At 40.7% G+C, this 288,358-nt stretch overlaps 3 protein-coding genes across 7 annotated transcripts; 2 read left to right on the forward strand and 1 right to left on the reverse strand.

Annotated features, from left to right (window-relative positions):
• Positions 1-1,928: 1,928 nt before the first annotated feature.
• Positions 1,929-33,178, reverse strand: UCHL3 (ubiquitin C-terminal hydrolase L3). The gene is made up of 7 exons (XM_075721771.1): positions 33,088-33,178; positions 29,737-29,893; positions 29,257-29,342; positions 28,144-28,191; positions 5,973-6,048; positions 3,451-3,509; positions 1,929-2,194 (listed from the first exon to the last, which is right to left on the reverse strand). The coding sequence occupies exons 1-7, from the start codon at positions 33,160-33,162 to the stop codon at positions 2,111-2,113; spliced, it is 585 nt and encodes a 194-aa protein (XP_075577886.1). The 5' UTR covers positions 33,163-33,178; the 3' UTR covers positions 1,929-2,110.
• A 16,959-nt stretch (positions 33,179-50,137) lies between these two features.
• COMMD6 (COMM domain containing 6) lies at positions 50,138-63,507 on the forward strand. 4 transcript variants are annotated; one of them, XM_075717634.1, is made up of 7 exons: positions 50,138-50,189; positions 50,834-50,892; positions 51,482-51,547; positions 51,711-51,787; positions 53,081-53,249; positions 54,381-54,533; positions 55,602-58,373. In XM_075717634.1, exons 1-7 carry the CDS (start codon positions 50,141-50,143, stop codon positions 55,650-55,652), a joined length of 624 nt encoding a protein of 207 aa, XP_075573749.1. In that variant the 5' UTR covers positions 50,138-50,140; the 3' UTR covers positions 55,653-58,373. The 4 variants fall into 4 exon arrangements, 2 of the variants coding, with proteins under 2 accessions (XP_075573749.1, XP_009481829.2); XR_012831440.1 differs by lacking the exon at positions 50,138-50,189 and adding an exon at positions 63,458-63,507 and having other exon boundaries at positions 50,737-50,892; positions 55,602-55,745; XR_012831439.1 differs by lacking the exon at positions 50,138-50,189 and having other exon boundaries at positions 50,737-50,892; positions 55,602-55,745; positions 57,541-58,373.
• A 3,868-nt stretch (positions 63,508-67,375) lies between these two features.
• Positions 67,376-191,689, forward strand: TBC1D4 (TBC1 domain family member 4). 2 transcript variants are annotated; one of them, XM_075708613.1, is made up of 21 exons: positions 67,376-67,921; positions 142,670-143,272; positions 145,224-145,313; positions 148,946-149,050; positions 151,583-151,715; positions 153,269-153,360; positions 154,148-154,258; positions 154,936-155,055; positions 159,054-159,128; positions 160,152-160,378; positions 162,233-162,382; positions 171,626-171,786; positions 172,709-172,918; positions 174,786-174,788; positions 176,390-176,548; positions 178,122-178,280; positions 178,738-178,982; positions 182,009-182,168; positions 184,481-184,650; positions 187,725-187,901; positions 189,533-191,689. In XM_075708613.1, exons 1-21 carry the CDS (start codon positions 67,376-67,378, stop codon positions 189,749-189,751), a joined length of 3,915 nt encoding a protein of 1,304 aa, XP_075564728.1. In that variant the 3' UTR covers positions 189,752-191,689. The 2 variants fall into 2 exon arrangements, with proteins under 2 accessions (XP_075564728.1, XP_075564719.1); XM_075708604.1 differs by lacking the exon at positions 174,786-174,788.
• Positions 191,690-288,358: the final 96,669 nt, after the last annotated feature.

The following is a 288,358-nucleotide window of genomic DNA, read 5'->3' on the forward strand; positions in this document are numbered from 1 at the left end:
TTTTTCCAGTGTGACCATGAAAAATCCCATGCCACGTTTACAATTCTAACCTTGATTTCCTTTGTCATGAAGTCAGTTAATCATTCCTCATACTCAACTAAACCTCCAGTTCTGAAGTGATTTTGCAATAAATAACTGCACAAAACCAGATCCCCTCCGTTTATCACCTAAAACCACCAAAAACTTCTGAACTCTGAAGACCATATATGGTGTGAATATTTCCCTAAAGCAGACAACTGATGTAGCTAGTTTAACAGCTTTGAACTGCACTTCCTCTTCCTCTCTTTGGTCACCCTCCTCCCTATCCTAAAAGCACCTTATCTATATTAACTATGGCTTACTTTAAATGTAATCCTCCGAGTCACCTTTAGCATAAAATACGCAATATCCCAATTAAATTGTGACAACTTTTATTTGATTTTTCTGATATTAGCAGGAAGACAATGCAGCTGCTTTGGTTACTAAAGCCTTTGATTTTTATTTAAAAGCAAGTTTCAGGGCTTTACTAATGAGCGTGGCAACATAACGCAAGTCTTACCGATACTGCATTTTATTGGGGTGAAAAAGTGCTCAAAAATACAAGCTCATTAGTGGTGTTCTTCCCCCTCACTTTCCCAACCAGCTCACTTATAGAAAACAGACTCTTGTTGCTAGTGGACTCTCCAGGTGACATGTTTTAGGCAGACACTCTGACTTTTTCTTTAGAGTGCAAAAGATGTTCTTAAGTGATAAGACAGACTCCCAGGCCTCTTTCTTTTCTATACAGAAGGAAAACTCTGCCAGATTGCTTCTGGCATAACCCCATTCGTTTTTCCTGCAGTGACAATTGATAGAGAACGAAAGCACCCTCTGGGACACGGAGGGTTCGGTTTCCTTTGGCAGTGGTCTTGACTGAAAGAAAATCTGAATTATTTCACTTCAAAGCAACAAATAAGGAATGTTTTTCTGGAATGTCAAAAACATGCACATTAACCACAACCAACCTTCACAAGAACCCTAAAGCATAAAATTGCTTAGCAAAAAAACAACAAAAAAAGCCAACAAAACCCAAAACCAAACAAGTTGTTACAAATTCAAGTGTAGAAATTGGTCAACGGTACCTTTAAGATCCAGTGGGTGGGGTGGGAGGGATGGCACAGGGGAAGGGTATCACATAGCATTCAGTAATGCCACCTGACAAACTTATAATAGATATTCCTAAAGGGAAAAAAAAGTCTACAACCATCATGGCCATCTTAAAATCTATAGTCTGTTTCTGTTCTTGTTACACAAAACTTCATTACAACAATCATTATTTTTCTATCATTTATTTCAGTTAGGTGAGATGCTTCACATTGCTGTATTCACCTGTGTGTGCTCTCCCCAGTCCGACCATTTAAACTAGCATTAATTACTAGTGTGGCTTTTCTGGGGCAAAAATCCATGTTGTTCTTCCACATACACAAATAGCAAACACTGGTTTAACTAAAGCTTTTTGACAATTTATTAACATTATCAGGCTTGAGAAACAAAATTAAGTTTTATTTGAAAGGTAAAGATTAAGATAATTTTAAAATTAGTTAGTGCTCACCAACAGTAAGAAGAAACAGTCCTTCTTCTGCCTTTTTTCTTCCACATATTTATTTATAAATGATGCATTGAAAAAAATGCCTTTGAGTCTCCTGCAAAAGTTCTTATAATATTCTTGTATCATTATAATTAAAAGATGGAGATAGCCTCATATGTCAAGTTTTTACCCATTAACATACCACATACTCCACTCAAAATGTTATCTGTGAATCATGATACAAATGATAATCCTGCTCTGAACTAGCTCATCATTATAGTGATGAAATATCACAGACAGTAATTCCCAAAACTTTTAACGGGGCGGAAGGGGAAAAACCTACCACATAGAAGTTCTGCACAAAATGCATGCGTGTATATAAATACCCAAAGTTGCTTTAGGAACAAGCAGAAAGATATAGCAAGGACAAATCCAAAGTTTATTCCACGTATCCTACAATTAATCAATATGTTAGGGAAGTATCAAAATTTGTACTATTAACATATGGCAACAGTTTTATTGTTACAATACATTGCAATAGATTAGCCCCATTGGAAAAGGCTTTTAAGCCGCAGACAGTGCAATTGCATTAAATCTTAATTCTTCTGGGTCACGTTCCATGAATTTCTTGCAAACTTCTATTGCATCCTACAGAAAAAAGTAAAAAACCAAAACAAAAAGCGCTATGAATCATACTTATTAAAAAAGACCCACAACTGAAATTTGAAGATATGCTTTAAACTATGCTCAAAATGGATTTTTCCATAAAGGATTACTAAATAGTGTGACAAATCTACATAAACTGTATTTCTGATCTGAGTTCCCACTATTCAGGATTCTTTACAGTGCTCATTATGGGCAGCATAAGAGAGCAAAAGTTTTATGCATAACCTTAGCAACAATGATTTTTGTGACTGAATATTACTTTGTGCAACAGATGTGTTACTTGTCTGACTTTCTAAATACATCTGTGAAGTTTGCCTTTAATAGTACTGCTGTATTCAGAAATTTTTCCTTTGTCTCAAGATGAATCTAAGCTGTGTGGGGTAAGTGAAAAATTGTAAGTAATTCCTTCATCTAGCTTTAGGGTGCAATCTGGAGAACACGTGTTATCAGTAAAACAGAAAAAAGCCACATATGAAAAGGAGGAAAGCTTTATCCAGCTTCTCCCCCTGCCCAAACAAGTCTATGCTACTAAACTAGACAAGGTTTTGTTTGGTTGGTTTTTTTTAGTTTCTCTGGTTTCTTCCTTTTGTAAAGCTAATCCAGTCTGGGTACCATAAAAGTCAGATCTATGCGTTGCCTTCTCTCAGCTTCAACTTCGCATCATTCTGTGGGAATGAGTTTATCCTCCCAATTCAGTGTATTCCTTTCCAAATCATTTCTCAACTAAACAGCTCCTGACACAAAGAAGCACCCAAAAAAAGCCACAAAACTGGACAATAATGATTATTGGCAAGTGTCAGAAAGGTAATCAACTTCTGTCTGGCATGGCACCTATCAAACTGTAACTCACCAAGGGAAAGAGAATGAAAAATTATCTTAAGTTTTCAATCTGATGACTTCATCTCATGTACAATTTGAAAGGAGCAGGGGTATATGAAAATCTCAGCACAGAAAAAAAGTCAGTCTGATCCTCTGTTATGGTCAACCCTTCTGACATTTCTTGTTATCATGTTATGATACTCTGTCATCCAAAGTCACAACACAAGCATTCCGAAATACCCATTTTAAAACCGCGTAATCCTAATTTTGTCTTGCCATCCCCCTCGCTCTATTCCTCATCCAACCATAAATATAGCAAGACTTTTGTATAAATATTTTTATAAATATTTTTTGTAAATTTTGTGGAAATATAGCAAGAATTTTGTATAACACCATTTAAGAAGGTTTTCTATTCCTACCTCTAAAAAAGAATCATCGCTAGTTTCCCCATGGTTTATGGGAAACGGCTTGCGCCCATCTGTTGAAACACAAAACAGATTGAACAACACATTTATAAAATTAGAAAAGCTTCATTTTTGCAGTTAAAACTATTTTAATAGATTTTTTGCTCTTCACTTCCAAAAATGCTACCTAGTTTTTCATAAAAAGAATCACACATGTAGCTAGCTGTTCCCTGGTCTCTCCTCCACTGCTGACTGCTTCAACAGGTATCATTATGTACAGTCTGTTACATTAAAAAAAAAAGAAGTCCAATGAAAACAATTAAATACTTCTTAATATTTTATTTGAAAACTTTAAGGCTAGAAGTTGCGATTGTTTTAGTGCTAGTACAGTACTTCAGTTTTTCAAGTAGAGAACAACACTTTCAACTACACTTAATGGATTTACCCAGACAGCTGTACGTCTGCAGTCTTTGACAGCTGTGATCAGGGACTCCACAACAGAACAGAATACCAAACCCACCAGTTTGAAGAGTCTGGCATAACTGAAATATTACTCTCATTTAAAATAAATTAGCAAACAAACCCAATAACTTAATACTTAAGGTACTTTCACAGCATTTAAAAATGGTTGCTATAGTTAATTATTTTTTCTCCCATTTGCAATACAATAATGCTATCATTCTCAGCATTTTAAAAATAGTTTCATTCACTGAAATATGTTTCAGGTTATTTGTGAAGAGCTATGAGAACATATGTCAGGATATCCTAAGTATTTGCTAGACCAAATTCCCTTTTGGCTCTGTCCTCCCTTTTAAAAACTTTTCCCTCCCCAAAGATTCCATTGAAGTTGACAATACTTCCAAACGACATTTTCCATAACTAAAAATAGATTTGATATTAGAAGACTTCTGGATTTACATGAACAAGAGGTTGTTCATTATTGTAACAACCATGACTGAAGATATAACAATGCAAAACCCTCAGAATGGGAAACAAAACCAAATGCCCTGTACTGTTCCAAGCTAAGTTTGATTCGATTTTTTTTTTTTTTTAAACATACATCTTGGCAGAACAGCATTTTAATTTCATGTGCCTATAAATAACGTGTTTTCTATGGCAAAAACATCACAAGCATTTAACATCCATGTGATTCCTTAGCGTTTTCTGCCTGCCAAAGCCCACATGCTGGCCACAGTGACTGAAGCCAGTGAATCAATTGAAAAACCTTCTCCTATTTTCCAAGTATTTTTTGCTTTCTTCTGCTGGTACAGAGAGAAGTTATTTTAAGAACAAAGGAAATAGTCGCATTGGCATTCCACTATACAGTGGAGTTAAACACCTCTTCCCCCCTCCCCCCCCCCCCCCCCCCCCCCAAATTTAAGCAAAAAAGTCAAGTGGATTTTATCTTGCATCATACTTACAGAAAATAGCTAAACACGGTAACCATAGTCTGTACTGCGCTTTTTAAGCGGAGCAAATTAATGCACAATGAAAGGGTAACAGAAATAGTAGCACACAACTAAAAGAGTGAGCCGTCCATCATGCCTTGAAATTTAGAGTCATAAAATATTTATAGTGCATCCTACAATAGTTGCCTCACTATTTGATCTAGTTCGCTGACATACAGCATCATAAAAATACAGAAATGTGTGCCTGTTGTTCATGATTTACCACTGATAATACGCCTTAGATCACCTTAATATTAACGTAAACAACTTCTTATATACCGCTTATGCCTCAGGTTATGACTAGTTGTCACCTGTTAAGGGCATTGCTTAATTACATGTTGATTTTCAAAAGATGAAAATGTTTTCACCATAAAATACTGTAAAAATTATGTTAGGAAAGACCAGTGACTTGCAGTTCTTAAATCCTGATCTACTTGCTAGTTTTCAGAAGCGCCTGCAGCAAAACCTAGTTGCCCAGCAACATGTTTAAGATTGGAGTCATTAGAGAATATCCGAGCAGAACTTGGTGCTACACAATCTGAAGAGGGGAAAAAAATAGCTGTAATTCAGAAAACAGCAACTACTGTTTTACGGTTAACTGTAGTGACCACAAAAGGGTAGAAGAAAAAATAACCAGTCTAACAAATGAGTTGCAGTATATTAGTATCGGCTAGTATCCCAACTACATAATTTCAGTTTAAATTGTATCATGCTATTTAATAATAGAACTAACACTTCTAAAGTGTTCATTTACTAATTCCACAAGCAATTCAGGGACCTAAGTATAGTAGTGCTTTCCTCTCTGAAACTTTGAGTGTTCATCCAATTTTTCTTGCTTCCTGTCCTTATTCTGTACCATTTTATCTTAATAGGAAGGAGTTGAGGGAAGGAGAATCCAACAAAACAATGGGAAGAAGGCTGCAATTGTTTGACAGAACCCTCCCACCCCCTCAAACCTTATGATGTAGTTGCAAAGAACCTAAGCTCTACGTTACATCAAGTAATCTCTCTCAAACTTCAGTAGTTAACAACACTACTACTTGAATTTGTTTCAAACAAATGGAGGGAGTGGATAAAAAGTGTTCTTACCCAATTCATAGAGATGACCACCTACATTAACTAATGCAATAAAGTGAAGATCTACTTTTTCATCTATACTTGGTGCCTGCAAGACAAAACAAAAGAAATTGTGTTCACTAAAACTCTTATTGCAATATGATTAATGAAAACATACCATCATAATATGCAAAACACCTTGCCAAGAGAAATCACAAGTGAGAAGCACATTCTGGATCTATACAGAATGGCAGAAGTCACACTGCAGAGCATTTCAGAACATAAAGAAGCTTTCCGAAATGCACAGATCAGTAAGAATCATTTCAGTAAAGTATCTGGAAGTACTTCCAATTATAGCTCTACATAAAAGCTTTATTTTTCATTACTGGATTAGAAGTAGCATCAGCTCAAATATATTAACATTAAAAATACATATTCATATAAATAGCAACTCCTTCACTAACCCATCTCCCATAACAAAGTGATGCAGGGCTGAACTCTGAACCTGTAGTATTTTAAAAACAAAAATATTCACTTGGTCAAAATAATTTTTTCCTCGTAAGCCATGTATAGTACAGTTAACGTGTTCCCCCTTCACAGGCAGTCGAAAAGAAATTTTCACACATCTTAGGTGGGGAGGAAGGAAGATAACCAGAGGTGCCTAGACTGAAATTTCAAAGTGGCATCATACCGAGAAAGGCCTGAAGTGCAGTAACAGCATCAAGTGACATGACATAAAAAATGGTTACAGTTGGTAAAGATATACCTAGCCCAGTACTGTGTTGCCAACTACAGCAAGCAAAAGCTTTTTCAGAAGAATGCAGGGCATGCACAGCATGGTACTCTGCCAGCACACATTCCCAGCGTCCACTAAGCAGTGTTTTTTCAATTTCTGAGCCAAAAGGTGCATCACCACTGTTGTGTTCAATAGCAATTGATGGTCTTACTTCCTCATCATCTGTCCAGTCTGCATCTGAGCCTCAATCCACAATTTAAGATACTGTTTAAGGGAATGGCAAAAAGCACCTCAGTTTTTCTTAAATTATCAAGAATCTGACTTCTGTGAAAATATATTTCATGCAATTTTCTTCCATCTTGTAATTACTGTTAGCCTTATGTGAATTTATTGAAGCACCCCAAAAATCTAAGAATTTGCCAGAAACAGATTAGAGTGTAAAATGAGTTGTAGAACCTTACAGTCACATCATGTTTTCAAGACTGGGTTAAAAGTTTCCTTCTTCCTGATGGTCATGAAAAAAGACTTTAAAAGATGATCTAAATTGAAGAAGTGTAGCAAACAACCAGAACAATAAAGCAAAGGACAAGAAGTCACCGTAAGTCCTTCAATACATCGAGAATGCCAAAGAACACAGCATTACAGAGGAACTGCCAACAGCTTACAGAAATTCTATGTAGCAAGCTCAGAAACAAAAAGAGAGAAAAACAAAAAAAACACACAACCTCCCCTCACTCTCATTTGAGATTCATCTCCATGACCAGTTAAGGCATGAAAGGCATAAATACCCTGTTTCATCTGAACATATACTACCTGGGCTCAAATTGATATTAACTAGATGGGCTCCAAGTATCACTATTTCAGAGGACTTCAAAATGCTCAGGATTTGGTTTTGATCACATTTAGAACAAAATAAAGTTGTCTCTCTGACCATTTTGAGGGTTGTGTTCTTTGCCAGCTTCCAATACACACCTTTTCTATAGAGGGACACTTGGTATGCTTGGAATGCCGAGCCTATATAGAGCTAGAAGATGGACAGGGAAGCCATCAAAAAAAGCATGATTAACTTTTCATAGAGTTTACTTGAAGACAGTGCAGTTCCTATAGAATCCTGCTGAGTTTTTGTACATGGCTAATCTAAATAATGTGCTTCCATTAAGTGTTATTGCCACAGCCTGTGAGAAATGTTGTTTCAACATTTTTAATTCCCCAACCTCATAGATAGAAAGTGCCACACCATTATTAAAGTTTCTACCACATGTTCTAACAGTCTCCTTCCCTTGTGACTCCTTTTCATCTCATATGGATAGTAGTAAGTTTACTACCAAGTAGATCTATTACATTTCTTGAAAAATTAGGATTTCAATAATTTTTGACAATTATTTGCATAATCATTTGCACGCAGAAACAATAGGGTCCAAATAGTCAAGATGACCTAAATCTTTATATTATAAAAATCTGTTGCTTATGACTCAGGCAAACAAGTAACTGGATTAAACTTTCCCAATGTGATAAATCTGATTTAAATCCCGCCGCCCGTGCCCCCCCTTAGGGACCAAAAAGGCATCCATTGCATGTATGTGCATGCACACGCACACACAGACACACACACAAAAAGAAGCCTAGTCAGGCCGATTTCTACTTCACTGGGAAGCTGTAGAAATTCTAACACTTGAACCAGAAGATTTTAAATGTCAAAGGAATGGAAAGAAGAGGGAATGTAAGCTCCAGGGAGATGTCTTTTGTGGTCTCCTTGAAAAGCTACACCTTTGGCCAAGTTTTCGGCTTTTAATGAACAGTCTGTGTGAACGCTTAAAAGACAAAAGAACCTAGTTCTAAGGCAGCTGCCTGCATGTTCATCACTAGGTAGTGTTTTCGGAGCAATTACAGAGGATTTTCTCTTAATTATGCTTCTTGTCAAAGACCACTGTAACATCAACATCAGTCAAAAGTGTTGGGATGACCTGTTCCTTTGATTTTTTTTCACTTAGAAGCCCACTCAAGTGCAAAAGGAGACAGCAGATTTGAATGACCATATGCATGAACCACAAGGAAGGAGAAACACACCGGAGTCTGAACAAGATGACTGCCTAACCAGGATTTGGAACTAAACTCTGGGATTCAAGACTCATTCTTCAAATCTTCCGAAGAGCTGCAGCACTCAGTGAAAGAAAACTTACATTTATTTCCCATCCAGAAAAGACAGAAAGAGGACAAATACCAGTATCTTGGGTCGCTTACAGAAGCTTATACTAAGGTTGAAACCATGGCATAAGAACTAAGTTTTGGTAGCATGGATTAGCGGACATCACTTTTCCAATTTATCTCTTCAAATGAAAAAAAAAAAAAAAAAACCCACAACCCTGAAAAATAATGACCAGTAGACTTGATACTGATTTGAAGAGGAAAAATGTAAGAAGTTTAGCATGCAAAGTGACAGCTGAGAAGATGTTCTCAGAACCATCATTTGTTCTCAAGGTATTGAGATAATACCCAGTGATAATATAGTGTATCTTCATGAATACCCGGCCTCATATATAAAAGTGACAGCCAAGGTTGTCGTGCCCTCTAATCTTGGATACCACATTAAAAGCACCTAGATAGAATCATAGAAACATTTAGGTTGGAAAAGACCTTTAAGATCATCGAGTCCCAATTTTTCAGAGGATTTGACTGCCTTCTCTGCTACCCTGGACATTCAAATTAAATAATGAACAACTGCCGACTGCTGTGAGAAGTCAACTTTAATTGACTTCTCTCATGCCAATACCCATTAGTTGATGTTATCGAAACAGCACCTCTACATTTCTTCTTCTATTCTTCACTAGCAGATTTCCAATCAGTAATTTTTACAATAGCACTTCCCAAAGTTGTTACTGTACAAATGGTAACCCTTCCTATTCCATCTTCTTGTACTGTGAAATTCCTTGATTTTACCTTCCACCACTCCATGCTGCCCTCTCCTCATGAACTACAACAGTCATCTGCCTTGTTGTACTAACCTTCAGAAACTCAACAGTACACCCCTGTATCACTCTTCGCCCAATCACATCAGCTGGTCTAATAAAGTATGTTTCATCACCTACACAGTTTATCTTGCTAATGCACTTAGGTGATTATCCCAATCTAAAAGTCAGTATTCAATTTTCACACATCTGAAATCTTTTGGTCTTCAAATGTTGCTAACTTAGAACAAAACTGTTCATCAAATTTGATGTGCAACTAGTTTCTTCTCCCCAAAACTGCACTTCTGGAACAAACACAGAATTGGAGGGAAAAAAAAATTGTCTTCCTCTCATTGACATACCTGAATAAGTCCTTACTACATCGGCTTAAAATTTATTTATGAAAGACCACTTCATAAAAACAGGTTCAAAGTTACATGACAGATTTCAGGCAACTTCTTCCAACTAAATCTTATATTTTTATTATTTCCTTATACTTGCTCTTGACAGAATGGAGTGAAGCAAGAAGTCTCACAAGCCAGTTTAGTAGAATGCTATGCATTACAGGTAGTGACTTGTGTTAAGTCAAGAAGTTGGCATCAAGAGCCTGTCATGTTCTGGAAGAAGAGCGGTAAAGACTGATATGGAAAAGACAATTTTGCAGAACCTTGAGGAATAAAAAGTGTCAGATGCATCCAATTGAAAGTAAGTGAAGTCTAAGAGAAGAAAAAAACTTTAGGGGTTCAACTACACAATTTCACTCACAAGGAGTTAGAAGCAGCCAAATAAAAACATATGCAGAAAATGAAGTTTACACAACAGAACATTAGGTATGGTTAAGATTCAATAAATTTTGAAATAAAGGGGGAAAAGTGATGCAATTGCTATTGGGTAGATTAGGCATCTGTAATTTCCATTTTGAAGCACGGAACATGCTTGGGCAAACATACTGTGTAGGCCGGTGAAAGGCATTTGAATCCTGGTTAAAATACTGCAATTAAAACACAGATCACTGGAATGATGATCACAAGTTTCAGCAAGATTATTTCTTGCTCATTCTCACAGAACAGTGACATCTCTATTCATGCTCAATATACTGCAGTGAGTTTACGGTATTTGAAATGCTCTGGAGCTTCACAGTTGAACATACATAGCTAATTTAGCTCAAGGTATCCCTTGTGCAGAATAATAAAAAAGAATTTCTATAAGAAAGGTGCTGAGGGACTGTCTTGAGTGCTGACCCAAGAACGGACAAGAAGCGCCTTTGTTAAGCATTGCCTTATGTATTTTTCTGTCATGCTGTCATGGTAGACAAGCTGTCTCAAGCTTACTAACTCTATGTCCCTAACTATAGCTAAAACACACAAGTGTCAGGTGAGGTACAATTCCAAGCTGCAGGACAGTAGCATCTGATTTTGAACAGGAGAATGTCAAGCAAGAAGGTGAAATTCAGAGATGGGTTGTATCAATGACCAGAGCACCTGGATACAGAATGTTTATACAAACACAAATCTCCCTTTAGATCCATAAGCAAAAGGAATTATTCAGCAGTATGCTGCTCTAAATAGGTATTTCTTCGTTTTGTTTTGTTTTGTTTTTTTTTTAAAGAACAGGAACTTTAGTCTGACACAGAAAGTAAATGGGAGGAAAAAAAAGAGCATGTTTTCCAACCTGAGAAGTGTAGGAAAGAAAAAAAGAATTAGATTAGCTTGACATGTAAAAAGCAGAAAAATGATCCTAAGGCAAGCAGAGATGCTAAACTAAAAGAACAGATGAGCTGGAAGAGTAAGAGATCATTACAAGGACTGAGGAAAAGTCAAAATTACTAATGAAGCATGTTGTTACCTATAGCTTAAAAGTTTGCCACATATACTGCAATTTATAGAACATTTCAATTGCACAGAACATTTCAGGACAATATTTTCAACTTTTTTTTTTTCCTATTTATTTTCTTAACTCATCTGGAGACCTTATCTAAAAAGTCAAGGAAAGCTTTCAAGCAGGGAAAGTGGTTTTATTTAAGGAGCATAAATACAGTCTCCCATTGTTAAGACTTTCACTCAGTTTTGAAACAATCTATTTTCTGTCAGTCAATGTTTAAGTAGTAGAAATGTACGTAGAACTACAAGGAAGTTCAACTGTATTTTAAACACAATATACAGGATGTTTCCTCCCCTCCCTTAAATTGAAGTGCATAGATTCTTAATAAAAGCAATACTAGAACATTTTCATACAATGCTGAGATCAATTCAGCCTCTTTGTACATCTAGCAGAATGATCATAGGTATACTTGTTGAAAGGCATTGACAAGACAAAACTTGAAGGACAAGGTAGTATTTATTATCAAGCCAACTGAGACAGCTTTAATCCCCAAAATGCTGTCTTTTTGCATATTAAACTAATTTACATATAGTTTGTATGTTCATGAATCTTCTTGGAAAGGTATGTTATACAGAAGCGTAAAGACAAGAACAACATTCTAGTAACGAATAAATATCACAATGTATCGTATTCAGTGATAAATCTTTGCATATAGGACTTACGATTTAATCTGTCAGATGGAGACAGTCAGGATTTCAGTGCAGTTAACAAGTAATATTTAAAAACTGGTTTTAGTGGCAAGCTTCTGTTTTGCCAGATACAGTTGTGTTGAAGGCCACTTATTTTTTGAATGAATTTTTTGAACATTTTCAAAGCAAATGCTCACTGCTAATGCATGAGGAGCTGGTTTTAGAAATTTTCTGAAGACAGACACACACTCAACTTGCCAACAGTGGTTTTCTAGTATAATCACAACAGATTATGCTATAATGTCCGTCCGTGGGATAAGTCATGGTTTATTTAGTGTTGAAGTAAACTCATGGACAATTAATGTTTTTGTTCTAGGCAGGCACACTCCAACTCAAGTCTTCCTCAGTAAGTCTTTTATTCACAACAAGCTTATATAGGTCAAATTCATACAAGATATCAGTTTAAAATTAGAGAAATATGATGTACAATTTTCCAAATTTTGCTAAACAAACAAAAAAGTCCCCAGGTAAAATGTCAGAGGTTTGCCAATGTTAATGGCATAAATATTAAATGGGGGGAGGAAGCATGAGTTGGGGAGAACTTAACTCTGTGCTTAACTCCATGCCTCCTGAACTCCCAAGGTATTTAACTAGCTCCAAATGATAACATCAAGACTGTTCCATAGTTTTGAAGATTACAAGAGAGATAGATACTTAAGAATAGCAATTACTATTCACATAAAGAGAAAGGAGTCTGGGAAAAGGTCTCATCTTGAGATCCTTATCAGGGTAAGAATATAAAAGCCGTAAAGAAATGGAAGCATTCTGACACTGATTTTTAATAGCAATAATACATTAAGAAGGATTTCCACATCTGGAAAGACAGAACTGTACGAAAAAGGAAATTATTTGGACCACAGTCAGAATACTTATTTCACGTCAGTAAAAAATCCACATACCTCAAATAAGAATTTCTAGTAACATAGGTGAAATGTGGTCATTACTAAAGAATGATAAAACCAAAATCACTGTCCCAGTTTTGCTTAAGACCATTCACTTCTACATATCAAGATTTTTTTGTGTGTACTGAAAGTGCGATCACTCCTTAAAAGCAGGATGAAATACCACTAAACCATTCTTCCAGTTTAGTGTTTCTGATGGTGGTCATAGCACAGTTTAGAAATATGGGCTATTCTGTGCCTGTAATTTTTTTTTTTTTCCTACATTTTCAAGATATGTTTGTGCCCTGTGAGTGAAGAAAGACAGAAGTGCAAGTATGGTATTTGATGACAAGCTTTTACTTATTAGAATGTCTTCACCTTCAACTAGAATGTCTACAAACTGGATAAAGAAACAGATGTCAAGTGAGAAAGTAAGCCAGCCCCTTGGGACTACAGGAAACACTTCATCTTTACTGAAATACCCAGGGACCATTAAGCAAGACTTAGAATGAAAGAGAAGGAGACGAGGTTTAGGATATGAGAACATAAACCAAGTCTCAAACACAGAAGAAATAATATAATGTGACAAAGAATTAGAAGCCCCTTGGCTTAGCACATCCAAATGAAAGATCATGAAGATGAGGTGAAAAGAAGAGGCTGGATGTGGAGCCTATGGCAAAAAAAAAAGCCATTTCATGAAGGGTAAACTTCATCTGTGCTTTGAAAATGATTTGGCATGTGTATTGAATCTAAAATACCTGGACAGCAAAGCATGGAGTGATGCACTTTTGCTGTCCGACATGGGGGAAAGAGAGGAGAAAAAAAAAAAAAAAAAAAGAAAAGGGAAAAAAAAAAAAAGGAAGAAAGAAATCCTAAGAATGGTTGAGAAAAGGCCCCAACAAAAAATGATGCCCTGAAGACTGGAGTTACATCGCAGAAAGCCAGTCGTGTCAGAGTAAGAAAAGACTGAAGATGGACTACACTTACAACAGAATGAAGCCCAACAGATGGAAGGCGTATCAAGGGCCGCCAACGACGAAGACGGATTGACGGACTGGTAGCCTTTGCAGGACCTACATGATTACGTTTGGCCCAGGAGAGGGATGCAGAGTGACACAATGGTGAAGCCTTCGTTCTGCTGTGGCTAACCTGAGGCTGCGATGAAGATGGTGGTGAAGACAGCGAGGACGATGACGACTACATAAACATTAAAAAAGAACATACTTAGCCCACTTAAACTTGAAGTAACATACCTAAAAAGGCAACTGCAAAGATGTCCACTATTTATTATACTGTCCTTTACCTGATCAAATCTACACAGATAATTATCAAGAATGTGTTGAATTTGAATGAGAAGACAAAAGAACAATGAAAATAAGCAAAGACAAGGTCCAAATCCAAAGTTTATCACCAGATAAGCTAGAGGTTATTCACACCCAGTGAACTTCATAATAAGAACATAAGTTAACTGACTCATTCAAGAGACAGACTGTTGGAAAAGTGAGGAGGGAGACGATTTAAGTATCATCTCATGGAAGAAATACTTGAGAACATAGAGTGATCAGTTTTGTCTACAGCTACAAAAACTGTAAGCAACAGTTCTTTGGTAATTTGGGAAAGCTATGTTGTACTACTCTGGGATTTAAAATGAATCAAGTAACTACTGTAACAGAACCCAGAGTTTCTTTACTATTCCATGTCTAACATGAAAGGAAAGCAAAGGAAAAGGGAAGCTTACCGTGGTGAGGTATGCAACTTCCTAAGTTTTTCACCTATTCTTCTAAAATAGCAGGCCAGTGGCAGTATTGCCATTAACACTCAGGATCCCTTTAGTATCCGTGGAAGCAGTAGGACTATGTTAAACCATTCAAATTGTTACTATTAGAAGAAAGACCACAGAAGTATTAAAAATGACTCTCAGCTGCAACTGACAAAGTTACAGTAAATATATTAAGACCAGAAAGGACCATTGTGATGATTTAGTTTTGATCTTCTGTCCCACACAGGCCACAGGACCAATCAATTTCAAGTTTTGTTTGGATCAGAACATATTCACAAAACAAAACCAAATTTTCAAGCTTAATTTTTTTACTACTGAAATAATTCAGAACAAGTCAAGATTTCACTCAATCCTGTCTATAGCTACAGAGACAGTAAGTAACATTTTCATACAGTTTACTAAATACATTAGTGCTAAATGAAAAGGCAACCTTTCTACTCCCACTTAATGATGACATGAACATGGAACAATGGATTATATTAGTTCATCTGGCCACGATGTCAAACCAGGGGCTCACCTTCAGCTTATAATCCGCCGTTACTTTTTCCTCTCAGCTCACATAAAAATCCCCAATGTCATCTACAGTCTTTCAGAGAATCCCTCACCTTCTGCCACGAAATAGTTTCTCTTTTGTGCTCATTACATAGCTCTTATTTGGCCTCAGAAAAATACTCTTTTGTTTGAAGCTAACCTAAAGGGCAATCCAGATTGTCCTGTGTTGATGTCTTGTGCTTTACTATCTCTTGATTTTACACTGCCTGTAGGTTTTGAGGTGTATTTTTATGTTGTCTTCCATGTCACTGATAGAACAGCATCAGTAACAGTACAGGTCTTAGAATGAAACCTTGCAGAGCCCCACTAGCAGACAAAACTTACTCATTGTTAAGACCCCACTTAGCTGCACTGAGACCTGCCAGCTGCTTGTGAATCCATTAAAGATTTGCAAGTAGAATAGAAACTGCAGTTCCTTAAGACATGTCCCACATTATGCACTCGATGGAACAATTCTAGTAGACTTCAACAGTCCAGTATTAGATAGCTTCTCTGAAAAAATTAGTTTCACTCTGTTTAATCAATGCATTAGTGCCAGTCAAAACCATTTACTTTCTTTGTATTATTTTTGAAGCAATTCACCTTCTTTCCTGTTCAGTTTTAATTTTTTTTTCCTTTTCTTATCAAGAGTGGGACAATGAATTGGTTCCTTCTGCTCCCATATTCCTGACCGTAAAGAACAAAGACAGGGATAGGAATTCTTCATGAAGAGCAAGCGCCAAGTACAGCAGAAACTGTAGAACTCAGAGATAAGTGTGGAGTGTTACCAAGTCTTATAACCTGTCCAGAGTATAGAGTTTTCCACAGGTTTGTCACAGGGTTGTTTTTTGGGTTGGTTTTTTTTTTGTTTTTAGTTAGCTTCTAATTTTCAAGCATTCTGATCCACCCCTAAACCTCAGCAGGTCCACATAAAAAGAGGATAAAACCAGAAAACCTCCAGCCCAAAAATGTAACTATATGAAGAAAGAGGAATTTAGCAATGACAATACTTCTAAGAGTCAGAAAACCTTACAGAAAACCTTAGAGTTTAATGGCTATTACACTTCATCTGTACTACTGATTGTTTTTTTCAAATTCTTCACTTGAAGAACTGATTTAAACTGAGATATTTTACATTTAGGTAACATACCAGGTGGCTTTAAAAACAATTTATGCTCAGCTTGCCTAAGAAAATTCCAAAAGACAACAGATAAACCACTGTTCCTAGAAGTCCTCAGTCCACAGACCTCCCTATGGAGGGAAGAACCTGTAAGATTAGAACCTGCTGTGGGGCAGAAATTTAAGAGCTTTGCTGACTGGAGTTCATGATAAAAGGCAAGACACACTACATCATGTTTTACAATTTTGTAAGCTTCTGCTATCAAAACAGACAAGATTGTTAGTCTTTCTGGAATCTGCAATATAGTAACTGTTTACTTATAAATAGTTTAAAAAATAAAACTCAAAAATTTGTTGAGAGTAGGAATTCACTCTGTCTGATGCATTCCATTGGCTGGAAGCTGTTAATCTGTATACTTTTGCTCAGAAAAAACCCTATCTGTTAGCACTCCTAGTGTAATTACTATGAAACCATTAATAAGACTTTGAACAATACCAAATTTAAGATTTCTTTAACAGTCTAGTGACAACCAGAATATCAAAAGTTGGGTTTTTAAAAAGCCTTTTTTACTTTTGTTACCATATTAACCACAATTCCTCACTTTTACCATTCTTAATGACTGCACTTATTTCTTTGTTTTCTGACTAATATTGCTAAAATAATGAGAATATATTAAAAACACCCCTTGCTTGAATGTAATGAGACCAGAAAAGACTTTGAGTTCTCAAAACTGAATTTATAACCTAGAATGCTGTTTAAGGCAACTGTCACTACTATTTTAATATTTCTAGGTCAGTATTTGTCCTAATTTTAAATTCCATTAATTGAATCTTTTTATCCTTTATTTCCTGTACTAGTGAGTCCCCTAGTGAGATCAATGAAGACAAAGAGAAACTTCCTTCCCACTGAAAATATACTTTTGCATTTGTAAGAGTGAAATTTCAACAGACAATACACAGGAATTTTGGAAAAGCAAAGCTAATACTGGATTATGTCTAATTAACAAGGCTGCAATAGCCATAAAATTCTATGCAATGCTTTAATAATAAGCACAAATTAAACTGTGTCAACTGAGGTTGTTTTCAACTGAATATAAAAAAAATATTAAAATAGAATTACATGTCCATATTAATATGAAATCAATGTTAAATACACATCTCCAAATAAAGGATACAAAGTCATACATTTCACATTTAATTTAAAATGTGGAAGACAAATCATAACTTGAGACACTCTATTCAAACAAGACTTATTAACAGCTGGAAACTGCAGAGAAGAGAGAATTAGACCAACTTCACAAGATCAGAAGATCACAGGAGCATATTTCTGTGCTGAAAATTGTAGCAGGTCAAATATCTGAAGTGGTAAAACAAAAACCCTGAAATAGAATGCAATGTTATTGTCATATAAACCAGTAAGCACATTAAGTTTATGGTTTGTAATGCAAAAAATACAGTATAAACAAGTTAAAAGCTTCATGGAACAGGTCCAAAAAAAAAAAAAAAAAACAAAAAACAAAGAGCATTCAGGCAATTATCATCTGCCCCAATCCAAAACTCATTCCTATATATAGCTATTATTAAAGCCTAGAGCCATTTAAATCTAAGATCTTAGGAAAACACCTACAAAATTCCTCAGGCACCAAGAGCTGTGCTTTTGCACATACCTAAATGTGCAGAAGTTTGATAGTGCTGAGTAGCTCATGACTTGGCTCACGCCCAAACCTGTCAGGCTCTAGAAACAGAGATCTGTCTGCTCAGCTTGTTTGGGGAATCCAGTCCAGCAAAGTATCTCAGTCCACGTCTAATGCATTGAAGACCTGACAGGACAAGGTGGCATCTGGTATTGCATGACCATTTCTTTCTAAGAAGAAGTATTTATTACTGATTAATTTGCTAGTGGTTACAAAAATTCATCTAACTGGAAGCTCAAGTTTGGGGCATCCTCTCAGTGGAAAGTTCAAGCCCATGCCACCTTCCTCTAAGGAAGTTTCCCTGTCTATCAGCTGACAAACTATGCTGGGACTGGGGCTTTCTTCTTTCCTCCATTTTGAGGTTGTGTCTCTGCGTAGAAAGAAATGCTAGTTGCACTGGGACAGAGATCAAACAAGCTTTAACTGCATACCAACATCACTGGAAAATTGGGAGACAGAAGAAGATACAATACTTTTAATCCTGGTCTTTGTTTCCTACGCACAACCCTGAGATCAGATGCCCTGCCACATGTTCAGCATCTGCTCAGTTGAGTTGGTCCATGAGCGTGCAATATCTCCTCCCAACAAACTGTTTGTAGCCTTGTTATACAGTTCCCGTACAGCAAGCCCTGTAGCAGAGATGGGGGAAGGTTGAACTGACAATAGAAAGTGTAAATTTTCCAACCAAATGGGCAATATAAGAGTTATTATAGCTTTAAGATTATATTCAGAGAGGGTGTCCTTAATATCTATCATTTCCCCCACCCCCCACCCCCCGCCACCTTTTGAGGCTTTTTTTGTTTTGCTTAAGCAATTGCCCATTATTGAATTAAACACAATGTTTTAAAGGGCCTGTATTACAGTTCGAAGTGCAATAGCGGTTTTCTTCCTTAGAAGTCATTATCCTTAGTGGGTTTTTTACATGCAAATTAAATCTACGCATCACACTGTCTGAAAAGGTCCACTTCCTCCTTCTTCCTTCACAAGTGTTTTTAATCTTTTAACAGCATTTCAAGCCTGTTTTGGTGGTGGTGGTGAAACCTTGAGAGACATTAAGTTCCTTCAAGCTTTTATAAGAAGATAAGCAGCTAGACATGGAAGAGAAGCCTGACAAAGGAAGTATTCCACAGAGGCAGAAGCTGCTTCGTGAGCTCATCTCCAGCAGTATACTACAGAATTCACAGAAACGAGAGACATGATGAATATTTTAACTGCAAGAAAAGCTTTGTTTCTAACTAGAACTTCCTTACATGCAACAAAAGCCTGCACAACATGCAAATTCTTCAGAAGTTAAGGTTCATAAGCTCCACTCCTCACAGACCTACTTGTTTTGTCAACATTTCAATACACATTAATGCTGATAATCGTAACTGAGACTACAGTTTTTAAACTCAACTGGGCTACATCTGCTAGCTGATCAGCTTCTGCACCAGCAAGTTTAATTAGTGTTTCTGCAGCTGGTAAAAAGAAAATCTTACAGTATTCTCCATGTCAATTCAATCCATGCTTAATTAAGAATGGACAGTATCTTCCAAGAGTATTACTTTGCTAGACATATGGGTAAAGACAGAGCTTAAAGACAAAATGGTGAGATCAGAGCACCCCAAAAAAATCTTTCCAAAATTAGTGTTAATTTATCTCTCTCTGAAGACCTAAATGTAAGTTCTATGGCCTATGTTAGGCAAAAGTCAAGCTAGATTATCACAATGGTGACTTCTGTGATCAAAAATTAGTGGAATTGCAAAAAACAAAATTCCAAAGGTTAGGGAGCTCTGCAAAACCTAAATTGACTAGATTTTTCAAATAGTTTTTCCTCCACAGGTTTTTTTTTCTTAAAATAAATTGAACAGCATTGTTGCACACCCAATTACCATATTTTTAGAGTGCTTCCTTGAGCAAAGTCGGTTGATGCAACATCAATTCTCTGAGTAGTTTTAGTCCACTGTCTAGCTTCAGACATATTGGTAAAATGTTAGCAGTTTTAAGGATTTTGAGTTCTTATATTTTCTTCCCCCAAATTAGCGATTGGATAAAGGAAAAAAAAAGCGCCAAATCAGTTTCTGTTCTGCCTAAGGGAAAGAGGTTGAATGAACTCAACCACCATCTGTCCTGCCCAGCCTGCTAAAATGCCAAGTGTGCAAACACATGGCTAGAGCCTGCTGCTTACTGTCTCTTACACAGATAGTGCAAGAACAGCACTGGAAGCATTATGGATTGGAGAGATGGAAAAAAACCAACCAAACAAACAACAAAGCAACAAACCAAAACACCAAACCCCCAAACTTATGGCAGTAGGTTGGTAGACATGTTGGATGCAAAACTGTAGAAATATTTTTTGTTACTTTCACTTGTTATTTATTTTTTATATACTTGTTATTTAAATTCATAGGCTGTTTTACGGGTGCGAATATCCTCTACAGTTATGTTTCATCCTAGGAATCAGAGTTCCTTCGTACAGATTTTACAGTTAAGCGTAAGACCCAGAATAACAATTCAGAGCAATACTGTATTAATACCTTAGTAGTTATTTGCTCAGTATAGAAATCAGATTGATGCATGTCTCTGAAACACTGACATGTTAAATAACAGGGTGACGCAATGAGTCAAAGACTAACCAACTATAGTTTCCAAAACATTTCACATGACTCTAGTGAGCTGATTTTTACACTTTTTACTGCATAGGCTGTAAAAGAAAAAAAGCTAGAGCTAACATTTTTAGGCAACATCATTGCCTTTACAGGAGAGCTTACATGCTTGTTCTGTAATGCTAAGCTAAACAAAAAATCATCTTAGAAACAGTTATATAATTGATTTTATATTCTCCCAAGATGCAAATGTTTCTTTACAAGACTATGGATTATTCAGAAGAAACAACGAGGAATATGGGCTATTTAAGAAAAAAATCCCACCATATGTTCTTGGCAGGAGCAAAAGGGAAGCTCCTTTATGTTTCTTCTCTAACAATAAATTGTAATGCCCCAGGGAGCCAGACATCTTTGAAAGTTAAAGTTTTATAGCAGTTGAGAAAAGAGTGCATTGACTCCATTTAGTTCTTGCCAATGTTAACGACTGTTACTGTGATCAAAGTCTAACTTAGCGCATTCCAAGCAAGATTATAGTTCTCAAGGCACACTAGACAAGTTTACAGACTACAGTTTGCAGTTATGGTTTGAGTTAAGGAAGAAATCAAGCTGTGGTAGCTTTTTTAGTGGCTGCCAACTTCAATCCATGTTAAAAACATTCCTGATCATACTCGTGAACAAATGTGAACTGATGCGCACAAGTATTTCAGTTTTTTGTGAACATCTGAGACCAGTTCTTACTTGTGATTTTTACACTGACAGAGTCAGATACTGATTTTGATTTTCAAAAGCTAATTTTTCCACCATCAATATTTTTGATAGAGGTTGAAAGAGGTACGAGAATGTTGCTTTCATTTGAAGTGGCAGCTCAAATGCAGCACCTCACCCTGCTCAGTTCTGAGCCTTAGCCCAACATATAGTTCTAGTAGCCAAAGCTGTCAGTTGGTAAATAGATGTATGAAGTGTACTAAAAAAAACCCAAAAACCCAAAAACAAACAACAAAAACCCCCAAACCAATAAAAAAAAAAAATCACCCCAAACAAACAGGAGGAGTTACAGAACCAAAGGCAGCATTTTCTGTGCTCCCAGAAATAGTTGATACATATTATACTCCAGTTCTGCTTCTCTTCCATAATAACTAGTAACTGAAGGTTAAACTTCATTTAAGGAAGAGGAAAGAAAAAACAGGAATTTAAGAGCTCTTAATTTCCTCCTATGAATTTAGGCAATGAACAGAATCAAAAGCTCTTATTATTCTCTAACCAACATCTAACACAGGTATTTCAAGTGGCTGTTTCACTTGTATTTATTTGCTTAATTGAAACATTATTTTGAGCTATGCTGTCATAACAGTTAAAGAAGTAAACTTCCCAAAGACCACAAATCACATTCTGCTAAGCAGTAATGCATAAACCATACTAAACCTCCCCTGTCCAAAAAAATTTCAACCTCAAACACAAAAGTGATTCCATGTGCCGCAAGTACCACAAGACATAATAAAAAGTTCACTCTATCATTTGAACTTTTTATTATAAAGTGATATGGAAAGCCATTTGTCAGCAGTTAGTGATACCTTGATGTTGCACAAACAGCCTGCCAATTACTTAGCACCACAACTATTGAGTATTTGCTGTCCATATAAGCAAAAGCTGATCTAAAAAAGCTAAAAAGCCTTCTCCTCTCTTCCCAGGAGCATGCTTCTAATGCCTCTGTGTCAACATTAGTTCCTACAAGGCTATAGGATGAGCTGTTTCAGGAAGCTGTTTGGGAAGCTGACAGAAGATATTGTAGATAATCTGACAATCTAGAATGATTTCAGCAGCCACAGACACACATGGCTGGCTAAAACTTGAGATACTATTACCAGAGTCATACTTGAACAAGAGTTAAGCATGTCAAAGCCTTTAGAAATGCAGAAATTGAATACAGACTATTCTCTAGATCTAATTCCTTGACTAAAGGCAAATTAATCTTTTTAGAAGTACTTTATATGGTATAGCTTACCATTTTCCTTCCTGCAGAATTGAGCTGTAATGAAGCATAGTTGCAAAGTGGTGGATATGGATGTCAGTAATACGAGAGCAGAACAAAAATATCTTGCTCCTCGCATCATTATATTCACATATTAAAAAGGTCATTTATAGAATCATAGAATGCTTTGGGTTGGAAGGGACCTTTAGAGGCCATCTAGCCCAACCCCCCTGCAGTGAGCAGGGACAGCTTTAACCAGATCAGGTTGCTCAGAGCCCCATCCAACCTGACCTTGAATGTTGCCAGGGATGGGGCCTCTACCACCTCTCTGGGCAACCTGTTCCGGTGCTTCACCACCCTCATTGTAAAAAATGTCTTCCTTGTATCCAGTCTAAATCTATCCTCTTTTAGTTCAAAACCATTACCCCTTGTCCCATCACAACAGGCCTTGCTAAAAAGATTCTCCCCATCTTTCCTGTAGGCCCCCTTTAAGTATTGGAAGGCCGCAATAAGGTCTCCTCACAACCTTCTCTTCTCCAGGCTGAACAACCCCAACTCTCTCAGCCTGTCCTTGTAGGAGAGGTGCTCCAGCCCTCCTCTGGACCCCCTCCAGCAGGTCCATGTCCTTCTTGTGCTGAGGGCTCCAGAGCTGGACACAGTACTCCAGGTGGGGTCTCACCAGAGAATTTCAAGAATCAGTACAGATAATATTTTCTACCTGGAATAACTTCCCTCAAGCTATCATAGCATATCATTGCTTAACTGAGTTAAACTATTTCTACTCGTTTATTTCTATAATAGGCATGCCTTCACGTTTTGCTCCTTTCCTACTCTCTCGGAAAACTACACGGTAACTTTTTATTATTAATGAAAATGACTAGGTAGGATACAAAGTAAGTTTCTTCCCCAACTCCAAATTCAAAAGGCCTATTTGTTCTGCAAAAGACTCTAGACCTGGAAGTCTCTCTCACATAATGACATGTTTTCCTGGTTTCAAAAAACTCTCCCCTCAGATTTTCTGTTACTTGAAGATAGTTACTATGACTGTTTTGAAAGAAAGCAACCCAAGATAGTAATACAAAAAAAGTTAGATACAAACCTAACCCTGATCAGTGCTATTAATTGCTACTTTTCCTCCTTCAGATTTTGCCATAACTTCTTCATTAATGATCACTGTAGATTAGACAGCTAATGCAAATGCTCTAGCATCCACAAACTGTACTGTCTTTTTAATATTTTTGAAGGGTTGTGGGCTTTTTGGAGGGGATGTTTTTGGGTTTTTATAAGAGGGTATCAGAAATGTTAAGATGTGTGTAGTACAGGGTTTCAGCAGTTCAGGAACTGCTGAAGGAGGCACAGGAAGAGCAAAAACAAAAAGAAAAAAAACACATGCAAAACAAACAGAAAAACTCAAACACTGCTCAGTAAGAACAAACAATGTAAGGAACAGCTTAAAAGCATGTGCACTTCTGCAAAGAAGCAGGTTTTATTTTCCCCATCTTCAGACATCCTGGATATTATAAACAAAAGTACATGCTCAGCAGAAGACTCATGAAAGAATAAAGAGGATCTTGAGTAGCTGGCAACTACTCTAGTCTCAGCAATAGCTGCCTTTCAGGAGCTATACCAGAGAAAGGAGAGTGAGCTGGATCCATGAAGCTTTATCATAAAGACCTAGATCCTTTTTTTGGCAGCTCTGGATATGAAATACCTGTCACTTGAGAAAGCGAAAGCTTCAGCAGCATAAAGTTTAACAGAGACTGCTACAAAAGTCTTATGGTACTGGAACATGCGACCAGAATCAAACCACCCTTGAAACCACCACCATGCTTCTCCTGTGGAATTACTCCCAGATCTCACTGCTTGCTACTAAAGTAATTTTAAACAGACCTATATTTTTTACACATAGAAGTACCCATAGAACTGCTTTATCTATTTGCTTTATTGTAGCAAAAAAGTCAGCCATGGAGCCACAGAATCCAGGAGTCTTAACACAGAACTTGAATCAAACCCGGTCCAAAACCTGGCCTGAAGGATAAGCCCAAATTTACAATCCTTCTAATTTGCAAACCTGAAATGAATTAGCAAAATGAAAACTGCTTAACTGTTCTTAAAATTTAATCTTTTTGAAAGAACAAAACATTTCTCTATTTTTAAGAAAATATTAAGTTGTTTAATAAAATTTCAGTAAACTTCATTAAAAACCTCACGCATTTTAATACAAAAAACCTTTCCAAAATACTCAGTTCTAATTCAGTCTTTAGATAGCCTGTAAAAGTTTTAAATGCAATACCAAAAGTTTTAGAAAATGCCTAGGAACACAGCCTTTGGGTTTTTTTCTTTTTTTGAAACTAGGCAAATTAATCACAGCTATCAAACTTGGGAAGCCTGTTAAAGCAACCATCAAGGCAGAACACTCTATAGCTCTCAGCTTCAATCCATTTGCTTAGCAATTCATTTTAATGCTTCATCTAAATAGATCACACATTCATGATAAATCCTAGAAGCAAACTGATCACCGTAACTCTTCTCTTTCAGCAATCACCAACTGGAATGTAGAATTTAGCAGTCCACTAATATTAAAGTTATACACGTAATATCTTATCAAATACTTCTTTTTTCCCCAAATAGAACTCTTCTTCAAAACATAAGAAATTTTTAAAAAATCTGATTACAGATTATCCTAAAAAAGAAACAAATCCTACCCACAAGACAAACAGATGGAATAGAATCATAGAATGCTTTTTGGGTTGGAAGGGACCTTGAGAGATCATCGAGTCCAACCCCCCCCTGCAGTAAGCAGGGATTGAACCCGTGAACTTGGCGTTATTAGCACCATGTTCTAACCAACTGAGCTAACCCAGCTGGTCGTATACAGATACTAGAAAGATAGCACTGCTTTATTATTTCTAACCTTTTATTTCCAGATAGACTCGCTTTATTTTGCGGTTTGAAATACTCACATACATGGAACAGAAACAAAAGCACAAAATTCATTAGCATATTGTAAAAATCAAGTAGCCACTGAGATGATAACAAAAGCTTGTGAAAACTTAGCAAGAGTGTCAGGAGCAATCAACAGATAAAGGCTTTACTTCTTAGAATTAAAAGGCTGAATCCTCAAATATCTGAGAAATCAGAGCCCAGGGGAAAAAAAAAAAAAAAAGTATTATCAGAAGAGAACCTGTCTGTATACTTTGCTATTTTTAAACCTTCTACATCTCAAGATTTCAGAAAATTTTACTTTTACCTCAATGGTGTGATGGTGTGTTTTGCATGGTAGAAGGAAAAAAAATAGAATCTTGAAAGCAGTTACAAAGCTTCTTGACCAAATCAGCAAAGCTGACTGCCATACATCCCACTTTTGGAAGTTATTCTATCTAACACAGTTGAGCTTAAGCAACACTTTCAGAAAACTTAGAGTGGACAGTAGTATGCAATACTTATCTAAGGGACAGAACTACCGACAAAGCAGGCTGTTCTTACGAAGCATGCAAGCCAAGTTAATCATCCTAAAAGAGCAGGCCTGCATGTTATCTTAATCTTTAATTCTGTAGGAGACCTGGAAAGGACTTTTTGCTTGCAAAGCTACAGCACTTACTATCATTAAGCAACTACATAAGCCACTTTGAATTAATCAAAATAAAGATTTCTATGCAAAATGCCCTGGCTATTCTGGGGGAGGCAGAGGGGGAAGGCAGGCTGGGGCAGGGTCAGGGGGAGAACAAAAACCCAACAGTCATAGGAAGGCAAACGTGTTCCTTTCCAGCGCTCTGAAAGGAACTTTCAATTCTCAGGAAAGTAATCATAACAATAACAGATGTGCAGGAGGAATGGGATTGTCTTTTCTCTTGCTTCAAAGGTGCTAGAAATTATCAACTTACCCTGCAGGACAAGTCAACATCCTTGTATGACCTGCATATGCTAACTTCAGCATCTTCAAGGGCATGCTGTTTATTGGTCCCTTCACCACTACATGAAGAGGTATACAGCAACATTTAAAGTGTACCACTGGAAGGAAAAAAGACTAGGAGATTGCATTTTCTTTCCCAATCACTTCATAATTTCTGCCAGAAGAATGCATAGACAAACCTTTCCCTGGACGAATGTCGCAGTACATCAAAACAACTAAAGAAGTTTTTCTCTTTCACAAGGATCTTAGGAAAAGAGTCAGTCTTCAGCAACTTGTGGGAATAATCTCCATAGCCTCTCTCTTACTGCACTTGCCAAGAATATCTAGAAAAGGACTCATTTGTAAATAAAACAGACCAGATTTTTTTTTTTGGAGTCTCTCACTTAGAAAAGGAAAAGAAATATGAAATAGTTCTGATGTTTCTTCTTGAAATATAGAACTTCGATTAATTTAGAGAAAGAGATAAGAAGAAAGAGTGGTGGGTTTTTTTAAAGAAAATATCACAAAGGAAGTTGATTATCTGTAATAGAAGTGGTTAAAACAATTCTCTTAATTTTTATTTTCAGATGGTGGGGCAAGGGGGAGCAGAAAGGGCTGTTTTGCTTTCTCCTGCATTGTTTAGAAGACACAGCACAAGCTGCAAGAAGAAAGAAAACCTCACCTACTGTATTTAGAAAAAAAAGAAAGCAGATGAGCCACTGGAGTCACAGCCAAACAGAGGGTTCCTCTCTTTGTCAAACAAAGCAGTGCTAGCAACAATCTAATCAATTTCCTTTTTGTGGAACACATATTGAAATCTGAACTAGAAAGATGGAAAACTGCCTTAGTATGACTGAAGCAGAAAAATGCTGAATGTTAAGTTTATGATTATTTTAAGGTTTTTTGTTGGTTTTGGGGTTGGGGGTTTTTGGGGGTTGTTTTTTTCTTTTATATCATCCAATCTGTTGGGGAATAAAAGCTTATAAATATATGTATTGGTAAGAATCTATCTGAATTAGTATTTGTATACAAACAGCACATAAAAAATGGCAAACCAAGTATTGTACTATTTCTTTTCCTGAAGTAAAGCTTTCAGACTCTCATAAAACGTCTGTTCCACTTTTATGATTACTATGGAACTTACAATCCTGCCTACAAATTTGCAACATCAAAAAACCTCAGCTTTCATTAAAAATACTGTTACTGGCTGTTCTACTCTGAAATGAAGCTTGAAAAGATCATCCACGTTATATAAAAGCTTAAAAAAAAAAAACCCACACCCAGAAAACCTAGAAAGAAAAACCCCAACAAGCGTCAAGTTTGGCTTCGCCCCCAACAATGCCACTTGATTTTGTGCCCTGTTTTTTGACTAATGACACAATACTGCAGTCCAAAAAAATAATCTCCATTTCACTGTAAACTTTTAATATACGATTGCTTTCATTTCAATTATATTCAACTCAAAGTAGTTATTAACAAAGATTTTTTTAAAAAATTAATACCTCAGTCTGACCTTCATGGGCACTGGATTCATGGGTGACACGAATAGCCTAAAATTAAAACATATTTCAATCAGGCTTTAAATGAGAGACTTTCAGTGTTTTAAGAATCACTGTATGATTGTTCAGTGCTTGTAATAAATAAATAAAAAAAATAATAATATCTACTTCCAAGGACCTCAGAAGACAAATATATCAGTTTCATCACAGTCAATTCAAATCAAATACCTAACAGTTTGTAATGGCACTTTTACACAGAGAAAACACTACAGACAAGTGTTTTTGTTATATATCACTTCTTCAGCAGACAAAATACTTTAGATAGAAGCTGTGATCAGATACCTTGTGTCCAACATTTCTACAGAAAATGTCATTGAACCTCTACTGTTTCTGTTTGTTACTACTTCCCTTAGCCACATGTTAACACCCTTATTCCTGAGGCCTTCACAATAAGCTTAAACTGAACTCAGACTTGGAAGTCATCAGGATTTTCGTTTTGAGAGAAGATCATCATTACATCAAGAGCAACAGCACCATTCTCCCCTTCCACCACTGGCCAGGTATTTCTGCCACATCCTTTCCAACACCACTAATGATCTGGCTAACTACACTATCAGCTAGCTCATCTAATTGTTTGGGGTGGTGGGGCAACGAGATTATACTTCAGCCAAATCAGCTCTTTGTGTGCCCCAAACTGTTAGAGCCAGAGAGATTTGTGCTAGAAGGCACAAATGAAAGGAAGGAGCAGAATGACCACCCTTTCAGCAAACAGCCCCAGATCAGCTTAAATTGACCATTAAATTGCATCCTGAACCCTCCAAAAAGATTATGCACACATTTCTCATCCATTTCAAAGTCATTTTAAACTAAGCCAGTGAATTAATATGGATGACGAACATCGACACAATCCATTCTGCTGACTGAGCTACAGGCAGGCAGGCAGGAATACTTTAAACTACCAAAGCAGGTTTTTCTTTGTAGCAACTGTCTGATCACAAGTGCACACGTAAAATCAAATTGTTTAAGTGCTTCACTGGATCGAGTCCTAAGGACAGTACCTGCTCATGCAAGTAATTCTTACACCATTTCAAATAAAAGTAAAAACACGATACTAACTTCATAAGTTTCTAGATATTTGGCCCTCTCTTCAGGAGTCATAGATAGTGAATCTTCTAGGAACTTTTTCAATGAAGAATTAGTTTCTTAAAAAAAAATAAAAAAGACAGACATAATTAGAGTCATGCTTTAACTCCAACTTCATTCAAAGCTTACAGAATGCTTATATCCAACAAAAGGTTTAAAGATATAATTACATTGTATCTTTAAGACATTGAAGGCTGACTGTAAGAGGAACTGCTACCTGCTGCAGTTTGCAACATTTTCAGTGGTTTCATTTGTGGATTAGTATGAAATATTGGTTTTATTATTATAGGTAGAAACACTCTTTCAGTAGAGATTGTCCTTTATGAGTGATTATACGCAGAGAAAATAGTACAAAATGTATCCTTCCCTCCGTGCCTCCCCACAGTTAAGGGAAATAAAGGGAAAAGCCAACAAAAAACCCCAGCCAACCAAAAAAACCAACCCCAAACTTACCAAAGTTCATTTTATCTCTGTTGTTTGCAATAGCATGAATTAGCCCAATTGTTCCACAAGCATTGTTAATGGTCTGCTTCATGAAATACACTGATGATTTGACATCTTGCCCCTTAGCTTTTATTCTCTCTTCTTCTTCTGTTCTGAAGGTTTCATACTAGAAGGGAAGTTACAGACATTTCAGAAATGACACAAATAGATACTGGCTACATTGTTCAAACAAAAATAATTTTAAAAAAGCAACAGCTAACTAATAAAACCCAAAACTCAATTTGTAATTTGAAATGCTTAACACATGTGGTCTGGCAAGTATATGTAAATTTACTCAACTGAACAGCTCTATATTATTTCTTAAATGAATGCCTTGCCACTAGCCAAAAACCAGTCACACTTGAAACATCATTTTGAAATATGTGTTATCTAACATAATTTCAAAAATGTTCAAAATATTTCCTTGACCTGAGCACTTGTCACCATCTCTCTTCAATCCAACAAAAAGCTTTTAAGGACAGAGGTCTCAAAGTGCTATCAAGCAAACCATACTACTTCAGGTGTTTATTCAGCATGAAGCATTCTTACAAGTTCCATATTTACATTTCATTTTTTTCCAGGAATAGAAAATAAGATTTATATAATGCTCATGGCCTCAAAACAGGCCCTTCAAAAGCCATACTCATAAAGTGAATGTTTATTTTCTGTAATAAAAGGAAGAATTTAGTTTGATTGAATGAACTAAAGTACTTGTTTTGTAAAGATCATAATTGAATAAAATCTCTTATACTGTGCAACAGTGCGTTGGTTTTGTAGGGTTGTTGGTTGTGGTTTGTTGCTTCTTTTGGGGGAGGTTTTTTTTTGTTTTTTGTTTGGTGGGGTAGGGGTTTTTTTTTGTTTGTTTTTTCTTCTTTGGTTTTTTGTTTGTTTGGTTTTAAGATTTTCATCTTAAACAGAGAAAGAATGAAAGAAAACTGCAAATGTTCCAGACAATGCTGTTCTTTCTTCGCCTCTTTTACTAGGTAATTTTGCAGGGGAAAAAAAAAAAAATTAAGTAGAAGGGCTTTTTATAGAAGTACGACAAAAGTAGTTTGAATGCAGAATGTTATCAAGGAACTCTTCCTGAAAACCCATGAGAAATTTCTCTCAGACTCTATGTACTGTCAGTGACAAACAGAAACAAGAAATTTTTCCAGCATTATGTTTCCACGCTTGCAGCTTATCTGAATGTTCTGAATGGTATAAGTAATAGCAAGAGCATTTACAAAGCATTTTAAATTGACACCACTTATCTACAAGTTAACAAAAACAGCCTTAACTGAGAAAAAAATTTCATAGAGCATAATCGGACAAAAGTTCAGATTAGAGAAGGTAAACAATATAGCTGTCATTCACTCCCTACAAACCAAAATAAACTGCATGTGTTGAGAATACTGAAAATACCATTTTGAGCAAGGGTTAGACCAGATCACCTCAAGAGGTCCCTCCTAACCAGAGCTATCCCATGATACGCATTCACTGGACCATGCCCAAAATGCCCAACGCTGACAGTATTCACTGTCTAGAACCTACAATGCAGACTAAGAAAGTCATTGACCTTTAAACTGGACAATAACGCTAAGATTATCTGTATGCTAACAAGATTATCTTGCCCTAAAAGCAAGTTCAAGCAAATTGATATATAGGAAACATGACAGAAAGGAACTTCTAGACAGAAGAACAAAGACACGATACAAAAGTGTTTACGAAGGCAACAAAATTAAGAGGCACACTTTCATAAATGTAGACACAGCCAAGAAACATAAATAATAAATTCAATAAAAGCGGACTGTAACAGGTCATATTGAAAGGGAGACTGAGGAGGGGAGAAGTACTCCAGAAATACAAAATAATGCTCAAGAGTCTTGTGGAGTTCACACTGAACAACAAAAGCTTCAGAACATTGGGACTTCACATGAAAGATTCAGCCTTCACACACTCAGGCTAAACAGTTCCTAGAAACACTTGTGTCCCTTATGTTTCTGAAGGATTAACATGCTGGAGAAAATCTCAAATATTTGGCTGATGGTCAGATTTAATTGGTCGATGCAACAGAGCATATGCTGCTTCTCCAGTTCTGTTTATCATATGTTTCTTCAGGATGAAATTGGATACACCTTCTGGAACAAGAGGAAGGTTGTTCTTTCCCATGGGATAATGTTCCCATAGCATTATCTGACAAAGGAAGTTTGCACAGGCAGGGAGGCAAAAGGAGAGTGACAGTCGCAGAAGGAGCTCGGACCGGTAGCTCAAGCAGCCAGAGAAAAATCACAGCACACAGAAAACACCACCTCAAAGGTGACAGAAATTTCCTGAAGACAAGTGAGGGCAGTTAAGAGTTTGCTTAAATTCAAAACTATCAAGGCAGCCAAAATCAAGCCTGAAAAGGACTGCCTGCATAGCTGTTTTGGAGAAACTGAGAATGCAAAAATTTACAGGACCTAATGAGTAAGAGGACTGACCTAGTCACTCTTCTCTCTATTTAAACAGGTTCTGTTGTAGACATTAGGCTTTAATAGCTAACTGCCTTGTCCTTAGAAACCACGTTCTTTTTGAGACACATATTAAAAGGGAAAAGTTTGGGCAGATTCTCCTGAAACTTTTTGGCTGACCTTAACACAATCATGTAAGGATTTTATAAATTGAAAGATCAATATGAATCACGCATTTCAACCTACACAACACTCGAAGGAGATACGCAAGATGAATGTCTTCTCTAGGTAGAAGCATATGATGACACAAAATAAGCAGACCTGAAGATTTAACCAAATCAAGTATTTCTAAGTCTAACACAGAAGCAGGAGGAATTCTCTTTCATCTTAGAAATATGCCCCATTTGTCCAAGAAGTGAAAGCCATATTGGTACTGATGACCAAACTGAAAGTGGATTGAAGTTTGGTCAGTGCAACAGTATGAAAACTCAAAAAGTAGTTTGGCATAGTCCTACACCCTACTGCTTATTTTGTTTATGCTACTGTAGCTTTCTGCTAAAAGTAGCAGAACTGAGCCATTTCACAGTGCATATATTAAAAAAAGCAAGCCTTAAATTGTCTGTAATAGAAAAATGTGAGGTGTATTTCTCTGTGCTTCCCCATTAGCTTTTCTCACTCCAACTTGAAAAAAAATTGGAAATATACATGTAAGGTTATCAAAAGACTCTGAAGGAAGCATTTTGTTGTTGTTGCTGTTTTTAATTAAGAAGTCTCTTGAATAAGGTTTGAGTCTCATCTTGATTCTGACACCAAAGTAATATATTCAAACTGTTCATTCCCATTTCATTTACAACAAAAGCGATTAACTGATTATTAAATAAACATTTACCTTTTCTGTTATTGGAAAGAGAAGCAGCACTGCACAGACAGGCCTTGGCACCATGCTAAGTAGTTCTGGTTCCATACCGTAAACATCTACAAATTGCCAGTCAGGATGTATACCTAACTGTTTGAGAAACTGGAAAAGAAAAAAATAGAATGATATTAAATGAGTACATATACTTATCTTTTTCGAAGCATAACAGAGTATTTACAATGTGGAATACATTGCAACAATCCATACTTTCTGAAATTTAAGGAGAATAAACAAGATTCAGGTTTTAATAAGTAAGGCTGAATAAATCATAGTGCTAATAAAGACACACAAAATCCCCATGTTTTATTTATTTAAATAGCTTCATGAAAGGGAAGTGAAAAGACTCCCAGCACTATTTACTAAAGCATTAAAGCATTTCAGCTATTTTGAAAGCGTTTTGTCACAAAATAGAGAAGTACTGAATATTCACTTTAACCTGAAATCATGGGTCAGAGCACACATGAATAGACTTATGATATTATTTGACTCCATGAGTACTTCAGAATACCTGACACCAGTGCTCATACTGGAGCTGCTGAGTTTCAGCAATTCAAAAAAAACTGTGATCTTCGATGGCCTTTTGAGCAAGAGATACAAGACACATATTTTAGTAGGTGTACCTTTTAAGGTGTTCTTTTACATGAAAAATCCTTTTAAACCATGATAGAATAACCTATTTTGAAATAGACAAAGATTAACTGCCAGACAATAATCATGAATCAAGTAATTCTCAGTTGCTTCTTTAGAACTTCTGAAGAGCGCCTAAGCCAAAGGCTTTCTGATCATCTTTCCTGTACTACAGCTATATGTCACAATACAAAAAGTGATTTTGCATCTTTTACCTAACATTAAGCCACTTAATAAGGAAAGAGAGCCTGTAGCACCTACTAAACTTTGACAACCTTAGCCTACAATTGGGTTCTCACTTTTTATTCAGATCTTCTTCTTTACTCGGATACCACAACAGTTGCAGAATTAGTAAATACATATGATCTAAACCAATTTGAAATATTTGTGTTATCAGAGTCTAGAATAACCTAACTGAATTCAGAAACTATTACTACTATACACACAGTGACCATTCAGAATTATAAGAAAAAGCTAATTGTACACTGTGACATACACAAATCCTATTTTGAAACACTACTACTACAGGTAAAAAGAAATACATTTTGGAGGAAAACTTAAAGATGTGGGAACCCCGTGTATTTTCCAAAAAGTTAACATTTCACAACTTACTATACTTCTGCTGGAAAAAACATATTCTACAGAAAAATCTTACCCAGTCACCTGGGGCTCTTGAGTTTAAAATAAGGAGTCTGCTGATAAACAGCTGCAAATTTAAATGCCTGAAAAAACACGCAGCAAGTAATATTCTTCCACTTTCTCTAATGGAAAAACAACGAACTCCTAAAGCATTTCTTTAGCCAGCTCTCAACAAAACTCAACTCTGCAGTTCCCAATACTGTTCCCAAAAGTGACACTGTAGAAGACCAGAGTAATTTGCCCATTATCTTTCTCAGAGGGGAAAGATACTTTAAAAGCTTCATCGTACTTCCTGCCCAATGCTATTTGAGGAAACCTACTGATATACATTTGCAGTAAAGATGCTTAAGAATCACGTAAGATTATAAGCCTAAATGAAAGGCATAGATGAGTCTCTTCTTTCCATAGTCCACCTAGTGAGCAGGTTTACACATACGCACAAGAATTCAGTAACAGTTATGCCATGTTTGAGTAGATTCATACCTACATAAACATAACTGTGAGAAATACCCCAAATTAATATTTTATTAAAACAAAACACAAGAACGTATAACAAAATACAAGTGTCTCTGTCTAACATGAGATCCCTTCAAATACCAGTTTCAACTTGTATTGGGCAAGAGGCAAGGTGGTTGTCTTTCAGGAGATGTAGCCAAGGGGCTGACTCTCAGTATTTAGCGATGTAAAGGAGACAGTTTCCACAAAGGCTGAATGTGTGGACAACAACTATTTATAAAGAGTAAGGAAGATTTTTACCAGTACCACTTACGACTATCCTCTACAAGGGTGCAAAGCAATAGAAAACAAACATACCCTTAAGTTTATTAAGAGAATGAAGCTGCAGTTTGCAGCCAGTGTTTTGGGTGGGAGGGACGACACACTTTACCATTTTAAATGCATTATTCTCTTTCCATTTTACACTGCAAGACATGACATCAAAATCAAGGGCAAGTGAAGGCGATTTAAGTTGGAAAAAGAGTTTAAAGAGTATCTTGGAAAAATTAATATGTCTTTCTGTGTATCTACAGTAATAACATATACAGTTCACAGAGCTAGTTCAGTATTTGATTCTGGTTGCATTGTAAAATATGGAGATTTTCTTTTCATAAGGCCACGTAAACACTTTCCCCCATTTTTCTTTTTTTCTTACACTACTACAAAGAGGAAAAGGGGGATGAGGGGAAAACGTGTCTTTGTCAAGTTCCTAAGGAAATTTTGTTCCCTTATGTAGGGGTTTGTGGGACTGGGCACAAGTCATAATTAAGGCTTTGTATAACCTACCCTTTTCAATATTTTAAAAAACAAGCTAGTTTTGAAGTACAATAAGAAAATTCACTCAGAAGATTGCTTATGTAATACACCAAGCTCTTTTGCTTCTGTACCACCTTTAAGCCTTGCCAAGGTTGGGAGGAAGGCCAAATTATTATCTTTTAATGAGAATGGGGAAAAGGGAAAGTCTTAAGTACTTACTACCTAATGAAACAGAAGACACTGTATTTTGAATTCCTATCCTAACCCTCTAGGTTGTGAACATAATTACCATTTTGTGAATAACAAAAAGATTCCAAAGGGGAAGGGAGTACATGTATGGGTACATTAAAATATTATTTGTACTTCCAGTACTTCTCTTATGAAGCCAATGACTAATCTTTCCATAATTTTTACTGCTGTTATTCAGAACTGTGGGAAAAGTAATGCAAGTGAAAAAATACCATTTATTATTTTGCAAGATTACATGAAATAAGGATACAAAACCCAAACAAAATAAAAACCCCATTCACCTAGAAGAAGAACTCACAACCAGGAGAGACAGTGCTAGAAGGATCACATTAAACTACTGGACAAGTAAGTGATGTAGGTTCTCCTGTCCTGTCGTATACCACTGGGGGGAAAAAAAAAAACCCTCAACCAACCAGAACAAACAAAAAACACCTCCACAAACCCCAAATCAACAAAATGTTCCCTAAACCCAAGCATAGCTACACAAGCTCCTGAATGAAATATTCAACATACTAAAACTCCACAGATACATGGTGCCTTTCATTACTCACGCTACCATACTGACTAGAAACTTTACAATCTAAGAAACTATTAAGTTTCAGTATACAATAAGAATGATGACTAGAAGTGATGGTCAGCCCTAAAGAGAACAGCAAGAGTGTAGACTTAGTATGACAGGTAGTTATCTTAACACACAGGCAGCCTAACAACTTTACTGTAGAATCATAAAAAAAAAAAACCCAAACAAACCCCCCAAAACACAACATAAGGAGAGACCCAAAATAGGCAAAGGAAATATCTCTGTGTATCAAGAGGGTTTCATTCAGGCCTGGGAAAAAACAAGAGAAAAATTCTTCTGAAAACTTAGTAAGTAGATGATAAAAACTGGCAGCATAAGCCCCTGTGTAAGACAGACTGACAGATGGGTAACAGATGAACAATAGATGGCAGGATGGGAAGAACCCTTAAAACAACTACACGGAGCTTACTTTTAATGTGGAGATATGCAAAGGAAAAAAGGAGTTCAATCAATGACACAGCCAGATAAGTAATCTTTTGCAAATGTGTTCTGAATGGATAAAAATAAGGCAAGACTGTATTTAGCAAGGTCAAGGAGAAGAAATTTTGTAGGAATAAAAACAAGATGTTAGGAACCAGGGAAAGTTCTTTAGGGGGACAAAAATCCGTATTAGAAGTGACACAGGAAGGTCAGAAAAGAGATGTCAGAAGCAACAGCTTCAGTTTTGGCAAGTTACCTGAATATTTTAGTAATAACTAAATTAAACCACCTTTTTTTCTCCCACAGTCTTTTTCTAGCTCTTTCCTAGGCCTGACAAAGATGCTGGTACAAAAAGGAGTCAGTTATGCACCAGGAGGTGAAGCAACCCCTTCCCCACTGACAAAAGCATTCCTGTTTTAGGACAGCAGGCAATTCTGCATGCTTTTTAGACAGTGTCATTCATAAGGAGGCACCTCTGCTGATTTGCATTCCAATTATTCAGCGATTACCCAAGCAATTTTATTCTACAGATACCTACTGGATGGAGCAGGTAGGGTACTTTAAACCTGTATCTGAGGGCTCACTCACTTTCAGCTGTTTACTTTCTCTTAGCTTATTGATACTACACACTCATGTTAACATAACAAAGCAGCTCTAGATATTTCTCTAGATCTGCACGAGAGTATTAGATACTCTTTTTCAGTCACTGCTTATCACATTGCTGACTATTCTTAATTTATATGTCTTTGAGCATTTACCTTAGAAAAGAAAAAAAAAAAAAGATAGTTGGCTACAATACAGCAGTATTACAGGGGCTCAGGCAGAACAAGAACAGCAACAACAAAAAACACCACACATGTCTGCATCTAGTTTATTAACTTCTTCAGAACTTTATTCTTACTGATTGTTGTCATATTTTCATTTGTCTCTTTTCTTGTATTAAAATAGCTTCCTGAAAAACAGTTCTTGTTTTTTCACTGGTACAGCTAACCATTAGACAAAAAGTCACTTTTGAAATTAGTTTTCATGCGCGTACACCCCCCCTTATACACACTCCTCATGAGTTTCTCCTTTTTCCCCTAGTATTCGAAAAGGTCCTTCCTTCTCACCTGATTATTACTGTTTTCAACTAGCTAAGGGAGAGTGCAAAGAAGATGGAGACAGACTCATCTCAGCAGTGCAGAGTGGAACAGTGAGAAACAATGGACATAGGTTGGAACACAGGAAATTTGAACTTGATAAGGAAAGCATTTAAAAATAAATTTAAAAAAATCATGATCATGGTCAAACACTAGCACAGACTGCCCAGAAGGCTGTGGAGTCTCCATCCTTTGAGGAATTCAGAACCTGACAAGTTCCTGAGCAACCTGTTTTGAACAGAACATGGTCAGACTACAGAACTCTAGAGGTCCCTTCCAGCCTACCTGATTCTATTCTAAATCACCATAAACTGTAAATCTGTATGTCTAAATGTTAGTTAATAGCAAAAACATTACAATAAGCAAGTTTAGGCGCGTTACCTATGTGGTATAACCTATGCTGTTTTCATTGTTGGTAACACTATTTTAACCTACTATCTGTTAGACATTGAAAGAAACACAGGACAGTTACCTTTAACATATGATTCTGCTCTGAGGCACACTGGCTACCTCTAAGGTTCATGAAATTTATTTAATTAAAAAAAAAAAGTTAATGCTTATTTATTTTGTTTTTAAAGAGCCTTAAAAGTAGAATGGAAACCCAGCGGACAAAGGCAACCTAGCAACATCTTGACCCAGGTGACTTGACTTCAGCAGTTTAAAATAGTACTTCTGCTAACACAGTTACACAGCCAGTAGGAAGATTTGATTTATGGGGTTGATGGAGATGCAGAAAGGGTAAGTGGGGTAAGAAAAAGTAAGGGTGCAATTTATTTTAACAGAAAACTTCTGAAGTAGTTAATGCACAATTTAAATATTGTCTGAAGTAGTGATGCTCTTTCCCACTTTGTCACTTGCATGTAAAAACAAAGTGAGGACAAACACTGAAACAAAATGGACTTTGAAATTTAGGTTCATTTAAAGTTGGATGGCATTTGAAAATATTTCAAGAATACCACACTCTAAATACTAAGGCATTATACTCAAGACTTTGAGTTTTCCACATTTTACTGTGCTATTTGTATACAAGTTGGAACCATGAAAACATAAAACTGGCAAAATGCACAAACATTTCCAGACACTCAGATGCAAAAGTCAAAGAGCTTTTGTCAGAAGAACCAACTGTTGTAATCCTCTTCTAAATGCAAATGCAAACCAAGACACCAACAGAGTCTACATTTTATTGTACTTCTGCTCAGGGGATTAAAGCATTGCTGTATCACAACAAAACCACAATTAAGACTTTCCTCTGCAAAACCAAAACATGCCTACAGCTTTAGGAAACTGGAAGGACTACATCTAAACAAACCAATTAAGACAATCAATATTCTGTAACTTTTTCATTAAAGCATAAGAATTTTTGGCCCTTTGTTAAATTGAAGCTAATTTTTTTCCCTAGAAAAGTAGTAAGACACTGCAAGAAATATGTCTGATGGAATTATCACCACGAAAAAAAAAAACAACAGAAAAACACTTATATTACAATTTATATAAATCCACAAATAGATGGTTGTATTCAGTCCTTTAAGTATCCAATTCTTATTAAATTAATCTATATTACAGATAAATGCACAATATTTTGCTTTATACATCATTTCTAGAGGCATATTACAAAAAAACCGGTTTCAGAAGTGAAATTCCTTTATAGCAATAAGGGAACCACCCAAACAATTTTTATTGTTTGGGCACTGTAAGGATATATCTCTTAATTCTTTAATTATGACATTTATGGAATTAAAATTAAGGGATCATTTTTCAATACAGTTTAGAGAAGGCATCTTTCAGACCATTAGTCAAAATGGCTGATGTGACAAGATGGCAGCAGCTGTAGAAACTCTGTTCCATACAGCAGGTCAAAAGGCATACCAGAAGCAAATACATAGCTGTAACTTACATGAGGTGCATTATTCTTCTTTACCAACTGCTCTTCACTTAGAGTAGCCACAGTATGGTCTTGCTCAAACAAGATACTCCATTATAATAAACTTACTTGGGAAAGTCAAGATTTATTACAAATTGTTTAATATCCTCAAGTGCTGTATTTCAGGACCTCACAATAAAGTTCAAAGAATACTGCCCATTTATCATCACAAATTTTTTTAAATTATTTTTTTCAAAATTTGCAATGAAGGAGGAAAAAAGAGAATACTTCCAACTTCATCAAAAATGTGAGAAATCTTACCCCCACAAAATTCTTATCCTTCCAGTTGTCTTAGCTTCTTCAGGGTGTCTAAAAGGGCAGCACTGACTTACAGTTAGTGCTCCTGATCTTCACAATGAAAGGTATGTATTTTTAACGTATCCATCAAGCAGTTTCAAAACTTCATACTCAGTATGCCCAGGCACTCCTGAACCAGGACATCACACAGGTAACAATGCAAAGCACACAGAAAGCTGGGCTAACCAGCTGACCCAGGCTTCCTCCAAAGCCACCCCAGCGAGCAAGAGCTTTAGAATGCTCCAAACAGAGTCCTGAGGTGTAGCTACTGAGCCACTGGTTCAAACCAGGACACCATGCAATGCTGTGAAAAACACTTAAGAGACCTGTTCCCATGATCTAAGTAATTATTCATAATGGGCACGAGCCAGATCAATCCGCTCTTCCAAATAAGCTGGTACACACGTTATTTTTACAGTGTACTAAAACAACAATTGGATTTTACTGATTCTGCTGGTCCTTTAAGCCAAGGAAAATGAGGAAGCGAGGAACAGCATCTTCACTGCAACAAGATAACCTATCGCATGAACCGCTACCACTTGTTTTCCACTCTGTAGCACCCCATTCACTTAAACAGTGTTTGAGACAGTAAGGGTTTCCTGGTTACAATTTTTAGTTTATTTAATTGAAATGGAAATAAGAAACTGAGGGAAAAAAGAGCACAATAAAAGGCCAGAAGTGGCAAGTACAAATAGAGGAATGAAATACATGGTTTTCTTAGCTTTCAATTACTGAGTAACGTACAAAGACAGCTCTAAGTCAAGCATTATTCACATGAATAGCTGGAAGATTTAAACCCCAAAACAAGCTGCAATTTTCCCTTTGTAACGTATCTACCTATTTGAACTCAGAGGTCTATACAGCTTGAGATATTTTAAACTAGAAGAAGCCATTCAACAACTGATCTCACAGTGTATGTCTACAATCCCTTCATGTTTGTCCTTGTGCTTATTCTTTGCTATGCTGTGCCACAGTCTCAACAGTTCCCCTTTGTTGGCTCTGTGGAAGGCTTTCTGGGGTATTCTTTTTACAGAAACACACAAACTGAGTCTTGGTCTTCCACTTTCTGAGGGTACACTCATAATAACAGGCTGTTTTCCAAGCATGCACACTATCTCTGCTATTTCCACTTTGCTTACAACAGAAGAGTTAAGCTTCACTCCCCCACCCCCAAACTAAAAAAAAAACAAGTGAGCTTAGCTAAGCATTTTCAGAAAGACATCCCTGTTTCTTCACATCTGACATGCTTTCACTCCAACACAGTAGCTCATCTACAGGTACTACCATCCAACACACTTCAGGAATCATGGGCACTGCCATTTCAATGCCTTTGATCAGTAGGGCTTTCTTTTGGGAAATTTGTGTGATAGTGTTGCAGTGTTCATAAAATGGAAAGGCCTTTTAGGAAGGGTAAAGTTTGTTTCCTCAAGATACTTCATTCATCTCTCTATTCACCCGACACCTTTAAGAAATGTGTTCCATAACCGGACGGAGACTAGCTGTATCCAGTTTCTGCCATTTGTTCTACTGTAATCTTTATTGCCCCTGTGACTTTTAAAGCCACAGCTGCCAAGGGCATCCATGGACTAAAATGAATTTCTTTATGTAGCTGACTCCCAGTACCTTAATGCCTTTAGGAGAAAAAAAAAAAAGCAGGATCAAAGGCCTGAAAATAACACTGGAAGGTAGCTAAGAACCAGCAAGGAAGGCCTATGTGGCAACAGAAACCCAAAAGCCACAGCCAACTCTCAATATGTTAACTCTGAACTACCTGAAGCCAATGCTTGAGCTTCATCACCAGATGCAGTCACTCTATCCTTATCTGGATACAACGAAGGCATGAGCTGACATGGTACCTTATCTAGGAAGTAAAGACATTTCTTAGAACTTGTGAGATGAAGGAAGGTAGAGAGATCATGGGAGATCAAGAAAGATAACCACCAATACCACTTCTACGTTTATCTATGCTTGCTAGGGAATCAATCATGGATTGCAAGCCAGACTGAAGCAACATCATGATGAAGAACAATCAGCTTCTGTCTGATCTTTTCACTCAAAAAATTTGTATGCAGTCTTGAAACTTTTGGGGGTTTTTTGCGTTTGGTGTTTTTTTGGTTTGGGTGTTTTGGGTTTTTTTTTTTTGTGGAAGAAGAAATTGAGAACAAGATACCCAGCCAAACATCACCTGGTAAACAGTGGGCAGATAAACCCCATTTTCTTGCTTTCTCTTTCCCATTAGTGCATTAGTGGGGAAAGTCTCAGAAGAGATTCAGGAAGAAGGGTAGCACAGGTCACATCAGGCCCCCCTGGCTGAAGGTCAAAGAGAAGAAACCATTCCCTGTCATCACTGTACACAACATGGAACTTTGTAAATGCTGAATCATCAACTCTTTCTGTATCAGAGGTGGACTAACAATTCATTCTATCAGACTGTAGAAGTGGAGGGGGGAGGAAAAAAAAAAAAGTACTGTCACAATTAAATTAGCAGTGTATGGCACATTTAACTATGCTGACTTCTCTCTTAAAAAGATCACTACAAATATGTACCTGTGGTATTTCAGGTGAGTCACTGCCACTGGAAATCTTTAAAGCTAAGAAAGAATATTCCTGTTCATCCTCACCAGCCAGTTTCTGAACCTTTAAATAATTCTAACACATATGCACAAAGAGAGATCCTATACACACTAAGAATTTAGGAATTCCTAGACTTGTATTATAACCTAAATGCTTTCAGATAGAGAAGACCTGCCAAGATATTTTGGAAAGATTTCACATACCCTACAACTGAAAATACCAGTTCTTCTCCATTATCATCTGAACTTCTGCCACAAAGATTGAAAGAGTCTCAAATTTGCAACTTACATTTCAAAACCAGAGAGCACACAGTATGGTAAGAACATATTAAAAGCAAATGATCCTGCATTTAGTGCATTTCCTTTCTACTACTGAAAAGGGAATAAAATGATTGGTGCAATAATCAAAATAGACTAAGCATTTGTTAAATCATAATGACAGTTCTGACTACAAGCTAATACTTAAGAATCCACACATCTTACAGGTGACTGGAATTTTTGGGGGTTTTAAGAGCTCAGTACTACACCTAGCAATAACATCAACACTAACAGAAGTAGTATGTTCCAAGGATAGTCTAATACTCAAGTAAAACAAATAAAATACAATTAAAAAAAACCCCCAACCAAATAGCAAAAAAAAAACCCCAACCCAAAACCCACATGGCTAGATGTCTGTGTAAAGAGATACATATATTAAACTAGTACTAGACACATATATTACAGCTGTTAGGGGTACACCATTGGTTTGGTTTTTTTTTAATCCTGAAGAATTCTAGAATATTTTACAGAGCACAGCACAGAGTACCACAAAAAGAAGTCTGTCCTTGCAATTAACTCAACAGGGTTTTTTAAAAATGTGTTCACAACTTAATTTGAATCTCAAATTACTATTATTGTTGTTTTCAGCAGGATATGAATAACTAGTGACTAACAGCCCTGTTGTTACACAGTTTACCAGTGTACTGATGAGATTAAAAGAACAATGACTAATAATGCAAGGTGTATTCATATTGACACTGACCATTTTTTTCTCCTTTTTTTTTTTAAAAAAAAAAAACCAAACCAAAACACACACCTCTCAGTCTAGAGAATAACAACCACTGTTCAGTTAAGACTGGCAAAATATAGTGAATGAGGAAGTCTAACTGGTCTGAAGTGGCCTTTTCTGTACAGAAATATTAACAAGAAAATCCCTGCAGAGTAAGAGTTCCTATAATCATGATCATCCACAATTGATAGGTATCACCCATCATCAGCGTAAAGCCAAGGGGCAAGAGAGACAGGTTTTGAACACACTTAGAATTGTTCATTTAAGATTCTTCTAGGATTTTCTCCATATAATGTAAATATGGAATAATATAAGATAATACAGGTATTTAGAAAAAGTCACTAGTTTTTCTTCCTTAATTTCTACTTTACAGCTGACAGGACTTTATTTGTACCATGATAAGCTCATCTCAACATCTGGAAAGTGAGAAGAAATTAGAGAATTATAATCAGAGTTAGAAATCTACTAGTCATTTATTCACATCTATTTTCTTCCAAACTGGAATTTAGTCTCTGAATTTCAAAATTTAAAAAAAAAAAAAATCTAAAACATGAGGAAATCATAGCATACATTTGAGAACAGCTCCCAGGAAAGGTTGTTAATTTTAACCCAGGACTGGGAATGAAAACTTCTCAAATTGGTCCACAGCATGAGTGCTGTAAGAACTGTAAAATTATTTGTCCTAGGAAACTATAAAGTCAAGTGCAAAACAACGCAGCATCAGATAACCCTTCACTCTCCTGCAGACTCAGTTAGTATACTACAGCAACAACAACAAAATACATTCTTCACACACAGAAACCCCTCATTTCCAAAATATTTCAACAATATAGTTTTAAGAAATGTCATCTTACTGCTGGAAGCTTCAGAGTCTTTTGGCTTAAACACCATCCTTAACATTATTAATAGGCCTGCTGGGATCAACATCTGTCCTAACGCTTGCTAAAGATACCCAAAACTATCACTAAGAACATGCTGCAGGGTTGGAGTATGTGTGATTTCCTTTCAGCCAGTTTATCTAGCACTTACATTGTTTTGTGGACTAGAACAATCTTCCTTCCTCTAGTGTGGATTCTACTACGCTAACAAAACCAGCCACAACAAATCACGCAGATATGATCATGAATAAGCAGCAAAGTGTAAATATAGTAAAATGACATTATTTTTTACGGTCAGCCAAAGAAGAAAAATACTGCAACACTGTGATGTAAGCAGATCCATACAAGTGCACAAAGCCATCATGTACAGGTCCAGAACTGGCACGCATTGTATATATATATTAAAAAAATGTATAATAATGTTTTAATCATTAATTAATGAATTAAAACCCACCTTGAAACACGTCAGAGATTACATTACATTTATAGCCAGACCACATCTGCTCTCTTTTCCTTTACTGTTTTTTCTTTCGTACAGTATCTTTACATGACACTACGTACTCAGAGGTTTCAGGAGGTGCCAGTAAGGTCCCATATTAGAAAATTCAGCGCAGGCACCCGTGGTGGAGGAAGGGGTTACTCTCGCTGGAGAGGCAGGAGCCTTTTACTGCATAAAAACGAAATGAAATGGGCCTAAAGCTGCAGAGAGACTAAAGGTTACCTCAAATAAAAGCTGCTCACCTGATTCGTGACCTGAAAAGCAAGCAGAAAACAGAGGGGAGTTAAGACCCCAGTCAGATCCTCGGGCTAAGACCTCGCCCGCTCCCTGCCCCCACCAGCCACCCCTCAGCCCGCGATGCCGAGCCCGGAGCGGCCCCGAGCGCTCTCCCCTCCACCATCCGCCATCCTCCCTCCCTCCCGCCGGCCGGCCAGGCAGCCCGCCCGCGCTGCCGGCAGCTCCCCCACCATCCCCCCGCCGCAGCCACCCCCGGAGCCGGGCACTCACGTCGGGGTTGGCCTCCAGGGGCAGCCAGCGATGGGGCTCCATGGCGGCGGGGCGGCTCCCGGAACGGGCGCAGGGCTGGAGCTGGCAGCGCGGCACTGACAGCGCCTCACGCCGCCTCGCCTCAGACCTGACCCGGGACCGCACCACCGAGCCGGGCAGGGAAAGGGGGGGGAGGTGGGGGAGAAGGAACCAACCCTCCCGCGCCTCCACGCACTCCCTTTCCCCCGCGGCGGGCCGAGGCGGCGCTCACGGCGATGAACGCCTTCCCCCGCGTGCTCCCGGGCAACGACGGCCCCAAGATTGCCGCTTCTCACCCTCTCGTCTCCCCCGCTCCCCCCCCCACGCCGGCAATGGACTCTCCCAGCGGGGCAAGGGGTGGTGCCTCGGCCGCCCCGCCCCGCGCTCGCTCCCAAGCCTGAAGGCCTGCGTGGTGCGCAGGAGCCGCCAGGGGGCGCCCCGCCGCCGCCCCCCCCCGCCCGCTTGCGGGAGCAGCGGAGCCCGGTGCGGGGCCCCGGCGGGGAGCGGGGGTGGGTGGGGGGCAGGCCGGCAGGCCCCTCCGAAGCGGCCTCCAGCAGCTAAACTGAACCGCAGCCGTCCGCCGGCGGTGAGGTAGGTACAGCGTAGAGCAGGGAAATAGCACCCGTAGGAAGGGGACTGCAGCCGGAACGCCCGAGCCGCGGCAGTGGGCAACCTCCGCACCGCCCCAGGCGGCTTCAGCGCCTGGAGCAGCAAGGGCACTCGCCGTGGGGTCCCCGTGTGATCCGGCAAAATGACTGCAAGATGCATTGAAACTAATTAAAAATAGCGTTTCTCTAAGAACGCGGCGAGTCCCCTCATACCTTCCCATCTGCGGAGCATAAAGATACCACTTCTTGGCCTTTTGGCTAAGACCAAGCACGGTGTAGTATACGTTTTATATATATACACATACGTATCAGATTTAGTGGTATGCCTTCTTTCAAGTTAATTCAGAAAGGCTAAAAATGAAGGAGAACGCCTCATTTTTTGGCCCCAGCCCTCCCCGACCGCTTCTGCCCACCGCTGTCTACAGACTGCAGCCGACCTGCGTGGCCCCTTGCAGCACTTGCGCGGGGCCTTGCATTTTCAGAAAAGGACATTTGGACAAGATTTTTTGTGGAAGCCCATGAGCTGGACTGCCAGGCCTGCCCAGCACGTGACCAGAAAGACCCGAGGCAGCGGGGAAGCTGGTGGTCAAGCATGGACGTACGTCTAGGGTGAGCAGAGAGGCTGAAGGAAAGACAGGAACTGTGCCAGCTTACGGGCAAATCAAAGAGTCCCAGGAGAGAAGGAAGCAGTATAATGTGAGCAAATGGTGTTTCTAGGTACTGCAGACACGGGAGTACCAAAGTGCCAGGCAGCAACAAAGGCAGGGTGCTGTGGATATGTGGTGGCTTAACCCCAGCCGGCGACCAAAGCAGCGCACAGCCGCTCACTCACCTTCCCCCCCGCACCCCTGCTGGGCTGGGGGAGAGAATCGGAAGGGTGAAAGTAAGAAAACTCGTGGGTTGAGGTAAGAACAGTTTAATAATTGAAATAAAATAAAATAATAGTAATGGAAAAAAAAATGCTGAACAGGAAAACAAGAAGAAGAGTAACAAAGCCCAGGAAAAACAAGTGATGCAACTGCTTCACCGACCGACGCCCAGCCCGTCCCTGAGCAGCAATTGCTGTCCCCCAGCTAACTCCCCCCAGTTTATATACTGAGCATGACGTCATACGGTATGGAATAGCCCTTTGGGCAGTTTGGGTCAGCTGTCCTGGCTGTGCCCCCCTCCCAGGTTCTTGTGCACCTGGCAGAGCATGGGAAGCTGAAAACGTCCTTGACTAGTGTCAGCACTACTTAGCAACAACTAAAACATCAATGTGTTATCAGCATTATTCTTATACTAAATCCAAAACACAGCACTATACCAGCTAGTGTGAAAAAAATTAACTCTATCCCAGCCAAAACCAGGACAAAATACCATACAGTCGAGGGCCCAGGCACTGGAAAAACCCAATTAATGGATACACTTTCTCCTGTCTGCCTGACGAGCTGTTTGAAGAACTTGGTGTAGTTCTTCAGAGACTGTTGATGCAAATTACTCCCCATTCTGTAAATGTTAAGTTTATGAAATGGAGTAAATTACCTAATGCTGTATTTTTATTTTACCCCCCGTAATCGCTTAGCAGGACTATGGTGATGCTACATGCCTGTGCCTGAAGCTTCTGTGTTGACCTATTAACAATACCGTAGCTTATCTCTTCAGCAATCCAGTCTACTTGCAGCTCATGAGAGTCGTCTTCGAGTTTCTATACCAAGTGTCCCCTCACATTAAGTTCTCAGTCGTGATCTAGCTAAAAGATGGGGCTGTACTGTCAGATCACCATCACAGTCTGCATCTACCATGAAAAGCTTCACACAGTATGCTTACAGAAGGCAGTATTTTCTAAAGATACAGTTTAATTCTGTGGATGGGCCAGCAAGCCGAAATCATTACATACTTCACCACCTCTGGTTCCAAATTCAAAGAACAAAACGCATGTTTACGTGTTGATGAAAATAACCCCAAAATAACTCCAAGTTTCAACAAATGATTCTGTAATTACCAAATCACCAAGATACTCAACTTCACACGTATCTCCACATCTTGGAAAAAGAATGAAAAGTAACATAAGAAATATTAGTCACAGTGCTAAAGGCACTACTAAGAGACTTGATGAAATTGTAACATAAAATAATATGTAAAGTTCTCTAGATAACAAACTATGTAATAGTTACCTAAGAACAGAGACTGTTAAGTCAAGCCTTGCTATCACAGACAGATCTTACCAGTAGGTACATTGCTAGTGTTTTGACAGTCATGAGGTCATAAAAACACATACTACTCAAAAACATTTGCACACTTAATTAGATACTTTAAAAGGGAGAGGCCAAGATCAGACGGACCATAAACGTATAAAGCTCACGCAGACCATGTTTCATCATAATTACTCCTTTCCTGAGATACCTTCTAAATTCTTTCATTAACATTTATTGAAAATACACAATTTTAAACTAGTGCACGCTACTGTGTGCCAAGTTGCATTTTACTACTGTGTCACAGTCTTACAATAGATCTACTGAGATTGTAGCATTGCAATACAGAAAAAAAGCTAAAAGCAAATGTAAAACTCGTTACTAGAGAAATCGAAGAATATTTGCTATTTTTAAAAGGTGAAACTGGTGAAGCATCAGTGTTGTTTTAGGGATCCAGCCACACCCCAAACTTACTTCAGTAAGTTCACAGTATGCAAAGCTTATTGAACATGATTCTAGCTGGTTTTACAATAAATGGCCACTTTCCTGTTTAACTGAAGACACAGTTTATCTACACAAATCATCCATGAACAGCATGGTTTATTTCATAGAATCGTAGAATCGTTTAGGTTGGAAAAGACCCTTAAGATCATCCAGTCCAACCATTAACCTAACACTACCAAGTCCACACTAAACCAATTAAGGGTAGAGTATTAATTTCATGTTTCCTGGCTTGGTGGCAAGATTATTTATAATGAAAGTAAAAACTAGTTATCATTAAGATTGGAAAGGATCTCTAAGATCATCAGTCCAACCATCAACCCAACACCACCATGCCCACTAAACCATGTCCCAAAGTGCCACATCTACCCGTTTATTTGCAGGTGTATAGGCCGATTCCACAATACAGCTGTACAAAGTACAGTCACTCCGTGTATCTGTACGAAGTTCAATACACCACATGTGCTGCATGCACGCAGAACAGCGCATGATTTGTGTACCTCAGACTGTAACGAAGAGCAGCAAGAAAACCCTGACGCCAGTTAACACAATAAACCCGAGTAAACAACTTGTTGCGCAAACCAGGTGTGACTTGCACCGGCATTTCCAAAAGCCTCCCCAGACGATTCTCACGCCCGCGCCATTTCCCAAGCTGTGGCTAGCCTAAGCAGCAGCGCAGGGGCCTGCGGCGGGAGGGCACGGCCGGCCTGAGGCGAAGCACGGTAGGCCCTGACCTGCGAGGCCCAGCCGCAGGTGACCTCTTCCACCCGCTGCCTGCAGACCCCATAGTCTCTTAAAACGCAGTCCTGGCTTTATTTGCATCTATTTAAGAAGCGATTTAACTTGACGAAGGGCACGATCCCGCCCGCCGCAGCCAGCGGGGCTGCTCACACCCGCAGAGCGCCGAGGCTGGAAAGGACAGGGGCCCGCGCGCGGGCAGGCTCCGCCCGCCCCCAGCAGAGAACAGCGCATGCTCCCTGCTCGGCAGCCAATAAGAGCGAGGCCGCTGGCCTTGCCTCGCTCTGGTACCTCCGACAGCCAATCAGAGCGGCGAGCGTTGTGTGGCGGAAGTCGGGCCTCGGAGGAAGCGCGGCGCCATGGCCGCCGGTTCTGCTGCGGTGCTGGGGCGGGCGCTGGAGGCGCTGGGTGAGGGGGCGCTGGGGCTGGGCGGGAGCTAGGCCCACCTGGGCCCTCAGGGTGGGGTGCGGAGGGGAGCGCGGCTGGGGGTACGGGCGCTCCTCCTTCCTGAGGACTTCCCCGGGGGGCCGCCCCGCGGAGCCGCCTCACCCAGGGCCTGGGGCGAGCCGTTCCCGGTGGGTCGTGGTGAGGGCTTGTGGCGGGGCAACGGGGACCTTCCCGGGTTGTCCGCGGGTCGCCTGGGGGCTTCGCCGCCGGGAGGCGGCCTGGATGTAGCAGCGTAGCCTTAGGGAGAGCAGCGGTTCTGTGCTGCTGGTGCCCGAGGGCAGCCCTGGGCGTGCCCGGCTTCCCGGTAGGCCGAGGGATTTGGTGCGGATGCTGCGCCGCAGGGTCGGGGGACTTATTTAGGGCTGTCAAACTGTGTACTTGCATAGATTCAGTCTGGGGCTCCAAGGCCTTATGGAGTCGCTCCTATTAGACCTGGGATGCTGAGCAGGTTGTTAATGGCACTCGAGACAAACTCCCTTAGAGAAAGCTTTGCTTTTAAAGTAAATGCATGCACGATGACCTAGGAATTCTTCAGAGAGAGATTAGATTTATTACTATAACACTTCAAGGATTTGCTTCTGATCACCACTGCTTGTGTTTTTCAGATGCTAGTGGTGCAGCAGATAAGATTAATTTAATACCTCAAGACTTTTTTGCAGAACTGGTAAGTAGAGCAATAAATGGGATGTGGAAGGGCTTCTGGCACTCTTTGATTCTCTGAAACCTTTTTAAGCTCTTCTGGGTTTTGTCTGTTGCAAAGGGAATCTTATGTATGTGATAGCTTAGATTTACATGACTCGTAAAATGGACCAGTCCTACTAAGAGCAATGGGATTGCTTTAAATTTATGTTTTCATCACAGAAGACTTTTAAAAATGTATTTTTGCCTTTCATCTAAATGAGATACCAAGCTAGCTTGTCTAGAAAACATTCAGATTGTTTACTGTAGTGTGCACTTGAACAGGATGACTGTTCAATTAGTATGAAGATGGTGTGTTAAGTAGGAATAGCTAGTGAGGTCGTAACTAAAAGTCTTGACTGAGTTTATTGGTTTTCTTGGATTTGATGTAACTTTAAAATCAGTCACTTCAATGATTTTATTTTTCACTCTGCATTTACAGCATCCTCCTGTTGTCCGTTTTTGCATTAACCAGTTTTCTTTTTTGTTTTGTAATCTCCAAGTATTCACACTAGCTTTGTCTTGTATATTAAAATAATGCATTAAGAATGTTTCCAAACTTACTCTCATTACAGTGTGAACAAATAATTCAACATCTGAACCATGAGATCCCAGGTGTAAATACAGCTGAACTGTGTCAGGTATGTTTGGATGCTAGCACTTGTAAGCAAGTATATTAGCTGTATATGCTGTAAAGGATAGATTCCCCAAGTTGGGGGGGGTGGGGGGTGTATATACACAAAGAGGTTTTTATTAATGCATAATTTATTACTCTTTGTAATTGTTTGAATGTTCTCTTTCTAGAGAATGCAGACATCTGGGATTGAGACTAATGTTGGTGACCTGGCAAAAATAGCTAACATTATTTCCTTTCTATTTAGGTAAGCACAAAATAATTTACTTTGCCTCATGTCTTTTTTTCCCTCTACCCCAACTTAATAGTGGTATTGAAAAGTAACATCACATCAAATGTGGGTATAAAGCACTGATTTGGGAAATGGGCAAAAGTTTGTAACTCTTGGTACACAAAAAAGAACTTCTGGGATTAGTTTATGTTCTTAAAAAATGTGTAGCTACTTAATATACAGTCTCACTTTTTGTAATTAAAAAAAAAAAATTAAAGAGGAAATGTTCTAAGATCCTGTCTGCAAGCTTTAGAACTACTGGCAAAATAAAAGAGGAAGTTAAGCTCAGTAAGTCAGCTAGGCCTTTGGCTGGAAGAAGCGTGTTCTAAAGCCCTCTTGTTTCTTAGAGATTAGAAACCAGCATTCGTGCCTGTTTGAAGGGCACACAGTTTTATAATGTTGAACTCTGCCATGATAAAGGTAGAGTTTTTAGGTAGCATTTTCAGCTGTTGTTTTGCTGTAAGTTTGGCTATTTTCAGAAAGATAAAATTTTCAAGATTTTGCTTGTTCTTTTAATATCTAGTATCTAAACATTTTATGTAACAGTAGTATGACTGAAGAAAATATAACAGTAGAAATTTACTACTCTTTCCTTTATAAAATACAAAGCCTTAAATTGTATTAGACCATGCTACTTGGAGGACCAACTCTTTTTCTCTTATTAATGTCTCTTTAAGAAGAGTGGATCTGCATGAACGAACCTAGGGTGGGAATATTTTTACCTGTTTCTATAGGGGGAATTGAGTGGCTGTTTTCCTCTAGACTTGCTGCCTTTTCAGTGGAGGGTTTATTGCATCATTTGACTCTTGTTAGTACCAATTATACCATTACCTAGAGGTCCTTACTTGCCTTTTGGTGATACTTAAATTACCTCTTCTAAATGTTTAATTAAACTGCTTTGTTTCTAAAGTAGTAATATTGTTTCACTGCTATATGCACACATCTTTCGCTGAATTATGCCTTTTTTCAGTTGCAACAGCACTTGGAGGCTGTGATTATTTTTGTTTTAATGTTGTGTTGTGCAAGCCCAGCAAAACTTGGTCTCTGCATACTAAGACACATTAAAAGTCAAGTCATGTTGTTTTTTACATGTGGATACAAAAGATTAGTAAAATATTCTGGGGAAAAAAATCACAGGCTATTTAATGATTGTAAAGTACATAGACACTGAAGCAGAAATAAAAAATTGCCTATTTGGGGTGAAGTGAGAAATTTTATTAAATTTGTGGAGAATGAAATTGATGTGGTGTTCTTTGGATATACCTATAGCACAGCAGCCAGAAACAATCTCTCTACGGAAGAACTCGTCACCACCTTGGACAATGCAGTCAGTGTGCTGCCAAAACATGCAGTTCAAGTTATTCGTCATGTATGGAATGAGCAGGGCAAATCCATTACCGTGTCAGAAGATGCAAGAAATATGGCCACAGTGGGGCAGGTAACTAATGACAAAGTGCAGTTGAGCTAACTATTAACTTTTCAGAAATGTCAGTGCTGCATTGTGTATGGTCTATGGTCAAGCACATGGTGGTATCTTGGCTGCCAAAAGCTTTCTTCTATATATGTTGTCAAATGTCTACCCAGATAAAGAAGCATATACAATAAAGGTTGTCTAAATGCTGAACAGTTTTCTAATATTATTGTTTGGATGATAAAGTCACATTTCATACCTTTTTAAAAATTAGTGCTTTTTAGTACTACTAGGGAAGGTGAGTGGCAGTCAGTGTGGCAGACAATTGTATTAGTTGTTATGTAAATCTGTTTTAAATGTAATTTGAATTGTTCTTTAGAGTTGATAATACGAGCACTTGGTTCTTTTATTCTTTGTCTCCCTTAAGTTTAAACTTTTTTTAAAGAAACTTTCTGTCAATTTCCAGCATTACTTTTTTCTTTTTTGAAAAAATAACACAGAGTGTATTTGCATTTAAGACCTTTTTTCCTAACAACAGTTTAATAGAGTATGGAATTGGGGGGGGGAAATCTTTGTCTAAGGCTTGATAGTGAGTTTCTAAAGGCTCTCTTCACTACTTTATTCAACAGTTCTGCCTATCATAAGAGGCTAAAAATGATAATTTACCTGTCTGAAAAGTATTTATGATGTATTTTGATCTAAAATACAGTTATGAAATGGCTTAATTTTTTCCATTATTGCTATTATAAAATTTTTGTGCACTGTCTGAGGTTTTTCTCGTGTTTGCACTTGATTTAGAAACTTCTGAAAAAAAAAAAAAGACAAAAGCATGAATGATATATAAGCCAGGTGAACTCTGTGGCTCAAGCTCCTCTTACTAGAACTTTAAATAGACTGTACCTGACTATTGACAGTACTTGAATAAGGAAAACCGATTTAAGTGAAGTAACTTATGCAATTGTTTATTTTTTTCACTATTAAAAGGAAGGGCAGATGATTTTGCATTCACAATAATACCTGAATGTATATGTTTGTTTCCTATTTGGATATGAGCTCTAGATGTCCTATGTTGTCTGTAAAACATCCATCCAACAGAATAGCAATGGTAGGCTAGATCTCTTTCTTTAACACTGTTTCCAGTGATTTTCTTCTCTGTAGTTTGTAGATATTAAATGGAAACTGGGCGTTGCGATGAGCTCTGACAACTGCAGATCTCTGAAGTATCCTTATGTTACAGTGACGCTAAAAGTGGCAGACCCTTCAGGACAAATAACAGACAAATCTTTTGAAATGACGATTCCGCAGTTCAAGGTCTGTAATCAGTGTTACTTGATTCAGTCTCTTAAAAACAACAGTGATGTCATGAAGAAGCAACTGTATACCTTGATGCATATGTTTGTGTTGCTTATTTCCTAATATGGTCATTCAAAGATGAAGCATTAAATAATTATTTAAAACACTGAAGCTAAATACTTACTTCATAGCATTTAGTTCTACATTACTTATCTGAAAATCTTAATTTAGCAGTAATTAATCTGTTCTCTTATAAATAAGCTAACAAGTGAAGATGTAAAGACTTTTGGATCTTTCTTGTCAGCTGTCACTCTGCCTTATTAAAAACGGATGGAATGTTCTAAATCTATGGAGCTGTTGCCCAGCCTCAAAATCTAAAACTTGAGTTAAGCCTAACATTTGCTAATGATTAGGAATGGAGGTCAGTCTGCTTTGTCATCACTGGCTCTTTAATTGTTCTGCCTTCATCTGTGCACTTCTGTAACTTTTAATTTTGTGTAAATGTGGTGTTTCTGTTGTCGTTCCTGTTTAAAGGGTGAGTACATCACTTAGAATATCATACAAGCTTACAAGTAAATAAATCCTTCGAGTTGGACTGGCAGGAATTTGAGAAGGATATTCTGAATCCTTAGGTGATGTGAAATGTTCTATTCATTCTGGTTGAAACCTATTTAATAACTTGCTGTTCAACTACTGTAAGAAATGGATGCTATACTTGAGAAGCCTGGATTATTTCAGCTGGGAATAGAAACATTTGTGTGAGAAGGTTTTTTGGTGGTTGTTTTGTTGTGGTGAGAGTGCTACTTTGTATTTTTCTTTCATAGCGTCTTCTCCTATTAATAGGCAAACCCTTTCAAAGAAGGCGTCAGCTGTGTAGATTTAATAGGGAATGTGCCCAAATACCAACCAGCCCACAAAAAGAAAAGCAGAAACTTTCAGTTCAGGCTGCAAACTGTAACTGGAGGAAAGAGGGAATGCGAGAAACATAGAATTTTTTTTTTTTTTTTTTGGCTAACACTCTAGTTTGAACTACAGTTCAAGCTTTTCTTCAAGCAACTGAAATTTATCTTAACTCTTGCTTTCTAGAACTTCTTCAGACAGTTCAAGGAAATGGCGTCTGTTCTTGAAACAGTTTGAAGAGAACTTTTATTTACACTGAAATTTCAGACAGACTTAGATCAAGTAAACTTTCTGTTCCGCACAGGGAATAAAGTGCCATTGTTCAGCAAGGTATGTATCCTTGTCTTTTCGACAGGTATTTGTCAGCATCATCCTTGCATTGCTGTGAAGATTTCTTCGCTTTTGAATACTTGAAGCCAACTCTACAGTGTTTGTGTAAACGTGTTCAGCTTTGTTCAATCCTGGTAGACAAAAGATCAGGATGTGTATGGAGAAGCATCACTGCAGACTTTCTAATATCCAAGAGTAAGAAACTACACATTTAACTTTGGAGTATAGAAAGACACCTGAAAATGTTGACTGGGAAGATACTGAGAGAAATGTAAATCCCATGTTAACACTTTTGTGTGTAAAATTGAAATGTGCTTGGACTCAAAAATAATATTAAGTATAAAGAGTATATGAAGTTACATGTAACAAGCATACAGTTATTCTTGAAGAACAGCAATGTCAGGTAGTTAGTTGCAGGTTTGCAGACCTGGCTTCTAGTCTTCTTTTAATAACTGGAGAATGTACTTGTCCTAACAGCTTGTTTATTTCAAATACTTATTTCCTACCACCTAGGCTTACAAAAGCTGAGTTAATGCATTAAGCTTTTCTGGATACACAAAATTTATTCTCTGAAATGAAGCCCAGAGGCTAATTTTAAATAAAGATAGAAAAGTGAATTGAATTAAAAAGCATTTTAATATATTTTTGCCTTTGTATTTAATCCAACTCTAATCTGTGGCACTCTGCTTGACTGCTGATGAAAACATCTGCTTTCTAATTAAATTAGAATATTGATGTAGTTGCCTCACTCCAAGCTCTGAACTAGAAGAGTCAAGAGGAAACTTGAAAATTCAGGTTGGAGTGTTAGCCAAGCACATGGGAGAAAGGACCACACTAAAAGTCAGCAAGATCTCTTTGCTGCTTGTATTGTGTGGCGGGAGTCCACTAGACTGTGTTGTGCGTACTCGCTCTCAGAGAATGTCCCAACAAGCAAAATTTTGACTTTCATTCTGAAGAATGGGGGCATTTCCAAAGGGGGAGTGATAAATCCAGTGTATTTGCATGCTCACTTTTGGTTTGTTCTGTTTTTTCTTGAGTTTCCCATAAATGAAATGCAAACTGCAAATATAGCGGGATGTTATAAAAACAATACTCTTGCATTTCAAGATGCGCTGGTGGTGTAGTAGAGTAAGTAAATCTGAAGAGAGACAATTCATACTGATAAGCAGACTGAAGTTTATGCTGCAACTTCAGAACGGTAGAGACTGAGACCCGGTTTTGCTGGGACAGATCCTCCAGTGATTTCAGACCCCCTTAAGTGAGAACATCTGCCTTTCTAACCCACTTACAATTTTTCAATTAATTTTTTTAGAAGCTGGCTGAAAGTCATTAATACAGGTTATGCCTGCTTTTTTGTGTCATGAAAATAAACTGCACCACATTGTATGTGCTGCATACTGCAATCCTTTCAATAAAGAGGGATACACCCTCACTATTTGGGCATTATGCATGGTGCATAAAAACAGAACTTGGAGTTGCTTAGAAGTCCAAATAAGTGAAACAGGGTTGGCTTTAACAAAAGTTAGTAAAAGTTTTGGGCCATGGCCATTGATCTGGATGATACTCCTTTGTGCTGCTGAAGTCTGGGGTGTTTGTGGCTGGGGAGAGCAGACTGCTCTTTTCTGGGACCCTCTCAGTGGAATGTCACAACATGGTCTCAGGAACAAGCTTCCTGTCTGCCTTTTCCCTTGTCTGTCTGCAAGGTCCTGGGGCTGAACATGGTGCAAAAAATCCTCTGTGTGTGGAAAAATGATGTGAGCAGCTGATTTTTTTTAATTTTTTTTTTAATTTGCAGAAGTTGGAGTGTAAGGCTGCTATAACTGGAAAACATTGTCATGCTTTGGCCTAGTGAATTAATTGGTTTACATCAATGCAAGAGTTCCAGAAAAAGAATACTTTTTTTAAGTAAAGCTGGAGCCTTACAAATACGTCCTGTTTGTTCTAATGCACTTAAGTTCTTCATATAGCTGGAAATATTTGTGCCTTCATTGTAACTGGATAGAAAAGAAGTTTTAATTAATCACGTCTTAACTTCTAGAAACAACAATTTAGTAGATGCTGGAAGGAAGGAAACCTTCAGTTACTATTTTTGCTTTATTGTCCATCACCAAGAGGAGAAAGTTGGCAGCCTTTGAAAAGTCTAACTTACATTTTGTCAAGTCAAATATTCTACAAATATTACTGAACATTTTTTAAATGTCCCTGAACTACAGCATGTTGGAACTCTGGCTGGAAGATGCCTGGACATGTGTGTTATACTAGTTTACTGTCTGAGAATTTTTTCAGAGGTGTTTCTGGATATCTAGGAGATGTGATTAAAAGTTGGCTATGTACTCAAACTTCTGAGATTTGTCCTGATCGCTATCAGTAGGAATTCCTGTACTGACTAATGGAAGAATTAAGTACTTCATTAAAAAAAAAAAACAAAACCCTAAAAACCTAACGGTTTGCAGGATAGCAATATTAACATGTTCAAACAAGCTGTTGAATTGTTTGTCTATATGTGCAAGTAATCAGATCTTTTCAAAGAGAATCAGGAATCCTTGTGTGTTCTTAATTCTACTTGTTGATTGATATGAAAATGTGTAACACTAATATTTTTGTACCACAGTCATTAAACATATAGGTAACAAAGATAAAGATGGTCTGTATTTTGTCTCCAGCCTACTGTATGAAACTGTCTCATAAATACTATCATGGGTAAAGTTCAGGACTAAACTATGGCTAAACCTTTTTCCTTATTAAATTAGGATGAAGTTCAGACATATGCAGTCTGTCTCTGTGATGGGGCACCAAGGGACAACTGCAGGCTGCAAGGAATATTTGTATCAATTACTTACAGCTAAACAAAATGTTGTATTGACCCAGGAAAAGACATATGAGATCAATGAAATTTTGCAGGAAATTGCATTCAAGTGGCTTTCTTTCCTTAATTGTATTTAGGAGACAAGTAAACAATTTTTCTTTTCATCATTTGCCTGGAACAGAGCAAGAGGAAGGAAGGAGGGGGTGGGAGGGAAGGGTCTTACATGTAAACAAACACAAGGGAAGGAATAATGAATGAATCTCCTTGCAATGATTGACTGTCATCTTCATCACATGACTTTTTTTTTTTTTTTTTGCAGTAGTTTCAAACACACCAGCCTACTTGCTGAAAGCTATTTTGTAGAAAAATGGAGAAGGGCCCACAGAAGAGTGCACAAATGGCTGTAGTCATGTCTGTGCACTACTAGTGTTTTACATCTTTAGTTTCTGCACGCTTTGGCCTAGTCATCGCAAAAGCAAATCATGTCTCTGTTCCTACTTCCACAAATTTGCGCTGCCTTTCTTTAACCACCTTTTAAAGGTATGTAGCCTTGTTGTTCACTGAGAACCCATCCCCCTTTATTGTTTACCTTCCCATTTTCAAGCCTTTGCACTCTGTTTGAACACCTGAAGATACATTAGCCTGGACCAATTAAAAACAAAGGTAGAGAGATGATAAATTGGGGGAGAGGATGAACGTTGTTTCTTCTTCCTGCTTGCCCTGTTCCCTGTTGTGTTTGAATGTTTTATTACCCTCTTAACTATGGGTATAATGAGAGCGTAATTTCCACTCCTTTGCAGAGGCATGCAGGGTTCCTCTGTTTAGCCCTTGCAGGTACTAGAATAACACAGCAGCGCCTGAGTTATTTAATCTACCTGCAGCAAAAAAAAATGCCCCATCTATGAAGACCCTTTGCAACAGCAGCACAGACTTAAAACTGAGCAGCCTCTGTCCTATCCAGAACCCTGTGGATGATCATGCTAGTACTCATTTCCTAGACAGATTTTTTTAGTAAAATGTTACATGACTGTTGGCTGGGCTGCTAGCTTACTGGGCATTCACTCAATTAGGAGGTTGGATCTGTGCAGGTCAGTACATGACATAATGAACGCCGTGACCTGGGTTGAGTTTGCATGGTATGCTGCTACAGTCCTCCCTTCCTGAGGCTCAGTCACCTCAAAACAACCGGATTTGCTTGCCATTGTGCTATTTTGGCCAAATGTTTCCTTTACTTTTGCTTCTACCGTGCAGTACGCTCCATACGTACTCATCCAGTTCCACTCTTGGCGCTTGAGTGCATGAGGAAGCATGCGTTTCAGAGGGATGATCCTCAGCATTCCTCATACCCAGTCCTGGATGCTTTGAGAGACTTTCTGACTCTTGTTTCTAAGGCTTTTCTGAGGGAAGGTGGAGAAATGACCTGCTGTTTGAAGGGAGTTACTGGGAATGTCTGTTAATTATTTATGACTTTGTGTCATTAAGAAAGTAAGGAAGCTGAGATTGCTCATCTTCTCCATGAAGGCTAATTTTAGTGTTTTGGGGTTTCTTCTTCCCTGTAGTGCATTTTCCTCCTATGGCTAATTATAGTCTAGCTGACCTAACTTGAGAACCATTTCTGTTCAATATGTGTAGGTGCCATAGTTTCCAAATACTCTGTCAGTGTTTATATTACAAATATTGTTATATTTATAAATGTGAAGTTTCAGTGTCAGTTTTGTACTTCACATACTGAGCTTTGGAATAGTAAGCTTTAATATGCATACCAAAAAAGGAGAAATATTCTATTATTTCATAAATAAATTTATGTGCCATATAGTATTTTAAGAGGAATTTGTCATAGCATTGGTCACCAGGTGGCACTGCTACATACAGTCTTGATACACGGTAATCCTTTGAGAGCGTGTCTGACAACAGGATAAGGACTCCTGGTTTTCTCTCCTGTGGAGCTTATATCTGGAACTGTACACGTTCATGTCACCATAACTTTCACCCTACTTCTTACATTGTAGGGAAATACTCTAACTCTGTGTTAAAAAGATGAGCATAAAGATTTCCAGTGACATAAACAACATTCAGCATTTTAATAACAGAATATATATCATACATTGTATATTTACAGTAGCTTCAAACAGTAATTGTACTAACATTTCTGCGTTATGACTTGCTCTTTAAATAGTATCATGTTACATTTCTATTGGGGCCTATTCTTGTTTTACATTTTTTTCCCATTTATACATCTCTCAGGTAGATTTTTCTAGATCTGTATCTTGTTCACGGAATAAGCATTTGCATTTCTCTATCCAAGGTTTTCATGCAGTCTAACCACTCTCAAATTCTTCCGTATTTTGTTAGGCAGCCTAGTTTTCAGTGTCTTTATGCCACACTTAGGAATACACTTCTCTGCCACTGAAAGTGGCCCTGTTGCTTGATTCCCATGTGAATTACCTCTGAATCTGAAAAATAATGTTCTGATGTTCTTGGTACTACTGAAGCTGCAAAAAATTTTTCTGTTCCCCATTAATGGGGCCAGAATGTCATCGCTACTGTGTCTTAGGCAGGCTACAGGTGTTTTTAAAAAAAAAAATATTCATCTGAGAGCTTGGCCAAATTAAAGCAAGACAGGCTTCCTTCCCAGGGATGCTTCTGAACTGGCAAGTACTGGATGCTGCAACCATGCACGAAGCTTGAGAGAGGTGTTAAAAGTTTACATTTAAAATGAGTAGAGGAATGTAAGCGCCTGTCTCGCATGAATCACTGGTGTGCTGTGCAATGCTGCTTCTGGCAGTTGGGAATGTGGGAAGACGAGAGATGTTCAGCAGTCAACAGAGTCAAGACAACAGATGTCGATTTACCTAGGAGAGAGTCAGGGACGATGAGAAGGAGGATTAAGGGGTTCCCATCTGTTCGGGGTTTGGGTTTTTTTTTTTTTTTTTTGGCAGCTATGCTGGCACCATTCTTGGTATTGTGTTGGGACTACAAGTGCCCTGTTGTTTGTGGTAAGCTGTACCTTCTCTTACCAGACATACAGTACTGAGTTGTGAAGTTGCGGTAATATTTTTAATAGTAATACACTGTTGAAGTCTTAATGGTATTTGCATTTTCCTCTTGAAGAGATAAAATTTGTGACCTCTGAAGTTGAAGTACTTGTGCCTTCCAAAGCATCTCTATGCTGTATTATTTCTGTACTCTACTACAGATCTGCTAACTTTTCTAGCCTGTGGTTCATCCTCTGTAATAATATATTTGTGGAATAATAGCAAGATGTTCCTTTTAGCTTTGGCAATTACAAGAAATCCTGTCTCAGTTTCCATTTCTGGAGAGTTGGAGGGGACCAAGATCCCCTCCAAATCACAAAATGAGGTGGAGGTAGTGGGCACTGTCAGGGAGAGAAGTAGACTCCAGCAGCTGCAGTCCTCTCTTCTTCCTCATTTTTTTCTCTTCTTTGTATGTTACTGCAGTGGTTGGGGAATAGTAGGGAAGTAAATGTCTCCTTTATATAAAACCAGAAATAATTAGGAATGTGGAAGTTCTTGTTGAAGAAGTTGCTCTATCTCCTGTAGTAAGTAGCTTTGCAATTGGCCTGAGCTGCTAACAGCCACCAAACTCGGTATTATCTCAACAACAGGGATTTTAGTAAACTGATCTGCTAGCCTTTTGTGGGGGAGAAAAAAAGAAAAATCAAATGCTCTCACCTGGAAAGATGCTATGATCACACGTAAGCACACAGGACTTGAGATTAAAACTTAGTTTTAAACAAAAAGCATTGTTCTTCACTGGATTTAAAGTCTACTGTGCCAGAAAGTTTCATGGGATGACTGTTACATGAAAAAATGACACAAATAAGAATCTGTTCCACAATCAAATGCTTCTTTGAAGATAAATATAATAATTCAATGCATTGTCTCTCTTAATCAGTGCTACATTAAATTGAATAATGATACACTGAACACAGAATAAAATGTGGTGGGTCTCCTTAAGTTCTAGAGATGTTTATGAAATTTCTAGCTAGGGATTGTACTCTTACAAACTTTGCTCACTCCAGTTCCCCTAAATCTGTTTTGGAGTGGTTCTTATTGGCAGAACAAATTATAATCTGTCATTATGATCAAAAAAGATTAGTGCCAGTTGAGAAGAAAAAAAAAAACAAACCCCACCCAACCCCCATCAGATTAATTTTTCATCATTTTTATTGTGTGCAAATTGCAGTGAGTATCTCCTGCTACTGTCATGTCTCTACTAACACTGAGACGTCTTACTCAAACCTTTGGCATTACATTTTAGACTATAATGACCTCTATACATCCTGCAAAATACACAATTTTCATTATTTCTAGTGATGTTTTTACACACTTAATAGAGGAGGCACCAGATTTTCTCTAGCAGCTGAAGTTTAAACCTTGGTAATATGCCCAGTCTACTGAACTTACTTTCTAGTATCTCAGTTGTATTTCCAAAAGAGTCTTCAAACAAGACTGGGTAGTTTAAATCCAGAAAATGTTCTCTAAAGTAAAACTTTCTGTATCTCAGATCATACTAAAAGGTGATCTGAGAGTAAAATAAAATTTGACTAGTTAAAAATAATGCAAATAGGGTAGCGGACCTTGAAATCCCAGAGAATTAAGTGACAGCATTCTTAGAAAAGCAATAGGATGAGAAGCAATTCCAGCTACAGGGCATATTACTGAAAGTACTCTAGTCCAAGGTAGTTGAAGTTATGCATAAATTATGGGATTGTAAAGTCAAGCCTACAGCTCCTCTAATAATATTTTTTCTGCAATTAAAATTATGGCTAGAAAGCTTAAGGGGATGCATAATTACTAGCAATTCAGAGTCTGATGATGTGAGATGCTGAGGTCTCTGCTCCTGAAGAAATTACTGAGAACTGTGGTTGCTTACCATTTTGCAGGTTTAAATCCTTTAACATGGAAGATGAACTGGTGATCCAGATATGATACATGAAATGGCTGCTGTGGTGCCATATGCAGAAACAGTACACATTATCAAGGTATTGTCTTAATGAACAAAACATACTTCCTTTCATAAACAGAAGGAAAATATACATTTTATTTGGAAAAATACTCTTTACATGTAGTGCTCCACTGACAAGCATATTGAATCCAAAACGTTCAGAGGCATTTACTTACATTTAGCTAACTGTATCCATGTTTGGTCACGTCAATAGTCTATCTTATTTTGAAAGATTTTGCATCTGATGTCTTTAGTCAACAGAAATCAGTGGCAGGTTATCAACAATTCAAAAAAGCCTGACTGGGTATGTAGTCAGTTTTATTTGAGCAACTGAACATGTATTTGCAGCACATGATATGGCAATTACGGAGCATAGTACCTTACGTACTTTAGATCTTCCAATATAGTTTCTACTTTGACGTTTACAATTTGTTTCCAGAAGTTTCGCCAATAATAAGAATAATAAAAAAAAGGAATTAAAAAAAAAGATGGTGGCCTCTCTTCAGAGGCTTTGTCTTTTGTGTCTCTGCATGGGTGCTGCATTTACACTTCTGTCCATTTGGGACGACCTGGAAAGAAACTGCTCTTTCATCAAGAACAGACATGTATTTTCAAAGCTCTGTGGATAAGGGCTGTGGAAAGTTTCTTTCTTCTCTATCCCAAAGTTTCTGATTCCCATTAACTGAGCTATAAGGATTATATAGTTTAGGCTAATTCCTAACTATATTGTGCAAAGAACTAGAGGATGATGCTTTTGTTACTATTATAAACAGCAGGGGAGAAATTACATGAGAAGCATGTCAGAGGTTATGGGCAAAGGAATACTGTGCTCAATATGAGAGAAATTAGGAAGTTTTAACTTCAAGGTGCATGAAATCTTACAACTGAAAAGAAATGAGAAAAAGGGACCAACTTCAAGAAGAAAAATTATGTAACTGAAGGACTGAGTTTCTAATGAAACACTACTAACAAGATGGGGGGATAAAAAGTGGTAGGCAGATTAAAGGATAAGAGAAATGATGAAGTAAATGGATAAAGGTAATGGGCAGCTAAGAGGGATTACTATAAAGAATCAATTCAGAGACATAAAAAGCTGACGCGAGAAGAAAGCATGACAACTTTGGATTAACATCTGAGAATGATTTTGAAAGTAGTTAAAATATTAGTGGTAGAGTTTGTATAGATTAATTTTGTCTTAAAAGGGATTTGTATAAAGAATTCCATAACAAAAATGAATTAGGTCAAAATAACCAGATCTTATATCATGTAAGTAAATCACCCAACTGAAGGAGAAACCAAACAGCTTTACATAACTGGCACAATGGTGGCAATTTAAGAATTTACGATTAATTTTCCACATTTTGTTTCTCGCAGTTCTACCCAATAAAATAATTTGTAAAACTTGAAGTGTGTCCTTAGCAGCTGAAAACCCGGCTCTGTAGCATCTTCAAGTGAAGGCTTCTTGTTCCGTTTGAACAATGTGAGAACATCAATGGATCTGTGGCTGCTTAAAAGAATTTCAGCCTCTTTTTGCTTGTTTTTTAATGTATTCACACGATTGTCTTCATGTTTCCTGATTATTACTTGTATTGCCACAACACCTAAAAGCCAAGGTGGTTGTCTGCAACCTGGTTTTGGTATACAAGCATAACACAAAGGGATCTAACAGTCTTGGAGATGGTTTGTAAGCAGATGCAGTGATTCAGTATGTTGCAGCCTCCCCCTTAGGCTGCTTTGTTAGAGCTGCTTCATGATTATCCCATCTCAAACCCTTGCAACAGAATGTGTGAGGGGGTTTCGCCGCTGTTTTAGTGCAAACCCAGCGTTCAGTTCGCTTCCCTGGCCATTTAAATCGGTCTTTGTGCTCAAGCGCAGCTTCACGCTCCAGATGAATCATCTAACCAACCGTTCCCCAAAGGAGCGAGTAGTCTTGCTGCCCTCTGCAACCCCCGAGCAGCTATTCCCGCTTCCTTTGTGCCAGCAGCGGTGCCTGTACGAGCGCTGTCACTTAAATTAGAGGCGGCTCGCAGAACTGAGCTGGCAGAAAACGAGCAGGTCACCGCAGCATTAACCCAGTGCCAGCGCTGCTGCCAGGAAGCGAAGGGGTCTTCTTCCAGGTGCGCTGCTGGAGGATCCCAGCGGCTCCCAAACTGTCATCCCACTGCGCTGGAGCCCAAAAAATCTCAAGTAACATTCTCAGCTAAAGGGTTAATGCTAACTGCGCAGGCTGAGGGACGAGAAATTTTTTAGGTTTGTCATCAAAAAAATTTTGGCCGTTATTATTCTAACTAGCCCAGTTGTAAAGTCTTCTGCACGATGACGCACTTCAGATGTTAAAGTGTGTGAAAATAGTCAGTTGGGAAAGCAATTCCATTCTGGCTTTAACTCGTGCCATCGTACCAAATATTAAGCTGGCATCCAGCCTACGTAAGATTTTTTGCATTAGCTGCCCTGTTGCAGGAATAGCTCATTTTAGGATGCTGTGGGAGGAGGTGTGTTTGAGGTCTTCCCAAGTCAGAATGTTAAAACCGAAAATGACAGCTGATAAACCAACATGCATAAACCAGGTGATTAAACCGGGAAAAAAGAAGAGCAGAATACTTCGCTCGGGAAATGAGCATAGTTGCTTGCAACGCTCTTAAAATACTGCTTGCCGCGGCAGTTTTTGTGTCCGTTCGGACTGTTGTGGGTTGTGACCTGCTGTGCTACACGACCCTTCTCTGCCCAAATCTAGCACGCAGCCTCGAATTACAGACAGTAGCTCTTCAGCTCAAGCTACAGATTGATTTTTTTCTAGACAGGGTTAAAACGGTTGCCGTAACAGCACGTTACTGGGAATTCTCGCCGCTGTTGCTACAGATGTAAACGCAAGGACGGGCAGTAAAATTGACGATTACAAAATGGATACGGGTGCTGTATGACTGGAAAAGCTTTGTCCAGCCACTTTCTCAGGTAGAGGAGACTAGTTACTAACATTTACAGTAGGTGGCGGATTCTTCGTTGACAAAAATGAAGATGTTATCGCGATAGCGCGGTGGTGGGGGAACCCCGCAACTAAAAGCTCAAGCAGGAAAAAGAAACCTAGGAAAAAAAAAAAAATGTTTTAAAATCAATCTTAAATGAAACTCTTGACGGTGACTCGGCTGTAACGCAGCCGTGGAAGCGCCTTTGGGCCAAGGCTGTTTTTCCCTGCGTGGGGGGGAAGCCGGCGGAGCGAGCAGCCCCGCCGCGGCCCCCGGCCGGGGGGTGCCCCGGGCCCCCACCGCCCCCGGGGGGGCTCCTCCCCCGCGCCCCCCCGGCTCGCCAACAGCAAAGCCGACTCGGAAAAAGCTTCAGAGCTTTTGCAATCGGGGCGGGGGGCGGCCCCAGCGGCCTGCCCACCTCCGCCGCTCGCCGACCTTCCTCCCCTTGCGCACCTCCTCCTCCTCCTCCCCCCCCTCGGCCGGTCGCGTTGCGGGGCCGCAGGGAGCGGCCCGCACCCCCCGGCAGCGGCGGGGCCGGCAGCACCTGGCCGAGCGGGGCGCGGCGCCCAGGCCACGTTGTGTTTTTGTTTGGAGCTCCGGGGCGGCGCCGGCCCGGCCCGGCCCGCCCCTCGGCCGGGGCGGGCCGGGCCGCGGAGCCCGCTCGGGGCGTAGCGGCTCCGCTCCTCCCCGCGGCGTTTGGGGAGGGTGACTCGGCCGCCCTTCCCCGCCCGGCGGGCTGACCCGGCGCGGGTGAGCAGGGAGGCGGCGCGGCTGCCGGGACGTGCCCGGCGGGGATGCGCGCTTAGCGGCGGCCCCGGCCGAGCGCAGGCCCCGCCGGCTGCACCTGGCGGCGGAGGGAAGCGGCCGCCGCGCCCTCCGCCCGGGGACCCGCCATGGAGGGGCGAGCGGAGGGCGCAGCGCTCTCCCACCCGCTGGAGCCCCGGCCCGAGCCGCAGCCGGCGCCGCCGCCGCCGGGGGAGAAGCGCTTCAGGCTGTGGTACGTGGGCTCGTCGTGCCTGGACAGGCGGACCACGCTGCCCATGCTGCCCTGGCTGATGGCGGAGATCCGGCGCCGCGGGCAGCGGCAGGAGCCCGGCGGCGGCCTGGGCAGCGGGGTGCCGGCCCGCGAGGTGCTGCTGCTGCTGGGCTCGCCCACGCTGCGCTGCGTCCCCGCCGGACCCGCCAGCCCCGGCCGCCCCGCCGGCGCTGGCGCTGGCACTGGCACTGGCACTGGCACCGGTACCGGTACCGCCGGCCCCGGCCGCCCCGCCAGCCCCGCGCCCGCCGTCTTCATCTTCGAGCACAAGGCGCAGCACATCGCCCGCTTCATCCACAACAGCCACGACCTCACCTACTTCGCCTACCTGATCAAGGCGCAGCCCGACAACCCCGACTCCCCCATGGCCTGCCACGTCTTTCGGGCCACCGACCCCAACCAGGCGAGTGCCGGCGGGGGCAGAGGGAGGGGGCGCTGCCCGGGATCCCCCCGCTTTGCTGCTCCCCCCTCGCCTGGCGGGACCCCAGGCGCTGCCCTCCGCAACCGCGGAGGGGGTGGGTGTGCTCGGGCAGCGCTTGCCAGACCGTAACCCCCGCACCTACCCGCGGAGTGGGGGGAGCCCGCCGTGCCCGCTGGGGCTCTCCCCGGGGCAGCCGTCCCGGGGCTGCACCGCTGCAGCGCCCTCGGGGGCCGCGGAAAGCGGGGGGGGGGAGGGGGGGGCACGCGGTCCCGCGTGGCCGTGGGGTGCTGTGCCACCCCCTGCCCCGAGCGCGCCCAGCACCCGTCTGCCAGGCCGGGGGTACCAGGCTCTGCGAAACGCTGCTGCGCTGGGAGATGGAGCCCCGTGCTTTCTGCCCGGTCCCTCTTAGGTGGGGCTGCCTCCTGTCCCACAGCAGCTGGGTGGGTTGCTCTGCGAGCCAAATGCAGAATTGGTGTTAAACCGCCCTTACGGTGGCATCGAAGTGTTGGAATCGGGTAGCCGGGCTGGTGCTCCCAGGGCTCTGCGGACCCCCGGTGGTGCGGAAGCCTTGGTTTGCGACCAGTGGGCCCTATTTTGCTCACGGGTCACGCTAAGGACACCTGGGCTGAGCTCAGGCACACTCGGTAGTGCTACAAACAACCCTAGGTTTGGGTGGAGACATTGTTGATAAAGTGCCAACTGGAAAAAAAGACCGAACTGTAAGACTGTATTTTCCTGACTCTCTAACAGGCTTTGGCTCATGCATCAAATGTGCAAGTGGAGTTTTTTCTCCTCCCTGTTTAGAGTATGGGAGAGGTGGTGGTTTGACGGGTAGGCTTGATTGTTGATTTAGCATGGTGACAGCAAGAAAAAGGCCTTTCGATAAGAATCCGGTGGTTGAGTAAATGAAGGCACCTCTGCCTGAGTTTTCACAGACACGTATGGAGGAAAAACACGCACGATCAGAAGTGCTGGGTTTTACTGAAAACACTTAGCTGACTTACTAGATCTACTGAGCAGTTGCTTGGGTTTCTTTTGGTTTGGGTTTGGGTTTTTTTTTTTAAGTGAAGAGGGTAGGAAGTATTAAGAAAACAACTGAAAAGTTTTCGGTATATTCATTTTGGTTTGAGCCAACATAGTGCCAGCGATTGTAACACTGGAGGGATTTAGGTTGCGTACATAGCTGTGGCTTGAGCCATCGTCAAAGGTAGGACAGGAGGCGTCCCAAAAGGAGGTAAGTATGCTTAACGTGTTGGCAACTGCTGCCACCATTGTGCTCTGCCAGGAGAAGGGAATTCAGGGTCAGGAGAGAGCACGCGGAAGGAGCATGAAATGGAGGGGAACATGTCTGGCAAGGGAGGAGCCAAAATGTCCTTTTAGGAGTCTGACCATATGGACTGAAGGGAACCAAGGTTCCTGCTGTTGGCAGACGATGCTGAATCAAATTTATTTCTGGGGTAGGTCTGCTCCGGTACCATGGCTTTGTAAGACAACCTCATGCTGTAAGATAGTGGATCCCTGTTCTTGTGAACTTGCAAAATACTACGTACATTTACATTTGGGAGGCTGTTTCTGACTAAACCTTTTATCCATATGTCTTCCCTTCTCTTCTCGTGGAGGAAGATGTCCTTATGTGCATGGAATTAAATCGAATTGATGCTACAGGTAAAGCCTTCCTATTGAAGGAATCTATTAGTATGAACAAGTTCCCTTTTATAAACTCTTCTCTTGTTCTGACAATATAGTCTTAATTTTATCTGGCAAGATTTTTTTAGCCTTGATATCATTAATAAAGAGTAAGTCCCTCGCATGATGGTTACTCATCACATGATTTCCAGACAAAGAACTACAATAAGGGTAGTAAATGTACAGCCAGTGATGTGATTCACAAGTATCTTGACTGACAGGCAGCTTTTCTTAAGGTATCAAATGGAAAAGAAGTTGGAACTTTTTTCCCCTCCCGAGTTTTATTACTAATCGTTGAGGCTTGGTTGGCTAAGCCTGTGCAGGTCTCTAGCGGTTGATCGGTGCTTAAGCCTAGTCCTGTGCAGATGAAATGAGGCTGCAGGTTGCTAGCCCTGAAAAATCTTCTTTTGAAGCTCTTAATTGTTTATAAAATAGATGCCGTTCTTGCACGCTTTCAAGATCTTTAAGTACGTGCTTCTGTTTCACATGGGTTACGTGAGCTTCGTGGTGCGTATTAGCTTAGAAAGTATTTTTCACAGCTGTTATTTTAAGACGACCTCATTTTCCATCTTAGGCCATAGTCACTTCCAGCCAATGTAAGTTGGCACCACTACTGAGAGAAGTGATCCCGTCCTCTTCAAGCCTCGACCTCTCGTTCCTTCCTCTCGGCTTTGTCCTCATGGCAGCGCAACTGTTTGTGCAGCCGCCCGGTGAACCGGGATCAGGGAATTGACTGGCGGTAACCTTGCTTTTCCCCCACCTTTGCTGGATCAGTTCCAAACCGCTTCCATCATTTGCTTTGCTATGCGACCCTAATACCGTGTACATCAAGACAGGTAGGTTGGAGGCACAAGGTAGCACTGAGTGGCCAAGAAGGGGAAGGGTGGCATAGCCTTTTCCGCGGTTATACTGACTTTAGGCGAGCCAGAGATGACTACAAAGCCATGGTGTTACCCGTCTTGTCGGTATTAAGTTCAGCAGCACACTAAGTTGCTCTGGAATGAAGGAAGGAAGGGTGCAGGAGATGTCGTGTGGTCTTTTAGTTAGAAGACAGCTAGCCATAGCTTTTAATGCTGGATGTAATTTATGAAAGTGAGAGGATAACTATTGACTTCCAAGAGCGCTAGCGCAGTAATTCAAAAAACAGTGTAGTTGAGAATGAAAATTTTGGCTTCAAGCCCATTGCTTTGTCCACCAGTGGTATTGCACGGTGTCTAGGATGCACGTCTTCACTGTGACCACAAAAGGGGCTTTTATTCACAGAAAAAAGCGATACTTTTTGCCAGTCCCTGCAAATTTCTTTAGCAGATGACCAACGAAGAGCAATGCAATATGTGCTCTGATAACGTCAGGTGGGAAGATAACATCTTTTAATGTTATTTGCCGTGACTGAAGAAAAGTGAGAGGGTATGAAACGTCTTTACATTTTATTTGAAAGCCTGCAAATTGTAGGCAGAGCTGGAAAGTAGGAGCCAGTAGGTCGACTCCTGTTCTGGAGCAGTACTTTGGCACAGTGTCAAACACAGAGCTCAGCTGTCAGTATGGGGGTGGATGCTAAGATGCTTTTATTAGGGGGGGTCTCTTTCTTTTGCCCTTTAATTACAAGGGGAGGGAAGACTTCTGGAGTCATCTGACTGGTGAGGAAGGAAACAGGAGTTTTTAACTTTTTTCCCTCAGAACTATTACAGCGTTTGCCACTCCTTACAGCTTTTCAGAGCAGCAGCCAGCTGAAGTGGATGAGGGTAGTTGTCTGTTTTAGTGCTGGCTAGTAGTTTCTGAATAGCAGCCAGAGATTTTTTTTTTAGTTTTGTATTGCTGTCATTTGAGAATTATCTAGGATGCACGGAGTCTGTCTGTAGACATCAGATGACAGCATTGTCTCATTTTATATTTGGCAGATATTCTTCACAACCACAGGAACAGATTTTTTTTTTTTTTAAACCAAAAGTTAGAATTTATAAATATAGCAGGCATACCCTTCTTACAGCCACCACGAAAAGCCCTTTTGATTAGTGTTTTCAAGCTCAGCTTCAACACATTTTTACCATTAAATACTGATTTTATTCTATAAACCAGATTTTAATTGTGTGAAACAAATCAATGCTGTTTGACAACTGCTTTGAGTTCCCTGTTCTCCAGGGGAGAGGCTTATGGTCTGATCTCTTACTGCACTTTTTTTTTTTTTTTTAAATTATTATGCTGATCTAGACTGCATGTTCTTCTCGAAACATGAATAAGCCTGGTTTTTTTGAATTTTTTTTTTAACCTGAACTGGCATCCTGAATCTAATTATACTATAATTGATTCTTATTACTGAAGATAGTTGTCTCCTCCAGTTAAGCAAGAACTTAGTTGATGCATTTTGTATTTCTTTTAGAAACCATAGAAGCAATGATCTAAATATATTGTTATGGGGTTTCAAAACTAATCCAAGCTGGCTGTGAAAGAAAAATGTTCTGGGGCACAGACCTGAGTAGGGCTTAGTTCTTGTGTGTATTATCTGTAGCTGCAGCGTTCTGCTGTAGCCACGCATTAGGGGGACTAGCCTGTCTCAAGGCGAAGCAGAAATAATGGAGCATTTTGCTGACAAAGTAAAGCTGTGGTAAGAATTGGAGAGGTGGAGGGCCCAGAGAGCCAGAGGCAGCCTGCTTGTAACCCAGATCCCTGCTTTGTCATTGCTGCACGGGCTAAAAGTCAAAACCATTTGTCTATTCCAGAGTGTGTTAACTGTCTGTTAGTGTATTTCAGTAAAGCAAGGCTGTAAGACAGTTTATTCTGAAAAACAAGGCATCAGTATGAAGTGTCATTTTAGCTATTCAAAGGAGGCTTTTATGCTGTAATAATATCATCTTCTGTAAGGCTTCTTATTGAAGAATGTAAGTTAGAAACGTTTGAAGAAGAAAGTTCGTGAACTTTACATTCATATTTCTTTTGTGCTTTGATTTTTGTGTGACATAGGAGCATGGGCTGAATGGTAGCAAATTCTTGCCATATTAAGTACGTATGTACAGCGTTGTTGCGGTTCATATTAAAACGTTGCACAGGTTGAGTCATCTGATAAGCTGTGTTTTGAATAGATAAAACAGGCATGATAAAAAAGATGGGCTCTGGGTTTTGAAGGATTTTGCAGGAAATAGGAGAGATGCAGAGTTTGGTTGCTGGATCGACTGGAGCGCACTTTGAATGCAGAGGAAAGAGGTAACGCTGTTTTCCATGAGAAAGATACGTTGTCCCAGTTCTATCAAGAAAACAAGTCTTAGAGAGACCAAAAGAAAATTTTCTGTAAGTTTGTGTGGGTCAGAATTTCATTCATGGGGTGAGAAACTGAAAAGCGATGACTCTAAACAAAGCGTGGATGCTAAAGGCTTGCAATGAATGCAGAATTGTTTGGTGAGCAGCCTCATTATCTCCAGCCTACGTGGGTTATACAGCCGCAGATGAGGAGTCTTGCCCTCCCTTTTTGGGGTTTTTTTGGGGGTTGTTTTTTTTTTTTTGGTTTGTTTTGTTTAAACAGTGTCTGACTTAAAATTTGGAAAGTGGAACTGAAAGTTGAGAGCTTAAGGTTTCATTTTTGTTTTTCCTTAATGAGAAATTTTCTGAAAATGAGAGCGCTTCTCATCTTAGGCTTGTAAAGCTATCTTTCTAAGTTCCAGTTTTGAACATCTTGTCCATGATAATTTTCTGTCATGTCCCAAACAGAAGAAATAATAAAACCATTATTATGGTTTTATCCCTGGTTCACGTTTAGGAGAGGAAGGAGGGAATGGTTTTAAATACTACCATATCTGCTGTGTTTGTAGGAAGAATTAATTAATTTTTCCTTTTGCAGTTCTGGAAAACCACCCCATTATTTGGGGAGTAGAAGTGATGTTATGGAGGATTGTATTTTCAAAAAGGCAAAATAAAATATAGAATGATAAATATATGAAATGATGTAGGCTCACTGAGAATGGATGTAGGTAATACAATGACCAGATAATAAGGCAATTTTATTTAAAGAAAGAAGCTTGTATGGATCTGTGCACACGAAATCAAGGCTCCTCTTCTGATTATCTGTTTCTATGTTTTTCTGTCACGTTTTTCAAATGCAGAGCCAGTTCCTTTTAAAAATAATTAAATAGAAAATTGACTTCTAAAAGGCTTGGCTAGCTTATGTATGTCTTGGCAACAAGGAGAGTCTGATTTTTAGGGATGGTAAAAATCTCAGACCAAAGTGCTTGAAGTTAGTGTTTATAAAAGTGAACGCTGAAAAAGATTCAATTTCTAAACAATCATCGCAGAATAGTAGCGTGACTGACTCCTACCCATCTCTACTCTTTGCTAGAGTTTGGCGTAGCATTTGATTTGCACAGCTCACTCTTTCTTGCATCTCTTCCATCTGTTTTCCCTGTTTGCCTGGAACTCCCTGAGCATCTTGAGTTTCTCTGAGGTAAAGCGGTGAACACCGTGATGAATTTTGGGTTGATCACGGAGATTGCTGTCTAGGCTGTGGGTCGTGACGAGTTTTCAGCAGCGTTGGCATGGTCCCCTCGTGGCACCAGCTGTCCTTTGCCACCTGGTTTTGTTTCCTGTGTGGTTTCAGATACTATTTGAAGTTCAGAGACGAAAAAAAAAAAAAGAAGAGTTTATTTCTGTGTGGCTTTTATCATTTGTCCCATATGTGAATTGTGGCATCATCTACCTTCACATCCTGCACTGTTCTGAGACACCTTAAGAGACCACAAGGAGATGACTGGGTAAAAAGACCAGACCTACTGGAAGTCTTGTATAGGTCATTAAATAACGTGGTGTTTGAGGGCAGCTGGAAAGCAAACTTAAGGCAGCAAAGTGTCTTAATTCATAATCAGGATCTGTGGTTTTCTGTTCTGTTTAGACTGTAATATAATATCTATCACCTTCTGTTCTGACACAAATAGGTACATCAAGACCGTATGCAATAACATGGGTTCCAAAATAAATTAGAGTATCACTAATGGAGGATAGCATATGATCATGTCATGAACAACTAAATCTGCCCTGAAGAGGTCTTCAAAGTGCAAAAAGGCGATATAGAATGTCAGAGGGGGGCTGAAAGCATGAAGTGTGGAAGAGGTTAACCCAGGGATGCATGAAGTATGTGACCTCCCGTTTATGTGATCTGTTTGAGGTACCAGAGAACATGCATCAGTTTTAGATATGCGTGTTTTCATCCATGAAGGTTTTGGGTTCTTTTTTTCCCCTCTAGGTGTATTAACTAGGTGACAACTGGTTGATCAGTGTAGTGGGCAAATAAATATATTTGGTGGTCCTGTAGATCTGAGAGTACTCTGGTAATTCAGTCTTCCTCTCGGTGTTGGTCAGAGGTAAGCCTGTTTGTGCTGCAGGGGATTAGTTCGAGTAGTATATTTAGGACTGCAGGGAAAAGGACATAAAAAACCAAACAAGCAAACAAAAACACATGCATTTGCCCCAAAGGGCTCATTGTAGCCTGTATTAGGGTCTTAACTTTTATTATATTTTTATAGAAGTTAACCATACATTTTGAAAAATCCAGTTATCTTCATTCTGAACACAGTCTTCATTCTGAACACAGTGGTGCTTTGCCAGCACAAAACCTACCATCGTCTGAAGCCGTGCTCCCTCGCCTCTGCCTCTCCGCAGCAGCCGTACCCCTTGACATGAACAGCGTTATGTCCTGCTGTTCGAAGCAAAGCCTGCTTAAAGCCATCCTTCCCGTAAGTGAAATTGGCTGCTTAGTCCTGCCCTCTCCTTGCTGCAGGGAATTAGGACTTCCAATAAGAAGTTAATTACTCGGTCTTCTTCTGGAGAGGATGGTGCTGCTGGGATTTCCGCTGCTCCCTCAGCAGACCCTGTCTGAGCAAAAAAGGAAAACCGTGGCAGCAGCGGGGCCTCTAGGTGTCATTTCACCCTCCCGACGTGAAATGTGGCATGTGGAGTTCAGCTGCAGTGCTTAAACGTGGCTTTTCTGTCCTTCTGCATGCATTTAGTTACTTAAGTCAACTGAACAAAAACCTGAGACGTATACTTCAAAGGCTGTCATACCATGAAGACTGTTCAGCCAGGGTAGATAGTATATAGCAAGTACATCTATAACATGTCTTAAATTTTATTTTTCTATTCAGAGCCTCTGAAAGATGCCATGAACTAAGAAGCAGTTACCTAGATGCATTACAATTCTCTTCAGTTTGGATCATTTCGAAGAGAGGCAGAATACTTCAGTCGAACCACTGCAAAAAGAAAAATGATATTTTCTTTTAAATGGTCTCTTAATGCCATTTAGAAATTCAGCTTACTGCTTCGGAGGAATTGTGTCTACTAAACCATATTTCCTGACTTTATAAGTTTCTTGTAATAATGAGTTGTCTTAATACCTGCTCAGAACTGGTTGCTTTCTCACGGAATCCGTAATTTCCTTTTTTATCTTCAGAATTAGATAGGCTTTTAAAAATGATCTCTTCTGGAAATTTGGAAGGGCAGTATGGTAAGGTTTTTCTTGTTCTGCATCTCTGGAACCACTGAAGTTAACTAGGATTCTACAGTATTGGGCACGTGGCACTTTTCTGAAGGATTACATTAATTTAAAAAGCAAACATGAGAGAGATCCTTGTTCAAAGCCTGTGTGAAAGACTTGTAGAAACTATTAGATAAGATAAAACCGGTACCATCGAAGTGTGGCTTTTTCCCAACTCCTCCATCCCTGGCACTGTGGTTTTCCCCCCCTCCCATTACAGCTGACTTTATTTACAGTGTATTTCAGTCATGCAGTTCATTTTTGCAGATTGATAAACCTTAACAAGCAGCTTGCTCCGCTAAAATGACTGGGGTTATGTTTTATTTCATTACTTCTATTGGCAAGAACGTGTAGATCTGCACGGTGCTGTTTAGAAATCGAAAAACATGTTGTGGGCAGTTGGAATACTATCCTCTGGGGCATAGCAATGACTGCCTTCCAGACTGTTCACAATTTTGTTTTTCCTAGTCAGTTTAACAAATATTTATTTTTTTTAGGATGCTGATGTTAAATATATTTCATGTACTCTGTGACGCTGATATGGGTTTCCTGTTATGTTCTTTTAAAAAAAAAAAAAAAGAAAAAGAAAAAAAAGAGCAATGTCCCAGGAACTTTGGGAGTAGTCAGTGGTCTGTGGGTTCCTGAGTATTTCTGAACTAGAGTAAATATTCAGTAACAAAGCAATGAAAGACGAGGACATGCAATGCTAAGTCATTGAAATGTATTTTTATATGCCTTCTCATAGGTTTTTTTCTTGCTTTGGCTTGATTATTCTTAACAACTTGATCTCAAGTTACGGTAGGATTTCTAAATAAAAATAGAAGTAGGGTAGTACATATTTAACAGAGCCGTATTTGCCAGAGAGGAACCAGTTGCTTTCTTTAGGACTGCTCAGCTAGAAATGTAGAAACAAAGCAGCGCATAAACTCCAGCTAAACCCTGCATTGAAAGCTGATGGATGACCTTCAGGTTGATGTCCACGGTGGACTGCAATACACACGCAAAGCTCTGTGATTCCTGCCTGCCCCAGCTCTGTCATAGCGTGCAAAATGACGGCTTTGGTAGTCTAAGGTGAAAAAATTCATTCCTGCTAGTGTGCAGAGTAGAAAGAGAAGGGATTGTGTATACGACCTGCAGCCTATACTTGGCAATGGAAATAAATGCCAGACTGCCCTCAGTGTCGTGGTACTTTTGTGGCAATCTAAGCAGTTCAGGATACAAATTCCCAACCAAGCTATTGTAACTATACTTTAAAAAACAAACAAAAACAACAACAACAAAAACCTAGAAAAATCATAATTTAAGATGCTGAAGTGTTGTTCTAATGTGCAGATCCTATAGGATCTGATAGGAGAGCTTTCTATGGAAAATACTGCTCTTCCTGTAACATTTGGTTTAGGCTTGTGTACAAGACTTTTTTTTTTTTATGGAGAAAGATTTTAAACAAATATCCTTTTTGTAGAAGATACTTCTGGCCTGACTTTGTGGTCATACTCAATGAGAATCCCTTAATTTTCTGTCCAGCAGGACTGCAAGCTTGAGCAGTACAGAACAGTTTGTAAAGAGGATCCACTTTTTTTGCAAACCAGCTACGTTATAAAGAGAGGCAAGACGTTGGCTCCTCTTCAGCAGCACTTTTTTGGGCAAACCTTGCCAAAAGAGAAAGTCAAGTGGGCCATTCAGTAGGAGCTGCACATCATACTTTTGTCTGAATTATTCATGAAGAAGCACACCCAGATGATCCACGGCATATGTGTGCGTGTACTCAGATTTAGCCTTGAGGAAATTTGCTGACCTAAACATGGGAGCGGAGTGGGAGCAAGGCAACGTGATTAAAGCCAGCTCAGAAGGAGTGGGTTTACATCCTGGCACTGCGCCTCGGATTCCCTGTCTGCTTAGTGCTAGGGAGAACTAAAAATAATATCTGCAGTTTAGTGGGGTGGCATGAAGTTTGCAGAATGAATACGTTTCCTCCATAGTGACCTTCTGTCTGCAAAATCACCGCAGAAGAAGGCAATGTAAAAAAAAAATTATATAGAGCATGTCAATCAATCTGTATGAATACTGGGGTGGTGGGGTTGTTTTTTTCTTTGCTCAGTATGCAGGCTGTCCTTAAAATATACAGCATCACAGCTGGGAGTGTGTGAAATACAGAGACCAGCCCAGATTACTAGATTAATGAGCCTGATGTTTCTTTATGTAACCAAATATTTTGTTTCTGTGTGTTTACCCACTGTTCTGCACTTCATGTGTTTTACTTAATATCATATGCTTGCTAGTTGTTGTTGTGATCTGGGAATTTGAAAGGGAACTTTCTGGTTTTAGTGCAAATTACAGGTTAAAACTTAAGCAACCCTTTTTAATGATACCATCAATCGTAATCTGAACAGAAGCTTAGCCATAGTGCCATTTTATTTCTTATCTGAGTCTAAATTTTTCAGATTTGACAACCTATTTGATATGCTTCTGCTCTGAGTTCTCACATGACTGCCATAAAAAGGTCAGATTTTGGGAAGACGATTAATACTTGAGTCCTGCAGCATAACAGAGTGGACGCTTCACCTGAATTCTGTTACTTCTGGAAATGCCAGCTTCAGGCAAGCCAGGGATATATATGTATAGGTTGCTGCTTATTACTCATCAGATAATGCATCACATTATAAACTGAAATATTATTAGCATAATAGGAAAGCTTAACTTGAAGTTTCATTCTGATACTTTTCTTCAACATGGCAGTGCTAATTCTTTGTTTGCCAACCCAGCCTATAATATTGGATGTTTTTAGCTATTTAGTCCTGCTGCTATGCTTTGCAATTGTACTGTTAGATTTTATACGCCTAGTATACCCACCACCTGAAAAACTCCTGCAGAGTTCCACTGGCTTTCACGCTCATTTTGCAGATTTTAAAATTCTTGCTGTAGTTCTGTGGGAAGCTCAAAATGCTCTGCGGAGTCCCACGGATTGTTGCCATCCCTGTAGAAACACAGCACCCAGCTCATGCATGCCTACACAGCCATGTATATAATAGTTAACACCTAGTAAGATAAAACCACACTGGTAAAATGCTCAACCTTGCTATATATTTTAGCCTTTTACATAATGATTGGAAGCATGCTCCTGCCTATATCATGCTTTTGAGCGTGATTACTGATTTCAAGTAATAACAGCTAGGGGTGTAAGGTTTAAACTTAGGCTCACCTGAGTTTATTTATAGAAAGTTCAAGCTTTATTTTTGCGTGATATTCTTCTTTCCATCAGTTATTAAATATTTAAGCCTGCTACCTATGTAACATATAGAAAATAGCTCCTTTCAACCCTGTGCTGGGACAGTTGGTTGTGCTTCATGGTGTCCTGTTACAGAGACCAATTAATTCACTTGAGCGCAGTGCTGCCACGTGGGCTCCCCAGCCATGTTACAGGGAGCAGCGTACAGAAATTGTAATGGATCACTGCTCCTGGAAGGGCTGTTGTTGTGTACCCACAAGAGCCCTGCATGAAACTATGCAGGGTCTGCTTCATGCTTTCATCCCGGGCTTAATTGCTTTGGGTTGGTTTCAGGGGACTGTTCAGTCAACAACTTAAGATTCTGTCCAGAGAGCCCTGATCTTAAATAGGAACCAAGTCACGCAAGTCATTCTGCCCAGATTGCACAGTGTTTTCCTATAGGATCACCAGCTGCTAAAAATTTTCCTATAGGATCACCAGCTGCTAGGAAGTCGTACTGCTTTACTGGTCTGGAGCACATTTTGGTTTTTATACTGCTTTAAGTATCACCCTACCATCACGTATTGCAGTCTCTCGCTATTACTATGTCATAAAAATAATAGTTTCTTGTTTCTACTAGTACTGTTTGTATTAAAATGTCAAAATATCTTTCAGCTCAATTGAATAAGCAGGTGGATAAGGATGTGACAGGCTTCTAATTCAGATTCAGTACGTGGTGCTACTGTCATTTGGAGCCCCGCAGAGACCTAAGAAAACACAACAATTTTTATTGGCATGTAGATTTGCTGGCTTTGTTTGTTGTACGCACTGGGAGCGTTCATCCAGGGGAGCACATTTTGTAAAGGGATGTTTTCTCTAGTTGATGGCTGTGAATGACCATGATGAAGTCAGGGTTAGGAACCGCAATGTGAAGATGATGGGGAATCTGGTACAGAAATCAGAACTGCCCACAGAACAGTAAAGAACACAGGTCACTGCGAGATCCCTCACTGCTTGTCAACAGATGCATTAGTTTTCAAATTTACAGGCTTTTCCGATCTTTTTATCATGTGTGTATACAAGGCTACTGCTTATTATTTTCTCATGTCATGTCACTTGCTCATCCGTTTTTTCTCAGCCCCTTGAAATTGTCCCACTCCAGGATTATAATCTTTTTTTTTTTTTTTTTTTTGCGGGAGTTGTCTGTATGACATGCAGTACTGTTAACCATGAAGAGTCATGATTCTGACCATAGGCAAAAAAAGATAATAATCCCTTTCCACCCACTGCTTCCCACAAGCCCGCTGGCCCCAAATTAAAACTTGAAAGAAAGAGCCATTCATTCTTTTGATTGTGTGTTGCCAGGATCTGAGCTTTTCAGATGTAGCTATCAAGATTATAAAGATTTTAACTTCATTCCTCTTCATATTGCTAGTTCTAAGTTTCACATTTTAGAAATACCACCAAGACTAGCTTCTATCTCTCCCCCCCCACCCCCCAACCTATTTTTTTTAATGTGTGTTCTGGTAACAGCTGTTTATTGAATAAAAACTCAAACAGAAAATTTTATGTAAAAATAAGCATGGATGACGATCATTTCAATTTTAATAGAGCTATTCTAATGTTTTTACTTGCTCAAAGTTCCTTTGCATTTAAAGTTCATTTTCACCTTCACGCCCTTTTTTAAAACACATGACCTGGCACATGTTTATTTTTAAGTCAAGACTGCAGATGGCAGGTGAGAAGTGAAAGTTAGCTTTCTTGGTGATCAAGGCAGTCGTATCATGTTTCAGAAAGAAGGTATGAGTAACAAAAAACACCCAAACAAACCGGGAAAAAAAAAAAAAAAACAAACCAACCCCTACTATAGGGAAAAGGTGCTGTATGGTAAAAGGCTGTAATATTAGCAAAGTAGCTCTTGGAGCATGACATGAAAAGCTGAGTCATTTATAGCTGGTAGTGAGACAAATTGCTGCTGAAGGATGCTTGTTATTGCATGGCTGCTGCTACAGCTGGTAGGTTGCCTGTTTAAGAGCAAAGTAAACTTTACTTTGCGTACTTTAATCTCTGGAACATTTAATTGGTTCAGCAGCATTTTCTAGTGCCTGAAGTTTTCAAATGTGTAAACATATTCAATGACATTGACATAATTACCGATTTCTAATTTTTTCTTCTCTATGAATCCACTAATAATAGTAGCAGAGGACACTTTCTTTTTTACTGTTAATATGGTTATTGTTCATATATCAAATTGTAAAATTAATATCTGTCCTTGAAAGTCTCCTGACTATTAGTTCTCTGCATCTTAATGTAGTACAAGGCTGCTATTGTAGGTCACTATGCTGATCTTGTATCTACCTAATGAGGTTTGAATGTATTTAATATGAGCCTCAGAGTATGCTTTCCATGCAACTATGTAAAATTAATCTTTTCAAAAGTTTGTATTCCGCTTGTGGTCTTTGAACATCATCTCCATTGGAAGATTGTTTTGACCGATTAGTTGTTGGTAATTATTTTTTTAAAGCATGTTTAACTCCTTATGATGGGCATTCTGGTAACTATCAATCAAATATTTTCATATATAAAATACTGTTTGAAATTTGATTTGAAGACGAAGAAGGCTACTACCTTCCTTAATAATACCGTTGTCTCTCAGCTCCCAAATACTTTTTGCTGAGCACGCAGACTCAAACCTGAGTGTCAGGAATAACTCGCAAGCCCCTGCCCCGGTGCACTGTGGCAACGGTGAGAAGGTAGAGTTTTTAACAAGCCCTCAGTTCTTTCACTGGTCTTAAAGAAGCTGGCAAGCTCACGGGACTTGAAACCGTATATAACAAAATTTCAGAGTGTTGTTTCCGAGATGATACGGCAGCATAGGTTAAAGTTAGGGGGAAAAGAGGGAGCAATTCCCCTTCTCCATGACGGAATTGTAATGCTTCCATGGGAGTGTTGGCAGTCTGCTGGAGGAACGATTAGTGGCAGCTTGGAGGAAGGGGAAGCTTCTAGTGTCCTGCATGATAATCAGGCTCCTGAGTAATAACCAGTGACTCTGACAAATATATTCCTTCCACTTCTTGAATCACGTTATTTCGAACACCAAACATGGTTAGTTACCAATTTGCTTACAGATGTAGTACTACAACTTTACAGAGTAAATAACTATCTAAATACCTTCTTGGGCATCATACCTCCCATTAGCCATGTAGCCTCTTGTCTTTTTTCCTTTTGGTGCTATTTTATTTCTTCGCTCTATTTTTTATCCATCTTGGATGGTAGTTGATCAGAAGAGTTTAATGTCATGGTTATTCATTTGTTTTTCTGCTTCACGGAAATCTGCATAGTTTGAATATAGTAACATGAAGGGAAAAAACCCAAAGCACAGTAGTAATTTATTGAAGTAAATTACTTCTAAGCCTTCACAGATTCAAGTACCATAGGGAGACAGACCCTTGCCCGTGTCTTTTGACCAGGGAGCTCAGAGTGCTACGATAGGTCTTCACCACCCATTTCATCCAGGCACTTCTTTGTGTCAACCTGGATGGTCCCAGTCTGTTGCAGCAGCATATATGATAGTATACATCAGTGCATACCTCTTGCTCCAGCCCGTGGAGTGTAAACTAACACATGGCAGCAGCTAAGGAAAGAGAAGATATTAACTACATCAAAAAATTGCATATTTTAAAGGGTGCTGTTGCATGAAAGTGTGTTTGAATAGCTCAAGCATGGAAATTCCATTCATAAAAGTATTATTTCCCTGTGCCACTGTGGGTTGTTTTGTAGGCTGGAAATAAATTTATCTAATTAGACTAGATACCGTCTTTTAGAGATGAGTAAATTTAAAATAAGTACTGATTGTGTGGAGGTTTTTGACTTTATGTGCAGAATGCTTATTAGGACTATGAAAAAGATCAGATATTTTCAGGAATAGATTGAGGCACTAGCAATATTTAATAGTCCAGATGAACAAAAATGCCTTTTTTGAGTCTTTGGGGAGCTGAAGTGCTTGTATATTTCTCCAGCTTTTCTGTGAAGGATGATTTTGTTTCAGTAAAATTTCCCTGCAGCTTCTACCATTATTATATTTTCTCAAGCATAAGTGACTTTCACTTTGCTATTTCAGATTCTGAATATCTAACGTTTATATACGAGAATTGCATCTTTTGCTGTGCACTCCAAGAATTCTCCAGCGCAGTCATATAAAGCAGAAACATCCATGCCTCGCAAAAAAACTATACACGGGAACATCTAGACCTTGTAAAGTAATTTGGATGTGATCAAGCATAACTGAATTTTGCTAGCTGGTTCTGCAGTTTCATAGAAAGGAATCTGCAAATAGGGTACTGATGGCTGATTTGAACGACATGAGTCTTGTTTCAACAAATGTTGCTCTCCTGTTTGTGGGACTGATCCTCTTAAAATGTCCAGCTCTCTCTATATTATGTGAATAAGTTCCTTTCCTATAAGCCTTTCCTTCTAGATCTCTTGCTGAGAACATGCAATAGGGATCATATATACAATTTCTAATAAAGTACCTTGCTTCAGGTTATTTCCCAGCTTGCAAACAACCTTTGTCTATGACCTTGCCGTCATGTGCCTTCTTGTGAGCCGCAGTTCCTGGTTGAACTCGGGACACAATTGCCCAGTGTTACAGCTGGGCTGGCCCAAGAATGCCAGTTACTGCACAGAACCACGTTATTCCGCTGATATCTATATGATTAAATACTTAGAAGTGATGATTCTTTCCAAGCTTATTTCTAAAGGCACAGGCCTTTCAGGTGTTGTTGGACAAGAGTTCAGGGAGCTGGCTCATGTGTATGAATTTTCCAGAAATTGGCTGCAAGCTTAAAATTTGACTGGGAGGGTTAATCTGAAGAGCACCATAGTTAGGTCTTGTTTCCACATGAAAGCTTTTTTGTAAATTTTGATTTTTACCAAGACCTTTACAAAAGTTCTTTTTACTTATTTGTTCGCTGGTTTGAAATGTGCCTTAACAGGAAAGTATCTAGGATGTCACCTATCCTCTTCCAGCAGGCATACTTCACTTTACTATGAAGTATCAACTTTAAATAATTGCAAAATATTTTAAAAAGCAGCTGTTACTTGTTTTGCCACAAACTCAGGTACTCGAGAACCTGCTCTGGGATCTTTCTTCCAAGTACTTTTTTTAGTAGATTGCGGTTTTACGTGACCTTCTGATAACTTTGGGGTCTGTTGGAAAAAACCCAGTTTTATTAGAGGTATGCCATAGATGTTAACGGTGAGGGCATTGCTCTTTCACAAAGTCCCTTTTTCTGATTGCAGAAGCCCCTGTAGATGGCAGAAGGTGCAAAAAGTCTGTAGAAAATAACTTGGCAACAGTCTCTCGTATACTTTTTTTTTACCAAATGTTACAAATATTTTGTATGATACATTGATGTCCTTACTAACTGCTTCAAAGGGTTTTCTGAGCTACCTAGAGGATCTGAATGTTTTACAAAAGCATTATTAAATTTATTTTCACATTTGTGAGAGAAAGAAAGAGGTGTCTTAATTTGGGGGGGCAGGGAATAGAAAATATCTATTACTGGAATGTTCAATTTAGGGTGTTTAGGAACTGTCTTGTCAAAACAGTTGATATTCAGACCTCTTGCAGGCTTCTGTTCCAGCTGTAACTTCCCAGCCTTCCAGCTTATCAGACTCCAGGACCTTAAATCAGTCACTCGGACACTGAGAAGCACACAAAGCATTGGACTCTTAAGCGAAGTTTAGGCGCTTTGCCTAGCACCACGGGAGATCACAGTGGTAGAAGAAGAGTGACAGTCTCCTTTGCTACACTTTATCTTCTGTAACTACAAAGTCATCCTCCTTTTCTGATTTCTGTTCCTCAGGCCATGTATGACCAACATTCTCATAAATGGGGCAGGCAGACTGTCTTCTGCTGCAGTTCTGGTTCGTTCTCAGATCATGTCCTTTTTTGATGTGAATGAGCTAGGGGTCTTGTGGAGAAAAAAGGATCAATCTTTAACCACAAAAATTGCCAAGAACCTCCCTATATCCGCTGCAAATCTCTTGTCCCTTTTGAGCTAATTGGATAACTGATGTCAACAGAAGACTCATCTTCCAGCGCTAATGGAAAAAAAAAAAAAAAAAAAGACGCTGTTAATTTTTCCCAGACATTTACTGAGAGAAAACATTTCGGATGCTGGAGTGAGCATTCTGCTTCCAGCTCATCTTTGCCTAATCCTGTTCCTTTGCCATCGCAGCTCCTTCCCAGTTTGCAGGCTGCTCCCGCCACGCTCATTTGCACTCAGTGTGACTCTTAACTTCTGGGGTCTTTTACTGATCTCTGTGGTTTTGTCAGTCTTTTTGTATTGGCAATCCCTGGTTCGACACAGGTCCTCATCAATCTCTCTTGCTTGCTTTAACCTCATTCTTTCTGTCATGTATTTGGCTGCAGTCCCTGTTACTCTTTCAGCTCCCCCTGCAGTTCTTTCTCTTCTCTCAATCCTCTCTGGTCCCTGTCTTTCCTTCTTTTCCCTCCCTAGCTTGTTATCTGAACTCAGTGTTTCCTTCCCACTCCTGAATCTGTGGACTCAGTCATATTGCAAATCCACTGTGAGCTGTGTTTACAGGCAGAAATTGATAAAAGTTGGATGAAAGTATTTTCAGGGTCTGGTTAGCATCCAGGGAATGTGACCACTTTATATGTTGTCGTGGTTTAGCCCCAGCCAGCAACTAAGCACCACGCAGCTGCTCACTCACTCTCTCTACCCCGATGGGATGGGGGAGAGAATCGGAGGAGTAAGAGTGAGAAACTCTCCTGGGTTGAGAGAAGAACAGTTTAATAATTGAAATAAAATAAAACAGTAATGATAATAATAATATAATAATGATTATAACAATAATAATATACAAAGCAAGTGATGCAAAATGCAATTGCTCACCACCCGCCGACCGATACCCAGACAGCTCCCGAACAGCGATCGCTGCTCCCCGGCCAACCCCCCCCAGTTTCTATACTGAGCATGACGTCATATGGTATGGAATAGCCCTTTGGGCAGTTTGGATCAACTCTTCTGGCTGTGCCCCCTCCCAGTTTCTTGTGCGCCTGGCAGAGCATGGGAAGCTGAAAAGTCCTTGACTAGCATAAGCAGTACTTAGCAACAACTAAAACATCAGTGTGTTATCAACATTCTTCTCCTACTAAATCCAAAACACAGCAGTATGCCTGCTACTAGGAAGAAAATTAACTCTATCCCAGCCAAAACCAGGACATATGTACATTTATTACCAAATATCTGTTAGCCAACATTTTGCAGAGATTTATAATTTGGATAGATTTTGGTGGAGACAAGAATGTCAGATTATACGCAGAGACCAAACTGAAGATTTTGCTTGTCCAAATACCTTGGAAGAGTTGCTTGCAGTGATTCACTATTTTTTTTTAACAGGAGCCAAAACCCGAAGAAAAGTATAATATAATAGTTCAGTAACTGAACTATTTTGAGGATGTCAGTCCAGAAAGCTTGGCAAAGTTGTGTTCTAAAACCAGAGCCTTGTAGCGTGAACTATTGTCTTACCTTTTGTTCCAGGAGACATAAGCAGTCTTTATTTTAAAAGTGTTGGTTGGGGAAAAAAACAGTCCAAAGTGATGCTCCTCCATAGAGGAATGGGCATTATTTTAAATTGTAAAATGTGTCATTGAGTTTTTCATACGGATTTTCTGGGATGGGGGGATATCCCTTTCTGTAAGGTATTTTCAGCTCAGAAGTGATGAGAATTTTAACAAACATTTGAGGGGAAAAGAGGAATGAAGCTGAATGTGTTATGAATCAATTAAGTCTCAGACATGGGTATGTGGAAATGAACGATTATGTATGTTAAAAACACATTGGGATTTAACATAGTGAATATTTCCTTTTCTGTGCTTAAGGTTATAATAGAAGAGACAGCATTTTCATAGAATCATAGAATCGTTTAGGTTGGAAAAGACCTTTAAGATCATCCAGTCCAACCATTAACCTACACTACCAAGTCCACACTAAACCAATCAAGGGTAGACTAGACTAAACTAAACCATGTCCTAAAGTGCCACATCTACCCGTTTTTTGAACACTTCCAGGGATGGGGACTCCACCACCTCTCTGGGCGGCCTGTTCCAAAGCTTGACCACCCTTTCCGTAAAGAAATTTTTCCTAATTTCCAACCTAAACCTCCCCTGGCGCAGCTTGAGCCCATTTCCTCTCGTCCCATCGCTAACTACCTGGGAGAAGAGCCCAACACCCACCTCACTACAACCTCCTTTCAGGGAGTTGTAGAGAGCGATAAGGTCTCCCCTCAGCCTCCTCTTCTCCAGGCTAAACAACCCCAGTTCCCTCAGCCGCTCCTCATAAGACCTGTGCTCCAGACCCTTCAGCAGCTTCGTTGCCCTTCTCTGAACACGCTCCAGCACCTCAATGTCTTTCTTGTAGTGAGGGGCCCAAAACTGGACACAGTATTCCAGGTGCGGCCTCACCAGCGCCGAGTACAGGGGAACAATCACCTCCCTGCTCCTGCTGGCCACACTGTTCCTGATACAAGCCAGGATGCTGTTGGCCTTCTTGGCCACCTGGGCACACTGCTGGCTTATGTTCAGCCGGCTATCTACCAACACCCCCAGGTCCTTTTCAGCCAGGCACCTTTCCAGCCACTCTTCCCCAAGCCTGTAGCGTTGCATGGGGTTGTTGTGACCCAAGTGCAGGACCTGGCACTTGGCCTTGTTGAACCTCATACAGTTGGCCTCGGCCCATCAGTCCAGCCTGTCCAGATCTCTCTGCAGGGCCATCCTACCCTCCAGCAGATCCACACTCCCACCCAGTTTGGTGTCGTCTGCAAACTTACTGAGGGTGCACTCAATCCCCTCATCCAGATCATCGATAAAGATGTTAAACAAGGATGGCCCCAAAACAGAGCCCTGGGGAACACCGCTCGTGACCAGCTGCCAACTGGACTTAACTCCATTTACCACAACCCTCTGGGTTCGGCCACCCAACCAGTTTTTTACCCAGCGAAGACTACACCCATCCGAGCCATGAGCTGCCAGCTTCCCAAGGAGAATATTATGGGAGACGGTGTCAAAAGCTTTGCTAAAGTCCAGGTAAATGATATCTACAGCCTTTGCATCATCTACCAGGTGGGTCACCAGGTCATAAAAGGAGATCAGGTTGGTCAAGCAGGACCTGCCTTTCATAAACCCATGCTGGCTGGGCTTGATCCCCTGGTTGACCTGCACTTGCCTGTTGAGTTCACTCAATATGAACCTCTCCATAATCTTTCCCGGCACCGAGGTCAGGCTGACAGGCCTGTAGTTTTCCCGGGTCCTCCTTCCAGCCCTTCTTGTAGATGGGCGTCACATTGGCAAGCCTCCAGTCATCAGGGACCTCCCCTGTTAACCAGGACTGCTGATAGATGATGGGAAGTAGCTTGGCAAGCTCCTCTGCCAGCTCCCTCAGTACTCTCGGGTGGATCCCATCTGGCCCCATAGACTTGTGAGCATCCAGGTGGCATAGCAGGTCATTAACTGCTTCATCCTGGACTATGAGGGCTCCATTCTGGTCCCCATCCCTATCCTAGGAGAAATTAAAGCCCTACTGGTTCCTGTTATTACTTTGAACTTTAGACAAAGATCTCCATCTCTAACACCAAACTTGTGCTAATACTCATTAGTAAAGGGCCCCATCTTTCCCTGGCTAGTGCTTACAAGTCTATATTATAGAGTAATAGACTGGTATTTGAAATTCTGCTGGTCAGTAAAATCAATTGAAAGCTCAGCTCCTTCACAGAAGGACATGTCTGTCCCATGGACACAGGTTAAATAGGGTCAGAATTTCAACTTGTTCTAAAATATAAATGGAAAATGTGCGGTGGATCTCCAAAAAGCATAGAACAGATGAGAAGATGGGTAACTTGCCTTTTTGGCCTCTCATTGGAGCTCAGGTTTCTGATGCTGGTTGTCTGAGTAGAGTGGCAGTTTACCCTAATCCAAGCCAAGATGAGGGGTATTTTCTCAGATGTGTGGAAGAGCATGTGCTCATACTGTTGTGCTCGACTGTTGCTAGATATGGCAGGGTTACTCCCTGGAGTGAAAACAAGAAAGGGGAGAAAATCCACCACCCTGCTTTTTTTTTCACTTAAAAGACTTTTTTTTTTTAATACTAAAATCCACAGACACCCTTTGTATTTTGAAAATACAAAACATACAAGTTATTCTTAAATGGAGTGGAGAGAGGACCTGTACGCAGCATGTACAGGATGACCAGGTGATCAGGCCCAGCCAGCATGGGTTTATGAAAGGCAGGTCCTGCTTGACCAACCTGATCTCCTTCTATGACAAGGTGACCCACTTAGTGGATGAGGGAAAGGCTGTGGATGTTGTCCACCTAGACTTTAGTAAAGTCTTTGACACCGTTTCCCACAGCATTCTCCTGGAGAAACTGGCTGCTCATGGCTTGGATGGGCATATTCTTTGCTGGGTAAAAAACTGGCTGGATGGCCGGGCCCAAAGAGTTGTGGTGAATGGAGTTAAGTCCAGTTGGCGACCGGTCACAAGTGGTGTTCCCCAGGGCTCAGTATTGGGGCCATCCTTGTTTAACATCTTTATCGATGATCTGGATGAGGGGATTGAGTGCACCCTCAGTAAGTTTGCAGATGACACCAAACTGGGTGGGAGTGTGGATCTGCTGGAGGGTAGGATGGCCCTGCAGAGGGACCTGGACAGGCTGGATCGATGGGCCGAGGCCAACTGTATGAGGTTCAACAAGGCCAAGTGCCGGGTCCTGCACTTGGGTCACAACAACCCCATGCAACGCTACAGGCTTGGGGAAGAGTGGCTGGAAAGGTGCCTGGCCGAAAAGGACCTGGGGGTGTTAGTAGATAGCCGGCTGAACATGAGGCAGCAGTGTGCCCAAGTGGCCAAGAAGGCCAACAGCATCCTGGCTTGTATCAGGAATGCTGTGGCCAGCAGGAGCAGGGAGGTGATTGCCCCCCTGTACTCGGTGCTGGTGAGGCCGCACCTGGAATACTGTGTCCAGTTTTGGGCCCCTCACTAGAGGAAAGACATTGAGGTGCTGGAGTGTTTCCATAGAAGGGCAATGAAACTGGTGAATAGTTTAGAGGACAAGTCTTAGGAAGAGTGACTGAGGGAACTGGGGTTGTTTAGCCTGGAGAAAAGGAGGCTGAGGGGAGACCTTATCGCTCTCTACAGCTACCTGAAAGGAGGTTGTAGTGAGGTGGGTGTCGGTCTCTTCTCCCAAGTGTTAAGTGATAGGACAAGGGGAAATGGCCTCAAGCTGTGTCAGGGGAGGTTTAGGTTGGATATTAGGAAAAACTTCTTCATGGAAAGGGTTGGAACAGACTGTCCAGGGAAGTGGTTGAATCAGCCTCCCTGGGAGTATTTAAAAGATATGTAGCTTTGGTGCTTAGGGACATGGTTTAGTGGTGGACTTGGCAGGGCTAGGTTAACAGTTGGACGTGATGATCTTAAAGGTCTTTTCCAACCTGAACGATTCTATGATTCTATGACCTTTTCCTTTGAACTCACCAGGGCATTGGACCTTCGTCACCTAACAGCTGCAGATTTGGTGGGCAGCTGGTTTCACTACGGGGGTGTTAATGCCTGACTTCTCAAACATTCAGCTTTCTGCAAGCAACACAGTTCTGCTGCTGAAATTCACCTGTTCAGAAGCATTGTTTCCATGCATGTTTTACAAGAACGTTGTGTTTTGTGATGTGTTTTAAGCACCGGAGCACTGTAGTTTCCTTCTAGATGTACTGATAGACCAGCAAGAGGAACTAGAGAGGAACCCTAGTCTTTGGGGGTAGGAGAGGCTCTGAAGATGGAGATTTCTTTTTGAGGTCATCTTCAGGAAGGATGGAAGATGGTGATGCTGTTATCCAATCCTTTTCCCACTGTCTCCTGTTCTTATTTCTGAACAAACACCAGGGGACAGAGCATCTTCCTGGCACAGCAGTGTTAGGGTTATGAAGAAGTAAACCTCAGCAGACCTGTTGATCATTCCTTGTACCTTAAGAGTAGACAGTAAAGACAAAATACTCGGACTATATATTGTATGCAGTATGGAGAGTTGGTGAAACCCATATGTGTGAGGTCCAGTGCTGAGCCTGCTTCCTAAACAAGAGAGCCCTAAGGAGATGCTTTTCAGGTCACAGTAAAACTGGGAGGTAACTGCATGGTTTAGCCATAAGCTTCTCCAGCCAGGAGTGTGATAGAAGGTCCCCTGATGTTATGGAAAATGTTGATGAAAATACAATTATTTCCATAATATTTCAAAACAGCAAAACAAAAACAATTAGAGATGCTAGGAAATACTAGAGTTAATGAATCCCCTACACAGTTCAGTAGAAGTAATTTCGTTTTAAAGAGAAAGGCCTTCCAGTAGCATTAAAAATAGTTTCAGAGCTTAAATGAATTCAGTCATGCCTCTATAGTAAAGAGTGCGTTACCCTTTTTACTACCATCTGTGAAAACTGCTCTTAGCTACATTTGAATTCGAGACACGATGGTTAGGCTGGTCTGTGCACAGTTGAAAGTGACTGATCTCATTTTTGAGAAGATATCTCCTAATAAATACATCTGTTTATCAAATAGAGTTTCAGAAGGGAAATGATTACTCATTTACGAAATCTAAATATAAAGGGAAGATTTTTATAGCCTAACTTTTAGTAACTGCTCTAAATATACAGCAGCTACTTTTTAGAATATGTTAACATGTATTAAGGGCAAATATGACTCTCTCTGAGGGGAAAAGTCTGTCAGCTCTTAAAAGGTTTATCTAAAACTAAATGTAAAATTTCCTAATAGCCCTTTGAGACAGACATTGAATATTTTGAAATAATTTTTTATCATTTCTTCAGATTCCTCAGGTTTTCAGTGATTGTAACACCTAGATTACCTGCAAAGACAGGGGTAATCTGTCTGCACATACTTCAGTTTCTGTTTGAATTTTCCAGCTATATTTTATTGGTAATAGCTGCTTGGTCTCTTTTCATCCTCAAAACAAAATAGACAAGCTGTAATGGTTTTTAATTGCTATCAGGTATTTCTGAATTTGAAACAGTCAGTTTGGAGAGGCTGAATTTGAGGCAGAAGCAAATTTGATGCACTGTATCCATTCAGTATTACATACTTGTTTAATAGGTTTAAAATAAACACATTTTATTTTTAAGTAAGAGCTAAGATGCAAAGATAAAAATTCTTTGCCTACTATGGTCTGAGGCAGATGGGCCCAACACAGACAGAGGTCTGTTAAAATACGTAACACTTTAAATGGACAATATTGTGGACCATATACTTTATTTTAGAATTAGGCTTTACAGAAACAGCTGATTTTACTTGATGTCTGTTGTTAACATGCCTTTTCTATCAAGTGGACTTTATCATGTGCCTTTACAGGTCCAGCTGAATTGCACTTGAAAATAATTTTAAAATATCTGACTTAACTAGATGCAAACTTTAAAAATTCAGAAATAAGATGAAATGTAACTCTCCCAGAGAGAGCATCATGGAGTCTGATTCTTTTTGACATAATGCTGCAAAGAGTGAGCACTGTATTAAAAAAAAAAACAACCGACAACGAAATACAAACTTGATGGAGGATGGTCCTTCAGTCTTCCTAACTTTTGAAGAATGTCGGAATTGTGCTGTGGAGCATGTCTGTCTATGTCAAGATGGCATGGCAGCTTCAGTCCTGCATCCGGCCAGCATCCAAAGCACCATATCCTCACCCTTTCAGCAAGAATGTTGCCATTGACTGGGAACAAAAATTGCCATGAGTCTAATTTCTTCTATATTTTTTTTGTATATATATTTATACACACATGCCCCAAATCTGGTATATGAAGAGAGGAGACATTTCATTCATTAAGACTCCTTCAAAATGATGGGGGTGTTTTGAGACTGTTAATGAGCCGATGAGGTTTAGAAACCTTTGGAACAGACTGTGTGATGGGAGCGGTTGAGTGTTCAACAGTTACTTGCCAGCACGTCGTTTGAATTAGGATTGCAATAGGAAGGAAGTTTCCATGGGAGATTGCCTCATGTACCCAGCAGAATACCAGTCTATTTTAGTTGCTCAGTGCAAGTTTTATATAGCTTTAATGTACGTTGAGTAAAATTGCTGTTTTGCGCAAATAAGCTGCACAAATTATGCTAGTCTAGTTTTCAAATCAAAGGTGGGTGACAGATTTGTCTTTACAAGGAGGAATCCATAGGGATTGTTTCTTGATGTCAGGAAATAAACTAGGTTCTTAGTTGGTACTTAGAATATGGGAGAGACCAGGAATGTTTTTCAGCTCATGATTCTGCTTTACTCTGTCCATGGCACAAGGTCTGAGTTCACACCACCTCCTACATCCTTTTTTTTCATTAGACATAGAGCCCCCAGGGCAGGAGGAGAGCTACACTGCACCCCAGAAGACACCTCAGTCTGAAGACCAAGTCTACCTCATTCTTCAAAGGGCACCATGGAACAAACCCACCTCGCAGAGTTAACACTGCCATATCAGAGCTGTTTGTTGCGTGCTACAGAAAAGGGTCAGAATCTGTCTTTGGAAAAAAAAAATACCAAAATAAATCCCTTTTCCTCAGAAACTGGAATTGCTGTCTTATCAGAAGATTTTTTTCTTCTGCTTTCTGCCTGCTTTTGAAAGCAGATGTTTGGCAACCGACTGCTCCCAGATTCCCAGCTTGGAAAGATCCAAGCTACATCCGAGATCTCTTGGTTAGCTGGAGCTCACACTGGTCCCCCAAGTACTGGTCCTGTCCTCTGAGCAATGAGTCAGAATATGAGAATTCCTGACGTGCATTTCCTTAGGCCATCACTCATATGTTACAACTGATTTTAAAAAAAAGTTACATATATTCTCACTTTACAGTAGTTTGAGGTTGACCGTGTAGCACTTTCTGGTTTAGGGTTCCTAATCTGAATGCAGTACTTCAAGCCTTTATTGGAAATGCCAGAATACTTTTGTGGAACATAACCTCCAGGCACCATGGACAAGTATTCTGTTACGCAAGAGCCATTTCTAATGTGTTAAAGATTAACATCTATGTAGAAAGTTAATCAGGAATAAATATCCTGTGGCAATACAGTAAAAATCACTCTCCATTTAATAATCACCCCTATTTTTAAGAGTTCCCAAGTTAGATCTAAAACTTGGTATTTAGCCAGGTATTGGTCCATGGAGTAGTCAGAGAGGAATATAATATTTTTTAAGAATTATCTTGTTTACAGTGACTGACCTTTTTTCTTTGAATTTTCATCTTTGTTATTAAAGAAAGTTAAATCTATTCCTTCACTTTTCTGTTGTTACACTTTTAGTTATAAGCACAGGTAATCATTCAGGCTGATGAAAATATTGATTAATCTCAAAAATATTAAGTTAATTGAACTTGCAAATGTCTATTAAAAGCAGCATAAATTTGCCTCATCTACTTGTTAAAAAACACTGTTAATGATGCTTTTAGTTTTGAAGTCAATGCTTTAAAATACGAGCTGTGTGCTCCTGGGTTTTTTTTTAGTGCATGTAGCATACTTTATTTTAGGTTAAACATTTATTTTAAGATAAAGTATGGGTTTAGATAATAAGTTTCAGTACAGACACTAGTAACTCACTATGAGAGTAACTGTAGTACTAAAGGTCTACAACAGAAAAACCCATAAAGTTACATATACAGAATAGTTTGTTCTACCAGTAACATGTCAAAAAAGGTGACATTGCTGCTTGGACTGAAAATTTCAAGAACACCTTTTTAAAATATTAAAAAAGATTAAATGGGGAAAAATTGGACTGAGAAAAAAAATGTAGTATATTCCTAGGGGTGAACTGAGACACCCAATTATTAGGGAGAAAAGAACCCAAAATCTAAGGAAGCACTGAGTTGTAATAGACATTCTTTGACACCTGTAGCATGTATATAGGCTGAGAAACAGTCATTGTTCATTTTGGAATATTAATTTGCATTTTGTGGTTCCCATGAGTTGGGGTTCCCAATCTAAGTTTACATTTGACATAAAACACAGAATACAAAACCCAAAACTATAAAAAACAGTTGGTAGAAGCAAATGGGAGTAGTAGGTACTTGGAAGCGGTGGCCCTGGGGACATTTTCCCTGCCCAGTACCAGCAGGAGAAGAGAAGACCACGGCGAGCACGTTACGTTGCTTACTACACCTACCTATATTTAAATCTTACCCTGTCACAAGCCATATGCTGCTTCTCCTTTGGAGGAGTACAAAGTATTGGTAAGGATGTTACAAGAAAAATGTCTTCACCTGGGGAAGGGGAAGAAAAGGGTCAAATGTAGCGTCGTTGGACTCGCTTCCCTTCGGACTCGCTTCCCTTCAGCCTCCAGTGCAAAGGCAGCCTGCAAGGCTGTCCTTCTGTTTTGAAGTTCCTAATATTTCTAGCAGTCAGCAGGCTGTTGGCCAGAGTGTTTCTGTTTGTGTGTAATTTAAGCTAAGCTATCATATTTTAATTGAAGGGGAAAGATGTCAGTTATTTAAGACTTCCTCCAAAGGTTTCCAGAAATTAAACCTGCTTTAACAGTGATGCTAATTGCACTGATAACAGCAAAAGCCTCAGCTAGCTATTTTGGATATATTTCTTGGACTGTTTCTCTCAGTTGCTTCATTTTCATTTCAAGGGCTGTCGGAAAGGTTCCCAAACTGGCTGAAGATGTCACATCAGCTAAATACATTGGAAGGTGGCTTGAAATTTTTAAAACCAAAATCCTATAAAATGGAGATAAATGGTGAAGGTGTTTCTGATATAGTCATTCAGTTGCAGTTATTTATACTTCATCTGCTTCTATATTTAATTATGTTGCAATTTAAGTTCCAGTTGGAATAGAGCTACAAGATGACATATGATGCTTTTAAGCAATAACATGGTGCTGTTCTTTCCTGAAAAAATTAGTGTATCGGATAAATTATGCCATAGTTGACAGGCAGGATTAATTTTGACAGTAAGCTTTAAAGCAATGTGGTTGGAAAAAAATTTAGCAGATGTGCATATTTGCTGAAGAATCTGGATTTGCAGATTATTACATGTGTTATGAATTGCAAATTAAGACTACTCGAAAGCTTCTCCACCTTCTGTGCCTGCAACTGTGTTCTTATTCACTATGATCTGAAATGCTTTTCCCCTACTAGATTAGAAAATGCTAAGAGTAACTCTCCGCTTGGTTAGCTAGTTGTTTTGTAATGCAGTTCAATAGCCATAACTGAATAACGACAAAGTACAAAAGCATGCATTTTGCTAGTTACCATTTAAGAAAGCAAGAAAACATTTCTTTGAGAAAAGGAGAAAATTGGAAGTTTTTATGATGTCCGTTATAATGCTTTTATTTTAAAATAAACTTGCGTGTTTCTTAGGGGGAGACCGAACTGTAGGGAGAAGCAGCACATCCTGCAGAAGAGCTGGGCGAGCGGCACCAGAAACAACTTGGGAACAGCTAAAGAAGGGAGAACAGGCCAAGGGCTGTTTGCATCTAAGTTTGGGTATTCAGTGACTGATTTCACTGTGGCTCTCCACAAGAAAGCTACAGACTAAGAGAAATCCAGACCTCTATTTACAAGAGATGCTGACGTTCCCTAATTTTAACCATTAGCTTTTAGGGTGGTTTATAGTTTGCTGTATTTTACCACATTAATTCACATGTTCTTGTATTTCTGTAGCATGTGTCCCGTACATACTTTTTAAAAACTGCTAAATGGTTAAGCACCTTCCATCCAAGCTTATTTTTCTGAATGGGACAGGACATTATCTTAACAGGCCTGCAGTCTTTCCTTTGTGTTTTAACTGCAGCAGTGCTTTTTCTCACCCTAAGTTGAAAAGGTCCTATCAAGCAGGTCTTGAATAGCAGGTGCAAAAGTAAAATAATCAAACAGTGTAATATAAATTAACAAAGGGCTTCAACTCACAGTTGCTGAATATTTGAAAAGGCTGATTAGCGTTTTCATTAGATAATGGAAACTTTGGCATGGGTTTTTCCTTGGGAGTCAGTGACTGAGAAAATGAACACCTTCATCAGCTGACGTGTTCCTCGTGCGTGGCCAAAGCCCTTGTGTGTTTTCCCATTAACCAGGCATGTTCACATGCTCCTAATTGAGTTGTCAGTGCATAGCGGGTGGCCCGTGGACCTGTTCTGCCTCCCAGTTCAGCAACGTTAGCTGTGTTCAACCTGCAGGCAAACCTGATGAAACTCCAGACAAACTTTGCAGCTATAGGAAAACATAGTGCAACTGAAGGCAGAAGTTTATTGTTAGATTTTATCGGTCAGCAAAAAAGTACACCCCCCCCCCCAAAAAAAAAAACAAAAAACCAGTACAGCTTGATTTTTAAATTTTAGGCTGAATTAACAGAACCACCAATGGAACCAAAAAAATAGTTGGATTAAAAAAGGCAGGTTGTCATTGAGGTACCGTAAAGTAAACTCTGCCATTTTTACACAGGCTTTGTTTGGGTTATCATGGTGTTTTATTTCCTTCCTCCCTTCCTCATTTTAAAGAAAATCACCTGTGACTTGAGGTACACAATCTGGCAGTACAGACACCTACTAATGTAAAGATGGAACAGTTGTTGTATACAGATCCTACACATAGTTGATGCAGTGGCTGAAAAGTGGCAAAATCCTTGCCAGGTAAATATCCATGAGCTGAATGGTCATAGTTGATCATTAAAAGTCCAGAGCATACTGGGATAGCTTTTAAAGCTATCAAAACAAGACATCTCATGGTTAGGCATGGGGTTATAAAGGCTCAGTAAAACTATACATAGGACAAGCAGAAATAATTGTAGGGTAAGGGCCTAAAATGCAAAATGTTTTGCAGTTGGATGCTTCTTGATATGATGAAGGAAACACCGCTCCTAGTACCTAAACGCAGAAGAGACAAATTTGAAGCTAATCAAATTAGAAACAAGCATTTTGAGAAACCACAGTATTTTTAATTGTGTGACCAAATCTGAAGTTTGCTTTCCAGAAAAGCAGTATACAAGAAAAGTTACTTTTGTTAAGTGTTATTATAAGGTAATGCCATCTGGACTGTCCCTCATCTGAGAGACCTCATCTGAGCTCTCTCATCAGAGCTGTTTGACCTTCTGTCACGTTGGTACAGAAAGTTAATTTTTTCAGTGTAAATTTCCTTTCCCCTAACTTTTCCAGTTATTCATCCTCAATTTTAAGTCTTTCTACATGAAGCTCTAGATAGCAAGACTTTGATCATCCTCAATCTCTTGCTTAACAGTGTTAGAATTAGCCTAAGAAAGCAATGTTTATTTTTGTAGGATCGTGGGGTTTTTTCCTATTGTAATCCATAAATTTGTCATAGTTGCTGAATTTCAGAAGTTGACACTAATTTGGGGGTTTTCTTTGTAGAAAGAGGTGCTGTTGAATCATCATTTGTTAATCCATCCCTAGCAAATAAAAATATACTAATTGTGTTTTAAAATTAATCATCTTTTCCAAGCTAGAGTTTTCTGTATGCTGTATCTGTGAAATTATGAACAAGCATGTGGTAGCTCAGCCTTAAATGTTTATCCAGGTCTGCTCTACCTAAATTGGGACACTATAGTATCTATCCTATAGTAGCACAGATCAGTGGTAACAAAGTTGAGAAATAAAGAATGGGACAAAAGCCTATCGATTCAAGATTGCATACACTTAGTGGGAAAACTTTAAGCACCCATGTAATAGTTTACAAGAGTTAGATTTTGTGGAGTAGGGAGAAATTAAGTTGTCCTAACAAATGTGGCACAGCAACTTTTGCTGGTAGTTAAATAGAAATATTCTAGCTTGATAGGCAGGTTTGTAGAAAGCATTGAGATTTGGTCATTGTAATTCATGAGTTTTTGTAGCACATTAACTATAAGTATCAAACAGGGTTGTAGGAGTAGCAGCAACATTTTTTTTAAGCAAATGAACACTAGGAGTACCTCTAGGAGGAAGTTTTTCAGACTTCTTCAAGTGTAAGTAAATTCGACTAAAGTAAAGGGGAGCTTAGTAATACATATATATGGCATATAATAAGAATATACGAAGACCAATGTCCTGGTTTCAACTGGGATAGAGTTAATTTTCTTCCTAGTAGCTGGCATAGTCCTGTGTTTTGGATTTAGGATGAGAATAATGTTGATAACACACTGATATTTTAGTTGTTGCTAAGTAGTGCTTATGCTAGTCAAGGACTTTTCAGCTTCCCATGCTCTGCCAGGTGCACAAGAAACTGGGAGGGGGCACAGCCAGAACAGTTGATCCAAACTGCCCAAAGGGCTATTCCATACCATATGATGTCATGCTCAGTATATAAACTGGGGGGGTTGGCCGGGGAGCAGCGATCGCTGCTTGGGAACTGGCTGGGTATTGGTCAGTGGGTGGTGAGCCATTGCATTGTGCATCACTTGTTTTGTATATTCTTTTATCATTATTATTACTTTCACTTCCTCTGCTGTCCTATTAAACGGCCTTTATCTCAACCCACGGGTTTTACTTCTGTTTTCCCGTTCTCTCCCCATCCCACTGGGGCGGGGGTAGGGTGAGCAAGCAGCTGTGTGGTGCTTAGTTGCCGACTGGGGTTAAACCATGACAACCAGTTAAGCAAACATCACCCTGGAAGAAAACTGAGGTCCATTAGGATCACTGAACAACCGAGGCACAATTGTTCTTACATCTTCATGGTACTAGCAAGACACAGTTGGAAACGGTAGTATAGAATAAGTCAGGAAGACCCATGAGATTATAGTGTAAAAATCAGTATTTAAAAACATGCAAAGTATTATTCAGATTTAAACTCTTATTCTTAAACTAGAAAGTGGTAGTATATTTAATTTCATGATGACTCAAACCAGACTGGTTATTACATTAAATTTATTCCTGCTTCAATTTAGGAATGTAACAGTACATCTTATATCAGTAAGTTTTGAGACAAACTTCAGGAGTGTCACTGTCTGGCTAGTTTATAACCACCAAACATTAAAAGTAATTTTACTTACAAAAATGAGTAGTTATATTTTGTATAGCTTCTAGATCAGTGAACTAAAACATCATAATGTTTTCAAAATTAATTGTGGCACCTAAAAAGCTAAATAAAAATTTTCTATTTAAGAGGGAAGTAATGAAATAACTTCTTGAAGTACTACCTTAAGCAAACATCACCAATAGTAAATGTTTTATATAAGCCTTTGAATGTGGTATCAGGTGTTTTCGATGAAAAATCTTGGTCCCACCTCCTTAGTGCTCAGTTGCCAGCATTCTTGGGGGGGAAATAGAGTATGTAACATAAGTACACTTCTAAGAAAAGGGACTCATCTATGTTAATTTCTTACATGTGTTTCAATGGAAATTTATGGTGTCTTTCGGTATTTTAATAGATACAAAAGAACAGCTTTTGTAAAAGTAAGTTTTCTGTATTTGATTTTCTTTTATCTTGTAGTTAAGCATAGGTTTTATAAAGCTGTGAAAGATAATGAAGGGAGTCAAAGAAACTACTTGGGTTTAGTAGCTGTTGTAATCATGCAAGTGTCCTATTTTAAGGTTTCTAATAGTTTATTAGAACGTCTCCAGAGCTGACTTGCATGACTTGCATGATGTCTTGTTTCATTCTCTTGCTCTGCTCCCCCTGAAAAAGTTTTTTGTTGTTGATAATGTGTCAGTGTTCTATGTCTCTCTCTTATTCCCCTTACCTATGTAGTGTTTTCTTTTATGCAAACTGATTTTTTTTTCCCCTTGTGAATAAGTAGCTAAATCCTGATTTTTGTTTTTTTTGTTAATTGCAAAAACTCTTGTGTTACATAAATCCACAAATATTAGTGCTTTTGTGCTTAGGATTTATATCTAAATCATTATTGCTGCAATGAGAGACTGAAGCTACAAAAAGTGTCTGTCTTAAAGCCATGGAGATGATTTGTATCTGCTGCATGGAACTCCTATTTTCTTATGCAAAAACTGTAGTCTAGTCATAGGTTTATCATTCCTTGTTTTTCTCTACTTGCCATTGTTTTTCTATTTACACTGTTATGAGACTTCTGTGGTGTTGCCTCCATAGTAAAACTGTTTAGGATAATGATGGCAGGATAGGCTCTTCATGTGGGTTGTACTTGCAATGTATTCTGGAATAGTCCCTTTGGAGAGCAATTCTAAAATATTTTATCCTTCAGTAGGAAACTCTGACTAGAATAGCTACATTGTTGGGACTTCCATTATTTTTGGTTGGATTTTGTTTTTTCCTCACCCCCATCCAAGCTTTTATCCAGTACAGAGGAGGAGCACAAAAGTCATAGCATATGTATCTCCTTATAAGTACAGATTTACGAGTTGCCTAAATACCGAGGTTGCTAGGTGCTTGTGCAGGGTGTAGCATTGCTGTATCTGGTAGAGCTGAGATATGAGTGCCATGGAACTAGTACTTCAGAGGTCTATGAAGGTGGGGGAGATAAAGGAAAGGAGGATTGCTTTGGGCAGTGGGGCCTATTCCCCAAGTATTTTGGGCTAAGGTCAAGCCTGATTTTTTATGTTCTTTTAGCCACAGAAGACAAAAGCTGAAACTAGGAAAAAAATTCCATTGTAGTATGAAGCTATATGCATCAGGCTGTTGCCTTCTTATATCCAAGGAGCAGCTACCTGGTACCTTCACTCATTGTAGCTGGGATTTCAAATTGAGGCATGTGTAGGAGATAACGGTGAAAATCCTATGACTATGCGTTGTATTTCACAAAGCACTACCTTTTTGAAATGACACCTCCATCAGTGATACAGCGTGCATCTGTTCACCAAAACAGCTTTTCGGTGTTCAGATAGGAGCAGGGCTTAGATCTGTTATGAACCCATTCCCATTAAACTCAGTGTGTTACAGTGGAGTCCTGTCATTCTTGGGGAACAAAACTGCCAAAACAGTAAGTATTAAACATTGATACCGATGAGCATATGAAGGCATCGCTTAGTTGTAACATTCTCAGAGGATAATGACCTTGCGAACAGCGTGTGCCTTGCTGGATGTTGTAGTGTTTTGTGTGAAGTACAGTTTGGAGTGGCAGATTTAATCTAATTACCATGAAGCTGATAGCATTAAGAGTTGCATTCTCTCTTGCACAGCAGAACAGCTAGAGTCAGCGCTGCATTGCAGTGGGAGCTGTGCAAGCATAAATAAAGACACAATCTTGTCCTTGAAGAGCTTCTCGTTTGAATTGACAGATATCCTGCCAAAGGCATCTGCTCTGAGAAGTGGTTCTTGACTCCAGCACCAAACAGGTGGGAGTCCTCTGTTCAAGCTGGCCCAGTTAGCTCCCTCCAGAGGGTACTGGCTGTGTCCATACTACCCAGCACCTGCTTGGGGTTTTATTTGGGTCTCCTGTGGAGCGGTGACAGGGCCTCTGAGGATAGGTAGGCACTTTGTGTGGTTCGGAGTGCTTCAAACATGAGATTGGAGTTGGCAGCCACAGGAGTGACGTGGTGGCATGGTGTTGAAGGGATCGTATCATGTCCTGGGAGTTGGCTGAAGGGAAGGTAGGGGTTGATGGAGGGTGGAAAGCAGCACTTGAGAGTTAGCGTTGGAGGTACAAGGGGTGAAAGGGTCAAATTTGATGCAATGTTTTCCCTTATTGTAAGGGTGCCCTGCAGCAGATAATCCTTGGCTTAATGCCTCATGTTTAAGCAAACCAACTGGATAGGACAATGAGAGCCAACAGGGTGCTTGGGAGTGAGTTTGTATGCACAGCGCGGGCAAGCAGGGACAAGACTTTGGACTGAAATTGGAAGCAAGTGGCAGGCTGAAAGGCATCAAATGGCATTTGCAAGGGATTTTATTTTGATGGCCTTAAGAGCAGCAGTGAAAATACTTTGCCAGCTACTTATCCACAGTGAACAAGAGAAAGCTGCTAAATGACTTGATATGAAGAAGTCAGCTGCTGAGGACGTTTTTTTAAAGGTAAGCAGGTGTGAGGACACCTTTTTAACTGACTGCTGCATTTCTCTAGAGGAACTTAAAGGCAGTTGTAGCCACTCAGACTGGTAGTATGAGAAGCAAATGTTTAATCACAGCAAAGTTTCTGGGTGCGTGGGGAGAGCTTCAGGTGAAGTTAGTTGCTGGGAAGCTGGTCACATCTAACAGCAACTGTGTCTACTTAACTATGTAAATGCAATAGTCTTACCGATGAAGAGGCAGTTTCTTTCTCCATGAAGAGGGAGCTCCTGCAGAGAACAAATAGGTAATGCTGGAGTGGGAGTTTCAGTATCTGTTTTTATGGCTCATTTCCTTTCTGTTTACGCATGAAGTAGGATGTTAAAAAATTGTTAATTTTATTGACACAAAATAGAACATTTGTGAATCATTGTTTATATTTAGCAGAATGCATCTTTAGGAATAGCCAATTCATTTTACTTAAAGAAAATTTATGTGTCCATTTATAAAGTTATAGCTTATTTCCAGTATTATACAGGAGTATGACAAAAGTTATGTGCTGTAAATTACTTGGGTTATTCTTTGTGTCAGATAAGGAGTTTGCCAATGCTTCTCTTAATTTGTGATTGAACACTTCTATGACACTTGGATTTCACTGCCTTTGTATTTCATTAATGAGAAAAACCTCAACTCTGAATTTCAGAGCCAGAGGTGTTTCCCTAATGCTATCAGGAAATGTTTCCACAATAGGGTTGTCAAATTGCCTGCTGATTAAAAGTGTCACGATGAAAAAAACACGGTAATCTTTTCTGCCAGGATCTGTGAAATTTCACATTGAAGTTTAATGTTGCTAATGAAATCGGTTCTATGCCAGACTAAAAAGAAGTCTCAAACCATAGAGTCACAACCTATGCTTGGGTACGATTATGGTATTTGGTTGCTGACAGTGCTCATGTTCTCCTGTTCTGTACGGTTGCGAAGTATGTAGCAAAGCTGCTTTTTTTTTTTTTTTTTTTTTTTTTAATATCTGTATCTGACTTGGAAGAAGGTCGTTGTCCAACAGTAGCAAACATAGGCATGCACTGTGGTTCTGCCAGGCATTTGTCTCCTGAGTTCTCTGATGCATGTTTGTCCTGGTTTCGGCTGGGATAGAGTTAATTTTCTTCCTAGTAGCTGGCATAGTCCTGTGTTTTGGATTTAGGATGAGAATAATGTTGATAACACACTGATATTTTAGTTGTTGCTAAGTACTGCTTATGCTAGTCAAGGACTTTTCAGCTTCCCATGCTCTGCCAGGCGCACAAGAAACTGGGAGGGGGCACAGCCAGAAGAGTTGATCCAAACTGCCCAAAGGGCTATTCCATACCATATGACGTCATGCTCAGTATATAAACTGAGGGGGGTTGGCTAGGGGGCAGCGATCGCTGTTCGGGAGCTGTCTGGGTATCGGTCAGCACGTGGTGAGCAATTGCATTGTGCATCACTTGCTTTGTATATTGTTATTATTATTATCATTATTATGTTGTTATTATTATCATTACTATTTTACTTTATTTCAATTATTAAACTGTTCTTCTCTCAACCCAGGAGTGTTTCTCACTCTTACTCCTCCGATTCTCTCTCCCATCCCATCAGGGTAGGGGGAGTGAGTGAGCGGCTGCATGGTGCTTAGTTGCTGGCTGGGGCTAAACCACGACAATGTTTCTCATAGCCTGCAAGAAGGAATGCATGCATCACTGATCATGAAATTACAGCAAATGCAAAATACTGATTTGAGACCTTCAGATCTTTAGAACTACATTATTCTCTAGTAACTGTAGAACGTAATTGGTACTTACAGTGTTTTAAGGGATTTTCTGCTGTGTTGTCTTGATACTATGACTTCTCTGGCTTATCAGAGCACGTAGGTAGGTGAGGCTCAATGTGCTGCAGAAGTAACAAGGTCAAGTATTGAATGCAAGCTGCGGCTTAAGAATCTGTTATTGATGCAAACTGTACTTGGTTATGTGCTACAGGCATGGATTAAGAAAATGGAGTACTAGTGGGAATGGGGGGAAGAATCAGATAAAACATGCATTATTTCTTACAACATTACAACGGCTTTGTTACAGTTATAAATTACATGTCTTGCCATGCTGCTTATTCCTTGTGCTGGCTTTGGCTGGGATAGAGTTAATTTTCTTTATAGTAGCTAGTATGAGGCTATGTTTTGGATTTGTGCTGAAAACAGTGTTGATAATACAGAGATGTTTTAGTTACTGCTGAGCAGTGCTTACAGAGTCAAGGCCTTTTCTGCTTCTCACCCCACCCTGCCAGCAAGTGGGCTGGGGGTGCACAAGAAGTTGGGAGGGGACACAGCCAGGGCAGCTGACCCCAACTGACCAAGGGGATATTCCATACCATATGATGTCATGCTCAGCATAAAAAGCTGGGGGAAGAAGAAGGAAGGGGGGGACGTTATTAGTGATGGCATTTGTCTTCCCAAGTAACGGTTGCGTGTGATGGAGCCCTGCTTTCCTGGAGGTGGCTGAGCACCTGCCTGCCGATGGGAAGTAGTGAATGAATTCCTTGTTTTGCTTTGCTTGCGTGCGTGGCTTTTGCTTTAGCTATTAAACTGTTCTTATCTCAACCCACGAGTTTTCTCACTCTTCCTCTTCCGATTCTTTCCCCCATCCCACTGGGGGGTAGTGAGTGAGTGGCTGTGTGGTGCTTAGTTGCTGGCTGGGGTTAAACCACAACATCCTCCACTGGATTGCACTGAACAGCAAAGGTGGTTCATGCCACTTAAGTGGTTAAGAGTGCGCATAATGCTTGCACAAACACAAACTTCCTGGACAGATGCTTTTGCTATCCATAATCTGGTACACCACAATTACAGCCACCAGCTTCCTAAGGAGTGGGTATTTTAACCTAAGCTGTATCTGTTTCATTGACCGCGCTGATGAACTTGTTTCACTCTTACATTTCTTTAAATAGAAATTGCTGGAAATAGAAGTATTTCATTCACAGGCTTAGGGTTTAAGAGGTCCAGCAGCAAAACTCGTGATAAGGTGCTTGCACTACATGCCCTAGAACAATGCTAGAGGTGATAAGGGGGAGAGAAGAATTATTATTGCAGGAAGAGTTGAAAGAGTCTGGGAAAAAAAAAATCTTGCATGTCTCTGCATCAGTGCATTTCAAGGATGATCTTTGCATTCATCTATGTAATTTCTATAGTCTTGAAGCTGTATTATAAAACCGTACCAAAAAAAAATTGTTTTTTTCAATTGACTGTCAAGGATTGTATCACCAGTAAGGCAGGAGATGGCCTTTTTTTTTTTCTTTAGTATTTTCATTTAAAACAATTTTATGTCTGTTGCTTTGTAACGTTCAGAGTGCCTTAAGCAATGTGCATATTAAATGGGTGCCGAACTTCCCCTTTTTAGTGCTAAAGTTTAAAAAAGCACTGAAATCACATGTAGTCACGTACAAGTAAATGCTTTAGATGTAACTTGGCTACTGCAAGACTCAAGTCTTACAGAATGGTAAAAACCGAAAGGTCTCAGCCCCCAGTTATGCTGTTTCAATTATCAAAAATGATAAAATCTTAGTTGAAGCACATTCTGCACTTAAAATCATAGAATAGTTTGGGTTAGAAGGGACCTTTAGAGATCATCTAGCCCAATGCCCCTGCCGTAAGCAGGGACAGCTTTAACCACATCAGGTTGCTCAGAGCCCCATCCAACCTGATCCTGAATATTTCCAGGGATGGGGTCTCCACTACCTCTCTGGGCAACCTGTTCCAGTGCTTGACCACCTTGTTGTGGTGACCACCATTTCTTGTAAGAAATTTCTTCCTTATATCCAGTCTAAATCTATTCTTCTTTAGTTTAAAACCATTACTCCTTGTCCTATCACAACAGGCCTTGCTAAAAAGATTGTCCCCATCTTTCCTATAGGACCTCTTTAAGTACTGAAAGGCTGCAATAAGGTCTCCCTGCAGCCTTCTCTTCTCCAGGCTGAACACTTGTGCACCTCACGCTCTGTATCCACTTTTAAGAAGCTGCTTGTATTTAGTATTTCACTACTCAAGTGCTTGCATTTGTCATTAATGCAGTAAACAGTTACATAGCTATATATCACTTATGTAGACAAATGTTAGTTCTTTCCTGCCTCTCCCCCTCTCCCACCTTACTCCTGAGCATCCTCCTAAAGCAGAGCTCCGATCCCGTGTCCTCTCCTGCTGCAGCATCCTCGTGGCGTCGATCCTGTAAAGTGCTTCCTCTCCACCCCATCCATCCACGGCCGGAGCTGGATGTGCGAGGCCCGGGTTTGCAAGGCACTTCCCACGCTGTATGAAAGAGGCGCCTGCTCGCAGGGGTGAGCTGTGGCTGGGTATCTGCTTGTGTAGCCGCTTTCCAAAAGCGAAGCTTTGAAGTGCTTCAAAGAACCCAGTGGTATGCGTACCTTTTGATAAAAAGGATGTTCAGTACAAATAGGAGAATATACTGAAATATTAAGATAAGCAAATTTTGTGGTTGTGAACAATGATTCCTAGGGGAGAGCTGATGGTGACCAAAGTGTACCTAAGCAAAACTGTACTTTCACCCAGTTCATAATGCCTGAATAAACAAACAACCTTGACTAAAAAGAAAGTGGACCAAAGCACGGTAGTGACTGTTGGTGTTACTGCCCTGTACGAGAAGAGACAAGTTATGGCTAAAGCTAAAGTCTTCACGCTACTGAATTTTTCTAAAAGTCAGATCAAATGTGTCTGGGTTTGGTTTTACAGATTTTACTGCCTAACAAATAATGGGACTAGCCATATCTTTTTAAGTGGATAACCTTCCTAAAAATGTTTTTACTTATGTTGAGGGTTTGGTTTTTTTTTTTCCTTTGGAAAAATGAGGTTAGGGTTTTGGCAGAGGGAAGCTGTCTAACGTAACAGAACTCAGTTCATCTCATGCCAAACACCAGCACTTGATATCAGTAATCTTCAGCTCAAATACTGCTCTTGGGTACATTTATCATTCCCATTTTTCCATAACACAGCAGGAAAAACAGTCTTTAACAATTGCTAGCAGAGAAAATTGCACACAGTGGGAGCTGAAACAGTTCTTGCAGTTGTGTAACAAAACCCCAAAATGTTGGCAATGCTCTGGACCTGGAAGGGGATTTTTGTTGGTGAATGCTAACAGTGGTTTCAGGCTGGTGTGCATCGTCCTTTTCACTCTGTGTGTGGTATTGAGTTAAACTGCACATACAAAATGTAATCCTTAAAGGATGTGGGTTTTTTTTCTCCTCCCCGCCCCAAAGGGAGTAACTTGTAGGGAGTGTATGACTGGTAAATTGTGACGGTATGAATTTGAATTTTCCTGTTGAATGACTGGCAGTATAAACCTGGATGATACATTTGTACTGTATAGTCAGGTCAAGCTTTTTGAGCATTCAGTGGTGCTAACCTCTGCTTTGGAGCATGTGTATGTTTTAAGGGAAAAAAAGATCCAGGCTATTTCCCTTGAGTTTCTTCCTAGTAAGAATGACTAAAGCAGAGAGTATTTTTTTCCCTCCTGTATCCCTCTCCCTATTGTTTTAACCACAAGCCATCCTTAGAAACAGCCACATGACTTCCTAAGACAAATAGTTTTAATTAAAACTTCAGGTGAAGATCCTTCTGAGTTTAAGGGACAAAGATGATCATTTGGGAAACTAAGATATTTCTGAGGAAAGCACAGGATGATGTCTCCCCTGCTCACAGTTAAAGCAACCTAGTTCTTTACATTTGGGAAAGTAAATTGAAGCTCATTTAGGTATGTTGTTGTTGTCTTGATGCTGTATGAAAGTGGAACATGATGAGACTTTCATATCTTTAGGAAGATAGGAAGGCACGGTTCCCTTATTTTCCCTGTCTGTGCATACTCTGTCTTCCTAGTCTTCCATGGAGGAGACCTGCTGGGTGGCAGCCCTATTGCTGGCTGTGTGTAGGTGAGCGCCTAGGATCCTCAGACCTAGTAAATTGGTTCAATGCCACCTTTGAGTACATTTCTGCTAAACCCAAGCTCTCATCCATTGGACTGCGGCACTGGTGTGGAAAGCCTTCAGACCAGCCCTGAGACTTAGAGGTGCAGGTCAGAGCATGAGACACACCCCAGCTCTTGTTCAGACCTGGCTGCTTTGCAGCAAAGAGGCAGGGAAAAGAGCTCAAGCGCTGGCAGCTCCATGGTAGCTTTGCCACAGCTGTGCTTTACTCAGAGTAGTAATACAGCAGGCATACAGCACCTCTCTCCCACCCTCAGCTAGGATAAAGTGTGTCAGCACAGCCAGCCGTGGGAGATGCCATACAGAAAGAGAGTGTGTAAGCACATTGTGGAGCTTTGCTTGGGTAGGTTGTATGCGGTTGCTCATCAGCTGCAAAGATGGCAGTTGCCTGATAAACTGTGCAGCGGAGATGCTTACTTTGACTTCTGGTTGGTCACCGAGACACTTAAAATTTTTCAGTCCCCTTTCCATTAAGATTTTGAGGCTCTTTGCTAATACAGTTTGATTCAAAGGGGCAGGAGTCAGGGTTAGAGAGGGATTTCTTTATTAGGAATTGATCCGTAGCAAAACTCTTCACCCAATAGATGCATAAGCTTTCTAATGTGATCTCTTGAGTGTCTCAAGCGTTTATTTCAAGTTTGTCATTTATTCCAGAAATTACGTCCCTTCCTCTAGAGGGTTTGCATGCTTCCTTTCAGGTAGTTAGATGCACGTGTGGGTCATTTCAGAGGATTTTAAAAGGATCCACTCAATGGTGACATACTGTTGTTCCAAATACTAGGATTTAGGTAAGTTGTTAGCCTGAGAATAAATGCTCCACCCACAGGAATAAACTTGCCTGGTCTCAGTCCATCTGAAAACACTTTTTGTTCTGCATGCATTCAGCTAGTTTGCATTTTGTAGTGGGAGCAACTATGTTAAATGCCTTTATCAGCATGTCTACCTGGTGCACAAGACCTCTTCTGTTTATGTTGATGCTTTTGGAAAGACTGTCAGACTGAATCACTGATGTAACTATAATGTTTTATAATACTGCAAGATAGTTGTTCTCTTGACCACTTTCAAGAACAAAGTCTAGGTAGGGAATTATGTGCTGCCAGATCGCGTCTGTCTACATATCAGAAGCAGCAGTGCTGTTCTTATAGCAGAGCTATAGTTTGGGAAAAAATCATGACATCTTTTGGAATACTTAGTGGCATGATAGTTGGTACTTGTGACTCAAATAAAGGGCTTTTCTGTTGTAGGAAGTGTGGCTGACGAGGTATATTCTTAGTCTGCCTTATTGGTCCTTTTAAGTAGGAGTATTAAAGAGCAGCTCCTGCCCACTTGGCATCAGAATGGGCTCTCAGTAAAGAACGGATTTTACTACTGCTTGTGCAGCTTTCCCCAAAGAACTGGAAAAATGCTAGCTGCCGTTCTTCCTTCCATTGCTGAGAACAAAATCTCTTACTAATTTTTGCAAGCTTCCTAAAAGTGTCTTTTAACTCCTGCCATAATATTTATTGAAGGGCTGTCATGTGAAAGGGCTAAATCTGTATAAGATTTAACTCCAAATTTATTCTTCATATTGAAAACTAAAGGTAGTTCTTCGCTGTTACCCAACTGTTTCTCCTTTGCAACTGAGCTGTCTTCATAGCTATAGTAATTTTTTGAATAATCTTTCAGTTCATAGATGGGGGCCAGGAGAAAAAAAGTGGCAGGGGGAAACAGTTGAAGTTAGTACAGGTGGTGGTACACTTGATGAAATACTTCGATAATGGCATGCACGGGCAAAGAATCAACTGATACTGTGCAGCTTGGTTTTGTGGGACTTAAGCAATACCTTGTTTCCCAGATGATGGCATTGGAAGGTGTTCAGGTTGCCTTCACAATGCCATGCAACTTCCGGCAAACACGTTCTTACTACAAGGTACTTCATTGTCATCATTTGCAGATGACCCTCTCTGACCTCATTTGCATCATTTCTCCCATACACACTTAATTTTTCTGTTGTCAGAAGTCAAATTGCCAAAGATGATCTCTCCTACAAGCTAACTAAAACTAAGTCCTTTATATGATTTGAACCTAGATACAGATTTTTTTTTAAATTTTTTTTTCTTTTCTCCTTCATGTTTAGATAAAAGAACAACTTCCCTTACTCTAGTAGTTCAGAATCAGTTGGAAGAGAGGTTACATGCAATTGGCAAGCGTTTATCTTTTGTAGAACTCTTGAGTCTCAGTATTTGGGTTTCTCTTTTCACATCTGGTATCCTTTGCTTTGTCTAAAATAAGGAAAAAAACCCCAAAAACCCAATAAACAACCAAACAGCAGAAGTGCTGAAATAATAGAATTAAGATTCTTTGTATGTCTTCCTCAAGTGGGGGGTACCAAATTGGAGAAATTGACTTGGGGTGCAAAAATGGCTTCTTTGTAGGCGTAACTTCATCATCACTATTAACTGAATTGAAAAGTTGACTCCCTTTCTACAAAACCATAGGATGGTAGAAGGGTAAAGGAGGATTTACTTGTACAACTGATGGCTTTGCAGGCAGATTTTTTTTTTCCCCCCTGCAACTTGCAAGCTAATTACTTGTGTAGTAGACTGTACTTTCTTCTGAAAGTTCATATGCTTTCATAGAAAACTGTCAATGCAAGGCACAGTTTTGGTGAAGCTGGTCTGCTGATTTGGCTCTGTCATAAAGAACCATTAGCAGACTTCTTAAATTTCTTTTTCCTTAATCACTATTGTTGCCCAAAGTTAACCATTTGGCCGTAGCAGGACCACCTTCTGCACAGAAGGGAGTCTGTATCTTGGACGAATTTTAAAATATGTTTAGTTGCTTTCTGTGAGCAAGGGTCATCAAGAAAACATTGATTAATGTCTAAAACTTGAGCAAGGATTTTTTGGAAGCTAGAGACTCCCTGCTATAAGGGAAGGGCCGGAAGGGCTTTCTGCAGCTCCCAGAGCTGTTAAAAGTGTGATAAATTGTTCAGTAAATGTACGAGCTGATCCTGTAACGACTCGATGGAGCTTTGTGGTGGAAATCCCTGAGGATCCCAGGCTTGCTAGACACGATTCAGCTCAAGCCTCCTTAGGGTTTATCCTGCCGACCATAAACTGTGATCGGAAAGGATCCAGAGCTGGTAGCAGGGAGACTGCTCCCTCTGAAATCAATGCCTCTTTTCAGCCTTATGCATTAAGAAGGAAACTAGCTCTTAATGACCACGCGAGGGCGTGGTGGAGGTGATAGGGCAGAAAGTTGTTACACTTATGTGGTATAGATGTGTGACCTTCTTGCTATTAGAGTGTACTTATTACCAGAGACTGAAGCGGAAGCCTTTGAAATGCATCTGTCAGGTAATGCTGAATGCGATAGGAAATGTCCTGCCTTCGCAGATGTTTATGCTTTGGATGATAACAAGCAGTACTGCTGGTCAGTAAGCAGCTCAGATGGCAGTTGCTCATTTAGCCATGCTAGAGGGTTAAACAACCTTTTGGATAATAGTTCAATAAAAAAGAAAAGCCTTCACATCTTCCCTTTTATTTTTTTTTTTTTTTTTTTTTTTTTTTTTTTTTTAAATGCAAACTATTGTCTTCCCTGGAGAAGAAGATTAAATTCTGGATAGAAGCCAAAATTGAAGTACATAAGTTCTCATAATTAAGTAGTTGGATATTGGGAAATGCCACTGTTGCCTTAATCCATTTTTTAAAATGGAATAATCGAGGAGTTTATGAAGGATTTGCCTTAGGAGGAATAAGTTTATTTAAAAGCAGGAATTAATTTTTTACTTACACAAGGCAGTGAGTGAAAGGTGATGGGAAATAACTAGGAAGAGAATGGTAAGTAAATAACCAAGATGAAGTCAAAAAAGCTTTAATCTGTTCCATATCCTTTGAAATAACAGATTGGGTTCAGTAAACTTGGTTCTGATGTGGCACTCATTAAAAATAGTCTTTCCAATGACTTCAGGAGAAGCCAGACTGGATTTTTTTCTTAGTGTTAGATATTTAAATAAACTGGAAAATGGAAGGCAACAGAAGATGATAAGCTGTGTTTACTTGTCTTCAAAGGGACTCTTGCCTAGTTTGGGATACTTAGGTACTAACCTTGGGGTTGGTGTATGGGAAGATGATAAAAAATTGAGCTCTGTATTAGTGGATTCTCGCTCTGTTGTTGTTTCTTGGTCTTGAGTTTATTCACTCGTAGGCACCTACAACTGGGCTTAACAGAGGTGTTCAAGTTGCCATTATAGTTGGTGATGGTCTAGTAAATCCGGTCTGTGGAGTCTGGAGTGCTAGCACCTGACCAGATGTTGGCAAGATGAAAGGCACTCTGCAACCTAACTGTGTTTCTGCTGTCTGCAGTGGGAATTCAAATCCTTCAGTCGGACTCATTTCGGGGGGGGAAACAGAAAGCTGTTTGTGGATGGGACAGGGCAGGATGGGATTCAGCTACAGGCTGAAGTTCCATCTGCTACATCAGACAGCTACTATACATCATTCATGTGTAGTAATAAAATTCCTCTCCATCTTTTATTCACCACCCACTAAATTATTAATCCAGTCTGTTTACTCATAACAAATAGTCTTGTCTAAAGCATGAGAAAGTTGTGTTTTGATTGACAGTCACAGAAATACTATATGTATGAATTGCTCTAGCTCATTTTTTCAAAAATAATCAGTGTAAGACCCAGACTAAGTATTTAAGTATTATGTAGCTATCTAGGATTTGAAAATCCCTGGCTAGCCAAACACAGTACTTCTACAGCAGTGTCTTATGTGCTATCTGGAGTCCATCTTTCTGTTGAAAACAAGTATGCCAAAAAGTCAACTTTACTAATTTTTTAATATTGAACTTGATTGTAGCTTAAGTAGGTGTGGCATTGTCTTGCAGGATAGCAAAATCCTTGCTGCATCTGCCAAGGTTTAAGAATTGTTTCTGTGAGTGAGGGTTGTGTAACACTCCTTGAATTCAACCGCTTAATCATTTCAGTCCTTGAAGACACACAACAGATATTCCAGCTTGGTAGTATAACACCCTTGAAAATACAGGAGGTGAGGGATAGTTCTTATGTATTTGGAAAACGTGAAGCCTTTATGTCTAGAAGCTGTGGACGTGCGCTGTGAGACAAGCTAACGGAGATGTGTTAGGCTCACTGCTGTCCTGCGGCGGATACAGCTCCATCTTGTTGCTCTTGCAAAGTCCAGCTGTTAAATCTCTGATTTGGCTTCAGAGGAAATATCTAAGCTAGGGAAACGTTGTCTGATTATTTCAGTATTCCTAAATAGCAGATGGTGTTGAATGACATCCTGCAAAGTGTAAATACGAACAGGTTGAGCTTAAATACAATAAATTGGTATAGCATTGGTGATAATGAATAATGTTGTCTTTGTGTGATTGTGTCAGCTGTTTGGATCATTTGGCTTAATGCTGTAGAGAGCTATGACTGTATCAATGAAATACTGCAAAGTGTGTGCAGCTAAGAGGGTGTAGGAAGGAGGTATTGAACTTGTGAGGCAAAGGGATCTTCACCGTGCCTGAAGTGACTAACACTGTGTTAGTAGTTAACAGTAGTTCATGTAAAACTGTAATACAGCTTCTCATTCAGTAATGGGAAAAGTCCAGATTGCTGCAGAATAAACACTCCTGCCATTTCATGTGTTAGACTTTCTCAGTTTGATCCACTTCCTTCTGTTTAAAAGAGATAAGAAAGTTGTATTGTAATCTGCTGGATAGCTCAGAAGATTCTGCTAGGCCTTCAGCGTTTCCTGGAAAACGAACATGAAATCATCCTGTGAGATGAAGCAGAAAGAGGGAAGGGAAAACACACAAATAAAATGCACAATAAAAATTTCTTCCATATAAAGCAACTTATAAAGTTGGGTTTTTTTGTTGTTGTTTTTAAACAGTCTTTTAATTTTCCAGCTTATCCTATGTTCTCAGCTAGCTGCTGGGCAAGAAACAGTGTGTTATGCCAGCTGCAGCTGATGTTTGCTGTGCACACACAATTATGTGTGTATTGGCCAGCTGAGCAGAACAGATGCCTTCAGTACATGCTTGAGAGTTCTCCTCTGTGTGGGCGTCTCTGCTTTAGACAGCCACTTGCTCACTTTCTCTCCTTCACTCCCTCCTCACCCTTCCCCGAGGTTGATCTTAAGGTGGTGAGATAGCGGTCAAATTTGGTGGAAGACATGGGCCCTGGATGCTTATGAGAATGGTGAAGACAAGAAGGAACTGATGATGCAATTTCAGAAACCTTTTTTTTTTTGCCAGGAAATGAGGCTTACAAGGTGCCTGTAGATGCTCCTTGATGTTTCACATGGGACCTATGATTGTTCCTTCCAGTCCCATGGCCTGGGCATGCAGCTCTTCCATTGTGAGAAGTCTGCCAGCACACTGTGATCCCTTACAAAGGCAGATGGGGCACATTCAAATTAGCTGTGGAGATCCCAATAAGGTCTTCTACTCTGTTTTCTAAATAAGTAGGTGTTTCCTTCCGAACATTCTCTCCTTTTGCTGTCTAGGAACTGGGGAGCTCTATTTTCCCCCGAGAGGATCAATATCTGAAGCGAGGAATGAAGTTTCAGCGCTGCACATCGGGTAGCTTGTAGCAAAAGAAGGCCGTATGAGAATGTATGTTCTCTGTATCTGTGCTTGAGGATGTAATTTCTCAGTATTATCCTTCCATTCCTCATGGCACTGGGGATGGGACACAACTGCTCGTGTGTGAGCAGCATTCTGTATATTCCTGACTGTCTCCCAGAAAATTACTTCAGATGCTACCTGTTAGCAGTAACTAAGACAAACACATCTGTGACTGACAGGGCTTGTCTAAGATCAGAACTAAGTCAGGCAATGTAGAATTCCAGTCCCAGTTCTGTTTCTGAACACTAGTTTTATGCACAAAGGAAAAAAATGAGCATTGTTATGTACCTGTACCTTTATTTTAATAGTTTCATTCTGTGAAATGATAAATGATAATGCTTTGTAAACAGAAATCAGCCTTGCTTCCTGCCCTGGAATTTAATAGGAACCTAAGGACATATGAAAAATTAATGTATCGAGTCCCAGTTGTCGCTACAAGCACTCATTTACCAGAATGTAAGCGGTAGGAATGCTACTGTGAATGGTTAAGCTGGCTATGCTTTCAGCAAAAGTTAAGATGTGCAGATGCAGTCTGCTGTGTTGCCTGGTTTCTGAATCCTCAAAACAAGCTTTTGAGAACAACTGAATCTCTTCCCAGCCCTATCAAGTTGGACTGAAGAACCATAGTTAGGCAAATAACTTCCTTCCTAACAGTTGAAGCTTTTTTTTTTTTTTTAAAGTTTCTCAAGAGCCTGTCATTATACAGGAGCTGTGGAGAATTTATTTTGGCTTTGCAAAAGCATTGGAGAAAGGCTTTGTCTTGGCTTTTTGCAAAATGAGATGAGATGAGCAGGCTTTCTTGGCATTCTGCTTTGTATTTATGAGGCCATTCCATTAACTGGTAGCATATATAAATGGACTGATGTCCTGTCTGTCATTCATCAGCTACCACCGTTCAGGTTGCGTTCTTCATGCTACATAATGTGTTATGTGATATAAATTGACTTTACTAGGGAATGAAGTATCTGAAATCTCACTTTTTGAAGCATGAAGAAACGGGACTTGATGCCTAAAAATAAAATTGGATATAAATTGAGTCTTTCAGAAAATTGGAGCTTTTAATTTCTTTTATGCGATTCTCACCAAATTTTTGATAGTGCTTGCCAGTGCTTTTATGTGTTTCCAGGCAGAATTCACTGTAAAGCACCTGTATATCTTACCTCTCCGAGTTCACCTTCAAGTTGCATGGTTGCAATGTTTTCAGTTGCTTGGTGCATAAAGACTCAGTATTATATTTTAAAAAAAAAAAAAAAAAAAAAAAGTATTTGATGGTGGCTTTTCCCTGTTGCTGAAATTTGATGGTGGCATCTTCCAAACCGTATCAGATTCCTTGAATGCATAGGAAAATGGTGGTAGTATGAGCGACTTCAGAAAGACTAACGGAGATACTAAGTGGACACTGCTGGCTCTTCTTGTGTGAACTATTGTAGGTTGGCTAGAACCTGGCTGCTTTGCGAAATGTCAGCATGCAGTTGAATGTAAGAGTGACACAGGTGAAATGGAGGGAAAGCTTTAGCTTCTGTTGTCTTCCTCTTGGGAAAGATGGACTTTGTTTGGTTCAAGCTTTGGGAAGAGAGAGTTTCCCCTCCTCCTCTATGGACAAAGAGAGGGTTTTAAAATGTGCAGATTTAACTTATTCATTATAGGCTACAAGACATAATAAAAGTCTAATAAAGACTTGGCCTTTTTTTTTTTTTTTTAAAAAAAAAAAAAAGTCAGATGGAAGTAGAGAAGCTTTTAAACTTAGACAGACTATAACAAACTCCAAAATACTTCCACTCCATTTTTCTGTCACATTATAGCAAAGACTTTTTTTTTTTTAAATGATAAACTAGTGGGAGAGTCCAGCATTTGAGCAAACTTGTTTCAGTGTGCTGCGTCCCTCCACTGTTAGCAAGGGAAATGAAGATCATTTCCTCTCTAGCTTGCTAGTCAAACATGTATGACAGAAGGACCAAAAAAAAGTAATATTTTCAAGGAACAAATGAGCTGGCAGGGGTTAGGTGAGAAAAAGTAACTGACTTAAAAGCAGAAAACAAACACACACACCCCCTCAAACCTTTTGACCTTACAGTTAAGCTGCTGTTGTTTGAACATTCTGATACAGAAAAAGCTTTAACACAAGTGATACTAATTCTCATTAAAAATTTTTTCTTTTTTGTTTTTCTACTGCATAGCCTTTGCAATTACTTTATAGAAATCTTACTGCATGTATCGGATCAGATGGACCTATGTAGGCATTTAAAACTCTGATCTTGCAGGTGGATTTGAGAGGAAGACCCTCTGTTCTTTCATAGAGACCTGCTGACTAGAAATGGTTGAATGGTCTATTTGGATTCTTCTGGACATGGCCTTGAAAGGAAAGAGCTTAAAAGCCTGCATCTTGACAATAATGGAGAAACACTGTTGGGGAAGGGGAGAGTTTACTGCCAGAAAGAGCAGAGGTCTCCATTTTTCATCTCATTCTTGAGTGTCTCGGAAAAGAAAGTTCTTCTTTTTCCCCCAAGCAGTTAGACCCTAATGAATTCAATATTGTAACCTTTAACCTTTTACTGGCAAATTGACTTGAGAGATCTGCCAAAGAAATGAAATTGCATTCGTAAATGTAATGAACACTGTAATAAACAATTTTTTTTTTTCCTTCAGAATAAAATGAGGACTACTTTAGTAGCTTTCTGCTTTTAAAATTAAAAGCACTTGCAGGGGGTCCTCACTGAACCCTGAGAATATATCAAAACAACAGGAATGAGGATGGGCATTGTAGCTTCTCGACCACACCTCTGTTGCCTTGCCAAGCGCTCTAAAGCCCACTGGGCACGTTGCAAGGTTTATTTACTGCGCCTTTGCATGTGGGTGTTTCTTGGCCCCTTCCTTGATGACTTCAGGACCTCATTTGGGAAGAAAAAAAAAAAAAAAAAAAGTCTTGCTGTCTGGTTTCTGGCTGTCAAAATGTGAAGCTCTTAGCCGAGACATTCAGCTGAATGTGGCTGTTGATGTAAAAATGTAAAAGTTAAGATGCAAAAAATCTCAAGTTAGAATAAAAATAAAGCAGCGGTGTGCACCTTGAGGCCTGGAACTGAGGCGCCGCTCTAAGCAGCGGGCATGGAGGCAGCATTAGCAGTTGCCAGGCGTTCATTTTCTCCGTTCATGTCTGAGGCCTGCCCCCTCGGCGTGTCCGTCGCTTGGCCGCCGGTAGCAAAGGCAAACGGTAGGACTCGTATCGCCTCTTCTGTTCCGCGACTGTTAATGGCGTCGGTCGTCTGCGCTGGGCTGTATAACAGTCTGTGTTTGAAGGCAAAAAAAAAAAAAAGTTTATTTCGCAGTATGTGGATAGTAATGAAAATGGTGTCTCTGTTTTTCAGCCATCTGTGCTGGGTTAACCTTGGCCAGCAGCCAGACACCCACCCAGCCCCTCCCTTGCACCCCCACCCCAACCAGATGGAGGTGAAAAATAGGAATGGAGGAGCTTGTGGATGGAGGCAGAGACAGGGAGATTGCTTGCCAGTTACCATCATGGGCAAAGCAGACTCGACTCGGGGGAAAATCAGTTCCGTTTCTAGCCAGTTAAAATAGATTTGGATGTTGAGAAAGACAGACAAAATCTAAGTTGTGTGGCATTTTTTTTGCCCTTTCTTAAACCTTTTTTCCCCGATGCCGCCATCTTGGCTGCGGGGCTGGGCCGTGCCCCGTGGGGGTCGGTTGGAGCCGGCTGGAACCGGCTGTGTCCGGCCTGGGGCAGCCCTGGCCGCTCCTCACAGGGGCCGCCCCTCCTACCAAAACCTTGCCACCCACACCTAATGCACCATCCAGTTTTTAATGAGCTGAGAGGGGCTTGCAAGGTCCTAAACCTCAGTGTGGCTTTTTGGAGAGGATAAGAGTAGTTACAAGTCTCTGCTTTGACAGGTAAACTTGCGGTGTTAATTATTTTGACATGTCCCTTTTCCCTGTATGCAGGATGCAGGGTTTCTTTCAGCCCTATAGACTAACTCTGCAAGTCCTCTGATAACACTAGCTGACCTCATCTGGCACTAGGGTGCAAGAGTGGAAAGTATTAAAGTTGAGGAAATTTAACTCTTCAGGGGAAAATGAGGACGAGAGGAAATGGGCTTAAGCTACGCCAGGGGAGGTTGAGGTTGGAAATTAGGAAAAATTTCTTTACGGAAAGGTGGTCAAGAATTGGAACAGGCTGCCCAGAGAGGTGGTGGAGTCACCATCCCTGGAAGTGTTCAAAAAATGGGTAGATGTGGCACTTGGTTTAGTCTAGTCTACCCTTGATTGGTTTAGTGTGGGCTTGGTAGTGTTAGGTTAATGGTTGGACTGGATGATCTTAAAGGTCTTTTCCAACCTAAACGATTCTATGATTCTATGAAAACATGAAGTGTTTGCATTCACTCTGCAATTTTCATTCAGAAAAGGGGGGAAAAAAGAATCACGCCAAACAAACCTCAGCCAAGCATTGGATCCCTCATTCCTTCTTGGGCTGTCTCTGCCACAGTCATATCTGTTTTGTCCTCCCTCGTCAGCTTAGGCTATCCAAGCAAATGCAGGCCTGAAGCACAGTATATAATTTGATTGATTTCATGTTAATACGCTATGCAAGTAGCATCCGTCTAAAAATGTTTGGCTCCTCAGCTGGTGCTCTTTTGGGCTGGTGGGTGTGCGGAGGCTTTGCTGAGCGGCTGGGCGGCTGCTGATTAAATCCAAGCTGCGTACAGCAACCTGAAATTGGCCGTTTCTGTGGTGCTTGTAACGGGGCTCGGGCCACGTGTTCACGTCCTGGTGGGAAAGGCTAAGGCTGCCTTAGCACGGGGTATTTTATCACAAAAGCACGGTGTGTGTTTTACTAGATAGTGCAGGGTGGTGTTCATGTAAGTGGTGAAATAATCTAAATACAGCTTTGTTCTTAACGTGATGAAGGGACCTGTTGTATTGTAAAGAGCAACTCCCTCCCCTATTCAGTCTGTTAGATATTTCTAAATTATCTGGGGACTTAAGAGCTCTGAAACTCCCATTTAGCCAGTTTATGAGCAGCAGCTGCTGGGTAGAGTCTCATAGCCACAGTTCTTAATCTGTATTCAGGGAAAGCCTGCTCACAAAGCCTGTGAAAGCACTGTGTAAAGCTGGGGTGGCAAAACTTGATGATTTTTGTGAAAGAGTGTGTGGAAGTACATTCTCAGCTTCTGTGGGTGTGAGCATCCAGCCAAGTCTTGTAGAAACATAAGGATGTCCTCAGTCATATTTGTATGCAACTATAATGATAAATAATTAGGAATAAACATTTTTGGTGTGATATCTTGAGAAAATACTGGGGAGATGGTGGTAGGGAAGCTCTTCAGAATCTTAATTTCCAAGTGCATCTCTTCCTTCCCAGCTGCATGTAGGAACCCTCCTAAAGACCAGCCATTTGGGGGGTGGGGGGGGCGCGGCATGTCCCCTTCTGGTAGGAGTTTCATCTGTCCTCTTGTCACCACTTGGGTGATTCTTGTAAATTTGAGGCTTTCTAATTGTGCTGCATATGATTATGCGGTAAGAAACACTTATGCTCTTTTGTCCACTGCAGTTTTGATAGATGCTTGGGAGTTTCAGGGTTGACAGCAAGTGTGAGTCTGCTTTTAGCAGCTGGAGTTGCTTGCTCTTTCATCTCTTCCCCAAACTAATTTCACGCCTTAAAATATGAGGCCTTGCTCTGAAGGCAAAACTCTGCTTGGTTGGAGAGGACTAGTACTATATCAGTAATTACATGCTTTTCCTGCTTACGCCAGTATTGCTGACCTGTTAGCTGCATGAACCTAGTTCCAGGTATATTTATTCTAAGAACTGCAGAATCCAAAGCACTGTATTATTCCACATTTTAACATCATAAGTGATTTGTAAAAGTTTAACTAGCATATACTCTGTTCTTACCAGAATATCAGGTCTCAAGATTTGACAGCTCCTGTAGCTGCAGGTCCTTTTTATTCCCCCTGAAAAGCATGGTAAATCAAAACCTGGAATGAATAAAACTCAGAAGAACATGAATAAAAAGCAGATTGCTTCCTCCATCAAGTATCCATTTTTTTTGTCCACAGCTATTTTCCATGCAAAGATCTTGTAAGTTCTTTGCTGATGCATCATAACTAAAAAGCAAATAAAGGTGCTCTTTTTAAATCCTTCTGTAGTGCATAAATATTCTTCCAACTATCTGTATGGCTTTTTTGCAGGATGAAACTGTAGGATATTCCATAAACTGCATAAAATTATACAATTTTTTTTTTCTTAGAAGAGTAAGTGACAGATCTCTTACTGTAAATTTCTAGACTAAGAAATAAGATGTAATTTAAAGTTTTGGGGGAATCGTAATTTCTGAGTCGTAAGCATGCATCCCTCAGGTTTTATTGAGATGGGGCTATTTGTGGAGCTTGTGCATCGTGAACAGTTCTTAACTACTTGGGAATTCACAACAAGCAGTCGGTGTAGCTATATATTAAGAACACAGGACTCTTGGCAAAAGTTGCCTGCAAAGTTAACTCTGCCTTGTTTATTTCTGGTGAAATACTTATTACAGTCAACAGATTTTACAGCAGCATGATCTCATTTGATCTTGATTTCCTGCCTGTATTCATAGGTACAGAAAAAATGAATAGAATACTAGCACTGCCAGTTGTTCTTCACTAGTATCTGAATCTTACAGTATTCAGATATTTGCCATTGGAAATAAGCTTTGTATGTCTTAAAGCCTATATTTCACCTTCATGTCACGTAAGAACACTCAGTATAATACCAGGATGTTATTACATGACGTGTATCTGTTATTACCTAACGTGTCTCTTTGAAGTGCTGCCTTAAAATTAGCCTTCTACTTACCTATTTATCTGCTGGAACCAGTGACTGATTTCCGGAAGTGTTGAGCGCTCAGCTCTGACGTTTCGGATTTTTTTTTTTTTTTTTTTAAACTCAAAAGACTTATCATACTTTGGTTGTACCTAAAAATTTCAGACCTGTCAATCCAGCAACTTATAATGGGCTTTGTTCTATAGCCCCATAATTAACTGAATTTGTAGGTAACAGTCTCTTTTCCTTTTTTTTTTCCTTTGGTTAGCTCTTATTTCAGTATGTCCTTAACATGGATTGATCTCTAATGGGTGCTCAAAGTGCTTTCCTCTTGTGTTCTTAATACAAAAAGAGAGCACAAGTTTTAAATTTGCTGTTCGGTAGCATTTTTTACTGTATGTATTAAAAAATGCTATTGAGCCTTACAATTTCCTTGCAGCAACTTACTTTATGTGTACTTCTAGAATCCCTGTCTGCTATGGTCAGCCTGAGAGCAGGGATCATCTAAATAAATTAGGCTAACAATAATCATGAAGCTGCAACTAATGAAAATACAGTTTCTCAACTGTTACATGCTGGTGAGCAATTGCAAATTGTTTAATTCCAAGACGGGTGTTTATATGTGATGTATCTTTGAAGCAGTCAGGCTGAAGAAGGATTGTGATAAGCATAAAGACCTTGGCATAAAATGGGTCCTGTCAGACTTCCTTGCTGCTTGGGGAGAGGGAAGCGTGTTGAAAAAATAAGAGCACAGATTAAATTCAGAAAAATGGAAATCTCTGCTCTACACAGTGTGAAACACAGGTTAGCTGTCTTATGTAGTAGTCAGTTGAAGATCCTTTTACATCACTTTGTAGACTTTTCAGAAGTGCCGTACTTTTAGTATGATATTAAGTTGAACATCCATGTCCGAGCTAGTCATTCTCAGTGTTCCCATGAAGGGAAATAGGATGTAAAAGTCACGTCTGTGGAGAGTAGCCTCAGTTAGGCAGGTTGCAACACTGCAGAAAGCTGCTCTCGTATACCACTTTGAAATCATTTACATACCAAGTACTGGATTTTGGAGCAAACGTGTCTGTTCTTATGTTTTTCTACTACTTTCACTGTAGTTTTGTCACTATTTGCTCCAGTGCATCATAACACTCTTATGGTGGTGTTGTCGTGTGTCGTCGTCGTCGTCCCGTCCGTGTCCCCCCCCCCCCCCCCCCCCCCCCCCCCAAAAAAAAAAAACCCAACCAAAAAAAACCCAACAAACAAACCAAAAAAAACTCAAACAAAAACCCAACAAAACAAAAATTCTACTTGGGTCAACTTGGCTTCTGTTAATCTAAAAATATGGAGATGTTAATATATTCAGTTTTACTCACTTCTATTCATGTAAATCCCTACAAACTAAACTCCATCTTGGTCTATGAATTTAATTGGGCTTCTCAAATCAATTGTGTGGTTTTCAGATTTTGCTGCTAGCTGAGTGTCCATATTAATTTCTGAACTTGTATAGTTCTAATAAAAATTCTCTTGATAAACTATGAATGTGTTAGACCTGCTTCATTGTATCCTAACTCTCTTTGAAGTTACCTAGTTTATGCAAGATACTAAGTTCTTCTGAGAGCAAAAACGAGATGTGCCAACTTGTATCCTGTGCTAGCTTCAGCTCCCTGAGAGCTCATGAACAAACAGTTGCTATAGCACCTGGGACTATGCCAAATGGTTTAAAAACTCCCTGGAGAGTAATAAATCTAGCTAGTGTTGTATATTTCTGTCATGTTTGGGATAACCCTTAAAGTTGAGATTTCTATTGTTCTTCCCTGAAGTGTGCTGGTATCTACCATATAGAAATGTATGGAATTGTTTTGGAAGCCCTTGTGGGTGTCACAGCTGAAATTGGAAGGCATGCTTGTGAATCCCACCACACAAAAACCTGAGGCTTGGTGAGTAAGACATATCTGGTCTTTCTAGATATGATGCTGGGAAGCACAGAACAGATATATTATGAAATGTGCTCACTCTTGCTGGCTTTGCAAAACAAGTTTCAGCCTTGACTTCAGTGAGAACAGGACATCCAGACATGACCAAGAATAAATTCCTAATGTAGATAATTCCCAGATAGGCTAAGCTCCCCCAGGGGAGGGAGAGTTGATGGGCGTGAGGAATGAAGCTCACCCCTCAGGGGAGCTTATTTTCCAATTTCCGTTAATAGTTACATGTTCACTGCTAACTCTCATCAGCAAACTGACTTTCAGTTGCAGAAAGAAATATTTCATAATCTGGGTTATCATAAATAAAAAATAGCTTCAGCTGTAGCATGATGAATCTATGGATAAACTGAGTTTTAAGTTCATCAGTCCAGATAAAACTGTCGTCTTTTATGAAAGAAGGACTCGCATGCTTATTTCTGAAATTTTAAGTTACTTGAAGCCCTCTCTTGCTTTGACTGCAGCTGAGCATGACGAGTAGATACCTTAGCTGAAATGATTTAAGAAACTTCTATGGTAATCTGACGTGAATGGGATTTATATTATCCTTAAAAATAACTTCTTTAAATGTCATGAGAACACTGTTGTGTCAGTGGCAAAGCCACTCTTCCCATCCTTCCCTCCATCAGTCCAGAAATGGGAGTTTAGTTTCCAGGCCAGACAGGAGCCACGTGATGGGGATTGCCATGTTGTATCTAAGCATACTTTTGCCAAGCCCTAGACATTGGGGCTGTGCTGCCCTTCTCCTCTACGTGCAGGGAACGTACCTTAATATATAGGTACCCAAGTAAGATGAGCTAATAGTACTAGTAAGATGAAGATGCTGCGGTGAAGGTGAAGCGGTGTGGGCTTTGGTGTGCTTTAATAATGGACATAAATTCCAGAAATCCTGGGTATATTTGTGATAGTATTGCTAGGGCAAGATAAAGCCTATGACACTCTTCCTCTGAATGTTGTTAGTAACATTAGCTCTAGTTAGTTAACACAACCTACCTGTTCTGCTCACCTGTGTAGACTCAAGCCAATTCCAAAAGCTGCTTCCCTGAATCTTAGTGTTTATGCTGTCAGGTAGTGCTGTGCAATTGCAGGCTCAGAAATATCTATCACTTAGCAGGCATACTAAATTGAGAAAATAAAGGTTAGCAGTACTGAAACACGTAGTATCTACCAGTAGCAATTAGTGAAGCACTGCAGAAGTTACTTTACCTGAGGTATATGAAAATGTTGCCTAAAAAACAAACAGAAACTCCGCATGTACCCTCAGAAACAACTCCTTCCCATCCATCTTGATTCTCTGTGTTCCTCACCTATTGTGTTTTCTTTCTTACACAGTAACTGAGTGCTTTTATGCTCCCTTTTTCCCTACAGTTTTATAGAACCCAGATTCATAACCAAACCAAACCACTCTGTCACAATCTTGTTGGGAATATATGCAAATGGTCTTATAGGTCTTAATTAAACCCTAAGATTATTCATCATGTCTATCACTGTGGGCACACAAGTCTTGCCTTATGAAGCTGTTCTTCTGAAAGGACCTTACTGTCTCTTTACTTCATTGACTCATTTGTCTCAAAGCTTTCTGGGAAAGCGTTTCCTATTCTGTTGCCCCTGGGTATTGTGGGTTGGGTTTTTTTATTATTAATAGTAACTCTGTAGATCTTTTGGAATTCTTCTGCATGAAAAAGTAAATCAGCAATGCACTTAACTACTTTCAGCTATTAAATCTGAAATACCTATTCAACTGTGTCTGTACGGATTTACTTCTGAGCACTGTAACTATCTAACTGTATTTAATTCTTTTCACAGCTAACATAAGCAGCTGATGAAATCTTAGTATTTTTAACAGTTAATGATTGACAAGATTAGACTATTGTGACTCCCAGTGAGAGTAGTGCTTGGTGTTTTGTGGTGGGCTAGCTCTGCCTTCAGGCATGGTATTCATTATTCCTCTGTCTTCGTCAGGCAAAGCTGTGATTTAAGACTTTGGTGCTGGAGGTAGTCTAGGTGGGAGCTCCCTGCTCTGCCCAGCACCTGGTTTCAAAGCGGTTGGGAATTCAGCATCTGGATCAATATGTCTTTGAAACCCTCATTCGCTGTGTTTCTGGTAGGATTGTTTGCTGGCTGTTATCTGAGAAAAGTTAATTGTACTACTGGTTGCTTAGGCATTTGATACTGTTGCAAGATAATTCAGTTGCTCTTGTGAAGTGTGAGATTACTGGACAAGCTGGAACTTGTACAGGTGCGTATTTCCAAAGTACTGGAAAACTAATGAACATTACTTGTCAGGGATGGAGAAGCTGTTGAAAGGCTACTACGTTGCAATCCATTTTTTTTTTCCTACTCTGTGCACACTATCTGATAAATGGGGTGCATTTGTCTTTCACAGTTTCTTAGTGAATGTCCTTTTGAGAAAAGGCGTCTTGAACCCAGTGGTAACTTTTGTGTCTCTGCCACAGTGTCACCTGCTGCTTGACACTGGTTTTGGTGTCCACCTTTCTGTAAGCAGAGCTTTTTTTTAAGGAAAGTTTGTAGTCTGAAACTTTTGCACTCTTTGTGGAGGAGTTAACAGAGCTCATTGAGAGAGCTTTAAACTAGATTTGAAGGGGGAAAGGGAAAAAAACAGGCTTGCTTGAGAGAAGCCTCGGGTCAGCATGCCAATGTTTGAGGGATGGTATTCTAGCAAGACCCTTTGGTCTGCCGCCTCAGTGGAGGTAGGGGATGGAGATCCATGCAGCAGAAAAGATGCAAAGGTTATTGATGTGTTAGAAACACGGAAGTGCCTGAGACTGGTCACGTAGGAATTAGGGCTTCTCCCTCCCCCAAAAAGGTGGCTGGATCAGTAGCCCAGCTGAGGTGCATCTACACCAATGCAAGCAGCATGGTCAACAAACAGGAGGAGCTGGAAACCATTGTGCAGCAGGAAAACTATGATATGGTTGCCATCACAGACACATGGTGGGATGACTCACACAACTGGAGTGCTGCAATGGATGGCTATAAACTCTTCAGAAGGGATAGGTAAGGAAGGAGAGACAGTGCGGTAGCCCTGTATGTTAGGGAGTGTTTTGATTTTTCTAGAGCTTAATGATGGTGATGATAGGGTTGAGTGTTTATGGGTAAGAATTGGGGGGGAAGGCGAACAAGGCAGATATCATGGTGGGAGTCTGTTATAGACCACCCAACCAGGATAAAGAGGCAGACAAAACATTCTATAAGCAGCTGGAGAAGTCTCACAACTGCTAGCCCTTGTTCTCGTGGGGGACTTCAACTTACCAGATGTCTGATGGAAATACAATACAGCAGAGAGGAAACAGTCTAGGAGGTCCCTGGAGTGTGCGGAAGATAACTTCCTGACACGGCACCCCGCTGGACCTGTTGTTTGCAAACAGAGAAAGACTTGTGGGTGATGAGATGGCTAGAGGCCATCTTGGGCATAGCGATCATGAAATGATAGTTTTCGATTCCTGGAGATAGTTTTTGATTCCTGGAGAAGTAAGGAGAGGGGTCAGCAGAATTGCTACCTTGGACTTCCAGAGGGCAGACTTTGGCCTGTTTAGGAGCCTGGTTGACAGAGTCCCTTGGGAGGCGGTCCTGAAGGGTAAAGGAATCCAGGAAGGCTGGACATTCTTCAAGAAAAAAATCTTAAAGGCACAGGAACAGGCCGTTCCCATGTGCTGAAAGACAAGACAGCAAGGAAGAAGACCAGCCTGGCTGAACAGAGAGCTTTGGCCAGAACTCAGGGGAAAAAAAGGAGGTTTATGACCTTTGGAAGAAGGGGCAAGCAACTCAGGAAGACTACAAAGATGTTGTGAGGTTATGCAGGGAGAAGATTAGAAGGGCCAAAGCCCAACTAGAACTTAATCTGACTACTGCCGTAAAAGACAATAAAAAAAATGTTTCTATAAATACATTAGCAACAAAACGAGGGCTAAGGAGACTCTCCATCCCTTATTGGATGTGGGGGGGGAAATACGGTGACAAAGGATGAGGAAAAGGCTGAGGTACTTAATACCGCCTTTGCCTCAGTCTTTTATAGTCAGACCAGTTGTTCTCTGGGTACCCAGCCCCCTGAGCTGGAAGACAGGGATGGGGAGCAGAATGAGGCCCCCATAATCCAAGGGGAAGTAGTTAGTGACCTGCTGCACCACTAAGACACACACAGGTCTATGGGGCTGGATGAGATCCACCCAAGGGTACTGAGGGAGCTGGCGGAAGTGCTCACCAAGCCACCTTCAATCCTTTATCAGCAGTCCTGGCTAACCGGGGAGGTCCCAGTTGACTGGAGGTTAGCAAATGTGATGCCCATCTGCCAACAGGAGGATCTGGGAACTATAGGCCTATCAGTCTGACCTCAGTGGTGGGGAAAGTCATGGTCCAAATCATCTTGAGTGCCATCATGTGGCACGTGCAGGACAAGCAGGTGATCAGGCCCCATCAGCATGGGTTCATGAAAGGCAGGTCCTGCTTGACTAACCTGATCTCCTTTTATGACAAGGTGACCCACTTAGTGCATGAGGGAAAGGCTGTGAATGTTGTCTACCTAGACTTTAATAAAAGCTTTGACACTGTCTCCCACGGCATTCTGCTGGAGAAACTGGCTGCTCATGGCTTGGATGGGTGTACTCTTCACTGGGTAAAAAACTGGCTGGGTGGCTGAGCCCAAAGAGCTGTGGTGAATGGAGTCAAATCTAGTTGGTGATTGGTCACAAGTGGTGTTCCCCAGGGCTCAGTATTGGGGCCAGTTCTGTTTAATATAGAATCATAGAATGCTTTGGGTTGGAAGGGACCTTTAGAGGCCATCTAGCCCAACCCCCCTGCAGTGAGCAGGGACAGCTTTAACCACATCAGGTTGCTCAGAGCCCCGTCCAACCTGACCTTGAATGTTGCCAGGGATGGGGTCTCCACTACCTCTCTGGGCAACCTCTTCCAGTGCTTCACCACCCTCATCGTAAAAAAATTCTTTCTAATGTCTAGTCTAAATCTATTCTTCATTAGTTTAAATCCGTTATTCCTTGTCCTGTCACAACAGGCCTTGTTAAAAAGATTCTCCCCATCTTTCATGTAGGCCCCCTTTAAGTATTGGAAGGTTGCAATAAGGTCTCCTCGCAGCCTTCTCTTCTCCAGACTGAACAATCCCAACTCTTTCAGCCTGGCCTCATAGGAGAGGTGCTCCAGCCCTCGGATCATTTTGGTGGCCCTCTTCTGGACCCGGTCCAGCAGGTCCATGTCCTTCTTGTGCTGAGGGCCCCAGAGCTGGACGCAATACTCCAGGTGAGGTCTCACCAGAGCAGAGAGGCAGAATCACCTCCCTCGACCTGCTGGCCACGCTTCTTTTGATGCAGCCCAGGATACGGTTGGCTTTCTGGGCTGCAAGTGCACATTGCCAGCTCATGTCTAGCTTTTCATCCACCAGTACCCCAAAGTCCTTCTCTGCAGGGCTGCTCTCCATCCCTTCATCCCCCAGCCTGTAGTGATATTGAGGGTTGCCCCATCCCAGGTGCAGGACCTTGCACTTGGCCTTGTTGAACCTCATGAAGTTCACACAGGCCCACCTCTCCAGCTTGTCCAGGTCCCTTGGGAAGACATCTTGTCCTTCTGGCGTGTCAGCTGCACCACTCAGCTTGGTGTCATCTGCAAACTTGCTGAGGGTGCACTCGATCTCACTGTCTATGTCCTTGATGAAGATGTTAAATAGCACCGGTCCCAGTACGGACCCCTGAGGGACCCCACTTGTCACCGGTCTCCATGTGGACATCGCGCCATTGACCACGACCCTCTGGATGTGACCATCCAGCTAATTGCTTATCCATCGAACTGTCTACCCATCAAACCCGTATCTCTCCAATTTAGAGAGAAGGATGTTGTGGGGAACTGTGTCGAATGTTTTACAGAAATCCAAGTAGATGACATCCATTGCTTTTCCCTTGTCCACTGATGCAGTTACTCCTTCATAGAAAGCCACTAGGTTGGTGAGGCAGGACTTGCCCTTGGTGAAGCCGTGCTGGCTGTCTCGAATCACCTCCCTGTCCTCCATGTGCTTGAGCATATTTTCTAGGAGGATCTGTTCCATGATCTTCCCAGGCACAGAGGTGAGGCTGACAGGTCGATAGTTCCCAGGGTCCTCTTTTCTTCCCTTTTTAAAAATGGGCACAACATTCCCCTTTTTCCAGTCAGCAGGGACTTCACCTGACTGCCATGACTTTTCAAATATCGTGGAGAGTGGCTTGGCAACTACATCAGCCAATTCCCTCAGGACTCTGGGATGCATCTCATCAGGTCCCATAGACTTGTGTACATTGAGGTTCTTTAGGTGGTCTCGAACCTGATCTTCCCTTACAGTGGGAGGGGCTTTACCCCCCTGGTCCCCATCTTTTGGTCCATCCATTTGGGAAGGGTGAGGAGAGAGGTTGCCAGTGAAGACCGAGGCAAAGAAGTGGTTGAGTACCTCAGCTTCTCCTCGTCCGTTGATACAAGTTTGCCTTTCTTGTTCATCAAGGGGGTTATGCTTTCTTTAACCTTCCTTTTCTGGTTGATATACCTGTAGAAGCCCTTCTTGTTATTCTTTACATCCCTTACCAAGTTCAGCTCCATCCTCGCCTTGGCCTTCCTGACCTCCTCCCTACACAACCGGGCCGTTTCCCTGTATTCCCCCCAGGACAGCTGCCCCTGCTTCCACTGCCTGTGCAGTTCCCTCTTACTCTTTAGTTTGACCAGCAGGTCTCAACTCAGCCATAAGCTGACTCTTACCCATAAGCTTTCGACCTGCTCGTGGCTATTCTTCAGGGACAGCTCTTCACACTGTATTGATTTCTTTATGTAGAGGGCAACACCTCCACCCCTCCTTCCTTGCCTGTCTCTTCTGAAGAGCCTGTAGCCATCAATAGCCACATTCCAGTCGTGGGATTCGTCCCACCAGGTTTCGGTTATGACAATCAATCATATGGCAATCAATAATATCTTTATCGATGATCTGGATGAGGGGATTGAGTGCACCCTCAGTAAGTTTGCAGGTGACACCAAGTTGGGTGGGAGTGTTGGAGACCAATTGTATGAGGTTCAACAAGGCTAAGTGCCATTTGGGTCACAACAACCCCATGCAAAGCTACAGGCTTGGGGAAGAGTGGCTGGAAAGCTGCCTGGTGGAAAAGGACCTGGGAGTGTTGGTCAACAGCCTGCTGAATAAGAGCAATAGCTGGCTGAATATGAGCCAGCAGTGTGCCCAGGTGGCCAAGAAGGCCAAAAGCATCCTGGTTTATATCAGAAATAGTGTGGCCAGCAGGACTAGGGAAATGATTGTCTCCCTGTACTTGGCACTGGTGAGGCCGCACCTGGAATACTGTGTCCCATTTTGGGCTCCTCACTACAAGAAGGACATTGAGGTACTGGAGTGTGTCCAAAGAAAGGCAACAAATCTGCTGAAGGGTCTGGAGCACAGGTCTTATGAGGAGCAGCTGAGGGAGCTGGGGTTATTTAGCCTGGAGGAAAGGAGGCTGAGGGGAGACCTTATTGCTCTCTATAGCTACCTGAAAGGAGGTTGTAGCGAGGTGGGTGTTGGTCTTTTCTCCCAAGTACCAAGCAATAGGACAAGAGGAAATGGCCTCAAGTTGCACCAGGGGAGGTTTAGATTGGAGATTAGGAAAGACTTCTTCACAGAAAGGGTTGTCAAGCATTGGATCAGGCTGCCCAGGGAAGTGGTTGAGTCCCCATCCCTGGAGGTATTTAAAAGATGTGTAGAGGTGGTGCTTAGGGACACGGTTTAGTGGTGGACTTGGCAGTGCTAGGTTAACGGTTGGATGTGATGATCTTAAAGGTCTTTTTCAATATAAAAGATTCTGTGATTCTCAATAGTACAGTCGAGTTTCTGGGAAAACTTCAAATAGGAAAAGATCCAGCTCCCTGGTTTCATGTCATTCAGGAACTTCTAGCCTCATTAAGGGGGCTGGAAGTTGTTGCAGTGCCTGAGTTTTTCTGGATGAAATATATAGATCCCTGCTAGATCTCTTAGACTGAACAAAGTCCGTAATTTTTCCCATCTCCTGGAGTGAGTGCTGAATTACTAACCATTTATCATCTTCTCCTTCAGTGATAGAAGAAGAAGGTGGTTATTGTAACAAATAAGTTATAAAGGTGGTGGCATCCATGGAAATCAGATGCAGTTGGTCTTTAACCAAACCTGGGCTGATAATTCACTTTAGGAGTCGTCATGGTCTGCCATGCAGGAGTCTTGAAACTTTCATGTCTTGACTAGGGAAAAACAGACTTTCCAAGGTGTGTTCATTTCATAGTGAATCATTCATCTTTTTAAATTAAAATCTTGAGAGCTTCTATCTGAAACTACTGAATTAAAAAGCTCTGCTGCTTTCTTAAACATGGTGCATGGAGCACTTATTTCAGTCTTAGCACTTGCACTTTAAATCTGCGAAAACGAAGTTCACTATCTTCTGATCTGTATTTGAGAAGTGGATAGTGACCATAAATGGGCAAAATACTTCAATGAGCTGTCCAACTGCAGCTTTTTTTTTTTCCCAAAAGGAAATGAATGCAGAGAATGTATTAATTGTTTGGGACTGTCCACGTGACAGCCTTATCTTCTCAGGCAAGGCCTTTTAAAAATAGGGTATGTGTTAAATATGATGGAGTTCTTAAAAACAACATCTTTAATAAACCTCTTACTAGAAAATGAAGTGCCAAATTAAGTTAAAAATGCAGAGTTTTCAGGAGAAAATTCCTTGTTAATATCTGAATTCGTGCTTTCATAGTTTGGAAAAACTTGGGTTAAAGCAGTTGGAAAGTTTTAAGATGAACTGATGTTACGAGCAAGCTGTACTTCGCTAAATCTTTCACTGGGAACTATGTTCTGAACTTGAGAGTACTTGCATGTGCTCAAATTATATACCTGGTAGGTGAATTGAGAGTTACCATTCTACATGTTCAAAGAACATAAGGATCGCCATGAGATCTCTGTGCTGCCACTTCTGTGGGTTGCGAAGTATTCAAGCAGAGTGCGAGCTGTATCTGAAACACGTAAAAGCATCAGCCCGACTGGCCTAAACATAGGAGAGAAATACTGAATGCAAGAACTTTCCTTACTTAAAGCAATGTGTCTGTTGGGCTGTGCTGTCACTGCCATCATTAAAGTTCTTTGCTGTACCGCTGCAGAGTGCTTGCATGCAAGTATAAAAAAAGGCATTTGTTGTCTGCTCAGGCATCCAAACAATCTTGTAACTCTTACACATTCTTTCCTGTTAAGTAACTTGATCCACCTTCTATCATTATACTGCTTATTTAAATTTGGATACTTGGCAAAGCGGCATCTTGTGTGCGTGTGTAGCGCACAGAACGTGTTAGGTGATCCACAAGTTTCCAGTAGCAAATTAGGTAATGTGGTGGGTTCTCTAAGTGTAAGCTGTGCGACTGTGGTAGACTTTTTTCCTGCTTGTTGACTGTATCAAAACTAAACAGCACAAGTAATTCCAGGGTTGATCTCAAGTAAGAATTATTTTAAGAACCGAATTTTATTTTATTTTATTTTATCTTGCCTATCTAAAAATTTCTCTTTAGGCTGGTTTAGTGGTAGTCTCCGGCTTTGCCTTCAGCAGGAGTATGTGATCTCCCCAATATATGGCATGAGGTTGAATGTCAAGAGTAAGAGAAGTGCGTTGCTCTGTAGTAGTTCTTTAGAAACAAACCTAATTGGGTCCTGACCAGTCACCTGGAAAAAAAATATAGGCCAGGCAGAGTCTTCCTCCTATTTGTCTCCTGAAAGCAAACCTTTACTATATGCAATTCTTTAATGGGTTTTTGGTTTGTTCCTCATGTTTTCTGTTGCTGTAAGCTTTGGCTACACTCATGAACCTGTAGAGAGCAGCAGAAACGTGAAAACACTAGCTGCCAGGGGTGACAGCTTGAAGCTCCAAAAGCTGCTTTCGCTGGGTCTTTCTTTGCCAGGCCCTGTGTTCCAGGTTTCCTGCTACTGGGCTTGTGTTGTGTTAGCCCAGACTTGCAGCAGAATGAATCGGAGTTGATGGCAGATGCTTATTACTGCCTGCTGAGAACCCGACTTTGTGTTTTCTAAACTGTATTTTTAGAAGTACACTAAGTGCAGGTAGATTATAGAAATGCTTAGCAATTTGGCTGTTTTTCTTTCCCCTTTGTGATAGCATTTCTCTTGGCTACAAATCCTCCTCATTTCTGTAAAAAAATGAAGATGGTCGGTATTCCCTCAGCACTAAGTCAGCCGATGGAGACAAATTCTTCTGTTCTAGTTTCTAAATATCTCTAGCATAAACAAAGTCAACAAATTGCTTGTGTGACTGCATAAATTGAATCACTCTGAGCTGGTCTTTTATCTCTTTATTGGAAAGATGCATTTTTAATGGTAAAAACTGTTAAGTGGAGCACTGTCACCAGCATGTGAAGAAGCAGACTGCTGTAGATTCAGAAGTACAAAAGGTCTGGATGATCAGTGCTGCACTAACTGGATGGCAGTAAAAACATTTATAGCAGTTAAAAGAAAACAATTTTTTTCCTTCTCCCACCCTTCTTTCTGGCTGAGAATAGTTACTGATAGCTGCATTTTGGCTGGCATTTGAGTGTGTTTTTGTGTAAGATAAGAACTTCACCTCACTGTCAAATGCCTGATACGTAGCAGGATGTGATATGCAGCTTATTCTGCCTCTGGTCATGTTTCACTACTGTGGCTGGGTTCTTCTGTCTTGTGGACATGCAACTTAACGCTGACTGAGTCACGTCCGATTGCTCGTGATTTTTTCTCACATTGCGCTGGTTTCTAATTGATAGATGTCAGACTCTTTCAGTAATTAGCAAAGTACAGGGTGTTGATTTCTGGGCAGTATCCTGTTCGCCTTTTGTTCGTTTTTAAGTATACATAACTAGATCATGAGTGGGCCTCGTTATTCAAATCTGAGGCAGCGCAGGTGCTTCCAGCCCGAAGTCAGGAAATACTTGGCTTTTGAAGCATAACAGTTGCTGCGCAGAGCTCTGGCTGTGCAGTGATATCACGAACCAAGCCTGAGGAAATGCTGCGACAGCACTGCCAGCCCTTTGTGAGAGGGGGATCTTTCTGCACTCACTTAGGAGCAGATCCTGGGATGAGTCCTCGTGTTCATGACACTAAAGTTTGGTGACAGTTTTGCTTGGACATGCCTGTGCTTCTGAACTGGAGCCCACAGCAGAAGGTACTGACTGCTCCTAACGTGAGTGTGTGAAGTTCGTTCATCTCGCGTCTCTTTGTATGGTGGAAGGGATCTGACGCTGCACCTCGTGTGGTGATGGAGTGAGAGGGGCTGAGCTTCTTCCTTGCGTTGAAAATAATTGTCTTGCTAGAACTGCTGTCATTAAGTAGCCAGATTTGTTAGGCATTTTTGGTAGATTAGTACTTCGCAGTCATGCTAAATGTTTATAAGCCTTATGGTATGAAGAGGGACGTTGCTTTGTTAATAAATTCCAGACTGAAATTTTCCATGTGGAAGCTAGAAACAAACTAACAAGAGCTGCAGCTTCTCTGCACCGTGAAATTCTGTCTAGCTGTGGAAATAATGATATACAAGTGAATTTTGTTCTTCTTAGCAATATCCATGGTGTTAAAGTTCTCTGTTTGGGTTAAAATTGAAAGCACCGCTCGGTAATTACTGTGGGATGCATTTGAATATTATCCCTCTGGCAAAAAGGGGAGCTCCACCTTTGTTCACTGGAGGCTGTTGTAAATTCAAAGAGAGTATATTTTCTTTTTTTTTTTTTTTTTTTTTTTTTAATGCTTCAACTTCTGTCACCGCTATTCAAGAAAGTGTGCGGTATCACCATGGAGATACTCTGCCTATTCTGGGGTTGTGACAAACTGTTCTAGTGTTACGCTGCAGCACGCATGATTTAGTAGGCTTGATAGACTCTCTGTTTTGCAACTTCAAGATACTGGTAATAAAAACCTCATAACTGAAGTTCTGTTTTGGGGTTTTAAGGCAGGATTGATAAAGTTGGAATTAATTTTAACAAAAACCTAGTTGCATGACATGAGAAAAGTTTGAATTTGACACTAATTATTTTTCTGTAGTCCTCTCTTTGGTTTTAATCAAGTTAGATAAAAGCTTGCATCAGTTACATCAGTTAAACTGATGTTTCCAACATGAAAATATGTTTCTGCATTGAACACAGTGAAGTTTCTTGATGTGTAGTAGAATAGTTCTTGGCAGTACTATTCATATGCACTTTGAACAGTGTACTATGTATGCACCAGAAAGGTGTTTGCTCTCCGTTACTTATTGGCCCTGTTGTAGGTCTAGTCACATGGGACAGAACTGGATGGAGCCCATGAACTGCAGAGCTGGAACTAGCAGATCTAGGGTATCAATATATCTGTCTTCTAGCCAGGGCAAAGTGCTGCAGCCTTATTCTACACTAGCTGGCCAAATGGGTGATGTGCTGCAGTAGCTCATAAGGTCTATAACCAAGGTCATGGGGCAGGTGGGGCGAAGGGGGTGTAAGGTGCAAATAGAATGGATTAGGGGACCATTTGGCTAAAATTGATGGTGTCATTAGTTTCAGCTTACCAAAACTCTACTGTCTGTAGTAAACAGGTTGTGACAGTATAACACCTATCACGCTTTACTACTTACATTGTATATTCAGAGCTGAATCTTATTGTAGGTCATGCAGAACTCGACCAGTGCCATCTGTTCGGATTTGAGTACAGCTAACTTTGCTTATTGAATTGCCACGTGTTGAATCAGATCTAATTGGTTGAAGAGTGATTCAAACAATCTTAGGCTATTCAAATATGAATAATAACAAATTCAATTTGGATTCCCAAGTGGGTTTTTTTCTCTTTAATTAGGCTTATTAGATCGATCCTGTTTCCCTGGAGTGAAATGTTGCCTCTCCAGTGTCATTATGAAGCTCTTCTTACTTGCCTCTTAACTCGGTCTTGTATATTTGGTTTTGGTAGTTTGGGGTTTTTTTGTTGTTTGGTTTTTTCCTTGTCAACCAGTTTTTGGCATGTTCCTCACACTGAGGAGCAGAACTAGTATCACAGGTCTAGTCTTGTACTTATGGTGCTCACTGTCCATCCTTGTCTTTTTGGCCTCTTGCATTTGTGGGAGTTTTGGAACAGGCCCTGAAGAAAGATCTCTGCTCTTCTCAGTTCTCTTGGCTCTATTCAAAGATTTAGGAGTTACTATGAGCACTGTTTCAAAGTTCACGTGCTACTGTTGTCTCCTGATAGGTGTGTGCAGCTCGTGACATCCTGGAGCGGAGGAAAGCTCATCTGAAGCTCTCGCATCCATTTTGTTTGGTATCAATTTATTAATACTTGGGTGTTAATAAAATAACTCGCTGAACAGAGTTCAGTGTGACTGTAGCTGTTTAACCATGAGGTCACTGTTGTATTAGAGACAGCTTTGTGTGCTGTTCCAACACATTTGAGTAAGCATGTTGTTTAGTCCCTTCATCTAGATAATATACCATATCTATCTAGTTCTTTGTGAAGCTTGTCAGGATTTTTGTTTGTGTTTCTGATAGCTTTTCAGTTTTTTGCCTAGTGATGTCTGTGCTCCTGAGTTTTAGCTCTTAAGGACCTTGCACCTTCTGTTTTGGGAGCTTATCCTCTTCTCTTCACCATTTAAAGTGAGAAATTAATAGACTTTTTACATTTTATGGTCAATAAATACAATATCTTGGACAAGTAACATTTAGAATGTCAGTTTAAGGTGGTTATAATGTTGATTTGTATAGACTGGGAATATGTCTCTCTCTCTAACAAGCTCATGTTGTCCTAACACTGTGCTGGTTTTAATTTTTTTTTTTTTTTTTTTTTTTGGTAACTGCCTTGTTCCACTTCATGTAATAGTCTGCTACTCCTCAACAGTTTAGGGAAACTTCATGACTAATACATTTAGGCATGGCCTGCATTATGCTTCTGGTTTCTCCTTCTGCTTTGAGAACTGCTGTCCTGTCACAGCACCATCATCTCCTACCTTTCTGCCTGAGAAGCCCTCTGCAACTCCTTTTGGAATGCAGTCATTTTCTCCTTCTTTCCCAGCAATATCTGGAAAAGGTGATAGGCCCCTAGACAGTGGGACTGGGGAGAGGCAAAGCATGTGGGAGAATTAACTCTTCTTGCATTGTTGTGGCACTAGCACCACTGGGTTTGTTCGGGCTGGAAATGTTCCTCTCACCTCTCACTCTGCAAATACACTACCTATCCCCCTCTACTCAAGTCTCCCTCTTTGACATAGCTCTCTTCAAGGCTTGATGACAAAAATTCCGAGTATGTTAAATAGATTAATAGCTTAACTATTTTAAGGATTCATTTTCTTTATATACAGGTGAATGCTGAAAAACTATGTGATAACTTATTTAAGCTTTTTGTTTTGCTCTACTGTAACAGCTGGTAGTGTACATCCAGGAAGATCTGCCATGGCCCTGTGGGTTTCAGGAATAAGAATCCCATTTCTCCCCTTTGGCTGCTTAATTTCATGAGACTGCTCCAGGGAAATACTAGAACTTGGAAACACTTTGAATGTTTCAGGAGCCTGTCTTAATATTACTAAACTGATTTTTAAAAATAGTTAAGCAGTTTCATCCTGTTAATTCAGTATTCTGCTTACTGTGTTGTCTAACTTTGCCCTGCAATTTCAACACTAACAACTAATAAGCTAATACCCAAATCCAAAAAAGTTACACAACTTTGATGGCGAAACTTTTGTGACTGGGGCTTCTTGATATACAGAGGAGCAGAACGTTAAAAAACAATGATATATGCCCAAGAAATGTGTAAAAAGCCACATTAGGGTGGTTGCGATGCTTGATAATTGTGTAACTTTTCCTGTACCTTGCATTTCAGGAAAATATAGATACAAACTCTTGTTTAGACTCCACTTGATCCCACTTACAGGTTTTTTCCCAAAGTCAGAACATTAAATGAAAATATTGTAATCTGATCAGGTACATTTTGGATGGCGGTGGTGCTTGGTTCTTGTTAGGGTAGTATTGCTCAGGAAGTGGAGAGGGTCAGGTCTAACAGTATAAGCTGGCACATCATCAATCATTGGGCACATCGTCATTGGCATACAGTTATTCCTGTATACTAAAGACCAGTAAAATCCATATGTATGACTAATTGCCTAGCAATGTTAGTATTGGTCTTGCATCTTTATACGTGAAGCTGTTTTTCACACTGTACTATCTAGAGAATCCATGAAACAACCAACGAGCGTCTGGAACTAGTTCTGGACTGTCTGACAGATTTCTTATCCATTGTGATATCCCTGTATTACATTGTTTTCCTCATCAGTATATAAGAAAAATATTCGTAAATACAGAGATTAAATGGGTCTCAATTTTTCACCTTGATTTATCACTTTAATTCTGTGGATAGGAAGAAAAATAGGAAAAAAGTGAATACTAATGAGGGTGCACACTAAAAAATAACATCGCTTGTAAAAAAGGTTATCTGAACAAAGCAGGGAATAAGGATTGGTTGGGCAGTATGAGCTGAATCTAATGCTAGGATCCCCCTGTGCTGAAAGGGAAATACTGTAGCATATGTGGTAGGTCGTAGCAAAAGCTATAAAGGGAGCAGGGATTGTGAAATAGTGATTGTGACTCAAATACTAGTGACTGAAGAGTATGCACGATCTGGAAAAGATGGCAATAAAACCAAGTGATAAATGGCAGGATGGTAGGGTGTTTTTTTAAATAGAATTGTAATTACTTAAAACGCTGTGTTTTTGCTTGTGGGGGAGATCTCTGAGAGAGGAGGGGATGGATGGGGAATCCTATTGTGGGAGAGCTGGTAGTGTCTTACCCTCAGCCTGTTTGGACGCTCGCTGGCAGGGGAGGGTGGATAGGATGTGTTAGGAGGCTAATGGGTATTACTAAAAAGACTTCAGAATTTCTTCTCCAGTCTTTCATGTCAGAAGAGATGAGCAAGTGGCAGAACCTAGTTATTGGAGTGGAAGTGATGGTACACTTTTTTAAAAATCCAAATTGCCAATTAAACAGCTGACATTGTTTATTCTAGTTGATTGTGTATAAAATTTATGCATTTTGAATAGAATTATAATTTGTAATTTGAATGGAAATGTGAGTTGTCCTGTAACAGGTTCTGGATTCTAAAAAAGGAAATGTTAATTAAAAGACAGCTAGCTTGTGAGTTTTGCTAAAATAGAGAGCTAAGGGATTTAAACTCTAGAGCTTCTTTAAGCACAGGCCACAGAAAGAATAAGAGGACTGATCAGTGGAAAAAGAACTGCATCTTGGAATATGAACTGGCATGTATAAAGTGAGAATTGTCCATGTCCAGCTGAGCTGGCATGGCTGAGAAGAAGCACACCTTGGGCAATGGTAAAGCAGCCTGGTAGTCAGAATGAGTGAAGATTAAATACACTCTAACATCTGTGTCATATCAAGACTAACTTTTGACCTCACCGAAAACTGAGATGATGATGACATCTATAGGGATCGAAAGCCAAAGGGTCAGTAGATCTTAGGGTAATTGAACTTCATTTTACAATAAATGAACGGGAAGCAGATTTGAGTTGAGTGCCCAGTGGAGGAGGAATGTGTAATGGGAGATGGGAATTAAGACAAGGTAATTTTCCACTGTGACTTGCAAAAGTATTGGCATAGGAAATTACTGCCTCATTAGCAAGTTTCAACTATCATGTGACTGAAAGAAAAAAAAATACTGTAGGGAGCATGGATTATTTACTAAGGTGTGACTTCTCAGTTATCTTTTTAATAGAAAAAATACTTTGAAACAAATTATCAAATATTATAGGTATGGTGGGAAGCTGTATGGAATACAAAAGCTGTTGATTGATTGGTTTGGATTAGGTGAGTGTTGAGAACCCATTTCTCTTTTGAAGAAAATCAGATAGATATCCTCTCTTGATCTCATTGTCACTAGTAACTTCCCCAATGCAAGTAACATGATGCCATTCATTATCCTTCCAGAGAAGATGAGACCTGGTGAGAAAGAGGTTTGGTTAAGCAGAGATAGGTACTGTTGAAAGAGCAACTAGAATCACGCTGATCCGCAGTCAGTAGAGTGGGACAAGTCCTTGTTTTCTTTAGCGAAGGCAAAATGAAAAAGGAATGTGCTTATTAAATATGCTGATACGGAAGGCAGACGTCCTCCTAAGATGATGGGGATAAAATGAAGGAAGAACCAGGTGGACTTAAAAGACTGGGTGATACAGGGCTGAAATCACGAGTTTCTACTGGAGATGTGCAGTTTGGCCTTACAGGGTGTAGTAGGAATCTCTAGGTAAGAATGATGGAGAAGAGAGATTTGGGGTTGCTTCTTAATTGCAGCAGGGAAGTGTGAGCTTAAAGCAAGCTATGTCATAGACTGGATGGGGTGAGGTTTTTGTAGTAGAAATAGTAGAAAATAAAGGAGAGCTAATGCAATTGTACATGGTGCTTTGGTAAAATTTCCATACACTTGCTGCCTGTATTCCAAAACTGTCAGTTGAAACTAACTGATGGGGATTGCTGGTCTCCTTTTTCATTCACAGAACTGTTTCCACAACTGTCCTAAGAATGGCATATCTGGCTCTGCAAAATGAAAACAAAGAAACAGTGATGGCCCTATGCTAAATATATCAGCAAGAGATACTGATGTGGGAAGAGGGTTACAGAAAAGAGAAGACAGTCTCAGTTTTAGGTTTTTTTTTTTAAAAAAAAAAAATTGTCAGTAGACCTTCTGGTATTTTAAAACCTTTATGTTCTGAAAGTAAAAAATTTAGAAATTTTTTGCTTTGCTTCCACTGCATAAATTGTCTATACAGAGTTTAGGATTTACTGGTTTCATATTGTCAGCCAAGAAGCTAGTGGCACTCTACTGAAGAAATAACTTGTGGAAATACTTATATTAACAAATGTTTGACATATCGCTGCCTGTGTTATCTCATTTGTGGCTACTAAACAGACCTTTCAAACTGTCCCTTAGGTTCCTGATGTCATCAGCAGCATAAGACAAGTCTCCAAAGCAGCTCTGAAAGAAGATGCCAAACCAAGTAAGGATAGTGAAGATGCCTTCTATGACTCTCAAAAATTTGAGGTTTTGTACTGTGGAAAGGTGACGGTGGCTCACAAGAAAGCTCCCTCCACGCTAATTGATGATTGCATTGAAAAATTCAGCCTTCATGAGCGCCACCGCCTGAAACTATTAAATGAGCAACGGAATAATGAGTCAAGTTTTGACTTACCCCTGTGTGAAGGAAATGCGCCATCTTCTCCATTGGATAGCCCATTTGAGGAGCTGGACAGCCCAGATAACACCACAGGGCATGCTGCAATGTTTACAATCGGCAGCCAGACCAACTTGACCAACCTGGCCAACACTCGTGGCTCCTTTCCAGAGCGAATTTTAGAGGACACTGGCTTTGACGAGCAGCAAGAGTTTCGCTCCCGGTGCAGCAGTGTCACTGCAGTTATGCAAAGAAAGGTTCATGACGCAAACTTGAAAATACAGCCACGCCGAAGACATGCAAGTGCACCCAGTCATGTTCAGCCCTCTGATTCTGAGAAGAACAGGACAATGTTGTTCCAGGTGTGTGCTATATGAGCAATTTCATGTCGGTTTTGCACTGTGTCTTCCCCTGTGCGGTTTGAAGCCAAGGCAAGTTTTGCAAGATAAGTAGTATGGATCCAGTATGGTTTCATGATTTGTCATAAATATTTATGTATCTGTTCATAAATGGTTGGAACATAGGTAGCTGAATTTTCTTAAGGAATTAACCTCAACTTATGAGCTCAGGTAAATTTTAAGAAAAAGGAATTACTTATGAAGTAATTACTTAAAGGAGCAGAGTTTCTAGGGAAATAATTATTTTACATGCAGTTCTGGTTTGTCTGTATTGGTGAGATCTAGGACATAGCTGAAAAAAGTGAGTATTCTTTCAAAAAAGAGAATCAATGAAGACTTTCATGTGAACAAGTCCTCTTTTTTTTGTGCAATTAAAAAGAAGCTCACGACTTCACCTGAGGCTTTCACAGCCTTATGTTTGAGCCAGCCCCTTTATGATAACTTGTACTAATGTTCAGCTTGTCTTTCCCAGATGAGTACTCATTGTGGTTTCACCCCAGTTGGCAACTAAGTACCACACAGCCGCTTGCTCACCCTCCCCCTGCCCTGGTGGGATGGGGGAAAGAATCAGGGAAGAAAAAAAAAAAAAAAAAAGAAATAAAACCCGTGGGTTGAGATACAGGCAGTTTAATAGGACAGCAGAGGAAGAGAAAATGATAATAATAACGATAAAAGAATATACAAAGCAAGTGATGCACAATGCAATTGCTCACCACCCACTGACCGATACCCAGCCCGTCTCTGAGCAGTGATCGCTGCCCCCTGGCCAACTCCCCGCAGCTTATACACTGAGCATGATGTCATATGGTGTGGAATAGCCCTTTAGGCAGTTTGGGTCAGCTGTCCTGGCTGTGCCCCCTCCCAGCTTCTTGTGCACCTGGCAGAGCATGGGAAGCTGAAAAGTCCTTGACTAGCATAAGCAGTACTTAGCAACAACTAAAACATCAGTGTGTTAGCAACATTATTCTCATACTAAATCCAAAACACAGCACTATACCAGCTAGTGCAAAAAAAATTAACTCTATCCCAGCTGAAACCAGGACAGTACTCAAATGTCTCTGCACTGAACACTTCTTCCTCCAGACCTCGCAGTTATTTCTTCTCTTGCCTGAAGTGCCTTTGACATCTTCAGAGCTTGAATTGAGAAAACAAAAGCACACTTAAAGGAAGTGACCCATAAAAGGAAAGATCTTTGGACCTTAAAATAACAGGGGGCTAAATGTCTGTGTTTTGTCTTTCCATTTGCTTTGAAGATCATTCTTGCCTTTTATTCTCTGGGGGAAATGCTAACTGAAGTGAGAATGCATTGCCCTTTAGAAAGGCACTGCTATCACTCGTAATGAAAAGAATTTAGCTGAGAAACTCTCTGAGCTCTATGGAATCAGTTCCATACTCTTGAGAAGCAGTTTGGGAAAGCTGAAAGATAGCTTGCTGCAGAACCTACTGTTTCTCATCTGAAATTATGACAAAACCAAAAAGTATCACCTTAAGATCCACATAATTTCTCAGCTGATCTACGAGTATAGTTTAAAAAAAAATTGATAAATCCACGAATTCTGGTTTTTATTGCAGCTTTTAATTTAGCCACATTGTTTACTGAAGGCTTTAGTGTTGTCTGTCAAACGTGATCTTCGGACCAAAATAACGCAAAAAGAAGGGGCGGGGGGAGCTGTCTTCTTTCCAAGTCTTTTTCCTATTCAACTGAGTATATTGTTCTTGCTGGAATATTCTTGCTCAACATAGGCTGGATTATGGCACCCTTGTTCCTGCTGAGTAAGCTGTTCTGAAGGTACTCTATGTGAACAAGAAGGGGCTAGATTGTGACATTTTTGTTGTTGTTAATGTTGTGCCTCCAAGACAGTCATAAACTAGACTTATTTTTCTGTGCCCTGCCCTGCACCCCCTCCCCTCCCAGGTTGGAAGGTTTGAAGTTAACCTCATCAGTCCGGACACCAAATCTGTTGTGCTTGAAAAGAATTTTAAAGATATCTCCTCATGTTCTCAGGTAAGCATTAATAAGAAGCAACATCTAGATCATCAGAAGAAAAGGAATTTATTTGTTCTTTAGCTGGGTTGCCTTGCTGGTCTATAGGCAGCAGAAAAAAAGAAATGTAGAATTCTTCTTCAGCATTCTGTGTTGTTTTCCTTTATTCAGTCTGAAAGGCCATGTTTTAAACAGTTTATCCTATCTAAATTACTGTGAATGAAAGTAAATTGCTGTTTTACCCCACTGGCTCCTTAATTTAAAAAAACAAAAATAAGGGGGCAGGGGAGGGGACTTTGATCAATTGTGACTAACGTATGTACAAATCCTGCATGATGTTTGAGACATCACCTTCTTTGGGGAGTACAGCTGAAGAAAATGGATATTAAACTGTGATTGCTTCATGAACACTTGTAGCAGACTTGAGGTACTGATTTGCCTTTACAAAAGTGAGAGCTGTTATTCAAGTCGGGGCTTTCATTTGTCTGCTAGCAGTTCCAAGTAGATACTGCACAAAAATAACGCAATGTCATTCCCAAAGAGCTTAAGTACAGAAAAGATGAGTGCAAAATAAGCAGTCTGAGCTGTGGTAGTGGCAAACTTTGATCATTGGTTAGAAAACAAAGTATAAACTGTTCTGCTTTGGGAGAGCATTGGATGTACTTTTGGAAGTAGCTTAATCTCCGTTTAGGATGCTCTGAGTCTGCTGTCTGTGAGCAGCTAAGTTCCTGAAAGCCTCTGGAATGAAAGGAGGAGAGCATCAGATCAGCCCTCCAGAAAAACAGCAGTTCACCTGCGTCATTTCTTCTGGAGAATCTGGCAGTAGATGAACCAAGCTATGTCCAGTAATAAATAAATGTGTCTTATAAAGTTAAATGTCAAGGCTGAGGGATTCACCTTTCTAGCTTGCTGTTGTTCAGAAGCTGTTACTTCTGGCACTTTCTGTTTTGAGGTCTTGTTTTATTACATTATTCTTTCATTTGCCATGCACATGCATCACTTCAGGCCTCCTTAAACATTATTATTCTAGTTTAAAGTACACTTCCTGGCATGCTCTGAACCTGTATTTCACCCCCAAGTGCTTTCATTTTAACGCTAATAACAAATCTGCTCTTGCATGACTGTGCCACCAATGTTAATACAAATTAAGAACTGGTCAGTACTTGTAACTCAAGTGGAATCTTGAGCTACCAACTAAAGGTCCAGGCCCTTAAGTCGAGTTTGCTGTTAAACTACAATTTGTGCTGCTGTTGGTAGAGAAAAAAGGCAAGTGCAAATATAGAATGGGACAGTATAATCAAACAAAGATGTATTAACAGCTTTATAATAAATACAGATCAAAGAGATTCTTAAAGCAGTGGTATGGAAAGCAAAATCTGCAGACGTCTTGAGTCTTCTCCCGGCTTTGTGGGTGCACTGAGCTGAATAAAAGTGACACTTCAACTTTACGTACTGGGCTCCTGGGTTGCGTGTACATGCTGATAATAGTCGAACAAAACAGTCCGAAGTGGGGACAACCTTTGTTCTGCTGACTCTAAAGCATGGTGGAGACCAGCAAGACCACCTCAGACCTTGATGGCTTAGCTTTCCTTCAGTAAAATAATTATGTACAGTAAATAGTGTTAGGGGTAATGGTGTGTGTTGGGCTTTGGAGGTGGAGTTTTTCACTCCACCTCTTCACTTTCATTTGGAGCAAAGCTTTTGTTACTTCGCATGCTTGAATAGTTCAAATAGGCACTAACAATACTGTGGGGTTTTTGTTGCTTTTTTTTAATGCGAAACAGCTACTTTAGAGAAATTGGGGGGTTTTCTGAGTTCAATAGAAATGAAACATTAATTTGTTCAAGACTAAGGATTTGGTTGCATAAACCTCATCAGTACTTCTATTAAGAACTCAGTGCTAGCCACAGGGCTTCTCTGTTGTGGATTTACAGGGCAGTGATTTACTGTGTATTGTGAGGCTGCAGCTTAGGAATGTTTGTTCTTCTAAGCTTTACAAACAATGAAAAGGAGATGTTCTCTTCAGCTTGCATTCTGGATTCTTTCAGTCTGGTCTAATAAAGGTATTTTTATTCTATAGCTTAAGTATGGTTCATCTGCTGCATTCAGTTCATTATCCGCACTCCATATAATTGTTAAAGCAGCAAATGTAATTGATGATAAACCCCTGTGTGTGCTGTCTACGCTCAGGTGTCAGACAGATGTAGAAGTTTTCTTGTGCAGCCTGACTGACCTTGAAGGAACCCAGAACAACAGAAAAAACTTCAGTCTTTTGGCATGACAAGTCTGGCCACCTCTTAAAGAAATGTGATGGGAGGTACTGTTCACTGAGGAGCGTACTGCGCTAGTTGTGCTTCAGTGGTGCAAGTGTCACATCCATCTCCCCCACAAACGTTCTCCTGTGGAGACTGAGAAATCAGACAGCAGTAGACCTGTTCAGGTGCTGTCAGCAGTGAATCTCACTGAACCACCTTAAGTAAACACGGTCTCTTTGCAAAACAGAGGGCAACACTTCACCATTACATACATCAACGTATGTGTATACATCTGTTCTTTCTCATTTCATGCTTCTGAAGACTTCACATGTCACAGGAAAATGGATTCAATTAAGTCAGGATTAGTGTGGACTATGGTAAACTAATGCCATTTATGCCATTTTAGACACCCTCTGCAGCTTTGTTAAGTTTTGTTTAAGTAACACAAATGTAACTTTTGGAATTTCGTTTTTAAAAACTACAGTGTGTAGTGACAACATATTTAGTCTGTCATGTACTGCATTACCAATTTTGTCTAGTGTTTTCTGTAGTGACAAGTTGTTTTGCTTCATCTCCTTTTTTACAATATAGGTGTTTTCTTTGGAGATGGATCCAAGCAACTGACTTCTGCTTTCTGTTTTATTTGAACTTGATGGATAAGGCTTTCTTTTGGAGAAAATCTACTAATACCATGCTTATATGATAAAAACATTGGCAAAAGCATTAACAATAGTGAGTCATGTTCCATGAATTGAGACTGGGAATATAGTGCTTCTTAGGAAGCAGCTCTCTGATCTTCTCAGTACTGTTTTTAGCAAGGCAACATTCCCTGTCAAGCAGTTAGACTAGGATCTTGAAAGCAAACATCAGTAGTAATGTGTAGTAAGTCTTGAAACTTCTGGTATGTAACTCAGTCTCAAAGAATGTATTTAAGAATTTGGTTGGAATTCTGCATGTCACCACTCATTCCTTGCTCTTTTTGGTGTAGTCCAAATTTGTGTTACAGGAAAGCAAAGATCTCTTGCTACTTTGATTCTACTCCAGTCCTATGTTCTATCGTGGCTCTGCAGTAGAGGCAATTCCAAATACACCCTAGGACTCTCTTGTTCGCTTCCCTGAAAATCCAGTTTTCCTAACGGAAGAAATTCAGGTCCAGGTCTATTGCTGTAGAACTTTTGTTTTGATTGTGTAAAGAGCTTTATGTAACTTTTAAATGCAAAAAGCAATTAAAAAGGTAAATGTTGTAGTTGTAAAATAGATCATTAGGAGTATGCATTTATAGTTTCTAACATGTTTATATTGGCAAGCGTTGGAGTCTGGTAACTATTTTTAGGGTCACTTTTGAAACTGAACCTGTTTATAAAATAGTCCACTAATGCTGTTTTTAAACTCTTTTAGGGTATAAAACATGTTGATCACTTTGGCTTCATTTGCCGGGAGTCTGTTGAACCTGGGTTGAGCCAGTATGTTTGCTATGTGTTCCAGTGTGCAAGTGAGTCTCTGGTGAGTATTTGTTAACGATCCTAACCTTTCCATTGGAGGATGTCTGAGGCATTTCCTAAACCATGGGAGTCTTTGTTATTCTGCTGTGTTAGCTGAGCCTCAGTGGTCACATCTTCTCAGGTATGAGATCTCAGTTGTGAATATGAAAATATGCAATAGAAAATGCATACATTCTGTTCATATGTAGCCATATTCTGGTACTCTGCATATATCAATAACAAATAGAAAAAAAATCAGATGGATGAGTTCACACATGCAGACTGTGAGCATATTTGGGCTCTATATTTGATTGTAGCTCTTGCATTTCTAATTGTTGAGACGCTTGTTTCCCCATTAAACCTGTAATTACATGTATTGAATCAGTAACAAAGCTGATGATAAAACCTGAACATGCTTTTTGGGTAGGGTTTAAACTACTAGCCTGATCCTGCATGTGTCTCTAGCCTGCACGTAGCTTTAGCATTTTCCCTGTAGCCTGTTTTGTTCCTCAGGAGGAGAAAATAGTATCTGATCAGAGAAGAGGAAAACGTAATATGTGTGAAAGTGTAACTATAAAAAAGTCCATTGGACGTTTGATAAAGTATGTATCAATCAGCTGAAGTTCCAGGTGCTAGTGATTTAACTGACACAGGTAGCTTAATAATGCTAGACACATACAGGAAATCATTTTGGCTACTACATTTTTATTTTAAAGCTCAGACACTTTAAAAGAAGTTGTTTTCTGTTCTGAAACATGTTTGTTCCTGATGGCTGTGCTAATGGCTGCTAACTCTTTTTCAGCTAAACTTAAAAATTACTCTTCTAGCTAGCTGAAAATATAATTTGTTAATCCATTGACTAGCTTGAGAGTGAATACATTTACGTCAATAAAACTTCACAGCTAACAGCCCTAGCTGAGGCTGTACTTTTATCAAAATGGGAGCTTGTTATGAAATCAGCTCTATCTTTGTACTAACAGAAAATGTTACATCTGACCTATTGATAAATCTGACCATGCATAATTCAAAGACTTAACATGTGGTGTATAAAGAAACCCCATATTTATGAACCTCTTTACATATTCTAGTACTGATATGGGTATGCCCACATTGCAGTATGAAATGAACATTCCTGAGCTGCTTTCAGATGGAATCACTTGGACCCCAGTGACAGTTTGACTGTGGCAGGGCAGAGCTGTAAAACCTAATGCTTTCTGGATTCTGTGCTGCCAGGCAGGCTGTGTTGGTAGTCTTGTGTGTATTTGGTCTAAACCTAGCTACAGTCTGTGCCACAGTTCTCATGATTTTAGTGCAGTCATAATCCATTTGCTTAGCACTGTTTTGTGGATCTTCCATTTGAGAGGCATTGTTGCCAACTTTTAAAAATTATCAGTCTGTATTGCAAGACTGATATTCGCTGTTCAATGCCCTGCTTTATTGCTAAGAAGAGAGAGCACCCAGGAATTACTGGTAGTGCTTCAAAGTGGGGGGTTAAAAAAAAAACAAAACCAAAACAAAACCCTAAACATATTGGGACACAAACTAATTAAAATTTCCACATTCAGGTGCCCTTCCTCCCCCTCCCCAAGTGACAGACCCTCAAAAAAGTCTGTATGACTTCAGTGTTAGACTGTATGATTTTGGTCTCAAATACTTCAGCTTTCTTCCTGCTTATAAAAAAAGCAACAGGTGAGAGCAAGGACCTGATTCTGAAGTAGAATACTGATTTCTTTCCTAAGATTGTTGTCAAGCTGTTGTGTCCTTCTTTCTATGCTAATGTAAAGACTCAAGTAAATGGCTTTTAAGAAGCAATATATTACCTTAAAATACAGACAGAGGAACTCAAGTGCTTTGCATATAAGGTCTGGGAGTGTATTTGAATGAGTGTGAAGAAATGCTGTTACCTCGACCTTTCTTACCCAAAAGTTGATCTTTTCTAGTGCAGGTGTGTGGGAACATAGCACTGCTGTGTTTGTGGTAGTGGCAGAGGAAAGATCAAGGCAGACTGCAAGGCAGGCTGGCAGTAAAGATAAGTTGATGGTTGTAAGGAAGCTGGTAGCTAGTCTAGTAGCCTGGAGAAAAGTGAACTGCTGTGGGAAGTTCCTGTCTGCCAGCAGGATGGGTCTGTGGGGTTTTGTTCTAAAATGGTACAGCAGTGGGAGGAAAATCATTGAGAGGGAGCATGTGCAGTTTACAGGAGAAACTTGAAGCTAAAGAAAAAGAAATTAATGTTTTTTATTTAGCCGGCATATATTCAAGCCAAAAATTTCCACTCCTGGCTTCTTAAAACAGTGGCTGCCTGCCCAGTAAGCTTGAGTAGCTGCAGTTAGATATTCAAAATTACACTCTCTGAAGTAACAAGAACTTGAAGATGGTGAGCATCCACAGAAAAAGCAGAAAAGCTGGGAGTTCAACCTTGATCTCTTTAGAAGACAGCAAACAGGGGTTTTTTTGATTGTAAAACACCTGTCCATGATGTGATTTATAAATCTAATTTGATGTATATGGCATGCATTTTTGTTTATATACTGTCTTTTCCCTCCTTCCCCTTTAGGTTGATGAGGTAATGCTTACCCTGAAACAAGCCTTTAGCACTGCTGCAGCTCTGCAAAATGCCAAGACACAGATTAAACTGTGTGAGGCCTGCCCTATGCATTCATTGCACAAACTTTGTGAAAGAATTGAAGGTAGCAGCTGAGTTTATTTTCTAATTGTGTTTTTCTGATAATTCTAGAACAATTTTTCTGTATCTGTTAATTTTAATTATGTCAACCATGGTCTTTCAACTTAAATAGTGTAAGAACAGAGAGAAAAGCATCCCAATACGCAGTTCTCGCCATCACTTTGCACTCTCTGTAATCATGTGTAGGTGATAGCAGTAATGATATTGCAACTGAATATAGTATAGCTTGTGTTATAAATACGTGCTCTTTCATCATTGTACCTCTCTTAAATGTTAAGCAGAGCAGAAAAACCCAAGAGTTCCTCTTCCATTTTTTTTTTCTGAAGATACATTCTTTACAACTGTCTTTCTATGAGCTGTTTTTAATCAAAAAGGGTCTTGCTTTCTTGTGTGTTCATTCTTTCCTGTGTGGGGGTATTTTTTCCTTCTTTTGTGTTTATTCTTTTACTGCAAAACCTAGTTCTATTAGGGGAAGTAAATGATTAAGTTAGGAGGTTAATATCTAATAAAGAAAACTAAATCAACTGCCTGGCTTCAAATATGAATACACAAACCTACATAGTTTCTCTGGAAGTGAGGTATGCCAGAACCCAGGCAAAAAAATTTTACAAGATAGACTTTTTTTTAAAAAAGTTAGTAGCATGATCCTGTTTTTATAGTCACTCCACTATGTCTCCTTGTGAAGTCTGTATGCAAAAAAAGCAAATATGTTACACTAGTCTTGCATCTTCTGGTCTGATGATGATGGTGCTGATAATTGCCAGTTCTCCCATTCATTAAAAGTCACTATTGCTACTTACCTCCCTCTGGTGGATGAAAAGCAATGTATAAAATCTTAGTGGAGTGAAATTCTGTTCAAAGTTGTGACTGGTATTTTCCGGGTTTACAACAGATATTCAGAAGTAATAAAAGCTTAACTGGGAAAGTCTTCTGTCAATGAAAAACTGTAGAGGCTGCTGTATAAGGCATTGTAAGTATCTTGAATACAGCTACTTGCAAGCCTGGGATAAGTATCCAGTATCAAAATAAAATCTCTTCTACGGTCACAATTTGAGTACCATAATAGTAGTTTCATAAACTTTGTCCTTAGTGACTGAAAAATTTATTTTAGTGTCCCTTTCTTTTTATCCGTCTGCTTTCAATTAAAAGTCTCTGAAAACTTCAGAGTATCTTGTGCACTGAGTATCTTTCCAGTTATATCCCTGATCTGTTCCTCTCTTCCTCCTCTCCCACACAGTTGTCAGGCTTCCATCTTAGTGATCTCTTGGTACTAGGACAGAAGACATCAGTGGGGTAGGGAGCACAACCTTTTACACAGGAGCCAGCCACTTAGCTGCTGCTAGTTCTGTTTTTACTGCTGAAGGAAGGAGACAAAACCATGTGGTTTAGCAAAACCCAAAGTATTTTGTATCATGGATACTGCAGATACACAACTGTCATATGTTAAACTTGTATAAACTCAAATGCAGGCTTATATCTTCTACTATAATTTTTTCAAAAGTTCTTTGAGAGATCATTTGAAAATCTAGAAGCTTTAATGTTCCTTTCTTTTCTCAGGACTCTATCCACCAAGAGCCAAACTTGTAATTCAGAGACATCTGTCATCACTAACTGATAATGAGCAAGCAGACATTTTTGAACGTGTTCAGGTAATATGTTAGACGCTGTTGTCTCAAATTTGAAAAAGACCATGTTAAAATGGACTAAATGTCTTTTGATTATGTTTCTTTTGTTACGTAGTTAACCTAGAATTTATTATTGTTCCACCAAACATCATACTGAAACAGCATGCTCCAACCTAATCTCATGTGTGATACGCTGCTGTCGGAAGAGTTTTGGTTCCCAAGTCTGCTGAGATGTTCTGTGTTCATACCCAGAGTATTTTTTTTCTGAGCTTAGTTCTTCATCTGTAAATGTATTTCCTTACTTGAAAGTGATGTGGGAATGAGTTGAGAGCAGGTGAGATACGCAGGTTCAAAGAGGTGGTTGGTATTTGCAGAAGCCTTTTGACTTATTCTGAGGCAAGATGTGTAAGCAAGTGTACTCAAGCAGATGAAGTACACAGTAATTTAGGCTTCCAAAGGCTGCTCTCCTCTCTAGCTGCCTGAAGAAGGGAATGCCTGTTTCGTTTTTGTGGGTTCCTTATTTCATTTATAAGGCTATACAATGGCAGGCAACCTTAGGAAACAAAATGTGTGAGCATAAGGTTCCCTCCTCTCCACAGCCTGTAACATTCTCCATATGGAAAGCTTTGGTCTATTTTGCTCAGCAGCATGAAGGCGTACAAACAGTAGTGCAATTTGACGCACTAATAGTGCACTCTAGCATCTGGCGTATCAATATATTAACTTCACAGAATACATGCATATGGAAGGAAAAATAAGCAAATCATGACTTGAAAGGCAGCTTTTTTCTTTTCTTTGCTGTTACTGACAGAAAATGAAGCCTGACAATGACCAGGAAGAAAATGAACTTGTGATCTTACATCTACGCCAGCTCTGTGAAACTAAGCAGAAAACGCACATTCACATTGGTGAAGCACCATTGGTAAAGCTTATGTTTTGTATTATTCCTCTCCCTCCTCCCACCCAATTAAAATGCAACCTTGAATACTAGCAACGCTGCTGCTAAGAGTTCATCAGGGATAGCTGAAGCTGGGTGTTGTAATTAAGAGAGGACTGTGAAAGAGAAGTAATTTGATTTGATTTACAGTGGCATGCTTGTTTTAAGTTTGGGGGGCAGGAAGGGAGGAAAGAAAGACAACCAATTACTTTTAGGTCTAGATTTCCTTACAGTGTGAGGATACCTCTTCTGTTCTTTTCCTTCCTCCCTGATTCCCACTCCCAAACAGTCATTTCTAGGGGGAATAGGGATGAAGAAGGCATTGGTTTCAGTTTAAACTACCAACTTATCTAGCAAAGGAAATAGATAACAGTATTGTTAAATTGATAGGCATTTACAAGGTAGTCTTCAGGGATGAAATGCGCATTTAACTGTGTCTTTTTTGTGGGCTTGGTTTTTTGGGGGGGTGGGGTTTTTTGTGCGGTTTTTTTTGCTGTGTTTTTGGTTGGGGGTTTTTTTTTGGTTTTTTTGGTTTGTTTTTTTTTTTTAAATAAAGGCCAAGGGTATGTTATTACGTAACTTGGTTCAGCTCTAGTCTTTGGAGGTCTGCAATTGTAAAAAGAATTGCCAAAGCTGAATTGTGTCCTTGCTCATTTCAACAGACCATTTCGAACAGTGCGATTCCAGAAAGCACCACCAGTGGTGGCAGGTTTAAACTTGACATTCTGAAAAACAAGGCCAAGAAATCCTTGACGAGCTCTCTGGAAAATATCTTCTCAAGGGTAAGATTAACAGCTCATTGTCAGCAGCTCTCCCAGATATCCTTGACAGTAAAGACCGATCAGGTTTTTTTTTTGGGGCGGGGGGGGGGGGGGGGGGGCGGCCTCAGTCTGATAAATACTTAATGAAGCAATATGCCTGTTGTGAAATCTGAGGGTTATAGCTGGGTTGATTGTGACTTAACTGTGCTAGAAAGTTTATGGTAAGGCTGTACAGAGGGAAAAAAGGCAACTTTTTCTGAATAATGAACGTTCATTGTAGGTGGCAAGTGAGTTAGCTGAGCATTATCAGATGTGTTGTTGCAGAATTTAAAAAAAAAATTATCAGGATGGTTGCATGATCCGATAGAGACATGTTATCTTTTTTTTTAAAGTATGACTAAATGTGCCTGCATGAACTGGAAATCTTTCTGTTCTGAGAAGTAATACCTTACCTGTCATAGATAAAATTACTCACATTGGTCCCTAAGAATCTTTAGAAAGTAGTAACAAAGTTGTCCTTTTGCAGGAGAGAAAAAAAAAGCAATAGATTTCAAGCTGCACCAGGGGAGGTTTAGGTTGGAAATTAGGAAAAAATTCTTCACGGAAAGGGTAGTCAAGCATTGGAACAGGCTGCCCAGAGAGGTGGTGGAGTTGCCATCCCTGGAAGCGTTCAAAAATGGGTAGACATGGCACTCTGGGACATGGTTTAGTCTAGTCGACCTTGATTGGTTTAGTGTGGACTTGGTAGTGTAGGTTAATGGTTGGACTGGATGATCTTAAACGTCTTTTCCAACCTAAATGATTCTATGATTCTATGAAGAAAGCAAAAGTTAGTTGTTCCTCATCTCAGTGTGGCTACACAGGTATGATGTAGAATTGCAGGTAATTACTGGAACTCTCTTATATTAAATAGCCTTTTAAAGACGTCTGAATTGCAAGTTTTGCTTAGCATCCCCTGCTCAGTAGGGAGAGTCCTGAAAGCAGAGAAGAGGCATATAGAGGAGTAACTGAAGAAGGCTGGGTGCCTGGGATCCAGTATGTTGTCACAGAGAAAGTGTGACAAGCTGTGAATACTGGATGACGAGGTCTAAATATAATTTGGAGCAGTGAAATTAAGTTCCTTTAAAACTACCATGCTGAATCAAGGCCTAAATTGCACTTGTCCTGCAGCTTATATGAGTGTGCCCTAAAGTAACCTGTAAACATCGGATGCCACAGATGTTCCTTATAAAGGACGCAAAATATTATTTGTCAAGGAGAATCCTTAGAACTGTTTGTACTTAAGGCTAGATGTGAATTTGACCTAGGACTGAAGCTAGAATTAAAACTCTCCTGGTCAGATCTGGCCTAAGTTGTGAAGCAAGTTTTACACAGTAGGGACTTGGTCTGAAGAGAAAGCTTGCACGCATGCAAAAGAGAGTGATGACAGTCAGAAGATCTGGATAATTTCAGCAGTCTGGAATATCATCAAATGGTGACAGCTACAGTCATGCCTGTGCTGAGTCTGATTTCTTTTCCACATCTAAAGGACATGTGACTGGAAAGTGATCTAGCTCTGACGGTGGGTCACTAACCCCGTGGAGGTTGTGGAACAGGCGTACATCACTGAGAATAAAACAGTAAAGCAGCCCTGCCATATACGGACATGCTAGTGCTCTGATCATGTCAAGGAAAAATCATTTAGATGAAATGCACTGCTTAAGTTAAAGAGTTTCTGAAGGGAAATTGCTTGTATATTGTTGGTTTTGATATAGTATGTTCCTTCTCACCAGGGCTGCTGTGACGTGCCGCATGTTATAGTGTAAGCATCAACACAGTCCATGATTGAGTACAAGAGAAGTGGACACCCGAGTCTGGATTAGGGCCATTTTAAGTTTGCTGTTTATGAAGCAGACTTTCTGTTGTGAGGAAGGTTGTCTAATCTTTAGCTTGAGACTGCAAGAGATCAGGAACAGCAGTAGTGAATCGTGATACACATAGGGGTTCATCCTCGCAGATGTGTTTAGAGATTCCGCAATGCAAGACCGAGAAAAATAATTTACAGTGCAGCTTAACCACTAATTATTTGGTTAAAGCAGGTAGCTGGGTTAGCTCAGTTGGTTAGAGCATGGTGCTAATAACACCAAGTTCACAGGTTCAATCCCTGCTCACTGCGGGGGGTTGGGCTCGATGATCTCTCAAGGTACCTTCCAACCCAAAGCATTCTATGATTCTATGATTCTATATACGACGAGTGTCTCCGTGCGTGTATACTGTGCGTTGTGTGCATACATGTGTTATACAGTGACTGTTTCAATAGTTCTATTTCTTCATCAAACTATTACAACAAGCCTAATCAATTGTGGCTAATTCCTGAAGGTATTTAGGCACCAAAAACCTATTGGCGTAGTAGTTTTTTTTCCTCCTCAAGCCAGCTGCAAATCACATGGTATTGATGTAATGGGATGCTAATTATCGCATGACTTATCATCTTTATTTTAAAGTATATTTAGTAACAAAGAGACCAGGGAAAAAAAATCATTTTTTTTCTAAAAATTGGCGTTCAGCATCTTTTTGTAGATAAAAAGATTTAAAGAAAAAGTAAAAGTTAGTATATGTGGGGGAGAGACTTATGCAGCCTTAATCTTAGCAGAATTAGAAATAAGTATGTAGTAACCAGATATCTAGGAACACTTTAAGTGGATGGCTTCTTAGCTAGATGAATAGCATCAAGTGATGTTTTAAGCTACATGAAGGACTAGCTGCTCCCTACTGACCATAGGGAAACATGCTGGGTTCTGTGCTCTGGCTTCCTTTAGTCCCAGAGGAATGTCACTTTTTCACTTGTTTGTTTTGCTGGACTGATCTTATTTTTGTCAGGTTTGAACTGAAAACAGGCTGTGGCTTCCTAATGAGGTACCTCAAAAAAATAAATACAACCTCTGTTTGACCTTATGAACAGATTTCTTCCAGCCTATGCTGCACTAACCTCTTCTGTTGTTGTTTTTTCTGAACCAAAAAGCCCTTCTTACAGTGCCAAAAGTGTGTGTTTTTAAAGCTATTAAGAAACTTCCAAGTTATGCTTTGCTCTTGTTTTATTGTGAGGGTCAGTGAAGAGATGCTTCAGGCAGAGTATTCATTGGTAATGAGCTTAAAAGGGGTAATGTACTTAAAGGGCACTCTATGTCTAGAAAATAAACCTTACCAGGATAAAGTAGGCTAAATAAATACTGCTGAGACTGACAAAACTTGCCCTGTAGTTGCAAGCATACAAAGAGGAGCTCTGCCTATAGTTTTCCTAAAACCTAGACTACTTTTCCCCTGATAAAGTACTGAAAGCAACTTACTTCAGCAGCTGGAAGTGTCCAACCACATACATCACCCATGTTTCATGGGAGTTAGGAGTGGAAGGTAGTCAAAGGTATTGCGGCTCTATCGCCTCTTCCTGTGAAACCAGATGACTGTTAACAATTTCGGCAAGGATCTGCTAACGCTAATTTCTAGCAAATTTACCTCAGGGTTATCTGCATTGTAATTGAAAAGGCTTGTTTGTATTTGGCGCTGTTTAGCTGTATTTGCAGCCAGAGAGGTTTTTTTCCCAGTTTTAGCGCTTTCATTACTTTTGCCGAGGTGGAATTAATTTGTATGAAATGTCTAGATATGGAGTAAAATCTGTTTAGATCATAGTGCGTCAGATGCATCCGTTAGCTGCAGTGCAAGCACAGTACTGAAGCCTGGAGCTTTTTGAACTCGGCTGTTTAAGCCAACTCAGCTCCAATGCCTCAAATGGATCAAGAAATACTCGGTTGCTTCAGACAACAGAGCTGTAGGTTTAAAACTCCTGGGAGCAAGGGGAGGAGAAGATACGGTTTTGCCAGCTAAAGACGTCACTGCTTGTAAAATCCAATGCTTGCCTTAAGTCAAATGTGTCACGTGCCTGAACTGTCCTGTGTTCACCTGCACAGCTGTTGCCATCTTTGCTTAACCTTCAGAAAAGGAGGAAAAAGACCAGATTAAATCACTCGCCTTTTTTCTTGCAGGGAGCCAACAGAATGCGAGGCCGCCTGGGAAGCGTGGACAGCTTTGAGCGCTGCAACAGCCTTGCTTCTGACAAAGTACGTAAGGAGCTTAGTTAAAATTGGCACATTGTCATGCAGGGGTGTTAATGACGTGTAAATATGGCATTCTGCTTCGATTTGAAGGAAGTAGCACAAAGCACATCAATTTACGAAACTCAAGTAAGAGTTTCCACTGCGAGGTGGAGGGTGTAAGAAAGCTGGCATATATCTTGACTTGAAGCTTCGGCTTTAACCTATGGTTTGATTGCCAGTCCGTTTTTTTCCTACACTTCCCTTGCTTTTACAAAAAGCAGGGAATTTCTGGTCAGCTTCTGCCTTGTTTCACTGAAGTAATTAAAAAATGTCATAACTTAACAAAAGGAAATGCTCTGGAGGTGAAGAATCCTTTCTGTAAGTAATAGTTGTTTTAGGAAGTAAGAATTTTTGACCTAAAACCAGCTGTTGGGGATGCTGTGTGGGGGCAAGTGGGCGGAACTCTGTTCACTTTCTTTTTATTTCCTGTTTTTAATGTTTTACATCACGTGAGGATTGGTTGTTGGTTTTCCCAGGAGGTGAAGATTCTGTTATGGTTTTACTGCTACAGTAAAACATAAACTGGCTGTGTAATAACAGTCTCTCTTCCAGGATATCGCTATGACGGTACAGGAAGTATGCTCGTGATATGTCGAGGACACTAGCTAAAAGCAGTTTCCCTAGTCTTTTCAATTCCCGTGTTTTCCCGAAAGAGCCAGAGGTCTGGTAGCTGGAATGCCGATCCCTGTGAGAGGATGCCCGGAGTAATTAGTACATTGTTTGCGTTGCATATACATTTTTATTCCTCCCTCCTCTTTTTTTTTTTTTTTTTTTAATTTTTTTTTTTATTTTGAAGAAGGACGCTGATGGTTTGGAGTAAATTGTCAAAGGATGTCTGGTTTTGGTGATAATTAGCATACAATAGGCCATGACCAAGAAGGGGGAGAGGCTTTGGTGCCCTGATGCGACGCATGACCCGTGGGGTTAGGCGAGAGCTCTCGTAGGGCGCAGAGCGGCAGGCCTCACTCCGCCAGCACTTCCTTTCAGGACGCTTCGCCGGGCGATTCCCCGCCAGCAACTCCTCCGGCGTCCCCCGTGTCCTCGGCCTGGCAGCCGTTTCCCGAGGAAGACTCGGACTCCCCTCAGCTAAGGAGGCGCGCACACACCTTCAGCCACCCCCCCTCCAGCGCCCGGCGGAGGATAACCTTCCAGAACGGGAGGTCCCAGAGCGTCCGGTCCCCGCTGCTGCGGCAGAGCTGCGTCGAGGCGCCAAGGTGAGTCAGGGCGTGCCGTGCCACGCGCCTGCTGTCTCCCGCAATTTCGGTACCCGAGCCTCACCTGTGTTCCTTCTTACGGAAGCTGTTTCTGCACTGCTCTGGGTTTTATTTATTTATTATTTATTTTCAGCCTGTCTTCTCCACCTTGGAGTAGTTTGGTGCTTTGCAGTAACTCACTAATCCTGGAATTAGTGATTCAGGGGAAGCGTCAACCCAGCAAATTGATCATCGGGCTGGGTGCTGGCGCCGATCTGTTTATTTATTTGTCACTTCTGAGCTGAGCCTTTTTGGCGGGGTCGGTAGTCAGGCCCTTTGGAGAAGAGGTCCTCACCGCTTTTAACTGCAGAGACGATAGCCTGACAGTTTTATGCCAGGATGAAATAGGCACTGACAGCTTCAAGTGTCAGTCGCGGTGTTAGCCAAGCTCCCAGAGAGTATGTCCAGAATTAAAACTGGTGAGGAGTCTCACAAAAGGACTTGGATTAAACATCTCCACTGAACTGTGAGGCATGAAATTTCCCTGTTTGCCTTTTTCCAGAGCTTCCCTCTGTAACTTCTTTCCCCTTCCTTTTTGGAGACTCTCCAGCTCTTAACATGTGGAATACTGTTCCTTCAGGAGTTCCTTCACTCGGTCAGAAGAGGTCCCCACAGTTCATTGTGGGCCTCTTTGGTTCTACTTTCTTTCTCCGCCTCCCTCCTGGCTCTCTGCAGTAAGTGACTGTGCAAACTCCAAAACCTGTACAAGATTCAGGCCCAGATGAGCTGATTTTTCTTCTGGTGGAGGATCACTTTCTCCAAACTACTCATCTATTTCAATGCCTGGCTGCAATTACACTTTTTGTGGGCTCTTTCTAAAAATGGCTTTAAATAATAATTTCTCACCCATTTGATATCTAGATTAAAATATCAGTGTGAACGCTGCACCAACTTGTAAAGAAAGGCAAAAAAGTTTATTCTGTTTAAGAGAATGGAAGGGGTGAAGGGTAAAATACTAGCCTTGAAATAGCTTTGTTACATTGTGTTTTTGAAGAGATAAATAGTGTGTTTTTTACTGAGATAAACTTCCCCCCCCCCCCCCGCCCCCCCACTGACCATGTTGTATGCAAACAGGAAACCCTAACAGTTCAAACTGAAGACTTGCTGACTTCACTTCTTGGTAATAACTTTTAAGAAGTCACTGATTAAGTGGCATCATCAGCAGATTTTCAGTCAAAACAGTTTGTAACAACTTGGTTCTAGGCTGGGATTTTTTCTTCTCTCCTTTGCTATTGAGGATTAATCAAAAATGTTAAGTAAATATTTCTTTAACTGAATTCATTTTTATGTCCCCCCAACACTTGTTACTATTTATTAAGTAATGTTTAACTGTGTAGTAGGACTATCTTTCTTGATTTAAACACTTAACAAAAATTTATCCAAAAATAGTGCATTTTAATCTCTACTTTCTAATGTGTTCTAGCAATACATGTTATTTACAAGAGCAAGAGAAAACTGAAAGGAAGAAACAAGGTGGTTCATGTTATTGGAAGCAGGTTTCTAAGGATATTTTCTGAATGTTTCAGAGGTTCTTTTTCTGAATGTGCTTTGAGAATAAATAAGGCTAAAGAAATAAGGTGGTTTGCCTGTTCGGCAGTGTCATTGAAATGTTTTTTGAAAGAAATCAGTTATCAGCAAGATCAATGTCATCAGGGAAGCTGCCCAGTAGCATACTTGGTACATCGTATTTTCTGCTAAACAAAGTTACTGTAAGCCAAGATGAGGTACTTGGCCAATATCTTTGATCTGGATGTTTTGTTGTTGTTTCCGAATCCATGCTGACCCATCTGCTATGTTCTCTTGTTGCCTGCACAGCCCTATTGTTGGGGTTCGACGCGCTCTCAGTGAGAGTGAATCTGCGTCTCCTCGGCTCCCCTCCTCTGTCTCTGCCCCTTCTTTCCTGAAAAGCTTTTACCAGGGCTCAGGAAGGTTGCTCCAGCATTCAGAAAGTGACCTCTCCAAGAGGTGAGAGCGTTGTCTCCTGCCTGGGTCTTCAGTGCCACCAGCATAACAACAGAATTCCTAGTGCAATGCAGCACATGGGATCTCTCCCATTCTGCCTTGTGCTTCTGCATTTCTAACAGACTTCCTAAGCACTTGATGGAAGTGGGCGAACAGGCTTTTGGCCAAAAAAGCCTGTTAAAAATAGAGGCTTGTCTGCTGACATCTAGTAGCTGTGACCTATTTCTGTTGTAGTGTTGCAAATCTGTTGCATTGGTTTGTCACTTAAAATGCAATGGTTTTTAGGAGTGTCACGCCAATTTAACGCTTCCTCTGCTGAATGCAAACCAGCATGTGTTGCTGTGATTGTTGGCATGTGAAAATAAGAAAAGAGTAATGTGGAGAGTACAGTACTAACGTGGGATGCCTGTGCATGAGGAGGGGGGAACACCAAGTTAGCTGGGTGATGCTAGCTGTGAGATGTTTAGAGAAAATAGAAAAATAACTTCCAATTGAAGAGGAGTGGGGAAGAAGCGAAGATACAAGAAGGGCTTTCTGACATCAGTGTAAAAGATTGAGTATCTGAATGGAAGTAATTTTTCTTTTTACTGAAAGAATGGGCCCTCCTTTAGGAGGGTGCTTGAGGAAACTGTATATGGGTTATTTTTCTGAAGTAGGCCTGTAGTGAATAAGGTGGAGCCATAGTTTTGAACTTCATGATGTTTTTTTGCCAGTTGCTGGCCTTTTAATTTCTCTTCTGTCAATGACAGCTCCTTTTTCCTTCTTCAGTCTGTCCTTGTTCACTGAACTATACTTGTGTTTCTGGTACTCTTCATCTCTGAGTGTGGCTCTCCCCTAGTAATTCCCAACAGAAGAAAACTGTGGAGTTGCAGAAGGTGCTTTTGTGACTGTTTCTCCCTGGAAAAATAACAATAGATTGCATTCTTACCAAAAACAAGTGTTGATGAGATCTGGATTCTGGCTGTGTTAGGACTCTAATACATGGGGATTTTGGTTGTATGAGATGGGTGTGGAAGTTTTTAGGGGTACCTAAGGAAATTCTCTTCACCTTGTGGAGTGCAGTTGCATTAAACATAGATTAGTTTGTCATCTCCATTTTAGGGTAGACTGTAAGAAATTACGTAGCTATACAAACTAAGATGAGAGGCAGTTGACCTAAAGGTGGCTTTAAGGTACAGTTTGGGTTAGTCATCTGTAATAATATATAGGTTAGAATAAATACAAAGTATGTATCATCTCCTTAAGCACACTGTATCCTACCTTGATTTCACTGATATTTGAAATGTCTCTGGCCTCTAATCTGTAATTGGTGTACAGCATGCAGCCAAAAACTGTAATATAGACACAATTACAAAACACCTAGTGGGAAATTTCTACAGTTTAGGTCCTCCCAGCAGAATAAACTTCTGTATAAATGGAATAAGGTGAGCCATCCTTACAGGAGGGTGACTACATAGCCTTAGTGGCAAGACCCTGCTGCAGTCCCACAGCTTTTAAGTAGTAAACATTAAAATGTCTAGATTCACTTTCTAATAGAGGGTTAATGTACACTAATCATTACTTAATTTTAGGAGGTCTTTCCAAAACCAGCCTTAGAAATATTTCACAGTTTTGAAGAGGGAGTCACTTTAAGGTGGCTCCACCTTTCTACCCAAGCACAAATGAATAAGGAATAAGCAGTGTATGTTTTTGAAATTTGAGAGGAGAGACTGACATCTCATCCCATATAGAAGTAGGCTTTTAGATTGCCTGCTCTAAACCTTGTGTCCAGTAACAGTTACTTTATAAATGAATCGGATGCCTAGGTTTTCCATTCCTTACTACCCTGCAGTAGTACTAGATGAAATAGCAGGTGAATTGTTAAAGTTGAAATTAAACTGGTGAGTGCACAGCAGGGTGTGCAGACAAATGGCAAAAAAAATAACCTGTCTCTTACAGACTACCTCTTATTTAAGTTCCAGTCCAACTTTGTTTCTGCATTCCCTTCAGTTAGCAGAGTTGGTCCAAGCTGAACCAATGCCTGGGTCAGTTTGTACAGGCAGCTGGATCCCATTAAACCTAGCTTTCTGGATATGGGGAATGTAGGTATTGAGTATTGTATTAAGATTCAACTTTAATACCAGCTGGTTCCAAACTGAAATGTCTGAAAAACTGCTCTTTCTGGATTTGGTTATGCACCCTAGTCAAGATACTGTGCTTCATTATAATGGAGTTTGAACTGTAAGGTGGGGAGATCTTCAAATTAGGAGTCACTCCCAGAAGACCACCCTGTTTCTACTTAGGTTTCATAGTATACGGGTTTCTGATACCATTTAATCTTGAATTTGTGTGAAAACTCTTGTGAAAATGGGATATCATTAGCTATAGATCTTACAGAGCCAGTTTCAGTCGGAATTGATTTTAGAAAGATGTTTGATTTGTAGTGCTTAAATAGGCCTATGCAAACAGCATCAAGTTGGAGTCAGCTGGGGAGCTGTGTGTTAAAAAGCAACTCTGCTTATTATATATGTGTCTTTAAGTATTGGCCACTATATAGAAGATCATTCTGATCCATGTTTACATTGTACTTGGCATGTGGTCACAAACTCAGAAACTGATTCTAGAGTATTGGACGTACAGGGTGCAGTGGCTCTCACATGATTGTGTAGGCATCTTCATCTTAACTAATCAATGGAGAGAAGATGGTGTTTCTATGGCACAGTTGCTCTCATTCCAATGTGATTGTCTATAATATTCTGACATTTACAGAGCTGATCCTGCCTACTTATCTACCTTCCTTCCTAAACACTAATACAGCCAGTTGTGCCTGTCACTGGGAACATCTTCATTTAGAAAGTGAGTCATACCCTGAAAGTGTCTTGACCTTCATTAAAAAGGAAGCCTTAGTTGATTTGCTAGGATTTAAATGGCTGTGTTGAAGACACCTAAAGCCAGAAGAAAAAAAATTATTCTCCAGATAAGTTTACTGTGGTGAAAGACATATCTTATATCATATGGAGAGGTTCATCTTGAGTGAACTCAACAGGCAAGTGCAGGTCAACCAGTGGATCAGGCCCAGCCAGCATGGGCTCATGAAAGGCAGGTCCTGCTTGACCAACCTGACCTCCTTTTATGACCTGGTGACCCACCTGGTAGATGATGCAAAGGCTGTGGATGTCATTTACCTGGACTTTAGCAAAGCTTTTGACACCGTCTCCCACAATATTCTCCTTGGGAAGCTGGCAGCTCATGGCTTGCACGGGCGTAGTCTTCGCTGGGTAAAAAACTGGTTAGGTGGCCGAGCCCGGAGAGTAGTTGTAAATGGAGTTAAGTCCAGTTGGCAGCCGGTCATGAGCGGTGTTCCCCAGGGCTCAGTTTTGGGGCCATCCTTGTTTAATATCTTTATCGATGATCTGGATGAGGGGATTGAGTGCACCCTCAGTAAGTTTGCAGATGACACCAAGTTGGGCAGGAGTGTCGATCTGCTGGAGGGTAGGATGGCCCTGCAGAGGGACCTGGACAGGCTGGACCGATGGGCCGAGGCCAACTGTATGAGGTTCAACAAGGCCAAGTGCCGGGTCCTGCACTTTGGGCACAACAACCCCCTGTAATGCTACAGGCTTGGGGAAGAGTGACTGGAAAGGTGCCTGGCTGAAAAGGACCTGGGGGTGTTGGTCGACAGCCGGCTGAACATGAGCCAGCAGTGTGCCCAGGTGGCCAAGAAGGCCAACAGCATCCTGGTCTGTATCAGGAACAGTGTGGCCAGCAGGAGCAGGGAGGTGATTGTCCCCCTGTACTCGGCGCTGGTGAGGCCGCACCTGGAATACTGTGTCCAGTTTTGGGCCCCTCACTACAAGAAAGACATTGAGGTGCTGGAGCGTGTTCAGAGAAGGGCAACAAGGCTGCTGAAGGGTCTGGAGCACAGGCCTTATGAGGAGCGGCTGAGGGAACTGGGGTTGTTTAGCCTAGAGAAGAGGAGGCTGAGGGGAGACCTTATGGCTCTCTACAACTCCCTGAAAGGAGGTTGTAGTGAGGTGGGTGTTGGTCTCTTCTCCCAGGTAGTTAGCGATGGGACGAGAGGAAATGGGCTCAAGCTGCGCCAGGGGAGGTTTAGGTTGGATATTAGGAAAAATTTCTTCACGGAAAGGGTGGTCAAGCTTTGGAACAGGCTGCCCAGAGAGGTGGTGGAGTCACCATCCCTGGAAGTGTTCAAAAAATGGGTAGATGTGGCACTTTGGGACATGGTTTAGTCTAGTCTACCCTTGATTGGTTTAGTGTGGATTTGGTAGTGTAGGTTAATGGTTGGACTGGATGATCTTAAAGGTCTTTTCCAACCTAAACGATTCTATGATCTTTTTTCCTAATGTTTGTGGGGAGGCTGAGTTTTTTGGGCTTAATTCTAATGATCACTACTGTGATGCTTTATGTGGAAGAGAGAAAACACCGATATGTTTTCTGCTCTAAGAAATGAACAGTATAGTTAAGTTGAGCATCAACACAATATTAATAGGTGCCTTTGGAATGTTTTTACTGCATTGTCAATTCATTTGTCTAGAGAGAAGTCTAGGGTAGAAATGGTCCGCATAATCTTGACTTTTGACAAGTGTGTTGTGCAGTGTTTAATATTGAACACAAGCACACATGAGGTAAACAGGAATTTGAGAGCATAATCTGTTTTCAAACTTTCATTTCTGTAACTTCTGGAATTTCTGCTTTTATTCAACAGCTACTCCTGAAAGCTAAGCTATTGGAAGAATCTGTTTGGTTTTTTAATATAAAAGTAAAAGCAGCATTTTTAAAAATGGCACGACCTTCAGCATAGGTTTGACTAGCCCACACTGTCTCTGTTCATTGCATTGTTATGCAAGGATACTTTAAGCTGATTTACTGCCATTTGAATTTGAATAGATTGCTTTTTTAAAACAGCTTCATTTCTCATGAAGACAGTAAAATACTTGAGAGTGCTTTTTAAACAAAATAGCAGAATGTAATCAGAATAAAAATATATTACAGGAGTGAGAACCAACAGAGAGGTGTAAACTGATCGGAACTAGTTTTCCTTCCTCCTGGAGGGGAGGAATACTTCATTTATTAGGTTTACATATAGGCTTCTGCCAGCTAAAGTCCTGGGAGCTGAAATATCAGCTGTCTTTCTGTACTTGATCTGGGAGATCTTGTACCATGTCAGCCTCCAAACTGCAGAGTAAGTCGAGTTGATTCCATTGCTACTTAGAGCAATCAAGAGAAGTTGAAAGCAAACTGGGGAAAAATGCAAACGTTGGCATGAGCAGCAACAGTATTTATTCTTGAGTCAGTTGGCTTGCATGGACTCAAGTGCAAATTCAGATAAGTACTGTGTAAAGAGTTCACAAGAAATGGGGTAGCTGTGTGGCTTTTTGACTGTCAGTCTTTGGGAGCATGTTAAAGAACAGTTTTGGGAAGAGATTTGGGTAATTGAAACCAAGCAATAGCATGTTTGTAATCTGAGCAAGTTTTTTGAGTTTCTTCTTTCCGCCCCCCCAGCTGTCTTATCTTCATACTATGCATTATCTGATAGAATAGTGAATGGAATGATGCTTTGGTGAAACTGAGTTGCAGTTACCTGAGAGAAAAAGTTTAGATGATCAGTTCTCTGTACTCTTGAGTACTTGCATTATCACTTGTTACAGCTTAAGGATGAAAGTACAGACTGAAATATTTGAGGCATTATACTGAATTTATAGCTTTTCACTTTTTATTGCATACAAGCTGATGAATGCATTTTGGTTTCTGTGTTGGGTCAGGAGCATAGGCTAAATAGCTGGAGAATAATTGGAGAAATGGAGAACCATTATTCAAACTGAACTATGATGCATTTGTCTTGAATAGAGTATTACATAGTTATCGTTTTCTAGAGCTGAATGGGAGGTATGTTAAGTGATGAAAACAGGAACAGTAAATAAAATAAATCGGAAATACTCCATTTGTGGAATTTCTCTGTTGAACTGTTTGGCTTCGCCCTTTCATATGTCTGTTTTACCAAGCTGAAACACTCTGATGTAGAAGCTGTACCATAATCTAGCCATCATTTTCTCAAAATAAATAAATAAAAGTAAAGTTAAAAAAAAAAAATTCAATTCTTGCAATCATCTCCTAGGTTGCAGTTCAGTTCTTACATATCTCTTTTGTAGTTTGCTAAGATTTTATATACTGCCATCTCTTAATTTGCAGCGCATTGACTCTGGTGCATTTCATCTTGCTCAGTTGTTGGTAGGTTGCAGCAGGACAGGAACCTGTGGAAAGTAGTTGTGGGGTTTTTTTTTCTTCTTGGTGGCTATGTCACTGTATAACCCAAGAAATATTCATCCTCTGCCTTGCCCCAGTGTCTAGGCTCTGTAATCCATAGCTTATAGAGCGGTTAGAAATTTCTTGAGTTTGAGGTAGCAACTTTTTCTTAAAGTCGAAAAAACATCATTAAAAACTGGCTGTTAAAATCCACGGCTACCTTAAAACTTGAAGTAATCTTGCAAATATGACCAAGAGCAAAGCCAGCCAGTTAAGTTTAGGTGTGAGAGATGGTAAAGTCTAGGGAATAACTATTGTGCAACTCCTGTTTCAAGGTGGGGAATATGTAATTGAGTTAACTCATCTGTTTTTTGCACCAACCTGCTGAACCATTTCATCACAGGATAGGAGACACGACTGTTTGACTTCTTCCTGCTTTTACTAGGTGGGGTATTGTTTCACACCTTCAGACCCGATGTTAAGCTAGGACTTGTCTGTTTGTCTTGAAATGAGGAAACTTTCTTTTCTCCCTTTGTAGCCTCCCTTTCCTAAATCTTGGTGTTTTCACAGGTGCCTTTGCTTTCCATTGAATATGGCAAGGTGTGTGCATGACACTCAAAAGTTTTCCTCTAATCGCTCATCAGACAGCTCTTTGAAAAAGGAGGTGATTAATGTTAGTTGCTTAAAATGCCAGGGTAGTTTTGGAAAGGAGGGTTTAACAACAGAAATACAGATCCCCAGAACTGTATGATTTGCACACTTCACGAGGTTGCATGTGTGACTAATATGTCCCACTGTAAACTCTGCAGTTCAAATGATGGAAACACCTTTGTTTCATACCCTAAAATAGCTGTTCTTTTACTCTGACTTTCCTGTAAATTTTACTCTCCTGTAAATTGAACACTATTCCTAGGACTGTCTGCACGTATAGGGGCACAGTAGCTGAATGTAGATTTTTGTACTATAGCAGTAGGAAGGAAGTTTTCATTCCCTTGTTATGTAGCTTCTGTTTAGTAAGCCCTGGAATGACTCAGTTTTTGTGTTCTAACATGTGATATGTAAGACTTAAAATAGCAAGAAGTAGTTTCGTCACAGTTATTTATAGAAACATGAGTTACGAAGATTAATATATCCAAACTCAATACCTTATTTCCAAGAGCTGTTGGACTGAAAAACCTTTGGGAAACAGTACCTTTAGATTCAAAATTACTTTTGTAGTCTATGTTTAGCTAGCACAAGCAGTGGTTACCCCATCACCAAAGACTGTGTAAGAGTTAGTCAGAGAAGATTGTCACAGGGTTTTCTGTTGCTGTTTTGGTTAGTGCAACATGGGGTTTTACTGACACCACCTACTAATAGTACAACGCATAGGGAACTGAGGCACTGTAGAAACTAAATTAGGAGTAAAGAATAATTCAGACTATCTTATCCAGGGCTCCCAGCCCATAGCGCTGTTCTTAGAGGAGAGCAGGGGTGGTGCCTAATGCTGGGTGGGTGAAGTTGAAGACGTGGTTATTCCTCTGCCAGGATATGGAAGCAGGGTCTGATACCTGTATATGATGGTAAGTCCAGTTTGCTCACTGAGGCTTACAGATGTCAGGGAGCTGTTGTAGATCACTAGTGTAGGGACAGCTTTGATCACCAAAAAAGCCAATTCTAGCTTGGTGGATTATCATTCAGCACAGAGTATTTGGTATGAAAAGTGCTGATTGAGATGGTGTAGCTGGTAGACTGGTGTACCTGAAACTTCAATAAGATGTAGTCTGCCTCCCGTGCAGATTTCTTCTTTTGTGCAAGCCAAATGTGGGGAGACCAACTGCAGCTGACAAACTGCGATCATCTGCAGCTGACTTACCGCTACAAACATAGTGAACACTTAACCTGCTGGGCTTTCCTTTTATCTAGTTCTTTTTAGGGACTTCGTACAGTAGCATGGAAATTCTTCACAGATGCAGGTTTGAGTGTAGCTACTGATGTGTTTTCCCTGTGACGAAGATGAAGCTGCAGACACAGCTCCCTCTATTTAACGCTGTCTTCCCAAGAAGCCTGTAGTTGTGTGTCATGCTGTTGACGTTGCATGGAAGGATTTGTGGCAGATAATCAAGGTACCCATTGCTATATGAGATCTGTGCGCATACTTTACTGCCACAAATGCAAAATGCTGAAATACTTCTGAAAGTGGCTCAAGTACTTCTGAAAGCTAAATGTCCTTGCCTCTGGCAATAGTCAGTAGAGAGGTCTGCTTGGTGTCTTCTTAAAAAGACCTCCCAGCAAAGCTTCCCTGTATCCTCTCCTTGTCTCTTCCAGCAACAGAACCTAATATTAAAATTACTGTGTAAATATATTTCTACGTGGCAACTGGGGAGGAGATCAGCTCCTTTCAGGTCATTGTGGTAGGAACTGAGCCTGCCCTCTGTTTGCAAAAGCTCTGTTCCTTCAGCTGGAGATGCTGTGTAAGTGAAGTGTTCATTTCTTGAAGCACAGGAAACAGGCTGCATAAGAAAGCCAGAACATTGTCTCCAATTAAATATTCACCTGTGAGCTCATCATGCCATTTAAAATGGCACTAAATGGAGTGTTGTGCTCTGCTAAAGCAATATCTGTGCTTTTAGGGGTATTAAATCAGATCGCCCCGTAAGACTGATGTATGGCAAAGCAAAACCCATTGCTGTCTATTTTAGAGGCTAAATATTACTACATTTTTCTCTTAGCTTTTCAGAAAGTTTAGCTTTTATTCTGAGCTTCCAGCTGAGCGCTTTATGAATGCTGTGAATTCTTCCTGGTGGTATATAGTGCAAACTTCACAGCACTGTGTTACAAGGAAACAACTGGGCACTTCTGTATTCAAGGTGAAGCTCACACACAGCATGCTTTGCCTTCTAAAGCTTTCCAGCAAATGCTCCTGCAGGTTTGGTTGTATGTTAGACGGACTTAATAAAGATTCCCCCCCTGCCCCCAAGATGACTGACTTTGATCACCCCATCTGCTTTTTCTTTCCTTCAGTGATGGGGAGGGAAAGAAAAGAACATCGACCGTCTGCAGCAGTGAATCTCTAAATGCTGTGGGGGCCACGCTCACACCTCGCCGCATCTCCTGGCGGCGGAGAATATTCCTGCAGGTAGCTTCACCTATGAATAAATCTCCTTCCAAGATGCAGCATCCAGGTCTGTGTGTGCTTTTAAAGAAAATAAACAAGCAGTTGTTACTGAATAATTATTACTGTAGTGAACTGCAATATGTGAAAATATGAAAGGGAGAAGCAAGTCAGCTTGATACAATATTCTTACTAGAACCTGACTAGAGAACAGATGTGCTCAGCTGGCTTTAGGTCTTTGTTGCTTTGAACAGAGGATTCTGTAATCAAAATCAAATGAATGGCAATCTGCTGTGGCTGCACTGGTAGCACGGAAATGAAGAACTGCCACTTGCTGACAGAGATATCCTCTTTAACAGTTAGCAAATGTTTACCCTAGCCTGCTTACATAATAGCAGTGTTTGCAGAAAATGGTAAATTTTCTGCTTTGTCCTTGTACTGCACATAGTACCTGTTGAGTGTCTTAAGAATTATTATAGCTTTAGGTCATTTAAGGTAGAAACATGAAATATCTGAAATCTTGCTATGTTGATATAGTCCCATTGGCAGAATTCACAACCATAGGTGAATGACAAACTCTGTATTTAGTGACCATAACGTGCTATAGCACTGCCTATAATGCAGCTTAGCAGATGGAAAAAGTTGCTTTTAGTATAGAGCCTGTGGTAAATCACAGCTGTTAACAAGCTCAGCTGTGAAGGATACTTTATGGATAAATGCCTTTTTGTAACTCCAGGAGGAGGTAGCAGGGGAAAGGGTTGAAATACTGGGTGACCCTTTGTTTAGCTTTATTTCATTTAAATATAACTTTAAATAAAACAGTTTATTTAAAAATAATTCTCTGCTGTTGAACTGCATTTTCTCTGTCTTTGGAATCAAGCACCTGACTGCTGAATGTGGAAGACAGCTATTTTTGTTCAGCTGTTACTTAGATTTTTCATGACATGTCAAACAATCTGAGTTTCCTATAATAGCTTTCTGATTCTTTGCAGATGGTCATGACGGAAATGAACTGTTGCCATTATCCCCTCTTGCTCCACCCTTGGAGGAGGACCCTCTTGTTCTAGTATTGCAAAATGAGGATGGTCCAGATAAAACTGGAGAGAGGAAAAACTCAGAAGAACTACAAAGTCTGTGGAGAAAAGCCATCCATCAGCAAATTCTGTTACTTCGAATGGAAAAAGAAAACCAGAAGCTGGAAGGTTAGCTATTTAAAAAATACCCATAAAAACTATTACAAATTCTGCTGCCTGAAGCTGAAAACTGTACTGGTGTTGGGCCCCTCAAACAGAGGTGTGGTTCTGTAACTTATTGGTTAACAGTGCTAGAAAGAAATGTGTTCACCCAGTCCTGTCTCACAGTCTACCAGGTTGTCTGTCCACCTGCCAACTTTTAATGAGTTACCCTAGTTAAAGAAGAAAGTGATAACTTTTCCTTTTTTAGTGCATGTTAGACAAAGGTCGCTACAGTCTGTATTCTAGCTAAGTCTAGGAATTCTCATGTGAAGTGGAGTCAGGAGAACGGATGCTGTGTGAACACTTAGGTATGGTAAACCTTACCCTCTGTATCTTGTTTCAGTCCTTTGCAGCACGTGACATTTCTGTCCACGCTTTCTGTCCTTCATTAACAACAGCACAGTGGTAATTTATAAATATTTGAATCCAAATGTGATTTTTGAGCAACTGGCTCTTGAGGTATGTCAAAAAGTTCATTTTTTCAAAAGATGAGCACTGTACACTGAAAATTGAGTGCTGTTACTGAGGGATCTGAAGTTGACCATGCTGACTTGTCAGCTGCCTGAGCTTGTGGCTAAGGTATTTTATTATGACTGGTCAATATTCACACAAATGAAAGACAGGATGCAATGTCTATCCTAGCATATAGAAATTCTTCAGTGTAATAGACTAATAGCTTTCGGTGCAAGTTGAAAATGTCAGATGTCCTCTCTGCAATTGCTGCCCTCATCTTCTCCTGTATGGTGTATAACCTCATTATGTGGTGATTTTTGTCAGTTAACTCTCTTTCCTTCTTTAGTGATCCTTACTGAGAAGGCAGGAGGAGGAGAGAAAAATAGCAGGACAGAAGTCTTTCCATGTCCCTACATCTTTGAATGTATTTCCTACACATGTAGCATATTTCTTTGTGCACTTTCTCTACAGTTTGTCTCCATGTTGACACACACTTCTGTGGAAACTCCTAGATTCATAGGGAACATCTACAGAGAAGTCTGTTTTAACTTCAGCCAAAGTCTTTGTTGTTTTAGCAAACGGTCAGTCTGCTGTTATTGGGGGTGGGGAAGCTGGACATCTGCTGTAGTGATTAATTTCATGTTATTCCCTCTGATAGTATGAGCTGCTGAGGGATGAACTCTTTTCTGTACCTTTCCTCCTTGGCTGGAGGTACTGAAAACTTAAATTGGTCCAGTTCCTTAAGACTCAGTTGGAGGTTATTTCCATCCTGTAACTGATATGTAGAAATTAAGTCCTACCTGCCTGATCATTTGTGGTAAAAACAGGAGTGTCAGCAGTGGAGGCTCCAAACTGACACCTATCTGCCAGCCCACACCTTGGTTTGTGCTCCAAAGAGCAAGTCTCCATTCTTGTATGCAGGTTCATAAGTACTGCTAGTGACAATGGTGCTCTGACTAGCTAGAATCTTATTTTCAAAGGATGAAAAGTAAACTGACTTAACACCTATCTCTAGGTTTCCTTCCTATGGGCTGCTGTAACATGGGTCATTTTATGGACAGGACATACTCAGAACTGATACATTCCAAATGAGTGCTGGTTCAGGCAGTGGTTGGCATCCTAGCCTACAATGGAATGTAGATCTCGGGAATGGGAAATGTAGTAACAGAAATGCAGCCATTTCTCTCCTTGAAGCCAGCTTCCTAGCTGTGAATTTATTCAGCTGTATATGACTGGTTTAAGACTGGAATTCCTGTGGAATTTTCAGTGGTTTTCTGTTAATGTTTTGTTGGTTTTTATTTGCAAAATATTAATAGAACCTCTTTTCCTGTTCCTTTTGCTGTCGAGGAGACTTGAATACTATTAGCTCTTTGTTTTACAGAAGGTAAGTTCTGTGAATTGCACAAACATGCTTGCTTCTTTTTTTTTTTTTTTTTTTTTTTTTTTTTCCCCCTGAGCAGGTAAAAGCTACATTTTCCAGTAGATCACCTAGAAATACAAGAACTACAAAAAGTAGCAGGCCACCTAGCAATGATTAGGAAGAATGTTAACAAGGATGGTTGCAAGCAACCAAGTAACCTTGCATAGGAGGTAGGGCAAGTACAATCAACAGGCAAGCTTGCTGGCTTTCAGTAGGGTTAACTGCAGAGCCAAAGTACCATTTGGTGAATGATAACCCATGCACTTAATTCTGGAGTTTGTTGTCATGCTGAAATACATTACTGTTCTCTTAAATCTGTCACATACTGCTTATGAGAATAAGCATTCTCAAATGAAACCATACAGCAATAGGGTAGCTTTTAAAATTGCCCCAACTGGACTGCAAATTCTTGTGGTGAGATCACGTTCCCATTTTTATGGAAGTGTACTGCTCCTTGTATAATAGGTGCTTCTACAAGGCCCCCTGTAGTCTTGAATAGGTATGGTCTCACTGGTGTAACAGCTTTTGGAAATAAATTATCACCTACATTTTTGGAGTGGCCTAGGCAATGATCTTATGGATACATCTAATACTGGCTGTATCCAAAGTGTGCTGATTAGCTGAAGGAACTGATAGTCTTGTTTTGCAGGTTGTATAATAACACAGTGAGAGTTTGTTTTCACCTAGAGATGATGATGGGGAGGGAGGTACATCTGTAAGAGGAAAGAGTCATACACCAGTAGTATGAGAAATTGGAGTGTTTTTCTGCATGCATATTGTATAAATACAATAACCACAGTTAATTTCTCAGTAATGGAAATGAAAGCTGCTTCTCCATGAAATTCCAGAGTAACTCTGCAGCTTTATTTCAGAAATAGTGAGTCCTCTGCAATAAATATCGTGACAGGTAGTCCTATGCAGCAAACCTTTTAAGTATACAGCAACATGAGTTCTGTGCTTCAGCACAGGTGTACCTTTCTGGATATGGTTCATGTTGGTTCACTCTATTTACTTTTAGGCAGCATGATGATGCCAAGTAGCAGTGCTAAGAGCTCTTACGACTCTCTTAAGGGACATATAAAAACTGGGACCAGTGTGACAGATTTCAGTTTAGAAGACTTGCCTAGCTTACTTGCCTAAATCTCTAATATAAACATTCATATATTTGGGACTTTCCACGCTAAAACAATTGTAATGTTCAATATGAACAAGAGCAAAATGATTAAAGATGTGTTTGCAGTTGAAAGAAGCAGCAGATGTGGTAAAGTTGACTGTGTTGAGTGGGTTTTTCTTCTTGCCCCAAGCCTTAAAAACTTTTCATGTACTTCATGAATTATGTTCGTGGCCCAGTAATAGAAGTTAAATTGCTACCTGCAGCATCTTATGACAAAAGACTGGCCCCCATCTCAGCTATTAACTGAGGAATTGTAGAAAGTGTATTTATCCCTAGTTAGATTATCAGATAGATATATCTAATGTGAATGGGGTTTGCGTATTTGATGTCTCTTGTAATTTTCTGATGTTCTGGATTTCCATGTGCTCTCCCTTTGTGTTCTGTGCTCTAGCAAGCAGAGATGAGCTCCAATCAAGAAAAGTCAAACTGGACTATGAGGAAGTTGGTACATGTCAGAAAGATGTCATAAATGTTTGGGATAAGAAGTTACTAAACTGCAGAGCCAAAATCCGATGCGACATGGAAGATATTCATTCCACTTTGAAAGAAGGTATTTATGTAGGATGGCTTTTAACTGTGAAGCCTGAAGATTATTTTGTTGTTGTTGCCTTTTGATATTGAAGGAAATCTGCCTGCAATACACTTTTTCCAGTAGCACAAAATCATGAAAAAAATTGCCTTCTTTTTGCAAATGCACCTACCTCCTGCTGCCAAACAGAAAATAGGTTCTGCTGTGTCTACAGCTTACAATGTCAGCAATGCAGAAACGTGTGTAGTCATACTCCTAAAAGTAGCATCTTGTGCCCATGTATTACTACATCGAAGACTGAACTTGGAGCATCTGCAGCTACACTGTGACCTTCTGGTTTCTGGTCTGTGGCTACCATCCAATTGACTCTGAGTTTCAGATGCTCTGATTTTACTTACTGAGAAAGCAGGACCATAATGTCTAATGCAGACTGTGCCCAAAACCTAGGGGAATCACAACCAAGCTTCAGAGAGTCAGAAGGACCGTATCTTGTGGAGTCTGGGCTATGGTCTTTTAGTATTTTGTTTCCTTGAGTGAAAGGCTGGGGATTTTGGCTTGAAGTAGGTCTTCCTGTGGCCTAACCATAGGCCAGAAGAGCAGCCAGAGGGCTTTGTTAGTATAATGTGGATGTAGAGTCTGATTGCATTGCTGTGCCCTCCTCCATAGAATCTCATGTCTGTATTACAGATGCTGGAAAATAATATTTCAGTGTAATCTGGCTGTGGTACAGAAGGGAAGTTTAAATTGCTACCAGAGAAAATCATGGTAGAAATAAGGCAGTTCCTGTTAGTGACCTGCAGAAGATTGCCAATAAACATCTTTCCTTGCTGCCCTATCTTCAGCTGCTGGACTGCAGTTCAGAATTGGGAACAAGGATATGCTTTTTCTAACTTGTATTGTTGTAAAATAATTATTTGCTTGGAAAGTATTAGCAGAGTTGACAATTTATTTTGACTTTCAAAGGTCGGTTTACAGAGTCAGGGGGTGTATGTGAAAGTCCTAAAATAGTATTTTAATTTACTTTATGCTTTCACAGGTGCTTGGCTGACTTGAGAGAAATGCTGTCTTTCAATATGAGTGGTTCTGTGTCCTTCCTTTGGTCCTTAATGCTTTTAGGTTTGAACTGAGCATTTTGTAATCTTTCTCCAAGCCCATAGACTGACATAAGCAGCCCTTTGGGAAGGGGAAGAGGAAGAGGAGGTGGACCTTCCTGTATTTTACACCTCTGAACTTAGTTCAGCCTTTTTAAACAGGACAGTCTGCATTCTGCATGTAGTCATGCATCTTTTCCTGCTGGAGGCTAACAGTTCAGAGGTGGCAAAACAAGTGATGGCTGTACCTCAGTTGCCCAATGTGCTGCTCAGTGTAATTATAGTAAGTTTGTGATTAATGTTTAGTTAATGGGACTGAACTGTGGCTACTGAGGGAATACACTGCAGAGTGGACAACTCTGAAGCTGGCTGTTCGTAAGGGATCTTCCAGAGTCGTTTGTCCAAGATTATGAGAGGCAAGATTATGACAAAGCAAATTCTTGTGTGGTAGCACTAAAAATAATGCCCCTGCTTAGGCCTCTTGTTTTTTGATTGACCTGCAGGTGTACCAAAAAGTCGTCGGGGAGAAATTTGGCAGTTTTTGGCTGTGCAACATAGAGTTAGACACAGACTGCCAAACAAGCAGCAGCCTCCCGACATCTCTTACAAAGAACTTCTGAAACAACTGACTGCTCAACAGCATGCCATCCTTGTGGATCTAGGTATGTCTGTTTGTAGCTGGGCGATTATTCTGACTTGTTTCATGTGTCTGGGTGAAAACACACCATTCTTAATGGAAGGTGTTGCTGGAGATAGATGCTGCTGTATCAGCACCACTTTTTATGTTGTCAGGATACATTCTGTGTATGCCACTTAGTGTCCTCTAAGCAAATGATTCCTTAGGTTATGCTGTTTGTATTTATGCTCTTCTACATGTCTGAAAAGAGAAATCAAGCAGTTGCTTCTGCAAGTTCTATATGGACGAGAATATGAAATGAGCTCAGTGGATACAGTCTAAAATCAGTGGTAAATTACCTATTGATCTGACTAAAATCAACCTGCATATGAAAGCAAAGAGAAAAGGTTTACGGGAAGACAGAAGTGCAGTTTGTCAGATGAATCTGGGTTTTTTTTAATGAAAATAATTTAATATCAACTACTCTTCTCTCTTTACATCAGGACGGACATTCCCTACACATCCTTACTTTTCTGCCCACCTGGGAGCAGGGCAGTTATCACTCTTTAATCTCCTGAAAGCATACTCTTTGCTGGACAAAGAAGTGGGTTATTGTCAAGGTATAAGCTTTGTAGCTGGAGTGCTGCTTCTACATATGAGTGAGGAACAGGCCTTTGAAATGCTGAAATTCCTCATGTATGACCTTGGCTTCCGTAAACAGTACAGGCCAGACATGATGTCACTACAGGTAAGTCAGTCCTTCTCCTAAAGCAAACCAGAGTTTTAAATGAGTTTTGAGCTCTCAGAGGTTGCTCATGTTCTCCAGGGTCTTATGAAGCTTCTTATGTTGTTTTGGAGGTTGTGAGGTGCATGAAAACGTTATTGTCAAACCCCTCTCCAACTCTGAATTTGCAAACAGAGAAGTTCAGAACTTGCAGACTTTTCCTGTCACACGTCCCCATCATCTCCTGTTTGGAAACTCTGCTTTCTCTGCTATTTTGCTCTTCCTTTTCCTTTCCTCACTTCTCTCTCTTCCTTATGCCAAAAACCCGATATGCATGCATTTGTGTAGATGGAGTTTAAAAATAAATTTGATTTTGTTTTTCTGCAGTCCATGAGCACTTAGATGTAGATTTTTCTCTTGTAACTCCCCAAGTCAAATCAATAGTGACACCCAGTGGCCAGTCAGTGTGCTCCACAGGCATTTGTACTTGGGGCTGCTCTGTCTTGCCTCATCATAGAATCGTTTAGGTTGGAAAAGACCTTTAAGATCATCCAGTCCAACCATTAACCTAACACTACCAAGTCTACCACTAAGCCAATTAAGCACCTTTTTTTTTTTCTCTCATTGTCCTCTACCCCACCACCCTCAACACAGAGAGAAAACAGACGAATTTTTAATCGTTTAGTTTGCTTATGAAACGATGCATGCTCTGCAATATTACTCTTTTAACAGCTAGCTATAGATAATCAAAGCTTCTTAGGAAGGAGACAGAAAATCTTTTAGATCTGTATAAACTTCAGAGTTTAAAGTTTGAAAAATCTTTCACCTTGAGATGCAACTGTCCACTGACTTAAATAACTATATGGTATGAGCCCCCAATATTATAAAGGGATATACCCCTGCAGAGTTAAAGCTTGTAATCCACAGCGGAGAAAGAGAAAAATAAGAGGCACATACAAAAGCATCTTTTTTTTTTTTTTTTTTTTTTTTTTTAATGCTCCCTGCATAGCAAACACTTACAATTAAGTAAAAACTTAAGGGAGAGTTTCAGTCCACTTTTCATGACCAGTCACTTTAGGTGCTTATTTGGCAAATGTCCAGAACAATAGAATAGATTGTAGTTAAAGAAATTGTATGTGCTTATTCTAAAATTGATAGAGGAGTGTTCTACTGTGGATGTAAGTAGGCTGTAACAAGTTTGTTGTGATGAATTAGGGGAGAACAGCCATAGAGAGCATCCTTCTGCATCTTCCCTGTCCCGATTTCCCCCACCCCCCAATATGCTTTGAACCAGTGGGGGTCAAAGTGTGATAAATGCATGGCTGTGGGATTTTCCCTCCCTCCCCCCCACCCCGAAGAGGCTCTCGTAGTGTTTGTATGTTTTACTGCACTTGTAGCCTTTCAGTAACATCTGATTGTTTGAGAGCATTCAGATGTCCAGGATTTCACCTTTTGATTTAAATGAGTCTGAAACTTTCATTGTCAGAAGCTCTTAAGAAGAATACTTTTTAAGTTTGAGAAGGTTTACTGCTTGTAGTACTGTTTGCCCTTTAAATGAAATGATCTCTTTTTCCCCACAATTTGCACCTAGGCAGTTACCCTGTTCTAGACAAAAGTACAAGTTTTGTCTGCTCAAGACAAGCTAGACTATTGAAGATGACTTAGGGGATCTCACTAAAGCATAACCCTCTGGTTTGGTTTTTAACAGGAGTAGAGCAATTGCAAATTCTTTTGCATTTACAGTACTGAAACACAAGTAAGCTTATATGCAGAATTAGCTTCTGTCCTGTAGAAGAAAAATGTTGGATGTTTGTTTAGGATAATGAAAACTTATTTGACTTACATTTGTAATTGTCTGGAAAAAGTAGTAATCTAGATCCTTAGTTCACAATCAACTTACCCAATTGGTTTACTGCCTCTGTGATACTATTGTAATTTCACATGTAAATGTGTTTTGTATTGACACTGTCCAAACTGTGCTTAATTAGTATCTTTGGCAATTAAAGAAAGGACTCAAACGCGTGTACAAATTTAGGTAATGTGCCTGAATGAGAAGCAATCTGTTCGCTTGCAGACACTGCTGATGGATAGATAGTTTAAAGTGCAGTCAGTTTTTGGTAGGGAAGAATCATGACCACTAAAAGTAGGAAAGTAGCTGGATCCAATAAGTCATTTTTTTATTGAGGAATGGATTCGCCTTAAGCATGAGGCACTGTTGACAGCAAAATTGGACCTGACAGCTAATCAATGTGTGTCTGCTTCTCATCTTCTGCTTTCTGAGAGAAACATCGCTCTGTGCTGTGAACAACTTACTGTGGTACATAAACTATCAAAATTGCAAGGAAATAATTTGCCAGAGAGTGATATTTTTAGCAATGAATAGCAACTTTTAACCAGTCTGCTTGGCAACCTTTTACAGGTTGTATAGCAGCACTTTTTGCATCAGCATCTTAAATTTCTCTGGACCACTGGCATGTGGGAGGTGTGCTGGGAAATATGTATGTGGTACACCTCTATTGACCCACCGTATCTAATGTACTCTGTGTGTACAGAAGCTGTCTAAAGTGATGATTGTAGCATAGGAGTTTTAAATGCAGCAAAAATATGGCTAAGATTCAAAGGATGAAAGCTAAAATGTGTAAATTTAGCCAGAAATAGTTCAACTCTGTAATGGAGTGTTTTGTCATCTGAGAAGAGGTACTTCTACTTTCATTGCTCCGAGACTGAAAGTTCTGGTTTGATAAAGTTAGATCAATGTATTCTCTTCTTACCTTAAGCCTGTGAATCTGATACGATACTTCATTAATAATCAGGTTCAAACTGTTCTTTGTTATTGACTACCGTGTTGGTTTTAATTCATTGGGGTGGGTTGTTTATATGTGAGTAGATATCACTCGAGGCCCTAGGCAACAATGAAGCTTCATTTTACAGTGCCATCTGTACTGGAGTTAATTTCCCTCAAGTGAAATGGGAATGGTTCGGAAAAACTGAGTAAAGCTGAACTTTTCTTTCTCTACTTCCTTCCCCACTGACCCCCTCATGCACTGTAGATTCAGATGTATCAGCTCTCAAGGCTTCTTCATGACTATCACAGAGACCTGTATAATCATCTAGAAGAAAATGAAATCAGTCCCAGTCTTTATGCTGCACCGTGGTTTCTTACACTGTTCGCATCTCAGTTTCCATTAGGATTTGTAGCCAGAGTATTTGGTAAGAAAGTTTATTCTATTGCAATAATAAACATAACAGTGTTGTCCATTGTGTTTTGAAACTCTCAGGGAGTAGTTTTCTACATACTGCGGACATTTGGGGTGGCTATTGTGGGTGGCAAGTAGCAACACTCTTCATGGTGGGATGTCAGCTCCTTTTCAAAGAGGAAAAGTGAAATGTATTCTTTGAAACATCAGACTTGAGCAATTAAGTATGTCTACTGTTATTAGCCAAGAGATTTCTGAATTGCGAACAGCAGGAAGTTTATTGTTGCAAATGTATTTTATGCACCAAGCATTCAGTTTAAGTCTATAGAAAAGTTCATCTTGTTGAACTTGTAAATTGAAAAAAGATAATGCATTGGTTTTCAAGGAAGTGTTTCTGAGTAACTGATTCTAAAGTGCTTTCTAATAAAAATTCAAGTAAACTTGAACTTAAAGGCTGTTTCAGGTATTCATGTATATATTGAACAGTTTCCTAGTCTTAGTATGCCTTTTATTCCATTTAGATAGTTTTTTTTTCATATGCTCCTCTTCAGACAACGTCTAATACAGAAGCTTAAATATTGATTGTGCCTTGTAGTGTTTACAGTATCAGCATGTCAAGTACTTGGTTTTGTGTTCTTTTATTGTCAATAAGAACTGCCAGCTTAATCAGATCTCTAATAATGCAGATTTTTTTTACTTTATTGATGTAAAACTCACTGTGCTCAGACATGCACCAGGAAGCTAGGAGCATATGCCATGTACTTCCTCTTAAATCAGACTTTCCATTTGATTTTTTTCTCTTTTCATATGGCATCTTTTGTCTTTTCGTAAGAAATTCAACCTGACTTTTGTCTCGTGTTTTATTACTGGAGTGTGTTAGGTTTTTAATTTGTTTGCTGTGGTCGTTCGTGGTGGGAAGAGGGGTTTGGGTTGGTTGGGTTTGGTTTTCTTTTTTTTTTTTTTTTTGACCTAGTGAAGTCTCCGTTACAGAGGTTTTTTCCTTTTACAGCAAATTTTTTCTGACTGCTCTTTGAGTGAACAAATGATTGGTGTACCTGTTTTTCAGTGGTATTCGTGTGATTGGTACATCTCTTTTTCAGTGGGATTATGAATTCTGGGACACTCAAGCATTTTGGGGTTTTTTTTGGTTTGTTTTTTTTTTTTTTTCTTTTTGATTTTGTTTTTCAAGGCTAAGGTTTTCTTTTTTTTTGTCTTCAGTAGGCTTTGAATTTGGAAAATAAATTTTTTAAGGGTGGGGAGGGTCAGTGTTCATTTCTCTGTAAATGAGCTGAGCTAGGCATGTTGCCGTTTTAAAACTCAGAAGTCACTGTGTTGTTTTACTTCCTAATGCTTTGGATTCCTGCATCTTCAGTGTCTTATGGGCCATTGTCACATACCAGGATAGATGGTTAACGTCTACTCATCACAGATTATATACTTAATATTTATGCTGCTTGAATGTGCGTCATAGACTTGAGAAGGGACACTTTTAACAACTGTGTATGAGTGAGATGTGTGCCTCACCAGTGTCCTGGTGCTACCTGTGATACTGGTTTAGGGCCAGGGATGACTTCTCAGGATCAGGATCAAAAGTTGAGTTTGTTCAGTTGCGTAGCCCTGCTTTTAGTGGTGTGACAGAGCCAACAGCGCAGGAGGCTTATTTGAACTGTTCATGTGCTGCGTTCATCTCGGTAACTGCAAGTCCGCCGCTGCTACTGAGGCCAAGTTTCTAGGTACTGTGATCAAGTTTTCAGTTTCTGTGCAGTCTGTGTCTACTGACTTCTGCAGAGCCCAGACCTTCCCCTCGCATCCACATAATTATACTTCAAAGTAAGGATTTGGGGCTTAAATTATAGCCAATGTGACCACTACTGTGGATTTTGAAAATAATATGATTGGTTATGGAATCCACATGATTGTTTTTTCAGGACTTGCTTCTGCCTGTAGAAAACAGTAAAATGTCAGTACGTTGTGTTATGATCTGCTTCCCAATTGCTTTTCAGTCATAGATGCACTTAAAACCAGTTAGCAGTTTGTTAACAGTCTGTAGTCTACAGCAGACAGCAACAAAATGCTTATTGCAGATAACCATTACAGACATAACAAGCGTGCGGTATTTTCTTTAACGTGCTCTCACATCTGTAAGGTGACAGGAAATGCTTTTACATGCTTTAACCTCATGTTGAAATAAGACAGATTGCACTTCTGAACTGAATAAATCTGCAGTATGATTGATTAAAAAGAAAAACATCCCAGCAAATATATATATTTATCCAATGACTTTAGCTCTTGTTTTCAAGATATTTTAATGATTTTCTTTTTTAGACATTATTTTTCTTCAAGGAACAGAAGTCATATTTAAAGTAGCACTGAGCCTACTTAGCAGTCAAGAAGCATCTATAATGGGATGTGAGAGTTTTGAGAACATTGTTGATTTTCTTAAAACCACTATTCCAGATATGACTCAGCCTCAAATGGAAAAAATTATTACCCAGGTAAGGTTGTTTTTCTCTTTACTTTATTTCCTCCAACTTAGTTTACTTTAAAAAAACCATACCTGAGGTGTATGTAAAAGTCTTCTCAGTATGTTCCTTTTGGTTTGAAATGCAAAGGAGTCATCTTCCCAGTAACTTGTGTAGAAATAGGATATGAGCTAATTTCAATGGGTTTTTAACTGCAATTTTAGCAAGACTTTAGTTGTTACCTCAGGGTTTAGTACAAAGGTTCTTTTGTGCCCCAGCTATTGGGAAAACATGACTTTGCTTATAAATTTCACGTCACCATCAGAAGGGTAAAAGTAGCCTATTTTCCAAACCAAAACCCAGCTGTTGCTCCCTTCCAGTGGGAGCAGTCCAACAGTTTGTGACGGGAAGCACAACTTGCCATGGTGGGAAGAGGCAGCATCATGGCAGCTTCTCCTGATCCTTTGAACTTCTGGCTGCACAGGGCCAGGTACCCCCGTAGGAACTTTTCTGACACCTCCAAGTTAAAATCCTACAAGTTAGGAGGTTGGTGAGGCCCTGTTTTCATGATCTGTATTAAAATCAAGGTCAAGCAAACTTCTGCTGTTCTGTTGCGGGGGCAGCTTCTGTCCTCCTGGGGATCATTGTTAGGGTGCCCTCATGCAACTTCCCCTTTTCACCTCAACCCTGTCCTTGAAGGGATCGCATTTAACAGGTGCTTGGTGCCTGAGGTAAAAGCCCCTCAAGACTGATCCCTGCTTTTCTTGGGTAAGGGAAAGGAGGACTGGTGTAGTGTTATTTCATCAGTATCATTGCAACTCCATGGCAAAGGGCGAGAACAGAAGAGAAACAAAGAATTACTGATGCTGATATAGGAAAAACTTCCTGTGAAATACTGTCGGTGGCTGGGATCTTCATCTTTGTACATCGTCTTCCTTTGCACTGAAGCTGCAAATTGAAAATGAACCTCAGTCTAGCACCTTAGCTGTGAACCTGTGAGCAGTTTTCCCTGTTCAGGTGGCAGTTCAGAGATATAACATCTAGAAAACCATCTCCGTATGCAGCAGTGCAGTTAACACTTATGCATTCCTATGGCTTTGTTAACGGTCGAATGTTTTCAGGTGCTGTCAGTTAAGCATTCATTTTTTAGATGATGTGTAAATCTTCATTTCCTCTTTGCATTGATTGTGATTGCCATGCTAAACCTGTGTCAGGTACTTTAGGGTCTGTCTTCACAACTCACTGATTCTGGCAATGATAGAGATGGTAGTTCAATATTTTTGGTACTATTAGGAATTAAATCTCTGTCCTGTGGTCTGCGTGGGTTGCAGAGCAAACATGCTGTGGTGAGCATGGTAGAAGTGGCTTTGTGCAAAGCCAGGTCTGATTGAGTAAAGAATGGGTTATGTTGCCTGAGCGGAGGTGGATGTGGTTATACGCAGGTCAGCTCAGCTCTGAGAGGAAGGTTGCCTGCTTGCCTGTGGTGTGGTCTCATGCTGAGCAACCTTCTGAATCTGCATTCATGTGTAGACTGCCTGTATCGTATTGCTGCTACCTAGGCTGGCTGCAGGTGGAGTCGTTTGTCTGTCTCAGTGTTGTAATTACCAGGACCATCCTCTTATAGTGGATAATGAAAGAAAAATGTAGACATTATGCAGGACTATAATACAGAGATGAAGATTTAACCAGGTAGCTACGTAGAGGAAAATGTCACTTGCCTGGCTTGAACACCATATGTAATTTAAAGTTTTACCTCATTTGAATTACCTGAAAAATGGTGACTGTAATGCAGGACTTGTTTTGTTGGGGGATCTGTGTGTGTCTTCTGTTGGTGTAATGTTTGTGATCTCTAGAACAAGGAACATTAATTTAATGTCACTGTAGGCATCCTTCTCTAGAACAAGGAACATTAATTTAATGTCACTGTAGGCATCCTTCCCTTCCTAGTCTAAACTATTTGGTAACTTTCAGAAGCTGAGAGGCCGTGACTAGATGTATAAACAGATAAAGTTCATATGGTTCCATCACTGGTAGATGCTCAGTTCCATAGTCTTCACAATGCCTTGTCACCAAAGCTTCCCAATAAGAAAATAGTGTATCTTCACACAGAGACAGAGCACAGGGAAACTGTAACCATGAAGAGTATTTTTATAAAAGTCTATAAATGGGCACTTGGAGTCCAGAGATCCAGTTTTGAGGGTGGAGATCTGACGACTCCTGGATTATTCTTCCTCATTGTGTGATCCTGCTCCCATCACAAGCTGGTGAGACTTGAACTTAAAAATTTCTTCTTGAACTTCTTAATATACCTGAGCAAGAAATGATAAGACTTGGTCACACTATAAAATTCTTGGATTAATAAGACTTTTCTGCTGATATATCTCATAGTAAGAGATGGTATTTGGTAATTGTAGAAGTGATGATCCAATTTATTCTAAAGTCTACGATTTATTATGGCTAGAGTCAGAACTCTAGATGCTAAAATGCTCTTACTGCAGACTTCCCCTTAAAATACTTTTTTGAGAGGAACAGGAAAAAAACATTAAGTTAATCAAGCAGAGTTGCCTCTTAGCCAAACATTCATGTGGAGTAAGTGCTGTCTATTTGTTGTGGTTTAACTCCAGGTGGCAACTAAGCACCACACAGCTACTTGCTCGCTCTCCCCTGGTGGGATGGGGGAGAGAATTGGAAGGGTAAAAGTGAGAAAACTCATGGGTTGAGATGAAAGACAGTTTAATAGGTAAAGCAAAAGCTGCACACGCAAGCAAAGCAAAATAAAGAATTCATTCTTTACTTCCCTTCAGCAGGCAAGTGCTCAGCCATCTCTGGGAAAGCTGGGCTCCATCACCTGTAAAGGGGTCAGCTGTCCCAGCTGTGTCCCCTCCCAACTTTGTGTGCACCCCCAGCCTACTTGCTGGTGGGGTGGTGTGAGAAGCAAAAAAGGCCTTGACTCTATGTAGGCACTGCTCAGCAATAACGAAAAGATCTCTGTATTACCAACGCTATTTTCGGCACAAATCCAAAACATAGCCCCATACTAGCTGCTATGAAGAAAATTAACTCTATCCCAGCCAAAACCAGCACACTTGTTTTTTCTCTCATGGCAGGTTTTTGAGATGGATATTTCAAAACAGCTCCATGCCTACGAAGTAGAGTACCATGTTCTTCAGGATGAACTGCAGGAAAATGTGAATCCCTGTGATGAAGGTGAACCCCTGGAGAAGCTGGAGAGGGCAAACAGTCATCTGAAGAGACAAAACATGGATTTGTTGGAGAAGCTACAGGTAAATTACTTAAGACTACAAATTCATGGAGAGGTCATTTTATGATTTGGCCAATAGAGGAGTAAGTGCCTTTTAAATGTACATCAGAAGTCTTCTAACTGCAAGACCTTATGCAGTTGAGCAGTTCTCTCAATTACAGTGATTTACTTCTGTCAGACATATTTTTAACTCCTTTGTCATTCCTTGCACTTTTCCTTCTTGATTTAGATTTCTTTTTCTCATAATATCTCTACCCTTATCTCCGATAAAATCTGTTGGCAAAATTGTGTATCTTGCTGAAAAATAAGTTCTCTATCCCTTCCTCTCTTTGCTTCCCTACTGGAGAGTTTTAAGAAATAATCCATAGTGTGGTAGGCCTGCTTTCCCCAGACCTTTGTAGGTAATATCATTCTGTTTCCTTCTGATGGAGCTCATAGTCCTACTTTTGAAAGGTGGTCTCTTCTAGCAGACTTGAATACAGCTTGAATACTTGAATAGTGCCCACCAGATTTTGCCCAATAAAGTCATGCTTTAAAAAAGTCTTCTCTTCCTCCTTCACTATTCACCCTTTCTCCCATAGCCTGACCAAGACTTGTTTCAGGTTTCAATATGTAGTCTTGCATCCTCCTGAAAGAAAAGCTCTTCTTTTTGCATCACCAGTCCATTTCTTGTTATATTTGTTAATTTGAACAAGCATTGGGAAGAGCTGAGAGCACTTTCAGCTTCTGAAACCTGAAAATAGAAGCAGGGAAAAAAGGAAAGATCAAGGCCTCATTATTTTTGTGTTTATGGGCTAAGGGACCTGTGCTGTGTTCTTTTGATATTGAAAACAGCGGTCACTTGCTTTTTTTACTATTACTGGTTTTGCTTTATTATTTTTACTTATTAACTGCTACCTGGGCTTTTAGCTCTTCCCTTGGTGCATTTTCAGAACATAGAATAATTATGAGTGACTGATTTGAAAGGTTCTATTGAAGCTCTTCTGTTCTTCCAGAGTTCTGTACTTTAATGCATCTTCCTTAACCTCTTCATCTTTTTGTTTGTACAGCTTCTTCATGCCTCTGCTTGGGCCCTTTCCTAGGAGCAGTCAGAATTCTCCCACTTCTCACAGAGAGACATTTGCTACTGCTGAGGTCCAGAGTTTCTGATTACTAGTCAGTGTGTTTTCCCTACAGGAAGCTGTAGGTCTTTTATTGGAGAATAGAGAAAACTATCTGCTTCTAGACTTAACGTTGAGGTTCTCTTTCTCTCTAACCTCTCCATCCTGCTAATTTACTTTATTACATAGGGTTCCCATTGCTCCATCACTGTTGGACAAGTCATCTCTTCCAGTGCTACTCCAGCTGCTGATTTCCTTTTTCTCCCTGTAGCTCCAGTTCTTTGTTACACTCAGTTGTCCCTTGCTTGCTGCAACTTGCATGTCTCCTTCCCTCTGTACAGCTTTCAGAAATCCTTCAGATTGATCTGGCCACTATAAGGAGATTCTGTGTATGATACACAGTAGGCATTCCTTGTATCATCTGCCTACACAGATGTCTTTTGGAAACATCTATGTAATTAAGTCCTTTCCTTAACATAGAACATACCATAATATAAAAAAAAGTTATTTGGAATGTCTCAATTTATTCTAAAGATAATGTTACTGTTTACAGGTTGCTCATGCTAAAATTCAGAGTCTAGAATCCAGCCTGGAGACTATTTTGACTCGAGAGAACAAAATGAAGACTGTAATTCAGTCCCTGGAACAGGAGAAGATAACATATCAAAAGACTCTTGAGCAGATGATGAAGTATTTGCCAGCAGAAGCATTGTCTGACTGTGAACTGCTCCTGAAGGAAGTAAACTACAATCCAAATAACAAAATAAAATAAGGAGTAAGCCATAAACCAGGGTTTTCTAGGCAGCATTTCTTCAAAAAAAGGGAAAGAAAAGATGAGTACGCTGCTTTCAAAGGACTTAGCAATAGGCAATAGTATTATCCAAAACTAGTGCTGGGACACTCATAGCTACAGATGGGCCTTCAAATGTCAGTATGCAAATTCAGGCTATTAATTTTTTTTTATGATTGTGTAAATAAATCACAAGGGGGAAATAAAGGATTCTCATGTGTAATTATGATGAACAGATGTATATTTAGAGTTGACCTAAAGGAAAAGAGAAATTTCGGTAGTCAAAGCCAAGATAATGGTGATCTACAAATTCACTCTGGATGTGCTTGTCTTGTAGTGAAATGAGGCTAGCGTGTCTTTATATATATGTATGTTGAATAATACTTGAAGAAAAAAAAAAAAGAATGTAATTTTTCCTCCAAAGAGCAGCATGTTTCACATCTTCTGTGGAAAATCTGTGTGAACTCATGCGTGCCTCTCTTTTAATTCTACTGACATTGTGTGCACAGACCAGTAAGCAGAGTAAGTATCATGACTTGGTTTGTACAGAAAGAGTTCTAGTGCCATCCACTGCCTGGGCTGTACTGGTCAGCAATGTAATTCCACATGCATGTTGGAACTGGAAACAAAAAGCATAGTGTCATAGCTGCGCCCCCATAGCTCAGAGCTAAGAAATAGGTATCTATACACACTTGCAGAACTTGTAAAGACAAGAGGTAACAGTGACTGCTACTTCCTTCCCAGCCTGTCTGCTTCCACCTGTCTGTTTGCTTCCGCCTGTCCTGGGGCTGGTCATGATGACAGGAGGAAGGAAGCAAGGCTGTGGGGTGGTGTTTATTCTGATGTTAATTTTCTGCAGGAGACTTGCTGTCATAAGAGTTAGGCGTGCAAGATGTTCTCATTTAACCAAAGAAATACTACAAGAAGCCTTGTCTTATCGTAGTGGGAGCCAGAAAGCTGTTCTTAAATTTTATTTGAAAACTGAGGCAGGTTGCAGGAAGTTGAGCATAAGTGCACAAGAGAGGACCAAGCAAGTTTCAAATATTATGTACCTTTCAGTTTTCACATACACAGTGGATATACATTTCAAAGGGGATTCTGAAGTTACAGGTGCAGTTTTAATAATGCTTTCCAGGTTATTCCTGTTTTAATACTGCGTTGTGGTCTTTTTTTTAAAATAAAAGTCACTAATTTGTGTGTTCTGGGCAGAAGGTAGGTAAGCTCTGATCATTTCAAGGGAGAAAATATGTTTATAAAGGTATAAAAAGATACATATAGATTTGAAAATGTTTTTGAGTGAAATTTTTGAGAAGGCTTAGACAACTGTGTAATAGACGTGTATTTTGGAGTGCATGTCTGAACCGTTAATTGAGTGTTACAGTGGCTCATGTTATCTCTTACCATTTATACTGTATTTCAGGAAACACTTATTCTTTTTAGTAAGAAAAACAATTAAGCAAAGTGCCAAATCCAGCAGTGTCTTTATGCATAAGACTGTCCAATTTAGAAAGCAAGGACTGAATATCACTGCTTTCTAAGTGTTATGCTTTATGTTAACGTAAAAAGTGAGGAACAACCATGCTGATTTGCTGCACGCTGCTGTGGAACTTAGGGGCTTGGGGGTCTCCTGTTCTTTTTTTGTTATTGTTGTTGGTTTTTACTTCCATGGTGGTTTGTTTTATTTTATTAAAGATACTGATTTACTTAACAGTCTTTCTTTTTACAGTTGGGGTGCAAGGTCTTAACACTGTGTATAAAATTATGTGGAATCTGTCTAGATATTTCAAGAATTTTGAATATTGTACTAGGTGGAAAAATGCCGAGTGAAAAGGCAGTTCACAGTTTTGTTCAGAGTAAGTTTTAGGTGATGTGTATGTACAAAACCAATCCCAGGAACTGCAGTAGTGTGTATTGCAAAGAATCAAGGTTATTCAGATACATCTTTTTTTTTTTTTTTTTTTTTTTTTTAAGATGCACTGAATGTGCTTTATCCTCTGTTTCATTTATAAATTTTTTCATGTAATGCCTGGAGAAATTCCAATAAATGTCATTGCTGCATTTCCCATGGCCTCTGGCTAGTTTTATTTTTCTACACTTCAAGTACCAATCTCATTCTCAATAGTACTGTTTACATGAAAGATGAAAAGGATCTGTTTAGTCTCTCGTTGTGGAGGACATGGGGAGGACAGAAATTCTTAGCAGAGAAAGTAGTCTTGCATTGTTCTTAATAGAAGCTGAAATGACTAAAAGGTATTTTTCTTCTGTAGCAGTTCATTTAGCATGTATGCATGTTGAGAATAGTAATTTGATGAACTCTATGCTGTACATCTAGCTTGGGAGGAGGAGGACACCATATCAACAAGTAGGAATAAACTTCAGAAGTAAAACCACAATGAGGTAAGTGCCTCATGACATTAGGACATTTGTGATAGCATTTGTATTCTGGATGCAAGTGTGGCTTGTAACTGGGTATCTCTAGGGTGTCTAGCTTGAAGTCTGCACTCAAGCAGGTACACTCCATACCATGTTCAGATGAATAACCAGCAAGGTTATCTAGAAGACTGTGAACGATGTGTGTGTTTGTGTCAATCTGTTTGCCTTTCCCCATCTATTGTATAGGTAGCTTTACAGCTGTTCTGTTCTGGTTGCAGTTGTGCAACTGCGAAGAGGGAGGTCTGAGGTGCAGTGGGCCAGAGACACAGCTGCAAGGATATTTGCTTGGGAGAAGGGATAGTTCCTGGGTTTGGACAAATTGCTCATTTATTCCTATGTCTTGTTCTTCTGTTTGGAAAAAAAGTTTTCAGAATAAAGCTATTGTTCTGTCTGAGCTAAGCACAACAGCGTTCTCAGATTTTGCAGTCAACTTGCAGAGAACTAACTCAGGAGGAAAAAGTATCTGCTGTTTTCAGGAACAGCTAACTTAGACTGGTTTCTGCTGGCAGAGGGCTTTTTTAAAAGCCTGGGAAGAGATCCATCCTTTTAGCTAGCAAACTGGCTTGTAAATGAAGAGTACTACTTGCCAGGAACACAGTTGAAATAGGTCAGTCTGGTAAAAAGGGATAATGTAGGGAACTCTGGTATTTGCATCTTTTATGGATGGAAAACTTGGCCAGAAAGTTGTTGGTTTTCTGGTGGGGGGGAGGTTTCCCCTCTGTCCTAAAAAGGAGAGTATGTATTTCTCTCCTAAAAAGAGGAATATTTAAGGTGCCTTTGAGTTGCATTTTGTTCACTTTTCTCTAAAAAAACATTAGGTATTACTGAAAAATCAGTCTCCTGATAAAAATGGCATGTTCCAGTTGAAGACCTGACTTGAAATCACAAAGTTAGCTAATCTTAAGTAGTTTGATTATGCCCTCTTCAACATGAAACTGCTTTGCTTAATGTCCCTACAAGAAAGCTGAACAATTTGTAACATAGGAAAGAATTTCAGCAGTTTGGTCCAAGAATTTGATATTACTAGCATGATCCAGAGGGTCTATGTTTGGACACTTAATCTAAACCTAAAACCACATAGGTATTAGTGTGAATCGCTTTTTGTGGGTTGAGGTGAATAACCTCAGGTGCTGTTAACAGTAATTATCCACTCAGTCTTTGTAGTTGTTGTGGTTTAGCCCCAGCCAGCAACTAAGCACCACACAACCGCTCGCTCACTCCCGCTACCCCGATGGGATGGGGGAGAGAATTGGAGGAGTAAGAGTGAGAAACACTCCTGGGTTGAGATAAGAACAGTGCAATAATTGAAATAAAGTAAGATAGTAATGATAATAATAACAATATAATAATGATAATAATAATAATAACAATATACAAAGCAAGTGATGCACAACGCAATGCTCACCACCCGCCGACCGATAGACAGTTCCCAAGCAGCGATCGCTGCTCCCCGGCCAACCCCCCTCCAGTTTATATACTGAGCATGACACCATATGGTATGGAATAGCCCTTTGGGCAGTTTGGATCAACTGTTCTGGCTGTGCCCCCTCCCAGTTTCTTGTGTACCTGGCAGAGCATGGGAAGCTGAAAAGTCCCTGACTAGCATAAGCAGTACTTAGCAACAACTAAAAACATCAGCATGTTACCAACATTCTCCTCCTACTAAATCCAAAACACAGCACTATGCCTGCTACTAGGAAGAAAATTAACTCTATCCCAGCCGAAACCAGAACAGTAGTCATAGATGGGTGTTGGCAAGCAAGTGCAGGCTGTAACATTTCAAGCTTTATGCCAGGCTACACCATCAGTTTGAAGAATTGTAATTGATTCTGTATTTCTGTAGTTCAGCTTTTACTGTCAGTGTTAGCTATTGAATGCATTTAACATATGCTTTGCCTTCCTCAGTCTTTCTAGTGACTAGAATGAACAAAATTTAACTTTCTTTTCCAAAAAGGCATATTGAATACTTAGCTGTATCCTTCCTCTAGACATCTGGTGTGCAAGGGATAGAGTTTATATGCTTCAAGTTTAATATGTTAGCTCACTCTGCCTGAAAGCATATTAAACTCAGCAGTGACAGTAAAAAGCTGAGGAGTAAAGCAGAGATTACTGTGTGCCTTGAGCAGCTAAGCGGTTGTGTGCTGACTGGCTTGCAATGAAGTGGAATCTGGACAGATTGGTACTTGGTGTGCTGTTTGGTTTTATTTTAATGCTGACCTTTAATTCTGGACCGAAGGAAGGAGCTGGTGGTGCTCCTTTTACCAAAAGGTTGTGTTGGGGTTTCATTTGAGTTGAGAAGGTTTTCCACTCCTTTACCATTCTCTTCAGAACACTTGCTCAGCAACTACTTTTTAACAAGGGAATTGGGAATTGTTGTTCATAGTCTTACCATCAGAAGAACTTCTCTTGGAGCTTATCCAAACTCTTCCTGTACTGAAATTACAACTTGTTCGAGTCTTTATTCTCATAAAAGAAAAATCAAAGGTTTTAATGTATTGGTTTTATTTTTGGTTAGAGTGCGTGCTGAGAGATTACATAAATGCCATACATCATGTCCTGCTGGAACGTACATGGGGAGGAGTATTAAGTGAACTTGTGCTTGTAAAATGCTGGACTAAGAGATGTCACTCCTTAGTGTGAGAAATAGATTTATATCTGGTTTCAGAACAGAGACCTAGTTGCAATGACTGCATGTACTCTATGCTGTTACCTGTCCGAATGATTACTTCAATCGCCTGCATATACTTAGTATTTGGAGTTGCAGATATTTAGATGTATGTGGCCATTTTTGTCTAAAAAGTTTAAACTGTTTGTACCATCCAATTTTGAGTGTGAATGAAGCATTCTGTATAGTATAAGCATTCTCTTCACGTCTGGAGTAGCCGTCCAGCTGAAAACCTTGTTTTCAACAACAAACACACAGTGGAGAAAGAGATGGTTTGAGCCTGTAGTTACTTTTCCCTTGGCTGGGCTAGTGGGCTACCCAAAATAGAATCATAGAATATCTCAAGTTGGAAGGGGCCCATAAGGATCACTGAGTCCAACTCCCTGCTCCTCACAGGACTACCTAAAACTAAACCATATGTCTAAAGAGTATTGTCCAGACGCTCCTTGAACTCTGACAGTCTTGGTGCTGTGACCACTTCCCTGGGGAGCCCATTCCAGTGACCGACCACCCACTCAGTGAAGAACCTTTTCCTAATGTCCAACCTGACCTTCCCCTGACACAGCTTCATTCCATTTCCTCGTGTCCTGTTGCTGGTCACCAGAAAGAGGAGATCAACATCTTCCCCTCCACTGTCCCCCTTGAGGAAGTTACAGACTGCAATGAGGTCACCCCTCAGCCTTCTCCAAGCTGAACCAACCAAGTGACCTCAGCTGCTCCTTGTAAGTCTTGCCCTTGAGACTTTTCACCATCTCTGCCCTCCTCTGGACACTCTCTAATAGTGTGATGTCCTTCTTATATTGCGGCACCCAAAACTGCACACAGTAGTTGAGGTGGGGCCGCACCAGTGCAGTGTAGAGTGGGACAATCACCTCCCTCGACTGGCTAGCTGTGCTGTGCTTGATGCACCCCAAGACATGGTTGGCCCTTTTGGCTGCCAGGGCACACTGTTGACTCATACTCAACTTGCCATCAACCCAAACTCCCAAATCTCTTTCCGCAAGGCTGCTCTCCAGCTTCTCATTCCTCAATTTGTACATATAACCAGGACCACCCTGTCCCAGGTGGAGAATCCAGCACTTGCTCTTGTTAAATTTCATACGGTTGGTGATTGCCCAGCTCTCTAGTCTGTCCAGATCTCTCTGTAAGGCCTCTGTACCCTTGAGGGAGTCCACAGCTCCTCCTAGTTGAGTATCATCAGCAGCCCTGGGGAATAGAGATATCAGAGGCACAGTGTGAAGTGAAGAGTAGATCCAGGCTAGCCAGAGCCTGGAAGCAGCCACAGTAACACCATGCAAAACCTGGCTTGCTAAACACCCAGGAATGCAGCTGGACATCATCTCTGTGCTGCATCTCGGGGCTCCTTGCTTCAGATGAGCTCAAGTCCTGATCCTGTGGACTGAGCACCCATTTGTCCAGTGCAGTTTGTGCTCCTGAAAGACATCTTCCAGTTTAGTTTTATGTGCTGAGACAGTGTTATGATGCAAACCAACTCAGAGTAAGTAGGGATGAGTGGGAGATTTCCTTCAAAGTATACACCTGATGCTAACTAAAACCCTGTTGTAGGCCCCCAAAGCCAGTCAGCATCCCATCAGCACTTCTCCAGGAGGATGCAAGACTAGTTTTGTATGAAGCTGCTGAGCTGTCTGTACTATCCTCTCCAGCACTCAGTAAAGGGTGTTTTCTTTTCCAGTGCTACAAAAAACATTTGCCTTAATTTTTTAGTGATCAATCTGCTAAAGTTGATGCTTCAGAAGAAAGTGTAGTTATTAAATTTGTACCTGAATATTGTCCACGAGGTGTCACTATTGCTTTTGTACATGCAGTTCATGCGTGCGTGACAGTGTCGTGGTTGTATGGCTCCTGTGCTACGCACAGTGTGCGAGCAGCACACTATAGCTCTTATTTTAGAGAGAATTAACTTATTCTCCTGCCCAATGAAGCATGATGCTCTGTTTGCACACTATGTGTAATAAAATGTGATGTTCATGGTCAAAGAACTTACGGTAATGAGAGGACTTACTAAATGATAGATATTGGCCTTTTCAGAAATGGATGCCTCAGTTGCAGTGTTTAGCCTCTGCTCTTGTGTGAGACAACTATGGAAGCGCTTTTACACGCTACAACAGGCATATTGTCCCCAGCAATCTGATCCTGGCTGTCTCCTTTTGTACCGTTCTGGTTGAGCAGGATTTAATTTTATGTCTCTTGAAACCAGCATTGAACTGATCTGGTCTAACTGCAGTCTGATTCTGCACTTACTAATTTTCATTTGTTTTTATAAGGCTTCCTTGCCATAAGCTTCCCTATGCCCATTAAATCTCAAAGAACCGGTCCTTTTCCCCAGGTTTTCTTTTAATTAATCTTACTGCGTTTGCAGTGATCAGAACAGAAATGAAGGATTTGATCCTATTTTTCCTAGAGCTACAGAGAAAACAGGATTTGCTACTTCCATTTTCCAGTTAATACTTTTTACCTCCAAACAGCATTGCTGTCAGATGTCGTGGTTGCTCTGAAATGCAGAGGACATGGTCAAGATAACATGCTGTTCCAACCACCAAGACACAGCTGTTCCCAAATACGTCTGGACAACAAGCGCAAGCCATGTTTAACTCCCAACCAGAGCCTAATGTTCAAACCATACTCAGGTAATTATGGCATCAGCATTTCCCTGGAGACTTCTGAGCATAAACAAAGAGACCACATCTCTTCTACAATGCGTTTGCATTTCTAAAAGCACCGAATTATAGATGGGTCTAATGGGTTGAAGGTGCTTAAATCGGGGCTGGTGCACTTCATGTGCAATATACCATCATTTGAAAAGCTATCACATTGTGGAAACATCATTCAAGTGCTAATTTAAATAATACCAACATCTAAAATGAAGGCACGCTCTGACATTTGTAGGTTTAACGTCTATTTCTGCACTCTACCAAAATAGATGGGCTGTGGGTGGATCTATGATTATTGCTGTGCATTAGCAAGACAAAAATTGTGTAGGCAGCTGGTATTATGCCTGGGTAAATATAGATGAGGGAGAATCTACAGAGTAATTTTTTGATGTCACATGTGTATTTAAGAAACAATTAGAAACAACGTTAACTTCAGCAGTGTTAAGGCTTTGGAGAGGGAGAGAGGATCTTACAAATTTAGTGACCAGACACATCTCCATCCTGCACGTGGTCCTGGTAGCAGGGATGGGATTGTGCAGCCCAGGGAGCAGTGATTCCCTGCTGTCCTTTGTCTACTGAGCAATCACGGCCGCTGGAGCTGGATGCATTGCCAAGCCATCATACTGACAAGAATTCCTGATGTTTGTGTCCTCTGCCCTTGTGGTAATCCTGAAAACTTCAGAGGGCTTTGATGGGCTGAAATGGGTATTTTTTTTGCTGACTCCCGGTATTGCATGTTGTGGAAGGAGCAAAGTCTTTTTGGAAGAATATAAATTTATCACTTTCTGGCTAAAACAACTAAAAGCTACGTGTTCCTTCGTACTCCAAATGGACCAGTGCAAGGAAATGCCGAACTACTGAATTGCTCACAGTGGCATAACTGCTTTTAGTAACACGTGCTTGTGCATAACTATAATAATACAGCAGTTAGAGGGTAACTTCTAACAGTTTTCTAATGGAGACCAATGGGTAAAGTTCTCCACAAAGCTTTTGGTTCCTCTTTTCTCTGTAAGAATAAACTTGCCATAGTGCTGCAGTAAAATTCTGCTTTGTAGGAAAGGCTTGGGTGATTTAGTTATGTCAGTGGGTGGGGGAAACGCAAGAGTGCAGTGGAGGATAGCCCAGCTGTGATACTTGGTACCAACTCTTCTACAGCCTGGCCTCTGCTGCAGGTCCCCATCGACTTTCTTCTCCAAACAAAATGTGCAACCTAGTATTAAACTCTGTGTGTGTGTCTTTTTCTTTTTTTTCCCCCTCATATTTTTCCAACTTTCTATCCCCTGCCAAAAGACAGGATCCTGCTGCATATCTTGTTTTGCTTTTAGGCTAGCTAGTCCCCACTTGTTTAGTCTTTCCCCTCCTGCTCATATTCTTCACAAAGGGTGAGATCACCGCCTGCTTCCTCGGTTTGCGGGCAATGATCTTGCCAACCCCAGCCTGCTGGAGAAACATAGCATCAAAGCTCTCTGGTTTTCTAAGAAATGCATTTCTATCAGCCCGATGGGCAGTAGCACTGCTGCCCATCTCTTGTGAAAAGGCAGAGAGCCTTGGCTGGCAGTTCCTGGGGGTTAGTTCGCATGCTCCTGCAGAGGTTATGCACAAGCAGTGCAAGACGATGCTTCATACGCCTGGCACAGCTGGCTTCTTAAAGGTCCAGGATTTGGATGACTCTAACACCCCTAGTACATGAAGGCGTTGGGGTTTTTTTAACTGCCTCTCAGGGGAAGTAAGCTTGATGCAGCTCAACAGCCCTGGAGGAAACTTCAGTTTAGTTTAGCTGGGGGTGCTGGGGATGTGTAAAGTGGTTGTGTCTGGGTAGGCAAGAAGAAATGGAATAATAGCAGGAAATCATAAAGTAGATGTGACAAACACTTCTGCTCTTACAGCAGCTCATTTATACCAAAGCACATGATAACATGCCAATTTCTGAGGATTTCTGGCTTCTTGACATTTGTCCTACTCGCTCCTTACAAAAAGTATGTATTTTTCCTAGCACCACCTGAAGTGATCATAGCATCCTAGAGAGCCAAAGCACTAAAATGATGCAAAGTTGCTAAGTGGAGAACCCTGCATTTTGGAAATGATATTTATTTCTGATATAGCAGGGCCTAGAGAGGTGCTACACCATAAATCTGGTAAGACAGCTAAAGATGTACAGTGTCCCAAGAAATTTACCCTTAAATCAAAGAGGTGGAAAGAAGGATGAGAGTGAGTTGGTAATAGCAGCATGGGCCCAGAGCAATTATGATCAGTTCAGGCAGATGTACAACTGTATTGTAGATGCCTGGTTTTAGAAGTGGGAAGGCATGATTTAGTCTTTATCAAGCTTTCTGACTTTATAGATACACCTCCAAAGATTAAATATTCATTGGTTTTGGGGTGGGTTTGGGGTTTTTTTCGATATCCACCTTTCTCTGGCTATGGTGGGTCCTAAAACATTTGCCTGTTCCTTTCTTCTCTCCCACTCACCATAAATACCAGCAAGAAAAGCAGAGGTGTGGCACCTCCTTTCTCTCTCCCTCTATATAATAACCTAATGGTTAGCACAATTAAGGAAGCTAAAGGCCTGATTTCTGGTCAGAAAGGCATCCTGGAAAAAAATGCAAGTGGAAATATGTAACATGGACAGCCTCCACAGCCTGTTTGTTTATTCTTAGAGATTCAAATAATAAGTGTGATTAGACCCTCAAAGGATCTCAATTACTGACTCTCCCATTTATGGCATGCTTTGAGGGAAATTATAATGAACATGCTATTAAACAAAACATGAACCCTCAGGCTATCTGGGCTATGGCAGATCCTCTGCTCCATGGAGCGCGCATAAGCGTCTCTCCCTGCTCCCCTGTGTGACCCAGGATCCTGACAGGACTTTCTGGCACTTCCTTGCTCCTGGACCCCAGAGGCAGGGTCTCCAGCCACCATGTCAGGGAGGGCAGGAAAGGGACAGGAGGGGAGTGTGGTGCTCTCACTGTCCCTTCACGTGTGTTCTCCAACTGCGGCACCATCCAAGCTAGTAGTCTTTTTTATTTTTTTTATTTTTTTTTTATTTTTCTTCCTTTTCTTTCCCCTCATCCCAGGGGAGTCAGAGTCTGAAGACATTCTCAGTTTAAACCTCTGATCACAGAAATTAACTGTAGTCCATCCTGTGTGCGATAGGAAAATGAATAACAAAGAAACTTCACCTGGAGCTGCAGGGAAAGGTGGAGGAGAAGGATTTGCTGCTGCAGATGCCTTAAGTAGATAGAACGTTCTGGAGTTTAGGGCCTGGTTCAATATATCTATCATAAAATAAATGCGCACTCTGCCACCACCTGTAATGTGTGCACAGCAGCAAATCACTCCGGACATAGCTAAAAGTGTAATGGCCTAAAGGCAGGGAAGGAAAAGGAGGAACAGAAGGGAAGGAAGGAACATGTCCTGCAGGAGAGAACAAGGACTGGGGTTGCACTGGGCATGCAAGGAGAAACCTGTGCTACTTTTCTTTGTATGCTGGAGGTGCCTGTCACCATGAGGTATAGAGTCACAAATCAGGTTGGTGATATCTCTCTTGGGCTCTGCCAGCAAGCCTCTCTAAGCTGTAAACATTTCAAGATATAATGGTTCCCTCCCTTTCACTATAACAAAGTAGGGAGGAGAAATCACCCACAGCCAAATCCTTGGTAGCCCCAGAAACACCCTGACAGCCCCCACAATCACTGCTCCCTACGAACAGGGTTCCTTTTCCCATGTGAAACAAGTCATGTACTAGGTTTTGCCACAAAACCAAAGGCACTTTAGCACTGAATTGAATAAAACTTTTCCCCCTTCCCAAAGAGCCAGTTCAGCACCATTTAAACTTCTGAAATCCAGGAAAGGAAGAGGAGAGCTTTTGAGCAAATATCCAGTGCACAAAACCCCCACATCTATTGGGCTTGGCCTCTCAACTGTGGGTGAAGAGGAACTCTTGTTTTCAGAAAAATCCAAATACCAAGCCAGGCAGCTAGAGCATGCGACATCTTTGGGGTTAGCTTTTTGTAACCCTCCAAATGCAACAGCACCCATCTGGTCTGCTTGCTGCTTTTTTTTCTTTTGTTTTAATGTTAAAAATATATATTGCTCTGTGCATGTAAATGATAAATACAATTTCAGTACAGAGGCCTCAAGGGTGTGTAGCATATTTCTTTGATTTTGCAGGGCCAATAAAACTTGTGTACTGAGAGTGGCTTCCTTTGGGCATCTTTTTACAGAAGCATTTAATACTTCCTTTCCCTCCACATGAAAAGCCACACACAGTCATGGCTATTATACCATGTAACTTAAAATACAGCACTGAGCTTGCAAAGGTTTGGGGTGTTGAGCTTTCTGCAAAGTCTGCTACCTAAGTGTTTAAGCACTCTTCTCATTTACATAATCTGTTACATTCATTAACAGTTATTCTCTCTTCTGAATCCTCCATCTGATCTCCACTAGGCAAATCTTGTCAGAGCAATTAAATAGAAAAGCATTAGATGTAGACGGGATGAGAAAGAAAGCAAAAAGATGAACACCAGTTTCTCAGCAGGATTTGCAGCCCTTTAACCACAGTGCAGAGCTGATGCGGTTGCTGATTCTACCTCCTTATTCAGCTTTGTCCCTAATAGCCATGGAAACAAAGAAATGTCAGTAAAAGTTACCATTTCACTCAGTTCCTTTCTGACCACAGCCTGCACTAAAAGCTTTGTTATTTGCTCTCTGCTCTGCATGCTGGAGGGAAAGGAGGGAGAAAGCAAGGTGGCTCACAGAGGGCAAGGATCACGGCAGATGTGGCAGGGAGGGATAGAGCATCAGGGCACCAGGCTGCGATGGTGATGACCCGGGCAATTGAGCAGTGATGTAACCTTGAGAGAAAACAAGACCATCTCAATGTGCCCTCCCTGCCTGTCTCCTACCCCTGCTCCTTACGCTTCAGCCCAGAAACCTAAAGTGAAGGGGCAGATGCAGGTGGTGGTAGAGCAAACCAGCAGCAGCAGAGCGCTCCACGGAGGAGTGTGGACAGCAAAGGCGAGGCGGACTTTCTGGTGGCGGAGGAGTGGTTTTCCTTTGCTCTTTCTCCAGCCTCTTAGCAAACCCCTGCTGAAGGCTGAGATAGGGCTGGGAAGCAGGAGTGGGTGGCTCTAAGCAAAAGAAGCATAGGGACTATGAAGGCTGGCGGAGGAGAAGACTTGGGGAGCACAGTTGTCATCAGTGTGGGAAACAGGCAGGAAGCAGTTGGGGACGTTAAGGTGTGAGAAAGGAGAACAACTTTGCTTTGAGAAAATGGGTGGAGGAGGCAAAAAATAGAATTGGGGAAGTGTACATGTGGGTTGCGGAGGAGGTGTCAAACAGGACAACATCAGTGTTTCCCAGGTGAAGGCTGTGCAATGCCCTGCCTGGAGTATGAAGTTCAGCAGGCTAAAATTCAAAAATTAAAAAAAAGAAAGAAAAAGATGGTCATATCTGATAGACACCAGTAGTGTCAGGCTCTGAACAGGAGTACTTGAAAATGGCGATTAAAACCTCTCCTGCTCTTTTTGCAAAACCCACAACTGTGAGGGAACTTGGCAGAAAACAGGCAAAACTGTTAGTCGTTCTCTATTTTGTTTCTACCACCCAAATAGAAAAATAGCACCAAAAAAATTCAATCCTCAGAATTTTATTAATTCCTCTAACAAAGAGCCTTATGGGTGCTTGCTGCTAGGTTTTGGGAGACTGAAAAAAGTAATGAATCTGAAACACAGGCTTTGTATAAATTTGCAAAATGATAAACTTCTATAGAACTTTTTTTTAATCTATGAAGATTCGTTTAACCGCAGTGCTGTTGGCTGTAGTGTCTAATTGTTATCATCTTGATTTCCAGATAAATTATTTCCAGAGACTCCCACTGCATGAAGAGACCCACACAAACCTGGGTTTGCCCTGTGTAGTTGTGAGCTGTCACCTCAGTAGTGCCACTGAGATTATTCACTAGAAACTGGTGACTGGGAGCTAACATTCATGAGGATTACTTTAGAATATTGAGCCATGACTCAACTTTCTTAAATCCAAAGGAGACTGGGTGTACATGAAGAATTATTGCCGCTAGAAACGAGGTTGAAAGAGAAGTACTGTATTAGATAGATACTTAAATGTTTCACAAAATAATAGAATATATTCTTACACTTACTAAAGTATATACTGAAAGAGGATAGTCTCCCTCTGGAATAGTTAGGTAGGGCTAGAACTCTTGGCTGTGTCTTGGATGCAGGACTAGGCCAGTAACAGTTCCCCTGTACTTGGCGCTGGTGAGACTGCACCTGGAATCCTGTGTCCAGTTTTGGGCCCCTCACTACAAGAAGGACATTGAGGTGCTGGAGCGTGTTCAGAGAAGGGCAACGAAGCTGGTGAAGGGTCTGGAGCACAGGCCTTATGAGGAGCGGCTGAGGGAACTGGGGTTGTTTAGCCTGGAGAAGAGGAGGCTGAGGGGAGACCTTATGGCTCTCTACAACTCCCTGAAAGGAGGTTGTAGTGAGGTGGGTGTTGGTCTCTTCTCCCAAGTAACAAGCGATGGGACGAGAGGAAATGGCCTCAAGTTGTGTCAGGGGAGGTTTAGATTGGATATTAGGAAAAATTTCTTCACAGAAAGTGTGGTCAAGCATTGGAACAGGTGCCCAGAGAAGTGGTTGAGTCCCCATCCCTCGAGGTATTTAGAAGACGTGTAGCTGTGGTGCTTAGGGACATGGTTTAGTGGTGGACTTGGCAGTGCTAGGTTAACAGTTGGATTTGATGATCTTAAAGGTCCTTTCCAACCTCAATGATTCTATGATTCTAAAAGAGGAAGTCTCATCTCAAAGCTAAGGGAAGGTGGTGGGTTGGTGGACAGTTTTTGTCCGGATTTACGCCACAACGTGAGGCAGTTTTTGAGCGTTGCTATGCACTTTGTGGGAGGGGAGGAGAGACCTCCAGAGGATAATCCAGGCCCTATGCTAGCTTTCAAGTAATTTAGTCTGTCTAAAACTGGAATTGTTCTCTGGAGGGTCCTCTTCTTTCACTGACTTTTGAGGAAGTGTTAAATTAATTGGGTGTGCCTAACTTAGTTGGGTAAACCTAGGCCTAAAGGATGGGATTTCCCTTTTATTGAAATGGTGTTATCATTGCATGCTGCGTCTTGGCTGCTGAAAACCTCTCATGTCACATAGTACCCAAAAGGGTAAAACGTCTGCCTTACCCACCTTACTTAGACCTACTAGCAGAGCACAGGCATGTGGCAGAGGCGTTAGGCCAGGGACCTCCTGCTCTTCAGAGCAGACCCTGAACATGGAGGCACTTGATTGTTCAAGGGACTACCGCTAAAATGGCCAGATGCGTAGGACCAGGTTGCAGCCAGCCCAGCGCTAGCATTGCAGGTTGTTTCAGTGTGGAGTGCTACTGCAGATGAGAAGGTCCAGCACCAGCAAGGACTGACGCTGGTAAAGTGGCTGCACTGGGAAATGGCGATGAAACACCTACGTGCCCTTGCCATATGTCGGCAGCAGGTGACAGCAACAGACACCTGATCTACTGTACCTGCTCAGCAGTGTTTTCCTTGATGTAGGTTTTGCATACATATGGATGCCATTGGATCAAATTTGGTGACTGTTTTACAAATCGCCATCATAACTTTGGCTGTGCGTGACTCCTTCATGTTGAAAGCCTTCCAGAGCTCTTGGCTCTCCTCAGTTCTCCTTGCTGATGGTGGGTTTTGGTTGTGTGTAGTTTTACCCCAGGGGAAATTAACAATTCTCATCATACTTCTCGTTATGTTTCTAAATGAAAGGATATGAGTACAAGAAGAAGTATTAGCAAAATCCCACTCATCAGAGTTAAATCTCTGCTTCTGTCACAGAATTTCTGTTGGCTCTGAATAGCGGCACTTACCTATGCTGTTCAACACAGCTGGAGACAGCAGGGTAAATATTGCAATAGGGATGAATGCCAATATGTTACACATGCATTTTTAAAGGTATCTGCTGTATTACTATAGGTTATTTAAACAGGATTTTCTTGTTCTGGAGCCTGAAAACAGCATAGCAAAATGTTAATGATGTTGGGGGTCTTTTTACCTTTTTTTTTTTTTTTTTGTAACTTTAATCATCTTTCTGTATTTCAGGGCTGGAATGTAATCATAAAAGTTAACACAGCTCTTCAGATTGTTCTTCTTTCTGTAAGCATGGCTTCATAATGGAGATTTAGTGGGCTGTAAACAGGATGTCGTATGGTGCTCTCTGTCAAAAATTAATGATGGCAATGAAGATTAAATTATTCTTCCATGAAAATACAGCACATACGCGGGGAGATGTTGCAAGCAGGCTTAAAATAGGCCATTCCCTGAGGACAGCCTGGAGAGTTTACTGGCTGCCCCCTGTTCCTGGTGAGAGTCTGGGTCTGCCACAAAGGGGAGCTGTATTTAATTCCTGCAAAACCCTGGGACACAAAGGGAGGCTTTTGTTTCTTTTCCTTCCAGGTGGAAGCTGTAGGCTATGGTGCCTGGATAATCTGATATGTGGCTACCTGCGGTGTACTCCCATTGCTCCAATTTGCACTGCTGGCCTCCTTTCGCTGCCCTTCGTTGTCAGAGCTCAGAGCGTTTCAGTCTGTGGGGATTCATTGTGAATTCGACTGTGCATGTTGAGGGGGGTGGAGGGAGAGGGAGAAGGGATTTTCCACAAATGGAAACTGAAAACCTGCAGCATATCTATATGGAAAAGGCTTCCACTCCATCATCTGCTTCTGATTTTTTCCCCTAGCTGCGGCACGAACATGTCAGTGGGAGAAAAAAAATACTACGTTTCCTGAGACAGGTTTGTCCTGATGCTGGCTAGTATGGATTGCCTGGTGTGCCAAGCAAAGCTGTTTCATGTGAGCCATGGTTTTCTGTAATGTAGCGCTCAGGAAGCCTGTGTGGCTGCTTTCTATTTCATTTTTTGGCAGTAGGTGGCTGTCTGCCTCTGCAGAGGCTGAGCCCAGACCAGAGTATTCCCCAAGCTGCCTGCTTCTACGTTCCCCAAACCTGTTTTCCATATTACTGCTCGGTAAAGATGTAAATATTAAGCAGAAGATTTCACGCCTTCCACAAGGGCACGGCTTTCTCAGTGAATTCATTCCTGGTACTGGGGAGAAAATTAGGAAACTACATCTTGGAGGGAAGACGTCATCGTGACCTTTTATTCCCTTGTGGAAGAACTACTACCAATATTCCAGCTCAATGATCTTTGTCTTCTCACAGCTTCAGCAGTTACTGGTTAGGATCCTGAAAAGCACCAGGTTTGGGGGTTTTTACATTTTTGAACACTGCCTTTTTTCTTAGTCTCATGAGCTGCCTTGATTTGTTTTTTTGTTTTGTTTTGTTTCCCTCCATCATATCCTTTGCATCTTCTCATGTGAATCCCCTTGTGGGTAGATCTTTGTAGCTGTATAATCCTTTGAGCCATCTAGACCTGGAGAAACACATATTCCCTTCTTTTTTTTTTGAAGCCTGTTGTTTAAGAAGACAACATGTTTGTGTATGCTTAGAATATATGAGCTTATAGGAGCGAAAGGGGGAAAAGAGGTGACTACAGTACCGACTCCATCCCCTTGCACGGGGAGCACGGTCCTTTGTGGTGGAAAGCAGCTCATTTCAAACAGGTACTGCACTGGACCTTTGGCACACGCAGATGTATAAACTGAAGCACACCTGACATTTTAACTCTCCTTTGAAGCTCCGTCACAATAGTGAAGCTAAAATGTATCCGATATGTAAAAACCGACTTTTCCTGTCTCTTCACGAAGATCTCTGCTCCTTCAATTACTTGCGTATTTCATGGGGAAAATTACTACCCTGATAGAGTTAGTCTTTCAGTGAGCAGCGAATATTGTTGTTACTGTTGCTCAGAAATCAGCTGAATAATATAAATTACGCTGGTAAATTTAACCCAACCAGTGTGCAAGCATGTCTTTCTGTTTTGAGCCATCAGTTGGACATTGCCAGCACTGGCTCCTGCTTTGAGGCAGAGATGACCTCTCCAGCCATAGGCAAGGGAACCTGGCAGGGCTTCTCAGGTTTGCCTTTCAAATATGCCCTCTATATCTGGGTAGGTGAGTGGCGTTTTTGATGTTGCTGTTCTTTGATAGGGGGAATGGTGTCTTTAATGAGATTTTTTTTTTCTCAGCAAAGTAGATTTTACTTTACATGCTAACACGTGATCCCTGCTCTTCCAGTTGTGCTGGGGAGAACTACTAACTGGGAAGCAGCCACCTAGTATGGACTGTCTAGATGACAGAGTGAGGACAAAATAACCCGCCGTGCCTCTGTGACCATTGCCCAATACGCTGCATACTCCTGCACTATGTGATGGGCGGCTGCCTGCACCAATTTTCATCCACACACATACTTTCACATTTTCCTGTTCTAGTCACTATATTGAGATCTCTGCCATGCCTCCAAAGTATGCACTTTGTGTCTCTGGATTCAGCGCTGTGGGTCTGATTAAGTCCTGTAAGCTGTGTGGCCACTTCTATCTCTGCAAGATGAATGCAGGTGAGGTCTAAAACACCTTAACAATAAAGTCCTCTCAGCCCTGGCACAGATCAGGGATTTGCCACCTGCTCTGTATATCCAAGCAATGTTGCAGCTGCTGTTGCAGCCAAGGGATGAGTATCTGTGGGCCTGGGACAGAGACCAGATTTGTGGGCAGCCTGTGGAGAGAGGATGGCAATGTGCTCCACATGGCAGAGTGAGCTGGAGAAGTCTGCTGTGGGTTTCCGCAAGGCTGCCTCCGAATGTTGCTTCAGTCTGGTGTGGGAAAGGGAAAGAGATGTGGAAAGGTGTCATTTCTGGATCACACTTACTATCCAGGCCCTCTGTTTCCAGCCATGGTATCTCTTATTTAAAAAAAAACCAACTTCTTTAGAGGGATGCCTGTGGGACTGTGGGAGCACCTGTTGGTTTAAATCCCACCCACATGTAAATGCCTGTCCAAGCATCACTTTACCATAGCTGCCTACTATTTTTGTAGAAAATCCAAATTCCATGGACTGTTTGAGCAATGTATTGACACTTTTTGTAAGGTCTGTCACTCACATTAAGTGCAGATAGTGACAGCAACATATAGGGAACACTTCTGTGTTGTCAGATAATTCATCTGTATTTCTACACTGATCTGCTGAATTGACTTGGGTTGGAGATTCTTGCCACCGAATCCTCAAGAATGGTCTTTACGCCTCAAAGTACAAGACCAGCTGAAGTTTTAGAAATTCTGCCTAGTTTTTCTCTACCTGCAAACTGTTCAAGAAGCACAGTTTAAGGGGTAGTATAGCTACTGCTTACACTGGCCTCAGGATGCAGGTGTTTACATTGCCTCCTGGATTTTCCAGATTATCAATGGAGAAGTCAGTTCTGAAACACGATTAAATCAAATAATGTTTTATTTAATAAGTCTTCTTCCTTTTGGCATAAGTCAATTAAGTGGTCATATGTAGACTTGTAATGAAATCCCTCCAGAATTTGGCCAAGAAAAGGTGTTAGCTATACTGAAAGCAATGTGCAACTCAGCTGAATCTACATACACAGAGTTGTAGACTACTTAACTGCACAGGTAAAGGTATTGTTTTCAGATAAACCATGTTCTTCTTTTCATTTCTTGGACATGGCTATGTATGAAATAGAATCCTAACCACTGCTTCAAACCTGACCTACCCTGAAGGGAGAGTATGAAATTATGAAAATATGAAATTAATTGCTAGTAACTTAACAAAGGGGATTGCAACAGAAGCAGCTCTGGAGAGACTGCTGTCCTTCACCTACCATGTGGTAAAACAGAGGTGAAAACAGTCAAGAATGAATGGCCTTCATTAAATGTCTGTTAAAAAAAAAAAGAAGTGCTCTGTAATGGTAGCAATGAGCATAAATTAAGAATAAGGTTGTCTCACTGTAGAGAGTCTGCCCAGACATGGCAACAAGAATGAATCTTGAAATTATTGGGGGGGGTGGGGTGGTGTAAATTTCAGGAATTTTTCAGATATTATCCTGTGTATTTCAAATAAGCCAGAAAAAATATGGATGGTTATTTGAACAAAGCACCCAACTTTTGTCTTCTATTTATCGCTAATATTTGATTTTTCTAGCCACATGATGCTGAACTTCGCAAGTGCGCTAGTCAACATCAGAGACTATCTCAATCCTAGGAGAAGGCTTTCTTTTCTTTCTCCACTGATTGTTATCTCAGAGGAAAAGACCATGAGTAATTTTACAAGCTTTTAATACATTGGACAGCACAGACATACGCAGTGGAAACATCTTGTTGCTGCTCTATATTTTCAAAGTTGTTTTTTTTTTTAAGTTCTTAATTGAATAAAATCCAAAATCTCTGTTGCTTTAATCTGATCTGTTTCCTCAGTTCAGCGAAGGAATCTTTTTCTGGGTTCCTGTGTTCAGTAATATAAATCTAGTCAATAAATTCAACTGCATGTATTCAGCTGCACTACAGAAAGGCCAATACAGCTGGGACATCACTCTTAATAACCTCTACTCTTTGTATCTGTGGTGGTCTTAGAGAAGTACAAAGGGAGATAAATATATCTCTTTCATCCGTACAGGCTATATTTGGAAGATCTCATGTGATTTAAATTTCCATTGTTAAATCATTGCAGGAAAATAAACCACAACAAAAAAACACCAAAAAACTTCCCGAGTTCTCAATCCCTGCAACATTAAAGGAAAATCATGGTGTCCCACAGTCAATGTGTCCTTCAGAAAATTACAGGTACCTTTGTGAAGCATCTGCAACACTACTGTAAAACTAAACGAGGGCTCTTTTTCACATTTGAGTTGCTCTTGAACCTCAATGAACCTGATATAATAAGCAGGTCTACGTATAGCACAGGCTGTCAAACGAACTAGCAAATACGTGCTGCAGTAACGGAAAACATGTAACAGAAAATGTCAAAGGGAAACAGACCATAAGAATGGTGCCTTGAACATAACTGGCTAGTCTTGCTTGGTCCATTTCTCAGGTTTTACCGCAGAAATGAAAGCTGTGAGCTTTTTTTTAATAAAGCTTGCTCATAAAAGGGGCATCTCCTTGTAGTGGAGACTCTCTAAAATCTCCTTCTCTTTATTCTGGAGCTGACAGGCAGCACGGCTGGTGTATTTGTGTCTTTGTTCTTTCTTTTAAATGCTGCAGTTTCATTCACCCTCTCTTCCCCTGGAAAGACCTAGATAAAGTGTGATTGATTACCTGCTTGGATCCACAGCAAATTACCTCATTCAAAATGTTAATTTGGACCCATTCATGCTCAGGTGAGAGAGTACAATTTAAAAGGATTTTTAAAAGCCTCTTTCAGCTCCTAAGTTAATTATAAGCATTGAGGGGACTTTTATAAACTTGAGGTTTTTCCTCAAGCATCATATTGTTCCACCCTGTCAGGTCCATAAGATACATCATGGGTGCTGTGACAAGGACAGTCATCTGAAAGACATGTTCATACATGTACAAAGCCCAGTGTGGACATGACACTGTAGTTAACCATAGACTTTATCCAAAGTCCACAGAACTCCATGTCACTATTAGTCCCAAATTTGAATTTTTCTTGACATTCGACTCAAAGAAGAAAAGCAAAGCAACAAAAAACGTCTCACTGGAGAAAAAGGCATCACCTTAGCAGCTATATGGACGGCTTTGCTTTGTTTAGGAGTCACAAGTAAGACTTCTATTTATTACTAAGTCATTGGTACACGGAAAATAAGCCTGGACAGGCTGCCTCCATTACGTATTTCTTTGAGGGACCAGTGTTTCACTTCACAGGTTAAGATTTCAATTCCTGAGCATTCAACAGCTCCTTGAAAAGGTGATTCTAAATGTAGGTCATATTCAGGACTGCATTTATGTTTGGTGATTGGATTGAGTCCTGTAAGTATTAGGCACAAACACAAAAGAGAATGCTATCTTCTAAACTGACTATAAGAATGATCTTAGGGTTGGCATGAAAGAGTTAAAAATATTTTAAACATCTGAATTTGAACAAATTAATCCCACCCTCATGATGTGATTGCCAATCATTATAATAACATCCAGATTTTTGTGGACTGGGAAGCTCTTTATAGAGGAGGTCGGTATTGTTAGCCCTGTTTAAGCTGAGGAAACTTGGGTATAGCAAAGGAACTGGCCCAGCATCACTCAGCCAGTGATGGAAGTGACAAGAACAGAATCCAGATCCCCTTTGTCCCAACCCAGTGAACTTTACATAGGTTACTAAACACCGCTATCCTCATTTTGTGAAGGGCAAAAACGGACCCTAAGCAAATGGGAAGGCATGGGACCTGTGTTCTAGCTGGCACCCCAAACCTCAGTCTCTCACCTGGGGCATCACTGCCCCAGCTCAGAGACTCTGGGGACTCTTCCACTCCTCGTATTGTTATTCCTCCTGATTTCTACATTGTCTGTTCTGGCATTTGTGAAAAAAAAAAAAAAAAAAGTAAAAAGCACTTGGTTTTCTTTTTTGAATTCCAACCAGACCATTATGCTGAGCTGAGCATTTCTGAATTGAAGCAAATCCAACGGCAGTGGCCTTGCCATAGGCACACCCTAATTAACAGCAAAAAATTCCATATGTTCCACCCTTCACGCAGGCATGACTGTTCTGTGACCTAAATGCTCTGATTTGTTTCATGTACGAGAGTTTTCACACTGGGGGCAATTTTGACTCATGTCATTGTCTACATCTGCTTACCCTTCAGGTGTTTTGTCTTTTTCCCTTGAGCCAATGTGGCTACTTTTCAAAGGCATTTGTTTGCTTCACCAGGTATTTTTAAGCCCACACCCTGTTTTCTCTTTCTTCATCCCACACTAAAGTTATAATGCTGAATTTATGACATGGCAATTATTTTCATGGCAACAGACTGCGGCATCATAAAACAGGATTATGATGACTTCACTGCAGGATCAAGCAGAAGCAGCCAGATTCTGGGTAGGGAAAGTTCTTTTTCAACAAAACATTAATATCTCAAAAACAATAGGAGGAAAATTGTTGTTAAAGTCAGATTGCTAGTTGCATAAACAAACTTTGTTATCTTTCTCCCGGTGAGCAAAGCCTTCCAGTGATGCACAGTAAATCTCTGAGAAACTCTCAAATTCTGGAAACTCTTTTAGTGCTTATTTGTAGCTTACTCTGATGTATTTGGCTTTTTTTTTTCTTTTTAACTGGGTACGGATGGGTCTTGAAGACTCCAAAGAGCAAATTTTCACAAGAGCTTTCCAAAGCTGCCAATATAACTATTAGTATTCCACAGTATGTATGGGGCAAGAAGTGTGCACGGTACTTTACAGACAAATAAGATGACATGTCTTTGCCTCCAGCTGCCCTGAAACACCTAAACAAAGGAGAAAGTGAAGCTTGGGTTAGGCTGGAAATAAACTCTCCTGTGATAGTTCTCTACTTTGAACTTCTAAATGTGGGCAGTTGATGATTTTAACAATTTGCTCCGGGTTTTTAGCCAGTTTCTCAAAACACTTGTGCTCTTTTTTAAGGCTTGTCTAATTTCAGGCAACTCATGATGTGAATCCTACACTTACCAGAATTGATTATTTCATCCTTTCTGCATTTCTTTTCCTCAGAAGTCATCTCTAGCCTGTTATTATGGCTTCATCAGGGCAATCGATGCACTCAGACGGGTTGAGCCTGGTGCTCCAGAGCACTGGAGCTAAGACCGCAAGCACAGGCAGGAGCAACCAGTGAACCAGTGCATGCAGTGGGGAGCCAAAACAGAGCTGAAGCAAACTCATCAGGCTAAACGAGGCCGGGGCAGGGGGGTGTGTGAAATATTTTAAGGCATTTTGACTCAGTAGAAACCTTCTTTTGACCGAAGCACCACATGCCTCACTCTCGTGTGGGAACAGGCTGGGGCAGGTGTGGTGGGAGCTTGGCAAAGGTCCTCCTCCCCCTTGTTTTCATGCACAAATTGTGCACAGGGGCACTGTTGTGGTTTAGCCCCAGCCAGCAACTCAGCACCACGCAGCCGCTCGCTCACTCCCCCTGCCCTGATGGGATGGGGGAGAGAATTGGAGGAGTAAGAGTGAGAAACACTCCTGGGTTGAGATAAGAACAGTGCAATAATTGAAATAAAGTAAAATAGTAATGATAATAGTAACAATATAATAATGATAATAATAATAACAATATACAAAGCAAGTGATGCACAACGCAATGCTCACCACCCGCCGACCGATACCCAGACAGTCCCCGAGCAGCGATCGCCGCTCCCCGGCCAACCCCCCCCAGTTTCTATACTGAGCATGACGTCATATGGTATGGAATAGCCCTTTGGGCAGTTTGGATCAACTCTTCTGGCTGTGCCCCCTCCCAGTTTCTTGTGTACCTGGCAGAGCATGGGAAGCTGAAAAGTCCTTGACTAGCATAAGCAGTACTTAGCAACAACTAAAACATCAGTGTGTTATCAACATTCTTCTCCTACTAAATCCAAAACACAGCACTATGCCAGCTACTAGGAAGAAAATTAACTCTGTCCCAGCTGAAACCAGGACAGGCAGTCTCTGAGATGCCCAGACTTTTGACAAGATGTGATACATAGAGTATCATAAAGAAATAACAGACAGGAAAGAGTAAGGCCTGATAATGTTGTTTTCGTGAGTGTATGAACGTGCAGTGAACAAATCACACAAAAGTGGAGGATACTTGTAACTGGACTTCTAGTGCAGAAATTCATCACTTCTATAGCCCTTGTATTCCTGACCAATAATGGCTGTTCCTGTGTAGGAGAAAATTGCTATTTCTCTATCTATCTCTATCTCCCCTTCCAGGTTCTAGTGATAGCTGCATCTTATGTACTTGAGGATGGTATTAATGTATGCTGACACTGCATTGTATCTTCCTGGAGTCAGCTGGAAATGCTGTGGATGTCCAAGCCAGACTGCTCTTTTTTAATGGGGGTATTTTTCCTGTGCGAAGGATCTACCTTAGCTGTGGGGTGCATAATGGAAGCCATCAGGGTTTAATGGGGTGTTTCATGGGACTCAAGCTAGCCCTCTGCATGGGGCTGAATTTCAATCTGATCCCGTTTTTGTTAAACCCTATGCAAATACAGCATTCAACATTTCCCTCCTCCCGGCTCCATACCACCTACCTTTATTTTTTGCTAACTCCCCAAAGCCCTAATTTGCAGTGCTAGTATGAAAAATCTGACAGCAACATATGACAGCTCTGGCCAATCTCTCCCCTTAGATGTAAGTAAGGCAGTTAATAACCTTTTTAGAAGGATGAGGCAGAAAGCCTGTATATATCTTCTCTCTGTATTAATAGGCTACATATGTGGCCCATCCACCACATCTGTCTGGGGAAAACACAGGTTTCTGATGTTGCTATAGGTTGCTATTTTCACAGCGCAGCTGAAGAAGATGTCGGTGCCATCTTTGCTGGTTATGTCAATCAGTCACCTGAAGCACCTCCACGACCCACGCCATTCAGCCATCCCAGCTAACAGGAACTCACCTGCTACAACTGTCAGAATTTGGGTTTAAAACAGGGGCTATAAAGAGGTTCTTCAGATTGCAGATGTTCTTAATTTTCTGTGTATTTGGGGGGAAAAACCCAACCCTTAGTATTTTAAATAGTTATAATGGCTTTTTTTCTTAAAAATTAAATTTACCACAGGTGTTTCATAGGTATATTCTAATGCATTTTAATGGACCATGTATTCAGTGACTAACCCTGAAAGGCCTTTGGTGAGACTACAGAGCTGTACAGGGTTTTGTGCACACCGGCCAAAGGGAAGGCAGATTCTTGGGAATGTAAATCCAGAGGCATTTGACACCAGTCTCTCCCTGGAAAAAATAAGGTAAAACGCCTATCTTTCAGCCTCCCTTTAGGGTAGTACATCAGAGGCAACCCGGACGCAGCACAGAGGTTTAGCATCAGCCTCTGAACTGCTGCAGCCTCGGTGAGGCAGGACTGTGTGCCGCTGCTGTTCCTGTCCAACTCCGCTCTCTTTCTTCCTTCCAAGCATCTGGCAAGGAGTGCCACAGAGTGAAACGAAAAGTGTTTCATTCAAGGAACACAAAGCCAAACTGCAACTTAGATTCAGCTGGATAGCCAAAACTATTAGCTCACAAACAAGGATGGAAACACTCCCCCAACAGAATTCAAAATTTTTTGGCAGCCCTGCTTGGTCCAGGGCTGCCAATACTGCAAATTAACAAAAATCTGTGCAAAGGCTTGTACCTGCACGTGCTTGCTGTCTGTGGAGCGAGCGGTCCACGGCCGACAGGTTTGCTGCGAATCCACCAAGGGCTCAGCTGCCGTGCCACTGGACCACGGCGCGCAAAGCAGCTGCTGGGGCTCCGCTGGCAAGGAGAGAGGAAGCAATGAGCAATCTGTTATCCTGTCTCAATATCGGTGCCATCCGCAACCGCTTTATAATGATTACAGTTATTTGATCCCCTGATTTAATTGTGTTATAAGAATCTATTTATTATACGGATGCCTGGTTTATGAGGGCGGCACAACAAAAGACTTGGCATGGCCAGAGGCTCTGTGGTTGTCAGTAATTTGCAAGGCTCGCCTACCGAGTGCTAATTTCAGTAGGGTGCGAGACGACCACCAGCGGATGGTATCTTTGTTAAGTGAGCAACATCAGCAGTGTGAGGGTGTCTGTGGTGAGCACGCCAGTGACGGCTCGAAAGAAGGGAACAAAGGGAGGCAGAAATGCACACCCTAATCCGAAAGAGCCGGGGTAACCGCTCGCCTGCCCGTTTGCTGCGTGCGCGATGGAGACAGGAGCAGAAGGGAGACACTCAATCTGGCTCAGCTGCCTCCTCGCGGGGCTGGAGAGCGGTTGCCATGGATATCTGCTGATGGGAGGGCACTGGCAGCGCTGTGGCCAGGAGGAATGTCTAGGGTGAAGGATGAAGTGGAGGATGACCGTGGGTGGGGTGGGCAGCAGCAGGGATGTTTCCAGCGGTGGAGATGCTGAAGGGGTTTTGGGGCTGGATGAGGCCTTCCCAAGAGTGGGGCATCCCCCCATGGTGGCGGTGATGGGGTGACTTTCACGGCACTGAGCCTTGGGATGAATTAGCTGTGCCCCAAGAGCTCAGAGGGTTATTTCTGAGCCATGCCTTTGACATTTCTCTCTGTGTGTGTGTGCACAAAATTTGGCGGGGTTGTGCTTTGTAGCCTCTGGTTCTGCTCTCCAGCCGTGAGGCAGATGCAGAGCTGACATTGGCAATAAAATTGGCTTTGCAGGAGTGTGTGTCTGCATGTGTGTGTGCAGTGCCATTCTGGAGGTTATGGTGTGTGGAGGTTTTTTTGTTGTGTTGTTGGCTTTTTTCTCTCTTGAAAAAAGAACCTGGTTCTACACCATTATTTTTGAGGCCCTGGCTGCTGATTTCAACAGTGTATTTGGGTAGATACAAGTATTTCTTTTATGAGTGAAAACATTGTGATTGCCTGAACCTGTGTATTTCTTGCTCTGCTGCTCATGTGCTGCAGTCCCAATCCTCTCCTCTTTTACTGTTGCTCAGAGATGGTAAATGCCCATGTGAAGAACAATAAAATGCAGTTATTCTTCTGTTTTGCTGAATTAGCAGGAATGAACTCTAGGTATGCTATTCTGCAACGATGTTTACTAATGATGTGACTAATGTTTTTTATAGCCCTGATCCTTTCAGGCCCTGTACTCATTGGGTGGTCCGCTGCCACAGTAGTTTAATTCAAACCTCTCTGAGCTTCATCCCAGTGTGACCCTATAAAAATAGGATGGAATTTACCTTAAATATATAAAACACACAGATTTGAACTTGTAATCATGTCCTCCACTAAGTAAGTCCTGACGAGGTGCTGTTAAAGGCTGTATTTTCTGTGGGTAGAACCCAGTATGGGACAAGGAGGTGAGGTCTGAGGAGGCGGGACTGGCCTTAGCTGACTTGTGACTCATTTAGCCGTGATGTACTGGTGATAAACTAGTCTCGCTGAGGACACAGGATGGATTTATTTTCAATAAAAGAAAAGAAATGCATACATCATTGATTCTTTATACACTGTGCATGGAAGAACATCAATGAAAATTTATTCCCAGAGGCATACTCATCCCTAGGCCATGTTCCTGCTTCAAGATGCTTAGGAGCTAAGGAGTGATCCAGTGAACATGAATATGCTTAACCTTAGAAACGTGAGTAATAGCCACATGTCATCAAAGTCAAGCATCTGCAGGATCAGGGCTTTAAAGGGTGCAGTCTTGTAGAAACATTCCACACATTCTGCTTTGATGAATACAAGTATTTGCAAATGGCAATAATTTATGGCTGACATTTGATGATATAAAACACTAGTGCAGGTAATATGTAAAATACTGAAGGCAGCAACTGCCCAGAGTATACTTTTTTATGGTTGTTTTCTACAGAGGTGATTATGGGTACTGGTAGATTTTCACTGAGAGACTTTGAGCTAATCACAGATATTGTCAGGTTATGTTACTGGGTACCCATATATACTCTTGGTAAGTGCAACATGTGTCCTAAATGTCACAAAACAAATTAATCCCTGGTGTAATATTGTTAATTGGTAGGGTTGTGTGAATAATTAGTCCATTATGAATCATTATAAATCCATTCTAGCAACAGGACAGATTTTCTTGTTCATAAGAATAAAAGGAAGCAGCAATCATTTTTCCAATCTGCTTTCATGGTCTAAGTAATAAGGTTAGTACTGAATCCTGATTTTCTGTATTTAATAGGAAAGGATTCTATGCAAAGGCCAAGAAAAAGGGAAATAATCCATCTAATATGCTAATTTCCTAAAACTAAGGACACCAAAGCTATCATTAAATCAGTTCAAACCCAGAAGTAACTACAAACAGATTCAACTGTGGGCTCAAGCTGCACCAGGGGAGGTTTAGGTTGGATATTAGGAAAAATTTCTTCACAGAAAGGGTAGTCAAGCATTGGAACAGGCTGCTCAGAGAGGTGGTGGAGTCACCATCCCTGGAAGTGTTCAAAAAACGGGTAGACATGGCACTTTGGGACATGGTTTAGTGGGCATGGTGGTGCTGGGTTGATGATTGGACTGATGATCTTAGAGGTCCTCTCCAACTTAATGATTCCTAGTTTTTACTTTCATTATAAATAATGCAGCCACCAAGCCAGGAAACATGAAATTGTTACTCTACCCTTAATTGGTTTAGTGGTGGACTTGGTAATGTTAGGTTAATGGTTGGACTGGATGATCTTAAAGGTCTTTTCCAACCTAAACGATTCTATGATTCTATCATTCTATAATTCTATGATTCAGCTAAATGTCAAGAGTGGAAGTGAAAGAGTGACATTTTATATTGACGTAACTGAACAGAATTCAGGTTATTAAATGTAATGTCCTTAGTGAAGAGAAAATTCTATCAAAAGGGACATGAATACACAGCTAGTCTAATTACTTTTAAAAAAATATGTTGCTGCTATTAGAAAGCAAGGAATTTGGGTAACATAAAATTAAAGGGGTTTAAAGGTAAAATGTGAGTCATTGGCAGGTACCATCCCAATATAACTTGTCAGGATGGGAAAGGGCCCATCTTTGAGAAGAAGAGGAGGCCCACAGCTAAGATCTGCTGAACATTGGAACTTGCCTCATATGCGGAGTTTCTTTCATGTGTTAATGTGCTACCTGTCATTGCACATGGAAAAACAAACAATTATGGGAAAACTGGCTATCTCACACCATAATTCACTAAAATAAACTCATCAGTGTTCTGGGAAATGTCCTTAATCTGGTCCTTAGATGACATATTCATCATGACTTTTTACCTCCCTGTAACTTACTTCCCAAATTGATCCACAGCCTCTTGTCCTGCTGCTTTGATCATCATTATGTCATTATCCTGCCTATCTTTGCCATATTCTAGCTCTTTGTTCTGCCCATCTGCCATCTGCAGTATTATATCTTCCTACCCACAGGCCAGCACACGCAAAACAGTTCTGCAGTGATTTAAACATTTTACATAATTCTTAATCTGAAAGGAAATTTAATATGATGTGTGGAAAAAATGGAGATGAAGCCGTGCTAATCTCTTCGGCATTCTTCATCAGCTGAAGTGGACATTTAACTCATAAGCTTTAGTGTCCTTTCTCAACAGCAAGGACAAGCTAATGAGCCAAAGAAGAAAATCATTTAGGTCTTCTTTGCAGAAGCATAGTTTAAGAAGCATAACATTCCTTGTCCAAGAGAATAGACTTATGTAATACAGAAATCAAAAGAGACAGTGCTAGCTGACAAGTAATCCTCCAATCTACAAAAGATATAGGACAATCAAAACACTGAAATCATGTAGGTGTTTCTTTATATGTTGACCAGATAATGTTGAAAGATGTGGAGAGCAATTGGACAGAATGATTCAATCTCTCCTCACGGTACCTACAGAACAGACTCTGGCAGTGTTAGCTCTATGCACTGTCCTGCCATATCCATAGAACCTTCTTTGGGAGTAAAGGGAGTATTCAATCATTAGCTGTGTGCTGAAACCACCAGGAGCGTCATCTGGGGTGATTTTTGATACGGAGGCCAGTTGACTTTGGTCTGGACTCATAGTGCTGGGTCATTGCACTGGAGAATTAATTCCTCTTGAGCCTGATGAAGGGGAAAGTTTTCCCTCTGTCCTGGTGCCATTGTATGAGTGCGAGACTGAAGGCAACCAAGCTGCAGACAAACAACAGTAGCTGTGTAATAGTTGGAAGTGCACTCAAGGGCTCTTTCCGCAGTTCTGGTCTCCACAATGAGGCTGTTTTTGAGAGGGTAAGTCCTGTGCTTTGTTGGGGAAATGTGGCTGCTACAAATTTTACAGCAGACAACGTCAGCATGACATAATAGCAGTATTTTCCTATTTTCTCACTGCATTTCATGGTGGCATGCTGTTGCACGCTATGGTGTGAATGTTGTGACACTATGGTGCAGGCAGCTGCAAAGTCGTGCAGGGGTGTGTCTCACAACACAACTACATGGGAGTCATTGCCTTACTAGAGACTTGCACATGAAAGGTATAGTCTTGATAAACTGAACACTCACATGCATAATTAAGCAGCTACGTGGTGTGTGTCGTACCAATTTGATGATCAAAATGAAGTGCAATAGTTTTCAAAAGGAATAAGGGAAATATAAACAGCAATCATATAACTATGTACAGAAGGAACAAGACAGAACTGGCATTAGTCTTTGTTAGAACAAGGGAATGTCTTTGTAGATCCACAAACAATATGATCTCAATAATTTCTGAACTTGGAAACAGATGTACAGTATATTGCCTCCAGCACTAAGATTTTGATTTTTAGCTCATCTGCCAGAGAAATAACAAACAATGAGAAAGTGGGTGGGAGGGGAAGGAAATGAAGAAATCCCTATATCTCCAAGTGTCTTGCTGTGGCAGTACGTTTTCAAAAGCCACATTAGCCAAGTCACTCAGTACTCTGAGACATTCCCCATTAAAACAAAAATCTTTTCTTGTATCCTAACTGCTTTAATGCCACAAGCTATGTAGAATATATAAGAAATCTAAGCAGAAGGAGAAATTGGGAACCTATTATATGTCCAGCTTTAGGGAACCCTTTTTCATAAGCAATAGAACAGTGCTCTACTTGCCAAGACAGGCTTGCAATTCATTATGGGATAGCTTTTCAGGACTTACTATCACCACTGAGCACTGTTAAATATCTGGCCCACGGTAGGAATGGCCTATGGTAAACTTTAGACTGGTGAAGAATGACACGCCAAGTGCATGGGGAGTGTAGCACAGTGTATTACTTGTGTCACTGAAGTGGCAGAAGAGACAGAGAGAGAGAAAGATGTGCCAGTAGGTTTGGCTCCTGCATCTCCTGAAACCTGAAGGATGGAAAGCTGCTGGAAATTCATCTGGAAATCCACAGATGGTGCATTTCAAAGGCAAAACATCCTCTTTTCAGAAAGAGAGAGAGTCCTTTATAACAACACTTCACTACCAACAGGCGTGAGGGAGCATCCCTGAGGCAGGGAATCTATACCTCTCTTGTCTTTAGGCTTAATCCTCGTATCAGGCATGCATATGCTGCTAAGTGCAGCTACTCATGATGAATAGGTCTGTTGCAGATGGCAGGGTCTCAGGAAAGTGAGCAGAGTGCGTGTGATGCTCTGCATTGCAAACCCTGGTCCTTTCCCTGGAGAAACAACTGGCCAAGGTAGGAACTGTGCAGAGAAAGGCCAATATGCCTCTATTTCAGTCACCTGAAGTAAGTCCAAGGTCAGCTTGCTGAATACTGTTCAGGCTTGTGTTTCTATATGGCTTTTGTTGGTGGGTTGTTCATGTTTCCTCCTAAACCAGAGCAAGCTGTGTTTATCTGCTGATACATAAAAGGTAGATAAAGACTTGAAGACCATACCACTGTTGAAATACACTGAAATATGTTGAAATATGAAATACCTTTCATATTTCCAGGCAGCTGGCAGAGTAGGGACACATCATGAAGCTCTTGTAGCCACTTTCAGCCAGCCAGCTCCTCTGCTTTGACTTGGCCCACTCTCCCCTCCTTGGAGCATTGGCATCGACCATAAGCCAGTCCAGACCTTCAGAGAGAGAAGACGTACATCAGGAAGTGTACTGCTACTAAAGGATTTCAGATTATTGTCTGCTGAATGCCTGCAAGTGTGTCTTGCCACAGGTGAAGTTGTTCCCCACGTAGGCACCAAGGGAGTTTTCCTCCAGGTGAGACTAGCAGGGACCACTGGAGGGTATTTTTGAGTGTGGCATGGGGGCTTGGACAACTTTTCAAGAACTTCTGTGAGTTTTCTCTTTAACACATGCACTTTTATTGGAGGGATCTAGACCCCTGCTGATGTTCATGAGCTCTTCCGCTTTTTTCCCATGGCTTGTTATAGCTGTGTTTTTAATCTTTTACTGTAGACTTACAGCTTAGTACCACATATTAAAGATATTCTGTGATCTGAGGAGAACTTGGAGAAGACTTTCTACAGACTCTTATACATTCATCTGTCTTAAGCTGGGCATCTAATATAGAATCATAGAATCATAGAATCATAGAATCATAGAATCGTTTAGGTTGGAAAAGACGTTTAAGATCATCCAGTCCAACCATTAACCTACACTACCAAGTCTACTCTAAGCCAATCAAGGGTAGACTGGACTAAACCATGTCCCCAAGTGCCACATCTACCCGTTTTTTGAACACTTATATATAATATAGCATATAATATAATATATTATATTATAATATAGCACCAAAATCCTGAGCTAGTCCCCCCATAGCTCCTTTAGGAGTAGGAATCCTCAGAGGATGATTCAGCTCACTCTAATGCAGCTGTCTAGCTAGGTTAGATGTAGTGCTTGTGGTCTCTGCTATATATAAAGTGACCTTATGAGACCTGGGCAAACTGAGATGGCGAGTGAATCCTATCCTGAATGCCTATGACCTGATTTTCTAGGAATGTGGCTGTGGCAGCTATTTCCATTTGTAAGTCCCAATTTTAAGCAGTTGCCAGGTTATCTTAAATGAAGAGATTTTAGTGGACATTTGGCCATGGCTGTTTTGTGCACTGCTTGCACCACAGGCAGCAGGGAAAGTGTTGTGGTTTAACTCCAGCTGGCAACTAAGCACCACACTTGCTTACCCTCCCCACGCCCTGGTGGAATAGGGGAGAGAACCGGAAAATAAAAGTAAAACCCATGGGTTGAGATAAAGGCCGTTTAATAGCATGGCAGAGGATGAGAAAATAATAATTATAATGATAAAAGAATATACAAAGCAAGTGATGCACAATGCAATGGCTCACCACCCACTGACCGATACCCAGCCAGTCCCCAAGCAGCGATCGCTGGCCCCCGGCCAACTCCCCCCAGTTTATATACTGAGCATGACGTCATATGGTATGGAATAGCCCTTTGGTCAGTTTGGATCAACTGTTCTGGCTGTGCCCCCTCCCAGTTTCTTGTGCACCTGGCAGAGCATGGGAAGCTGAAAAGTCCTTGACTAGCATAAGCAGTACTCAGCAACAACTAAAATATCAGTGTGTTAGCAGCATTATTCTCATCCTAAATCCAAAACACAGCACTATGCCTGCTCCTAGGAAGAAAATTAACTCTATCCCAGCTGAAACCAGGACAGAAAGGAAAAGAGGGTGGTGGCAGCTTGGTGAGGACAGAGGATCCAGCTACAACCCAAGGGGAGAGTCTCCTTTTCACCAATTTGTTACACTGAGCAGTGAAAATGGATGAGAAGGTCTAGCTCATGAAGAGCTAAAACATCTGGAGAAACTCAGAATGGGTGAAAGAAGGTGTATGTCTTCTTATTTAGAGATTTTTTTTCTTCCTGTTGCATAATGAATATTTATCTTGTGCCTTGCAGGTCTTTCTGCTTCACCTTCCTTTTCAATACTTTGTGTTACCAAGAAGGGCAAAGGAAATTAATTTTACTGAGTTTGAAACACTGGGTTTTTTTGGGTTTCCCAAATACTGCAGTTATTGTTTATGGCCCACAGTGCTCAGGAACAGGAGTGAATGAAATAAGGAAATTTTATCCACTCACAGATCCTCTTTTTGCTCACGCAGTAGTTTGTGGGTGTACTTTAGGTGTACTTTGAAGGTGTACTTTAGTTTGCCAGGAGGACATTAACAAACAGCACAGATGTTCACACTTCTGGGTCTGAAAATTTGTTTCCTGTCAGTTAGCATCAACTTTCTTGTGATTCAAAATGTTGCTGGATTCATGATTCTCTTATCTGCCCACAGATGCAGCATATCAAGTGCTGACAGTGAGCTGTACCGATGCTGATATTCAGTGGATAAACTCTGAAAGCTGGTCAGAAGTGGAAACAGCCCTGTGTGCCTCCCTTTCCATAGTTTCTTTCCGAATAGTATGTCAAAGCAGTTCTGGGGCTGATCAGGAGACATGTCCACCCACACGCCCACGTGGCCTAAGCTATTAGTGTTTATTAGCACTCGCTAACACAAGTCTGGTCTATCAAGCATGCCTTTCCTATTAAAAAAAATTTACTATGACATCCCAATCATAATAATTCAGCACTTGATGGGCTAGTCTAAGGCTACACTTCATGTTTAGCAAGCTTTTTTTTCTGTCTCTTGTTTGGCTTGTGGGGATTTTTTGTTTCATTTTTAATATCAGTCAGGGAATGTGAGGCAATTGAAAAGCTCTTGGAGCTTTACGATTCTGTCCAGCGCTTGTCTTTAAATAATGCAGTCCTATGTCCAAGGAATGGATAGATGTGTAGAGCCATAAAAGTGAAAAACCTGATTACCTAGTATTTATAGCCTTTCGCTCCTTTATATAACAGCTTGTTAAGCTTTCTTCTATTGTGTGTATCTGTGTCCCTGACAGGCGCTCTGGCAAATCTTTTATTTACTTCAACTTCCCAGTCTTCAGCTACTACAAAGAGGAACATTTTCCCTCACTCCATCACCTTGAAGGCAATGGTCATGTAAGGAATTATAAAAGGATTTAAGTCAGAGATAAAAAAAATACCTCTTATCTCACTTGGTCTGTCATACTGTCTAAGTTCTCTTCCAATGAATTTCCAGTCTAATTTTGAGCGCTAGGAACTTCAAATACAGTTTAAAATATCCCACTGATTTCTCAGACAACCAGCCCCGACTATATGGAAATAATTTCCTACCCACTTTTGCTGGTGATCTGCTTTTATGAAAATGGCCCCATCCTCGTGAGAAAAAGGAATAACAAGTATCTTTCTCTTGCCAGGAGACCCATAGCTGAGAAGGCAGTTATCATCCATGTTTAAGACATATGGAGAGTGCAATGATAACTAAGCAAGGATTTTGTTCTATGAACTCCAAGCCAGCATCAGGGACTGTATTTCAGAGTCATGTTATTACGGCAGTAAATGATCTATTGCCAGCTACCTAACTACGAAGAAAACTTGCCACAGCTAGGAAGTGCCCACGAGAGACCAACGCTTCCCTGCAGCACTTTATCTTTTTTAAACAAGGGATAAACACATTTCTTCAAGTTCTCACTCACACGGACTTCCATCTTCATAGTTCTCCCAGTGGGGGGTGGCTCCTGCTAAAAAAAAATTGTCTGGGGCTTCAGCTCCCAGAATACTTTTATCCTCTGAGATGTGGCGAAGGTTGTGCGCACCCTTGCAGGGGCTCTGTGCATCTGTGCATCCAAACTGTAGCTCGTGCCTCCCTTCACTGGCTGTTGCTTCCATCGTAGCCCACCCTGGCACAGGGGGTCACGGTACAAGGAGACACTAGCTATTGCTAACGTTGCTTCAGAGCCAGTGATGGATAGGAAGCAATTTTCATGTCTGAAAGAGAATCCATGAGGCTTCTCCTAGCCTTAATTGGGATGACAAGGTGAAAACCTGGGGGGAAGAGGGATCAACTTGAAAGAAAAAAAAACCCACAAAAATAGGACAGGGCCATTTGGAAATTTTTGTTCCAGATTTTTAAGATTTGTTACTATAGATGAATTACTTTAAAGAACAGGTAGTGTGATGTCCAAAAAGCAGCTGTATTGCCTATAAAAGATAAGTACAAACCAGCACATATTAATAATTAAAACCTCATAATTTCAAATCATAGAGAACAGTCCAGTACTCAGCAATCTAACACTTTCCAAGAAAAAAAAAAAAAAATCATGGAAAAATTCTCAATTAGAAGTACTCAGTAGTGCTGTACAAAGATTTCTGAGCCCATCATTTCACAAACACGTCTGCTGGTGTAACTAAGAGAGCCCCTGGGAGAAGCAGTCCCTCTCTCCCATCCCCACCTGCTCACTCCTGCACTCCACCCGTCCTTTCCGCCAGGGCCGCGTAGCGTAGACGAGGAGGAGGATGCTCCAGAGTAGGGTTAAGAAGCGTGTGTGGTGGCTGGGTGCATGGTGCAATTATTGGTGTGCTGATGAACTGCACCGCCAGCTGCTGCTGCAGGGAGAGATCTCGCTTTTTCCCAGCTTCCCATCCCACTGCTCCCTTGAACCAGTACAGAAAGCTTTGCTGATCTTGTGGTGTGCAGGTTCAGGGAGTTCATCTGACAGCAAAGTAATTACTAAAATAACAAGAGGAATATTTTCCTGCTAGTTTAGGTCCCTCCACCTAAGGACATGCCAGCCCAGTGGAGGATGGACTGTGTGCCTTGGGCAGGGAGAGACAGGACTAGCCGTGCAGCAGCCGCTTGGGTCAGCTCAGCTGTATCCCAAAATAGCACTTTGAATTTGGTCTGGATCAGTTCCCCCATCTGATTCATTGTTTGGCCACACAGATATTTGTGCTGGGCTGAGGGGAGCCAGTACAACTGTGGGAATTAGGGGCTTGGGGCATGGAGAGAAGGACGGAAGGGGACAGGATGTGTCCCCCAGCGATGCTGGTACGCGCAGTTTGTGAAACTGCAACCAGCTCAGCTGCTGGAGAAACACTGAGCTCACAGGGGCACCAGAGCTTTAACTTGCTTATTGAAACCATCGTTAGGGCTCAAATGAGGTGACAAGGGCTCCCGCAGCTTCGGCTACATCAAAATCTTGCCCCTGCCGGCACATCCCACTGCTCAGCACCAGCGGTGTCTCTGCTGAGCACTTCCAGCTCAGGATGCGGAAGCAGCACTGTGGTGGGAATAGGTAGAGGGTATAGTCCTTTGATGGATGTGGGCAGGGAGCTGAGGACATTGCTTGGAGAACCAATGGGGAGGTGGGGTGGTCGTCAAGAGTTGGAGCTCATTGAGAGTGGGTCTTTTAGGGGCAGTAGAAATAAGGGGACAGAGTCATTTCTACTGGAAAAGAGAGAAATGGGAAGACCCCCCTATTATGCCTGCTTCACGCTCTTCTTCCCACCACCGGGACCACCAGCTCTCAGGTCCCCAGGCGATGGGGTGCGCATCCCTGCTGGGAGCCCTGCACCCCCCAACAGAAGCCCAACCTGGCTGCGTGGGGAGGCTGGGTCCTGGTCCTGCACCAGCACTGACCCACTGGCTCTGCCCTGGCCAGGTGCAGGTTTGCACCTTAAATGCTCCATGGAGAGAGGCAGGAACGAACCCTTGAAGTACTGTTTGTGAGAGGATGGAGAGGAAGAAGCAGCCTGAAGTTAAGCACTTGTGTCAGCTGGATGGAGTCTGTAGGATGAAAATGCGGACGTTTTCTTAAAGTCTTCATTGCCTAAGGTCCGGCTAGAAATGCGTTTTCACTCACCTTTGCAGAAATCAGAGCTGATGCTAAATATAGGTGAAACAAAGGACACCGTGGAGAACAACAGTACTTTTTTTAGCTTCCTGAACTAGGATGTGTGATAGCATCTTGTACCACTCTGTGTATTCATATAATATTTTGGGGTTTCCTGCCTATTATAACATGAGGTAGGCATAATTCCTCATGTCCTATGGCCCAAAATATGTTTTTACTCTGAGAAGCAATAGTATGAATAGCAGTAGAGCGATACATGGTTTTGTCTCATTAGTTTTCAGGGCAAATGTGTTTGTTTGGGTTTCCCAGCTGCCAAAATTACAATCTCAGCCTGAGATTTGAAAGATAGACTGTACTCTTCTTTTATTTGCATATCAGCATTGATCTTTTTTCTTTAAGTGTTTGACAGGCAAATTTTTCCACCGGTAACATTTGTCCAACCTGGTTGTCTTCAGTGGATTCTCACAGTAAAGACAAAATGGAGGTATTTCATCAATGCATTTTCAAACACTTTACAAATTAGGCTACTGGGGAAACTAAGGAGTGAAGAGATGTTATGTCTTGTTTCACAGGCACACAGCAGACGAGTAGTAGAGGTCTCTCTTGTGTCCTGCCTTGGTACTGTCTTAGCTAGACGATACTACCAAATGTTAATTTTGGAAGACAATGAATAATTTTTTTGATAGCCAATAAAAAGCAGGTTTGGCTCTTCCTCCCTCTGATAAATTCACTACAGAAGGAAAAAGAAAAAAAAAAGCCAGTTATCACCAGAAGGAAAAACCTGTTTCTACAGAGTCAGATTTACTAATATTGTGCCTTCTTTACTATAACAGCTTTGCAAAATGGAGCCCAACTTCATGAAATTAAAAATAAAAATTGAAACACCAGAAGATGCATTTAGCAGCTCTTGCTCACTTCATATTCTAGTTGGTTTTGTATCTGTCTGCCTTAATTCATCTAATGAAAAAAAAAAAAGATCTAAGAGTGTTCATGTAAGAGTTGACCCTCGTTTATATTGATTTAGAAACAGTTTAGTTTAAATGATACAATCCTAAACTGCTGAACAACCTGAGAAAAAAATCTCTTTCACTGTTTCTTGAAAGGAAAAAAAATTACCCATCTTCTTTCATTTTTTTCATGTCCTCTTTGTTCCCCTCCCTTCTGTTAAATGTGCATCCCCAAGCATGAAAAAAACATCTTTGGCAAGAATTTTAATAGCTGTTGTTAGCAGTTCTGGCACTAACTAATAATTTCAAAGGCTTCTCTGCTTCCCTGTCAGTGGCTGAGCAAGGAGTGGAAGCAGCTGCCTCCTTCTGCAGCCCCACCGGAGAGAGACGATAGAGCAGCCCTGCGCGGTGCCTGCATGGACCAGAGCTGACAGATACCAGCACGTTCTGCTCAAACTGAAGCACAACCCTAGCTCCAGTCCAGGAGCTATACGTCCCGTGGTGTAAACCACTATTCTATATGCTTCCATATGCAGTACTAAGCCATCTGTAGTGCTTTGGGATCGCAGCCAGTATTTTCTGTATGTTGATGCTGCATTGCAACAGTATAGCTATGGTATTAAATTTATTAGTGCAGTGGCGAAAAGGAGATACTGAGACTGGCTGTACCTACACTCCTTCCCTAAAAGCCAGGGCCAGACAGTGAGCTAAAATCTGACATATTCCCTGATTCTGGCATGCCTACACCCTCCGCCACTCAGCAGCTCCTGGTGCCTCTGTGTGAGGCAATGCAGGTACCCTTCTGGAAGGAGACCCATGAGGATGTGATCTTGTTGCCCGGCACATGGCTGTCTGATGAGAGACGCTATGCTCAGCCCGTTGCCAGTGCAAGTAGCTCCATGTTTGACTTGGTGCAAAGGTGTAGCCCGAGTCTGAGTTTTCTCATGTGAGCACAGGATTTGAAGGGAAATCTGAACTTGAGGCTGGTCTTGGACCTTTGCTTTAAATACACTGCAGATGTACCTACTGAGAAAAAAAGAATCAATCGCTGTGACCAAAACCCAACGCCCCAGAGGAAAATGGGCAGAAAATGGTTACTAGGAAGTTGTGCTAAAGAGTGTAAGCATATAAACTATGCTAAACATCGGATAGCTCCTTATTTGTAGATCAATTGTAGTGTAGAAGGGTATAAAATAAGATTATTTATCTGTGAAAAGGCATAACCTACTAGGAAGAATTAGATGAATAAAAAATTTAATTTTCTGCCTTGATATGGATTCAAGCTTAAACCAGATATGATGGAATACTATCCACTGGTATATGTCTCATGGAGACGTGTTCCAGGTTTGACACATTTGCCACAATCATTTTGCTCTGTAGGATCCTGTGATCAACTGTTTGTGGCTTTAACATTACTCAGGGCAGCAGGAGGAAAATGGCACTGTAGTCTTTTGTTTTGAGACTCCAGGCAACAAAGCCTTAGGAAAGTAGAATCATTATAATGCTGATGCTAAGGATTAGTTTACTTCAGCAGAAAATCTATTATACAAATAATATTTGAATTAAATTAACTTGGTCTTCTTTCCCTCCCCCATTCCTACAGTTTTTCCAATGTTAGGCTTTCAGTTATCTTATTACACCATGCTTAAAACTTTATCAACCGTACTGTGTAAGCTAAAAAGATAACCAGCTATGCCTGCATAGGGAGAATGAATAGAATCATATGAAACAAAGTTTTCTGTGTAAAACATTTAAAATCAGACCTTTTTATTATTTTAAGCTAGTTTGGATCAAAAGAAGTCTTAAGACCATATTTTTATGTATATAATGTGCATGTACATATGATATATATGAATTTATTAAATGATATGTAGATTCACCTCTTCCCTGTATTCTTTGTTGTCTTCAAACATTTGTGTAATAATATTAAGCCTAGTCTCCCAAAACTGAAACAAGAGAAGTATACATTTAGGCACACATACTTACATACAACTTAAGAACCTAAAGATACCTGTATTGTGCTACCCTTCCCTGTTTCACCTCACTTTAGATGGTGTCAATACATTTGTCTTCAGTATTTATAGACTGACTAGTGCTATGTGTCACTCAGGTAGTGGTGGTAGCTACTCACAGGTTTACCAGTCTCAGCTAAATACCATCCATGAACTCCTCATCGCTGGCTCTTCCTCTAAACTTCTGAGTAGCTTCAGACTATAATCTGCTGTTACAACTAAAACAAAATAAATAGATCTACTGCAAGTCCTTTTCATTCATCCATCTAAATATAGACGTATATTGACTCAGGGTGGAGGCTGGGCAAAATTCAGCTTTTGATCAGCAGTTGATTTCTATTTGCAGTCTCAATAAAGCTAAAATAGGAGCTTTATCCCACTGGAAAGGGTAATTACTCAGCCCTCCTGTGGACTTCAGGGAGCTACAGAAGTGCTGCATAAAAAAAGCTCTGTGAATATAGAACAGTTGCGCATAAAACCAACCAGTAAAATTTCACTAAAATGATTTAAATTACTAAAATCAAGAACCTGAAAGTTAGGAGATGTCAATTGTCTTGTTTATATTTGATTATTCTCCATTACGAAGTCGACTGCAGGACAAGTAGAGGCTATTCATATAATCTGGGTTATGTACTTAGGTGTACTTCAGTATTTATGGGTTCTCTCGGCTCACTCCAGACTTGGGGCAGAATGTTATCAAAAGGACAGGGATTATGAGTGTGATTTGGGGTTCAGTATGAGCTCAAGCCAATGTGGCAGATGTGGCATGGTATAACAAACTATTTATCTGAGATGGTCCCTGACCCAGTGATTCATCAGTCTCCATCACGTGTTCTAGCCATTGGATCAGTCATTAAATTAACCATTAATCTATATTTCATTTGTCCTACAAGTGGAAATACCAACATGCTTAACAGAAAGGCAAATTTTAAGTACTTTGATGCTAAATGAAGGTCTTTTAAACCATGAGGTAGAGACATGGACCTTTGACTGAGTACCAACACCTTGGCCCTAGGTCAGTCTGATTCAACTTGTTATATATTGATATAAATCAGAAGAAACCTGGCAAGTGCTAAAAAATCTGTGCTAGCATAAACTGGCCTGAGATCAGACCTGGACCTCATGGGACTGGGATGGTGGTGAGTGCTCTTGACAGACTATTCAATAGGTTGCCCAGATCATCTCTGAGATATATATGGACAATTGAACTAGTTGAATCTGGACGTGAGAAGGAAACTTCACAGATTTCAGCTTTATTTGCATGGGTTGAAAGCAATACTCCAGGGTGCATCCACTGCTTATAACTGCTCAGCTGTAAATCTGAATGAAGGCTGGAGGAATAAAAAGATGCCTATGTAGACAAACCACTTGGCTCAATGCCCTCTTCAGTGTTTACCCAGGCTGCAGACTGTTTTAGCAAAAGAAATCAAAGAATAAATATGCTCTAAGGTCTAAAGATTCTCTCAACTATGTAAAACCCAAAATAGGGGCTGGGAAGGGCAGCTGCTCATTTGCATTCCTGGCATCCGGTGCTAACGACTAGAAGAAACTGTAAGAAATGCCAGTTTTGAGATGCATTCATGTTTAAAGGAAAACAACACCTAACAGAACAGCACCTCCTTTTTCTTTTTCTTTCCATTTTTGCACTTTCTGTGCTCTTTAGACACATAGCTGAGATGCCCTCATACCAGACATTTTTTACACAGCATGTGCATTTGTTTTTGTTACTATGCTGAGCTCTCCACAGACTCTTCTAGGCTGAGCTCTGCTCTCCCACTTGTCCCACCGCAGCTTCCTTGATACATCTCTCCTGCAAGGCTGGCTCGTCCTTTGGCCCAGGGTTTTCCTCTCACAGACACCGTTGACTTGCCCTGGAGGTTGTCCTCTCATTTTATTTCCCAGTTTATGATGACTATTCTTCTCTCCTTTCTTTCATAAAATTGGAAAAAATGTGAATTACAAAGGTTTCATTCCAGTGAAACATACCTGTTCAACTTTCTACCACAGCAATTTTCCTTTTCCGATTTGCAAAGCTGCTGAATGAATCTGGGCTGTAAACGCCAATACTTGGAGACAATTCGTGTTTACTAGAGGAAGTTTGGCTTGGGGAACTGGGAACAGAACTGGAACTATGAGTTGCTAAGCTTTCCCCATCTCTGCCTGTGATGATTTCTAAGCATATTTTGCCCTAATGGGACTTAACTAATGTTTGTAATGTCTTCCAGCATTCAGATGGGTATAAGACAATGGTACGCAGCTCATCTTTCAGACTGGTCCCCAGTTAGATCACTGAAAAAGATGGAAAGATGAACAGCCTTTTGGCTGTGTTGGCGAAAGAGAGCCAGTGCCACATTTACACAAATATCTTTGCTCTAACAGCTGGCCCACATCACAAACTACAATCCTTCCTGTATGCCTCCATCGGGCCACAAGATGGAAATTCCCATTCTCTGCTACTTTAGCAGAAAGTGAGAGGCTCTGGTCTTGTATTAAGAAATCATTACTCTTGCTTTCTATACTGAGGTGCTATTGAGATATAATGAAAAATTCAGAGCAAAATTGTGCTTTTATTTTCCCTGCCATTTGTACACTTGTTGTCAGCACCTGAACCTATACAGACTAGGTGTTTGAGTTATCACCTGATGCAGCTCTGCTTACGTATAGTTCATTTCCTGTATTGTTTTTGTGGTGGCGTTTCTCTGGCCCTATTTCCTCCAGCAAGCCTCTGTCTCCGGTAGCAAGACCAAGAAGATGAAATCCCAGCCCACTTTAAGTTAATGGCAAAACAATCATTGACTTTAACAGGGCCGTAATTTCAGCGCCTAACACCATAAAGCAGCCTTTGGTACAATTGATTTCCTGAACTGTATTCACTGAATATATGGTTTATTCTAAGGGTTTCCAAATGTTGGTTGTTCAGAAAGTACCCACAGCAGCTTCTGGCTTCTCTTTTCTTTCCTCTGTAACAACAAATTTCATTGTTATAATTTAACAAATTAATTTAAGGATTTACCTGAATAAAGTATGGGATAATAATCTGTCTAAACTCACAATGGCACAAAATCACCAGTACTTGGGTCCCATAGGATTCTCAACACATTAGCAGGTGAAATTTCACCATCATAAAAAAACCCCACTCCATGCCCCAAAAACAGGGCACAGAACTGTCTTCTTCAGTAGAAGTGGGTTTTAGACTCAAGGAGTCGAGTCAAAACCAAGCTAAAAACCTTTATCAACTGCTTCAGGCATTGGGACTGACCCTGAGCCTCAGCCTTTATTTTGAAGTTTCATTGAAATTGAGCTGGAATTGAATCAGGACAAGCTGAGTCTCAGCTGGCCCCAAATTCAAACTCGGAAGCAAGTTTTGCTGGTTTGATTTCCTCCACGAAAATCAGATGGATGTATCTCAAGTTTTTAACAGCAACACCTCAAGCTGGAGATGCTGTGGTTAGTGTGAAGACAGGAAGCTGATTTATGGTTAGAGGGAGGATAGAGAAAATTAAGGCTTCTTTAGAATAAGAGTAGATGGCACCATTTTTGCATGTAGAGTGGGAAGGATGGCACAGGGAGATGAACGACATGAGGCAGAGATGGCCTGACAGTGGTGTCAGGAGCATGTACTAGGTGACTAGGATTAAGCTGCACCTAAATGGATTTCCAAACTACAGCTGTGACCCTCCACATCCTGCCTCTTACCCAAGAACTGAGAACACTTTATCCAATAACACTGGCTTTTTTAGCAGTCTCACAATGGTATGTATTTAACACATTATTGCATAATTACATATCACAGCATGTAATTACATATTGCAATATGTATTACTGCATATTACATAGGATGCAGTTATCCTGTGTAGTGTATAATTAATCTAAGTATCAAGAGAACGTGGTTAAGAGCCTATAGTTCACGGAATGTAAACTCATCTAATACAAATCAGTAGTAAAATCAGCATGACATATATTCAGAGGAAAATGGGTTTGACAAACAAGGTCAATAAAATTTTTATCTGTAAATCACCCAGAGTAGAACAAATATTGTTGTTTGGGTCTGCACAGTCAAAGAAGGAATCAGAAAATGAACTCAGTAACCACAGAAAATCAATTAGCATCTTGGCTGAAAGCACTAATAGACACAGATTTTTTTTCCAAATCATAAAAACCTGCAAAAGAGAAACATGTCACCTGATGTCCACAAAACTGTCAAGACATGAAATGTAATGTCACTGCTAGTAAATGCATATACCCCTTAATCAAACTACTGCAGGTAGAAACCCACAATTTTGTAAGAAAACATCAAAAAAATTACAGTGCAGTTTATCAACAGGCATTCTCTGTGTGTCTTTGATTATATTTATTCAGCTTATTCTGTTGAGCTGAATCCCACTAATAGTATTAGGGGAAATATCTATTTGCTTGATTTGTGATAGTAATTGTTTTTATTTGAGTTCCAGCTTCTCAGCTGCAGTTGAAGCTTTATTCAATGAAACCTAATAAAAGCACAGAAAGGAACCTCTTCCCTGCCTGACAGCACATTGTGGTTTTGTCTCATAATGTATGAGATGTATGTATGGACAGGGTGGTGTATGCCAATTGATTTGGTTGCTTATGTTTATTAGAGACAAGGTTTTATAATGTTGCACTTTCAATTCTAGGCAGCGACCAGCTTTCTAGAAAGCAGGGTGGAAGTAAACTGTGCGCTAAGCCAAGCTACACAAGGTTTCATGTGAACAGGTTAGGAGCTTGCGCCAGATCTAAAGTTGCGAGCTGATTTATCCATCTTGTTGGAAGGCTATTAGAAGACAACATATGTTTATTAGACCCCTGGCTGAGCTAAACACAGTAGTTTCTGGAATATATGATGCGGTTACTCTTGAAAGAACTGAATGAAATGAAATTAGGTGAACTGCAATTAATTTGGTTTCTTCTGGTCTTACTTCATGGCATGTAAAACCAGGTAAAAAAGAAGAGGCAGTTGCAGAGAGCTCATGACCTGCCCTCAGCTCTGGCAATCAGTCAAGCATTTCCATGTGACTGATGGATGGCAAGTGTTTCCTGAAGCTTTAACAAAGCACACCCAAGGCTAAGGTGGCATTTACACCTAGAATCAGTGCGGCCATTGAAACTATCCCCGGACCTGTACTTCTTCAACCCTAGCCTCGGCAGCAGCCCACCCTTGGCACGAGGGCATGGGGCTCTGCCGACCTGGTGGCTGCCCCGAGCAGAGGTGGCACATCCAGCTCCTGAAATGACCCTCCCGCAGGCTGCTAAAGTGCAAGATGTTTATAGACTGGGGGAACTTTATGATGACATGTTTGTAATTTATGAAGTTTTTGGGGGTTTTTTTGTTTTTTTTTTGTTTGTTTGTTTTTTGTTTTTTTTCCCCCACTGGCTACATTTTAAATCATTGATGTGATTCTCAGTCATTCTTGTGCCAGGATATAAATCACTCACTTCCCAACAGCTATTCATGTGTCTGCAGCAAAGTGCTTTCTGTGTGGTAATGTGAAAAGCAATGAGGGAAAACTGGTACAGATCAATAATGTAGGATTTTTGGGGTGTTTAGCGCAGAAAATGGAATGAAGGGTATTCTTTGAGGATAAAACATCTGTTACAGCCCATTACAAATAGGAGAACTGGGATTTAATGGTAAGTCTGGCACGTGGCATCATTATTGTCCTAACCAAATAAAGAGTATGTGTTTACAAGGAATACATTAATGCTTGATGAGGCATGGATAGCAGCATAAAATATCAGTTGCTTCATGTATTTATGAGGTGAACAGTGACTATTACTGATTTTGTAGAAAAGTCTAGCTTGCATTAAAAAGCTCGTGATGAGGAATTTTATAGCCACAAACACCAATGGCATTAAAGAAGACAGTGCTAGATGCTGCAGAGCGCATAAGGAAATATGTTATCTGAAAAAACGCTCTTATTGCTGTGCTGTGCCTTGAACTTTTTATTTTCCCCCTGTGGGGCTGAGGTGAGCAGGCATAAATTTGGCCTTCCCAGGAGAGCCAAACAGAGCAGCAGCACTCTCTCCTTCACCACAGTTGTGACCTTTTCTATCTCTGAACCCTGCGATCTGTCCCCTCACAACCCGAGCGTGGTACCCCCACTGCCACTGCACTGCCCTGGTTAAAAACAGACGAAATCTTCCTGGTTCCCTTCTGCAAGAGGTGGCCCCCGAGATGCCTCCTTGGAGCACTATGGGAAAAGATAGTGTGCTTTACGGGATGCTTTTAGAACAAATAAGCCACATTCAGAACATCTGTGTGAAGGTTGTTTCCGCTTTTAGACTATAATGTTATTTAGTCTTTAAAAAGAGCTAAGGAGAAAGCTTTCTTACTTATGACAATATTTCTTAAATGGACTATCAGGGAACATCAGATTGCATCTCCACCCGACCTGCAAAAGGGAACTCTTTATGCAATTACATCTATTTTTTGTGGGTTTTGGGGGAGCAGGGGTGTGGAGGTGTTAGCACCAGAAGATGGGTTTTGAAAATAATTTTGGCAGTTTTGTGCTGTGCAACTTCTCAGCTTTCTGCTTCCACAACAGTCTAACAGCAGAGTGACCTGTGTTTGCTTTTTTTTTTGGTGGAAGTGCGGTGTATTATTATAACCCTTTTCTTACTCTAAGAAATGAGTCCCCTAAGCTGGCATGGCATGTAGTTTCTAGAAGACAGCTAGATGTTATTCAACATGTTGAATAAGCGATGCGAAATATTTTACTTGACAGTTCATATTGCTCCTGATTGCCAGCTTGAGAATTACAACAGCAGTGACGAAAGCTGAAAGACCCGTTCTGCTGGCCTGATTCGTAGGAAAACAATGTATTTTTGTGCAAGCTGTCACGGTGAAATCCCCTTGAAACGTTACTCAACATGACTGGATTGCAGAGTCAGGTCCTCTTTGAATAAAAGTCTTTAACTTTCAGAAGAACCGAAGGAGCACGGTTTCATCATTACAGCAAAAATAGATGCCAATGAAGAAAAGACTAATTTTCCCGTCTCTTGCTGAATCCTTGAAGACTTTTATATGATTCAATGTGTTTTATGAGCTGTGTTTCCAGGAATGCTGGCAGAAAACAGGGTAATCACTATTTCACCATCATGTCAGCTTTATTTTAACCGCCCTCCACTGACTTTTGGAAAAATGAGGAGCAACAGGAGCCATCAACCAGCTCTGTTTGGGCATACCTCTGTCTGGTTACCCGACCTCGCCAGCCCGCCTGCTTTACCCACTTTACAGCACACACGGCCCCGCGAAATTACTCCAGGAGGGAGAAGCAGGGCAAAGCGTGGAACCACTTCATCCTCTGAGCGGAGGAGGCAGGAGCCCTCCCAGTGGCCCAGCCAGGAAAACGAGCCGTTCCCAAATCCACAGCTTGCTGCGTTTTCTGGCAAGCTGTTGTGCAGCATCGCCGCTACAGTGTTCTCGCAAAGGCAGTTGTCTGGATTATAAGCTGGGAGTGAAACCCTGCTCCTTCCTCTCCCTCACCTCCTGCACCTGCCCTGCTTTATATGTTTTTATGGGATGGTGAGATAAAATACAATTTTTTTAGGCTGGCCAAGCTGGAATCTGCTATCCAGCTCATCCCAAAGGAATGCTGCGTATGTGTATTCTGTTCATGTGTATCCTGTGTTCTCTGGGAGTGATGCAGGTGCACAAATATAAATCTCCAGTGCCCTCTTAAATGCTTTATACAGCCAAGCTGTCCCCAGGGGATTGGCAGAAAGGGCCAAGAGCTTAAAAGAAGCCTCTGCTCTCCAGAGTAGCTGCTGGGTTATTCTTCCCTCTGTGTTCACTCACTTTACAGCAAAATAATTTTGCCAGTGTTCAAGAGAATATACATTCTGAGTCTTAAACACTGCTGTTTGGTCAGTCTAGAAATCTCTCCTACTGTCTCTAACCATGACTGGTGGTAGATGCTGAGGAAAAGGGTGACAGGAGAAGGATGTGAACAGAGTGACCTTGAATTTGCTATACTCCTCAGCTCCCAGAAATCAGCTGTTCTGGGGTTTTGGAGATGAGGGCTACATGCAGGTGATCATACTGGGGTGCCACCTATCCGCTGTTCACTCAGCTGATCGCTCCCTAAACCCTTTTTCCTGTGGGTGACTCTCACCACAGGCTGTCAGTGAATACCATGATACTACTCTATGCCATATAAAAAGGACTTCCTTTTGCCTGCTTTTAAAATCACTCTGGATAAGTTCAGTGGGAACCCTTTAGCTCTTATATTATGAGAAATAATAAGAATCATGACCCATTTCATCTGCTCCATAGTACTTAGGATTTTGCAGACCTTTGTCATATCTTCCTGGATATGCTTCCCTCCGGGATAAAGAGTCATAGTCTACAGGGGTGACCCTTAATATGGGAGCTACTTCATCCTTCTGATGATCCCTATTGCCTTTATCACTACAGCTCTGTTAGACTGACCTGGAAATAGGGTGACAAGAGCCGCACGCATCTGAAGTGTGATTGCACTATGAAATTACACAGCAGCATAATGATGTTTTTCTGTGCTCTTCTCTTTTTGACCACTGCTGAATGTTGCAATGCAGACTACATGTCTGAGCAGACTTGCTTAGTGCCAGGTATCCAGCCAAACAGGTTTCAAAGACTCTAATAATTATTTAAATGATGTTAGTTTTCCCATACAGAATAGAACCTAATTTTTTATATTCTTTAGCTTATACCTAAAATATAGCACTGGGAAGAGGAAAACAAAAACGCTTAGATCCTTTCTAATTGTGATTCCTGGATTTCTGGTGGGACATTTGCAGCCTGGATGAGTTGTACTGTGTTGGATTTTATAACTGCAACTGTCCCAGAACTAAATATTACTCAACCCAGACCTCAGGAACGTGTAATTATATGGCATAAAGCCCACATTTGAAGGGGGAGCTGGAAAACTTGTTCTTAAACCATTTGTTGAAAACTGGGTAGAGTTTGAAACATTACGAGGTAGTCCCAGGGAAGATGGATTAGTGACCAGAATTCAAGAAAAGCAGGCAGATGTGAATAATAAATTGCAGTTGTTACAAGACTCTGTGGTTTCTCACATGGGCACTTACATGGTACATATAAAACCATACATATGAGGTATAGTTTCCAGACTCTTTTTTCTTTACTTTTTGTAACTCTCTTTTATAGGCAGAATTAATGTTATGTGTTTTGTCCACCTGAGCACATCTATATATCACAGCACAGCTCCAAGTGTCATGGACAATTTATATTGTAATATTTATAACCAATATGCTAAACATTAATGCAATGGCCATCAACCCTGCCTGGGCCCATGGGCAGCAATGTCGAGCAAGTAACCACACTGCTAGTGACGTTACACTTCGCTCTGCCTGTCAGTCTGGGCAGTAGCACAGCAGATGAATGTTTTACTTTTTAAATTGTTCGTTGCCAGCAGCAACATGACAAGGCATTGCTGCCTGCAGGCTAGAATGGGGACCATAAGTCAGGGAGATATAATCTTTGTGCTTATGAATAATAAGGTGCGTGCCTGCACGCTGACAAAGATCACATATGTTTTTCTTTCCTTTTTCATGCCACCAAGAACTATAGGGATACATTGCAGTGGTCCCAGGAATGAAGTTTTGGAGACTGTATATGATCCACCTGTTTCAGGTGTGTGATTCTGGTGTCTTGCTGCTTAGAGAGAATATCAGACAGCAGGTCTGCCCCTGGGATATGTACTTGTGTGATCCAGAGATAAGACACCAGTCCCAAACCTAGAGAGTTTGAAAATATATGGGATTTGAAAATTGGATGCAAAGTGACAGCAATTCAAACAAATCCACTTGCAATTTTTTTTTTTTTTTTGTGAAAATTATAGGCACTTTCAATAGACAATTGTCATTGGATAAAACTTTAATGAAAAATATATACTTCCCACGGGAAACATTGATTTTTATTTTAAAGACCCTCACCCCATGCCTGAAATTCCTGGAGGCTTTGGGGAAGAGAAAGGTATTTTTAAAAGCTTTTTCAAAGAAAGATGAAAACAATCCAACAACAGGTCCAGTTTTCTGACCAGCACTAATAGATGCATTTAGATGGCAGCAGTAGGCTCTTTGAGAATACCCCATATATTTTCTCTGTTGCTTCTGTGTAGGATTAAGACTGTTTTGTTTGAACTATCCCCTTGTAGTAGGTGATGTTTCTTTATGTATCTTTGACGTGAATTCAGGCAGAGACCAAAGCTCTGACAGCTTTTCCACTTCAGGTTCCTGGTGTCTGGTGTGCTCATGAACAGATACATTTTCTTATCTCTCTCATCACATTTCTGTGTCAGTGGCAGCTACTACAACAGGGTCAAAAGGCTCAGTAAATCTAGGTCACACAACTGGTAGAAATTGTCTCAAGCAACATTCCCAATGTTTTTTGTTGCGTGTTAGGTTATTGCTGTCTTTTGCAAGCCTGCAGGCTCAAACTTCACGTGCTTGCCAGTATTTCCTTTCCCTTACTTGGCCCATTCTATGCTACTCTCTAGAGCGTCCTGTTCTGGGCTTATTCCCTTCTCCTCAGAGCCAAGTCCAGCATAGGTAGAATAGCAATCCTCTCTGGAGGCTCCCTGAGGTCATCCTTTGTCCACCTCAAAATGGAAAAAAACTACATTAAACTCAAAGATATCTCTACACAGCTTCCACAGCCACTTAACAGTGCAAAGACCCAAGCATCTCCAGAAAGTGACTGGGTGTGTGCACCCTTGCAGTCTAAGGATCTGACAAACTTAACCTCCCATAAATAGTTTTCCCTGTACCTGCAGTGCCTACAGATAGGTGCTTCACAGAAGACATGTCCCTTTCCTCAGGGACCCTCTTAATCTTTGGTTTATCAAGGACAACTCACCATAAAGATATGAGGGAGATGGGTTGCTAGGGGACAGAAAAAATCATTACATGATTTAGGCAAGTTCCTGTCATACAGTCATCCCTACTGCTACACAGTTTGAAGCTGGTTGACTGCAAATTGAATATAGGGAAACTCCGTCAGTAATTATATTACACTGTATAAGACTATCAAGTGTGGTTTGTTATACTGGTCATATACTGCTAGTTGTGCTGTTCAGGTTCAGAGATGTGAACATCTTCCAGATTTGTGGCTAACTTAAATGAATAAATTTCTTCTTAGCAATATAAATCATAAAATAGATTGGCTAGGAACATCTGCCAACCAATGAGCCAGGCCCTCAGGTGAAGGTGGCCTTGCCTTTTAGTCCAGCCATACACAAGTAATATTCTGATAAGAAATCTGAGGGATTACAGGGTAAATCACTATGGTTTCATTAATCAGTACAGATAGCAATTATTTGTTAATTTCAGCTGTTCTAACACAAGGATTGACAGAAAATTCTGTGGATTATATTTATTTTATGTTCCTGGGGAGATTTCTGTTCGCCTTGGTTGAAGATAGACCACTGCAATTTTTGTGGCTATGTTGCTATAGAGCTCATCACTGAATACACCATTGCTCTTTCTAAGACTTTGCTGTCTTACATAAAAAATACACTTATATTTTGGCCATTATGTTTCTCTCTGATTGCCTTCCCTCTGGACAGGGCTAAAATATGCCAGATAAAATGTTATAAATGCAACACTAAAGGATTGTGTACTGATAAAGAAAGAAAATGGGTTTTGTCTTTCTGGTTTCCTTACTTAAACAATATCCAAGTCTCCCTTCCTGAGTGCCATGAAATGTTAATAATGCCAAAAGTCTTGCTGTGACAGCTTGATTTGAAATCTCTATATTTTGGCCCTGGCTGTGATCTGAAACTCTGAACTCTTCAGATTAGTAAAATCCAGAGGTGGAGTGCATGTGGAGATAACATCTGTTTGCAACCGATGTCGTCTTTTAAAGGGTAATCTCTTATGCATGGAGCTGAGTGGGGCTGTATTTCACTGCATCTCTTGCTGTGATTGTTGATCATGTAGACATACCTCAAGCTAACTTTAAATGTCTCATTTGGGTAGGGCTACGAGCAAAGAAGATGCTTGGGGTTTAGCACAGGCTAAACTACCTGAATGTTTTTCTCAGGTTGCTGGGTGGATTTTGCTACCAGACAGAGCAAGTTTAAAACAAGGTTGAACATGTCTGTATATGTTTCAGTTATGGATTTGACCACTGCAAATATGGATCCTGACTAGCACAAAAGTCAACTAAAAAACTCTGTAGATAGAAAAGTTGTCTTTATATTTGTTCTTATAGAAATACTGTATTACTACGCTGACGTCCAAAATACCTCTTTTACTGCCTGTCTCCCAGCAGTACATCAAGGACCTAATTCTTCATTCCTTTATACCACTTAGTGGAGTTGCTCATTATTTACTTTTGTGTACAGCAGATGAGAACTAGGCATCAGCCCTTTTGGTGTGTGGCTACACAGGGTGCCCCAGGATGCCATCCTTTTCTAACTGCTCTTTTCCAACTGACCTTGAAAGAAAGCTTATTTTAATGAGTGCAACAAAATACACATGAAGGAGCTGAGTGACTTTTCTTGACAAATTTCACCCACGTAGTTTCACCAGCTGGAAAATAGTATTTTCTCCCTCCTCCACGCCCCACCCCACCCCCATATTTTTTCTCTCCAGAATGATCTTTAATCAGAAATGCTTGCTGAGAAGCCAGGGAAGCCTCATACCTTTGTACAGGCCTTGAGGACACTTTTGTTTTGCTGCTTACAATGCCTCCTCTGGAGGCGATTGTCTCAGGACGGCCTCCTTCCTTTTCCTCATTATCTTTGTATGAAAAGAAAGGTGCAACTTACATATTGCTGTGCTATCAATGCTCTTGCCGGAACTTGGGTTTATCAACTTGTGTTTATAGGCTCTCCTTCCTGCCTGCAGGTCCAGCATGGTAGAGGAGAGGATATAAGCTGAGGGCAAGATTGCCTCTCCTTCCCCTATGGAGGTAGGGGTAGCTCTGCATGCATGGTTTCTCTCTCTGTCTTCGGCTTCATATAGCAGAATCACAGGAAAAAAGAATAACTCAGGTTGGCAGGGACATCCACCTCTAGTCCATCCTTCTGCTCAAATCAGGGCCAGCTTCAAAGATCAGCTTCAAAGATCTCTTTGCTCTCCCATAAGGTAGTTGCAGACAGCAATAATCTCTTTTTCTTGAAGACAAACAGTCCCAAGTCTCATAGTTTCTCCTCATATGCCATGTGCTCCAGCCCCCAGCCAGGTTGATTGCCCCTACTGTGCTCATTCCAGCATGTCCATGTCTCCTTTGCACTGAGGAGCCCAGAACTGGACCCAGCACTCCAGATGTGTCTTGCCTGGGCTGAGTAGAGGGGAAAGACCACCTCCTGAGGCACACTGGCGAAACTCCTATTAATATAGCCCAAGATGTTTTTGGCCTTCTTTGCCTCAAGGGCACATTAGTGACCTGTGTTCAATGTGGTGTCCAAAAAGACCTCACTGTCCTTCTCTGCAAATCACTTTCTAACTGGTGGGTCCCCAGTGTGTACTGCTGCATAGGCTTATTCCTCCCCAATATACAGCTTTGGATTTCCCTCTGTTGACATTCACAAGGTTCCTGCTGGACCACTTTTCCAGCTTGCTAAGGTCCCTCTGAATGGCAGCTTTGCCTGCCAGTATACTGACAGCTTCCCCAAGTCCCCAATTTTGGTGGCATCTGTGAACTGCTAATTTTTTATTTAGGTTAATTTTTTTTTTTTTTTAATTTATTCTGGCGAGGATTCAAAGGCTTTGGCCACATCTATACCACTAAATTATACATGGCCTTTGCTGTTCTAAAGCATGGTGGCCAACTGACACAGAAAGGTTTCCTAAAACCAGTGGCTGCATTTGTGTACAGCAGTCATCCGTGGACCAGATTACATCCTGAGTTATGCCTGGGAATTGTCTGGGATTATTTTAGCTGGCCTGGGCTAAAGCCACACCAAAGACTCCTCCAGCAATTTAGCAATGTAGGTGACTGGGCTCGAGTGCCCAGAGATGCTGCCTGAAGATGTTTAGCTCACTAGTACAGACACAGCACCCAAGTTCAGCCACATTTATCAGCTGGACAGTCTTCTTGTGTTACCAAGAACAGAACCTTGTCCTCTTGGAGGCTAATTAGCTTTAAAGAGGCAACAAAATAGTAACTTAGATGCATCCTCATCTGAGTGCGGCAAGGTCAGATGAAGAGTTTAGTGTTTTCAGGCCTGTTTTTAGGGCCATGAAAGAGATGGTTTTGTGTGTGAATTCTCCCACTCTTAGGTAAACACGGAACAGTGAGTACTTGGTGATATGCTGTAGTTATGGCTGGTCTAGACTTAGTTCTTGATGAACCAGCCAAGTGAGCTTGATACATGCTAAATCTGACAGCTTGCTTCACTAAGAACCAGTTGCTGTTGTAGATTTCCTCTGCATTCTGACCTTCTTCTCTTTCCCATCCTTTCCTTTTCCCTCCCAAATGATCTGGGAACTCCTCCCAACACCACACACCCCAGGCCCATACTCTCCCACCGCACATACACAAAGACTTTCTCTCCTACTGCAGGTGACTTAGGACATCCTCACTTTCCCCCAGACATGACTCCTAGCTTTATAGCCTTAATCTCTTCTTCGCTGCCCTTGCTTTAGTTTATAGTCCACCTCATGTTTTCTGGTATAGATGCATGTGATATCTTTCTAGTGTTAGCCAAAACAAGCCAATTTCCTTCCAGAAGAACTGGCACAGTACTTCTCTTGGAACCTGGCATCAATTTGATGGAAGCAGTTAAGGAAATAATAATGAAAGTAGATCTCCAGTCAGATAGGAGGGAACAGTAACCCCTGATTGGTGGGGATGGGAAGATGAAATAGCCTGGAAAACAGAGGAAGTGGGGTTGGGGTTAGTAACCTCTTCAGCTGGCAAAACTGTAGAAGAAAGGTCTGTAGGTCTTTGTCTACAGCCTCACTAGTTCTGTGTTTGCATTCCAGCTCTGAGGCAAACAAGAAGCATCACTCTGGTTCCATCACTCCCCCAGTGCCTACTGTCCTGCTTCCATTCAGCAAAAGTGACCTTCTCCATCCTCACACATGTTGCACTTCCAACTTTTTCAGCTCTTTGTCCACAGCAAGCACTAAATGAAATTAAAAATAAAACAGAAGCATAAGCTAAACTGCACCCTGTTGTATTACAACCATGTGTCCTATAACCACAATAAAACACTACTGTGATAAATCTTTAAGCAGGGGTCAATAAAGCAATAATACTGTACAGTGGAAACTGATCATTTAACATAATGACTGATTTATTACACCATTAACTTGTCCTTAACTTTGTCTTAGGGCAGTTTACTAAGTGAGTGCTTGTTAACTACTGTAATAAACTGTTTCTTGGAGGAAATACTTAAATAAGAGTCTGTGAGTTATTGACAGGTGTGAGATTAGTCTTTCAGTCTACCAGAACAGGAAAGTCTGTAGGACAAAAGAAAAACACATATAATTTGATCATTTTCAGTCATTATGGTATCAAAGACAACATTCAAATGTATGAAAGTAAATACAATGAGTAAATAACAGGTTATAGTAACTGATGTTAAAAAAACAAGCCTTTGGGAGATGGATTTTTTTGGTTTTGTTTACCTGCAGCAGGTAGGAAGTTAGTATGAGTGGCAAAATCCTGGCAGACAATGCCTTTGGCCAGTGGACACCTGTCATGGCACTCCTTCTAATTGTGTGGTCTAATGGAGACATGTTGCAGGAGGGTAGGGGATGGGGTGTGTCAAGGGTGAGAAGAACTTGAAAGCTTTATGAAAGGAGTCAATATGACTGTAGTAGAAGAGCACAAGACTCAACGACCCAGTAGCTGTTGTCCCAGAGTCCCATACTTTCCTCTGGGTGGTCAGGAGGAACAGTCCCTGACTTGCCCTCACCAGCTGGAGAGCAGTCCCTTCACCAGTACCTATCCTGTCTTTGTCACTGACATTGGAGTGCTTCAAAATGTTCTTTGGCTGAAGAAGTGTGGGCTAGCCCATACTCAGGACTGGACCTAGACCTTGGGGTGGATTATCTTGCATTGAGATGTGCTTAGCAAGACAACTACGTATTTGCTCCAGAGTGGAGTCTTAGTGAACTAACATGTGCAATGGAGATAGGACCTTAGTGTGGAGCTTAGGTGGCTGACTGTAGAGATGTACCTTTAAGAATATATACACAGGGGAAACAAATGTAGTTGTGACGGTTTTCTGACACAGAGGTCAGCTGGCGTAGAATGACCTTTGATGGTACAATTAAACCTTTTAGCTTCCAAACCAGGTGTTAGCATTCAGACTGAGCATGGTCCCTGGCTTGTGCTCAGGAAAGAACTATTTTGGAAGAGTGCTATTTTGTATTGAAACCATGCCAGGGGCTGCTCCAACAGTACTAGGAGATGATTGAATTCTATTGCCCTGAAACATTTCCTGACACAAACTAATTTATTTTATGTATGTAGTTTTAGAGCTTTAGAGGGCTGAGGCAAGTTATCTGGGATCTGTAAAACCATTATGATATTTTTATTTCATGTTAGTGTAGCTCCACTGACTTCAGTGAGGTTACTCTAGATTCACCCTGGTGTGATCAAGATAAAAATTTTTCTCACATGATTTTGGAAGAAAAATGTCCACTTTCTCCTTGTCGTGGTTTAGCCCCAGCCAGCAACTAAGCACCACGCAGCCGCTCGCTCACTCCCCCTACCCCGATGGGATGGGGGAGAGAATCGGAGGAGTAAGAGTGAGAAACACTCCTGGGTTGAGAGAAGAACAGTTTAATAATTGAAATAAAGTAAAATAGTAATGCTAATAGTAACAGTATAATAATGATAATAATAATAATGATACACGAAGCAAGTGATGCACAATGCAATTGATCACCACCCACCGACCGATACCCAGACAGTTCCCAAGCAGCGATCACTGCTCCCCGGCCAACCCCCCCCCAGTTTATATACTGAGCATGACGTCATATGGTATGGAATAGCCCTTTGGTCAGTTTGGATCAACTATTCTGGCTGTGCCCCCTCCCAGTTTCTTGTGCACCTGGCAGAGCATGGGAAGCTGAAAAAGTCCTTGACTAGCATAAGCAGTACTCAGCAACAACTAAAACATCAGCGTGTTATCAACAGTCTTCTCCTACTAAATCCAAAACACAGCACTATGCCTGCTGCTAGGAAGAAAATTAACTCTATCCCAGCCGAAACCAGGACACTCCTGCTTATAACTGCTTCTAAAATTTAATGCATGGGTAAAGCCCAGCTTGCTAACACGCTGGTTAAATGATGAACATATCCCTACATAGGCAAATTATCTATAGCTTGGACATCAGCAGAAATGGACTTGTTACAGAGAAAGTTTCTTAGTAGTGATGTAGGAATGATGAGAGGAAACATCAGAAGGAATAAGACAATAAGTATCTCATGAGGGAGATATGTGTGGAGAGAGAGGAAAGAACAGACACATGTGGAACAAGAAATAGTGATACTGGAAGTAGAAATACACATGGAAAGAGTCAAGATGAAGCAGAAATAAAGCAAAGATTCAGACAGCATGGACTTTATTACAGATGGCAGATAGGAGACCTGGAAACACAAAAATGTTAATTAACAGGGAGATGAAGTGAGCGAGCTTATAAGGTAGTGATGGGAGAAGCTGGGGTGCTAGGCACAGGAATGGAGTGTGGGTCCAGTCTGAAGCAGGCACTTGAGGCTTGAGAGTGGGGAGATAGAAGAAATCTGGATCCAGCAAGGAGAATGGAGAGGCTTAGATGCAGGGCTCAGATGAGGAACTGGTGGAGTCAGAGTGCTTGGGAAACATGAAGGAAAGGGAAGGAGACCTTGACACTGGAGAAAAGGTTGCCGGAAAAAGCCCTGGCATGAGGATAATGGAGCATTGATGGGAACTCTGGCGTATGCATGAGCTGGCCATGCTGGGGGGAGAGGAAGGTGGATCAGCTGCCATGGCAGAGTGTGCAAGCGGATGCCCTGAAACAGCGAAAGAGGGGAAGGTACCAGGTAGGCTCTGCTGGAGGGGAGAAGAACAGGAAACAGACAGAATCCCTGTTGGATGCAATGATGTGTGTGACATGCTAGGCTTTAAAATGTTTATAAATCAGTGTCAGGAACAAGTCTGCCAACAAATGCAGGATGAGCAAAATAGAAACCGAAAAGCTCACTATCATCCTGGGAAAAACCACATTTTTAAATGCTGCTTGCCTCCTACATGAAGCTAAATACATCTGAAAATATCCCCTAATTTGCATACAAATAGCTACATAAATTGTCCTTGATCTTGCTTTTGGTTGTAAGTAGAAACATGGGAACAGGAGGCAGCACAGTGCTGTAGACGTTGTGCTGGACTGGGTTTGCAGCTCTGCTCCAGCCTCACTCTCTGACCTTGGTGGGAGGCCTCTTGGACAAAAAATGGCAGAAAGAATCTTTTATGTTCAAGAGGAGCGTAGGAGTAGCTAACAGGGACAGGGCTAACATATCCTTGAGAGAGCTGAGTCTTTCTGGGATATTTAGAGCAGGACTGGATATTGAAAAGTTATGCACCTAAGTCTGAGACAATTACCTTAGGCTTGATTGATACTGAATGGAGGAAAACAGGTGGAAAACCATTCTTCTGACCTATTACAAATGCCTGTCTTAGCATAAGATGAATTGTCCTTGGGAGATGGGATCCATTAACAGTCATAAAAGGAACATGGTGTAAGTGCATTGGATTCAAATGTCCAAATGGTAGGCGTCCAAATTACAGCAGATGACTCCAATGTAAATTGTCTTTCTTTCAGGAATTTTTCTGAAAATACATAGTGGCAACACTTAATATTCCCTGTAAATGTTTTTTATAACTTGAAATGTGACATATAAACATACATATTATTAGTAGTAAAAATATTCCCAAATTTCACTTTTTTAACACTTGAAAGATCAAATTTTTTGACAACTAAAACTGAAATCTCAACATTTCATACTGGTTTTCTCACTCTTTTTTCCCTCCAACTTTAATAATTGAAAACAAAAATATGTATTTGTACCTTTTATGCAGGCCAAATCACACTGCATGCAGATGATTAAGCTTTCTTCTAGGAATATTAAGTCTGTTATTAGAAAGTAGATTATTTGGCACAGCTATTCAAAATTTCAAATAGAAATAAAAACTCTTTATAAATATAAGCTCTCACATATACTGGAAATGAACTTTTTTTGGGTTAAGTTGTTTCCCAGCCACCACTTGGAAATGGTTTTACTGAAAGATGACATCATGTGTGGGATCCATGTCAGTTTTGTTTAGCCACCTACAATTTCTTGGCTAAATCTAAACCATTTGGTTCCCTTTATAGTTGATAGAGAGGTGACTCCAAAAGGGCAACTCATCCCATACTAAAATGGGCGCACCCAAGGCAGATGAGATAAATCATTCTTTGTAGGTGCATCTTTTCCCCACTGACTACCAAGAGAGCACAGTTTAGACTAAGAGGATATTTACATGTCTACAGTGAAGACAAATATCTCATGCAGTGTGCTCTACTTGAAAAATCATTGCCATTGATTTCAAAAGACCCCAGGATTACCAGTGTTACTCCTGCCACCACAGCATCTTCTCCAGGAATTTGGAATTAGTGAGACTGCTGGCATCGCTGAATCCACTTCTGCATCACAAGCAGTGATGACAAAAAACATGGCTTCAGATCCTTTCTTATATGCAGCCAGGCTCTGTGTCTCCTCATTCCTGCAGCATACTCCTCCTTCTGGGAGGCTGGTCTATAGCATCAGTTTAATTTGGTTTTAATTTTGCTGGTTTTGCTTGCTCCAGCATGAAGAATGAACAGCAGATCTTTGTCGTTCCTTCCCTGGTCCTTTCCTGCTTGAGGCCCACGTTGCGTACCTGTCCCCTTGACATACTGCACAGCCTCTGTGCTCTGGATGCGCTCGGCTGATGAACCTGGTGGATCTCCTTATTAAGAGCCTACAGCCATGTTCAGGCTCCTTTGTTTCTGATACTGACAAGCATGTGTTGTCCTTTCTCTTCCTCTCTGCCTTTTGGTTGTGCATCTCCCTATCTTCTGTTTTGACGCTCAATAGTCTGCATTTCAGTTCATATTCTTCTCCAGTTTCTGGTTCTCAAATATCTCAATCATCTCCCATTGCTTTACCACGGGACTAGTTTCTGTCATATTCATTGTCAGCTCGCCTCCTTTTTTTTGCCTATTTATCCTTTATATTCTCCAGTGTAGTGAACCTGTTCTTCAGCACTATCTCTCTGTATAGCACACTGCTTTTTCTGGTTTGTTACCATGCTCATGCTCCCATTCATGGGCAACCATCTTCATGTAAATTATGCCTGTGTCTTTGTGCCCTCCTGTACTTTTCCTGCTTCTCAAATGCAGATACCTTTGCTAAAACATGTCTAAAAGCTTCTTTCCCTAGACAAATATCTGAATAACCTGTCAGTGCAGTGTTTGTGAGGAGGTCTCTGATGTCTGAGCAAAACAGTTCCATAAAAAACATAATAGTTTCTTAAGTGATCTCCATTGAAGGGTGGTTGTTACACCCATCAGTTTCCAGGAGGTCCAGCCCTATCCATAACAATAAATAATTCCCTTGCTAGAACTCATATGTTGTTTCCATTTTTCAGAGCTGAGCTGTACTGGAGCCACAGGAAGTCAAAGCCTTTTAACTGTGCTCAACAATAAATTGTTGCAGGTGGTTAAATGTTTTCCCCAGATAGTGTTGCAGACTTGGAATCAGCTAGCACAAATACAACCCCATCGTCAGCTGTAGACACATAGAGCAAGGCCACTTCTATGCCTTTGATTTTCACAACATAATGTACATAGATATTTATGTCATGGGTCAAAAACCAGGAACAAACCAGGAAGTGCACAGGAAAGCCCACGCTGAAAAAATCAGGGAGAAATACTGAAAGGAGCTGGGCAGAAATCACCCTTGCCATGTTCATTTGAGAGGGTTGGGTCTTTTCTACAGGACCTCTCTGATGGGCTGGATATTGTGCTGCCCCTTTCCCAATCCCTCTGAGGATTGCCTCAGCCTCTTGGAGATTTTTTCTCATACAGCCTGCAGGTCTGTGGCAGCAGAACAGCCTTCTTTGCTAGCTTCATGAGGTGGCTTCAAGTTGAGACTTAAGCGTGTTTGTACACAAGGGGCTCAACAGTATGCGTGCAAACTTTTGCAGAACTTCATGGGAAATTTGCCAACAGGTTGGCAGCTTTAGACTAAATAAATTTTCCTTAACCTCCTACTGTGAGATGAAATCAAGTTTCTGATAGTGGTAGCCACTGAAAGATGGTATAGATCTGTAACTCTAGCAGAGTAGGACGTTGGTATGGAGAGTAAATGAGCAGGGGGTGTTTGGGCTGAGAGGCAGAGGTACTCTGAGACCAGTGCTGACTGCAGCTAGCCACTTTCTTTTTCTAGGAAGCAATTTATGACTTGAAAACACTCAAAATTCAAATTGATATCAGTGGCAAATTCAGGTCAAATTGAAAGAACAGCTCTGACTGAAGAAAAGCAAGCAAAGAAAAAAATGAAACAAGTGTTGGCAACGTCAGAAAGATTAGTTTCAGCATTCTCCAAAACACAGTGTTTCAATTTTTTTGAGCTGGATTCAAAAAGAGCATCTGCTGAAGGAATTCCAGCTCTCATAATCCTGGTGATTAGGGCACTAGCCCAACATGCTGAAGACCCCAAAGCCCATTCCTATCTGATTCTGAAAAGGGAATTTGGATATCTACTTTCTTCTTCTAAGGAGCCCTTTCCCACTGAGCAATCAAGTATTGCAACTTTAGTTATTCTTTCTGTTGGACCTGTTCCAGTTTGTAATCAAATTGTTATAAACAAATATTCACTGGGAAGGAGAGAGCCTCCATGGGCTGGGAGTCTAGAGGAGGGAAACCTGATCTCAACTCTTTCTTCCAAGTCGCATGGCAAGGGGGAGTTGGACCCAGACGAGTGCTTTAATCAGCTCATGCTGGAGAGAGGTGACAAATGCTGCTGCATCTTTTTTGTGTTTTTTTTTTAATAGCTCCAAAGACTAGCTTTTCATGCATGATGTTTTTTGGTTTTTTGGTTTTTGTTTTTTTTTTTTTTTTTTTTAAATGCTGCAATATCTGGAAATGAAAAGAAACCTATAAATTCCAACTGAATGAAATTTTTTGTGTTTTGCTCTATCCAAACACTGTTTTATTCACTTTGTGACACTTTTTTTCTCCAAATTTTCATTTTGCTTCCTCAACTTTTCATGCATGTACCAAATACTAAGTCATTCTTGTGGCATGTATTCAGCTTCCTACTGGACTCCCAATCCAGTGGAAATTTATAAAGAAGAAACATATATTTTACATTTTCTTTTCTCCATAGGAGTGGGTGACTGAATCTTCCTTTTATTTAGGTCCTTGTTTAATAGCACTCCACCGATTTTGTAAAATCATCTGCATCAGAAATAATGACCTCATAGTCTGGCCCATTAAAAATAACTCATGAAAGGCACAAACCCCACAGATTATATTACTCTCCCATTATTCCATTTTTCTGGGAACTTCTTCTTTCTGTCATGCTTTATTGTACAAGACAGACAATAAAATAGTTTTGCAATAATTTCTAGACTGTTTTGCATAGTGTGCTGTGCGTCATTTTTTAGTGTTTCAAATCCTTTAATCCTTCAAGTAGGAAACATATCCTAATGTTACAGCATTTGCCTTCCAGGAACTTGTGGGAATGAAGGATTTAGAAAGTCTATGGTAAAGGGATTACTACACATTACTATCGCTTAATGACTGTTACTATGTGCAAATTCAGATGCCAGTGTGAAATCAACACATTCAGCAAGTAGTAGGGGAGATATAATAGGGAGGAAAAATTAGTGTCAGTAGATTTTTTAACTAGGAGCCAAGTTATTTGCAGGAGGATATAATTTCTTCTATTAACATGTAGCACTCAGATCTCAGGCATGTCGAATCTTCTTCTGGATGCACCAAACTCTTTGCTGGCCATCAAGGGAGGGAAAAGAGCAACTTGGGTACTCAGCTGGTTAAATATGGACCACATTGCTTATTACCTGTTATGTGCATGCTTGATGTGGAGAAGATCTCCAGTGAAGAAGGCTGGGCATGCCCTACTGCTCATCTAGGGCCTCCCTTATTGCCATGGTGGTTCTCACCAGTGGACTAAGATACAGAAGCCCAGTGACTAAGGTAGAGTTTTCCATGCAGCTGTGCACAGTCCCTCTAGCTGTCGGGCAGCCAACAACTGTGATGCAGAACCACAGCTCAAAATAAAAGAATGATGATGGAGATGAGCAAGAGGGGCTCTTGAGCTCTGGCTTGCCACATACTCTCACTTTCTTGTGTTTCACATTTTCTCATCTGTTGAAATAAAGATGATGGTAATTAACTGCCTACCTTGCATAGGTGGTGTGAAGTTTAATTAGCGCATTTGCTATTCAGTTGCAAGACAGCTTAGTGCTGTAGTGCCACCTTTTAATCTTGTGTGAGAAACAAGATGCATTACTCAGAAGTTGCTTGTGTCTAAAAAGTGGGAGAGGCAGAGGACGGTGAAGTAAGGGAGCTCTTGCTGGCATGGCTTTCAGTATGTTGATAGTAATGGTCTGGAATGAAAAGACTAATCAGTAAACCTATCTTTGTTAAATCTGTCCATTAGGAATAAAATTATTTTGAACCATTACCAAAGGTACACAGATATACTTTCATGTCTAGTGACCTATTGGATGTAATACAGTAAGGCTACCTCAATAGCAATAACATTTTTGACAAGAAATATAACTCTAAAATCTTCTGCTCTTCGTGTAAACAGTGCATTTATAGTCTGCTTGGCAGTGAATGTAATTATCTCCTAATGAACAGAGAATTGTGGTTAGGGAAAAATCATGATAGAGGAAGAGAAGTAACTATTTTTTTAAATGGAATTATACATGTCTTGCTTTTATTATCATAATTAGCTTTTCTCCTGTTATGCTTTTTTTTTCTGTATTCCAGTAGACTACTAAATCAATAACAGTCTCTACAGTGTCTGAAAAAAAGTTCAAGGCAAATGAACTTTCCCATATGGATATAATATTTGCAGCCATAAATAAATTCTTAAGGTTTTTGTCAGGCTTTTCACACACCCACAGATTCTGCTATCAGCCAGTAAATCTTTGTTTAAGACACTATGAGATCAGATTTCCCTGGACGAAGTGTTGGCCAAAACAGGGAGAAAATAACATTGCAGAGAAACTAGTATTTCCAAATTCTGCCTTCCCTTCTACCCCAAGCAGAGTATTCTCTTCCCCTCTGCTTTTCTTCAGGTTTTCCTACCATGGTGTCTGCTTGGAAAGGAGAAGCAGTGTCCGCAGTGTGCATTTTTTCTAATAGCAGAGGGGATCTTACTGTTGGACAAATGGGATTTGAAAAGTCAGAGGTGCAGCAGGTCATCTGGAATTGTTGCTGTCTTTTCCTCTTCTAGCGGGACATCTGTTCAGCTAGCTCAGTTTCGGAGCTCAGTCCCTGTGCAATAGCACAAAAAAAGCCTCCATGATTTCTCCAGCGATGTTTGAGAGTATCTCTTGAGATTCCTCTGCAGCGTACACAGGGGTCCTATGAATGCTTTCAAAAAAGGTTTGCTTGCAACTATTCACATAATACTTCATGTAATGCTGTACTTTCCTACAGACCATAGCTCTTCACCTCTAAAAACTCTCCCTGGGAGTCAGAGATGCAGATACTAAAGCAGTGAGGTTGTAGAGAATACTATGGTCTCATCTGTAACTCCATTAGACAAAAGAGTAGCCTTTTTATCAAACAGAGGAAGAATATGAAGTGTAGAACCTCATCATCTTCCTGGAAGTCAGAACAATGTTCTGTATGGTGTTTAATCCTGAATAACCCGTTTATTTTTGCATCTAGGGATGTTAGAAATTTCTTATTTTGGGGGGGTTGCTTCTTTTCCACAAAACACTTCCTTTAGACCTCTTTCCTTTTGAAGCCATGGCAACCGTAGCCATGGCATTTTACCACCTATAAGAATTATTAATGCTCCACAGTTGAGCTGGCTTTAGTAATTAACAGATGAAAGGCAATGGCTCAATAACAATAATACCTCTAATCAGTGGGATGTATCTCATATGTGTGCTGGACTTCTGTACACAAGAAGAGTCTGATGATGTCAGCTACAGATTAGTTCCTACAATCACAGGAAAATAAATACCGCTGAGGGAGTCTGTAAAGTCCCTACTCATCCTCCTGCCCTGACGTGGGATAAGTTACAGAACTAGTTATTGCTCCGCTGACATCCTGACTGAAGTTTGCACAACCTGTTCTTACAACATTCTGTGACGGAGATTCCCTCACCTACCTAGGTGGATTTGACAGTCTCATTCCAGTGCTCTGTTATCTTTACTGTTTACCCTTTTCATCCTGATGTTCAACTGGAGTTGCAGTGGAGTTTACACGCCTTACTTCTTGTCCTATCCAACACAGACATGGAGAACAGCTTTGATACCCTTTCCTTCATGCAGTCTTCTATGAAATCAAATGCTATTGTGGGAAAACAGCAAAAATGAGATTTTTATGCCTGCAAACCGTCTTTCATATCAATGTTTTATCAGCTTCAATGAGCCAACTTATGTGATTCAAGGTCTTGCTCACAAGTAGAGTTTTGTGGCCTGACTAGCATGGCTAGCTAAATCTCTAGCTAGTGGTTTCTGTGGGCCCTGTATGCAGCTAATACCAATAACTTGTGGAATTAAGAAGCACTAAGTGGTACACAGGATATAACTCCTACACCAAACACTGATGGGACTTTTTCCTTACCTGAATAAATATGAATCATGGCAGGCCTATTTCCAGAAGAAATCTTATATGGTCTATTTTTCAGTGATTTTTAATAAATCTTCTAATGCATCTTCAGCAGCAGTTCATAGCACTGAGGAATTGGGGCATTATTGAAACTTACCTTTGAAAATTACTTTAATTAAATAAAATATGCCAGTAAGTCTAAAAAGAGATTATACAAATTTATTTACTCAATGCCCCTTCTGCTCACCTTTTGATCATCATGCTTAGTCTTGATAGAATCACACTCAATTAATCACACACAGTGGCAGGATGGACTTTTACCTCTCTGACCTGTGATGCTGAGTGAATTGTTAATGAAGAAGTTCCCCCCCCCCAAAAAAAAAAAAAATTGTTTGCTTTTGAATTCTCAAAATTTAAACCCAACCATGTCCAGTTTCAATAATTGCTAAACAAATTTACATACAAGATATTTGCATGTGTGTGTGTATGAATAACCCGAAAAAGACTTACTGTCACACACAAAAGTTCAGAAAAAGGAATACAGATTCAGGAGATGTAGGATCAGGAGCATGTAATCCCCCAAAATTCACTGGCTCACATTAAAACTCACATTAAAGTACTTTTAGCTGTAACACTTAGATGGGATTCATCATTTTGCTCAGGAAGAAAATGGAGTCTCTTGAAGTTTAAGCAGTGTATACATGGGGATGCATCAAGTTCCTTTCAGAACTAGGATTCAAGACACCAGACCTGTACATTCAACACAGAGTAAATTAATAGTTGTCTCAGATATGGTTTTATATGTCTGAGCTCATCACCTAACCCCTCATTCTGTGTTTATACACTGGAGAGTAGGGCCTAAACTCTGCCCCTCCTTTATCAGTTACATAAAAATCAGGACTTGACATTTTCCAAGGTAGCAATGGCTGGAGACATCTGGCATCCCTGTTCATGTTCAGATCTTGCCTATGAAAAGCATCATGACAGATTTGAAAACAGAGGCAGTATAACTGGGCATTACCTAGATAATGGGCCAGATGTGCAATTAAGTTTGAAGCAATACTAAACTCCCTATTCATTAGTTAACATATTTGGATATCTCAGCTATATCCTGCTGAAGAATTAGCCAGTCAATGCCCCAAAGTGCAGTGCATGTTTTGAAACTGTCTATTAACAAAAGCCATTAACAGATAGACATACATTAAGAAATCTGTCATGGGACTGAGCATCTAAATACCTCTCATAGCCCTATCATAGTATGGATAAGGCTGTATCTACGCAGCAGAATTAAGACAGGATTATAGCCTGAGCTTGAGTACCTGAGCTAATGTAATTTCAACAGCTTCAGTAATAACCAAGGCAAGTGACAATATTTTCAAGTTTGTACTAGGGTGTAGCCACGGAAGTCTGTAAGGCTGCATTTTGCTGCTGTTTTTTATTTGTTCTAGCAAAATCAAGGTCGGACAGATGTGACAACTTCTGCTGCAAACACACATCCATTTAACGATAAGGCATGCACCAAAACATTGATTTAAATGCTGAAAACCCGATGTGGGCTGGAGTGAGATGTGTAATCCAGGAAGAGGAAAGAGTCCAGTTGGCAACTAATTTCCTGCTGCCTTTATTACTCTAAAAACTAAATCAATTTTTGTGTCTGGATGGGTTTGCTGAAAAGCACAACCTTTTTAAAAGCTACTTTTCTCCCCCCTTCAAACAACTCATGAATCTAAACAAGTTTCACACACTTCCTTCTGGAAGCATAGCTTTAGAAAGACAAACAGATTGAAGTAGCCCAAGCCAGCGTAAGAGTAAGAATTTCCATTTGGTGAATACTACTTAGATAAAAATAACTTGTTTAATGGGGGAAAAAAGTGGGAGGAAAATGATTCCTTAAGAGAAAAATAGCCCATATACTTTATTTCTCATTAATGGTGGAGCTTTGTAGGCAGAGCAGGACATTATATCTTTACATTTTCTCTCTCTGTAAACCATGGAACCATGAAATAAATTGTGTGCATTTACCTCCTTGAACATCCTCCTCAGTTGCACTTTTCCCACTAATGTCTTCTGGAATTACTTCTAATATTCCAAACCTCTGTTGAGATGTCAAACAGCCTCTTGTTCTCCTGGTAGAAAAGAAAGAACTACCACAAAAATGTTTCCTTCTTTTCCTCCAAAACCATATTATTTGCATGTGGGGTTTGAAAATGACAGTTCACTCTGGGGTTTATCTTTGACATGAATGGGTTCTCAATTTACAGTATTTTTAAGATCCAGTAATTTGGGAAACAAAAGAACTAATTGAAATTGGTGCCTTGTTAAGATACAGATCTGACAGCGTCTTAAGCTAGGGATGTGGAATTGATTTTTTTTAGCTGGAGAAAAAAAAGCCTGTGCCTGTATAATTTTTACAGCAGGTTTTTTTTCTGTGTTTGTGCCAAATGGGACTGGTGGCATGGAAAAACACCTCCGTGTGTGTGTCTGTTGAGAAAAAACAGAGTGGGTGTGTCTGTTGAGAAAAAACAGAGTGGGTGTGTCATTAGATCCATCAGTATTCCCACAGGAAGCAGATTACTGTAGGAATGGTGACCGGTCAGGCCATGAGAAACCCTGATGGGCTCTTTAAAAGAAAGTGCCAGACTACCAAGAAGAATTCCTTTGGCCATATGTAAATATGACATGGGGCAAATTATTTCTGTACCTAGTCACTGCATGTGAATATAAGGTATGGTGTCCCAGGAAAACCATGTGCACAAAGTCGTCCCACATCATGGTGTCTCCTTTGCAGGCATCTTGCCTTCTGTTCTTGTTTCTGTTAACAGCATCAGGCCTCCTAGAAAGAGCACAAAGAAATGCCTGTCACATTACCCTGCTGCAAAAGCTGGTGGGCATGGATGAGTGTGCCTGGCCCAAGTGCAAGGGGTGTGCTAATGGGTGAGACAAAGCTGGGTTTTTCTCCCTGGAAGCTAAGCCAGCTGAGCTACCTGAAGCCTCTTGTAGAGGGAAAGTTGTGTGCCTGAGTCATATATGTGGTGGTCCTTCCATAACAGGACAGGTGTATCCAATGGGTCTAACTTTTCAGAAAATTTAATGCTCATCAAAAAACAACACAAACCAAACACACACACACAAAAGAAACAAAAACAGAAAAACAAAAAAGCTCAAACATAGAAGGAATACTTTAATAGATATCAGTAAGCTAGAGACTAATTGACACAGGCAAGTTGTGGCAGCTTTTGAGAAGAAAAAAAATTAAACCACAAAAGGAGTAACATTTTCTGTCAAAGATATTAAAGAGACCTGACAAATAAGGTGAGGCTAAATTCAAGGGCTCTAAGACATTCAGAATAATGCAAAGGTAACACTGTACTATTCCTGTGGGTGTAAAGGAAAGCCTTTTATTGTAACTGTATGGACGTGATAAGTTATCTTTAGATAAGACAAACTATGAAAGTAGGCTGTTTTGTTGCTTTAATACACCCCTTTCACCTCTTACGTCTAAATGTTTTCTTATAAATACAAAGTAAACCCCACCTAGGTTTTGCAATGCCATTGGTCATAGTATGCCTGGTTGCAGATTCTCAAAATGAAGCAATAAAGGCACTTGACACCACTTGGGTTTACCTGATAAAACAAAGGAGGGATACTCTGTGTACAGGAGCCAGTTCCCAGTCTCAGAGTAGTGTAAAAGCTTTGTGAAGGCTGTCACAAAGAGACCAGGAAGAAGAAGGAAGTATTGGAGCTCTGTAAATGTGGCACAAGCATGCTCTCATCAAGAAATAGCTCAGATACCTCATCCATTTTAAAGTATCATAGATTGAATGCCTTTTTTAACTTGTTCAGGCTTAAAGAGATTTAATGAAGACTTAAGTGTAAATCAGCCTTGCAAAATCCCTACGGATGAAGGCGAGAAGCTTTTTTTGATGAGTACCATGTTGGGATGAGCATGTGAATTATCTTTCAGGTTTTTTTTCATTGTCCCCAGGCCTCAGAGAAAGAGCTGAATGAGTGAAATTTGCATAAAAATTTTGAAATGTTGTCCTATTGTTTTCTTAGAGGCTCAGTTTAATGTAAAAAACATCTGCCTGCCTTTGAGTGCTCTGTGGATCATTTGGTTGTTGAGAAATCCCATTTCACTCCTTCCTCCATTGCCTGGCTGGGAAGTGCTTGCTCTTGGTACCTGTCAGCCAAGAGAAAGAAGCAACAGGGACAAAAAAGAAAGAAAAAAGAAACCTATTTTATGCACTTGTCAACATACTTTTTTCCCCCGGGCATGGGAGTAACCAGAACTTGGCACATTCTGTGTCAGAACAGTCCTAAGCACTCATGACAGTATTCAAGGCCAAATGTAACAGAGATAATAATAGATACTAATTAGAGTCTTCAGAAAAACTATTTTGATTTCAGTGGCGCTATTGGTAATATAAATAGCAGCATAAATCTGCTAGGCCTCACATTAAAGATCACATCCTTAGCTTGAAAATTGTGGTTTGGAGCAAGGCTCTTCCTCCCCAGAATTTTCTTCCCCTCTGAGGAATTCATTCCTCTTCTGTCTTCTAGTACTTAAGTCTAACAGCCCTTTAGGGCTTACAGAATATGTGCTAGCTTTGTTTAACATTTGCTTAGCAGCTTTTGCATCATTACTTTTCTGTAATTAGAACACCTAGCGGCTACGATGATAGACACTATACAAATTAGTGCTATAGACAAATAATTTCCTTTTCACACTCCTAAAAGGACAATATCTTTGCTTTGCTATTTTATGCTGGCTGTCTTACTGTGACTCTGAACATACTTTTCCCCATACCTTGTTTTTTTAAAAAAAGGGAATAATTTTTCCTTATTCTATTACTTGGCTTTTCATTATTCCCCAAAGGCTACACTTGAAATCAAGCTCTTCCGATTTCTATGGTGATGTTTTCTCTTTTCTATATCTTCCACAAAGGTGTGTAAGAAAAATGTTACCCCACCCTTCTAATTTTGTCTGACATTGCTAACTCAGACATCTAGAACCACTGAGAAAAAAAACTTATAAGCATCAGCAGAATATTCATCTTCATTTGATTGTGTGGCAGAAGCTACACTTTCCTTCCAGAATTTTGTACAGGAAAAGGATGCATTAGCAACTTTCCACCAGGATAAAGAGATGGGGTTGAGTTACTTTGGTATCTAACCCCCGTGGGATGGGGGAGAGAATGAGAAAAAAAAGTAAAATCCATGGGTTGAGATAAAGGCAGTTTAATAGGACAGCAGAAGAAGAGAAAATAATAATAATAATAATAATAGAATATACAGAGCAAGTGATGCACAATGCAATTGCTCACCACCCACCGACCGATACCCAGACAGTTCCCCAGCAGTGACGGCTGCTCCCCGGCCAACCCCCCCCAGTTTATATACTGAGCATGATGTCATATGGTATGGAAAAGCCCTTTGGTCAGTTTGGATCAACTCTTCTGGCTGTGCCCCCTCCCAGCTTCTTGTGCACCTGGCAGAGCATGGGAAGCTGAAAAGTCCTTGACTAGCATAAGCAGTACTTAGCAACAACTAAAACATCAGTGTGTTAGCAGCATTATTCTTATACTAAATCCAAAACACAGCACTATACCAGCCACTAGGATGAAAATTAACTCTATCCCAGCCAAAACCAGGACAATAATAAATCCTGAAACTCTGTGGATGTGCTATGTGGCTGGAGGGGCTTTGTAATATTTTTCCTACTTAATCTGTTAATTTTAGATTGTCATATTTCTTGCAATACTTTTTTTCTCTCATTTTTTTTCCTCAGTAATTGCAAAGCATTTCATGAGGGATTCCCCAAAGGGGAAAGGTGCTGAATTTTTGACATAGACTTTTTAATCTGTGTTTATTAGGCATTGAAATTAAATATAGGTTAATAAAGAATAAGCATTTGTTTAGAGTTTTATAACTTTAAAATATTTTTCTTTCTCTGTCAGCACTCTCTTTGCTCATTTCATGCTGTAATTTTAGACTTTTTTACAATCACAGATGCACTTTTATGATAAGTATGGTCTTTCTTTTAATCTACCCCATGTGCTGTATTTTATACAACACAATAGAAAGGCTGCGAAAAGGGGTCTGCTACAGCGACACAGCCCAACCAAGCTACTTGATGTCTCTCACCGGGTCCATGTGAGGCTCCCTGGGCTTCCGCTCTCCCCTGCTCGCCAGCTAATAAGCAAACACAGCACTGAGGTTGAAGTACAGGGCTTTAACTCATAAAAAGATCTGAGTGCTGAGTGCTAAGAGATCTGTTATTAAGGGTGTGAAGAGTGCTGCTTTCTTCTCTGCCATACGCTTCCTGCGTGACCTTGCGAAAGTCACTCACTTTGAATTTCAGAAAAGGCCGTAGGAGCTCAAGGTTCAGCCGAAAGCGCGAGGTAGCAAAGCTCTTGCTCAACTGTCAGCAGCAAATGAGTCCCTGAGATACCAGCTGCAGAAGGGGTCACTGACACTGCCGAATCTTCAGCTGGCCTTGTGTGCCCAGGGTAGGACTAGCCAGGGTGAAGGAAATAATACGTTTAACAGTGCCCTGTCTCCTCCTATTTGCTTGGGGCACTAGAGCCACTGGGACAATCTCTGTGGCAGGATAGCACAAGAAATGGTATTCTGATTTCCCAGGCTTGACCACGCCTCATGGTGTGATCTTTCATGCCGTCTGTACCAAAAAAAAGGGGCTGTTGGCAAAGTGTCCTTGATGAATATTGTGCATTTTAGACCACTCAGATATCTAGAGATAAAAAGCCACTCGAGCATAGCAATGTGTTATCTATATATGGCCAGGATTATGTGGCATGATGTAGAAGGTAGTATTACACTTCTGGTTTCTGTTGTAAGGGACTACATGTATTTTTATTCTTACAAATACCCACATTCATTATATTATCCTAAACATGGAATTCCTGTCCTTTTCATTGTTGCTGTTTTCTGGAAGCTTGGCTAACATACAGTCCCAAACAGTAAAATATAGACTATCCCTTCACCTAGAAAATAGCTTCCCTGGCTTGCAACTCAGGAGAAGATTCTTACCCACTTATTTTTCTAGTAAAGTCAGGTTGATGTCCTGTTTATGTTTGCTGCCCCATGTGTGAGCAACAAGGAGGTGGCCTGTTATCACATTGGTACAATCTATATACAGCATAGAGAGGGACAGAATATAATGTTAGGAGAAAGACTGCTCTTCTCTACCTTCATGCTGAAAAGTTCAGGTTTGTGCACTCATATTTTAATAAACCACAAAAAAGATCATCCAGCCAATGTTTTTATGTGGCCTTGACAGTCTTCAGAAATGTGCTCGTGGCCTGGGGCCTGAGGGAGAAGAGTGGCATCCTTCAGAAGACACAGGGGATCGGATGCCCAAAGGGACTGAAATACTCTGCTGCGAGAGAAAGTTGATGGCACATGTCAACAAGCAGAACAACTTTTCACGTGTGTATTTGTCAATATCTTCGAAGTTGTGGGACTTTTTGTTAAAAGCTGTAGGAGCTGTGGATGTTGTTGTGTGAAATATTGGGGCTACGAGGCTTGGACGCAGGTAGCAGCTCACCCCAAACTAACTGATCTACCTGGCAGCGCTGGGCGGTAGGCGACTGGGATGAAGAGGCACCCGAGAGCTCTAGGAAAAGAAGGAAAGATATCTCCTTTTTGGCATCTCTCTTTTATAAAGGCCCTGCTCATGCTGGGCTGAGACCTGCAGCCTGTCTGCTAGTCCAGAGCGGTGAAGGTGGCCCAGGAGGCTGCACATTTTGCTAATGCTGTCAGGCATCTGCCTCCTGCAACTGACGGGTGACAGCATTGCAGCTGAGCAGGGTGACCGTCCAGATGAGCAGCAGCTGTACTGAAACCTCTTCGTACAGCAGCCTAGCCACAGCATAGTTTGTTGAGTCCCAGAAGCTTGACACACCCCGTAGGGACAACAAACTGTGAATGAGGTGCAACTGAAGAGCAAGACAGTGACAAGCTGTGCCAGCAGTCATTAGTAGTTAATAGGAGGAGGATTTCATTTAAACAATAGTTGTGGGGCCAACTCATAACATGTATCGTAATTTCTATTCCTCTCTCTCCCTTCCTTCACTCCCAGCAGTTCCTTTTGGTTAAATAATTTGACTCACAGCTTGTGAGCTATGAAGCATTGCTTATGGTTCAGTTGAGTTTCCCAGATTTCAAACAGCGTCAGTGAGTTTTTTTGTAAATACTGTTCATGACTGAAACTAGGCTTGTTGCCTGGCAAAGAGGGTAGGGACATTTTTAGCAAGATGGGAATTAACAGGATGAATGATCCCCCTTTTTCTGGGATCTGGACATTTTCTATAGTGGTTGAAATGAAAACTGTGAGCCTTGGTTGTGAAATGCATTGCTTTACTGCCACATGTACTAACCTAATCTACATGCTGCTCTGTGTATATTCCAATATATACTTTGGTGTTCATGCTTTTCTGCGCCTGACATGGGACACTGGCGGGCTTGTTAGGGGTGATGCATTTGCATGACATTCCCTGGATTAGTCTGTCTGCTTGATTTTCTAATCTCACTTACCTGCTAGTATAATTATTATTCCTTCATCTGGGCAATGAGCAAATTTTTCTGTGCATTTTCCAGTAGAACAAACATATAAAAAGAGCCAGTTTTGAATTTAAAACCACTATTTTCCTTCACAGAATGAGCTTCCATTTATATTAGCAACTTTATGCTTCTGCTGGAGACGTTATTGGGAGAGGATCCAGTCTGCTACCTAAATCACACCTTCACTTTAGGTACTTGGTTAACCAGTCCACCTAAAATAATATCCTTACAAAGTCAGTTAAGGAAGACAAGTGTCTTCTAAAGGCAAAAAATTTTCTCCACGGAAAAATCCTGTCCTCATAACTTAGGTGCCTAACCATAGGTGGACAGGATTTCTGGAACACTGGAGAGCTTTGAAGGCACCAGGAGTAGGATTTATTTGACTAAATGTCAAATATATAAGGACTGACTGTATTGTATGGACCAGAGAATGGTCCTCACATTTCCTATGCAGTGAATGGAGAGAATTAAATATTCCTATAGCACAGTTCTCCTGAAGGTATTTTAACATTATCTGATCTGTGTTACAAAGGCAACTTTCTTTTCATTTACTAGGGTAGGGGGACTTGTTTGGCTTAGGTATTTTGGACCCTGCCCGTAGTATAGTCATAATGGATTTTTTGGTTTGACTTTGAATGTATAAAAAAAATATTAAAGGTTAAGATAAGGAGAGGACAGGAAACAGAACATACCAACTTTGGACAATTTAAAGCACTTTTCTCAACCCCAGGCAGATTTTTTTTTCTGTATTTTTGTCATTTGATCTTTTCTTCAACCTCTCTTTAAAAACCTAAATAAATGTTGAAAGTAAAATATTTTGAAACAAAAAATCTTGGCACTCAGGGAATGAACTATCCTGCCAAAAATAGGGTTGTTCAGTGATTTTGGTGTCTGAGGAGTTGAGGATTGCTGGAGAGTAGCCAGTTTCCAAATTGCTAGGCACATCACTGGGTTTTCCATGCTGAAATCCTAATTTAGGCAACCTGGTTTTTGCTTTCAGTTTTCGGTTTTGAATTTTCCAAACTTTGAATTGTCTTGGTTTCTCCTTTCATTGGCTTCTTTTGCAATTGCCCCTTTCCCCTGCCTTCTTACTCACTGAAAGAACACTAAGACGAAAAGACAGAAAGTACCAAAAAACCCCTGCTCTTATCCCTTCTTCATGCTCGTATTTATTTCATTATACAATACTGGAAAAAAAAAAAAAGTCAAAGCATGTCGTAATGGAGGAGCAGATACATACATCTTTAATTTCTTCACAGTTGAAAAAGTAAGAAAAGTAGAAAATATTTGAAAAGAAACAGAAATTAGGCCTGTTGTTTGAAAGCTGTTTCTTGAACCTTGTGCCTAGGAATGAGTGTCCCTTGAAAAGGGACAGTTTTAAAAGTGTGTCTATTGCTATTCCAACAAGAAACTATATTTTTTAACTGATATTTTACAAACAGTAAGAAAGGTCTAGAATCAATGCATGTATCATCCCCTGCAAGTAGCTTAGCTGACTTTGCCCAGCACTGTGCTTGACTGGTGGCTGTTGTCTCACTTTAGGTAGCTCCATGCTTAGATTGCTATATGGTTAAGTTACTGCACTAGTTTTTGAACATATAAATTTACATTAATGTGATGTTTTAGTCACTTTAAATTTGAGAGTGGGCTCTCCATATTTTATTTTCCTGGCTCTTTAGGGGGTAAAATCTATACCTTGTTAGCACAATTTGTTAACTCTAATGTCATCCCTCTATACAATGACACAATGACTGCTTTTCAGCTTAAGTGTTATTTCACAGTGTGGTGACTCTTACTGAGCTGGGCTTACATGAATATGGATAATGTGAGTTAACTCTGTTGTAAATGCAGCCTGAGGTATGACAGACATGCTGCAAAATTAGCTCAGGTTTTCAGGTGTAATCAGAGGCCATACTTCCCTCAGAAAGCCAAACATGAGGTGTTCAGGGAATGATTTTCAGGGGGAAAAGGGCATTTTTCTCAAGGGGAGTGGCCAGAGGAAACTGGGCCATAGAATGTGTCCTGGTAATAGGAAGAGTGCTTGGATTTGAGGGTGTGTCCTGGTTTTGGCTGGGATAGAGAGTTCATTTTCGTCCTAGTAGCAGGCATAGTGCTGTGTTTTGGATTTAGTAGGAGAAGAATGTTGATAACACACTGATGTTTTTAGTTGTTGCTAAGTACTGCTCATGCTAGTCAAGGACTTTTCAGCTTCCCATGCTCTGCCAGGTACACAAGAAACTGGGAGGGGGCACAGCCAGAAGAGTTGACCCAAACTGACCAAAGGGCTATTCCATACCATATGATGTCATGCTCAGTATATAAACTGGGAGGAGCTGGCTGGGGAGCAGTGATCGCTGTTTGGGAACTGGCTGTGTATTGGTCAGCGGGTGGTGAGCAATGGCATTGTGCATCACTTGCTTTGTATAACATTATTACTGTTATTATTATATTGTTATTATTACTACTACTATTTTACTTGATTTTATTTCAATTATTAAACTGTTCTTATCTCAACCCAGGAGTGTTTCTCACTCTTCCGATTCTCTCCCCCATCCCCCTGGGGCAGGGGGAGTGAGCGAGCAGCTGCGTGGTGCTTAGTTGCTGGCTGGGGTTAAACCACGACAGGGTGCCAGGAGCGACTCCTTGAGCAGATCTAGGTCCACCCCCCAGCTGCAGCCCAGGTCCAGGAGTAGATGTATAATTAAAACATGGCAGTGAGTGAGCTTCAGCCCTGTGTCTCTGCCCAAACCGCTTCAGTTGTTAGCCCACTTTTAGTCTCTTTTCTTTGGCTAGTCCAACCAGGCCTCTCTAAGACAAGCCTGCTGTAGACGGACCAGTCCTTGGCAGTTGGGGGCATTAGTCAGATGGTGACACTTGGACTCAAGGAACAGATCCTCCTAGAAGCTATGCTAAAGCACATGGAGGACAGGGAGGTGATTTGAGACAGCCAGCATGGCTTCACCAAGGGCAAGTCTTGCCTGACCAACATAGTGGCCTTCTGTGATGGAGTGACTACATCAGTGGACAAGGGAAGAGGTATGAATGTCATCTACCTGGACTTCTGTAAGGCCTTTGACATGGTCCCCCACAACATCCTTCTCTCTAAATTGGGGAATTATGGATTTGATGGGTGGAATGTTTGGTCGATAAGGAATAGGTTGCATCCAGAGGGTAGTGGTCAACAGCTCAATGTCCAGATGGAGGTCAGTGATGAGTGGTGACCAGTACTGTTTAATATCTTCATCAATGACATAGGCAGTGGGATCAAGTGCACCCTCAGCAAGTTTGCAGATGACACCAAGCTGAGTGGTGTGGTTGACACTCCTGAGGGATGGGTTGCCATCCAGAGGTACCTGGACAAGCTTGAGAGGTGGATCTGTCTGAACCTCATGAGGTTCAACATGGCCAAGTGCAAGGTCCTGCACCTGGGACAGGGCAACCCCCGGTATCAATACAGGCTGGGGAATGAAGGGAGAGAGAGAGAACATCCTTGCTGAGAAGGTCTTGGGGGTAGTGGTGGATGGAAAGCTGGGCATGAGCTGGCAATGAGCAATCACAGCCCAGAAGACCAACTGTGTCCTGGGCTTCATCAAAAGAAGTGTGGCCAGCAGGTCGAGGGAGGTGATTCTGCCCCTCTACTCCACTCTGGTGAGACCCCACCTGGAGTACTGCATCCAGCTCTGGAGCCCTCAGCACAGGAAAGACATGGACCTGCTGGAGCAGGTCCAGAGGAGGGCCACAAAAATGATCTGAGGGCTGGAACACCTCTCCTATGAAGAAAGGCTGAGAGAGTTGGGGTTGTTCAGCCTGGAGAAGAGAAGACTCCGGTGAGGCCTTATTGCAGCCTTTCAGTACTAATAGGGGGCTTATAAGTTAGATGGGGACAAACTTTTTAGCAGGACCTCTTGCAATAGGACAAAGGGTAATGGTTTTAAACTAAAAGAGGGTAGATTTAGACTAGCTATAAGGAAGAAATTTTTTACAATGACGGTGGTGAAACACTGGAATGGTTTGCCTAGTGAGGTGGTAGATGCCCCATCCCTGGAAGCATTCAAGGTCAGGTTGGACGGGGCTCTGAGCAACCTCATCTAGTTGAAGATGTCCCTGCTCATTGCAGGGGGATTGGACTAGATGACCTTTAAAGGTCCCTTCCAACCCAAACTATTCTATGATTCTATCGTAAGGCCAAGATTGGTCCCTGGCCTTTTTTGGTTAGCATGAGAGACATAGCATAGGCTGTGCTGGCCACATTCCTCACTTGGACAATCAAGAGATTAGGATTATAGAAATCTAACTACAGTTAAGAGGATCTAATGATGTCTGAATTTGCTTCCTTGCTACTTCAGTTTCTCCCACAGCCAAAGACTCAGTCAACCCAGTGATGCCCCATGTCACAACAGGTTTCACCCTGGTCACTGACATATGCTAACAGAGCTAAATAGCTTGTTTATGGCTCAAGGACCATTGTTTACCTGCTCATCTTGTTGGCAAGCAGGAAATAAAAAAACACCATGACCAAAAAAGAAAAGTAGTGTTGTAAGACCAGATTACACTGTGTTATGGCATGGCCAGGCCATCAAATAAAGTCATGGAAACCTAGTGTCATTCTGCCTAATTTTAGACTTCTAAGTGTAATGTTTAATTTAGGAAAGTCCTTGCTGTCCTTGTTTTTTTATAGATAATGCAGACAATACACAGAAAACTGTTGATGACTTAGATGTGCTGAATTACTCACTGGAAGTACCTTGCTCTCACCAATGAACTTACATAGACCCTCAAGGAAAAGCACCATTGATGGCCTCCTGCAGCTTGGTGGGGTGAATTTAAGCTGCACACTGTAAGGGTCAGAAGAATTGCAGTCCTGTGCTCTAGATGTGTCTGGGTTTCTCCTTCCATTTCTTGGAAGACAGGCTGCAGTGCCAGACGCAGGATTTGAGAGAGGCCAGATATGTCTCTCACCTTCCAGGTCACCCAGCTAATGGGGCAGGCTAAACCCCTGCGGTGCGAAGGAGCTGTGGTTTAGGATTCACAGGCAGACAGTAGTGGATCAACACTGCTCTGTATCAACACTCATTATCTGTTCTTAAATAGTATGACCAAAACCTTGCCTAGTTCATGTTCAGGGAGGAAAATAGTGTAATAAGGAGTTTTGGAGATAAAGAATAAAGGAGAGATGAAAGCCTTAGGTGCAAGGGCAGAAAGCCCCAGATAAATATGGCTGATTCCCTCTATCTGGGCAGTTTTCCCTGGGGAGAGCTGAACCGCTTGTACATGGATCCTTCTTTTACACCAGTGACTCTTAGGTGGGTTGGGCTGCTGGCTTTGTAAGAAAGAACAACTTTAATTGTTTCTTAGTATAGACATCCCTTCAGTGCTTTAAAATGAAAGAAAAAGACCCCATTTAACTTCACCAGGCTTTTTGCGTCATGACCTTTGTGCAGTGCTCAAGTTATACAGTAGGGAAAAGGTGTCCCTTTCTTGCATTAGAGATTCATGAATTTTTAAACTTGCAATATGGGGCAGCCGCTGTCAAGTGACAATGGGAAACTGGCATTCTGTCCAGCAGTGCATAAATCCCAAGAGAGCAGACAGGAAGCAGTAGGACCTGAAATGAAAGGTGTATCTCTGATGCTACAAAAAAAAGCAGGAGAGAATATTCCCTCTTTCTTACCTTCCCCTATTTCTTGTCTCACCACTTTTATCTCATTAGCTTTGTGTATCTAGATATTGTTTGCATCCAACAGAAGTGACAGGAAGCACTTATGTTAATTAACAAAAACAAATTAGCATCAATGTGAATCTATTGGCTGATATAACTCCAGCAGGGGAATGAGTTGAAATATAAAACAATGAAAGCTGGGAACTCTGTTGCATTTTCAGCAACAATCTTTTAAAAATATCTGCCAGAGTTAATTTCTTATGTTAGTTATAACAGCAGTTATAAACAAAATCTCTCCAGTCACCGAAGTCTGGTAAGCACATCTGTGTCTATACCAATATTTTTCTTTTTAATTGAGAAGAGCAAAAAATCTGGACACTACCCTTTATAATTGCAGGACTTCCTTTTGCCTACTTTGTCCATCTTAATTGTGGGCTTGCGTACGTATGAGGCATTTTCCAGCACTAGGTGGACATTGCCACCTTTCCTACTTCTAACAGAGGCTTCATCTTGCTAAACCAAGGTATGGGCATCATTGTGAAGGACCAGTGTGGAGGTGATGAAAAATCTCTTAACACCAGAATATTGCTATTGTATCCAGTTATCCCAGGGGAGTTACAGTTAATTTTCCATTGCCTCTTTGAGATCAAGCTTGGGATCAGTGTGTCTAAATATGCCTGGTTAGACTGATTACTGAAGGCAGTAATCTCTCTAGGGCTATAGACTTAAGCAGAAAATTTTGTCAATTAATGAAATACAATAATATTATGAAGCTTTCTTATCTTTCAGTGATTTGTAATCTTGTGAGCTGTTATACCCTAATCATAAAAGGATTCTAGAAAGAAAGTTGCCCATTCAAAAGACAGTGATATTAATCAAGCTAGTAAAAAAGAATTTGCTAGTGTCATTTTTTTACAGCAATTAACAAAATTAATGTTTAGATTTTAGCTAAATTTTGAAAAATACTTTTTCATAGTTTCCTGATATAAAACAGGGATGAGAACCTGAAAAATGTTTTGTTTTCTTTTTTAAAATATTTTACATAAAATGTTAAATTTGCTGGGTTTTATCAGCAGAGTCCTTTTTCTGTTAGAAAGCAGTAACCTGACAATGTCTGTTCGATAATAATTTTTTTCTGTAACTATATAGACAGTGAATATGCAGTAGACTACATGCAGAGAAGAAAGCCAAGGGGAAAAGTTTGTTTGCTAATGAGTACAGGTAAAACCAAGTGAAAGCGGAGAAATCCTGATCCGTTTGTTTATTACTTACAGGGTTTCAGCTTTGTCTGTATTAAGATCACAGCATCTCTTTATCCTTTCATATCACATTCCCCTTTTAGTATTCTGGCACAATGTAAATTAACATCAAATACTAGTGAGTTTTAAGTGTTTGCAACAACTTACAAGGAAGATTGGGCATCACTGTGGACAACTGGTAAAGTAAGGGAAGATGCTGTTCTGTTTGGGGAGCATCTGGAGGGTAACATCTTCTAATAACGTTGGAAGGAAAATAAAATCCTGTTGACTTCTTTTAAAATTTGAGAGCACTGGCACACATACTTGTTGCTTCCACTCTGCCCTCAAAGTCACAACACTAGAAAAATCAACTACCTACCTCTGAAGAGGGTTTGCCCTTGTCAGTGTAATAAGAAAAAGGAAATAAATATTTACATCTAATAGTGAATATGTACACACAGGATACTTCTCAGTTTCACTTGTCCCTTTCAAAGGACTTTCACATCAACTCCTTCTATCATTCACAAATAAGATAATGGATGTTCTGGACAATTTCTTCCAACGCTTTTTTCTTTTTTTTTTTTTTTAACCCCAGGGAAAATTTCTAATGAATGTAATTAATTATGATATTGCCTTTTTTTCCCATACCATTCCCTGACTTTTTATTTCTGTTGATGAAACCATGATAAAAATAGGGTAAGAAACTAGTAATTGCACTAGGGCAAAATGCTTCCAGGAAAGAAACTACAGGTAAAGGAAAGGATTGGATGGGAACAAAAACAGTGTCTCATTTTTGGGTGAGTTTTGGAGTTCATACTGCTACAATTACTTGCTCTGAAAAGGAACCAGAAGTATTACTAGGTCTTTTTACTTAGAATGAGTAAAGATTTATGTTCATCACTGATACTGCTGAGGTGATTTAACTGTCCTACAGTATTTTTTTTGTGTGCAGATGGACTTGCAGTTAATGGACAAAGGATTTTAGTGTATTTCTTTAATGCTCAAGGTTGAAATTGTAACGTAAGTTTTTTTTTCTTGGGAAATTAATGAAATGACGTTGGATAATGATAATATATCCTAGATTCATCCAGTCAATATTTCAATAGGAAACCACTTCAGCTTTTTGAATCTGTGTGTATTACTCTGTTGACTCTTGAGTAGCTTTTTAAATCTATATGCCTTAATAACATAGCTAAGCTGAAGGAGTTGGAGCTTGTACCAAGTGCCCTTCTGGAAAGAACTGTCAGGATTTACCTAATCATTTCAGTCCTTTGTAGACTTGAGAAGAAATGTTCTACCATTTTTGAAAGTTGATACTATTAGAAGCAGCTACTTCTTTGGGTAAACTTGTGCATTACCTAGAGTTTTCTAGCCTTCTTTGGCCATGTAGAAAAGAAAGTGCCAGACATTGTCAAGATTGAACTTAAATTATGAAGTGGGGGGGTGATAGAGATGGGATAGATGGCATACTGTACGGAGAGTTCTGCAGCTGCCAAACAGGGGTTCTGGTAACTCACAGTTACCATAGTTATTATACGGGAATCCTCTTCCACAAAATGTGCCTATGAACACAGAGAAGACAAACTTTGCCCAGTTGTAGCTATAGCCTGCATCATCCCATAATATTGCCCCAAATCAGAGTGTTCTTATTAAATGCCTAGAGCCTCCACGTTATTCTTGCTTTAAGATGCTAGTGATTTGAGTGAAGGTTTGCCTTTTAGATACATTTTGCAGTCCTGTTTGCTTACAGTAACCTGCTTGGAGGTCTATAACACTGAATTTTGAGAATTATTTGCAGTGATTACTTGTACCTTTTTAATAGATGTGGTTCAGGAAAAAATTTTTCATCTGATCCGTACAAAGATGTTACTTCTCATCAGCTGTTGTGTTTTCAAGTCCTGTGCAAAATGTGTTTATGCAGCCAAATGCAGAGGGAAGGATGAGCTTACTGAGGTGTAACAGCCATGGAGAATGTGGGAAGTTAGCAACTCTGCTTCCCCTTATGAAGGGAGACAGTGTTGCTAGGAGGGAGGATGTCTCTTGGCTGATAGAAGGAGAACTGGCAAGGTGTATATCATGGGCACAGGGTATCCTGAAGTCTCTGGAGTGTGCAAGAAAGTTGATTTGTGACATGTTTGGGACCATGCTGTTTGGAGGTAATCTGAAATGTCACCAGTATTTACATGAGCAAAGATATAAAATATGCAACCAGAAGCGGTTTCAGATCACAAAGCGTGCCATATCAGATAAGGTTGAGCGCAACACCAGTCTCGCTGAGGCAGCTTCACAGCTACAGGACCACAGGCATATCAAAGAGGCAGGATCCTGCACAGACCACCAAGGGCCACTGAGGAAGGCTGGTGTCCTCTTAACGTTCCATGGAAAATCTATGCTTGCTAGAGATCTTCTCAAGGGATAACTAACAATCATGCTGCTTTAGCGTGAACAAATCATAAACACAAGAAGTCCAACCTTGAAGGGAGTGGGGAAAGGAATAACAATTCTGAAAAAGTCTTAAATGGGATTAACTGATTAACTTTCATTCTGGGATTAATCATGCTTAGGGTCTGAGCCATTGTCCAATGACGTCAATGAAAACACATTTACTTCTATGGATCTTCAATCAGATAATCTGTTTGTGAAGTGTACTCTTTATTTGGCTCTGTCATCCCAAGATAGGCAAACCACTTATATACAGGAACATCCCAGCTATTGCAGTGCAATGAACCAGGTCTGTAATATAAATGCGTCAAAAGTCAGAAATTGTAGAACAGTAGGATTCTTGAAAACATTGGTTCTTTTGATAGTCTTGTATGTGGCATCCAAAATCAGAGCTTCCCCTGTAACCTCTCCTTTTTTGCAACTGTGGGCAATATCCTCCAGAAAATATGCTATCTTTTTCTTGTCGTCCTCTGAGCTCAACACATTTTAAATGCTACAATGATATGTAGCAAACATTTCCCGCAATGCACTAAACATTTGCTGGGGAAGTTTCAAAACCCTGCTACTCCTCTTTGTTTGAAATGTGCCTGGTACACTGTTGCCTTGTGAGTGGGACATGCACAGTGGCATAAAGCTGACCTGAAAAGTATCTAAAGATATGCCTGAGAAAAATGTGTGCTCGTTTACATATATAAGAAGTCACAGCAGCTGCTGGTGTTCAAAAACAATTATTTCACATGAAAATGTTTGCAAACAGGTTTCTTTTTTTTCGTGTTGTCATGGTTTAGCCCCAGCCAGCAACTAAGCACCACACAACCGCTCGCTCACTCCCGCTACCCCGATGGGATGGGGGAGAGAATCGGAGGAGTAAGAGTGAGAAACACTCCTGGGTTGAGAGAAGAACAGTTTAATAATTGAAATAAAGTAAAATAGTAATGCTAATAGTAACAGTATAATAATGATAATAATAATAATGATACACGAAGCAAGTGATGCACAACACAATGCTCACCACCCGCCGACCGATACCCAGACAGCTCCCGAGCAGCGATTGCTGCTCCCCGGCCAACCCCCCCCCAGTTTATATACTGAGCATGACATCATATGGTATGGAATAGCCCTTTGGCCAGTTTGGGTCAACTGTTCTGGCTGTGCCCCCTCCCAGTTTCTTGTGTACCTGGCAGAGCATGGGAAGCTGAAAAGTCCTTGACTAGCATAAGCAGTACTTAGCAACAACTAAAACATCAGCGTGTTATCAACATTCTTCTCCTAAATCCAAAACACAGGACTATGCCAGCTACTAGGAAGAAAATTAACTCTATCCCAGCTGTAACCAGGACATGTGTATTCAGCCCAAGATATTGCATCTGGGAAAGATTTGTCTCTATCAAAAGTAGGCACCAAAAGGGCCATAAGAAATACAGTTCTCTAAGTGGAAATCAGTTGCATTAAAATGATGCTACCTACAGGTGAATGGATGCTGCCTCCTCTGGTCCATCATACTGAGAGGGCAGCTGCTATATATGAATCTGGGAGGTATTTGCTTTCTATATATATATAATTTTATATCACCCTAGGGACATCTGTGGAATTAAATGGTTGCATCTAGGTTTAGTTCTACAGCCTAGTTAGTATTGTTCTCAGAGCAGATCTGGGAAAAATTCAAACTGTGCTACATGCTGGTTCATAGAAGAATCTACTATTCCACGTAGCTTGAATAAAAGGTGTAGTGAAAACCCCTGAAGGGATAGGAAAGTCTTCAGAACACTCATTCATCCTCAGTCAATTACAGCAAAGAATCTGACTCCCGAAACACACTCTGCACAGCCTTAGCATTGTTGGCTGGGACAGTCTCAGAGGCACTCACTCAGTTTAACGTTAGTTAAAGGTAAGCATTGCCTAGTTTCTATTAGCAGATAAAAGAGATTCAAACCAAATCCAACCCTACTGAGGTCTTCGCAAATACTAAACATAAAGCTTCAATCTCTACAGTTTCAATTTTGATTTAAGCCTAAACATACATGTAATATACCTGTGTTGTTGAATGAGTATTTATAACAGTGAAGAGCATTGCCTGGTCTGCTGAAAAGCTTGATCACCTACCTGCCTACACTAGTTTCACCATGAAATACAGCATTTCTAAAATGGTATGTGTGATTAGAGACATGCTGTCAGGTTTGGAACTGAGACTAGGCTGCAGTAGGGAGTGTGGAAGAACTCCAGTTTAGAGCTTTATGCTTAAATGGAGCTTTTCATTCTGGGCAAAAGATAAAAAAATCTGATGTAAAGATGAAATTCATTTCACCTTCATCAGAGCTGAAGTGTGCTCAAGGTAGGGAAGATGCACACAGACTGCAGATGTGGCCTAGATGCTCTCAGCACCTGGGACCACGAAGAGAAGTCACAGCACAGCCCCTTGTCTGCCTTTTCTGCGCGTTACTGTTTTAGCTAGTGTTGGTTCCACCAGCTCCTTTTTGCCAAGTGTGTGATGTGTCATGGCCATGAATATGTGTGTGTAATATCCGTGCAGCCTACCCTCTTGTCCTCCTTTGGCTTGCCTCCACTTTCCTTTCGCACCCCATCGCCTGCAGAGCTCCTTCCGATTTGGCAGGGTATCCTTTGGTCTCTCACTTCTCCAACCTCAGCAGATCCTAAGTGTTACAGTTGGAGAGAGATTTTAGTTGGCCTTCAGCTCTACAGCTACATTTCTCAGGAAGTGGTTACAAAAAGAAAGCACCCTGGAAAATATGAGAAGACAAACCCAACAACGTGCTTGGGTATACCACCATCTGCAGCGTATGTTAGACAGGAGCAGCATGCACAAATTCTGTCACCTTGCTCTCCACCCCTTTTGGAGATCACTTTCGAATATGCTGAAGTTGTTATGGTTGGACTGGATGATCTTAAAGGTCTTTTCCAACCTAAATGTTTCTATGATTCTAAGTCTTATTAGTGCACACACGAACTGGGAGTGTTTAATGAGGCACTGTTATGTGTTGTGAAACTAATGTAAATTTCTGCCTTTTCAGTTTATTTGCATGTCTGAGACTGACCTTTACTTTGTTTGCAATCCTTTCCTGCAAAATTTGTAGGGGAAAAAAACAAAAAATAGAACCCAATACCTACTGTACTTCAGGAAAAGAGACTTAAGATTTTTTTTAAAGAAATAATTACTTGTTTCACTTTGTACCTTAAGCATTTTGATGTATTGGACTGGTCTAGTGATTTAAGTAGAAATGTGCTTAGAGTTCATAAAAACCTTCTTATTCTTACTTATTCAACTCTCTCTGTGTTGCTTCATAGAGCACACCATAATTTACAGATACAGTTTTCTTTCTTTCTGCTGTGGCTGAAAAGTCACATAACCATCCTCTCTGACTTGGATCAATGTTCTTCAGCATTATAGTAGTCCGAGTACTAGAACACCTGATTTGGAACATCTTGGAGACTTCATAGGATAATCACTTGTAAGAGTTTTGTTTTCAGACAATGTTGTCTAAAAGACTGATATTTAAGAAACAATTAAAACAGAACTGAGAGGGTTTTGGTTTTTACCATAGCACCATAGGGATAATTTCATGTCTTCAGTGAATAATTCAGATTCATGGTTTGGGGCGGAAAGTGACAGCAGCTTGTTAAAGCAGAGCATTATTTATCCTTTTCATAATCTGTAAGGCTTTAGGTTTCTGGGTTTTTTAATACAAAACTGATTCTTTTCTTATGTCAGTGATAACACAACAAATACAACCAACTCATTCACACAAAATTCTTGTCTTGTTCATTCTGAGCCTATGTTTTGCAAGAGTCGTTACAAATATTTATGCTCATGTGAACAACATGGGCTTGGAAGTTCACCTAGTGTTCAGCAGTTTTCAAATGTTGGCCTCAAATTCATTGTGATGGGAAAAATACTATTTTTTTTTAAAAGACATACTTATTTACTTACTTGTTTTTCATCAGGAAAGGTTACTCATGTCATGATGCAAACCTCTTGGGAAACCTATCTGGTTCCACAAATATTTCTGCTGTCATTAGAAATGCTGATGGAATCTGTGTAAGTCGTAAAATGTTTAGTTAGTGCTCTGTGAAAGGGAAATCTGTATTTCATTACAGCAGTCTCTTTTTTTAAAAAAAAAAACCCAGTATTTATCTTGAAGAGAAGCTTTGCAAATGGTACTTGATTCAGTTCATCAAACTTCCAGTTTCTCTGAAAAATACTAGTTATAACAGCATAATCCCAGCTTTGATCCATTAGCTGGTAGAGGTGTCCTTATTTCTGATTGCAGGATGAGCTGTGTTATTTATACTCCTGAAAGGTTGGCTGCGGTGAACGAAAGGAAGGGATTTTTATAATATTCTAACTATCTAAGGCCAAACTTTTTCTTAACTGGCACAGATTAGCATTGTGTAGAAGAACGGCTGATATTGCAGAAAGACGTGATAAATTAAACTTTGGAGCATTTCACTGTGTATGCAAGCAGTCCTGAAGAATTTCAAGCTGGGACCCCTACCTGCATCACACTTGGATCCATTAAGCTTCTGTTTCTCCTCTTTTTTATTTTTCATTTTTAAGTCATCACAGTATGCAATTTACTCAGACAATACCGGCATACTATAACAGTTATTAAAGTTTAGCCAGCGGTTTTGTATTAGAAATGCTCTATTTTTAGAAGTTTCTAACTAGACTATAAAAATAACTGGACAGACTTGGAGTAGAAAGTCTCTGCATAGCCATTGTGTTAAAAAATGTAATTAAAAATAGCAGACTGTGTTTGGAAACAAGTAAATGCAACCAATTTATGTAACAGCACTCTCATCACCCTCTGTGTACTGTGACTTCCCTATTGAAACAGTATCTCAATAAGATCTTGCTCATACATTTATTACACTACCAGCTTTATGCATGGTTCTTCTATATAACTGCTGTTTCCTAGCATTTTTTTGTTTTTTAATTTATCTTCCTGTGTACCTTGATCCACATACAGCCCTCTTTACAGAAAGAACTGTATTGTTAAAGATGTACAGGTTAGGTGAGTGGTGGGTGATGCACACACAACCATGGAAGCTGGTAGCTTAGTCTTTCCAGTAGATAGTTGGAGGGGTTTTCCATTCCTCTGTACCTTTCCACTTGCCTCTATGGTCTGCAGAAGCTGTGAAGAAGTTGTGAGGGGCTGTTGTGAAGGGCTTTTGCCATCCCTTTCTTCTGCCTCAGGGATGCTGGCAGGAGGCATGGGGCTTGAGTGGAGCTGTGCCAACACTCAGACACTGCAAAGATGAGAGCGCCATTAGCCTTCACAAAGTCAATAAAATGTCTACAGAGTGTGGAGAGGAAAAGAGAGAAGAAAAGAGCCCTGTGCCCTAAATTTTCCATGTCTAAATAAATCTGAGTTGTGCTTGTGGGGTGCTTTATTTTTTTTTTGGAGGAGGCTGTGGAGAGCGGGGGATGACTTGTGAGTGTTGTGTGTATGTTGTCAGAAAGCTGCCAGCTCTGTTTTGGTTAGGTTGGTTTTTATCCTTTCTGCTGTCTTTGCTTGCATGTTGGCCTGATTCTTCACATCATGGAGGCACAGACAACAGAGGAACGGATGTGATTCCTGGATCACTGAAGCATAATTGCTTTAAGCAATGAGCTAGCTCCTGTTACTCAGATTTGGTACAATAGGCAGCAGGTCACTTAGGCAACAAAGTCACCTACCTAGGGTCTGTTTTTTCCAGATCAGCCTACAAAAGATGTCACCTGGCAGAGGAACCAGAAGGTTATAAAAAAGGATAATGGACCATTTTTAGTAGCTCAAGCTGAAGAAGAGACATCTGCTCCAGGAGCTCAGTGGGGTGGAAGGTAAACTGAATACAAACAGACCCAGAGGGAAGAACAAGATAAAAGGAAGGACACAGTTTTCAGGTGTTAGGGGTGGATTCAGCCCACCTGACTTAGGTGCTTAACTTTCTGGTGTCTATTGAAGCAGCCCTAAAGGAGACGCTTTAGATTCCTCTCCAGGCACTGAGGGAGGCAGCTGCTTGTGGAGATTTCCAGAGACAGATCACCTCTGTGTGAGGTGCTGCATGCTGGGTGGGTGGGATCCTACCCTTGGCAGATTAATAACCTTCAGTAACAACTTATAATTTGTCCTTTAAGTAAAAGGAGCTGTGTTTCAATTCCTTGCAAAGCTTCTGTATACATGCATACATGTATACTAAAGGGCTAACATATAAGGATGGAAGGCTCCTATTTTTGGCATGTGAGAGGAATCTGAGAAGTTGGTACTTTGCCTTGAGACGTGCAACTGCATTTTGAGTTCTTGATCTCAGGAGATTTGCAAGACACAGGATGTGCTCTTTGGGAATATGCCACAGGGATTTAGGGGCTTCTAGACATAGCTTAGGCTCCAGAGGCTTGCAAGTGCTACAAATGCAAAGTTTGAGCTCCCAGTAGACCATCTGAGCTTTCAAAGGAGGGGGTGTGATTAGGTTTTGTCCCTTGGGATAGTGAAAGTCTCCATTTCCTTCATGCATATTCAACATTTATGTTCTTTTAGGTTAGATTGCTCTTTTCTTTTCATATGGAGAAGAGAAATATAAGTTCCTTGTTATTAACTTGAGTTTGAGAGCCTAAGAGTCTCTGGAATCTGGCTTTAAAATACATATTTTTCTAGGTTCTTTAAAATATTATTCTGTAACATGTAAGGGTGTAGTTACATGAATATTTTCTTCAGCAGCAAAGCAAATTTAAACTATACCCTCAGGCAAATAAAACATCTGTAATGACACCACTGGAAATTTCATAAACAATTTCAATTGCATATTTACAAGGAATATACTCATTTTAAGATGAAGGAGAGGTTAGTACTGAGTTATATGTGGAAGTATCTATTAATCAAAACAGCAATAGATGATCTCAAAGCAAAATACTTTTTCAAACTAGCCAGAGAAAGCCTGGAGGATAAAACCAGCAGATCTGTTTGAACATTTATGTTTCAGTGTTTCAGGCTGTTAATCACTTTGTCCCATTCTGAATTGAATGCTCTTTTAGATGACAAGAATGCAGAAGTAACCAATGTTTAGGAATGGGAAGGTATATTTCCAAGGTGTACTAGGACTTTCATTCAGCTATATCCTAACAAAATGCCTGTGTATTCTTCATTTACAGAATTAAATCTGCACTAACTGCCTTCATGAATCACTTCCTCTGTTTTAAAAACTAACAGGCTTCTGTTTCTAACACTTGTGGACAGCTTTTAAAAATATGAACCAAATGTAAACCCATACAATGCTGTTTTTCTGAGTTAGCTGGCAACTTGAAATTATAAGGCTTGGCCAATTTCTTTAATAAAGGACTGAGAAACACTGGAAACTGCTGAAATACCAGCACAGACTCTTGCTGCAGAAATACATAGTTAATATATGCCTCCTAGAATCCAAATATATATCTGTGTCTTGTGAGTCTCCAACAAATCTCAGCTTGAATGTACTCAGCTGCCAAGATCTTCATCTTCCTGTTCCCCACCTGTCCCACATTTTGCAGGCACAGGAGAATGGCAAGCTAGGTAAGAGCTGAAAATGTCATCTTCTCCATCCCAATAATGATCACAGAAAGTGTACTTGGACTACCTTCGGTAGCAGGCTGTCTGACGTCTTTTTTAAAAGACCTCTCCTGCAGAGGATGAGTAATTTCCAGTGTAAAAATCCCACAAACTCCTTAAAAAATAAAAAATCTACTATATCAATGTGGGATCCTACTATCCTTACTGTAGCATTTAGCTGTGCTTATTAAGGACAAAATAGGGGTGGGACTATGGTAATTCAGTTTTAACCCTTTAGTCTGCTCAGATGAAACTGTAGTCTGACTCAGGAAGGCAGTTCCTACACTCCTTTATTGCTAACATCATAGTTATACCAGAATGAGTGCATTCACTAATACTACGTGACCATGGCAGGATTAGTCGCATGAATAAGGACAAGAGGCGTGGGTAAAATTAGAAACTAAGCAACAGAATATATTTTGTTGTACTACAAAAAGCCATGGGTCCACTCTAAAGTAGCACTGGAACTATAAAACTGAGGTTTGTTCCAGTTTGTTGAACTCCAATTTCCTGTTTCTCTATGAAACTGAACCACTACTTTTGTTTGGGGGGGAGGTGGAATAAAATAAATAGATCCAGCCTGTCCAGATAACGTCGAAATTATATTCTGCAAGTGGGTTTAAATGAAGTTAAGAGTTTCAGTGCTGCTGCTGCTAAAGCTTTCAGCACTTTGGCTGTCCCTCAGCTGGCCAGGCAGGATGCTGCAAACACGGGGTGCAGCCTGGGTGTGTACCCCCAGCCCCTCCCCAGCCCTGCCACAGACTGCAGAAAGGGAGTGCCTCTCTGGAGGAGGCCCACAGGGAATTTCTGATCACCTCCAATAATTAGTCCTGCACGTTTGGCAGCAGTCAGAGAGATGAAAAAGTAATTGTACCATCTCAAAGCCATTTTCTGTTGCTAATGGTCTGTTTTTGTCACACGTGGGACTAGGAAGCAGCATAGCTTTCTTATTAACTCATATGTCTTGACCCCTTATTTTTTTCTTAGAGTTGAACCTTATTCAGCTTAATCCTTTTCCACCATTTCCCTAAATATTTATTGTGAATAATCTTTGAATGTTTCAGTTCTTAGCACCTTATTTCTACCCTGCTGCACAACTCTAATGAGGTTTGTTGTAAATTTTTTAACTGAATCCTTTTTTTTTTCCCCGGCAAAACCCACAGCTGGCTAAGAACTGTATCATCTTATGGCATTATGTTTTTCTATTATGTAGTTTCAGAGTTGATAGCTCCATCATGAAGTTAATTGGAAGGTTCATACCCACTTCTGGACAAACAAGGTCTCTGCATGGGAAGGGTTTCTTCCCTCCTCTGCCCCCAAGGCTGTTCGAAGTTAAACAAGTTTACATAAAGATCAAATTATGTTTAAACAGCATTAAGTCATGCAAAGAATATTACTGTTAGCTGATGCCTCAACAACTCATGCCTCTCACTTATGTAGGACCAGGATGTGGTTTAGACCACCTAATAAAAAAAGAAAAAAGAAGTAAAATTTAACACTTGGAAAGGAGCACTGTAAAAATAGTGTAAATCTATAAAGCTTATTGTCTTTGTTTCTAGATCATTACGCTTATGCTGTACTAGAGCATATATCCTTTGCTTCCATCTAGTCTACTAGGAGATTCAGGTTGCTCTGTGTCTCTGACCTTTCCTCTTCATTATTTCTCAGTCCACCAATCTTTGTGTCATCTGCAAATTCAATCAGCAATGATTTCTGTTTTGTTTTGGTTTTTTTTTTTTTTCCTGCCAGGTTCCTGAAAGGTCCAAAATGCAATCTGTGCACGACTCCATCAGCAACATTCCCATATAGTAGTGAGTCCCTGTTTACAATTACATTTTGAAACCTATCAGTTAGCCAGCTCTTAATTAATTTAACGTTATGTCTGCTATATTGATTTTACATCATTTGAGTTTCCTGATCAAAATATTATGTGGTACTAAGTCAAATGCCTTACAGAAATCTAAGTATATTACATTATCACTATTACTTTTATGAATCAGATTTGTAACCTCATCAAAAAAGATAGGAAATTTTCTGTGACACAGTCTATTTTCCATAAATCCAGGGTGATTGACATTAATTGCATTATTCTCCTTTAATGTTGCATTAATCAAGTTCTCTCTCTTTTCCTGTTTCATTTTACCGCGGACTGCAGTCCTACTGACAGCCTTATTGTGGACCCAGGTCTCATTAATCCTTTTTAGATATTGCCACAGCATAATTTTTCCTTTCAGCCACCTGGAACTTTCCCAATATTCATAGAATTGCTAAAAATTTGCTTTAGCATGCAGATAGATGTGGGGGAAAGGAAGCATAAAATACTATTTTTATTCCTTCCTTTCTTGGAAAAGATACCAGGACCATTGCCATTTCCCTAAACCCACTGTGTCCAGTGTGAAGTCACAGCACAAGAGATGATACAAGGAGATGGTTTTTTTTCAGAAAAAATCACTTCTCTGGTAGCCTGCCCACTTCTCCCGGCCAGTGGGATGAAAAGCCAGATGAAATCATCCATCTGTCTTTGCAGGACTCCTTGCAGCTGCCCATACCCCAGGGTCACAGTTATTACTGGGGTTGCCTGGGAGGAATACAGAGATTTCTTGGACCAAGAGCAGGAGGATTGCATTAGAAGTCACAAAATATCTGAATTTCACAGGACTGATCTAATTTTTCAGGTTGCTTTGTAGGATTTTTTCATTCAAACTGAGCAGGCTGATTAAATAATATATTGACTTAACCAAAATGAAGTGGCTGAAAAGAATGTCACTGTACCGGTCGACATGACATGGGCTATGACTTCTTTTGGGGAAAAAATTAAGACAGATCATCAATTATCTGCAAAGAGGCAGCAAAGAAAGTAAGTAGTCTTGAAGCACTTGGATTTTGTAAATCTTTGAGTTGGAAATTCCTTCTTGCTAGCTGGAACGTTATTTCTGGCACTCCTTCCTGCAAGGAAATGGAGTGAGTGGGAGCCGCAGAGCCTCGAAGCGTGAAACAGGCTGCTTGTTGAACGTCAGCCTTAGCTCCCGAGTGTGAATGAGAGGTTGCCGGGCAGCCAAAGGCTCCGCAGCCCTGATGTGGGCAGAGCATTTGGTGCCTTTCACAGCACTTGGGCTTTTATAGATTATAAATTATCAGATGAGGCAGGAAAATGGGTTATGCTGAAGTGCTGCGAGGCACATGGCAGCCACCCTGATGCGCTGCTCAAGGGTCTGTATGGGAGAACTGGACAGCTAAAGTGACATTAATATGAGAGGTGTTGTGCACAGTGAACTTAATGGAAGGCTTCCCATTTCCCTAGATTTCACCTCATACATTGAGATCCCCCATCCCATTCCCCATGCCGTGTTTTGAGAGATCAGAGGCACATTGGTGCAACCTCCTACAGCACTGCAGAGTTCTGCAGAAGACACTCCAAATTGGATTTACACGGTATTTTGTAGGCAAAGACAAGCAAATTCAGGCCATGCTCTGGAAGAGGGAAGTATAAATCACCTCTGAACTCAAAGCCATGGAACACTAGTTAGACTGGTGCAGAGCCTGAATCAATAAACTTTACAGAGAGGCAGTTTTGTCTCACTCTTGGATCTCTATCACTGACAATTGAGTGGTTTATAATTTAAGGTGCATTTATCTTAAAAGCTATTGCAGCCATTATAAAGCATCAAGCCAAAGACTCTCTAGAGTGTTTTAATCAGATTAATTCAAATTGGTTAACTTTTTAATGAAGAAATGTAGCTTTCAAAATGCTAGACTATTCCATTTCATTAATTTAAAGGGTGAAAATAAAAAAAAAAAAAAATCTTTTGATTTAGCATAGTTTTACACAGGAAGGTTTGATCATTAAAAAGTTGCAGTTTATTGAAAAAACCCCCAATGTGATCAGCAAATTTCAAATGCCCCAAAATGATTTTCTGTGCGAGCTTTCATAAGGCTCTTTTTTAATGAGTCAAAGTGAAATTTTTTGCCACACCCACAAAACTTTTTCCTATTTTCTTATCAGTCAAGTTGAAATATACTTTTACTGACAGGTAATTTCTATGATCTTAGCAATAGTAGACTTTTTGGGTGGAGAGCAAAAACTAGCCAGACAAAAAGGTATGTGTATGAAAGGAATGGGTAGGGTGTGACGCCAAAATGCATACATTACCCATTTTTCAAGGCTTACTTTGAAATTGACAAATACTATGAGGTTGCAACCCATGCTGAGTCTAAAAAAATTAAGTAAAACTCCGATTGCTTCACATATCTTCCATCAGGATGCAAGACTGCAATGTGAGAGACAATTCACATTGACACTAAGGCCTTCCCATGGATTTCTTGGTATGTGGTCTTTACCATTTGGTGAAAAACCTAAGGTGAAAGCAAGCTGCATAACATTCTTGCTGTGCAGTCCCTGAATAGAGACAATCAGTCATCACAGCAAAGTTTGTGTAGAGAAATAATGCTTAAACAGCAGTCCTAGAAATTCAGCTTTAGAAATTGCTACACATTTAGAGAAAACTGACCAGCATGTCCCATGAATGAAACAAAAGGCTTTTCAAAGTGCTCACTATGATTTTCTGCTGCTTGTGTAATTGTACTGAAGAAAAATCTAAGAAATACTTCCATTGCCAATAGTATAAGTATTCCTTACTGCTTGTTACAATGTAGAGGATTTAGGGTCCAATTCTAAAATTGTCATCTGGTTATTTTAACAGAAATGTTTTTAGCTACTATTAATTCATAGCCAGGCTGGTGGGACTGGATGGATATCTAAAACTGCAAAGGCAATGCAGAGACCTGAGGTTCACTTTTCTTGTTGTGGAAGACGTAATTGGCTCCCATTAGAGGCACCTTCCATAAAGGCAAACGTTGCCATCCCTCTAGCAACATATCTAGAGAGGTCTTCTGTTAGTGAGGAATGCAGCCTTAGGGAAAGCTGTTTCCATACTATGCTGCCAATATCTACAAGGTGTTTTTTCTGGACTCTGCCTCATGTGTTGGAAGGGACAGAGCTAAGGCATCCACCAGCGTGTATCCATTAGTCATTTCTCCCACGGAAATTCTGAAAAAATAATTTGAAAATGAAGCCTGAGATTCAAGTCAGTGCTCTGCTGCTTGGTGCATGTATTCCTGCTCCTGGTCTCCAAAGACCTGCCTATTATGCCGTTTACTTGGTCAGTAGGCAAAAGAAGAGATTTAGAATACGGGGGGGGTGGATGAAATTTTTTTTTAAATATTATTGCTAAGCAAATGCCATCACTTGAAAGACTCTTGCTGTTTCCGATTTTTCTTTACTAGCTGCCTGTCTTCCCAAAAGATGCTCCATGCTTTATTACCCAAACTCTGATTACAGACCTGTAGGAAGTAGACCTGTGCATGAGTGAAGTTGTCTCCCCAATCTGAACAGTGTTTCCTGTTTGAAAAACCTATAGTTAGCAATGTGTTTGTGAGGACACTCATGGAATCACTAATATAAGTCAGTAGCTAAAGCCTCATTTATGTCTAATTCAAATAACAGGAAATACCACATTTCACCCGTTTTTTATGATAGTATATTGTTTAGCCTTATTCAGAGAGGAAAAAGCAACCTGCTTGAAGGCTTACAGAGTTCTGAAATAAATAATTAAATAGATTCTGATCCTGTAATATTTTCTTATACCGTGCTGCCTTCCTTTTGACAATTGGGTGTGAAATTCCACCATTCAAATGAGGTAATACTTTGCATTTACTTCACATGGAATAAAATCACTCCTGAAGGTGCAATGCCAGATTGAGGCTGCAAAACTAGGAGAAACAGTGCTCAAGATCCACTGTTAATAGATCCAGTGCTAGTTGCTTCAGATGATATGAGCCAACAAGGCTGGTTGTCTTTTGGTTAGTATCTTCTAGCATGGAAGGAAACTTTTGCATAAAATACTAGGACAATGGTTGAACCTCTTGGGAAAGCCATATAAATTCATTAAAAGTCATCATGTATCTACCAATCTTTTTTTTTTTTTTAATTAAAAAAATGCAGAAAACATAAACCCAAGTTAATTTTCTTCTCTTTCTGTTTTGCAACTTCCCCTCTCCCCCTGCCGCCTTTTACCTCCTCCTGCCCCAAGCCTAAGAAGAATGGAAATTCTTACTGAGATCAGTCCATTATAAGAAGATTGCATATAGATTAAGAAACAGAAGATTTATGGACAACTTAAATTTGTAGAAGATTGAGGACTCATTTTAGGGCATTTGGAAGCCTTTTATGGATTATATATATAAAACAGATGTTACATCTTAGAAAAGCTTGTAATTCATTGTTATTTCCTACTTGACTATGGGGTGGGAGAAAGGCTACATTTTATAGTGTTGTGAACTAAGACAATTTTTTTTTTTTTTTTCACACAATAGAGTTGCT

Source organism: Pelecanus crispus, chromosome 1 (assembly GCF_030463565.1).
Source record: "Pelecanus crispus isolate bPelCri1 chromosome 1, bPelCri1.pri, whole genome shotgun sequence".
NCBI classification, from domain to species: domain Eukaryota; kingdom Metazoa; phylum Chordata; class Aves; order Pelecaniformes; family Pelecanidae; genus Pelecanus; species Pelecanus crispus.

What these genes read in the sequence shown, in the direction of transcription:
- UCHL3 (XM_075721771.1), bottom strand. Translation starts at nt 33,162, where the DNA reads ATGGAACCAGAACTACTTAGCATGGTGCCAAGGCCTGTCTGTGCAGTG. An exon ending in CAGAGATAAAATGAACTTTG is followed by an intron (nt 29,343 to 29,736) that starts GTAAGTTTGGGG and finishes TTTTTTTTTAAG; the next exon opens with AAACTAATTCTTCATTGAAA. An exon ending in AATATCTAGAAACTTATGAA is followed by an intron (nt 28,192 to 29,256) that starts GTTAGTATCGTG and finishes TTTTAATTTTAG; the next exon opens with GCTATTCGTGTCACCCATGA.
- COMMD6 (XM_009483554.2), top strand. Translation starts at nt 50,737, where the DNA reads ATGCACGATGACCTAGGAATTCTTCAGAGAGAGATTAGATTTATTACT. An exon ending in ATTATTTCCTTTCTATTTAG is followed by an intron (nt 51,788 to 53,080) that starts GTAAGCACAAAA and finishes ATATACCTATAG; the next exon opens with CACAGCAGCCAGAAACAATC. An exon ending in ATATGGCCACAGTGGGGCAG is followed by an intron (nt 53,250 to 54,380) that starts GTAACTAATGAC and finishes TCTTCTCTGTAG; the next exon opens with TTTGTAGATATTAAATGGAA.
- TBC1D4 (XM_075708613.1), top strand. Translation starts at nt 67,376, where the DNA reads ATGGAGGGGCGAGCGGAGGGCGCAGCGCTCTCCCACCCGCTGGAGCCC. An exon ending in AGCTGCGTCGAGGCGCCAAG is followed by an intron (nt 160,379 to 162,232) that starts GTGAGTCAGGGC and finishes TTGCCTGCACAG; the next exon opens with CCCTATTGTTGGGGTTCGAC. An exon ending in TGGAAAAAATTATTACCCAG is followed by an intron (nt 184,651 to 187,724) that starts GTAAGGTTGTTT and finishes CTCTCATGGCAG; the next exon opens with GTTTTTGAGATGGATATTTC.